The 276853-nt window shown below is 42.9% G+C and overlaps 30 protein-coding genes across 52 annotated transcripts in view; 16 read left to right on the top strand and 14 right to left on the bottom strand.

Annotated features, from left to right (window-relative positions):
* The window catches only part of hhatla (hedgehog acyltransferase like, a), an 8749-nt gene extending 4528 nt beyond the window's left edge, over positions 1-4221 (top strand). For all 9 annotated transcript variants that reach the window (XM_076744196.1, XM_076744189.1, XM_076744195.1 and 6 more), the window contains 8 exons: positions 1-54; positions 793-1002; positions 1491-1662; positions 1857-2001; positions 2113-2148; positions 2254-2455; positions 2571-2712; positions 3066-4221. The exon at positions 1-54 is cut by the window's left edge. In XM_076744196.1, coding sequence (XP_076600311.1) covers positions 1-54; positions 793-1002; positions 1491-1662; positions 1857-2001; positions 2113-2148; positions 2254-2455; positions 2571-2712; positions 3066-3208 — 1104 coding nt within the window. In that variant the 3' untranslated portion in view covers positions 3209-4221. The remainder of the gene's footprint in view (positions 55-792; positions 1003-1490; positions 1663-1856; positions 2002-2112; positions 2149-2253; positions 2456-2570; positions 2713-3065) is intronic.
* A 1994-nt stretch (positions 4222-6215) lies between these two features.
* Positions 6216-10334, top strand: LOC143329415 (kelch-like protein 40a). The gene is made up of 6 exons (XM_076745280.1): positions 6216-7340; positions 7462-7622; positions 8144-8251; positions 8926-9111; positions 9336-9485; positions 10031-10334. Exons 1-6 carry the CDS (start codon positions 6216-6218, stop codon positions 10140-10142), a joined length of 1842 nt encoding a protein of 613 aa, XP_076601395.1. The 3' UTR covers positions 10143-10334.
* A 184-nt stretch (positions 10335-10518) lies between these two features.
* Positions 10519-29107, bottom strand: LOC143329282 (vasoactive intestinal polypeptide receptor-like). Its single transcript, XM_076745108.1, has 13 exons — positions 28856-29107; positions 27222-27315; positions 26022-26135; positions 20115-20221; positions 19902-19999; positions 18327-18456; positions 16419-16572; positions 15322-15382; positions 14334-14400; positions 14161-14252; positions 13805-13934; positions 13139-13180; positions 10519-12990 (listed from the first exon to the last, which is right to left on the bottom strand). The coding sequence occupies exons 1-13, from the start codon at positions 28913-28915 to the stop codon at positions 12799-12801; spliced, it is 1341 nt and encodes a 446-aa protein (XP_076601223.1). The 5' UTR covers positions 28916-29107; the 3' UTR covers positions 10519-12798.
* Positions 29108-34668: 5561 nt separating this feature from the next.
* Positions 34669-36891, top strand: mul3 (mitochondrial E3 ubiquitin protein ligase 3). Its single transcript, XM_076745612.1, has 5 exons — positions 34669-34762; positions 34902-35026; positions 35101-35188; positions 35296-35416; positions 35500-36891. Exons 2-5 carry the CDS (start codon positions 34910-34912, stop codon positions 35990-35992), a joined length of 819 nt encoding a protein of 272 aa, XP_076601727.1. The 5' UTR covers positions 34669-34762; positions 34902-34909; the 3' UTR covers positions 35993-36891.
* A 19-nt stretch (positions 36892-36910) lies between these two features.
* Positions 36911-42127, bottom strand: eif2b5 (eukaryotic translation initiation factor 2B, subunit 5 epsilon). Its single transcript, XM_076745611.1, has 16 exons — positions 41932-42127; positions 41563-41687; positions 41293-41478; positions 41013-41190; positions 40846-40926; positions 40690-40767; positions 40305-40617; positions 40052-40197; positions 39511-39655; positions 39320-39421; positions 39105-39206; positions 38075-38165; positions 37870-37993; positions 37639-37764; positions 37422-37532; positions 36911-37193 (listed from the first exon to the last, which is right to left on the bottom strand). The coding sequence occupies exons 1-16, from the start codon at positions 42088-42090 to the stop codon at positions 37131-37133; spliced, it is 2130 nt and encodes a 709-aa protein (XP_076601726.1). The 5' UTR covers positions 42091-42127; the 3' UTR covers positions 36911-37130.
* Positions 42128-42641: 514 nt separating this feature from the next.
* On the bottom strand, positions 42642-46653 carry LOC143328727 (crystallin J1A-like). Its single transcript, XM_076744014.1, has 10 exons — positions 46480-46653; positions 45952-46018; positions 45444-45620; positions 44845-44943; positions 44653-44745; positions 44413-44569; positions 43721-43836; positions 43383-43460; positions 43067-43206; positions 42642-42969 (listed from the first exon to the last, which is right to left on the bottom strand). Exons 2-10 carry the CDS (start codon positions 46016-46018, stop codon positions 42871-42873), a joined length of 1026 nt encoding a protein of 341 aa, XP_076600129.1. The 5' UTR covers positions 46480-46653; the 3' UTR covers positions 42642-42870.
* A 2198-nt stretch (positions 46654-48851) lies between these two features.
* Positions 48852-57543, top strand: casq1a (calsequestrin 1a). The gene is made up of 11 exons (XM_076745326.1): positions 48852-49216; positions 52546-52639; positions 52945-53045; positions 53216-53327; positions 53580-53653; positions 54903-55033; positions 55129-55174; positions 55258-55312; positions 55564-55664; positions 56010-56084; positions 56919-57543. The coding sequence occupies exons 1-11, from the start codon at positions 48980-48982 to the stop codon at positions 57252-57254; spliced, it is 1362 nt and encodes a 453-aa protein (XP_076601441.1). The 5' UTR covers positions 48852-48979; the 3' UTR covers positions 57255-57543.
* Positions 57544-60132: 2589 nt separating this feature from the next.
* Positions 60133-65986, top strand: LOC143328770 (uncharacterized). Its single transcript, XM_076744082.1, has 4 exons — positions 60133-60520; positions 60801-60949; positions 61159-61252; positions 63028-65986. Exons 1-4 carry the CDS (start codon positions 60262-60264, stop codon positions 63978-63980), a joined length of 1455 nt encoding a protein of 484 aa, XP_076600197.1. The 5' UTR covers positions 60133-60261; the 3' UTR covers positions 63981-65986.
* Positions 65987-67161: 1175 nt separating this feature from the next.
* On the top strand, positions 67162-71781 carry LOC143329642 (E3 ubiquitin/ISG15 ligase TRIM25-like). Its single transcript, XM_076745638.1, has 8 exons — positions 67162-67267; positions 67424-67708; positions 67860-68177; positions 68524-68616; positions 68710-68794; positions 68904-68993; positions 69431-69487; positions 70114-71781. Exons 2-8 carry the CDS (start codon positions 67451-67453, stop codon positions 70644-70646), a joined length of 1434 nt encoding a protein of 477 aa, XP_076601753.1. The 5' UTR covers positions 67162-67267; positions 67424-67450; the 3' UTR covers positions 70647-71781.
* Positions 71286-76291, bottom strand: tox4a (TOX high mobility group box family member 4 a). The gene is made up of 9 exons (XM_076745637.1): positions 75814-76291; positions 75641-75706; positions 75228-75527; positions 74864-75109; positions 74377-74709; positions 74181-74261; positions 73373-74089; positions 72178-72320; positions 71286-72085 (listed from the first exon to the last, which is right to left on the bottom strand). The coding sequence occupies exons 1-9, from the start codon at positions 75916-75918 to the stop codon at positions 72028-72030; spliced, it is 2049 nt and encodes a 682-aa protein (XP_076601752.1). The 5' UTR covers positions 75919-76291; the 3' UTR covers positions 71286-72027.
* A 1365-nt stretch (positions 76292-77656) lies between these two features.
* On the bottom strand, positions 77657-95876 carry chd8 (chromodomain helicase DNA binding protein 8). 3 transcript variants are annotated; one of them, XM_076744835.1, is made up of 39 exons: positions 95791-95876; positions 93596-94662; positions 93084-93410; positions 91894-92007; positions 91259-91761; positions 90996-91107; positions 90396-90602; positions 90165-90233; positions 90006-90061; positions 89781-89898; positions 89575-89658; positions 89254-89391; positions 88855-88976; positions 87942-88185; positions 87683-87859; positions 87207-87350; positions 87012-87110; positions 86746-86905; positions 85517-85727; positions 85196-85391; positions 84845-85015; positions 84417-84707; positions 84020-84240; positions 83720-83922; positions 83393-83549; positions 83215-83304; positions 82998-83101; positions 82748-82871; positions 82435-82510; positions 82035-82306; positions 81574-81806; positions 80604-81257; positions 80411-80514; positions 80085-80306; positions 79770-79865; positions 79543-79656; positions 79319-79420; positions 79118-79222; positions 77657-78826 (listed from the first exon to the last, which is right to left on the bottom strand). In XM_076744835.1, the coding sequence occupies exons 2-39, from the start codon at positions 94559-94561 to the stop codon at positions 78461-78463; spliced, it is 7752 nt and encodes a 2583-aa protein (XP_076600950.1). In that variant the 5' UTR covers positions 94562-94662; positions 95791-95876; the 3' UTR covers positions 77657-78460. The 3 variants fall into 3 exon arrangements, with proteins under 3 accessions (XP_076600950.1, XP_076600948.1, XP_076600949.1); XM_076744833.1 differs by having other exon boundaries at positions 77658-78826; positions 80411-80517; XM_076744834.1 differs by having other exon boundaries at positions 77658-78826; positions 80411-80517; positions 90396-90599.
* A 1753-nt stretch (positions 95877-97629) lies between these two features.
* cbln12 (cerebellin 12) lies at positions 97630-115192 on the bottom strand. Of its 11 annotated transcripts, XM_076744155.1 has the most exons (11): positions 115078-115192; positions 112624-114472; positions 108087-108138; positions 106175-106712; positions 106000-106095; positions 105550-105783; positions 104241-104263; positions 103826-103971; positions 103012-103283; positions 100668-101966; positions 99506-99924 (listed from the first exon to the last, which is right to left on the bottom strand). In XM_076744155.1, exons 4-10 carry the CDS (start codon positions 106661-106663, stop codon positions 101697-101699), a joined length of 1530 nt encoding a protein of 509 aa, XP_076600270.1. In that variant the 5' UTR covers positions 106664-106712; positions 108087-108138; positions 112624-114472; positions 115078-115192; the 3' UTR covers positions 99506-99924; positions 100668-101696. The 11 variants fall into 11 exon arrangements, with proteins under 11 accessions (XP_076600278.1, XP_076600280.1, XP_076600276.1 ...); XM_076744156.1 differs by lacking the exons at positions 108087-108138; positions 112624-114472; positions 115078-115192 and adding an exon at positions 107542-108066; XM_076744154.1 differs by lacking the exons at positions 108087-108138; positions 112624-114472; positions 115078-115192 and having other exon boundaries at positions 106175-108066.
* An 88-nt stretch (positions 115193-115280) lies between these two features.
* sall2 (spalt-like transcription factor 2) lies at positions 115281-125027 on the top strand. 2 transcript variants are annotated; one of them, XM_076744152.1, is made up of 4 exons: positions 115445-115687; positions 117393-117539; positions 119374-123251; positions 123601-125027. In XM_076744152.1, exons 2-4 carry the CDS (start codon positions 117464-117466, stop codon positions 123910-123912), a joined length of 4266 nt encoding a protein of 1421 aa, XP_076600267.1. In that variant the 5' UTR covers positions 115445-115687; positions 117393-117463; the 3' UTR covers positions 123913-125027. The 2 variants fall into 2 exon arrangements, with proteins under 2 accessions (XP_076600268.1, XP_076600267.1); XM_076744153.1 differs by lacking the exon at positions 117393-117539 and having other exon boundaries at positions 115281-115687.
* Positions 125028-126587: 1560 nt separating this feature from the next.
* Positions 126588-139966, top strand: mmp14b (matrix metallopeptidase 14b (membrane-inserted)). Its single transcript, XM_076745693.1, has 10 exons — positions 126588-127208; positions 134345-134493; positions 134620-134742; positions 135010-135317; positions 135844-136005; positions 136521-136681; positions 136762-136900; positions 137048-137198; positions 138311-138426; positions 138549-139966. Exons 1-10 carry the CDS (start codon positions 127110-127112, stop codon positions 139016-139018), a joined length of 1878 nt encoding a protein of 625 aa, XP_076601808.1. The 5' UTR covers positions 126588-127109; the 3' UTR covers positions 139019-139966.
* A 6788-nt stretch (positions 139967-146754) lies between these two features.
* acin1a (apoptotic chromatin condensation inducer 1a) lies at positions 146755-166669 on the bottom strand. 2 transcript variants are annotated; one of them, XM_076746054.1, is made up of 18 exons: positions 166499-166669; positions 164919-164984; positions 164632-164743; positions 164482-164537; positions 161399-164278; positions 159123-159278; positions 158776-158861; positions 154660-154717; positions 152572-152611; positions 151914-152056; positions 151656-151799; positions 151343-151538; positions 150280-150425; positions 149847-149954; positions 149626-149733; positions 149236-149542; positions 148262-148362; positions 146755-148148 (listed from the first exon to the last, which is right to left on the bottom strand). In XM_076746054.1, exons 1-18 carry the CDS (start codon positions 166634-166636, stop codon positions 147768-147770), a joined length of 5226 nt encoding a protein of 1741 aa, XP_076602169.1. In that variant the 5' UTR covers positions 166637-166669; the 3' UTR covers positions 146755-147767. The 2 variants fall into 2 exon arrangements, with proteins under 2 accessions (XP_076602169.1, XP_076602171.1); XM_076746056.1 differs by having other exon boundaries at positions 151914-152038.
* A 240-nt stretch (positions 166670-166909) lies between these two features.
* Positions 166910-168380, top strand: c12h14orf119 (chromosome 12 C14orf119 homolog). The gene is made up of 2 exons (XM_076745558.1): positions 166910-167652; positions 167751-168380. The coding sequence occupies exons 1-2, from the start codon at positions 167215-167217 to the stop codon at positions 167922-167924; spliced, it is 612 nt and encodes a 203-aa protein (XP_076601673.1). The 5' UTR covers positions 166910-167214; the 3' UTR covers positions 167925-168380.
* A 40-nt stretch (positions 168381-168420) lies between these two features.
* On the bottom strand, positions 168421-189199 carry LOC143329221 (uncharacterized). Its single transcript, XM_076745028.1, has 54 exons — positions 189124-189199; positions 182704-182721; positions 182529-182602; positions 182388-182432; positions 182270-182294; positions 181920-181988; positions 181738-181827; positions 181566-181634; positions 181349-181444; positions 181078-181164; positions 180817-180909; positions 180272-180337; positions 180080-180169; positions 179904-179990; positions 179721-179810; positions 179504-179593; positions 179301-179387; positions 178966-178995; positions 178816-178884; positions 178604-178687; positions 178341-178427; positions 177194-177277; positions 177027-177095; positions 176835-176924; positions 176591-176680; positions 176419-176508; positions 176273-176335; positions 175964-176026; positions 175805-175873; positions 175610-175693; positions 175446-175532; positions 174959-175042; positions 174787-174855; positions 174594-174683; positions 174362-174451; positions 174183-174272; positions 174035-174097; positions 173894-173956; positions 173261-173329; positions 173009-173092; positions 172688-172774; positions 172484-172567; positions 172310-172378; positions 172119-172208; positions 171939-172028; positions 171754-171843; positions 171576-171665; positions 171406-171486; positions 171141-171203; positions 170402-170464; positions 170144-170290; positions 169872-170009; positions 169568-169612; positions 168421-169075 (listed from the first exon to the last, which is right to left on the bottom strand). Exons 1-54 carry the CDS (start codon positions 189197-189199, stop codon positions 168522-168524), a joined length of 4704 nt encoding a protein of 1567 aa, XP_076601143.1. The 3' UTR covers positions 168421-168521.
* Positions 185266-190242, top strand: LOC143329580 (dehydrogenase/reductase SDR family member 1-like). Its single transcript, XM_076745557.1, has 9 exons — positions 185266-185464; positions 186320-186467; positions 186555-186698; positions 186790-186869; positions 187171-187303; positions 187424-187567; positions 187651-187720; positions 187975-188055; positions 188176-190242. The coding sequence occupies exons 2-9, from the start codon at positions 186324-186326 to the stop codon at positions 188310-188312; spliced, it is 933 nt and encodes a 310-aa protein (XP_076601672.1). The 5' UTR covers positions 185266-185464; positions 186320-186323; the 3' UTR covers positions 188313-190242.
* A 2771-nt stretch (positions 190243-193013) lies between these two features.
* LOC143328747 (dehydrogenase/reductase SDR family member 1-like) lies at positions 193014-198216 on the top strand. The gene is made up of 9 exons (XM_076744043.1): positions 193014-193111; positions 194265-194412; positions 194500-194643; positions 194735-194814; positions 195145-195277; positions 195398-195541; positions 195625-195694; positions 195949-196029; positions 196150-198216. Exons 1-9 carry the CDS (start codon positions 193107-193109, stop codon positions 196284-196286), a joined length of 942 nt encoding a protein of 313 aa, XP_076600158.1. The 5' UTR covers positions 193014-193106; the 3' UTR covers positions 196287-198216.
* Positions 198217-200988: 2772 nt separating this feature from the next.
* Positions 200989-204711, top strand: dhrs1 (dehydrogenase/reductase (SDR family) member 1). The gene is made up of 9 exons (XM_076745265.1): positions 200989-201086; positions 202240-202387; positions 202475-202618; positions 202710-202789; positions 203120-203252; positions 203373-203516; positions 203600-203669; positions 203924-204004; positions 204125-204711. Exons 1-9 carry the CDS (start codon positions 201082-201084, stop codon positions 204259-204261), a joined length of 942 nt encoding a protein of 313 aa, XP_076601380.1. The 5' UTR covers positions 200989-201081; the 3' UTR covers positions 204262-204711.
* Positions 204712-205703: 992 nt separating this feature from the next.
* Positions 205704-210746, top strand: homeza (homeobox and leucine zipper encoding a). The gene is made up of 3 exons (XM_076745649.1): positions 205704-206113; positions 206835-206926; positions 207307-210746. Exon 3 carries the CDS (start codon positions 207334-207336, stop codon positions 209326-209328), a length of 1995 nt encoding a protein of 664 aa, XP_076601764.1. The 5' UTR covers positions 205704-206113; positions 206835-206926; positions 207307-207333; the 3' UTR covers positions 209329-210746.
* A 388-nt stretch (positions 210747-211134) lies between these two features.
* Positions 211135-213508, bottom strand: LOC143328945 (uncharacterized). Its single transcript, XM_076744474.1, has 12 exons — positions 213409-213508; positions 213232-213284; positions 213047-213121; positions 212645-212751; positions 212461-212563; positions 212332-212360; positions 212209-212249; positions 212071-212095; positions 211885-211951; positions 211486-211543; positions 211328-211346; positions 211135-211210 (listed from the first exon to the last, which is right to left on the bottom strand). Exons 1-12 carry the CDS (start codon positions 213506-213508, stop codon positions 211135-211137), a joined length of 753 nt encoding a protein of 250 aa, XP_076600589.1.
* A 2284-nt stretch (positions 213509-215792) lies between these two features.
* On the bottom strand, positions 215793-217536 carry LOC143329583 (zona pellucida sperm-binding protein 3-like). Its single transcript, XM_076745560.1, has 9 exons — positions 217470-217536; positions 217221-217387; positions 217040-217143; positions 216831-216919; positions 216575-216755; positions 216371-216476; positions 216154-216239; positions 215935-216026; positions 215793-215857 (listed from the first exon to the last, which is right to left on the bottom strand). The coding sequence occupies exons 1-9, from the start codon at positions 217534-217536 to the stop codon at positions 215793-215795; spliced, it is 957 nt and encodes a 318-aa protein (XP_076601675.1).
* A 1324-nt stretch (positions 217537-218860) lies between these two features.
* On the bottom strand, positions 218861-221125 carry LOC143329698 (zona pellucida sperm-binding protein 3-like). Its single transcript, XM_076745709.1, has 10 exons — positions 221059-221125; positions 220776-220960; positions 220599-220702; positions 220434-220525; positions 220175-220355; positions 219987-220092; positions 219821-219909; positions 219219-219310; positions 219036-219121; positions 218861-218911 (listed from the first exon to the last, which is right to left on the bottom strand). The coding sequence occupies exons 1-10, from the start codon at positions 221123-221125 to the stop codon at positions 218879-218881; spliced, it is 1035 nt and encodes a 344-aa protein (XP_076601824.1). The 3' UTR covers positions 218861-218878.
* Positions 221126-221875: 750 nt separating this feature from the next.
* Positions 221876-223375, top strand: nedd8l (NEDD8 ubiquitin like modifier, like). Its single transcript, XM_076745127.1, has 4 exons — positions 221876-222035; positions 222640-222687; positions 222791-222873; positions 222978-223375. The coding sequence occupies exons 1-4, from the start codon at positions 222018-222020 to the stop codon at positions 223057-223059; spliced, it is 231 nt and encodes a 76-aa protein (XP_076601242.1). The 5' UTR covers positions 221876-222017; the 3' UTR covers positions 223060-223375.
* A 49-nt stretch (positions 223376-223424) lies between these two features.
* On the bottom strand, positions 223425-235956 carry ap1g2 (adaptor related protein complex 1 subunit gamma 2). Its single transcript, XM_076745126.1, has 22 exons — positions 235818-235956; positions 234974-235176; positions 234363-234487; positions 233839-233980; positions 233360-233456; positions 233168-233244; positions 232971-233066; positions 232515-232595; positions 231980-232078; positions 231829-231884; positions 230856-230969; positions 230002-230142; positions 229519-229573; positions 228809-228931; positions 227820-227909; positions 227199-227326; positions 226798-226902; positions 226499-226640; positions 225932-226094; positions 225563-225714; positions 225204-225302; positions 223425-224861 (listed from the first exon to the last, which is right to left on the bottom strand). Exons 2-22 carry the CDS (start codon positions 235172-235174, stop codon positions 224754-224756), a joined length of 2394 nt encoding a protein of 797 aa, XP_076601241.1. The 5' UTR covers positions 235175-235176; positions 235818-235956; the 3' UTR covers positions 223425-224753.
* Positions 235957-237044: 1088 nt separating this feature from the next.
* slc7a8b (solute carrier family 7 member 8b) lies at positions 237045-244959 on the bottom strand. Its single transcript, XM_076745278.1, has 12 exons — positions 244611-244959; positions 243929-244169; positions 242802-243006; positions 241893-242044; positions 241161-241286; positions 240178-240331; positions 239914-240037; positions 239528-239631; positions 238926-239022; positions 238676-238825; positions 238225-238402; positions 237045-238116 (listed from the first exon to the last, which is right to left on the bottom strand). Exons 2-12 carry the CDS (start codon positions 244095-244097, stop codon positions 237983-237985), a joined length of 1593 nt encoding a protein of 530 aa, XP_076601393.1. The 5' UTR covers positions 244098-244169; positions 244611-244959; the 3' UTR covers positions 237045-237982.
* A 1418-nt stretch (positions 244960-246377) lies between these two features.
* On the bottom strand, positions 246378-253339 carry prmt5 (protein arginine methyltransferase 5). The gene is made up of 16 exons (XM_076745277.1): positions 253234-253339; positions 252793-252911; positions 251642-251727; positions 251299-251433; positions 251076-251188; positions 250915-250964; positions 250634-250797; positions 249943-250104; positions 249767-249844; positions 249000-249058; positions 248617-248739; positions 248190-248365; positions 247782-247985; positions 247557-247667; positions 247334-247398; positions 246378-247247 (listed from the first exon to the last, which is right to left on the bottom strand). Exons 1-16 carry the CDS (start codon positions 253329-253331, stop codon positions 247095-247097), a joined length of 1896 nt encoding a protein of 631 aa, XP_076601392.1. The 5' UTR covers positions 253332-253339; the 3' UTR covers positions 246378-247094.
* A 925-nt stretch (positions 253340-254264) lies between these two features.
* Positions 254265-255311, top strand: psmb11a (proteasome 20S subunit beta 11a). The gene is made up of 2 exons (XM_076745026.1): positions 254265-254857; positions 254981-255311. Exons 1-2 carry the CDS (start codon positions 254265-254267, stop codon positions 255309-255311), a joined length of 924 nt encoding a protein of 307 aa, XP_076601141.1.
* Positions 255312-255568: 257 nt separating this feature from the next.
* psmb5 (proteasome 20S subunit beta 5) lies at positions 255569-262005 on the top strand. Its single transcript, XM_076745704.1, has 3 exons — positions 255569-255815; positions 257859-258165; positions 261324-262005. The coding sequence occupies exons 1-3, from the start codon at positions 255591-255593 to the stop codon at positions 261605-261607; spliced, it is 816 nt and encodes a 271-aa protein (XP_076601819.1). The 5' UTR covers positions 255569-255590; the 3' UTR covers positions 261608-262005.
* The last annotated feature ends 14848 nt before the right edge of the window (positions 262006-276853 follow it).

Raw genomic sequence — 276853 nt, 5'->3', positions numbered from 1 at the left:
GCTGGCCTGACCACACTGGCCTCCATCAAGCTGGAGCCCTATAACTCCTGGCAGGTGAGTGGGTGGTTCTTTGGTGCATAAGCACTTAATGCTCCACTGCCTGATATCGGATGGGCTGTGGGAAGTTGAAGAGGATGTCTGTCTAATGGTCTTGAGATCTTTACAGACCAGGAGAAGGAGCTTAAAATCCATTTGTAATGAAGAGGTAGCCAGTGGAACTGAAGTGATGTCATTTAATTTTCTGTATTTTCAATGAGCTGAAGGCTACAGGAACATTGGTGAAAAGGACAATGCAATAAGGTGGAAAGGGCTGTGCAGTAAGGTTAAACAGCACATCCATCAGTACTTTCAGATAAAATCTAAATTGTAAAAATATGGAGGTCCTTATATAACCATTAACTTGTGGTCAACAAATGCATTAAAAGAGCATGGCAATGTTACGAAAACACTTTGATGGTTGTCATGAGGGTAAATGTATGTGTGCAGTATGCATAATATACAAACCGCAGAAAAAATAATACAGTCCCAATATTATGAAATATATGTAAGAGATAAAATATGATAGTATATTATTATTATATTGTGATTTAAGTAGTCTAATTTAATGTAAAGTAGTATTAGACACGTTCCTATTTCTACTACTCTACTACTGTAATAATAACAATAGTATGTACTCAGGGGTATTGTTCTAAAATGCCTGTTTCAATGTGCAATAATGAAACCAAATAATGGGTAGTCCATATGAAAAATGACGCTGTTTGAGGCTCAGACTTACTCTGACTCCTCCTTCAGGAATCCTTGGTGACTGGCTCTTTTGACCTGCAAGACATCCTGTTCTATGGAGGCTGCGGCTTCAGCATCATTCGCTGCATGAGCTTTGCTTTAGAGAACTGTGAGAAGAAGGATGGCAACTACACATTCTCTGACCTGCTGAAATACAACTTCTACCTCCCCTTCTTCTTCTTTGGACCCATCATGACTTTCGACAGGTATCATGTCCAGGTGAGGATTTAAGATTCAGCTGAAAGTGGTAGCTGGACCGTGGAGGAAAAGTGAGTGGAAGCGGAAAGTGAGCAGCCATCTGAAATGTGACAGCAGTTATTAAGCCATCACTCATGCACATTGTACTCGAAGACTCCTCCAGGCTTGTGTAACACCCACACATATTGAAATGTGTTTATATAACTCACGGGTAGAGACAGGAAGCAGAGATTTTAGGCCTATGAATACGACAATGGATTGAGTTATATACTCAGATACTAATGCTGTATTTTAGTCTACTGTATGTGTAATTTTTAATGTAATCATTTTTAGGTCTGACCTGGTTAAACATCTAAGTGCCACTACTACTGTTTAAGCTTAAGAATAACCTTTGAATGTGTCAATTACTGTACATATCTCTCCAACTAATGTATACAATCTGCTGGGATGGTCTTATAATTTTACAAAACAATGATGGCTTGTTCACAAAACTGTTTTTAATTCCACAGGCGAACAGCAGCCAACTGACTCGCAAAGAAAGAGAGATGTGGAACATCACCACCAAGGCCTTGTTGCATCTGGGAATCATTCTGGTGGTGGACGTTTTCTTCCACTACCTCTACATCTTGACAATCCCCAGTGACATGAAGCTGGTCACCAAGCTCTCTGACTGGTGTCTGGGTGAGTTAGATACATGTTTCCAAACTGTTTTCATGTGAATCAGCTCATGTCCAATCCAACTCACTATCCAAAGGCACTGTGCGCTTCATCAAGCATGAAAATCTACCACCTCAGTAGAAGTTCATATATTAATGTCAGTGTGCTGTCAGTGTGCCTGTAGGAAACTTGCTCTGTTTCCATGTTTGCCTTTGCAGCTGGTCTGGCTTACTCCAACCTTGTGTATGACTGGGTCAAATCAGCCATGATGTTTGGTGTCATCAACACTGTGTCTACACTGGACCACCTGGACCCTCCTCAGCCTCCCAAATGTATCACCATGCTCTACGTCTTTGCTGAGACGTACGTTTGACTTGCTCCAGTTGTGTGATCATTGCGCAGTGTCTTTGTTGATCATTGCTGAACCGTGAAATTGTGTAAGCATGTTAACATCGAAAATTTGTCTTTTTTTAGGCACTTTGACAGGGGCATCAATGACTGGCTGTGCAAGTGAGTGTCTGAGTTTAAAATGATGGGTTAACATGTCAGAACTTTCAGTATAGAGAAGATGATTTTCATTCTTCATCAAGATGAAACTGAGTTGTAATTCTGCAGGTATGTTTACGACTATATTGGTGGGGATCACGATAAAATCTTCAAGGAGCTCCTGGCAACCATCTGCACCTTTGCTATCACCACCTTGTGGCTGGGCCCATGTGAGCTGGTTTATATCTGGTCCTTTTTCAACTGCTTTGGCCTCAACTTTGAGCTGTGGGTAGCCAAGTTCTTCTCCATTCCACCATTTTCCACCATAGAGGTGAGAAACAAAATCTTTCTTTTTCAACTCTTTTAGCACAAAATCAATATAGGAAGTATGCTATGTGTCATTTTTGTGCCATTTCTCTTAATGTACCTGTGTCTACTGTATCTAGGGTGCAATGGGTGAGGCCATGTCACGCAGGATCCGGGGTGTGTTCAATGCTGCCAACTTCTGGGCCATTGTCCTCTACAACGTTCTCTCTCTGAACAGTTTGGAGTTTGCCAAACTGGTGGGAAGACGACTGATTTTCAAAGGTGGGGAATAACAAGGGTATCTTATGTAAAAGTGAACCTTAAGGCTTTTCTGCCAGCTCTATTCAAAGTGAAAACAACACAGACAGACATCAAAAGCAACAGAATCTCAAGAGGCGCCATCCTCCAAATAGCACATTACTTAACATCGCCTTTGTTGCTTTCTTTCATATCAAATAAAAGAAGCTTAACAACAGAGAAGATTGGAGGTTGTTCTTCAGATCTCCAGTTAAACATCTACGCAGGGCACAGCACAATGACAGCTGCATTCCTCTTAAGTCATTTCTCTTCTTATCTCTTTTCCTTTCCCCCTCTTCATTCCCTCCTTCCTTCTCTCTCCTTGTTTTTTCTTCCAGGGTTTCCTCTGTCCACCCTCTCAGTGTTACTCGTGACCTACTGTGGCGTGCAGCTGGTGAAAGAGAGGGAGAGACAACAAGCCCTGCTGGACGATCCGGAGCCAGTGAAGCCAGCGGATGGCGGCAAAGAAAAACCAGAATAAACGGACAGAAGTGACTTTCACAGACTTCATGGTCAACAGCTCCTTCACATTGTTCCATCCTCGGCCTTGCGAACTGCACCGAACCAGACTGTAACAGCCAGTCAGCACCTACTGTATATTGCTCACAAGCCTGTCTTCTTGCTTGTGTTTGTCAGAAGCGAGGCAATGTTTTGAACTGTGAAATATCCTCAAGTGCACTTGCTGTAGATAATCGCCACGTCCTTTGACACAAACCCACTGATGGTGCATTTTGTATTTCTATAAAAGATTGTTCAACAAAAGAAAGGCCTGCCAAATATTTTATGATGCTATACCTGATAGTATATATAAGGACATGAAGTATTGTAAAGGAACAGCTACTTTGCTCTGTGGGGTTGTCTTCTGTGTGCACTTTTGATTTTACTCAGATTTAATAATTCTGCCTTTTTTTCATCTTTTTTTTTTGTAAGTCATCATCATTATGATTATTTTCATTCAGATAGGGTCACAATTTTGCCTTGGACGCCTTATCATCACCATGTTTAACCATACTGAAAGGATTAAAAACTTGAAATCAGGGTGTAATGTAATGTAATGTACAGAGTGCAATGAGGACAATAATCAAAGGGTGCTGTGGGAGTCCTCCACATAGCTTGCAGCTGCTATTTTAATGTTTATTGAGAATGTATTACATCTCTGAAATTGAATGTAGTTCCAGAGAACGACAGCTTTACTCCACCCCTATATCGCCAATAGGAGATTGGTGTAGGTGTGATGTTTGGGCCTATCTTCCCTCCACCATCTCTCACATGATCCAGGCCCTCAGTTCACTATGATAGGCAACAGGCCCAGCAGGGAATATGGGTCAGTCTTATCCTGCCTGTCACTGCAACCTGCTGTGTGTCTCCCGTTAGCAGGCACTGAGAGTTTATGCAGATTGTCATGCTCTTTCTCACCATTGGGTTTTTATTCAGAGGTGTTCATTTCAAATGTTTGACTTGAAATAAAGTTTTGTTCCATCAAGAAATGACACAAGTAATGACTTTGAGTTTGTTTTGTTGCAACATGGAGAGGAGTTCAAACGAATGTATTGTTGTTTGCTTGGATGGTGGAGCAAGGTCTGCGTTAAAACATTTAAATCATTTAACTCTGTTTGAATGGATGGAAACACCTTGATGAGTTAAATGTGGCTGTATTGGATTTTCTTTGTATGATAGTGAGACATTGCCTTCTATCACCACAAGATGGCCTAGTTTGACCAAAGCTGATCAGTGATCAGTGTAATTTACACATGCATGACTACATTATGAATGATGAAAACAAACTCATGGTTCGCCTATGCAGGTGTTTTCACTTAGTTTGCCCAATAAGATCTTTTACCAGGATTGTGTGTGTGTGTGTGTGTGTGTGTGTGTGTGTGTGTGTGTGTGTGTGTCTATGTTGTCTCAACTTGAGTGAGTGATATCTCCTTCATTCCTTGCCCCACCGCAGTAGTGTAGGACAACACTACACTTCTTTCACATGAGACATCATAGTAGGAAAAGCACAGAGGTGTAAATAATAAAATCAATAATGGCTGAGCTCCATTTAGCTGCTTCAGTGTCAGAGTCCTGGTATAGTCCATGTTGGCTCACTGTCACACTGCATGACTTAATGAGACACTTGAATAGAACAGAGTCATTGTTAATGTTATGAGTGACACCTGTGCTTTTCCGACTATGAGTCAAAGTCGAGATGATTCTGATCATGAGATCATTTAATGATCTTCATTCATTTCATATGGTATCACAAACTTTTTTATTAACCACGAACCTCAGAACAGCCTTTACATTGAGTTTGGCCACAGGTGACATATCTCCCCAGCTGATACCAATCTTGTTGTTCTGTTACCCCTCTAGAGTTGGCCTTTATTTCAATCATTTTCATTCAACAGGTGCCAGTGCTGTTTATCACTGTGAATGTATCTCTGCATGGACTAACATTGGATTGGATAGGAAAGTGGTGACACATATTACACATATATAATGTGTGTACTATATTGTATTTTCATGAACTGCTAATGTAATGAATGATGAGAACCATCTGACTCGTTATCTGAAAGATAATTAATTCCATTATGAACCATTTTGTATGGACCTGGTGTTTCAATCATATTTAAATAATTATACAATTAATGTAATATGTTTTAACTGGCATTTTCGTACATTTTTATGTTTTTTATAAATGTAAGATGGACCCTCTGGTGATTTGAATGGAAGGAACAATAAGAGGATTTAGAGTATTTCACCTGTTCATATAACAGCTAGCAGCACCTGTGTCAAATGATGTAGTTCAGTGAAACATGCTGTGTTTGTAATCTGAGGAAGATTCCTAGAGACGCTGTGAATAAACAGTACATTTAAGTGTTGTACCCGTGCTTGGTGGATGTTTTCTAAAACATGAGTTTGTGCTCATTTCTGGTGTCAGGGGAGGTTTTTTATGTAACATACTGGTGTTCCAGGAACCAGTGTTGCCTGTATACAGTACATACAGTCCTGCCCTGTACCTCCACTGATACATGCATAAATTAGAATATGGCTCAGTGACATTGTAGCCAGTGTATTCACCCTCACAAGTCAATATTGGATTACAAAGACAAAAACAAGCATGGAAAAGGTGAGTTTAAAGATCAAAGTAATAAGAGCCCATCTGGCTGCCTGGTGAGTTGTTCTGCTGGATTTAACATGCTGCCACCCCCTGAGCTTAGTCATTCAGCTGTTTTTTGGGGGTCTGTGTGGTACAGCAGGGGATAGGTCCTCTTCCCTGTCCACCAAAATGGATTCTTCAGCTTTGTGAGGGTCCTGACTATAAATACCTCTGACTTACAGAGTGACTGACTGCCACGGACAGCTGCAACAACCAGCCAACCAACCAGCTGAGACTATCCACAGCAATCTGAGCAGCCCCCTGAGTGCTGACAGTCCTGCTCTGTTGTGGGGAGTAAGCAGGGTACCCACGCAACCCAACCAGAACAAGGAGACCGAACAAAATGGCTGCCCTGACTATAGACCCGGTGGAGCAGCCTCGGATGTACCAACAGACTCTGCTTCAGGATGGGCTGTGTGACCTCTTGGAGACTGAAAAGTTTGTGGATTGTGTCCTCAAAATTCAGGACAAGGAGTTTCCCTGCCACCGCTTGGTCTTGGCAGCCAGCAGCCCCTTTTTCAAAGCCATGTTCCTGTCTGACCTGGAAGAAAGCAAGAAGCGTGAGATCGTCCTCAAAGATGTGGAGCCAGGTGTTATGGGTATGATCCTGCGCTATCTATACACATCTGACATTAGTCTGACGGAGCAGAACGTCCAGGATATCTTCATGGTTGCTAACATGTACCAGATCCCCTCCATCTTCTCTGTATGTGTGTCTTACCTCCAAGAGAGGATGGTGCTGGGAAACTGCTTGGCAATCTTTAGGCTAGGACTGCTGCTGGATTGTCCCAGGCTTGCTCTCACTGCTAGAGAGTTCATCTGTGAACGCTACCAGGTTGTTATCAGGGACCCAGACTTCCTGCAGCTGGGCCCAAGTGAGCTGGCCATCATCATAACCTCAGATGCCCTCAATGTTGAGCGGGAGGAGCTGGTGTTTGAGTCCCTGATGGACTGGGTGAAACATGACGAGACAAACCGCCTTAAGGACCTACCAGAGCTGTTGCACTGTGTCCGTTTCAGGCTCATACCTTTGGATTACTTCAAAGAGAAAGTAGAGCGGCACAATTACCTCCGGTTCAGCCAGGAGATCAAGAAGGACCTGGAACTCGTCAAGGATGCTCACAAAGGGCGTCTCCCAAAGCCCAGGAAGCCCAGCAGTGATGGGGCAAAGGGGGGTGAAGGAGATGAGGAGGAGGATGATGATGAAGAGGAAGGGTGCCTGCCGGGCATACTCAACAATAACCCACGCTTTGGGATGTTTGAGATGGAACTAATACTCATGATCAGTGACACAGGGACTGTGGCCTATGACCCGATAGCAAATGAATGCTTTGTGGTCTCAGAATCTACAGAAATTCCCAAGAACCACTGCAGCCTGGCGACCAGTCAGAACCAGGTGTTTGTTGTCGGAGGAATTCTCTACAATGAGGAGGACAAAGATGAACCATTCACCTCGTACTTCCTACAGGTGGTGTATGAAGACTATGAAAAAGAGTCACTTTTTGCTTGACTTCTCTTCCTGTGAAACACAAAGAATGCTTTAAAGCTGCATTTACACTCTGCTGAATTCTTGTTGTTTCCATCCTCAGTTTGATCCAGTGAGTTCAGAATGGCTAGGGATGCCCTCACAACCCAACCCTCGTTGTCTGTTTGGCCTCACTGAAGCTGAAAACTCCATCTTCGTTGTTGGGGGAAAGGAACTGAAGGAAGGGGAGCACGCCCTGGACTCAGTCATGATCTATGACAGACAGTAAGTGTGGATGCTAAATTTGATATGAAACTTAATTAATGTCAATTTTCTGTCCGTTGGTAATCTGTCTCAGTGAAAACACTCAGTTATTGCAAGGGAGGACTTTTCTGGAAATATATATGTTGTTCATTAATCAAACCTACTTTCAATACAATGAAGTAAAACCATCCTTCTCACAGTCACATTAAAGTCATTACATATATTTCCATAGATTCAAGTGACCTCAAACCCCACAGGGCAGAAGTATTTCATCATTGTCCTGTCATAACCATATCTTTATGAAACAGCCCCGTTTTCAGCTCTGCGACAAGGCATTTTTCATTTTTTGGCTTATCTGAAAAATTCAGAATCCTCACATTTGGACATACACGTTTTTTCTGTAGACAACAGCATGGCTTCTTGAATTCATGAGCATTCCCATTGTTTCTTTTATGAGAATTATTGGTGCACGAGTCTGCAGATTCACCTTTGCTATCTATAGGGTCAGTTCATGATGATACATCCTCTTTTTGTGCACACAGGTCTTTCAAATGGGGAGAGTCTGACCCTCTGCCTTATGAAGTCTATGGCCATGGAACCGTATCACACAAAGGCCTTGTGTATGTCATCGGAGGAAAGTCTGAAAGCAAGTAAGTGGCACTCCAAATGGTCTATAACCTGTGTGATACTTTACCATTCGATTACATCTCAAAATTCTATTTCCACAGTGTGGGTCTATTATTTGACTTTACTCCACCAGTACCTATCACAGTGTAAAATATGCAGTTTATGATCATTATATTATCAACCGAAACCTGAAAGTATCATGATTTATCCTTATTTTTTCTATTACTCATTTTGTAACCGCATGAATTATTTTGGATATCACAGAGAATTTGACATTTAAGGACTATACCAAACAGTATTTAAAGGGGTACTCCAGCAGTTTGCTATTGCTGTTCTGTATAGTTGGGGGACTCATATGATACAGATTTAAAAAAACAATGGTTAAATATTTAAACAGCAGAGGCAGACATATCCTAACTTTTACTCTCTGGTATGAGTCAAGCTCCAAAAACACTGGATCTGGCAACACTTCCCAGAATGCAACTCAAAAGCATCTTTCAGTAGACCCTCCCTGCCTCCTAAACGCTCCCTTCTTTTAAACTCCACTCCTCCAGTTTGTAATGCTTTCTGGTAAAAGATTTCAAGTGTCAAGTCCAAACCAATCTTTCTGGCATCATTATACAACCTCAAACTTTATACAACTGTGTTTACAGGATGAGTCCTTGTGATGAGTAAACTGCACTTGTGTTTTATGCAGGAAATGCATGAGAAGAGTCTGTGTCTACAATCCCACTAAGTTTGAGTGGAAGGACCTGGCTCCTCTGAAGACGGCCCGTTCACTATTTGGTATCACCGTCCACAAAGACCAGATATTCGTGGTGACGGGGGTCACAGACAAAGGCCTCACCAGCTCTGTGGAGGTCTATGACATTGCCACCAACAAGTGAGACAACAATTTTTTTAGATATGGGCCACTTTATCTCATTGTTATGAGGTGAAGCATCTGTCCACAGTAGTCAAATGACTCATTGAGCGTGAAGAGCAGATCATTAGGTCATAAAATAGCACTCATTGTGCTGCTGTGGGTATTATACTGTCACATAGCATCTTATTTAACACCGTCATCACTTCACTGTGTGTGTGGGTTATTGCCCTGTTTTGCTCCAGGTGGTCCGAGTTCACAGAGTTCCCACAGGAGCGAAGCTCTCTCAGTCTGCTGTCAATGGGAGGTTTCCTGTACGCTGTTGGTGGCTTTGCCATGATGCCCAGTGAAACCAGTGAGGAGCCTGTCCCAACAGAGATGACAGATATCTGGAGGTGAGAGCCCTGTGCCATGGAGCGCCATAGAGGAACTTCCTTTCATTCTCACTCATGCACCAAATCTGTATCAAACCACAGCTGAAAATAGACCCCCCAAATGCACTATTACATTAACTACAGTGCCCATCTGTTTTAGTAAATCAAAAAAACCCAAAATTTTTTATGACTCGTTCTTTAAGTTTTACATCTTTAGTGGGAACAAATGGGGACTGGACTGGACTGAGAGCCACAGATTATCTGAATTATTGTCAAGTATGGGGTGATGGACTAATGCATTGATGGTTTTGGTATTTTCATGACATTTGTTGACAATTATAAAAATATAGAATAACACTAGACTTAACATATGTTATAATAATGTCTACATTCAATTTCCTGTACTTTTCCCAATACAGTTATTATGGAACAACACCAAAAAGGCCTTTCATGTCCAATCATTCTCTGTAAATGAAAGTCATTGAGATTGCATTTGTTATTGTTATGGATTCTATCTTACAATGCTATAACGGCACCAAACACTAATACATTTCTGTTTCTTACAGATATGATGAGTCAGAGAAGTGCTGGAATGGGATTTTGCGAGAGATTAGCTACGCGGAGGGATCCACTATTCTTAAAGTGCGTCTCAACACTCTGCGTCTCACCAAGTTATAACTGACCTGTCAGTGCCAAGAGGTCAATGATGTAACATTAGCAGTAAACAAGTGTACTCCTTATGAACATCGGCCCAAAATTGGTTTAGAGTACAGATATGAGTTTGGTCTCTGAAGATGATAAAGTTTTATGAAGTCAAATTGTTTTATCTAATGTTTTACAGCAGGGGGAGGCAGATGCACACTAAATCTAAGTGAAGGTTGAGGCGAACAACATGAGTCAAATGTATTTTATAAAAAGCTGAAGTGTTGATTTGTACATCTGTTTTTTGTTACATTATTTCATAAATCTTCTTTATTACCTGTTTGCTTTATTTAAAGCAGAAATAAAGATGAGGGTTGACTGTGTTGCTGTAACTGATGACACAAGGCCTGTCCACAGTGCAATTGGTTTTATTCATCTTCATCTGACATTTTGTTCAATAACATCTTTACAGCTGATTCCACATACTGTACAGCACTCCATATTTACACAAATTTTACACGGCAACAAATAAGAGACACTTTATTGACATTATGCAAATAGCAAGAGTGTAAACATTGATTTCCAGTTGACACCTGAGCACTTAAGTCATCTCCACAAACCACATCATAAACCAAATCTTTCGTCGTATTTACAGTTTCACATCATATACAACAGCCGTGTGACAGTTAGTCTGAGGTACTTTCAGTTAGTTTCAGTTCAGTTTCAGGTTTTTACACACTGGTACAACAAGAAGGGGTATTAAAGTAAACATCAAACTCTGACATGACTCCCACATGAAATGTGATACTGTGGCTGCCTGTACATATTCATGTCTGAAAAAGTCATATTTAAACAGGAGGTGGTTTAAAATGAATGTTTAATAAACATTATTCAACACAGACAGAAACAACCATCAGCTTGGTGTCATTTAACTTGATAAATTCTATTATATCAAACAAGATTAAAACTCTGCAGCCAAGATGGCATCTGTGTGGGACAGTCACAATGATAATGCTAACATACTGACATTTAAAGGGTGTTCACCATCTTAGTTTAGCATGTTGGCATACTAGCATTTGCCAATTAGCACAAAACATAAAGTACAGTTGAGGCTCATGGGAATGTCTTTAGTTTTGGAGTCATTTAGTCATAAATCACATGGACAAATTACATTTTTGACCTGATGATGGCACTAAATGAAAAGTTAAGATATAATCACATATTACATGATGAATTACACTTTATCCAGGTTTGACAGTCTGTCTGACACAAATGTCTGAACTAAATTTTCGAGACATTTTACTCAAAACCACAAATATCAACCTCATGGTGAAACTAGAGGAAGAGTCAAGTTATTTGGATTCATCCTCTGGGGATGAAAAAACTTGGATTGGAATGCCTGCACTACATTTTATGGCAGTAGATGGCAGAGATATTTCAGTCTGGACCAAAGTGGTGGGCCATTCACAGAGCCATGTCACTAGCATATCTAAAAAAAAAAAAAACAGTATGATACCATAACATTTATTGAATCTCGAAATATAGAACATAAAACTAGCAATCTATGCAAATAAATTAACTGTCCATGCAATCCAGTTAATAGAAGTTAATCACTGTTGCCACATACAGTATTTATTCACAATGTTGTGTACTGTGGACTAATAATGGAATACATCTGGTCCATTAGTTGCAGAAATAGTAAAAATGAATGTCTGGCGAGCAACTGTGCACTCAAACAAAACTAAAAGCCTCTGTAATCTCAGATAAATTTCACAAGCAGGAGCTTTAGTGCCTCCTCTGGAATGTTATCCGGCAGTAATTCAGCAGAGTGTATACCCCATATAAAAGTGTCATCAACAGGATAGGGACGTCCAGTATGCTGGGTATGCTATAGATTCCTCATCAGTGACTACTGTTCATGAGAGCCAGACAATGTCATTGAAGTTGTTACCACTGGTGCTCTGAGCTACATGGGTCATTAGGTTAAGTGCTTGGATCCCTCTTGTGTAACACATCCTTTTAATAAACATCTCGCTTCTATAGGACACAGCTCATCTCTGGCTCTATCCATCAATTGGCTGGAAAAGCATGGCCAAGAGCTCAATTTCCCTTTAATTGACATAGTGGTCATGAAGATCTTGCTCCTCCCTGCAGTATTTTGTAGTTTGTCTCTGAAAGACTTCATTTTAATGTTGCTAGTAGCCAGCTCAGGTTGACTCATCTCATAAACTCAACAAAGCTTTGCACTATAGTAACAACTCATTTTTTGTGCCATATATCAGTGTGACACTGGCCTTTATGTGCCTAAATATCAGCTCAGTCATTGTGGTCCACCTCCAAAACAATAGAAGGTCCTCATTGCTACATTAGAACAGTCTGTGAAAATGTTCTTCTTGTGTTTTTTGGAAATTAATTCTTTGTGTTACGTTAATGATTAAACCCATTTACTGAACAGGTGCTGTGTTTGGAAAGTGATTTCAGTTGCCTCTCCACCCTGGCAAGAAAAACACGGATCACTTGTCATTTTTGACAGGAAATGAATAAAGTTACAATGAACAAATATTAGCATCAGTACTAAAAAGTCAAATTGACCTTCAAGAACTGCAATCAACTGCATTGCAACAGTGTACATGAGCCACGAATTCAGCACATAATGATAAAAACAAAGAGGGGAGTTCACTTTAAATGGCTTTCAGATGGCAGAGAGGTGCTCTTGGCACTCAGATGCCCGGCGTGTTGAAGGGCTACATTTGGTCAACATGGTGATCTGGGTGCTGAAGTTGTTGCCGTTGCTGCCTATGGAGGGCTGCTGGTACTTAGTGTCAGCACCCAGGAACCTCTGCAGCATCCATCTGCGCCACTTACGCCTAATCTCCGCCTGTACCTGAAGGAGAGGTGAGGAGGTCGACAAACAGGATGTAGAGGGGGTGTTAACAGGGTATGACACACATGTGGGGGAGAGAAAATGAGATTTAGAGACATAAAAGGACAGTAAACATCATAATGGGCTGTTTTTGGCTGAGTCTACTTACCTCACCGTTCAGAAAACAGTACAAAACTGCAACAACAAAACCCTGAAGAAGAGAGAGAAGTCAATTAAATGCACCGGCCAACAGGAGCTGATGTTGAAAAGGAGAAAAGGAATGACAGTACAGCTGGGGAAACACTCAAAATGTTTGCGTATGAATGATGATGGTAAAATTATAACCAACTTTAGGCTCAGACAGGAGGTTCATCATTTAGATCTCTGGGAATTTTTCCCAGGAGATATCATTCTGAACTAAAACGGTTATAAATTAAGAATACTTTCCATCGCTAGGTTTCCATCATTGCACTTGGCTCTCAGCGTTCACATTCAGTTTAATACTCAGTAAATCAGCAACCTCATTATTCATACACAATTAAACATGTTAGCTAAACAAACCATTAATTTGTTTATTCAGACAAACTGTCTTTATGTTAGCAAGCAGTATTCATGTAACTCCACTGAAACCAACCTCCTTTCACTTCTGTTATCTATCTTTGTGGCACAAATACTGCCCAAAACACAAGATGGCAGTCCTAGACATCAAAAAAAGGATTAGGTACATCAAATCTCTTAATTCATCAATAAGTAGTGCTGCTTCTGTCTGACTTTTCTAACACTGTAATGTTTCCAAGAGAGTGCCTAACACCGTGTATGCTGTTGTGGATGTTACCTGAAATGATCCCAGAATAAGATCGAACACCATCCTCACTTGTGGGTGGATGTGGTCGGGGATGAAGGCAAAAATGATGTAATTTATTCCAAAGAGAGGTATCAAAAGCAAAGTGGATTTAGCCAGTCTCCTATAAAAAGAGGAAAAATGAAATAGTGAGGTGAAGGCTTGTGTTGCCTTTTATTAATCCCCACAAAAGCGAGAGTTAATGCTATACTTGTCAATAAGCAAAAGCTATGATTGTTCACCACTAAAAACACAATGGCAGAAAAATGATTTATTTAACATCACCTGATAAGAAATGACTTCAACCCCTGCTATGACAGAGATGTTGACATTCTACACTGAAAACCTACGAGTACTGATTGGATTCCTTCCTTCCGATGTCGGGGCAATTCATCTTCTGTAGCAAAATCCGGATTATACAAATGAAGAGGAAAAAGTTCACCTGCCGGCAGATAAAACACAAGTTAATGTGATTGCAGAGCTGTGTATGAAATGTTACTCATGAAGAGGCACCGAGACTCACTAGTATGGTGACTAAAATAGGGGTTTTGATGATCCACCATGGATTCTCATCGATTGTCTCCCAGCATCTGTGGGAGGAGATGAACGAGTAAATACGTACAAATTCTCACAACATGAAACAATGAATAAAGAACTGTGCAGACCCTTGAACTGTGCAAAGAGCAGTAACTACAGAAAACAGTGAAATCGGGAAAAAGATTTGATGTTTTGAGGCTAGTTAGCCAGCTGTAATACTTTAAATTATGACTTTAACAAACTACCTTGTCCATTTGAACTCATGAATGAGTATAAAAGATTTATTTACAGTTTAATATATCTAAATTTGTGATGTCAAAGTAGCTTGACCAAACCCAGTCACATTAATTCAGAATCAGAGGCTGTGGCGCTAATTTACTCTGCAGAGCTAAGCTAGTTATCTTTTAGCAGGGCTGGTAGCTGGTATTTTTCTTCATCGTGATGGTGTTTAGCTATAGCGCCACTTATGTGAGACACCATACGGAATGTGAGATAATGAAAACTTTATTTTTTAATTACAGGAGACAAGAAAAAGTAGGTGAATTTAGCTAATGGTAGCTGTGTGAAGCTCGCTAGCTACCTTATCCTAAACATAGCTCTCTTACTGTAGCTGTGTTGTGGGTTGTAGAGAACAGAAACAGACACAGAAAATCAGACCAGAGAGCATTTACTTTCCTTTTAAGGAAATGGCATATTACCAACACACAATGTAATATTTTGTATTTTTAAGTAATTTTGAACAAATATGTTGTTAATCCATGTTTTGCTTTGTAGGGCGGCGTAGCCATGACATGACATGCAGTTGAACAGTTCACCGCAGACCTCCACTGAGACCAGCTGTTAATCATCACACTAACCTACATGCTCTTTTGTTGATTGTGTAAATGTGTGTTTATACTTGCAAATCTATCCACTGTAAATGACTTGAACTGTTAAGTTACTTTAACAGGATTAAAGATGAATGTTTAACTCACCCAGAATCATTTGAATAAGCCTTTGTAGTCACCCATGCTGAAATAAAGATGGTTGGAGCCCCTGCAAACCAGAACATAAACATAATTTGTTGATTTCAACATTAAAAACATTTGCTTTGTCACAGAGAGAAATGATTAATTATGTCCACTGTTCAAACACCAACACTACCAAAAACGACACTGAGCCTTCAGTGTGTGTACCCTGTTAATCTTTTGGATGATTTTATTGCTAAAGCAATATTGCATTTCGGGTATGCTTATCATTTTCAACTGGACTCATATATGCTTTGTGCCAATATTGGCTCATCCTGGGTATCTGCAGGAAAGTCACAGGCTTGTTTCCATTTCCCAGCTGGCAGACACAACATTTCAGGCCTATTTATAGAGTGACTTTACTGGGATGATGGGAAAAAAAAAGAACATCAGAAAAAAATGGTTGGTGAATGTTTCAAAGATAAGTAACATTGGAATTTTAGGACCAAAATAAGTGTGGATAAAAGATGAAAATATGGGGCCAAGACACTTTTGAGATAAAAGTTCTCAAGGGTTCATGGATGAATATTCGCCTACATATATATATATATATATCAACAGCATGCATGTCACCAAATGGATCCATCCATCAAAAACACTGAAAGTCTAAATTGTCAGATGTCTTAGGGGGGAAATACATTTTATTCACATATCACATCTGCCATGGATGCATGAATATGTTTAATTGGCTATTTTTCTATAAAGAGCATCAAAAACAGAACTCTTAGATTCAATTATAACTATAAAAGCAGAGTGGCAGCTGCCTGCTGTGGCTAATCTCCAACTGCCAACAAAGCTCATCCACATGCAGAGGGTAAGAACATCATTTTCCTGTGCATGTACGAAGCCTCACTTATAAATTCATTTACATATGATCATGTATGTTGCGGCTGTTGGAGTTAAGACAAAACAGACGTTCAGGTTGCCTGGTGAGTATGTTTTGATGGGCATTTGATGATCTCTGGGTGCCACTTCAGACAAATGCAAGGATCAAATGCCACTGCAAATGAGCTCATGTGAGCTGCCTGTATTCATCAACATATGGTAAAGAGGCTGGCACATACCCCAACCAATCAGGATGTACCACCAGAAGTACCTCCTCTCAGAGAAGAAGGAAACGGCTAACAGGGTGTAGAGATACAGGCCCTCCACCAGCAGCCAGAAGTAACTCGCCGTGATGCCATACTGGAAGAAGACCACCACAGCCTTGCAACCCATCTGCAAGAGAAACAGGATGTTAGTGGCTTAGTGCATTGGCAGTGACTGTAGATAAAGGTAGTTCCGAATGATAAAAACATTTTGTTACCAGTGGATGAAGCTATGCAGAGAATGTTGTAAGCAAATTACTGCAATTAGCATTGATGTGATCTAGTGAGGATCTGTTAGACTTGGAGCATGTCACCTATCAAAAGCAGCAGTGAGGAGGCAGTCAGAATATGAGCATGATATAATTAGACAAAATTCTACAGGGGTTACCTTATGGCTGTGCTGATTATACTAATTATGACTGCTAGACTAATTACATCTGCAATCAAAGTGCATTTGACATTCATGTTCATTTTATATCTGAAGCCCCCCACAGTACGATGGGAAGATATGATTTTTGGTGGCTCAGTAGGTGTAATACTATAGTCAAATGGTGAACAGCATACTGATCCACTGTGACGTCTGCTCTGCATCAGCTTAAAGCAATATGTAACTGTCCCTGTCACTAATATTGGTCAAGCCCCCAAAAACACTGGATCTTGTACTTCCTTTAATACAAATTGCGAGCATCTTTCTTCAGACCCTTGAGGGCACCCACAGTTGTAATGCACACTTTGCCCTACAAATTTGTAGACATCCAGCCCAAGACTATAGATAACACTGATGACATCGCTAGCCTCTGATCCACCAGCCTATGAATCTCAATGCTGTCTGTCATTGAGGGATTTTTCATTGTTCTTCCAGAAAAAGTTAAGAGTTTTCCCAGTACTTACTGTGGCTAACAACTAACTAGTTAGCATCAAAAAAAACAAAAAACAAAAAAACAATTCCCATGGAAAGGCAGCTATTTCCATGTCTACACAACATGAATGGACTGCACAACATAAGGTTTTGATTCAGGGCTAGATTTTCATTCCTTTGCGTTCTTACAAATGTCTGTGATTTTGAATGTGTTTTTGGCCAATTTGACATTGGCTCTCTATACAAGAATTTCCACAAGCTGAGTAGCACTCTTCATGAAGAGTAAACTGATCTTGACGTGTTAAATCAAATCCCCTTTAATATGACGCTTTCTACATTTTTTTAATGCTGCGTTTAGAAACAGTTGAGAGGGTTAGCAGCTGTGTTTGGACAGGACAATCTGTGTACGCTGAGGAGGAAATGTCTAACCTCGGCCATTAACAATCAACACTTGGGGATAGTAAAGCAGGTGATTTACTGTCTGCTCATCTAATCCTCTCTGGTAATGACGCAGTGGATTCAACTGGAGAGGGATCTGAGACACTGGAGTTGGTGACCTGATTGATCAAATAAATATAAAATAGCCTGAGTATATGACACTGTAGCCAGTCCAGTAGCTTATTTAACTCCTTATCTTAACTTAGTACTTTGTCTCACACGAAAAAGTCATTAAAACTAGATATCAAAACTCTGTACATGATTTATTGACAAAGGTGTCTGTATTTCAGGCTTAATGTTCAGCAAACAGGAACTCTCACAACATCCTGCTGGACAGATGAATGAGGAAGAGACTTGGCAAACACTGCTACACCCAAAGGCACTTGAGTGCTCGCATGTTAAGTAAACTCCAAGACAAAGCCTTAAAGTCAGCAAAAGTCTGATTGAGCAATCAAATGGATGCTGTTTGCTTCAGTTAAGGAAGAAGCTGCTGCTGGTGCATCAGATCGACTAGTTAGCTGTATCTTTGATGCAGGACTTTTGACGATGATGGGAGCCATGAGGAGCACAGCGTGCAGTGTACTCACAGATGACTGGCAATTGTCTGTCTCCTCGACGTCATACAGAACCACATCCTTGATGAAAACCGAGACGGCTTTCAGAATGAAAGACACAAACAGATGCATGTGGATGTAGTTTCTCGTGCAGTGCAGCTTCCTGCAAAGGCAGATGAAAAAAGTGTAGGATTACTTAAATCAAGCAATAATTAAGCGTACTTCTCTTAATGAATTCATCTGATGAAACATTTAAAATTAAGTGTTTACTTGACCTATCCTGAGAATCATCTGGCGAAGTTCGTGTTTATGGCACCAAAGCATGCAATCAGAATAAATATGAAGAAAATATTCACCCAAAATTTCACTGACTTAATTTAGTGGGGCAAACATTCACAGAAGGAATGTGTGTTTTAATGAAGGAGAGGAGTCATTATAAGCACTTACATGGCCATGGCTACAGCCTTGTAATGTGCTCCTACTGAGCTGTACTGTGCTGCTACCTAAATGTCAAGCTACACACACACACCCTTCAATTGTTAAGAAAAGCTATGTGCAGGGCTCTAAATTAACACCAGCCAACCGGCCAAATGCTGGTGAAATTTCAGTCTGGCTGGTAGAAAAGACCACCTTACTAGCCACTTTGACCCATTAGGGAGTGTGTGTTTGGATAGTAACATGAACATCTACTAGCCATTTTGGCTGGTGATGAAAAATGTTAATTTAGAGCCCTGGCTATGTGTATGATTAATGCTTAATACGAACGTAGTTTTCCAGTGAACCATACAGTATATTTATCAGGCAGGAAAATATGTGAAAAAACCTTGACTTTCAGCAGAGAGGTAAACAAGAACAAATCAGGGCTTTGCAAAGAAAATGTCACTAATGTAAATTCTCTCTTCTATGTGTTCTCAAACAAATGCCTTCCCGGTGAGGTTATGATTGGGGGTGAATTGTGTAACCATCAGGAGAGTCATCCCAGCAGGGTGGGTGCAATGACACACAGCGTCAACCAGCTGCATGAACATGCCGTCTGCAGCCGAACATAAACACTAAATGCTTTTCACATCCTGTGCCTGTGCTCCAGAGTCCAAACCATTGGCATTTCATAAGCCAGAGGGGTAAACACATCTCTTGTTGTTTAGCCCGTAATGCACAAGCACTCCAAATACAAACACACCCAACTGAACAGACTGCTTTGTTTATTAGAAGCCACACACACCAGCCACTGAAACTTATTCTAATGATCAGTGTGGTGTTGTGTCAACATGCACACGCACACACTTTTTCTCTGCAACCTCAGGACTGGAGGTCAACTGGGAACAGCTGTGAACAGCAGCCCGTAAGTGGTGACTTTATGGCTGCCTGCAGTTGACCTCTTTGTTTGAGAAATGTTGTAACATGTTATGTCGAATTTGGACGTCTTGTCCCACAAATTCTGTGTGGGTCACATTACTGTGTGAAAAACACTGTAAAACCTCTATAAAATGCAGGAAGTACGATGTGAAATGAGAGATTGACAGGGTTTTATCGCTCTAAATGATGGAAAAAGGTCTTTGATTGTCTTCACACAGGGACATTAAGAAGCATTGTGATGGATCTCCTTACCGAAAGAGACACAGTATGATGATGGCAATCGTCAGAGAAATGAGCGACACGCTGTGACCAATGGTGTAACCCACTTTGATAGCATCATAGAATTCTCCCTGCAAGAACACATTCAGTTACACTCACTTAAAACAGTTGAGCCGGCATTGAACATGAATCCCCAGCAGCAGTAGCAACATGAGCTGGAGGAGTTTCATAACCTGGTTGCCATACCGTATTATCGTCCATGGTGCTGTTGGGATTGTATCCACAGTCCATTATGTAGGAGTCTATGCTGATTATGGTCCAGCCATCCTCAGTGCAGGTCTTTGACAAGTTACCTAATGAGCAGAGGGACAGAGGGAATATTCATTGTTCTTGCAAGAACACAACAAATTACTGTGACAGATTCAGTTTGTTTCAATTATAAGTGATGCATTTCAATATTGTGTGTATGTGTGTGTGTTGGGGGGAGGGTGCCGGGTGTATGAGCCACAAGGCAAACTAGGCAAACTACATTTACTCACCCTTAATTATGTCAGACTGAGATGTGTGTATATGTCTCTCTGGAATACTTCCAAATGCTAAAAGGAAATAGAAGGCATGACTGAAGGGGATCAGTCGTCCCACTGGCTCAGAGATGCCGGGACAGTTCCCATGTGCGTTTGCCTCCATCTGTTTCTTAATTACTCTCAGGCTGAACGCAGACACCAGGAGGCCAACAGTCGAGCAGAGAGATATATTTACTCTGGCCTGCCCATGGGGGTAGAAGTGAAAGGTCCAAGTGCATTAGACTGACCATAAAGAGAGGATGGGGGCACTTTCATCTGAGAGATGCAGTACAGTACAGTACAGTACAGTACAGTACGGTACAATACAGTAGGGTACAGCTCAGTAGAGGAGAGCTCTATAGAGTACAGTAGGGGGTACAGAACAAAAACAGAAATGTTGTTTAATAATCAGTGGAAATTAACTCCCTTGATTATGTCTGAGGTTACAAGTTTTGTTGTTATCCTGGATTCAGATCTCTATTTTACTTGATTTTATGCATTCTATGTAGTATATCTTAACTTTTATTACTATTATTGATGGCTTTATTTTCCATTTATGTTATGCTGTATCTTTATTTTCACCCTTATTCTATCTTAATTTTAGATTATCTGAATTATCTTTATCTGTAAAGACATAAAACTAGAGGTCAGAAGAGTATAGCTGAGAAAAGTTCAGCAGTCTAGAGTGCAGTAGAGTTCTGAGGCCCAAGTTCAGTGTAACAGAGCTCTGTAGAGTAGAGAAGAACAAATAGTGCAGTTTGAATGAAAAGATACAGAAACACGTGAATGGATCTGTATATTCATGTCTTGTTTGACTCCCTCCTTTACATTATATATACAGCTCCTTCTCTCTACAGGACAGCTGCACCATAAGTACATTTTACAAAAATAATAAACACTATCTATGGAAACACTGTTTATTATGTGCAATATGTTACTTTGGCTACTTCAAGAAAGATACATTAAGGAAGTGGCCAGAGGAGATTTTCAAAGAGCTGTTTCAGTTAATGTGCATCACTTAGCCAATTGAAATATACTTGATATATGATTGTCGTTTGGTGGTGAAGATTGAGAAACTTTGTTGCACATCATGCCCCTCTCTCTCCCCATCTTTCCTGTGTGTCTCAAATCTATAATAAAGATTCAGTGAAGGCTTAAATATCATAGTGTTCAGAAAAAAAATGAAAAATGTTATGAAATGGACTGGAGTTATTCACAATAATACACATTGTGCACATTAAGCAAGTGAAAGCACTTTAACATCAGATCATAGAACTTTCTTTAAAAGTGCTACAAGTGCAGGTGATTTTACAGATAGAGCTAGAATAGAATAGAATTTTTCAGGATAACACAAGTTAAATGCATCAATATTCAGATTGGACACTCATCATTCATTAGGTTTAAAACCCCTCTTACAACATTCATGAGCCATATCTAATCATGTATCCAGCAGTGAGAGGCACAGACGGACATCTCTGTCATTTTGCTGTTATTGTGTAATATTTATTTGTCGCATTTCCTAATCTCCTGTCCTTTCAATGAAGAAAGAAAGAAAGCTGCGTGTGTTGGCGAGAAATTAATCCTTGCACTGAATGCTGCTGTAGAAATCTAAATGTAGGACATTCCTCACATTTCCCAACCGTATCGCTCCACTATCAAATCAAGACCGAGTTGGGAAATGACCAACAATCCAAAGTCTTAGAATGTATTTGGCATTAAAATACGGTCAGCTCACAAATACCTGAGTGGCGTATTGCAGTGAAGATGGAGGCTTAGCTTCCTCAAACAACATGACAAGACACAATGGTGCTGATAAGCCCCTGCTGTTTCAGCCCATGCCACCACTGGATTTGGCTTGTTTGAGGGATTGCCAGAAGAATGCTTTCATCATCCCCCAAAACATGACTGCAAGGATTTTCAGTGTCATGCAAAACAACGAGGAGAGCTCAAACGAGTTAATCACCCCATCAGTGTTTTAATTTCCAGGCTTCTTTTTATCTTTTCTGTAAATGTTGTACAGTCAAATGCTTTATCCTTCCTAATTATACCATGGAAGAAGATTTACATTAGCACGGAATAGTTAGCTTCAGCTCAGCTGAATATCCTGGCTTGTAGGTGAAACCATTGAAAGCCAAGCACTATGTCACTCGGAGCTTGCAGAGAGGGTGAGTCGCCTGTGTTATTGAAAGAGATGAATGACTGTGTGTTTGTGTTAGAGCGACTAAGCAAAGAGTTCATGAGAATGGCAAACTCTGTCTCAACTAAATTTATGACTTGGCCCTGAATCTCTTTGGCGCCTTGTTTCGTAATGCTTCTAAATGAATGGTTCGAGATGTGTCAATAATTTGAGCCCTTCGCAATTCACTGACAGTGAACGCATTTGAAAGGAAGATAAACTTACAATTTTGGTGCTGTCACACATTCACAAAAAGGACAAGTTCTTGAAAAATATACATATTTCTGTGACCACTGAGGGTTCGGAAACCTTTTCAAAATAAAACGAATATATTGATAAAGGTAGAGTGGTCAAGCTGCACAAATACTGCTGGTTTTCTTAATTCATATAATGCTCATATTTGTAAATAAGAGGCTCTCACTCAAATGTGACAGTACTCATATATATAATCACAGACCGTTGTTGCCTTCACTGTTAAACAACCACCACTGCTGATGAAAATCTATCTGAGACTCATCAGAAATGTTCACAGCCATGGTCATGTATAAAAAACTGTATTTACAAAATGAAACGCACCCTTACCATTACAGATTTCTTGAATGTTTTTGCAAACAATTGGGATAATATAACTACACAACTCAACAAATACATAATACAGAGCTAATCATTTTCAGTGATTTTAATGCAGAAATGTTTGATATCGTACCTTTAAATAGGTCCATCGTGCATGACCTGAGAGACCTGCACTGACTTATTGATTTACTGCATAATTGATATCACGCACATCAGTGCAGCACCGTTGACTTATCCAGTCTCTTTCTTTTAAGGGCCCTTCATTTTCAGCCTGGTCCCTGCACAGTGGTGGCCTGTTGATCATGTAAGCCTTTGACAAGTCAGTGAAATATATCTCTTTCGCCTTCAACCCTGTAAAACTGGCGATTCCTCATCCGTCCCCTCTCTCTCCCCGGAGAGCTCTCCCCTCTCAGGTCACATTATCTCGCATCTGGGTCACATCACAGCTTCCCAGAAAACCCTTCTCCTCTGCACAGAGCCTTCATATGCTAATGATAAATCATTGGTTTGAGCCCCTCTCATGTCCTGAATATGATGGGGGAAATACTGGTTAGATTACAGGGGCAGGAACCCAATCACTATGTCTGCAAATGCACTCAGGTTTGTCAAACCACTGCAATCACTGACAGCTAAAAATCTGTAACTCCATCCTTGTTAAAAGCAAAGGTCGTGGAACATCTGTGAGTTTATGAAGTTGTTTCTATGCAGTGAACATGTCCCCAACATATCAGGTGTCACACACTTGATCAAAAACAGGTACAATCTGACAGATCTATAAGAGTTTTCATTAGCAGACCATGTGAGATGTGTTGTAGAAGAGGTGGGTCGACATCTGTCTGCACCAAACCTTGATTCATTGATTTTAGCCACTTGGAAGCAAACTATCAACATTACAACACAGCATTTGATATAGTTGGAGGTTCTAAAGTTATTCCAGCGAACATGTTAGCAAACAGTTGTATATTTATGCATCCAGCTAACACAAAGCAACATATTCGTCTTTTTAGCTGCTAAACACCTCACTGTGCTAAATGCTTGTGCTAAATAACTGTGATTGCCATTTGGTGCTGGGCAGGTAGCGTAGGCTTCGTTCATCAGAGCTTTTCTGCTGAAAAAAGCTGCCAGCTGCATCTTGAAACAAGGTTCATGAGGTGAGAATTTGAGGGGTACAGTACAGCTCATCAACCAGCATTTTTACAAGCTAATTTCAAGCTGCCTCAAGTACAATGAAGATAATTTTCTTAAGGCTCCAAGTTGAAATTGAGGTCTCTGCCAGCTGAATACAAATAAACAACTTCATCAACCCAGTGTGGTACAGTAATTAATGGCAAACGGAGATATACGGGAAAGTCACAGGGGAACTACTGTACAAACACACGGCAAATCAGCCAATAAATTCCCACTAGAGTGGTTTCCTTCCCTTACCATAAATTAGTTACCTGTGAGGCTTCTCATGCATCAAAGGAGGAAAAACAAACAGAACGTGTCTTTGATGGGTAGACGGTGCCAAGATGAGAGGTTTTAATGACTCGGCTGTGCCATGTGTTCTGAGTTTTACTGTATTCTTTGTGACATTTGAGATGGGGTGTCAGGAAACACAGAAAAAACAGGCGATCAAGGGTCAGAATGACTTCATGAGTGAGCAGCTGGGGTGGTCAGTGTACATCATAATGCCTACTTCTGGTCTCAAATATGAAGTGTGATGATACTGACAAAAACTCAACAGCAGGAAATGTTTGGAACATCAGCGAGAAATGGGAGATGACAAAGACGACTGAGTTTGCTTTTGAAAAATATCTTAACATGCTTAATCCTCCTGTACAGAACAAATCTGTCACAATTCAAACATGTTGTTTCAAACAAGAAATATTTACATTGTTATGTTTCAAGGTGATGTGCTTCAGGTTTGACAGGTGATCAGGGAGATGAGCATCATTATTATCATTATCTGCTTGTCCCTGATAAAGACAGAAATTGCTTCATTAAAGATACACAAAGTGCTGCAACTAGTGATTTAATTCACCCCATTCAGAAGAGTGAGGACAAAGCAGACCCCAGTAACCACCCTGGCATCTGTGTCAGCAGCTGTCTAGGAAAATCACTCTGTAGTATTCTTTCTTGCTGCTCACTGGGATCACTGTGCTGCTTCTGGCATCTCCCTCCTACAGAGAGGCGCAGTCTCTGTTTTATGCTGATGACCTTGTTCTGCTGTCCTGAACAAGAACTAAAGCCACAGCAGCACTGAAAAATACTGTCATAATTGGACCTTGGCAGGCAATATGAGGAAGAATTATGTCATGATTTTTCAAAAACACCCCAGATGTCAGGAGAACAAATACCAGTTTACCATAAATAATCACATCATTGAACATACCAGGAGTTATACCAACCTAGGTGGAACCATAACAGCATCCGTATGCCAGCAAAGCATTCTTAATTGAACTGAACTGATTTTCTGCTCACTTGCTGGAAATGGAACAAACTACAAACACAACACTGGCATACTATGAACTTACAAAGCTGATGTCGTGAACTTTTTAGCAAACCATTCAACATCCAATATAGGCACAGAGCAACACAAAGTTTCCACTATTCACTCAGGGAAATGTCGGGCTTGTTAGCAGCTACATGCTCCACTGTGTTCACCAGCTGCAGTCTTCTAACTTTGTCATCTGTCAAATTCTTTTGAGTTTTTGTGGCAGCAAACCACCTGATGAGAGCGCTGCGAGTGAACCAGAGCAGTAAAGCTGTGGGCCATAAAGGGCCCGACTCAGGGACAGACTTCCATCCCCATAACTTTGCTCACACACAGACACATTTTTAGTAAAACTTGATTCTTACGTGGAGGAACATCCGCTGAGAAGTAGAAGAGATATTTGGGGCAACGGATGGTGACCACCTCTCCGACATTGGCACTGGGCCAGCAGGTGATCTTGTCCCATGTTCCACTGCAACCTGACCGGAGCAGAGCAGCAGAGACAAGCATGTAGCCAAAAAAAAGGCAAGTCAAGCATGGAAACACCACATGCACCATGATAACAACCATGATGACAACATACATCAACTTTTTTTTTTTGTCTACTAAGGTGACTCCAATGACAAACAGCAGCCTGCTCCAAGTGAAGGCTGAGCACTGGGGTTCCCATGGCAGCTGAATCATGGTAGCTCAAGTTGCCTGTTGTTACAGTCCTGGGTCCATAACAGCAGATGACCTGAGGTAACACGCCGCCACCATGACTAAAAGAACAGCTCCCCGTCCTTCATTACACACCGTGATTCCAATTCAACAGACCACTGAGACTTGTTTGGTCTCAGGACGTAGAATCAGGTCGCGGCACTTTGAAATTCACACCTGCTCGCCTCTTCATCACTATGAAACATCAGTTTTTAGCAGGTGCTGTTTGCATCATCACCCTGAGGATTTGGCAGCATTTACATTGATGGAATCTATAGGAAGCAGAATTGTATCTAGATTCAAAAGATAATGAGTGTTTAATGGCTTTCTCATTTTGTGAGAGTAAACAGTCTTGTGATACCTGCAGTTTTGATCAGTGAGGTTTTGGTCACACACAGAGGTAACAGAGGCTCAATGAAGTGATCTCTCTGTAGAATGTAATTATGTACTGCATGCAGTGAGCAAGCAACACCCCACTATGCAACACGTAGCTCCTGCTTCATCAACAATCAATTGAAACAAGACATCAGCTAATTGAGTTTCATTACTGCACACTCACTGCTGCATTTTTCTTAATCGTGTTTTATAAAAAGGAAAGGTAAAATTTGATCAGTTAGAAAGTTTACTTAGAAACTGAACCACGGCTCATGTGACAAGGGGCTGGCATTAGGTGGAAAACAGTGCTCAACCATGCAGGCTGTAATGTAAAGCCAGAGGGGAGGTTTGAACAGCTTCTGTTGTCTTAAGAGCTTGTTGTGTCAGTTTGATCAGAACCTGCGCGTGGATTAAGCAAATTAGGACAAAACGAAATGAACTTGCACAGTAAGGGAAAGTTAAACACAGGCACTCAAAAAAAACCTTCATACCTGTCGTTTTGTTCTCAATCTGAGCCTCACACAAGTTCCTCTCCTTGTCTATTTCCTTCTTCATGTCACACATCTGATTTGGCACTGAAAACACCTGTGAAGAGAACATTTCACACACGGTTTCTGCGTATCTCTTTAGGGCACAGTCAGTCAGATCATTTGTTTATTAGTGAAGCGTAGAAGACGCATGAGTTAATCTGCCTGCGCTCTCGCAACAATGCTTCACATCTCAAGGCAAACACATGTACTGTCTCCACTTCCTGAGATGCTCCCATTAATCTTTCTACCCCACACATGTGGCAGATACAAAATCAATCTCTGGACTGTCATATTCCTCAGATTTCATATGCGTGTTTTGAACCTTCAGCCATGGATAGGTTCAACGTGAAGCTGAACCCATGAGTGTTTACCACCAGAGAATATAGGCCTACTGAGCCTCAGCAGGACTGGAAGATTTATTGCTGTTACTTAGGTGGATGAGTCTTCTCTGTGCAGGCATTAATCAGACTGGTAGTATGTGGCTATTGTTAGCCACAAAATGAGCCCATATGACTCCAGCTTCTCCCCCCACACAAGGTGACTCCCTCATTTAGGTTGTGATTTATCTCACTCCTCAGGCTACGCAGCATGCCCTGTGTTACTCCACCCAAGGTGCACCTCTGGACTATGATTGAAGAAGATGTTGTCAGTGATGGCTCGGCACTGCTTGAGCTAAAATGTAAGTGGGGGTATCAGGGCAAAACTTCCCATCCCGATCATGATTATGATCACGAGCCTCACTTTTACTGTTTTTAACTTTTACCAGCAGTAATGACATTTCGCGTTTTTTTCCTCTGCTTGATGTCCAGCAAAGAGGCACTGAAACTGTGAGAGTATACAAATGCATATATAGAAGCCAGCATGCTATTCTGAGGGCTTTAACCTCCAGCTGAATTTGAGCATGAATCATGAATCATTCTTCTCCGCTGGCGATAGTTATGGATGAGGATGCTGGAGACCAAAGAATACAGAGGCAGACAAAGGAGGCCAATGCCACGGTGTCCTTTTGAGAGAGCCATGTCGTGACTTCTCCTCATACTTCACCTTAACCTCAGTCATGGAAAGAGATCAGCTAGAACATAAAGACACATCGATGCCACTGAAAAACACTCACAGTCTGGCCCACTGTTTTCTTTTGGTGCTAAATGTCAGTTGAAAAGATGCAGGTTTTGCCTGCGGTGGAATTGAGGGTGAACTGTGTGTTGTTGACACCCAAAGCAGAGGCTGAATTTGTAGGGAGGAGAGGTGATGATGAGAGAGGAAGTCATTCTTGATTTAAAAATTAAAAATAAATACAAAAAGTTGAAATGTTGTCCTAAAATGTCTTTAACAATCAAAATCTAATCTCAGGAAAAGCCAAACAGTTCCTTATTTCCCTCCACACTTGTTGACCATTGCATAGATCAAGCTTGTCATTGGGGCAAGTTGGTGCGTTCTGCATCCAAAACTGCCTCATGAGAGCACCAGTGCGCATCAGCTGATGTCTGCAGGCAAAGCTCTGCTTGAAAGATCTGCGTGGTCATCCTTACATAGCAACTGACGCACACCTGAAGTTCGAGTCATGAGAAAAGTCAAAAGTGTTCAAATATACTCACGGGTTCCAGCAACATGCAGGAGAGGAGAATGAAAATGCTCTTTGAGACTTCCACCAGCATATCCTTTAGAGCAGTTGATTCGTCCAAAGAAATGAATAGATTGTAGGTAAAAATGAGGTAAAAGAATTGAACATGGAGTGATAGCGCGCGGGTCTGTGTGGAACCACGGTGCCTCCGTGCGCTCTTGCGCTCTGAGTGGAGGGAAGCGCTCAGCAGGAATCATGTCCTTCTCCCTCCTCCTCCTCCTCCTCCTCCTCCTCCCTCTCGAGCTTTACCTTGAACAACCAAAAACTAACCACTGACAGATCATCCGTGCACGTCAGTAGATGAGGGCGGTAACACGTAGCCACAAACAAAGAAGGAAACTGTGTACGTGAAGTCAAATAAAAACATGACTGGCCCTTTGAGTCAGTTTCTATGGCCCATTTGTGATAAGACAAAAATGTTATCATGTCATAAAAGTCTATTGTAATACCATATATTTATTTTGGAACTGTGGCTGCAGTGTTTCATCACAGCTACAACAACTTTTTACTCTTTGTTTGCAGAGGAGGAAGCAGAAAACAGAGCAGAGGTGGAAAGTAACTAAGTACATTTACTCAAGTGCTCCACTACTTAAAGTAACCTGTGCATTCTGCTCTTATACTACCTACACAACAACTCAGGGGCCAGTATTGTACTTTGTACTGCAGTGCATTTGTCTGATAGCTTTAGTTACAGATGACGGATTTACATAAAACATATAATAAGCTTGTAAAACGGAAGTCTTAGTTAAAGATTGAACCAGAAGTTTCCAGCTGTTTAGAGACGAGTTGTTAGGCGTTCCACCAAAGACACACTTCCACTCTAAAGTTTAAGATGGTTTAATTTGTCAAACAGTCTGAGGCCCAAACATTCAGACCATGGACAGGACATGTGTGTGTAGCTAAATGCAATAAAAATTTGTCTCTTTCTGTTGATTCCCACATATGGATCTGGACACAGCTGACACACTGCTCTCAGATAAGATAATGCTACTGTATAGGCTCAGGGAATGATGCATAGCATACATGTGTAGGCTATGTGAAGTGATTGCAACAAACTGTGGAGCTGCAAAGCTCATAATTGATCATAGACAATGTGAGAAGACTGATAGATATTAGTGCTCCCTCTCCCAGTTCAGCAAATGGACGATGCAGGAGAAAAACATGCAGTGTGTGCCTGCTTGTCTCTGGTCAGATGGTTGCTCTGTCATCACACACTCATGCATCAGTGTGCATAGTGTGGAGAGATGAGGGTTATGTTATTTACTTCCAACCATGAGGAACACAAGTTACTGATAACAATGCACAGACTCCATCTTTGTTTCTAATGCACTGACTCGTCCGGTGCCACCATGTGCTTCGCCTTATGTTGTGCTGGCCTGCTTTTACTATCAGTGGGTGACTCACTGAGGCTTATGAACGCCATGATGGATGTCAGAACAACCTTCCCACATCATAAAAGTCAAATGTTTGGGCTTTCGAGTTCTGCTGGGTGAATCTGTTGTGCTCACCTCTAATCATGTTTGTTATAAGAAGCATTTTAATGAGTTAGAGTGAATTAATTTGTCCGCAAATCAAGAAATTAGCAGGATCTCAGTTGCAAGAGTTGTGCTAGTTAGGTGTTATCAGAACAAACATTTGACACCACCAGTGTTTACCACGCTCTCACACCAGTCGGCAGTGGGGTTTTATTGCCACTGTCTCAAAATTAAGAACATATTTCTCATAAACCCTCAGTCATAAAGCTGCTCTTTGCTTCTAAAGAGGATAAACGTGTTTACATTTTTTTCTGTGTCGTCTTCCTCTGCTCCAAGCTGTGGAAGCTTTCAGCTCATATTAGCAACATCTTCTTATTTTGTGCCATAAATGAATCGTACAACACCGTCTGAAAAACACTGTGAAGTATGGTGCCAATCAGATGTTGTCAGGGTCTCATTTACTGGAATTAATTCAATAATTGCTCAAAGTGATCGTGGGAATGACTTGTTGCATAAATTACTGCCTTCAACGTGCAAGCTGAACTATAACTCACATGTTCTGAACTGTGGGGCTCATTGAGCCGCTGATGTTCCAGTCTGAATTGATCTGTGAGCTGTCAGTCAACACCCCAGATATTTTAATGGAGGCAAAGATGGTAATTAAAAAGGTGCATCAAACTCATCAAACTGAAATGGAACTCAGACAGTGAAATTATCTTCCCAGCAGGGAAATCAAAAGCAGCGTAAATTTGCATGTGAGTGTGTGTGTGTTTGCTTGCGTATTATGCCTGTTGAGTATATCCATAAATCCTATATATACAGCGATGAGATGAGGGATACTATTTCATTTTGTCAAGCTTGCAATCACAAAAATGTCATCTTTTCAGGAACTAAAAAGAAGAGCTCTGTGTCAGTTTATCAGAAGTGCTTTTGATATTATCTCGTGGGAGGTGAAGGTGTTCCCAAATGTTGGATATTCTCAACTGTTGAAAACTGCAGCTAAGCAGACACACACAGCGTGGATCCACCACCTGCAGTCGGAGGACTTTGAGGTGTCATGCAGGTCATGTCGATGCTCGCGGTGCTGCTCTTGGGTTGGTAGCTGGTCAGTCCACCACTCTGGTCCAGAGGGAAATATCTCCAGAGGTATCAGATGAAATGTTGTACAGACATTCATTGTCCTTAGAGGATCATGGGTGGATTAGTTTGCTACATATTCATGTTCCCCTCAGGCGTTACCTTTTATTTTCAAGGTCAGAAAGTCTCCTCGTGCCACAGGCTCCTGTTATGCAAAACATAAATGCAGACATTGTTAACCATCCATTATTACCGAATGACTTCATCTATAGCTCCTGTGATGCTCATTCTCTACTGTCTTTAATTACTCTTGTTCAATAGGGAAATAATAGAGAGTTTGGCAGAAACATTCAGGCCGGCAGCTCTGAAGCAGCGTGTCTTTTGTCTGATCCAACTCATCAACAAGAGGATGGGCCAAAGGGTGTTTGCATCTTCAAATAAATGGGAAAGAACTGAAGGAGTTGTTAAAGTCAGAAAGGATGATTCAGGGACTTTTCTTGCTGTTGGAATAAGAATAAAAACTATTCATTAGCCAAATACTTTTCATTTTTCAGACGCTTTTCATTTGGTCCTCATGCATTCTTCTTTTTCAAAGCAATCCACTTGTGAAGCCACCACGCATCTCTGCAGGCATATGAGGCTCTCTGTGTTGTCAGTGTCATCACAGAGGCTTGTTTGAGTGTTGATGCTTTAGTCAGAGGTTTTTCCACAATAAGGAAACTGACGTCATTATTTTCAGCTAAATGCCATTTTGCTTTCAGTGAGCAGTCAAGGACAGAGAATGATGAAATGATGAAACCTCAATCAGGATGAGCATTATGTGCAGTGCAAAGGAGACGAAAGCAGCTCAAAATCAAGGATTTGATTGGCTCCTTTCTTCTCTTCTCTTCTCTTCTCTTCTCTTCTCTTCTCTTCTCTTCTCGAGGCATCAGGTGTTGAATGACACAGTATTAAAGTCGTGTTGACAGAGATGCCCCTGAAGGTTCACTCCTTCACAGGCAGAAGGAGAAAAAAGGGGACTGAAACAGGTGTAGATAGCAGCCAAACGACAGGAAAAAATATGACCACACATTTAAAAACAGGTGTGTACTCACTGTCAAACACTGTCTGCTGAGAGAAAATAGTCAGCTATTCAGCACGCAGGGAGAGTGGCAGAGAAGAAGGAAGCCGTCCAAGTCTGTGAGGCTTTACTTTAGGTGTATTATGTCAGTCAACGCTGGCCACTTTCACTAAAACATAATCAGAGGATTAGCTGCTTCATAACCAGTGTGTTAAGCTGATCTGGACCTCTCCAGAGGAAAATATAGAAAATAAAGGAATACATCCAGGGAATGAGAAAAACATCACTGTGCTATACAAAATTTAATTAAAATTTGAATATTCAACATTTTATGTGATTTTTCTCCTACGCTTTGAACGACTGGAAACTCAAAGGTTTTAAGTAAAAATCCTCCTTTGGCAAAACTGCTCACATCTCACAGATGTATGCAAGCTTGTAATAATGAGGAGTAGCATGTTTCAGTGTCCACAAATGCAGCATGACTCAGCCTGCAGATGGTCACATCATTCAGAGTGGCAGCATTAACTTGATAAGAAGCAGTAAAGCTGCTGTATTAAACGGCTGTGAAGCATTAAAGACATTAAAGCCAGGAACCTTTAGTGCTTTACAGTGATGGAAAGTCTTGAGATGGTTGAGGTGATGCCACAGTGTAAGAATTCTCCGTTACAGGTGAAAGTCCTGCTTTCAAAATATTTCTTGAATTAAAAGTGTTACCAGAAAATGTTAGCATGCGGAGTGGACTCTCTGTTGAATGAATTAGTCATGTATTTTCATGTCTGGCCGTCATCTAACAGCATGATACATCAACATTGTCCAAACATAAACATAAACCTCCCACAAATAACGCTCCGGGAGATATCCCTCAATGGACCTGCAGCGAGTGGCCCCTGAGCACAAGACAAGAACCAAATCCAAATGAAACAAAAAGTATGTCTGCAATCATTAGTGGAAACAACACCGTGTATTTGATCCAGTTCATAAATAGTCTGCCATTTTAATATTCCAACTACTTATTAAACTGTTTGGTAGTTTAACCCAAAAAATAATGAATTATATTTTAGAAAATGATGAAATATTTTATATGTCAAATCTTAGAGCCCCTGTGTTGTCTACTCAGACTGTATGGGTGTGTACAATCTGTTTTTGATTTCAGCATGTCTCCACCCAACTTACGCCTGACAAGCGGTGTAATCAGCCCGACCCTTTGATTAGCAAAGTAACTAGTTACTGTGTCCATCAGATAAATGTAATGGAGTGAAAAGTGCAACATTTCCCTATGAAATGTAGTGGAATACATGTATAAAAGTAGCATAATGTGGAAATACATAAGGGAAGTACAAGTACCTTGAAGTTGAATAATGTACTTTGTTGTATTCCACCACTGTGCATCTGACGCCTTCATACAAAGCAAGTAAGTTGAAGAGTGATTTTCCCCTTTGATTTGAATAATTTGTAGAGGCCCAAAGAGGTAAAACTATACGGTATGCCACAGGAAAGAATCTTTCTTGTGGGAGGCTAAGATTTTGTTTTTTTTCTTATTTTTCCTCCCTCAGTAATCATCTCGTCAACACTGGTGGGATTTCTTCTACTTCTGTACATGTTGTGGGCCGATTCAGAAATCCTATGTGGTATTTAGCTATATAAATAAACCTGACTTGACGTGGCTTGTTTCAGGGTCTTTTTTCTCTATTCTTAGATATTTTTTACTACTGAACACTATGATGCATAATATGTTTTAAGCAGTGGTAGAAATAAATTACATTTATCCAGGTACCATACCTAAATACAATTTTGATACATTTTATACTGCTTTATACATTTCACTGTGCTACATTTGATTAATGACTACTCATGACTTTTCAGATTAAGATTTTGTGCCCTAAATTTGAGCAGTTTCTAAAATATGATGCATGGTTACAACTTAAATTAATCAAAAATGCATGAAGTAGTAAAAAAAAATGGTGCAATTTTGTCCAACCAAAAAACAATGACATATTAATTAATTTAAAAGTTTACGCCACAGTAACATTTTGAATTGCAGACCTTCACTCGTATTAGAGTATTTCTACAGCCTGGTGCTGGTTTCAATCAGACGCTGTTGCCACCTGGTGGTCAAACAGCTTATAAGACAAATGCTCTTTATTTCCCATTGGCTGATGAAACATGACGCGACCTGGTCTAACACGGAAATGATATCAACGTAATAGAAGCTTTGGTTTCGATTCATGTGACCAAACTATACATGAGTTTGTTCCAGGTGTGTTACCAGGTAAGTCCTCTTCCTCTTACCTGTGCTTTATGCAGTTATTCCTCAAAAAAATACTGCGTACTTGTACACGGATAATTACTGTGTACGGTAGTTTACTTGGACTTGTGCTGACAGTGTTGTCTCTGCATTCCTGTCATAGATACAGAAATGGGTGACTCTCCTTTAAACCCGCTGGTTTTGATTGGTGTCGGGTCCAGCTTTGCCTTCTCTGGCCTTTTCTATCATTTATACCAAGAAAAGAAAAAAGAGCTGAAAAAGCTGAAGGTAGGTACATCACTGTCTGAATCCTGGTGAAGTATTAATACAGTGAAAAATGAAACCAATGCTTTTTATTTTAGGAGATCCCCGTTTTCAAGCCTGATCAACATTTGGTCAAAGTACTGAAAGCATCTCCCCACAAGCGTCTTCAGTATGTTGCCGTAGAAGGTACAAACATGTCTAGAATTAACAGTTTTGCAAATGCAGTTTTGAATGGGATCAGTCACGGAGCTCATTTTAAGAGGGATCACAACTGGCTTCATATCTGTCTGAAGGTCTGGTGCAGGCGGACGGGGAGCCTCTGGCCAGCCAGTTCGTCCCACGATGCTTTGGTGTGATTCAGAAGATAGCAGTGGAGGAGCACTGGAAATACTGGAACTCCCTCACCCGGACGTGGTACATTAGACTGCAGAATGCAACCAAAAATGTGTCTTTATCAATCTACGAGTCTGTTAATAAGAGTGTGATTGCTTTTCCAGGAATTCTCGGACAATGAACAGAAAAGAAACCAACAACGCCGTGCCTTTCAGTCTGGTCAGCCCTGGAGCCTACATCACTGACTTGTACGTGAAGGTTCAAAACCCTCTGGAGGCCTCTGGGTGCAGCCTGGAGAGGGTTTATTTCAAAGTAAGACGCTCTGAGGAGGGCTTGGTGAACATGGTGGTGCAGGGCCTCAGCGGGGAGAAACCTGTGGCGATGGAAGAGAGCGAGGAGATGCTGCGGGTGGGGAGCACCCTGACCGGCTTTGGTGAGGTGGTGCTGGAGGGGGGCCAGGTGATGAGGCTGCAAGCCCCGCAGGACGGCCGCAAGTATGTCCTCATATCCACTGACTACACGAGCTTCATGGACAGGCACGAGAGATCAGCCAGCATGTGGAAGACGCTGACTGCTGTCACTGGCATCACAGCGGCTTCTGTTCTAGCAAAGGTCATTTACGACTTGGTGGGGAAACAGGACGACAGATCCAAGTAGGCCTTAAGGCATTTATACTGCAGGTGTAGCAGCTTACAAAGCTGGGGCTCTGCTTTTTTGTCCCAATACTGCCTCAGATATTTCATCTCAGAATCCGCTGCACCATCCTGATCCGAAGATAACTCTGTTGCATGTTTTTATTTGTGTCATTTCTTGTTTTGATTTGTAAGCGCTGTCAAACACTGTAGTATCTTGTAGAAGTTCTCTATTCATCCGAGTCCTACAGCTGATGATGTGAGCACAGAGCCCGATGAAGACAATAATCAGGTCTTCAGCCCTGAAAGAGTCGACTTAGGGGGAATGAATGGAGCTTTGTAATGACAAGATACGTCAAAGCCTCTAAGATATCTTTCGTTTCTTCTACAGTTGTTGGGTCATTATTATTATTCTGTGATAAAACTCAGAAGAGCATGGATGTTATGCAGGATATTTTCCTGTAGAATTCCAAAATTCAGAGTGACTTTATCAAGGGAATATTTTATTTTTGTAATGAAATTGTATTTTTTTATAATTCAAGATGAATCATTAAGTTTGTGGCGTCAAAAAATCACTCTTACTTTTGATTGCAAGGTTTTAACTGTGAACCTGATCTGAGACATGACTGTTATTTCATCACTGTCAGTCCACGTTTGCAGTCGTGTCCAGACAGAATGGAACTAAAACCACATTTTAAGGCGACTGTATCAATTTAGCAGATTATCTTCTACCTCTTAAATCATTTTGTTTCTGCGGTGTTGTTGTATGACCTGCTGTCAGTGTTCAGTTTGTAGGGAAAAGGGCGCTAAACACTATTTGTGCACAGTCTTCTTTAAAAGGTGATGGATTCAGTCTCTTTATAACCTTGTAGCAAGTGTTCTCATTTTGTGTTGTTGACAATAAAGTGAGACACACGATACTTCAACACATTTCCAAGTGGTCTGAGGGTCTTTCTTCTTTATTTGGATATTGACTTTCACAGCCCACAGCCCTTACATGGCGTGGCACTATGTGATGCATGTCAGTTTGAAGTGAAGATCCTGATGGATGCTCCAGGCAGGAAGCTGTTGAAGAGGCTAAAACCAACAGCCTGAATCCCTTTATTCACACAGCAGTTTTCAAATTTTACAGAGTCACTTTGTCCTTTCTTAAATGCTCCTCGTTATTCCCCGTCCTCCTCTGAAGACTCCTCAGCCTCCTCCAACCACTGGATGAACTTCTGAAGCTGTTGGAGAAAACAAAGCTCATAAATATGGAAAAAAAAAAGACCAAAACATGACTAATATGGTAAATCGAGAAATTCGCAAATTGCACAAATTGCAAATTTGCTTGCCTGACTGAGTGGTCAGAGTGAACTGTGAACACATTCCTCTTTGCAAAACAAGATAATAATTCATAACAAACACAAATCCTGGTGTCCTGTGTGACCCAGTCCACCCAGTACTGTACGTACCCCCTGGTTCTTGCGCAGCTGTCTGCTCTTGTTGGTGGTGGCTCCCTGGGAGAACCAGCGCAGTATCATCTCCTCCTCCAGGATCTCCAGCTGGTACATGTTCATCAGGACCTGGGTGGAAAACACAACGCTCGATGACCAACATTTTTACTTGTGCCAGAGTTCAACCTTTGTGAGAGTCAGCAGATAAATGAGTGAATATGCTCGTGACCCTGACCTTGACCATAGCAGCCCAGTGACTCTCCTGGTCCAGGAAGTGTTCTTCAAAGGCAGACAGGCAGTCGAGATGGTCCTGTGCTCTCTTCACATAGTTCTTAAACACCGGCGCCCATTTCTTCAGTAACTGAGGGGATGAAGAGTGAAAACTTCAGTGAACATATTTATCTCTATCATGTCTACACTTAGATGAACGTTCCGTTAGAAAATAAAAATAGAAAATCATATTTACAGGTAGGAGCAGAGCAACGTATTGTGATGCGGTAAGCTGTGGGCCCTGCTGCTGGAAAGGGTACTCAAGCACCACTCTGGTTAAAATCTGCATCACCTCCTTCAGACTGATATTGTAGGCATACCTGAAGAGAAGGAGTGTGTCACACTGACTGTGCAAAAACAAGCACTTTGAAAAGGAAAAGCCATTTTAAGTTCCTGCTTACTTGAGAGAGTTGATCTCAAGAACGAGATTGTCACAGCTGATGTTTTCCTCCAAACCTCTCTGCAGAGTCCCCAGCACCTCCATCTGGAAGACTACACATGAACACACCAAAGAACAAAGGTCAGAGAGGAGAAAGTACTGTATAACCCAATTTTGTGAGTTTCTTAAATCCTAAGAACTTTTCCTGGACAGAACTGTGTCATTTGGTAGCAATTCTGGCTAAAACAGAGACACGGTGTAGTTAGTTGTCTTGAGTTTAAAAGACAGAAAGTCAGATGAAAATTATATACCTAAATTACCTAGTCCAAAAACTGGCAAAGAGGTGGAACGTGGATGGAGGTAAGGTGGGCTGAATAAAGCCTGGTTGCTCAAACATAGTGGCTAGCTGTCGCTGAACGTGGCCACGCACTTAATTATGTATAACTTTAAGCCTTAATATAATTTAAACGTGTTAGTCAAATAAAAATTGCCCACACAGTCGTCATGAACCTGGAAATTAGCTCTAGAGACCAAAACCGTTTTTTGTACCAGGCTGTAAACATGTTTATTTCTCCTGTAAAAATAGGCTTATTAATATGGGGTCTATGGGGATTTAATTGCGTTTCAAGCCAACCTCTAGAGGCACTTTGCACTGGCTTTGTTTTCCAGCCCTGGAGTTTGCTGCTTGGTCTAAAGGTTTCTACAGCTACCAAGAGCCAGAGCCACCACCTAATGCAAGGAGTGTGTGAAACACGGCAAAACAATTAGCTGATTAATTGGCTCCATATGTCGACATTTATACACAATGCGTACATTGGTAAAGAAAATAGTCAACAGATTAATCTGAGATGCAAATTATGGTTATGGTGTGCAATGTATTTGTAAAACACTGAGACATTATCTAATTCCCTGATGCTCTGTCTGAAATTCAACCATGAACCTTCCATTAAAATTGTGAGTAATGGAGATCATTGCTGGTTGGTATTGTGTTGGTTTGACCAGTAGGGGGCAGTCACACGGCTCCACAGACAGGTGAAATGACCAACTCTCACCTTTGACATCGTCCATCTCAGGGGAGGGGATCACTGGATCATCGGCATCATCAGGCTCGCTGTCCTCACTTTCACTCTCAGGGTCAGGGTTCAACACCAAACCTGTTGTACAAGAAACAAATGCCAGGCTGCTGGGACACGGACTACAGCATCATGGGAAATACCAGCTTCACGGACTCTATGATAAAGTTAAACCAGCCAGGCTGCTATCCTACCCCACAGACAGTGTGACAGCTCTTCATCGTCCGTGTCATCCAGACTGCTGGCCTTCCAGATGTAGCCTTTTCCCTTTGCTCCAACCTCTGCAGGGTTGAATACTGGAGGACAGAGGAAAGCTCGTCACCAGAAACATTCAGGCATTTTGTTTGCTCGTGTATATTCATGTCAGCACACAGTCAATGCACACCTTTCAGTTTGGTCTTGTCTTTACTGTGACCGATCTCAGCATCGTCACTCAGGAATTCATCATCGTCCTCCTCCTCCTCCTCCTCCGGGTGGTGCATAGACACCACAGTACCCTCGGGAAGCAAGATGTCTGGTCCGATCACCACCTTGAAAACATTTCACAGCAAATTAAGTGAAAAAATTCGAGGCAGACAGACTGAGTTTTTGAAACAACTTAAAATTGTGAACAAGTTAAAAAGTTTTTAGATATTCATTCTTTGCTTGTAAATGTCTTAGTGTCCAAGCTGAAGCTGATACACAGAAGGAGTTTGAGTATCAGTTCAAGCATAAGCAATGAAAGCAGCTGATATGTTGATTAAAGGTTAATCACTGCAAGCACAGCTGCTTTCAGTTGAAGTGAAAGTGCCAAAAACAGCAGAACTGTAAATTTAAAGGTATTCATGAACGCTGTTGAACTTCCCTTTTAAGATTCAGGATGAAAGCAGTTGAAATGTCAGTTGAAAAGTAAAATGAAAGCAGTCAGTTGATAGTGAATTGCTTACATTATACGCCAGGACACACTGTTTATTCAGCCTCACGCCTGCTTTGATCTCAGCCTTGTCGCAGACAACAGACTGGCTGATCACCACGTTGCTGGCAATGTGAACATTATTCCAGATGTAGGCATGGTCCAGATTTACATTGTCACCTGTTGCAATAATAAAGAAGACTGTTAACGCCGCTGTCATCATGTATTTACATGTAATCTCCTACTTTCAAACACACAAATGAGCACTTTTAGGCCTGGACGCTCACCTATGGTGCAGTTGCTACCGATGACACTGTTAGAAATGTTACAGTTAGCGCCGATGCTCGTGTCGCAGCCAATGAGAACATTCTCCACCATCTGGCTGCCGTGGCCCAGGCTCACTCCGGACCCTCGGTAGACATTGTGGCGAGAAAATGTGCAGCTCCGTCCCTTCTGGTCAACGAAGTTTGATTCGGGGGTGAGCGGGTAGACCCACCGCCGCACCAGGTCAGACGATACCGAATCGTACATGAGAAGATTGGACACTCGGACACCGTAGCCGTCCTTGGTGACATGCATGTGTATCTGGTTGCCCAGAATCTGAAGAGAAATAAAATAAACGTTGGCTTTGGCAGCACGTTTACCATGAGTTCAATAAAAATGACATAGTACCTCTTCATTGACCAGCATCCCTCTGACAAAGTCGTTCCTTGTTTGGTAGTCAAAATTATCAGTGAAGAGCTCAGCAACCTGAAAATGAAGGGGAAAAAAACGTATTACTTCAATCAGTAATGATGAGTCCAACAGCCTCTGTCTCTGAAAGCTCACCTGCGGGGAGCAGATACTGATGTGACAGTCCAGGAGGTCGTGCCTGATTTCAAACTCATCACTTCCACTGTGGAAAATGTTCTGCGAAACAAACAGCGGTGACATCAGTCATCCATCAGTCCAAAGCCAGGGGAAGCTAAAGACGTGATGCAAAGTGAAACTCTTACCACGGGGAACTGCAGCCTCTTCAGCCCTTGTGTCTTCTGGTAGTGTAAAATCCTCTGGCTCTTGCTGTCCACAGCGACAATGACATCATCCTCCTCACAGCGGGACCTGTGACCTGGAGACGATTCCTTGAAGACCATCGTCATCACTGAGATGTTCTTGTCGACCTTTCGACGATGCCTGTGCACAAGCAGAACGACACGTAGTTTCAGAGCCACGCAGTCCTGGAGATCACTAATATTGCCCTTTCTCCTGACTATATGAAAAACACTTATCTCTTACCTGTGCTCCTGCAGCGCCTGACTGAGGTCAATATTTGACACCACATCTCCATAAACCAACACAAAGTCCGAGCGCACAAGGGACTTTGCATCTACATCCCTGAGCACATCCCCTAAGGAGCGGTACATTTCTGAGGTGATGATGTGGACTGTGTTCGGAGAGGAGGGTCGACACCACTTAGACTTCCTGTCAGACACAATGACAGGTCAAAATCTTTCACTGAGACCAGTCTGCACAGACGTGGATAATAACCACACACTGAAAACTTACAGTAAGTGTTCCTTGATTTTGCTGGCCATCCAGCAGCAGAAGACAAATGTTTCCTGCACCCCGGTGGAAGTGAGGAACTCGAGGGTGTAGTCGATCATGGCAGCGTTACCCAGCGGCAGCAAAGCCTGGCATCAATGACAACATGACACATGACGTGAGTGAAGTAACGATACAGATTAATGCTGGGAACTGAATATTAGTCCTTAAGTTTTATTTAACACACCCAAAACAGTAGCTCATTCGAGAGCTTTAAAGTTACATGTTTAGCAATACGGTTTCATGAGTGCCAGTGCAGCCCTGTCACTGTTGACAGCATGGAGACCGCACTTAGCTTCATTAGCGGTCCAGTTAGCTTAGCTCGCTGCCTACCCGCGGCTGGTCTTTGGTCACTGGGAAAAACCTCCGGTTGAAGCTGTCGGCGACTAAAACAGCCTGCAGCGGCTGCTCCTCTTCCTCCTGCTCACCCGCACCTTTTCTACTTGGAAGGCCAGAGCCCGAACGACTCTGTTTTCCTCCTTTAGCAGCCATGTTTGACTCCCAAGTAACCAACTCTGTCGTCAGAAATTTGTACGGTGGCTGTGGTGGGACAATCCACACATACAGAGTAGTGGATGTACACAGTGAATCCTTTCGTTGGTCCTGTCACCTGCCCAATATAGGGTTTACCTGGAGCATGAAAAAGAAACTGAAGACACAGTTAACTATTTATTTATTTATTTTTCAGCGTATTAATTGTGGGATCGCATTGCTATAGCATTTAAATAAAAAATGGAAATTGAATTTGACCATTTTGCTTTATGAATATATATCTTAAAATGTGTATGTAAATACGTCTTCTTTGTGTTTTAAGAATACTCCTGGACTCTGTGGAAGTATAAAGATACCGATGAGGTTTACCAAATAAACAATATCAGGTATCACTCACCAGTGACACTTTCAATCTCAGGGACTGAATAATGTTTTAATGAAAACATGCGAGTGCTTAATTATTATCTCTATTGTCAAAATCATGAGCTTTTTCTTTTCTGATGAACAGAAGGTATATCATAATTCAGCATAACTAAATACTGCACAAACAATTCTCCATGGCACACATTTTTCAGATATTACTTTATTGCAAAAAGACTCAGTTACCGAACATCTGTAGCAAAATGTTAAACTTTAACAGAGACAAAAACATCTGGCTCCTGCCTTTCAAAAGTTTAGACAAGAACCTTCATCCACTGTTCTGTAAAAGCTCAACAGTTTTCCATTTGTTCGCTGGCACCCCACATTGGACAACACATTCCTGTAATGCAGAGAGAATAACTACTGATGGTGCTTGGCCATCTTCTTGGCATGCTCCAAAACTGAGTCATAACGGAGTGTTTTTGACGTCCAAGAAGATGGAATTCCCTCAAGTCCAACCTGCGAGGATCAAAATAGCACATTTTATAAACCATCAGACATACAGTACAGTGCTAATATTAAATATAATGAATGTAAGATTAGCACACCGTCATACCTGAGCCCCAAGACAGGCTCCAATGAAGGACCCTCTGCTACAGGTGCATCCCCCACAGCTCATGGTATCTCTGACAGCCTGCTCATAGTGCTTGGCTGTCAGGACTCCATGCAGCGCTGCTTGGAACGCACCTGGCAAACCTGAAAGAACATCAGCACCAGATGTGAATGACATGGAGGTGTTTGAAATGCTTAGCCCAGTATTTGGCGAGTAAATGACAGCTGCCTGAGTTACAGGTCACACTCGATTACTGATCTTTGCTTATTAAAGTATGATCCACTGATTGAAGAGGTTAACACAAGCTTTGTGAGGATACCTCATGTGTTTGGAAACACAGTGGGGATGAGCTCCTGAGGAGTCTTTGACAAATGCTCCTTCACCTGATGAATGTGTCCTGAAATCAGTCAGAAAAGAAGGTAAACACAGAGTCACGCAAATACAATAAACATGTCAAACGTGAAGTTAGGTAAAGCATTCATTGTTGCATGTTACTTTGTCTTTAGCTTGAGGGGTGTCTTAACAGATTATTGCAAACGCAGTAACTAATCGGTATGTTAAACTTGCACAAAATGAGGAAGAGTAAACCCTTTAATCCCATGACTCTGTCCCATGACTTTGGTGTAGTGAAGCAACAATGCTGCAGGCCTCACATACCAATGACTGCTTTGTCCAGATCCTGGGGCTGCTTCCTGTTTGGGTCACTGAGCTGATCGAGCACAGAGTCCAAGGCTTTTGGATCAGGACCATTCAGGATGAAATGCTCCAGGAACCTGGGAAATAAACATTGCTTCTGTTTCTGCACACCTGTAATTTACATGCATGAGTTTGAGGATTTCTGCTGCTTTGCATTCATAAATAGTTTGAAGTTGGATATTTCTACTTGGTCACTTAAATCACCAATGAATAAACACCTCCCAGACTTAATTTGCCAAATGTGAAATCCGGTACCCTATGAAGAAGCTAATGTTATGTCAGAGATATGCTGCAAATGGTTGTTAGCACAAAATATTAGCTAATGTACATGCAACTTTGCATTCAAGTTAAAGTTGCATGTACATTAAATTTTATGCTGACTGTTTTATGTTTAACATGCCTTACAATAAATAATTAAGCAAACACGTGAAGAGTTTCTTTTAAGGATTAAAACCATGTTGAATTGTTAACCTGTAAGTCAGAAAGATGATTTCCAAATCTAAATGTTACACCACCGTCTACTGCAACTACTTTCTACAGTGTGTGTCATTGGTCTATTTGTCATTTATTACATCTTTTCATATCTCAGATTCAGAAATGAACCGCACTGACATCATTATCAGCAAACTGATGTATATGGAGAACACACTGACCTTGCAGCTGCCAGAGTCTCAGCCACACATTCATCATTGTTCTGCGTGACTCGGACAGCCTGCTCAACCTTTTCCAGCATTTCAGGCTTTCCTGCATACCAAGCCACAATAGGAGCCAGTTTGGCGATTCCATCAATCTGACAGTCGCTCTCACAGCCTGTGACCAATGTACACACATTTGTTAGAGTTGTTTCTCTTGATTATGTCTTAACTATTATAATGAATACATTGCAGGTTTACCCGTCTCCTCTTTTCCTGCATCCACATTCTTCAGGAAGCCCTTCAGACTCGCATGTCTCCATGGTCCCTCGATGGGCAGCTGAGGTCTTGGCCCTGGTGTACAAAAGCACATCATCAGTATCCCCATTGTGCCAAGTGGGAAGAATGAATTCATTCTTCAGCCACAACATAAAGAACAGAGAGCTTTTCCACCTCCTTTCTCTCTGTAAGGATCGTTGACCGGCGTGTCGTACTCTGACCCAGGCCCAAAGAATTTCAGTGTGCGCTGCTTCAGATCCTCAACATTTAGACCTGGACAAACAAGTTAACAGATAAACATAAAACATACACTGTAGAGTCACACAATCATCATGTTACAGGAACTTAACATATGAGGCAAGTTGTTAATGAGGCATAAGCCACCATCTTGTATCCCAAGCAGAGACAACGAGGACCAGCCTAAAAAGCCTGCTTTTTTCATACACTTTATTTGTTCATTAATTTCTTCTTTTAACTACTTTTTTTAAGTGAGGGGATGATTTTGGGATATTTCAGGTGTAGTGAGGATGAGTCCGTCACATGTCAAGAACAGATATGGAGCTCATCACCCTGTTATTCAGCCATCTGGAAGTGTCACAGTGCTAAATATAGTGTCAACAATGAAGGGAAGAGCACACTTGATAACAAAACCTACTGTCAACAACCACTTTTTTGTCAGATAGCATGTGAGTGATGCTTTATTTTAGAAATGACACAGTTTAAACAGATGTAAAAGTGTGAATGGGTTGATAAGGTGAATAAAACAAGCCTACCTCCACATTCAGACAAGGACTCCAGCAGGACAAACGCCTGGTCTCCGTAGCAGCTCTGCTGGCCCGTCTGCCTCCTGTAGAAAGGGTTCGCCGACTCAGAGCGGAACTCAGGGTTTGGCTCCTGAGCCAGAATCCCCTGCAGCTTCTGGAGGTCGTAGACCCAGTGGAGGGGCTGCGCTGTGAGGGACGAGTCAACACATCACACTCATTTCTGATTGGAAACCAGAATTTAGATTAAATGGCTAGTTGAGTATAGTAAAGGTAGCTAAAGCACCGGTATTGTCTTTAAAGGTAAAGGCTCAGGTGATAGAACCACAGAAGAGAAATGATTGCAGATGTCAAGATTTTGTGTAAAAATAGAGCCTTCTGAAAATTACATTTTACTGTCTTCATTAGTATTAAAACAGGGATTAGGGATTAGGACGAGTAAACAAATTTTTACCTCAAGGTATTTTACTGACTGCATAAGCTGCAACACTACGGTATAAGAGCCTTTAAATATTATTACCTGCTGCATCTGCAACAGCTGATCCCAGGACGGCTCCCATCGCTCTGTTGGCCAGAGCTGCAGCCATCTGTGAAACAATCACTGGAGTTATTGGAAAATACAAGTCAAGACCTTTCCAGAAGCCACCCTGAGCTGTAGGGAATTGCGTAAGGCATTTTTAATAGTGACAGGTGATAAATTAAACACACACCCAGCTGTATCTTAACGTTAAACATTTCCTCATTGCGTGACATTTGTATAACAGGCAGTTTTATCTGAACTAATCATGTGACCTCAGGCTGCGCACAGACTGAATACAAATGGGTTAGCTAAAAGATTTAATAGCGTTAGTTATTAGCTCGATGTTTCAGCAGTAACTATCGTTAGTAAGTCTGCATATGACTTGAACGCTGCACATTTTATCTGTATATTATTTTTAACTATAACAATGACCTAGACAGCAGTACTTCGACACTAACGTAGCTAACCTGCTAGCTAACGTAAGCTAGTTTTTAGGCATAAACGGAGGCTGAAATTGAGAAATCTTACCTTAAACACGGCTCTGTGTCTAGCTACTATCTGATACTGAAACTCAGCCCGTGCTCCAGTTTACTTCAAACCTCTGCACACATCCTGCAGGTAGATGTTATGAAAGGTTTTAGCTCCTCAGCACCGCCCACAGGGAAGTAACATCGGTACCGGTCCGCCCCGCCTCCACCCACAAACCGAACATCAGTGCCGGAAGTGGAGATGCTACGGACGGGGGCTGTTTGCATGCGTGAAAATGGGGGGAAAAAGCCTATTAACTGTAGCATTATGGCATACATATATTAAAGATAAGCCTAAATACAATACAGTTGTACTGATGTGGTGAATTTCATATAAAATACCCCAAACACTGATAAATTCACAATTAAATATGGACTCGCTAGTGCGTAAAGCTGACCAGTGTAAAGTAGCATAGCCTAGCATTCAATGTGCAACAGCCATTGAATTTTTTTTTTAGTTTGCAGCATCTAAGCTGATCATAACATCACACACAACTCGAGCATACAGAGCAACTGGTCGAGGATTTTAGTCTAGATTTGAATGAAGAGCGCCATCTATTGACCAGGGGAGGAAACTGCTGCAGACATCAGTGAACTGAAGTGAGAGATCTCTATAAATCTCATGTGAGAAAGTTCAAACTCCACACCAGAAGCCTTTTTTCGCAGGAGACATTTTGACTTGTCATAGCAGGAAAGCGCGGGTGTTACTAATAACATTAACAATTGCTCTGTTCTCTTCAAGTGATGTGATCTGACAGTGTGACAGCGAACCAGCATGCAGAATCATGTATTAACTGTTTGGTGAAGTGAGAAGATGAGAATGAAAGCAGAAACGAATTTCCCACATGGATGTCATGGGTTGTCATGTAGGTGTGTGGTTTGTAAACCCTGTTTTCAATAATCATGAAAGTTAAAACAGCTGTTGTGACATCACTGACTGGGATGTGGCCAAAAGTGTGACATGCTTGAGAGTTTCCACCAAGAAGCAGAGCAGACTTACAATTAAGTAACCGAGGGGTAGCTATTTGAAATAAATGCTCTGGTGGTTTGAGTACCTTTAAAAGCAAGCAATAGTAAACTACAGTGTCTTGGTACAACACGTTTTATCGCTCCATTCATTTAAGGCATGTGTGCATGAATTGGCTCAAACATTTTGTCATCCATTGATAAATTCTCCCATCTTGTCTGATACTGCAACAGAAAATGGTTATGCAAGCTTTTACTGAAGATGTAATGTGACGACATGAGGCGTAAAACACTCCCATAACACCCCATCTAATGTCACTAACTCACACACATACAGTCAGTGCATCTTTTGACCACTCCCTTCAAATCAGGTCTTTCCGCTTTAATACCGTAGGCTGCATGTCCTGCTGCAGAAAGAGGGATGTGTCATGGACTTGTGGATGGGGTTGGGGGGGGCAGCAAAACGAGCATTACGATACCATGTAGACTGTATTTATTTATAGCTACCTCTTCCCTTTCAATTTGTAAAGTAATATCATATGGGAACATCTGAAGCATACATGCACACATTGCACAGGACACACGTGTACTGTATGCACGGATGGATCAGACTCAGAAAGATCCAGAAAATTGCCTCATGCCCCCTCCCCTGTTAAACTCTATGTTTCACTTTCTTCTTGAGTCAGGGCTAAGTGACACCTATGCACTGAATCCTCAGCAGGTGCACCACCCACTCCTCTCCTCACTCTCTCCATGTCCCTGGGTGACCCAATGCCACATTCTAGCGCTTGCACCGGTGCCAGCAGCAGCAAATCAGACACCAGCACCCCCTCCTGATATGTACTTCTCTGTCCTACATCCATTATTTTTAGCTGGGGTCCAAGGCTCCATCTACACTTAATATGGGAAAAGACTGCTTCATATTCACAGCCACCTCTAAATCTATCGTATCACCCTTTCTTCATTTGGCGCAAAGCAGAGAGGCTCAATACACACACAAGCACATCCCATCCCTCTTTGTCTCATTATTCCCTGCTTATGCACCATCTCCCTCCCTCAATCACTGTCTTCCCCCTTTTTGCACTCCTGATGGAGAGAGAATGAGCGCAGGTTGGTCCTCATCTCCTCACTCCACCCACTTTGACAGGTCTGCAACATACACACAAACACACACTCAAACACACGCGCGCGCACACACACACACACACACACAAAAAAGCTGTCACCCCAGCAACCACAGCGGCCCCCACCTCGTCTTCCCCATGCTCAGTAACACCCCACATAGACATTCACTCACACCTATGTCAGACAGGCCCTGCCCCTCTTGCACCCTGTGCCTCACTGCCAGTTGCCCATGTGAGGTTTTTAATAAGGTGGATGCAGGAGTTGGTCTTGCTCTCTTCTGGGTGACGCGGATTGGAAGGGGTTCTCCATACTTTTACCAAACTATTTTGCTTTTTTTTTTGCCCCCCACCCCTCCCCTTCGTTTACTTTCTGAAACTGCAAATACATCTACATTATCTTAGAGAGGAGCCATGAAGTGGACCTGGGTGCTTGTGGCAGTCTTGCTGTCCTTTGGGGGGCTATCATTGGGTAAGGAGAGCTTGGACTTCCCAGAGTATGATGGAAAGGACCGTGTCCACGACCTCAACGCCAAGAACTATAAGTCTGTGATGAAGAAGTACGATGTCATGGTGGTGTACTACCATGACCATCCCGGATCCAGCCGCGTCGCCCAGAGACAGTTTGAGATTGAGGAGTTGGCCCTTGAGGTGGGTTGAGATGGGAACTGTGGATAGATTAAAGAGGATAGCTTACCGATGAGGAAGCAGAGTAACTAGTGCTGGATTCAGAATGCAAAGCACACAGTCTTGAACTCAGCATTGCTGTTTGGTTGGAGTTTGGTTGGAGGTTCAAGTGAAGTTTGTGTTTGATACTGTGTACTGTGTACTGATACTGTGTGTTCTGGTTTAATCGAATCTAGTGGCACAGATTTTATTATTATTATTATTATTGATGTGGAGGAACTTAAATTTCACATAGAAGTTTAAGATGTAAGTGGAAAAGGTGGAAAGAGATTTTTATATATAGTAAATGTGTAACTTGTGGTTACAAGGAAAGGAAAGAGAATATTTGCCAACAGAGATGCATATTTGTTTCAAGATTTGAAATGTGTTAAATGTGAAATTGAACACAGAGGGAGTTATCGTGGGTAAGTGATGCTACAAGGTGGAAAATAGCTTTGCTGGATTCAGAAATGCTGATAAGCGCAGTCCCAAAAATGTGTCACAAGCTTGCAGTGTGTCGTCAGTGCCGTCCACCGGAGGCAAAGAGCTGAGCTGTGAAGACCCAAGATATCATTTATTCTGGCAAAGGCTGAGCTTGTGTACATTTGTGTGTGAGCGTGTGTGTGTGTGTGTGTGTGTGTGTGTGTGTGTGTGTGTGTGTGTGTGTGTGTGTGTGTGTGTGTGTGTGTGTGTGTGGGAGCTGATGCACTTAACACACCTCTATCAGTAGCAGGCACACCTCAGGCCTCCTGTCAGCTTGGTTACTCTGCTGTTTCATCACATTCCTCACAGACACATGACATCATCATCATCACCAATTCTCTGTTTACTGAAGGAATCACAGGATATCATAATGTCACATACTGCCATGCCACATTTTCCAGGAAAAGTTATATTTGCATGTCATGTGCTCGTCAATTTGAAAGCAGCATTTTAACAGACTCGATATTATTTGAAGAAAGACTGGACTTATATCTGCTGTGACAGTTGCAGTTCTATAAAAAAGTGATGTCTGATTTATGGAATATGGATCATGTGGCAACCAAATTTTATAGCATTTGGCATTGCCACTACACACAGTACAGTAATGGCTGTTGCCTTATACACTTGATGCATGGTTATATTTTCAGGGGAGCTGTAAGTATTGTTGGTGGTCTTGGCGATTAAAACCAAAGTCAAAACAGATTTGGGCTTCCAGCCAGTAGGAAGATAACGACAAATAAGTGATCAATACTCAACTGTCTCTCCAGTATATTCAAGCTCTCTCTCTCTCTCTCTCTCTCTCTCTCTCTCTCTCTCTCTCTCTCTCTCTCTCTCTCTGACTCATTATTGACGGCTGCCAGTTTAATATGGAAGGAAACATTTTACACAGCAACTAAATCCATCAATCAACAAATTATTACAAGTAATGTCAACAAAATAAATGAAATGAGAGGAAACTAACAGTAAAATGTCATTAAGAAAAAAGGCAATAATAACCAAAACAGAGAGAGAGTCGCTGCTCTCCTTAACATGTCACAACATCTCTGGCATCTCTGTGTGGGACCATCAGGTCTCGGCCTCAGGGCTGGAGGCCAGCACTGGAGGTTCTGGCTCCAGTAGTGCCAGCTCAGCTCTGCGCTGTGATTGGCACTTGCAGTACTGTACTTGTCAGCGGATCCCAGAGCTCTGAGCATCACTGCCACCTCGCCAAAATAGTCCCTGGGCTGGTGTGGCTTCTGGCGCTATATTTATCCTGAGCTGCTTTTGTGGTGGGTCGAGTTCCCTGACGACTACTTCTCCTTATGAATGTATTATGATTTACATTTGATGTGGTTTTATTATTAGTAACAGACTTCAGCAAAAGGCTCAACATCTCAGAGGTCAAGGCTCTCCAGGGGTTAGTAAAAGTTAAATGAAATATGACACGCTGAGAGTGCGGAAGTCATAATTAATTGTTTTCTCCCTCCTGAAACAGATCATAGATAAGTACACAAGTAAGCTATCTCATTAACTCAGCACAAAAATTACATTTTATCATACGCTGTGTTTATATTTTTGCCATATATGCATGTCTCGCCTTTTAAAACATATAGCTGCAGTGCATTCTGCATGCTGTGCATCATGCTATGAAATCCCATCCCAGATGCTGAGGCTTTAGGTTTGACTTTACATGAGGAGGTTCCATTTCTCTGAAAACATGAGAGCAGCCACATTTCTGCAGATACACATTCTGAACACCAAGGTCCAGGACAGGCAGATACAAAGCTGTGAAATGATTTCACACTATATCTATCAAAGAAACAGCAGCAAAAAGATATCACGATACACAACCTCTGATGTATCAATGCAAATATACACACTTATCTGTAATTTACCTCTCGCTTGCAGATTTGAAATGTTTTAGTTTTATTTAAGTGGTTATACAGGAAGATGGGAAAGAATTAGATTTTTTATTCAGATCTGTTTCTTAGAGTTTATCATCAAATGCATCCTTGGATCAGTTGTTTGGATGGTATCAAGCCTAACCCACCTCACTCACTTGCCCTTTAAAAGTTTATTTTAGCCTACTGAAATGCCAAACGGTTGAGGTCTGCGAAAAAATATAGTGACATGCAAAAATGGTACTTAAACACTTCATTTCCTTTTACATTATATATGTATATAATTCCAACTGTGTATACTTTGGCATTTTATATATACATATATAACTTAAAATACATGTTTTTTTCATATATGCATCCTGGCTACAAACTCTAAACTGCTTTACTGTGTCCCACCCATCTGCAACTCCTATCAAATTAAAAGAAATCCCATGGATTATCTGCACTGCAACCTGCAAGACAGCCTGTTTAGTCAAACTATTTATGCCAGTAAAAGCAGCTGCTCGAGATCTCTGACACCGGTGTGTGTGTGTGTGTGTGTGTGTGTGTGTGTGTGTGTGTGTGTGTGTGTGTGTGTGTGTATGTGTGTGTGTGTGTGTGGGTGGGTGGGTGCTTTTCCCCACCAAACACACTGAGACAGCCCTCGAAACACTTCCTCAATGCAGTCCGGCTGTGAATGTGGCAATGCCATTGGTGCAACCAAGTGTCAGTCATGAGGTTCAAGTTTCATACAGATTTAGAAAGTGCATAAGCAGCGCTCTGAAAAGCAGGCTTTTATGGTAATGAAACTACAGAGTGAAACAACTTTGTCAAAAAGGCGTAAACGTGCATGAGATATGGACACAGACACTCATTTTACTGCATACTCATATAGCCATGTGGTCTCATGTTTTATATACTTAAACTGATAAATCATGTCATCAGTTATGTGACAGTGTATTTGTTTTACAGCTTGCAGCCCAGGTCCTGGATGAGTTTGATGATGAGGACATTGGAGTCGGCCTCATTGATGCAAAGCTTGACAAGGCCGTTGCAAAGAAATTAGGTAAACACTCAAGCGAATATTCACAGCTGCTTACACTTGTTACTTAGGTCACTATGCAAAGTGAGACCAGCCAGTATCAGTGTCTCAGCTATTTGTCAGAGTCAAAATAGTAATCTATAATGGCAAATCATTTGGAGGAGCCTGTCTGGCTAGAGATAACGTAGTGCGGTATGGCCTCCTTCCTGTTCTTAGCGATGATAAATCTAAAAATGTGGGAAAGATGAGGCCGAACTGTCTATTAAGCATGTGTGACCTTTGCTGTGGTTGGAGAAAAAACATGTAATACTTCTACTCTCTCTCCCCAGGCCTCGAAGAGTCTGACAGCGTCTTCATCTTCACAGACGATGAAGTCATAGAATATGATGGCGAGTTCGCAGCAGACACTCTTGTGGAGTTCATCTATGATGTTCGTGAGGATATAATCTCCCAGTTAATAGCCTGCCTTATTTTAGCTATAAAAAGTCCCTGAATCCCAGTTTGTTTTCTTCAAAGATGACCCACAGAATCTGACTCTGGCTTCTTCTTTCTCTGACTCCATTGTCTCCCCCCTCTCTCCTCCGCCCTCCTTTTTTATAGGTTCTTGAGGACCCAGTGGAAATTATTGACAATAGTAGGGAACTGAAAGGGTTCGAAAATGTTGAAGAGGACATCAAATTGGTGGGCTACTTTAAGAGTCACAAGTCAGAACGTAAGAATCTGTACTGCGATGGCATGATAACCTGTTGCTTGCTTTTCAAAATTGCTCATAATTGCATATCAGGCAAGCGCAACAGAGCCCAGGCTCACATTGCTTGAGTTGACTTTGAGCTGTGGACTAATTTGATTTTTACAACACACCAGAAGCTACATTAATGATGAGAGCAACAAGTCTACGCTCTTAGATATTTCATACAGGGGCTGATCTACTGAAACAGCTTGATGGATGCCTGTAACATTTCAGATTTTGAGGCTTTTGCCGATGCTGCTGAAGAGTTCCATCCTCACATCAAGTTCTTTGCCACATTCAGTCCCAAGGTGAGTAACGATAATTATTAACCTAAGTTTGATCGATACACTGAAAAAAAAACATAATAAGACTGGCTGGAATGCAAACGAGTGCTTGAAAATTGATTTAAAACATGATCAGCTGAGTAATCAGACGCTGAACTAACTTAAAAACATGAAATGCCCACAGCTGCTGAAACCAATACCAACAGCAAAAAGATGCTGAAAGGTTCCATAGAGGTGAGAGAGAGAGGTCGTAGTTGGGTGATTATTCTCTGTGAAATTGTCATTATAAGCAGTGTATGTCATGATGCAAATGGTCATTAGATCCATTGCTGACAGAAAAATATCAATTAGTGCAGCTTTAACATGAGAGCAGACGTTAAATGATCAAATGACCAAAGATCAAGCCTTGACGCACTCCACGAGGAAGCTTAGACCTCTTCAATGTTTGACCTTTGATGAACACAAAATGCTCTGTGGATGATGATTCAGAACAGACTTCATTTCCTGTATTTACCGTAATAATCCACTGCATCAAAGGGTTTTGAAAGTCTGGTTTGTAATCCAGTGCAGAGTCTAGAATGTGTAGAATGGTTCCTCTGAAACCTACTACTGGTATTTACAACCCAACATGATGTTTGTCACAGTTTAACTGATGAATAAATACACCAGTTTCCCTCAATCATGGTGGTACATCAAGTGGACAATAATTAGCATCTATTGCAGTCACCTCTACTTTTAAACAGGTGTAACTTCAATGTCAAAGGATACAGCAAGAGAATGGAGAGATAAGGGGAAACACATGAAGTAGAGTGTAAATACCTGTCTTTTTAAAGTTCATCATCAAATTGCATTTTATTTCATCTTCAGCAGAATCTTTAAACCTAATCACAATTATTCACACATCTTCATATGAAGGAACTTCAAGACCTTCATGCTCAGTTGATAGTTAGCTGTCCTAATGCTAATATCATTTTTTTGGATCACTTACGTTGATGTGGTTCTTATCAGGATCAAAACAGCCTCCATACTTTTCCTACACCTACAATGCATACAGCGTCTACACAACAGACTTCATTCAAAACTGTAGACTGTAGATCTTCCTCAGTTAAAATTTCAAATTCAGATTTTGCCCTCAAACAGTCAAAATAGTCTGAATTTATTCTAAAGCACTCATAACTGACGTAATATTTTGTGAATGAAAGTGAACATCCTTATGGTTCCCAGGTCTTTCATGCTCCGGCATTGGTTCTAATATTTTGCTGGTGTGTCACAGATTGCCAAGGCCCTGGAGCTGAAGCTTAATGAGGTGGACTTCTACGAACCCTTCATGGATGATCCAGTGGTCATCCCAGGAAAACCTTACTCTGAGGAGGAGCTGGTGCAGTTCATCGAAGATAATGACAGGTGAGCAACATTACTGCTATCTCAGGAGGTACAAGCTTAACCTTCCATACTGAAAAACAGCACACGTTCACTCTGATTCCTCTGTGCTTTTCAAGACCAACCCTGAGGAAGCTGCAACCACACAACATGTACGAGATCTGGGTAAGAAAGCTTTCAGATCAGATGACAAACTCCCACTCCAAGTTCACCCCAGTGGGTTCACTTTGTTTTCACTGTTTCCACAGGATGACGATGTTGATGGTGAACATATCATTGCTTTTGCAGAGGAGGCTGACCCAGGTAAAGGAACCCTGAACTGACTGTTAACCACCACCAGATTATGATGGATTTATAACCAGTCACCAAGAGCAAATCAAGACAGGGTTACATGGGGCAGCAAAGAGGTTGCAGGAGGTTTTTGGAGACTATCCCCTGCAGCTAAAGAGTAATAAAAGGACCTGCGGATCCCCAGTACCACCATTTTGCCAACCCACTGTTTCTCCCTATAATAACTTTGTCTCAGTTTCACTGTTGTCCTCTCCTCTGCTCAGATGGTTTTGAGTTCCTTGAGATCCTGAAGCAAGTTGCAGAGGATAACACAGACAACCCTGACCTCAGCATTGTCTGGATTGACCCTGACGATTTCCCCCTGGTGAGAATATAACACCAGGAAGCATGCTGAAGCACACTGAAACATAATCTTCACAAAGGTCACAGTTCTTTGACTGACACTGTCTGATAATAGCAGGATTAATCAAAATCAGCTTGGACTTCTTTCTGAAAAAACAGACTGTGTTTCCAGAAAAAAACAAACAAACAAAAAAACAGACTTGTGTATATATATTTATATTGTTATATTTTGTACTTCTTTAATAGCTTACTTTTAATAGATGTGTCATACACCAACTTCACCAAAACAAATTCCTCGTATGTGTAAAATCGTACTTGGCTATAAAGCTTTTTCTGATTCTGATTCCGAAATGATTTTTCCCTCCAGCTTCTGCCACACTGGGAGAAGACCTTTGGAATTGACCTGTCCTCTCCACAGATTGGTGTTGTTGATGCTGATGATGTGAGTCATATTTCTGCGTCTTGCTGAGCTCTGTAATACACATATACACAAGACGGAAATACCAACTGGGCAGAGTGGGCAACTGCCTTGGGACCTCAAGGCCCATGAGGCCCCAGGTTATTTCTGGTGCTATCATGTTGTTGTTATTTGATTAATTATAACTTTGACACTAGATAAATACCACAAATCAAAACAATAAGGACCAGGTGGTATCTCAGTAAAGATAGTCTGGTTTGTTTTTGAGACTCTGGGTAAAATTGGATGGGAAAATGTGCACATCTGCGGGTTCAACAGGGGCCCACAGGTAGGTGTTGCACGGGGGCCCTCTTGCAGACAAATCTGACCCTATATAGACCCACACTGTATCTATATTGTTTTGAGTAAACAGAAGCTACAATAAAACTACGACCCTTCTTAAAACTGTCCCCTTAAAGGTAACCTATGGAGTTATTCTGTAAACAAACACACTGTGTGTATCTTTGAGGTCTAACAGTGTGCTAAATGCCTTTCCTTCCTCACAAAACACGTGCAAAGCAGATTTTTTTTGCATATTTTAGATCGTTCCTTGCTTACGTCCCTGTTTCGATAGCGTAAAATGTTCATCTTCACTGTGTTTGTGGTTATATTGCAAATATTGATTGCGATAGCGTGTAATATCGCATTGGCGGTGAGCCTGTGCAACATGCGCGTGTCCTGAGTATGATGAAAAGAAAACAGGGGCCTGATTGTGAAAACATTTCTCTGTAGAGCTATGAGTAGTCTGCCTTCAAGGCTTTTGCCTCCACAGAGAATCCACAGTGGAGCTGGTTTCATTCGCTCTCCTTCACTCTGCAGGCTGACAGCGTGTGGATGGACATGGACGATGGCGAGGATCTGCCATCCGTAGACGAGCTGGAGGACTGGATTGAGGATGCTCTGTCAGGTGAAATCGATCCTGATGATGATGATGATGATGATGATGATGACGACGATGATGATGATGATGACGATGATGACGATGATGATGATGACGACGATGATGACGACGATGACGACGATGATGATGACGATGATGATGATGACGATGATGACGACGACGACGATGACGATGATGACGATGATGATGATGACGATGATGATGATGACGATGATGACGACGATGATGATGATGATGACGACGATGATTATTAAATCATTAAGTCATAATTTGCTCTTTAAGTCTGACCAATGCAGTTTCAAGAGTCAACATCATTAACTCTGTCAGATCGTCCTCTTTTTTATCTGGTTCTTATTTTGAACTTGTCAATTCATTTTGATATCACATCTTTTCATCATCCTCTCTCTGCATCTCACCATAACAATATTCCAATACTCGTTTATCCCTCGCCCCGACATATCTGCGAATCCTCCATGTAACAAAGTACTTTCTAAGATCCCACGTTGCCTTATTCCCACATGTAACACTGTCTGGTACAATAAAAAAGAAATTCCCTCAAAACTTCACCATCTAGTGCTATTGATTTTCAGATTATTAAAGATTTTATTTTCCAAAATACTGGAGGGGTTTCAATGTTGTACACATTATGTCTGAGTCCATCTGTGGAGTCTGTTGCAGTTTGAATGTGTTTTACTTGTTGACTTATTTCCTTGTTCGCCCGGTATCGAAACAACCTAAATCAGATTCAAGGGTGCTAGCAGGCTTTTCTGACGGGTCTTAAGTATCACCAGCCTACTCTGTGAAATCAATGTAACGCTGTACACTGAAAGTGCTGTACATCATATGGATGTTTTCTACGATGATGAAATATGACAACAGCCATATTCTATTTTTGTAACAAGAGAAATTTAACTTACTGTAAAGTCTTAAATAAATGACAGCTTGGACAGAAACCCCATAACTGCAGAGTTTTTTAAAAGTGTTTGTGTTTGTGTGTGTATGTGATTGTATGTGTGAGTGTGTGTGTGTGTGTGTGTGTATAGTGATGTCCAAAAAGCAAAAAGCTACTATTTTAAGATTTCACAGCAGCACAGACAGTGCAGACAGACTTTTTTTCAACATACAAAGCCTATCAGCGTAAGCCTAAAGCGTATTAGGATCATCTGAATCAGTCAAAAATATAAATCCATAAATAGCATTTTTGAAATAAAGCCTTAAGATTACACGGCGAATCAGAAATGGACTGAGGTGTTTTTTTTCTGGGTCGGCACCTGCCCTCTATCCTTTGAATAGTGCACTCATACAGTGTGTATCATCTGATCTATTTTTCTACAGATATCTCCAGCGATGGGGGGTTGGACTTGATAAACCCATAGTAGAAATTTATGGTTATGAAAGAATGTCTAATTTATGCTTTGATGTAATTCTTGACCAGACAGGTCTCAGAGTCTTTCATGCTCAGCACGTTTTATGTTGGGAGGCTCCTGGGTGTCTGAAGGGAACGATAAGATGTCGACCTTGTCTCTGTTCCAGACTCCCCTGATAATGGAAGAGTCTGGGTCTTGAGTAACACACACATATATTGTCGGTGGTGTGATTATATGTGATTCTGTATGACGTAGGTAGGTACTTACAAAGCTGAGCAAATGTAATGTTACTTTGAGTTTCTGGTACCTGACTGCATATTTGCTGTGCCAAAATCTTCTCTAATATCAGATTTGTTTTGAAATAAACAATTCAAGAACAAATGCTCATCAACTTTATTCTTTTATTCACCGAAGTGAAGACTGACAGAAAGCACAAGGTTGAAACAATGGCAGCGTCATACATTTTGCAAAAAGTGTCAGACCAGAGACATTCCCCACCAAAATGTGTTTAAAAATCCCAAATTCTATGGGGAAGGTTGCGTTTTTCAAGAATCCACACAAAAACAGGTTTACAGAACAGTAACACAAAGCAAAAAGAAAGTTCAAGGCCAATGTTAAGTGGGGCACAAATGCAAATAATGAACACAAAAGTGGCTTGAAACAGCAGCTAATTGGGTTCAGGTTGCAACGCAGCATCATACTGTAGATGTGGACACATTTTCCCATTAAACTGTATATACAAATCCCAACTGTTACGTGTCAAGCCTGCAGGCCTGCGTGTGTGGAACAGCCAGAGGTGAGTTTTGATCCACACCAGCCGAGAGACTACAAATTACACGGAGAGAAAACTCAATTTGCAAGTTCGACTTGCAGTTTATTGTCAGTGTGACACACTTCAAATTAAATTTCACGCTAAAATCTTCTCCCAGCCTGAGGATGAACTGCTGCAGAGGCACAAAGTGTCTGGAAGCCGAGACACAAATTAAGAGGCTTTTTTTAATGGAAAGTTTGTGTTGTCTGTTCTTACCACCAACATGGTCACTGGTCCACTTTAGAAATATATCTCCTACATGCTGCACTAGAAAACCAAATAAATCTCAAGACCGTATTAATATTCCACTATGATTAACAGTAAGTACACAGTTTATTTAGTTTTCATACATGCACGCATAGCAACTAATTGTTTAGCTCGTTAGTGTCTTCCATAATGGACAGTAATGTGTATTGATTTTAATTTTTGTACTCAAATAAAGCCACTTCACACAAAGATATACTTTTACAGTTTGGAAAAAAGGCAAAAGCACATAAATGCAAATAAAACTAAAAGAAAAGTAAATAGAAAGAAAATATTTTTTCGCTGTAAACTATCTCAAACCAGAGGATGCGCGACATTTCTTCGTCGGCGTACGCCTGTGGTGCACCGAGTGGGCGGAGTCTGCACGCCATTTGCCAGTGATCTCAGACGGCAGAGATAAAAAAAACAGATCCAACCACGATCATGTGGACAAACAAGTCGGACGAGACGGACAGGACAGACAGCTGCTGAATGTCGCTCATAGTCACATAAAGTCAGACCACCCTGTAGCCCGACATCTGTTTAGTCAGCTGACGATCATGTATTTGTTAATAGGTTAAACACCATTTGAACGGTTTACGCGTTCACGTGCTCACAGGTGCACCGGCGTACTCAAAATGGAGCGGACCCTCTCTCTTCTGGTCTCGCGCCCCCTCCCCCCGCGGTGTTTGGCGCTTGCGCCAACAGGAATCACGCCCCTTTTCTCTGCAAGCCATGTGGCAGTCGTTGGTAAATAAAAACGTTTGCTAATTTTCACTTCCACGTTCACCTGATTTTTGGCTAAAAAGCGCTAACTTCCGACCAGCTGGAGCAGCCAGAATGTCTTCGGGCGTCATGAACCTCCAGGCGCAGGTGGAGTCGGTGCTGGGAGCGCTGGTCAAAGCGGCCACGGTGGAGTTAACCAAACTGTTCGAGAGCAGCTACGGAGCGTCGGCGCTGGATGTGGATGCGGGCCGCACTGACAACAAAAGCGAAAATGAGACATTTGAGACGCTGGACAGTTTGTCGAGTGGAGACACAAAACGTAGCATCGGCGTGCAGGTGGACGAGGACATTTATTCGCCGTTGGAGTCTTGTGGTATGTGCTGTGACTTCCTGTTTACGTCCTTGGCTGGGCTGCAGGACTGATGCACGAGGAGAGTGCGGACTAGTTGCTCCTAAAGCCTTTAGCTGCATGATGAAATTAGCAACACGGTCTAACAGATCTTTAATGCAATGAACGCACGTTAGTCGTGATGCACACGTGCCTTTATATCTTGCACTTGCTCTGTGTTCGTTCCTAGTTGTTGTACTGAACTCCTGCAAGGAGTACTCCATTGCAAATCCGTTTCGACCCCTCCCCCCCTTCTTTTCCACAGGTCCGCTTCATAGTGATTGTTTGAGGGAATGCAGGGAGGAGGAGGAGGAGGAGGAGAAAGAGGTGGAAGGATCCCTCATTCCAACAGAAATCCTCCTGGCTGAAGATAATGATCGAGTTGACCCCGACAGGTCGCATTTGAATGAACAGGTCAGCGAGATTTTACAAGGGTGCAAGTCATGCGTGAAATGTTCACGAACAGGCTGAGAGCGGCTTTGTGACTTATGCATTAGCGTGTCATCTCGGCCGGCTTGTCATAGCAGTATGGATTATTGTAGTAGTTCTTGTTTAATACCGTGATTTTAGGTTGTTGTCATGACTCACACTGCGCACATTTATGATGTTTCCTCCTTAATCAGGGTGTGGCAGAGACTGCAGATATGGTGGAGCTGAGCAAGTTTGAAGCAGAGTCTCAAACTCAAGCTGATCATCAAACAGAAGCTGTTTTGCCTGGTAAGCAAAAGGACCGCAACAGTGAGTTGAGATCAATGGATGAAAGACACAGACAAAAGGTCTGGAAGCACGAGAGTGAGACAAATTATACAAATCAAACTAAAATATATTTGTGGAGGATTTGAATTGCTGACTACATGTTAAATAGGTCCAACCTGAAACAGCACCAGCTTCCCTGGGCCTGAGCATGTTACTGGCGTAAAGTGGAAAACTGTGCTGTGGTTTGACGTGTCCACATTTCACATTTTTTTTGGAGTCGTGCACGTCAGGCCCTCTTGGCTAAAGGGGAAAATTCCGACAACAAGCGAAATACGACAACTGAGATCTGGGACAGTTGAGTGATTACAGGACAGAATTTCGCTTTAAACTTTAAACAGCTTGAGTCGTCACTTCCCAAATGCTTACTGACTGTTGTTAAAGAAGAAGTGATGTAACACAGTGCTAAACATGCCCATTGATAGCCTGATTTTTTTTTGTTGGAAGCCCAAGAACATGACTGGAGAAATCTTCAGTTCACAGATGTAGAATTTATTCAGGTCACAGGTAAAGTAAGGCAGCGCTGGGCTCGAAGTGACAGAGAGCGAGCCCAGACTTCCGGGTGTATACACATTTTATCTTCTTGGGCTGGAACTTGCCCCGTACAGAGGTTGGACTTACATGCGATCACTCATTGGGCAGTTATCTCTGACGTGAACAGGCCAACCAAAGTTCATGTGAACTAACTGAAATATAATACAAAAGGTGTGTGTGTGTGTGTGTGTGTGTGTGTGTGTGTGTGTGTGTGTGTTGGTTTCAAGGCGTGTATCTAATGAGACAGACGTAACCTTGACAGGTAAGAAAGGATTCTGTGGGCACATCTGGTGTCCGTCTTATCAAGTAGAATGCCACAGTGTTCAAACTAAGGAGTATGATTTGCAGGTTCATATGAGGACAGAAAAATACATGAATACAAGAAAAGGGAAATAATTCACAGTGAGTAAAATGGAGCCTAATTATAACACCATGTTCCAATTTTTTAAGAATCAGGGGTTGTGGTACTGCAACCGTCGGCAGTTTAGACTACACTCTACAAATTTTACAGGAGGAAGTGGGAAATGTGATGTGAGACATTCATTAGGCCAGTGTAGGTCGGAGAGCACAGTATTTGTCACACTAATAATAATTGTCAGAAAGCAGAGGAGTGATACAAATCATCCGAGTTATGTTTGTGTTAAGTTTTTTCCTCACTTGTGCTTTGTGTTCTTGATTTCTGATAAAATATGGCTTTTTATTAACAAACTGAACAGTTCAGCAGATAGAAACGGACAGCATGATGAGGCGCACTGAGAATATGACAGTGCTGTGCTACACTTCCCCAACACCTTAAGCCTGTCTTTCTGATTTTGGCTACACCTGTGGAACAGGTAATTGGCTAACTTTAAATTTAGGTATTGTCCATCAAACCTTGTGGCAGCTTGTTTCTACCATATGGTCCGAGTAGCATTTCCAAATCACTTTGACCACAGCACAAGTCAGAACTGAAAACCATCAGATTACTGGAAATGCTGTAGCAAGGGGATCAAGAGAGTACAATCAGCTGAATAAACCAGGAAACACTGTGAAAGAGGCAGTTTTGTAATAAGTTGTGGCAGAAATACTTCCCATATCCGATCACCTTATCATTTTAAGATAGATGGGTGAAGCCAGCAATGTTACGTATTTCATGCCTGAAAACAAGCCGAATGAGAAAAGACTGGCGGGGACGTACAATTTATTTATGTTTTTTTTCTCTGCAGGGACATGGACAGACACATTAAAACAGGGATCTACGCAAAGCTCTCCAACTCAACAGAAGCCTCTTGTGATCCAGCCGGACACACAGAATATCATTTCTGGACAGAAAGTGAAGTTTGTTTGCCCGTTGATCCTCAAACCAGAGTCTCCAGCTCTCAAACCCGAGAGTTCAGAGAAACCCGTTCAAGCCGAGCCTCAGCAAGCCTGTGTCAGCACCGCCAAGGGCACCGCCTACAGTCCATCCCCATCTGATGGAGCTGTGACTCCTCTTCAGGTTGGGATTTGGGAACGGATCCACACGCCAAAGGAGACAAAGGACGATCTCCACATGAAGCTGAAACTGACTTCTCCAGACAAGAAGCTGATGTGTCCCTGCACGGTTCAGCTGGTGAATGTGCTCACAGTGCCCGCGTCAGAGATGGCGCTTCAGGATGATACTGCTAAAGGCCATGATGTTAAGCACAAAACAGGCAGGCCTCTGCCCAAAGACCTCCGGCGCCACCAAGGTCTTCACACAGGCCATCGCCTCTGCTGCTTCATCCCCAGTGAAAACGGCGTTTGGCGGCTACGGAAGGTGGTCACGCATTCCCGCGATGGATACGTCTGCAGTGTCTGTGAGAAGACGTTCAAACGGAGGAAGATTCTCCGGCGGCACGAGCGCTTTCACACCGGAGAAAGACCATACCCGTGTTTGGTGTGTTCAAAGACGTTCGCGTTGAGGAAGAGCCTCCGCCGCCACATGAGGTTCCACACCGGGGAGAGGCCACACACCTGCATGCAGTGCAGCAAAAGCTTCCGTCTGCGAGACAATCTGAAAGCACACCAGAGGTTTCACACTGGAGAGAAGCCTTTCGCCTGCACCACCTGTGGCAAGATGTTCCGGATTATGAGGAACCTAGAGAAACACCAGTGTGAGTTCTTCGTTCCGTCGTTCAGGATGATAGCTGGCTTGTAGCCTTGGAAAAAGTGGCCCGTTTTGGTGGTTGTGCCATTCTCTACCTCAAACTGAAGACACTGTATGGTTTTTGTACAAGACTGTCATGCTAGTTGTGACAAGTAAAGTTAAAGCTATGAGAGAAACAGAAACCATGATCCAGGCACTCAGTCCTTCCAGAAAGGTTATATTTTAATGACGGATTAGAAGGTTTGCAGTGTGATGGGTCTTTTTTTTTGTTTTGTTTTGTTTTGTTTTTCTTTTTGTTTCAGAAACGTGTACTACTGATGGTTTTTGTCTTATATTCCTGGTTCTTACTCCTTGCCATAATTTGTGGAGCTATAGGGTGACTGTAACCATGTACAAAAGTTGTACAATTGCTTGGCACTTTTTAGCACCAGATATTTTGAGAAACACATGATCTGTCTTCATGGGATCCCTCCACCGAGCACAGTTAACCAGGCCTACTACATATATGCAGACGTACTCTGCTGCTGCTTGGAGACTGTTGTGTATGATGATGTTTCTCACCAGTGTGGAGGACCAAAGCTGCCAGAATTAAAAATAAATGAAGGATGAAATGTGACATAAGTTAATATTTCTTCCTTAATTTGTTTCTGTATTTATTTACCTTTGTATTCATCCCGTTGGTTTTCCATTTAATTTATTGATTTTTATATATGTATTTATGTGCATTTTGCCTTTTCCTTCCTTTTTATTTCCCCAATCGTATTTATTTCTGTTCTGCTTCTGTTTTGTTTTTTTTCCATTATGCAATTCATCTTCAGTACGTCAGTGAGGGGGCTGTCATGCAAAATGTGTCAGTGGGTCCACTTTTCGCCTGCTGGTTGATGCATTATACTTGCCTTGCCCTCCACACCGGTGGCCAGGCTCACTGTGGGTCTTCAACTAAGAAGAGACCACATTGGTATTCTCAGAAGTACTGCAAACTCACGCCGGTCCTGAGAGCACAGCTAAAGTAACTTGCAAAATAGCAATGAATGCATCTGAACTTGATCAATTTACTATTTATCAGGCCATAAATGAGATAAGAATTACGTTGGAAAAATATATGCTGGAGGCTGTTTCTGGGGCAAGGGCCTCATTAATTAGTTAGCTGCAGGGAGGACTCTGCAGTGAAAGTCAGTTAGCAGGCTGAGAGTTAGCTGCATGGTTGACTGGGCTAAGGAGCTGCCTGCAGCTACCGGTAGTGGTTACTTTGGCAACACTTCAAACTATATATAGTATAAGTCATTGAGGCAGAGCAGTCGGGGGACATCGCAGGGGAAAACCAGAAAATGTTTCTCCATAAAATGTGATCCATATTTAAGTCCTGGTCCAATCTGCTGTAAATCACCTCAGTCTGACAGCAGTGAGTCTGAGACTGTCTGATTGCCGATGGTGTTGACCCCATGACTCACTTTGGATGACAGACTACTCGTGCATAACGAAGCAGAAATGTAAAAAAACAAAATACAATAGAAATAAAAAAAGTCTGAGGAAGTAAATGGGATACAAATGGAAAATAACACAAAAATAAATGCAGATAAATAAGTACATTTAGAAATGAATAAATTGAATGGAAAAGTAAATAAGTGAATGAATCAAGAGGTAAATATATATGGACAAAAGTTAAAGTAGAACTCTGATTTTATGTCATTAAATAAATAAAAGCTGCTTTGTTTTTGGTGCATTTAATAGAATATTCATTTGTTGAGTATTTATTTTTTATCTTGGCAGTTTCAGTCCTCCATATCCCTGCCAACCTTTCCTGTGTCCAGCTTATATATGAAGTACTCCCACTGATGTTTGTGTTGATGTGGATATTCGTTGATATTAACTGTTTCATTTTTTACTGTCCACTTGCGTCTCTTGTCAAAGTGTTTAGTTTTGTATTCCTGTTATGATCACCGAATGTTTGTAGGCTTCTTTCTGTCTGTGCTGGCTTTATAATAACTTTTAATGTTAAAATACTTTGGAATAACATTTTTCTTTTACATTAATAAAAAAAAGACATTTTTGGAGTACACCGTTGTTGTTGTTGTTGTTGTTGTTGTTGTTGTTGTTGTTGTTGTTGTTGTGAACCCTCAACACACTGCATTCAGTGTGAAGCACCTAATATAAAAGGTTTATAAGTTGTATATGAAGGTATAAAATCTCAGTCTTCCATTCTGAGCTTTGTTACCGTCAAAACTTTGTGTTAAAAGGTCCTTGAATTTGAGAATTCCTATATTTTTGCCACCAGGGTTCCCATCATGCTTTGGGTGATGAAAACAGGAAGTGTCATGTTGCCATGGAGCCAGTGAGTTAGAGATGTATTCAATGATATAAGGTAATGTATAATAGTACTATACATGAATGGCTTGACCTTCACGTCGCTTTTTTATTTCATATTTACATTTTAGTGAACCTACGCTATGAAAAGTAATTTCAACGAACTGCTAGCAGGTCCTGTTTTCACTTTAACCATCGATGGAGCCAAGTTACAAACTCAGGATTAACCACTTCATACTAAATGCGATGGCGACGATGACAGAAGATCTGTCATGTGTTTCTGAGCGGATTTATCGTCGTTTAACCTCGCTGGACATGAGAGAAACGTAAAGAAAAGTGAAGTAAGTCAACACGTTTTCAGTGTATGTCTAGACAGAGTTGGGGTGCAACTCCTGACGCACAAGTTGACACTCAGCAAAGAGGATTCACCAACTGCTGAAAATGTCGCCCAGTTTCACCGTCACGGGGTCTTCAGTGAGGCGAAGAAAAACAAAGTGTTTTACACCTGATTCAGTAAATGTAAGATTCTCCAGGAATTTACTGGTTGAATCTCAAGACACAATCCACACTTTCTAAAACTGTTTTCAGTTCACCCGCAGGTGGAAGCTGAACATGAATGACGGCTCTGGGCCGTTTCGTTGAACCATGACAGTCAACATGGACAGACAGGCCTGGACTTAAAACACTTAACTGAGCAGACATTATTAATCTATTGTTAATATTATTGTTATATTAATGTTATTGATGTCCACCGTGCGTAAACGGCTCACAAAACGTATTTATTTTTAGTCTCCCTGAATGAACAAAAAGTAGCACTTTAACAATCATTCTGTTATATTTTGGAATATCTAATAATGAAAATTGGAATCCTATCAATTGTAGAGACCGAGTTACTTTAAGTCGTCGTCCTCTTAGGCCCCGCCCCACCAGGAAGAAGAACTATAAAGTCAGCAGCACTTTCATTTTCACGAATGTGGGGACGGAAGACAGAAGACAGGCTGTCCTGAGGGCTTTAGTTGGCTTTAGCTTTAAAGGTAGGACTCATTTTACAGATCCCACTGTGCTCCTATGATCTTGTGCTAAAGCTAATAGAAATGAATGAAACAGGAAGTGTTTCCAAAGGCAGCAGCTGAGTGCTGTCCAGACGCTGCAGTTAACTCTGTGCTGTCTGTTCTTTTCATGCTCACCAGCACTCTTCGAAAAAAGAGGGATCAAGAATGGAAGACACAGAGAAAACAAAGCTTGAGGAGATGCTGACGTGCCCAGTGTGCCAGGACATCTTTAAGGATCCCCGGCAGCTGCCCTGTGGACACAGCATGTGTATGGGCTGTCTGGAGAACATGATGGATCACTCCTCAGACATGCCCTTCCGTTGCCCAGACTGTAGAGGATATTTCGGACAAGTCATTGAGGTACAGAAGAGCTACGCGTTGACCTACATTGCAGAGGACTTCAGGGCGAACAGGAAGAGGAGGGTATCTATAAGCACCTTTTTTCACCTACAGTCTCTTTAATCGTGCTACTTAAAAGATGCAGAGAAAAAACTAAGAATATTGGAATGTGAAAATAATCCTCAAATGTGGATTCATGTCACACCTTTTACCACCTCTCAATGTGTGTAAGCAGGACGAGCAGACAAAAAGTGTGTACTGCGACTGCTGCCTGGGGAAAAAAACTCTGGCCATTAAAACATGTCTGAAGTGTGAGGTGTCAATGTGCCAAGAGCATGTCAGGGACCACCAGGAGCTGCCGGTGTTCACGGGACACGCCTTGGTCAAGCCTCTGGGTGACCTCCTGGAGAGGAAATGCCCGGAGCACGAGGACGAGGTGCTGAGGTACTACTGCAATGCATCCAGGCGCTACATTTGCAACATGTGCGCACTGGAGAGCAAGCAGCACAGCCTGGCCACTGAGGCCTCCACTGTCCTGCGGAGAAAGCTGACCGTGAGTTCTGAATTACACTCTTTTGCACTGTATCACACAGGAAAAATCTTGGCTTTATAATGTCAAGAAGAAAACACCAGGTTGGATTTACAGAGTAAGAATGGGAGACCACCAGTTGGTTTCGCTATGAGGAAACTGGATTTTCTGGTCCCTGAGATTCAGTCTGACTTTCACCTCCCTCCCCATTCATTCACTCCTTGACTGCTGACACACCAGATTTATAAGATACTGTCAACTTTAAGCTATTTAAGGAGAAGTAAAAGGGCAAAACTGGATGTTAATGTGTTTAAAGTATAACAGTGTGTGTGTGTGTGTGTGTGTGTGTGTGTGTGTGTGCATTCAACAGGATTACATGGACCAACGCTTCGAAATGCTCAAGGAGCAAATGACAGAATATAACAAGTCTGTAAAGAAACTACAAGAAGACATCCAACGTGAAGTATGCTCTGTTTCTCTTTACCTGTGATTTTAAAGAGTTTCCAGTTTCTTTTCAACACTCTTCAGATCTAATAATGTGTTTCCCTCCTGACAGAAACGGAAAGGGAACGCTGCCAACTCGCCCCTCAACAGTGTCACAGTGGTCCTGCTCTGTCTGTGGTTCATTGTTCTGTATTATGGTATGAGAATACAAAGCCCTAGCATCGTGTTGGTCTCGTGTGTGTGTGTGTGTGTGTGTGTGTGTGAGAGAACATGCACTCATTGATGTCTTATCTTTTTATGAACCAGCCTACATCTACTCTGTGGAAAACCAGACGCTAACAGAGGCGCTGGACAAGCAGCAGAACCGTGTGCATCACATTTATTCCACCATCGCAGGTAAGAAGGCAGGTTTGAGATTCCCTCTGCTGCCTGCTGATACGACAAACACAGGCAATACAGCTTTGCTCGCAGTCTGTTGTGGTCAGCACGTCTCACCTTTCATATTAATTCAATATTCAATTCAATATTCCTTTATTAGTTCTGCGAGAGGAAATTCCAAAGTTAAAACAGGGAGTGTGACGTTTGCTAGTGGCTATGTGAATAGGGTATTAAAGGAATAGGTCAGCATTTTGGGATTTTATTTTTTAGTATTACAGGTAGTATCAAACAGGAGTTGTGAGCCCTGTTTTGTTGATTTGTCCATATAATCAGTCCATGGTGTCACAAGGAAGGTTAATAAGTAAGATTGTCTGATGCTCCTTGTACAGGGCGACCTCAGCCAACCTGTGTGATCTTTTTATGTTTCTAGTTTTTGATTTTAAATCTCTACACAGGACTCTTGGTTGACCATCCAGTGAAGAGCAACAAAACTGCAGCGACAGAAGATGAAGGTACAAAATGATCTGTTAAGATGGAAATGTTAAGGAAAAGGCAGTCAGAGGAAACTACTGTGTCTTTGTGTAGGAGTACACTGACGAGCCTGATGGAGATGCTCTAACTTAAGTTTGGCTGCTCCATTTACTGTCAGTGTGATGCTGACCATTCAGAGAGTCACTGTGAGATCAGCTGACAATGAGCGTATTTACACGATCACATTCAGGATATGATGTAAACATGGAACATGCACAGACCGAGTTATTCATATCAGTTATCATGATTCTAATGTTATCCAGGTTTATACTGATAAATGCTGAGCACTGTGATTTTAAAGTGAGACTTTTGCTGAACAGCAACATAAGTGATAGAGGATTAATGATGAATGCTAAAACACAATGCAATCTTAGAAAATGTAAAGGACGAGTTATAAAGTCAGCAAAAGGAATATTAGCTACAGATCAATAGCTATGGAGAGTCCGCTAACAACAAGCTAATGGTCACACCAGACCAAGTCAGGCTGCAGCTTCAAAAGCCCTGAGTGAAGTAAAGGTCTTGCTGATTACCACTTTCCATGGGCTGGATACGGGTAGCATCAAAATGGTGTCTGTACACCCACATGGTCTTTCTGTCTATCTCTCAGGAATTCTCCTCTTGGACCTGGACACAGCCAGTCCTTTCCTTGGAGTCTCTGCTGACCTCCAAACAGTTGAGCGATTGAAAACCAAGGTAAGCTATCCCAGCAGTAAAAGCCGTTTCGAGGAAGCCCCGCAGGTCCTCTCCGCCCAGTGCTTCTCCACTGGTACCCACGTCTGGGAGGTGGAAGCTGAGGGATACTGGGACATCGCAGTGTCCTACAAGAGCATTAAAAGAAAGAGCAAGTACAGCAGCGCCTTCGGAAACAACGCGCTGTCCTGGAGCCTCACGCACAACGGGAAAGGCGAGCTGTTTGCCTACCATAATAGTGGAAAGACAGTTCTCTCCGAAACCTTGCAGAGCACTCGAATTGCAGTGATGGTTGATTTTGAAAAAGGCAACATCACATTCAGTTCTGTGGAATCCACACTCACACTGCTGCACAAGTTCAAGGCTGAACTGACTCAGCCCGTGTGCCTGGGTCTGGGGCTTTACCGCGTGAACCCACCCAGCAGAGCCTCTATTGTGAAAGCTTCATGAACAATCCAACAAACTAAATATTCAGTCAACACTGGATCCAGACTGCCTTAAATCCAGCTCTGATCAAGGGGAGCGATGGTGATTTGCACTGAAAGGGTCTGTAAAGACCTAAATCAAAGCCAAAAAAACTGAAGATTTACCTAGTAATATATTTTTATATTGAAAGGTGTTTTAAGATATGTATGTGTGATTTTTGCTTTAATTGTGGATCTCAATTTCAGTATATATATAACTGTATACAGTATTTTTTTTAAATAGAATGTGACACAAGGATATGATAAACTGAAAGGCTGAAAAGGGCTTTATTACAGATTTCTCAATGTTTTGGGCATTTTTAACATGATAATCAGTCACTTGCAAACTGAAAAATCAGAATTGAACTCTTTACCCTCCAGTTCAATATTTCAAAGATGGGTAAAACTATATCCTTGTGATATCATTCAAAAGAACAAAGATACAAACTGCAGCTAATTGTAGCAGGGGAAATGAGATGAATGAGCTGAAAGCAACAGACTGAGTGATCAGAACAACTTGTCAGACACTAAATCAAACGAATTATTAAGAGCAACAGAGTCAGACAGCTTTAAGGTACAGCAGTCTCGTTTTAAGAGACAGAGTAAAAAGAGAAAATGCGCTGGATTGAGCAAGTTTGCTGATTTATTAAGAAAACATAAAAGTCAAGTTTTTTTAACAACTGATGATGATCTGAGCAGTGTTTTACAAAACAAATGAAGGCAATATTAAACCTAGAAGGCCACAGTACAAAAACAGGTATACAGTGATACAAACTATCTTCCCACTCAGACTAATGCATATTTCAGCTATGTAACAAAACAAGTGGAATTGTTTGAATGGTTTCTCTTGCTTATTGCAAAAGACTTGAAACACCAGAACATTTCAGAGCATCAGTTTGAAATCAACATGGAGCTCCGTACGGTCAAGCCTCAAAATGTTCATCCTCTTTGTCAGAGAATTTTAAGGAACACTTTTCCAACAATTTACAGTTAGCAAGTATAAACTGACCTGTGTGGGCTGTAGTAAAAAAGAAAAATGTATCTTGACCAACTTAAATACTTCATTGTGCTGATCTTCTCTAGCTGCCTTGAAGTCCCTTGATGAATAAAAGCTGTATACATAACATCGTGTAAGAACTGTCTGTGCCAAAACGTGGAATCGCTGTCCTAACTTGGCGCCGTTTAGCAATACTATTTGTTTACTGTGCTGAACAGCAACTGTCAAACTTACAGTACATGTACAAAACAATGAGAGAACTGACACTGCAGTGAAATACGTCTGACGTTTCTGTACTGCACCGGCTCTGCATCCGTCCTTGAACACTGGCTCTTAGTGTTGTGCTGATGCGATGGCTAGCAGCCGCCCTTTATTTCACCGTTCCCATGTTCTGATTCCTGATCGAACACCACGCTCTGAATATATCTCTGAAAAACAAAAAGTATTCCATTCAAAAAAGTTTGCTAATGTGTGCTGGAAACAAAATGTAAACAAGTCCATGTTTCAAACCTCTACACACCTGCAGTGTGTGGCCACACATTCATTGCTGCAGTATTCTTTGTCCCAGTCGTCGCTCTCTATGGCCGGGTTGTTGCAGCCTGCCCTCACACACACACTCCTCATAGCTGGAGCACCACTGGACTCACTCACCTCCATCTCATCCTGAAAAAGGAGCAAAGATTTGGAAGAGTGTCATTAAGACTGATTGCTGGTATTTTCTGCACACATTATTGTTCTACAACTTTAAATCACATTAGATAAAAAAGAGATTTCATGTCAAAGTCAACATATATAAAACACAAAATAACTGCCTGCATATGTACCCATCCTCTTCAGGTCAGTGTTAAGTAGAGGCACCTTTGACAGCAGCTACAGCTTTGGGTCTGTGTTGATCTGTATCATCTATATGCATGAGCTGCTGAGTGAACTGACATTTTTCACTATCCCAGATGTCATATGGGCATCATCTTAACCACTCTGCTATAAAACAGATGAAATGCCCAGGCAACAGTGTTCGTGTGCACAGCGTCTCCCGCCTCAGGGATGGGAACAAGGGCGCTATGTCAGAACTGCCTCTTCTCACACAGACACACTGATGTACAGTCGTGCTGTATTCTCCCTGTTCTAACGAATGACCCGACTCTAGTCAGAGATGTTCAGTGCCAACTTTTGACAGATTTGTTAGGATTGGCCCTTTGTGTTGTTTCTGAACCTAAAATCAGTAGGGATTTGTAAGCATAGTAAGCACTCATGGGTGAATACTTAGAATTTGGGCTTTGTTTTGTTTTTGTGGATTTATTTTCACTTTGCTATTAAATGGGTCTTTTCTAAATAAGTGGCAAAAAACTAAAAGAACAACAAACAAAAAGAAGAAAAAAACATAAAAAGCCCAAGATTTCTAAGCACTATTGTAGCAGTAAATTGGGAGAGATACAATTTAACATCTTCTGACTTGTCAAGCACATAATGGCAAAGATTTGGCAGTGACTTAAATTTTCACCCACTTAAATTTGAACAATAGTCTGAAAAGTGAAGAATCTGTTGCTGCGACACAGCTTGGCGCTGTCTGAGGATAAATTATAAGCCACCTTCAAAGAAATGAAAATTACCCAAAATTAGGCTAAACCATAAACAATCAAACAGATATTTGTAGATAAACAGGCCTCACACAAAGCAAACCAAAATTAACAACAACAATGAATGAAGACATTCACCTCTTCTGAAGGCAGCACTTCTGTGACTTCATCCTCGTCTGTATTGCCTGTCGTGTCAGCGGAGTTCACCACCTGCACTGACACAACGGGTGCAGACTGGACAGATAAAGTCGCGGTAGATGACACAGCCACCGTATTAGGGACAATAATTGGCAGGGCGTCTTTGCCCTGCAGGGAAGCAGGGACTATTTTTATCTGGAGCGGAGGTGGGGGCGTAGCCGTGACGGACACAGGGAGACCTGGCGTGCCGCTTCCCTCGCGGGGCTTGGCCTGTAAAGGTGGAGGTGCTGGTGCCATTTGCTGGAGCCGGGGCGGAGGTGGCGCGTTCTGCATCTGCTGCAGTGGAGGTGGCTGACGAGAGGCGCCTGACACTACCAGCGTAGGCTGCAAGGCGCGGACCCCTCCCGGCAACACAGTGACCACCTGGCCCCCCGCCTGCAACATGTGCTTTGGAATTATGATCTTGGTGATGGTCTGGGCAGGGGGTACTGCAGCTGCTGGAGCGGCGGCTTTGGTTGCCCCCGTGCGGGAACGCGTGGTCATCTCCGGGACGTCCAGGATGATGTTGGAGGCACAAATGTTGGTGATGGTGTTCTCTTCTAGGTTGTTGCTAGCCGGGCGGATGGCCTGGTGAGCAGCAGAGGGAAGGGCTGCAGGTGTCAGGTTGACCACCGGCGGAGGTGGTGAAGGGGCGGCCTCCATCTCGTCAGCGACAGGCTGTGGTGATAACAGGTTGAAAAAATTAGAAAAGCCATAGCAATGACACAGCAATCAACTGGTTTACCTGTACTGAACAACATGATCTTACATGTGAGAGCTGGTTGGCTTTATAAGCTGCCAGTGCTTTCAAATAGTCCTTTTTGGCTGCTTCTGTCTTTCTCTTGTACACCTGGTGGAGACAAATCAAGTTCTACAGTTATAAATAGATATCATTTGTCTGCACATCACCACAAAAAATAGCTGACACAGGATATTAATATACTGTATATAAGCACGTGTTCTACCTGTTTCTGTTCCTCAGCCAGGCTGTCCCACATGGAAGCCACAATCTTTGACACCTCCCCAAAAGAGGCGTTGGGGTTCTGGCCCTTAATAGCTGCCTGAGTGTCTCTGAAGAACAGGGCGTACGCTGAAACAGGCTTCTGTGGTTCATTGGGGTCTTTCTTCTTCCTTCCTTTCTTAGCGCCCACCGCCCCAGTCACTGCGGCCAGTGTGGCCGGCTTCCCCCCACCCCTCCTGGCCACAGCCAGGGACACAGAAGATGTAGGAGCTGAGTGGGAGGACATGTGGGAGAGGGTAGAGGAGAAAGACATGGGGGAGTCTACCAGCACACTCCTCTGAGTAGGGAGAGGAAAAGTGGAAATGAGGGGAGAAGACATATTAGCTGCAAGATCTAAAAAACTGAATGGGATCCAAAATATATTCATACATGACTGTGATAATCTGATCCAGGAGACAGCGATGCAGGCCTCTGCAGGTGTAACCCCTCACCTTGAAGTCATCCATGTCCTCATCCTGCAGGGACCCAGCTGGTGATGGTGTGGCAGACAGCGGCTGCTCAGGTGTCTCTGAATGATGCCTGATGTTTTCACCCCCGAGACCCATTGTCAGCTCAGTCTGGTTAATAGTGGACAGGTGACTGCTTCCTAAAAGACCATGACCAATGTCACTGAGTTGGACATCAATGGTCATGGGGGACGAGCTGCTGAAGTGTGAACCACTGGAATTCCCCATTTCCTGCAGAGGGATATGAACACAAAGAGTTGCAAGCAAGTCTTAATTGCATTTGTGAACAGCTAACATTTAAAGACATGAACAGGATCCTGGTGTGAGGGTCCGCTGGAGGAGCACTCACCAAAGCCGAAGAGCTGAGCAGAGCCCCCCCTCCAGCTTGGCCCATGGCCCCGAGGTTCAGCTGCTCCAGGCCTTGAGACCCAGAGTTCACAAAAGTGGAAGCAAAGGAAGGGTCATTGGCCTCGACCACCAGGTTGCTAACAAGGCTACGGGAGCCTGAAGGTCCCCCGGTGTCGTCTGACCCATCAGTCAACTCAAAGTGAGACACGGCATCACTGATGCTCAGAGTCGGGTCTGGATCGAGGGAGATGGGGGGGATCTCAAACACCTCATCCCCGAGACTGGGAGTATGGAATGTCTGCTGTATGTGGAGAAAGACACAGAATAATGGGTCAGTCCACGATGGACTAACACAAATGTTTAAAGAACAATGAAGACTTATTAAACTGCACTACCATGTTTGAATTCACTCACCTCGGCGGACAAGAAAGGGTGGCCCGCTCCACTGATGGTGAGGTAACTGTCGCTGCCCTCTGGAAACTGAAACACACCGTTGCCATTAAAGTAACTGATGTGAAACTTTGGCATCTCCACTAATCAAAGCTCAACGTTCAGATTACAGATAGGTTCGTTTTAGGTGGACTTACCTTATTTTCCTCAGAGTATCCACCATAAGCTTGGGTGTCCAAAAACTCCGAGTCAACATTTTGAGCACAACCATCCGACAATTCGGAGTAAAAATTAAGGTCCATTTTAAAATGATTTACTCCAAGACAAAATACCACACACGATTTATCCTTTGACGAAAATGAGAATTTCTTATTTTCCTACCCATTAAGGTCAACTATTTCAACATTATCGAAAGCTGCTAGCGGTTAGCTAGCTAGCTAACGTTGGCTAATCACTGCCGGTCAGCATAATGTTAAGATCGAGGAGATGATGCTAAGCTACCTTAGCCCTTCAAGCCCTGGGGAGAACTAGGACAATGGGAATATCTGAGGGAAAAAAAAGTCACAATGTTGCCAAAATATTACGTGTAAGCTCCCCGAGGCGTAAAGCTTACTGGAGGCCCAACACAAACTCATTCATATGCTGTTGTCATGCTACTTTGTCTGAACCGGACGCAATAGTGAGTGTTTGATTCACGACTGTCGGAACTTTTGCGCTTATTGGTTGAAACTCCCCGCGGTACCTAAATTATTAGTTAGCTCTCTGCTAACTTTCTCTCCCAGACGTGACACATGGGAAACAATTAGCATGTTAACTTTCTTAGCAAACGTAAAATAAAAGTGGTATTCACTACCATTTTTGTTTGCTCAGCGTTTTGTCTGGCCAGTTGAAGTTTGGCTTTTCGATAGACGAGCAAACAAAGAGCCCTGAAGGCAGCAGTTCTTCCAACTGCAAACTGGAGCTAAATCAACTGGTTTGCCGTTACTCCCCCAAAAGTCAGTTAACTTTCATGTGTGAAAAGAATTCCACGCATTAAACAAGACTGAAAGCAAAAGCCGTTATTTAAAATGCTCTTGAAACATCTGTTTTATATAACCTACATATCTAATCCAGTTTGACTTAACAGCCAACTGTAAGATGGTTTTGACGTTTTCTGAACTTCAAATCACCAAATCAATGCTTTCCGGCATTTAATATTACTGTGCTGTGATATTATTTTTAGGTATTTATTTCCTGTTTGTATATCCTTTTTTTCTGAACGACATTAAAAGACCTTTAAATCAAATCAAACAAGTTTTACATGTTATTCTCGTGCATAACGCCTGCGTCTCCCTGTATGTGCTTTCTTGCTTTATATGAATATAAGAAAGTAATCAATTTACCTGATAGACTCTGTCGTGGGTTACATTAATGGCTGATTCTTACCAACGCTATCAATCGCAGCTGACTGGAAAGAGCATTAAGACCTTTATTTCCTTTGAACACCTCAGTTTCTCCTCACTTCTATGCTGTTTTGTTCGTTTTTTTTGTTTGTTTGTTTTTTGCACCCTTGTCAGGACACCATCATGAATTAGCACTTAATTCATTTCAGCTACAGCCTGCCAACAGCTACTGATCACAGATAGGATTTATCCAGACTTGATGATTCTTAAAAGATGAATAATGTATACTGTAATTCCATAGTGTATCTGAATATATACTAGAAATACAAATTGAAATAATAGCTGCATATTAAAGTTTAGACAAGAGCATGTACAATTGAGCACTACTGGAGTCGTTTTGGAGATCTAGCTGTTGTTTCATGCAGGGTGAGTCTAGAAATTCAATAGATGAGCTGTTGAACTTTCTTTTTAAGTAAGCTGATGTAGTACTGATCTAGTACTTCATACGTCTTGAGAATGTTGTACGTGTGGACACTTCCAGTAATAATAAAGGAAGCTCCTGTCCATCTGCTGTAGTGCACACACAACTGTTAAAGAGAAATGGAGATTTTTTTTTTGGGTTACAAACCTCCTTATAGCTTCTTCTTCATCAAAGTCACAATAACACACACAAACTTGCTTTCACTGTAGATTGCTGTTATTCATTTCACAGATACACTCAGATCATAAAACAAGAATAGTAACTCATTGCCGTCATCTTTGCACCATAGTACACAATTGACGAGCTCTACATTGTACAATACACCCATCCTCCTAGCACTGCTTCAGTAACTAATACGCCACTTTCCCTCTCCCTCCCTGTCAACCCCCACCCCTCCCACAGTGAAAACAATAACAGTACATCCACACACTGGATTCCCCTTGTAGTTCACACACTCGTCTGGACACACAAGATATGACCAAACGAGATCTGGGCAGGGGGTGGGGATTGTGGGATCTGGATCCAGGCTCTGCTCAGTACACATGTCCAGTTTCATGTAGTGCTAGAGGACCAGCATTGAGGTTCTTAGATAAGAAAAGGGTATCTGTACAGCAGGGGTCCCCTTTTGGTCATGACTGGGAATGTGATGGGAAAGAATTGGTTTGGAGGAAGAGCAGGAGAATGACAAGTCATGAAGTAAGAAAGCTCAGCTTTTTGCCATTTTGTCAAAGGTTAGAGAGGAAGATCGAGGAGACAAAGATGGAACATAATTGTGATGATGGAAAAAGAAAACAGATGGGTGCAAACCTGCTCCTTTCGTGGAAAAAAATCCCCTATATAAAATAAATGAATAAAAGTAGCAACAAAAAGAAAACACATCCATAATTTGATACATAATAGAGAAAAATAAATGATGAGGAATAACATGATTCATTGTTGAGAAGGGGACTAAGTCAGATGTGTTCGGAGCGAGGGGCTCAGTCAATCCTCTGAGCTTGATGAGGAGTCAGAGTCCTTCTGTTCTATGATGACATCGTCCAATAGCGCCTCTTGATCCGAGCTGTCATAGTCACCTTGGGAAAGGCTGTCGCCGCCCTCCATTTTAACGTCAAAGTCCGGACTGGTGATGAAATGATGGGACGTCTCCAGGTCCTCCTCATCCATCATGTAGGCTCCATCTGAGACCAGAGTCTCCTCTTCAACTCCGTCCAGGTTGGGGTCTTCAGGGGTGGGATCTGGAGTGTGGTGATGGTGGTGGTGGTGGTGGTGATGGCGGCGGCGGCTTTTCTTGGGGATCTCTGAGTGCTCGCTCAGCAGTCGGTGGAAGAAGGTCTCAGGCAGGAAGCCCTGTGAGAAGAAAAAAATATTATTGGAAACACGAAAATCTATTATGGGAAAAAGACCCAAATTTACCAATCAGGGAGAAAAGCTTTTTTCTGTAACCAAACATGATCAATTCTCTTCCAGTAAAAAACCGTACACCTCATTTTAACTACATTTCAACTGTACTTTAAAAGTGTCTTGAAAGTAGATTTAAAGAAGTAGAAGATCAGAGAGAAAGCAATGAAAAAGAAAGTCACATTTCTAAACAAACACTGCACAGCAAACATGGAATAATAGGATATCCTGAGTACATACAGAGCTCCGAACAGTTTCCGACCAATCGGGTGCTACAGCATTATCAGGATTCTCCTCCAGATATCCCCTCAGGTCTTGCAGCATCGGACAGAAAGCAGCTCCAACCTACGGAGGAGAAACATTGGGATGTTTGTCTGTAAGCGAGAGATAATACACGGCCAACAAATCAGGTGTACGGTATCATTTTGCTGTGGGTCTCACCTTCTTTCCTGTCCTCATGTTGATGACTTTGACCTTCTCACTGCCTGTCAGGGCTTTATCTGCCCTCCTCCTCCTCTTCCTCTTACTCCTGTTCACAAGAAGCTGAGGAAACAAGACGTGATGAAGTCGAAACATACTTTACACATTTTATTATACGCAGGGAAATATGAATTGACACTTAAACAGGTGATCCTGTTCATAACTGATGCATGTCACGAGCGTACCTCCAGCATGTCTCCCTCCACTTCATAATCAGGGTTCTCCTTCAACCACGTCGGAGGGTCCCTCCGCCGAGGAGTAAGCTCCAGTGGATCGTGAAGTCCATCTGGGTCAGACGACTGAAAGAGATACAGACAAAAACCGAGCTCGCAAACAAAATCCAAAGCACTTTTGTTTTTAAAATACAACTCCTCCTGTGCTTTACAGGAACATGTAAACTTGATTTTTATACCTCTTGGTCCTTGCGTCTCTTGCGACCGCTGCTCTCTCCTGCAGACCCATTGGGCATCAGAGCCTGCTTTGAGAAGGTCAGCTTCAGCCCCTCCTCCTGACAGAGTGAGAGACAAGAGCAGTTATTTCACTGTGAACTACACATCACAGCTGCACCTTGGAGCAGCTGAATGAAAGTATTTTGACAAACCTGGTCTGGAAACCTCTCCGATTCATGCAGATTTATCCACAAATAAAAGCAACAGAATGTCAGTTTTGGCATATTTTCCGCTGCCTGTCCACGCCTCAAATAATTCATTTTCTACTCTTTATTCACCTTGAGGAGCTTGACAGTGAACTCTCCATCATCTCCATCTGCCCCGGGGCCAACTGGCGTGCCGCTGGGTTTACGGATCACCCTTGTGTAGGCCATCTCGTCTCCCACCAGCTCTGAGCTCGGGTTGAGCTGAGCTTCAGACACGTAGCGCCGCCCTGAGGGCCACTGACCGGTCAGCACGAGCGTACACAGACTGTCCAGACGGTTGATCAACACACGGTCCTGAGGCCAAGAGGAAGCCACATGTATGAGTTGTTTACAACAAGAAAATAAACATGTGGTTTATTCCTTAAAGAGAAACGTTAACTGAACTGTAGATGAATTACCTTGGGCCAGTCCACTCTGAGAGGATCAGGAGGAGGAATGCCATCCTGAGATGGAGTCATTGAGAGTAAGCTATTATCTTCATCCACGTCACACAGCTTCATTCCTGCTAAGAAAAATAAAAGGGAAAACAATTCAATATGTTGTGTTTATTCCTGGAGGAATCAACATTTCTCTGTTTAACTACCAACATACTTCCTTCTGCCTCTTCCTCACTCTCTCCACTGTCATCACTGCTGCCTGATCGCTCGGACGATGATGAGCCTGAATCAGAATCTGAATCCGAATCAGACCCTCCCTCTCCTTTCCTTCCTCCTTCTGTTTTCCCGACCTTCGCTCGGCTCTTCTTCAAGCTCCAGCCTTGCCCTCCCGCCTTGCCGTCATGGTGACTCAAGGGCGTACTCTGCAGGTCAGCACTGATTTGACCGCCGAGCAACCGGGCGTCCTCTTCAGCTCCCTCCTCCTTCACACCGGGCACGTCCTGCTCAGTCTTTGGGTGGCTGAGGGGTACAATGGGCGGTGCCGGAGGTGGAGGGGGTGGGGCCTGTTGGTTTTGGATGAACTCTTCTCGAGCCTGACTGAAGGTGAACTGTGGGTCTGAGAAGATGGAGAGCTCCGTGCGGCTGACGCCGTGCAGTGCGGCGCCCAGCATCAGCTGACGGTCATGGTCCGGGATGTTCCACCAATTGGGCAGCTCAGAACTGAGCGGAGCCAACGGCAGACGCTCCTCCAGGGAGGGATGGGGCAGGACTCGCTCACGGAGGCGACGTAGGAGGCTGATGCGGTAAAGGGTACGGGAAGCACGTTCCTCAGTGATGGGGGCCACAGCCTGGGAAAGCTCTGATGGATCTGAGCAGGAAGAGAAAAGAGAGCTTTACTATAATGTGACTGCAAACTCTATGCAATCATATTCTACTTATGTTAATAACTACTCAATGTCCCCAGAGTGGGATAAATGAAGTCTGATTTTATCTTTTATCAGACTAAGGAAACTAAATTCACATAAGAAGAATACAGAAACCTTGAATAACCTGTGCATAAATACTGGAATCACCAGCAGTCAAATAGTTACACGTTGTTGGATTGAAAGTAAGCATTCAACACTTTAACTGCTGCTCAGGTAGCGAAGTCTGTCTACTTTGAAAGCACGTGTAGGAGGAGTTACCTTCACCACGGCCTGGGCGCAGGTGGCAAACTCTCCGGCACATGGCAACGAAGGAACGGAAGTATCGACTGAGACTCTCATCGGTTTTTTTATCCAGACGAGCAAAGGTACGGAAGCGGTTCCAGTCAAAATCAGGGTCTCCGCCCTCAGGAAGACCGGGCTCCTTTTTGATCTTTTCCACACCAAAAGTGGACACCACGCGGTAGAAGTCGCATTCTTCCCTACGTGTCCACCTGGGAGACAGACAGATGGCCAGTGAAGTGACGGATGAGATGGAAAATATTAAATATTTGTATCCACCTAACACATCGTTTTTAGGGATGGGTCATGTCTTCATCAATACTACAGTGGCTTGCTTATTTACTTTCACTCCACTAATCATCCTATCTTCCACTTACAGAGGTGCATGTATGCATGCCCCTGTGCCACTGCACACAGAAAATAAAGTAGCACCAGTGTACCTCTGCTGGCGCTCCTGCCGTGCAATCTCCTTCAGCTTGCTGGCCTGTTCGCACCGCCTGCGTCTACGGTCGCCCTTTGCCTCCGCTTCGATCTTCAGCTGCTCCTGCCTGTAGCTGCGTTGGTAAGCTGTGATCAGCCGCCGCAACCGTGCTGTTAGTGACGAGCTGGAGGGCCAGTCGCACGCACCACTCTGGCTGGATACGTTTTCTGTGATCGGTGGCCCCGCCTTGTCTTCCACAGAAATCTCATCGTCCACGTTCATGGAGTCAGGCTGGAGGACAGAATAGAGACTCGTTAAATTGTTTATTACTGTTGCTTTGTTCCAAAATATTCACCCAATTCTTTCCAAACTGAGCAGTGCAGACAGAAACACTTCAGTGAGATGGGTCAGATTGGTACCTCCTCGAAGAGATCTTTGGCGTGTCTTGATGCGGGCTTGAACTCCGGGTCCTCTGAGTACTTATCATAATCAGCACTGTACAACACAAACGATAAAGCACCATCAAGCTGGAGAAGGGCGAGGACTGTGTCCACCACAGGGGCTCACCTTTCCAATGTTTCATGAAGTTAATCTGACGACTTTGACCATTTAAATTCAAGTTGTAACAACAAAGTGAAATAAATGAAAATGTCTACAGTTTTTTAACTTGAGTCAGCTATTAATCAATAAGAGAACAAGTTTTAATTGGCCCTGCTGGCAAGAATCACTCACTCGTCTCCCAGCTCGGTGTCACCAGTGTGCTGCTCGGCATCAATGGCCTTGTCATCAGGCCGCCCAGCTCTCTCCAGGAAGCAGAGGCAAGGGTCAGCACGCATGGTGGTGTACATCTCATAACCTGGTAACAGAGATCGAGTCAAGGTTGTTAAATGACAAATAAATGCGCTGACATTTGAATTTACGCCAGACAAATCCCCATCCTTTTCTTGTAAATGTCACAAGCTTACATGTAGCAGAAACCTACCATGTTTGAATACGCCAGCGAGCAGTGAGCGGTCTGCCTCAGCATCCCACCACCCTGCAGGCACCTCCTGCTGCTCCATCTCAGGCATCCAGATATCAACATCTCTGGAGAAGATAAATAAATGCATGACATGCTATGTTTAACTGCACCACAGTCAGCTTCAGTAACTGAGTCAGTGTGTGTCTGCATTCACTGGGCGCAGGGCAGCATCACATACCTGATGTCAGCCCCTTTCAGGACAGAGTCGGCATGTTCGCCAATCACCTCCTGCTTCAGGTAGTAGAGCATACGCACCCTCAGCAACACCCTGAGGTGGGAGAGTAGAGGTTTTAGTGTTTGAACAGGGACGACAACGCTTTCAATCACACTCAGACAACTGATGAGGCTTCACTGACTTGTTGCACTGGTGCTTGAGGTGTTTCCGGTAGCTGTCGTCCAGGAGCAGGGTGTCAGGGTTGTACTTGTGGATCCATTCCACCTTCTGAACGTCAAATGTGCTCTGGGCCTTTACCCTCTTACCCTTCCTGCCTCTTGGAACAGGGATAGACAGGCCTGGGCAGACAAAATAAATATACAGTTACTTAACATTTCAATAACAGATATCTCAACAAACAACACAAATCAAGGAAAGGTCTTCAAGCACTGACTACATGAGGTTATGAGTTAAGTAGGAATGTGTTTTTTCTCCTTAAAACATGTTGTTATCGGTGTGCAGCTCCTACCAGAGTGGTTGAGTAGTGTTTGAGGCTCGCGCCCGTTCTCTGGCGGCGTGATGAGCTCCCAGATGAAACTCTTGATGTTCTCATCTCCACGGTAATGGAGCAAACAAAAGACCAGGATGACACGGCAAATCGTCTCCACGTCCCGTTCACTCAGACGGCGCTTACATCTGGCATGGGACAAGATGTCCCTCCAGCGACCCCAACTGCAGAAGAAGAAAACAGATTGTAGCACAAGAACAAGGGAAGGGAGTGAAGAGTATAAATTGACGGCACATAAAGGTATCAGCAAAGCCTTCGTACCCATAGACAAGCAGATGTTTCTCCACCCGGAAACAGTCAGTGCGGCCATAACCCCCGCCACTGTGTCGGTCAGAGCGTCTGGAGGCACGCGACTGTCTGGAATTGGCAGGCGGATACTCGTCGTCGCTGTCCAGATCAGACAGGTCTCCACCTTCGCCTCGTAAACTGGAGTACTGACGGGTCTGCTTGCGGACTCTGGGAGTGTCGATCACGAGGGTGTTCTGTGGGGGGAGAAGTTCATTTATTAATCACATATTAATCCCAAGCAACATGTCAGCATTTAATTAACATGCCTATTTACAAGAGTATAACTACATAATACACTAGTACAATCTGGAGTGTTTCACATGCTGTGGCAATCAGCACTGTCAGCTCTGGATGACCACTGCACACTTACCTTTCTATTGATGGAGTCCATGTCTATGTCAGCTTTCTTGGCCCACTTCTGCCAGAATTCCGGGTCATCAAGGGCAATGTCATTGCGGTTCTCAGAGGCCACAAAGCTGGCCTTGGAGAACGTGGAGCCTTTGCCCTCGCTCTCGATGGTGATGGTGGTGGCTCTTCGCTGAAGGATCTGGTCGATGTCCTCCTCGCAGAAACGACTGCCTTCATCATTCTCATCCATGATGGCAGCATAGGCTCCCTTCCTCAGCAGGTCCTCAATCTCCTTCTTGGAGAACTGCTGGATCTGTTAAAGGCCAAGCAGAAAGCCATGTACAAAACTGGATTAAGCAAACTCATTTTTCAGAATAAATGAGGTACAACACAACAGAGCAACTTCAAAATGACCTGGCAGTCTGAGTGAATGATTGTCAGGTTTCTTACCCCGTTGACATTGCTGTCTTTGTTGCCACTCATGCTCTGCAGGACGGCACGATCCAGCCCAAGCTTCAAACTTGCTTTATCCAGCATCTCCCTTTCATAGGAGTTCCGAGTGATCAGACGGTAGACCTTGACAGCCTTAGACTGGCCAATACGATGACACCGTGCTTGAGCCTGATAGAAGCATTTAAAAAAAGGGATAAGTGGGCACCACATACAGCTACTGAAATCAAATCGGATCCAAGTTTTGGACAAAAGAGTCTGTAAACAAAGAAACAAATGTACAGAATGTTTGTTGCTCTTGCAGTCTCATTGAACTAACTTTATAGTAGACCGTACAGCACAATCTCGTACCTGCAGGTCATTTTGAGGGTTCCAGTCAGAGTCAAATATAACACAGGTGTCAGCAGCAGTGAGGTTAATACCCAGGCCGCCAGCACGGGTACACAGCAGGAAGACAAAGCGGTCTGAGTCAGGCTTGCTGAAGCGATCGATGGCAGCCTGACGTAAGTTCCCACGCACTCTGCCATCAATTCGCTCATAAAGGTATCTGTAAAAAAAACAAGTTCACATCACATTAACATGTCACAATTCCTCATAATACTTAAGTTATGACAATATTTAACACATTTTATAAATCATCAACTGCATCAAAATACACCCTGGCCCTCTCACCTCTTGTTAATGAGGTAGTCCTCCAGAATGTCCAAGCAGCGCACCATCTGGGAGAAGATGAGCACTTTGTGGCCACCTGCCTTGAGGCGAGGCAGCAGCTTGTCCAGTAGCACCAGCTTGCCGGCCGACCGAATCAGGGCCTGCAAATGGAAGTCGGGAGCCAGGGGGTCATAAACCTCCCGCAACTCCGCTACGATCTTCTCCTCCGCGCCTGGACAAGAGAGAGACAAGAGGTCCAATTTTACAAATCTATTCAATGATGCTGGCTTTCCACGGCTGGAATGGCAGCGATCTGCTGTGCAGTATTGAAGTTACTGTGATGCATATTTGTTAATAATAATCACCTTCATCAATATCAACAGTTTACTTTAATGCTCCTCTGTTTCTAAATGACAAACAGGGATGTCAAGCTGTCATCAAAATATATTGTGCTTTTAGGCCTCCAGACAATCAGTGGTGAAGTGAATGTTACAGACTCATGGGCACTTTACATTTGAATTAGACCACTAGAGGAGTCACTTTGCAACAACTTAAGCTTTTGTTTTCCCTCAGAATGACTGATAGCCGTTCCACACACTCAGATTTTATACTGCCCTTTCCAAGTAATCATATTACAGCTGACTGTGAGTGACAACTAACCATGAAGGAAGCCTTTTAAGTTTCAAAAGATAAATGAATCAGTTTGAAAAATAAGTGCTAACCGCAGTTGTCATCACTTTAAATTTGCACCTCTTGTTTACACAGCATATATTATGCTATGACCTGTGAAGCCAATCTCAGCACCATCCAAACCTGCAGCAAGCACAGCTCACACTGCTTATCGTGTGCAGACAGCTTTCAAAAAACATTTCACCTCTGATATACAATGAGCTCACTCTGAAAAATGGCACCAAATAAAAACAACAATGACTCGTGGTACTTCCTGAAACACCATTTGTTTTTCTGCCAAGTGAAATGCTAATACTTGGAATGGCCCTTCGAATGAATATGAATAATAAGGCACAATTCAGGTCAGTTACTACTGAAAATATATGTACAGCTGTACATTTTCAAGCCTGAATGTAGCACACACACACAAACACAGAACGCATGATGCCCAGAACAAAGGACTAAACAACCTTGGCACACTGTCGTTAATCACATCCAACACCAGTAAATGTATTCTCAATACATTTAAAATTATCAACAGTGCTTGGAGACAACTGTGAGTTAATATTGTGATGCAGTACCATTGATGAGGTAGGGGTGGTTGCAGCACTTGCGTAGCTCCATCATAGTGTTGAGCAGGTTCGGGACATTGCTGTTACTATTTGCTCCTAAACTGAGGAAGCTGAAGTTCCTCTCCAGGATGGCCCGGTAGTACTTCTTCTGGACATCCGTCAACTCAACCTGAGAGGGAGCACAGTCCAAGAATCAAACGATTAGCCTATTTGTGTCATTCAAATCTCCTAACAAAACACAGAGTTTACATGAATGTGCACTAATATACACCAACCTCAATGATGGTCTCTTGTTTGGGTGCCAAGTTCTTCTCAACATCCTCTTTGAGCCTTCTTAACATCATGGGTTTCAAGATGGCCTGCAGTTTCTGAACCTGTGGGCAAAAAAAAAAGAAAGATTTGCTCAGTGACAATTGTGTTACACCCTCAGCAAAGGTGTCTGTGAATGTGTGTGTGTGTATATTTCACACCTGTTCTTCTGTTTTGAGGTCTCCAAAGTCTCTGAGGAATTCAGTCTCAGAGGGGAACTGAGCAGGCTCCAGGAAATGAAGCAGACTGAAGAGTTCCTCCACAGTGTTCTGGAGAGGAGTGCCGGTCAACAACACTTTGTGTTCCTGGGAGAGACCACAGAACATAAACAGAACATAAGGAGGAGAGGAAGTGGAGGAAAGCATTTATCAGGCAGGGAGGAAAGGAAAAAAAGATGCAAAAAAGAAGGGGACAATAAAGAAGGAAGAGGGGGAAGAACCAGGAATTCAGAAGGGAAAAGAACATAACAGGTATGGAAAAGTTCAGATGGGGTCTCACTACCCTTGAAAAGCCACCCACAGTGAATGTCAACGTCAAACTGATTGCAACAGTTAACAATAAGATTTTTGGAGCAGCAGATTTCCTGTTCTATCCTATTCACCGATTTTGCCCTGAAATCCGGTTGTGGTCCACTCACCAGATCCAGCATCTTCAAGCTGTCCAACAGCTTGCAGTTGCGATTCTTAAGGCGGTGAGCCTCATCAATGATCACACAACGCCAGGAGATCTCCCTCAGCTCCGGGCAGTCAGATAAGACCATCTCAAAGGTTGTGATGAGGGCATCAAACTTGTACGCACCCGGGATCAAGTGCTCCTTTAGACAGAACGGCAATTCTCATTAGACGCGTTTAACATCAGTGAAGTAAATCGACAACGATCATAATCAGTAACTCCACCTTATCATCCTTGCAGTACATCTCATACTGCTGGATCATCTGTCGGCTGGCCAGGCTGCCGTGGTAGACGATGGCGTTCATGTTGGTCCATGTGGAGAACTCCCTCTCCCAGTTGGTGATGGTGGAGAGGGGGGCAATGACCAGGAAGGGGCCTTGGATGCCAGCAGCGTAGATCTCAGACAGCAGCGTGATTGACTGGATGGTCTTCCCCAGACCCATCTCATCTGCCAGGATACAGTTCTGCCTGAGAATCAAGAAACAGAGAGTAATTAGTGAAGCAATCAACAAGCATGACTCCAAAAGAAGTTACTTTTTCCTGAACATAGAGGACACAGTGCCTACGTCATGCAGTCCCCTTATTTTGTGCTCTACTACAATCCAATGCAACCCCAATTCTAAAGTTGTTTGTGTGACTGGTTTAATTACACAGTGTTTCTGCACATTTTGACAGGTTATATTTAAGACTTTTTTAAGACCACTATGAATGCACCTGAACACCTTAGCCACATTAGCCCAAACAGCACATCATGACACACTAGCTGAGTGTGCTCTGATAAATTCTGAACAAGCTGCACAGTTTGCATTATTGGTTCTTTGTTCCATTTTATAGTTTTGTTACAGCTCGAATATGACACATCAAAAAGCAAGACTGAGGTTACTACAACTTCATAAAGGCAGCCTTACCCTCATAATCCAATCAATCAATTTTTAAGACAATATTTTGTGAGGACATTTTAAAAGGCCTAAAATTCAGATTATTGGATTTTAGACCCCTTAAGGAGCCTCAGAAACACTGATTACTCAGTGAAACTAATCCAGTTTGCCTATGGTTTTAAAATGCTACCTGGCATCATGGAATGTAGTGTGTGTGTGTGTGTGAGAGAGAGAGAGAGAGAGAGAGAGAGATAAATACCTGTTGTACCAGTTGAAGAGCAGCCAGTTGACTCCCTCCAGCTGGTACTCTCTGAGCGTGTTGCCATTCTTGTACTCTCTGGACTCCTCCAACTTCTTCCATGAACTGGCAGTCGGCCGTGCCTGAGGAGAGACAATGAAACACGGATGAAAAGACGAGAACCGCCTGAACCCTTTACGTTTTGGTTTTGGACACCATCGCATTGGCCTCAGGTATAGCAGCATGAGTTTTTATTCTAAAGAATAATTCTTTTCCACCCACATTCACTGCATCTTCTCTTTGTTGGTGCACCATATTTTCCACTTTAACCAAGTGGGAAAACCTTGTTTAATTCTGAATGTGCATAAAAACCAGGTAATTAGAATTAAACTCCTGACTATTTCCCACTTGACTGCTCACCGTTCTCTTCAGGCGAGGTTGCCGGTTTTGGATTTTGCTGAACTCTTCAACCTTGCCCTCGTCCACGTCCTCCTTCAGTTCCCAAGTCGCGTCTTCGTAAGGCAGAGAGCACCACTTCACCAAGTAGTAGATTACAGGCTAGAGGGAAGAGAGTGAAATCGAGTATTTAACTATTGCAAATGTGTAACTTGATAAAAAAAGAGAACGGGTCATTATTCTGATAGAAAAAAGGAAGAGTTCAGCCACACAGTCAAGACAGGATCAGACTTTCTCTTTCATCCAGCTGTGAAAGTGATTCCCTGTTAGGGCCTGGTCTCTCACCTCGCCATTGTCCTTGTCCACACTGTGGGAAACATCCAGGATTCTGTCCACCTCTACGTAGTCTGGGTTAAACGGCTCCTCATCCTGCAGAGGCCCACAAGAGACGGGGGTCAGAGACGGTGGAAATATGTAGAAAGCTATAGTTCGTGTAGTTCAACCACATCCTAAAACAAGAGGTTTCATCATGTGCCGCCCCCCCCCCTCACCTCCTGGAAGAGGTGCCTCATCTGTGCATGTTTGGTCTTGAACCTCTTGATTTTTTGATGGATCCTCTTATCTTTCTCCAGCTGCTCCAAACTGGCCCACTCACAGTGTAAGTATGAACTAAGAACAAGAGAGTCAAGTTTTATTCATCTGGATGACGACACAACAAAAAAAAAAAAAGAAAAAAAGAAAAATGAAAATAACTGTCAAGAGATCTTAAAACTTACTAGTTTTTGTATTTCACAAAGAATTCCTCAACATTGGTATACTGGCCCTGGGACACCTGGGAGAGAAGAAAGGGTTTTTGGGTTTCCATGATTCTCAAAATTAGATTAAATCATCTTAAAGAATTGTACTGGAATAACTAAAAAAGAGATTAAACATACTTCTTTCTTGGTTAACCTCATAGACAGAACTTTGTCTACAATGGCAGCATCTTCTTCACTTGGGTTTTCCTGTAAAAATCAAACAGTACAACACTGAACTGTTGACCTTGCTCTTAATATTCAAATCCAACACATCCATCCTGTTTCAGTCTGAGCCCATCTTTTAATGGTGGTCGTTTCAATCTCACCTTAGACAAAAAAATAACCTTGTTACAACAGTTCTGCACTCACCACAAAGAACTGCATGCTCGCGTGTCCGTCACCATCCACCTCCATTTCCTGTTTAAGCTGCGCTGCTGCCCCGCAACTGATGGAGGCCAGAGCTTCCGCGGCTGTGGTAACGTCCACATCTTCCTGCTCATCCTCATCATCTGTTATCTTGATATCCAGGTCCTCTGTGTACTTCTTTCTCTTCACCACCCGATTGGAGCGCCTCTTCTGGCCAGAAGAGAGAGGTGTAAATTGAGTGTGTTTTGAAAAAGGTCATGCAGATAACTCATGGTCACACACACCACAATGTAAAATAATGAGAACAGACATTATTAAATGTCCACCTCTGTCTGTGGCATTACTTTCCACTTCAATTCAAACAAAAAAAAAGAAAAGAAAAAAGACAAGGGAAAAAAAAAAAGAAAAATCACACGCTTTGTAGATTGTGCTGATGTCTGGCTCTAAAACAGGTTTCACTACAAAACAGTTTTGTCCCTGGAGACAATATCGTCCTTTATATATGTATCCATTGTCTTTGGTTGTGCTGACTATTGATAAGATTTGGGGGAAGTTTTCAAAAGTGTGCTGATCTTACTAACGTGACTGTGTATGTGTTTGTACCGTAATCAGGTCATCCTCCAGTGCAGCAGGTGAGGCCGGACTCAGCTCCCCATCAGAGTGGTCTGAGGACACATTTCTCTTTCTTTTCTTTGCTCCCACCAGAGTAATGGTGCTGTGGTGGAGGAAGAGAGCAAAGACAAACACAGAATGAAGTAGTGGCAAAACACCATTAAATATCCATCGAGAAGACAGAACACAGATGCATTGAAATGATTCCCTCCACACAAATACATACATATATATTAGATATTTATATCACTAACTTTGTCTTGGTCTTGCTTTTGCTCTTGTTTCCAGCCCCAGGTATTACTGTGCATCCAGCCACCCCAGTTGTTCCTCCTGGTGTCTTCGCTTTGCTCTTTTTGTCGGCCCCCCCTGCGGTTTTGGGCACTGTTCCCCCAGCTACGGGACTCTTCTTCTTGCTTCCTCCTCCGCTGGTCTTTTTCTTAGCAGCAGACACCACAGTCAGGGTGCCTCCTGTTTCCGGGGAGGTCTGTGTGGTTGGAAGCTCGTTCTGGTTCAGGACTCTGGGCAGGTTCTTCTCACCACGTGCTTTGGCCCGGGCTATGGCTTCAGCCACAATACGGTTTGCTTTCTCCTGCTTGTCCAGGATCTCCATTCGTCGCACAGAGGCAGGGTCGTCGGGGGCCTTGGTGATGCGGATGGCCTGGGACGGAGTTGTGGTTGTCGTGGAGGGGCCTGCAGCTGACGTGTTGATGACCTTCACCACAGACACGGTGCTGCCAGCAGAAGTGGCTGAACTTGTCTGTGTGAAGGAGAATGTTTCAGAGTGAAGAAACTCTTTGCATCTTCTGTCATTTTTTCTGGGAAAGCAGTAAGCCCCCCTCTAGTGTACAGTATATAAAATAAGAAAATGTCTGCACATCTGGAGGCCTACCTGCGGCTGGAGAAGCATTTTAAGCGGCACTGCAACTCTCTGTCCTCCTTGGCCCTGTGAGATCTGCAACACCTGTGGGCTGCCTGCATTGCCAGCTCCTGAGACTAACTGGTACTGGGAGAGTGGAAGAAGAGACATGTCAAGTCACGGTCCACTTTGAAAAGAATCAAAGTGGGAGATTACAAAGCCAGGTTAGATGTAACACAGTAGAGCAGTTAAAATACATGATCTGAGAATTTGGCAGAACTTTCGGATTTTTGGGAAATGTGTTTGTTTGGCGTCTATCAACAGTCAGACGAGAGTGGAGCAATTATCAATTTAATCTTCGTACTCTCATATAGATATCTCTCCAGGGTGGTTTAGGTTTGACAGCTTCAGAGTTGAAAAAGACACCTTTGAAAGAGCTACACTAACTGTTTCCCTCTGCTTCAGAACATTGTGTTAAGCTAGCCTAACACAGACCAACCTCTGTTCTGAAAGCACAGAGATCAGTATCACCTCTGATTGTTTCATCTAAGCCACGACTATGAAATAGCAATAAACTAAGCAAAAACACGCCCAAGCTGCACATGTGTATCTTACATGGCAACTTCATTGTGATTTACGGTCATGTAGAAGTTATGTCAAACATTATTTTGACAAACTTTTAAGGGCCAACAATCAATTTGACTTAGCTGCTACATACAGAAAGAGCAACACTGCTGATTTCTAAATTGAACCCATTCAGCCTCAAGTAAGGAGGACACAGGGAAGTCTGATCTAAAATTCCTACTGTTTTCTTTATCTCCAAGTGTTTCTAAAACTTGCTCACTCCAGTCCATCTGTTATCCACTGGCTACAGTGAGCTGATACCATGCGCCATTCAAAACAACAACTGTCCATATATGGCCAATAAAAGTGAGCTAGCGTTAACGCAACAGGAATGGTTGAAAACTTGACTACAAACAGACAATGTCAATATTGAGTGTGTCGGGAAAAACTTTTGCTTAAATCAATATTAGCAACACTCAAGACCTTCAACTTCCCCTTTGAATTTCATCAACAGAGAACAAGTGGCAGTTTGCATGATTTCTTAAATGAACACAGCACTTTATCACAAAAGAGTACATCAGAGCTCAGAGTAATCTGCCACAAGCAAGAAAAGAGGAAAACTACATGATTAAACAAATAGGTACTTTCATGCTCCTCACCTTAACGCCTCCTTGTTGGTTGGGCTGTTGCTGCACCTGCAGTTGAATTGTGAGGACTTTCGGCTGTCCTCCAGCCTGTCCTGCAGCCCGAGCCTGGGTCAGGGCAGCTAGTTGGCTTCCCTGGAGCACCAGTTTGCCTCCTGGCAGCTGACCCAGCAGTAGTCTAGCTGGAGCCTGGGTCTGCTGCTGTTGCCCCCCATGGCCTGTCTGAACCTGTTGGATTTGTGTGACCTGCTGCTGGGCTGTAACAGCTTGACCCGCTGGTGCAGCAGAGCCAGCCTGGGAGGGCTGCTGAAGAACCAGGGTGATCCTCTTTGCTTCACCACCCTAGAATCAGAAACACAGAATCAGACTTATTATGACACTCAAGAAAGAAACTGACCTAAAAATACAGCTAGTGAAACTCAGCAATGATGTGCAAACCATTAAACCAATCCAAGCGTGACCTGCTGTGGAGCAGCTGTCAGGGTGACACCTTGCAGTCAGCCTGTCGTGGCAGAGGTGGTGCTTACCTGCGTTTGGGCTTGCATGGCTGGCTGGAGCTGCACTTGGCCCTGAGCCTGAACCTGGATCTGAGCTGCCTGGCCTTGGGGCTGTACCTGGATCTGGGCAGCCTGGGGCTGGACTTGGACTTGAGTCTGGCTTTGAGCCATCTGTGCTTGGGCTGGGATCTGCACCTGAACCGTCTGGCCTTGCGTCTGCTGGGGCATGGAAGTCAGTAGCATCTGTTTCACTGGCCCGTTGGGAGACTGCAGCAGCCTCTGAACCCCTGCAGCACCCACCTTGACTTGAGCTTGTCCTGGGCTCGCCTGATTCAAAACTGTTCCCCCCTGCAGTATGGACATACCAGGTTTAAGAGGAGTACCAGACAACACACGGATGACTTTTCCACTGGTCTGGCCTGTGGCTCCTGATACAGTCTGCAGCACCTGGGCTTGACCCTGGGGACCTTTAAGAATGACAATTTTGCCACCAGCCTGCTGTGTGATGGCAGCTAATTGCTGTGGGGTGAGCTGGTGAGTTATGTGTGTAAGCTGCGTGGTGGCAGTGGTGGTGGCCGGAGAGCTGGAAACAGTCAGAGGTGAGCTCAGCAGGACAGTGCTACTGGTGGCCACGCTGGTGTTGCTGACAATAGGTATGGTGGTCTGGGCCTGGATCTGAGGTACAGTATCAACAGAGGCCGGGGCTACAGTGGGAGCTGCAGCTATGGAAACAGTCTGAGCAGTCAGCACTGGCACTGGCTGCTGTGAGAGGGCTTGAACGGGGGCAGGGTCTGGGATGGCGGGAGCTGCTACAGGAACATTAAGGTCTGCGTTGACCGTGAGCTCCGGCTCAGCTGGCGGGTCAACTTGGCCCAGTGCCAGCTTAAGGGCCTCCTCCACTGGGTCTGAAGATCCCTGAGACAAGGAATCATCCGGTAGGGCATCCAGGTTAAACAGGGGTGTGTCCTCAAAGAGGTCCATGATGGGGTCTGCCATCTTGCCCACTCCACACAGGGAGACGGGCACAACGTTAAAAAGACTCCGAGATGGAAGCTAAATAGTTGCAGTCCAATTCTTCTCAGCTTTTAAGTAGACAGCTGTTAAGAGAGGAGAAACACTGACGTAAATGAAGCAGTTAATGATTTTGACATTATTTAAACAAACTCTACTGTATGCTAATGTACTCTCATCACACCTGCTTTAAACCTGAATACATCAACCACAATTTGATGTGCTTCACTCGATGGTTAGTAAGTGTGTTTAAATGTTCAACAATACAAGGAGCAGACAGAAGCTTGGCAACTGTGGCCCTATGTGGCAAAAGGCAATCGAGTAACTTCAGGTCCTTGTTTCCTTCTCAGCTCCAAATGTTGTTCCATGTTCATTTGATCCAGATCAACATCACAACATCATTCATTTACGTTTGGTTCCTGAAGCACGGAAAGGATGTACACGGACAACTTTCACATGAACACACATGTATCTTCTGTGCGCTGATACTGAACAGATCAGGTTTACTCTGTTGTTAGTGAGGTCCATCATACCGTGCACTTATTTAACAACTATGATATGAAAGTAAAAAAGTTTGAACGACACGATGGATGACCACTGGGTTATACAAAAATACTTGTTTTGGGTATAACATCGAACTCGTGGCCGCCTTTTCCAGAAAACGGGTTCAATGTGACATTAAAGGTTTAGGGGGTGAAAAACTACAAATTTGAGGCAGTTTCAATGGTAATATACAAAGACTACCCAGGAGAGCTTCAGTGAATGAAAATAGTTGGTTGTGAAGTCAGACGAGGAGGGTACTGATGCTGGAGAGGCAGGATGCTTTCCTCTCTGCTCGTATTGCAGTCTTTCTCACAAAACCGTCGGCTAGCATTAGCTTGTACCGCGACCAAGATGTGCCTATTACAAAAGCGTGTGTGGGACCGAAAACGCTTAAAAACTCGGTGTATTGTATGTTTGGAATCGTTACCTCCCTTCTCTGTCATTTACTACCAACCATTCAGTCTACCGGACTCCTTCAATCTCATCAACAAACCGGACCAAACCAAAGCAACGTGCCACAATAACCATTGCCCGTCAACGTTCAGACACGGGTTAGGCCGCAATACTGTTTCGGTTGATCTGCGTCTAATTTTCGGCAAAAATACCTGAAAATAACCATCATATCCACTGCCCTAACTCTCACAGTAATAATTTCGGCGTGCTAAATTTACCTTTGCATCGACACACATGGCTTTCTCCGTCTCACAACACTGTACGATTACAGGAAACGGCCAGGGAAGAGCAGGAACTAACTTTCTTGCCAGAGAAAGCGTAGAAAGCGTGCCCCTCGGATGTTATCAATCGGTGATTGGTCCGTTTCCCCCAAAGCCGGCAGCATACGGCAATTTCATTGGCTAGACGAGCATTCCATCATATATACGGCTGCTCCTGGGCGGGATGAGAGCCGTAGTTGGGTAGAGAAAACAATAAATGCGGCCTAGCTGGGACCATTTGACTGGGTGATCCTGAGCATTGCCGTTTTACTGCCATAGATGCTCACATTAGAAGGCGCTTGCCCTTTAGAGCTGACTGGAGAAAAATAGACGGCGTTATAATCTTCTGAAAGGGGGAAGAGAGGGTATAACCGAGCAGGCCCGTGTATGGAAGACACTGTCTGTTTTATCAGGGTTTTATTACATTGTCTATAGCTCAGGAGCCATCTTCATCTTGTGATATTGTTCTGTTATTTTCTAAAAGTATATACCAGACAACGTAGGTACAACGAGGGATTTTTGTCTATCATAACATTTTGAGGTAACAAAAACAGCTTTTTTTTCAAGGCGCCAACGTGATGACCTGTGCGCTTTCATGGGTAATTCAGTTGTATGTGATCTGGGTTTTGGCGCCCTCTAGTGCCTCCAGACTGAAATACCACTATTGGCCGTTTCGGCTTTATTCTAATGTAAATTTCAGTTTTTATTTAAAGTAAGGCGAGATTATCCTCTAGGGGGGCCCTTGACAGAAATGACCAACTATCTACCCCCAATTCCTTCTCCTTTACGTGAATTGTGTATGGTTTCAGCGGGTTTGCTGTGTGGTAACTTGAATAATCAAATTAATTTAGGAATATACCCTATGTAAGTACAAAATAAGATGGAATAATGGAATTCTCACTATGAGATTTTGATATAGGGCCTGTGTTAAGGATAAGGTCACAAGGTGTAGTTTATAAAGCCCAGGATGTCAGATGATATTGTATTTTAATAACAGCAAAATCTGAAAACTGATCACTGCTTTTACAGTTCCTTAGGGTCTGGGGCCCCAGAGCAAGTTGCTAGTTTTGCATAGTCGGTATTCAGCCTTTCATATCATATTTAAATGTCACAAGGATTTATTAGCTATGATATCACATCATAGTTAAAAAGATGAGGAGAGTTTCTGCTGAGGAACTAAGGTCACTAGGACCAGAAAAACGTATAATATGTCCACAGGGTTTCCCATTCCTTACCATGAAAGCTTCTTCAGTCAGTGCATTAATGTGACACCATGAATTAATGTCTTGGTTCTCGTTTCCAGAAGTACTTACTGGCCTGGCCTAAAATCATGAAAGTGTGATTATGATATCAGACAGACGGTCGGAGACACAGAAAGAGAGAGAGATTGTGGTCATGAACCGGGGAAGCGTAAGTGACTACATGTGACAGCACACCACACTTTATCCACGGCAGCCCTGTAGAGAAGAGCCTGCCTGCTCGCCAAAGCCTCCATCTGTCTGCGGCCCTGCGAGGAGTATCCGCTATTCACCACACTTGCACTCTGCCCCATGCTGGTCTGCTTGGTCCACGCCAACACCAACGCTGCTGGTGAGAGCTATATTTACAAACAGCTGCCGTGGCAATGGGTTGAGTACCATGAGAGGAGGGAGGAAAACTGCTTTGCATGAGCAGATTCAACTGTCACACCCCGAACGCAGAACAGTTAATCTGGCATTGTTCCACAGAATATTGTCTCTCCTAAAATATTTGTGGAAAAGCATATTTGCCCATGCATGCAAAAGCAACATGCTGAGCCAACATTATATGATTTTATTTTAGTATTTTTCCCTCAATAGAAATTTCTGTGTAAACAAACATTTGTTGCAGGAGACGAACAGGCATATAGAGGAGCATCAGTCATACGGCACAGCAGAGTAAAGGGCAAGTTTGGCAAGTTTGTTAGCTATACAGGACGCCATGTGGAGCACAGCAGTGTTTCAAACATTTTGAATAAAAAAAAAAAAGATAGCACAAAAGCCCACATCGCACATGGCTACTTTATAATTTTGTCACAATTGAAATATCTCTAATACAAAGCCAACAGATATTTATACACAGAAACAGAGCAAAGTAAATCCACACAGAAATCTTGTTTAGTGAATGTTTCGGCCTCTTTTCCCGTCCTTTTCTTTTGGTCTCTGGTGAGGATTATCTTAATTTTGCACAATCTTCATCTCATTTTTGCATAAAACACATCCTGTCATGCACTGTGTAAAGAGTTACGGATTGAAGCCTCCCTGTTATTCTCATTCTCACTACTGATTTATCCAATTCTCACCCTTCCGACATTTGACCCCGCTCTCCCTCCACCTTCCTCACAAAGGGAAGACCAGGAACCCAGAGAAAGTGGAGTACTTCCAGCCTCCCATCAGGTTGCCTCTCTCCAGTCTGAGGTAGGCCTTGTCCCCCTTCTCCATTATCACCAGGCCGGCGTTAGTGGCAGCTTCTCTGGTCACGTCCTGGTCCCCGGCAAAAGCTGAAATCATTGGCCAGCCGTTCAGCATCAAGCTGACCTAAGAGAGAGCAAATAAAGGGATTAGAGAGAATGTGGATCCACTGCGAGTAAAATTATAAGAGTTATAATTGAGGTGTTGTACCTGAATAGTTTGTCTATTGTAGGCCTTTACAACATGGAAGTTGAAGCTGTACACGCCTCTTCTTGGTGCCAGGAAGACACTGCTCTCTTGGTCAAAATGAGTGCCCACATTCACCAAAATCTGAAGAAGCAGCAAGGAGGGGAGAAAAGGGAGGAAGGCTGGGTGATGAAAATGTAAAAGTATGACAGAGAAATAAGAACGTTGGAAAGCCAGTGATAAACAGGGGCTGTTGTCAAAAGAGTTCCCCCTGACTGCATCACTGCGGGGTCTTTTGGGTCATTCTTTTTGTCCATGCAGTCAGACTTCAGACTCCCAAAATACTGAGTCCTTCTTTTCACATTTCCAAAAAAAACCAGCCCCAAATGCCCATGAAAATGTAGCCCACAGCTACCCTGTGAGTCTGAAAGTCTAGTGTTTAATTCATTGGTATTTTTCCTCACCGTCAGAACTCTAATCATATGTGCATCTTATTGGCAGAAGAACTCTGACTACAAAGCACTTGGAATACAGCGCACATAAGCTGTATGGATGAAACTGATCAGCTTCTTTCTGTCACGGCTCTGTAAAAAGATCCTATCCTGTGAAATAGGGAGCAGCCCTAGAGGAAAACTACAGTGGAGAACTTTGTTTAAACTATCTGACAGGTTTTCAAGTAACTTTTCAGAGTAATTTGTCCTCTCATGTCAAGAATGAGCTTTATTTGAGCTGCAAAGTGGCCTCCTGTAACTTAAGGACACAGACGGGGTGACATACTCACATTATCAAAGTAGATGATCATGGTGCGGTTGCTCATGTCTGTGGGCTCGTGGTTGGTCTGGCGGCTGGCGGAGAAGGCCACACGGCCGGAGCCGGAGCGGACCGACATGCCCAGGGCGTTACCGGCGGGCTCGGATGAAGGAGTAGAATCACATACGACCAAGCATTTCCCCTCAAGGATGATGGGCTCTGTGTCATTCTGGCCTCTCGACTCCATTGGTCCCCACAGCAGGAGCACAGCCAGCAGCATGGGGAGGTCGAAGGCGACTAACCGGGGATGCATGACTGAACCTGGGGTGTTTAGTCGAATATCTCTGATTGATTTTAATGTAGAGAAGTGTCACTTTGGACAACTTGACATGAAAACAAACATGCTATGGTGAAACAGACTGTCTTTCTAGTTTTGACTGGCTGGGACCAACTTAAGTACAGCACATCAATATGCACCCAGGCAGCAGTAGAACTAGCAGATGGGTCTCAGGGCCAAACGATATTCAGAAAATATGTTCATTGGCCATAGCTGTCACTCACTCTCCTTCTGTCTTTCTTTATTGTTTTCTTCTTTGGCCCCACAAATCCCAAAGTGTCATACGTGCTGTGTCAGCAGGGGCCAGAATGACAATCACTAAAAATCTCTTGATATTTTCAAGTTGGTTTCTTCAGCAAAAAAACTGACAAGAAGGCAGAGGAGACGTCGCTGGGAGAGGGAAGAAAGGGTTTGAAAAGATAAAGTGCAGCACAGTGAGTGAAGACGCGGGTTCAGACTCTTAACTGACGGAGAGGAGGATGGGATGATGAACGAGGCTGACAAGAGGTGAGGAAATAAAAACAGATGAGGTAAGATTCTGGAGAGGTGACAGGGAAAAGATGTAGGACCCAGAAGGGAGGGACAAAGAGAGAGGGAGTGGGGGAACAACTCCACTGAGTGACCATCTGTCTTTTACACATACCCCCTCCCTCCCAACGCTGCTCAACACGCATTCCCTCACACGACACACTCCCTCTCTCTCTCTCTCTCTCTCTCTCTCTCTCTCTCTCTCTCTCACTCGCGCTTTTGTTTCACACCTATGGGCACAGATATAGTAGCTATAAATACAAAAAAATGTCACTTTTTGCATTTTTTATTTTCTCTCCAAGTTCCACAGCCGCTCTGTTGTGTAACTCATAGAAATGACACATTAAATCAGAGTTTAGAGACATTTTTGACCTCAAGTGATGCCATTAAGTTTCAAACAGTACGTTTTTAATTACTTTTAAGTAGCATTGATGAAACTTGTTTCATTACATACGAAAACAGCTGCTTTTTGGTTGGAGGAGGATCCACATTACTGCAAACTGATGTTATTCACCTTACAACAAGTGTTTTTAAATGACCTGGCTATTCTCACTGTGCAGTAACATACTAGCATTTGAAGTGAGCAAAAAAAAAAAGATGATCACCTGTTTCCGTCTGAACAACCTTGGATTCCATATCAGCTGAATACAGTTGTTTCCTCGCAGCTGGAGCACCGTGATCCGATCAAAAATCCCTGTTCTCTTGCTCCTCTATCACATTATTTCACGGCACGGCAGTCAGTGTGATCGTAACCGAGCCAGAGTATGCTCTGATCTCTCTTTCTCTCTCTCCCTCTCTCTCTCTCAGCCACCCCCTTTTCCGTCTGCTTCTTTCTCACCCTCAATGTTACATCCGCCCACTCACCTTTACAGAGAAATAAAGAAAATGGGAGGATAATTGGGCATCAGAGCTGCTTCAAAGTGCAACGCTAGTGAGAGTGGCAGCTGTTTTCCTTATTTCTTTAATATCCAATCAAATCAGTGATTCCCTCTTGTGTGTCATCCAGCTAAGTTGAAAAGGATCAAATGTTGGTGCACCTTTAATTTACTCCTCCAGTGCTTGATGTGGTTAGGTAGCTTTTTCTATAAGACACTTCAGCAGTTATCTGACTGGATTAACAGGACATGTGCATCAATTTCTAAAGACATTATTTTAGTTGGGTTTTTTGAGCATGTGAACACATCACACTTAATGCCTACAGACATGGACCTGTCCTCTTTCAGATACATCTGACAAATTATTTCCGGCATCAAAAGTTACCAACATTTACAGCCTTCTTTTACATAATTAGAATATGTTTAAATGACCAGTCATCTGCATCTGTAATCAAAGTGGAAATAAAAGCACATAACAATTTATAAGTTTCTTACAGAACCTATTTAAGGAGCTTCTTCATTTGCTGTCCTGCTAAGGATCCGCTCACATTAACTTACTGAATGCTCCATTCTCACTTTTCTCTGCTGAAAATGATTTCCATGTCAGTATCACCTCGTCACATGTGGTTTTGTCTCTTTATTGAATAGTAGAAGAGCAGCAGTGAGGAAACCCCACTCTGTCTTGGCATGGCTTTGTCTCACTTAAACCAGCCCAGTGCCCATCAGTGTTATTTTCTCCACCTTTCCCCTTCCTCCACCTCAGACTTTGACCAGAGAGATGTGGCTGTTGAGCTCAGCCTTGTAGAGTCCAAAGCCCAAGCACACCGGCTGAGTGAACGTGGTGGAGAAAGTGTGGAGGTGGATCAGGTTACCGGACGGTCCCACCTCAGAGAAGGTGATGGTGCCTGTGCCGTAGTCCACAGCGACGGCAACGCGGTTGCCAGTCATTTGGTGCACGAGGCGGGTCTTCCTGCGGTTGTGCCAGGCGGCCAGCTTCCTGTCGTGCTGCTGTGTCAAGCTCCATGATACCTGGAAATTTAACAAAAGCACTTTAATCAAGGACCATGTTTTCTTTTTGGTTAAAACTAGAGCTGAAACAATTAGGTGATTAGGCGACTGGCAGAAAAGTAACTGGCAACAACTGCCAATCAGCTAGTTGTTTGTCATTTAGTAAGTAAGTAAAAAAAAAAATAACCAAAAGCATGTACATGTGACTTAAACATCCACTGAAGAAAAATAATGGCAGATGAAAACATCAGATCTGTGTGGCGGGATGAGGAGATCGTTCTTCAAATGAAAGGTGGGGTGAGTCATTCTGGTCAAAGATTGTTGTTATTGCCATCTCTCCTTCACAAAGTGAGTACATTTTAGCAGGCCAGGTTTATCGTCCCTCTCGCTCTCAGAATGACTCACCCCACCTTTAAGACGTGGAACCAACTTAAATGCCATGTGTCCATCATATGTTTTCTATATAGTTTTTCACTGTTTAAGGTTTGCCGGGCACTCCCTCAATAACATCATCTCGTTGCCCTTTCTTCTTCTGCGGTGGTATAATGGCATCAGACTGGAGAATTAGCACCACCAGGTGTTTATCCCCGTGAATCAACTGTTCGTATAACAGTAGTGCATGGAAACACACATTAATTCATCTTTTCCTTTGCCAGTTTCCTTAAATCTTGGTTAAAATTTGCACTACATTTGGATGGAAAAGTTGCTGGTGCTGTAAAAAGGTTGCGTTGCTTTGATGCACAGATTTCTTTACAGCATAACACAGGCAGAGGGTTCTGCTGTTGAGCGCGAATGAATAGTTTCTTCTATGACAGATAACTGAATGAGTAAGAGTTCAAAGGAAAAACAGTCTTTTCATTTTCTCTGAACACAAACACAGACAAAACAAACTCAGAATATTGCCAGGGAAGGGTTTATGGGGAAAGTGCACAACAAATACCACTGGCGCCAAACAGAAGCTCCCACTCATTTTATTTGTCTACATTAACAACAAAATGTGACATATATCACCCTTAAATGGTGAAGTGCTACCAACTAAATCAGCTATGGTAGGTGGGACACATACCTTGTTGTTCCCAAAGGCATTGCCATCCTTCCCCTTCCGTCCAATAGTTCTATAGCAGACGCCGATATCCCAGAATCCCTCAGCCTCCAGCTCCCAGTAGTGAGTCCCAGAGGAGAAGGTCTGGACGGTGAGGACCTGCGGCCAGTGGTCAAAACGTTCAAGGTGAGCAGCACAGGGAAGGCGGTTTTTAACCCGCGTTACTGAGCGAAGGTCATCAGAGATGCTCAACAGAGGATGAGCCGTGTTAGTGTCCAGAGTCAGTGGACTGGTTACTATATGAGAGGGAAATAAAAGAGTGAAGTCAATATATATTTAGTAGTTTGAGTTACATGACTTGTGTAAAAGAAACACAACCTACAGTGTGTTGCTGCTCATGGAAACAAGAAGTTTTTTTTTTTTCTTTTTATGAACTGAGAAAAATTTCCACTTCCAGACACCCACATACTGTTGAAATGCAACCATCCATATACACAGTCTTAGTTACCACACACAGGAGACCACTAATAGTACTTTTACATGTAAAATTGGAAGAGTGCATTAAATAAATCTTAAAGTACATGAAATACTAAATCAAAATCAAAGATGATATCATCATTATATTACAATAGAGTACCAGTTCCCCCATTTTTGCATTATGCTATGCTAAGCTAACCAGCTGTTGGCTGTAGGCCAATATTTAACAGACAAATATGAGAATGGTATTCCACTCTTTCCATCAAACTCTCGGCAAGAAAGTGAATAAGAGCATTAGAAACCATTCCTTTAAGAAAGTGAAATGAATGGGGCGAGTGTGTGTCACCCATGTGCCACTCACAGAGCTCCCTCTTGAGTTCACTGAGGCAGCGGAGGGTGGCAGTGATGAACTCCCGGTACTTGCTCTCTACATCCTCCAAGATGTGTTTCCTGTCAAGACTGACGATATCAGGGATGAAAAGCGGTCGGTTCAGGTCGGCTAGTAACCTACAATACAAGAGCACAGCATATACTGTGGGAGGAATCTCATGAACACATATCGATCAAAGGCCTCTATATGAAACAACTACATTTATCTGTTTGTTTCTTCCTCCCTTTGGTCTTCGCTATCCTCCACATGCATACAAAAACCGCCTACCTACACACACACACACACACACACACACACACACACACACACACACACACACACACAACACACCCAAGGACATAGCCTAAGGATCTAACATAGTGTCATGGACCTATTCTGGGCTTACTTTGTGTCATCTGATTGAAAGGCCTGAGGAAAGAAGAGTGAAGGACAGCTGAATAAAAACATGACAAAGAACGATTGATTCAAAGAAACAATTGCACGTGTCCTCATGAATCTACCCAGCTGGATGTGAAAATAAAGAAAGGCAAGGTTAAACCACCATTCCAACATATAACGAACCATCTCTGGACCTGCACATTTAGGTACATATTTACCATCAATAATAACAATAGTACTGAACATACTTATGGCTTTGCTGCCCAGCTTGATTCCTTTTAAGTCACCCCTTTTTCACCTGTTCAGACCACAATCCATACAATGTTATGCATTGTGGAGCATACTGAACAGCATATAATACATTCATTTGTTAATTCATCGAATACACGCCATCTCAACATGAAAGATTAAAAGGCCTCTTTTGAAACTATTTCCCTCTTTTTGAGAAAATAAATTGGCTTTTTGCTATAACAATGAACAGTTTAAAGGCCCCCTTTCCTCTATCAGCGTTTTACCATGAGCGATAGGGTCCTACGTTAACACTATGTTTGCTGCCAAAACAGTTTTGATCATTTCTATTAGAGAATATGGTCTGTGTTGTTTTGTCTGTTCTCACTGGTTTAGATGAAGAAAATGGTGACGTCACATCACTTATCATGACTTAGCAACCTTTGAATCAGAACCTAGCTTATGGTTATTTGATAACTGTCTATCTAAGATGGATTTTTGAGTCTCAAAGTCTCATTAACATTTAATATGAGAAAATACTCAACACAAATTTTCAAGGGCTTCGAATTTCTTCCCCCTGACCTTGCGCACTATATTTTCTCAGCCATAAAACTTCTGTATTCCTACGGATAAGATTAACTGAGCCATGTGCACAACTGTATTATACCGCAAGGTCAGACTTTCAGTCAGTTTGTGGAAGAGAACTTTTATAGATGGAACAGGCCAACACAGAGAGAGAGGAAAGTGCATTTCTTCAAAATATAGTGCCAAAGCAACGGGTTGCCTGACGGCAAGGTAAAGCACTGAAGATATATAAAATATAGCATACACTTAAACTGATTATGATTATTTTAGGTGGATTTTGCAGAGTAGTACATTGCTTAGCTTCTATGCTGATAGTACTGTCTGCTTCTCCTGAACTATCCCTTTAATAATCTGTAAACACAAAGTACAACCTGAGGCTGATGGGAATGCCAGGTTTGCAGGTATTTACATTAGTCTGGACTGGAATCCACTCATGATCAGAACTGTATATATTTCTATGACCTAGCTTCCATCAAATCTGGCAAGTGTCTGTTCAGTCTTACCCAGATGAGCAGGAAGGGGTCCGTCTCTGCCAGCAGCGCGGCCAGATAGTGCTGAATGCTCAGTGTCTGGCTCATGTCCTCTCTCACTTTGGAGCAGTCTTCATGCACACGCTCTATGATCTGCTGTCTCTCCCTCTTGGTGATCTCCCTCAGAGCGACCACCAGGTTCTTCACCTGGACCTGCAGGTCTGAGCCCAGCCGCTCCACCTGGGTGTCATCCTGCTTCAAAGAGTCCTGCAATCGGTCATGAAAGCGATGGTTGGTGCCAGACCAGTGATTGAGACGAACCATGTGGTCCATTTGAAAAATTAGGAGAACAAGGCCAGTGGGAGGGTTATAAATGGAAATGATTTAAATTTGGGATCCCTTCTGGGTCGCAACTTGAGCAGTACAGAGTGCACAGAACATCTGAGAGCTTCATTATGCTGCATTTCAAATAGTTTTACTCACAGCCATGGTGCAATCAATATTCTCATGCTCTTTGAGGAGTCGCTCTCCATCTTTCAGCTTCTCCTCTGCTTTTCTAAGCAGGGTCTGGAGAATGATCTGTGGAATCACACATTTATTAGCAATGAACAAACAACCAAACATAAAAACACACATATTGCATCGTCTTCCAGCTGACCTTCAGATCCTCCTCCACTTGTCTCAGTGCCTTCACTTTGTGCTGAACATGGCCTCCCTCCAGCAGACAGTCACCACACACGTACACCCTCTCATCGGCACAGTAGTAGCGCAACATCTCTGTGTGGATGGAGCACCTTCTCTGGGAGAGGTCCCCCAGGGGATCCACCAACAAGTGGGTGCTAAACGCCGGTCTTTCCAGATGGGGTTGGAGGTGCTCTGCACACAATGACACTTCACACCTCAGGCAGGTCTTGATGGCCAACGATGGCTGTCCCTCCGCTGGCTGTGGAGGGCAGCTGTCACACAGTACTTCACCGTGCTCCTCCTGACACTGGGTGCAGGTAAAGCGGCTATTGCCCCCGCCTTGGTCTATCCAGGCCTCGCGGATGCAGGCAGGGCAGAAGCTGTGACCACAGGGCAGGGGGTGGGCTTGGCTGAAGGTGTCTCGGCACACAGAGCAGGTCAGCTCATCCTCCACGGAGGCCATAGTGTGTGGACAAAGGGTCCCTGATGTATATATGTGTCACACAAGGATACTAACCAAACAGTAGAGAGAAATCCAAAACACACTGATTAAATTTCATATGCATACAAAACCTCATAACAAAATCCACAGATTTCATGGCAAATGCAGTCAGTGACTGAACATATGGAGGAAATGTATTCATGTTGTGGGCCCGTGCCCCACCAAATGAAAGACAGCATTCACAACTTACATGCTGCTGTTACATGTAAGAAGTACAAATGGTGATAAGTGTCTAGACACAGCTAGTATAGAGCTGGTGGCAAGGGGGACGTCCTTGTTTCACTCCAACTATGCACTCAGATCATTAATCCTGTCTATTGGGCTTTTGCCTGCTGTGCCCTATGAATAGAATACTTAACCACTATTACTGGGAAAAAGTACACTGGGTCGACAAAAATAACTGTAACAACTCACAAACCAACGTAAAGTAAAATACCATCACTGACAACAATGGCCAACACAATTATCATAAAGCTGAATCAAGACCTCTTTAACACCTAAACTGAACTTTACTTGTTTAGTGAGACAGTTTGATGAAATTTAAACAGAAAATTTACTGAGTAAACATCATCTACAGTAGATTGATATATAAAAAAGAATGTCACTTACTGGTTATCACAGCAAGAATAAAGGACTGTAACACTGACCCGAGATGAGTGCTAACTCGACTCAGACCCAATCACAGGGGATCAGGAGATCATCCTCACCAGCCTGCTGGCCCGATTTACTCTCCATGTGCTCGGCATTTACATGTTTACCACCAGCTCATACATGTTAACCTCAGATGAATTAAATGAGAATTTTACATGAATATCTAAAACAAAAGTGGGATTTCATACCTGTTTGTGTCCTGGTGCCTGCAGACTCTTGCCATCGGTGAGTGTGTGTGTGTTGTGTGCGGTCAGCTGAGTTGACTGTGGAGGATAATCCTTACAGATTCACCCCCCACCCCCCACCCCATGGCACCAGCATTCAGAGAGGTCACATGACCCTGAGATGGGGGCGTGGGGAAAAGTATTAGGTAACTTTGAAGTAAACTGTTTTCCAGTAAGGTCACAGTGGAATATTTAGCCTTTGCTCTCAGAAGACTTGTGTGACTTGTTTCTGGTGAATACTGTTTGTACACCCTTTAAACCCTTTAAGCTCAAGCTCAAGATTTGTTGTTGTCATGTATAACCTTTTCTCTTATCTTCAACTTGTGGAAATGAATATCAGTGGTCCCACTTAACACACATAATATGACATTGCAATACATGAACAAAAATGTTTTCCCTGTCTGTTGTACATGTCGCATGATTTCCACGTGTGCAGCTGCAGCTATACACACATGCAGCTGCACACACAGAGGAGCACTCTAAACTCAAAAGAGGTGTCCTTCACATACCTGAGAGATCTGTTTTTTTTTCTCATAGCTGACCACAGGATGATTCCATCACCTGAAACAATCAAATGCTACAGGTGTATAAAGCGACATCGCATCACAGTAATCAAGGCTGCTCAGAATATCTGCATGGAGAGAGACTGAAAAGACATCAATGTATTCTGCTTTTATTAACACACTGTGCATGCATCTTTTGCACTTACACACAGGTGTATGGTTTCATAAGTGCCTATTTTAAAACTGCTTATTTCAATTTGCCATGTGCCAACCTGAGAGGGAGGAGCTTGTATTTTTCCTCTGACTCTTGTTCCTCACACTTTTTTCACAGTTGAAAAACACAAGCTCGAGAATCTTCAGTTAAGCAGTCGCAGCGCCACAAGCAGAAACGGCTGCATGAAGCATCCACGTTAATCGGCCTCACAGTGATGCTGTGGCATTTCTTTACTCCAAACAAGCAAGACTGAATCATATAGTCGAAGTTTTGTCAAGGCAACATTTCTGCTGTTTTTCTGGGCAACACCCAAGAGAAAATTCAGAGTACTGAAGAAGAAAGTCGTGATTTATCTTAAATGCATAGTGTTTGATCATTTCGGGGACGTGATAAACTGTTGGTGTTAATCTGTTGACAATAAACAGAGTCAGATCCCAGTTTTTATGTACACCCAGCTAAAACTAATGCAGTCTAATACAACAGTCCTGCAATAAATCCTGCCTTTATGAGGATTAAGGTGTTGTGCTTTTGTTGAGGTGTTGATTCAACGGTATGATCATTTTGTTGGCTCTAATTTGTGGTGCTCTTGTGCTGTGCCATGCTGTGTGCTGTCCACCGCATTTATACCAATGAGGATGGACTAAAATAGCTGTAAAAGTGTATCAACACCTCTCTAAAAAGAATTTACAAGCACTGTGCATTATAACCCTTGTGAAGGTAAGATTTAGCTCCCACAAAGACACCCTAGAGATGGTGAAGCAGTAGATAACAAGAGGAGTCTCACTCTGTAGTCAGGGACCCCACGGCTTCATCCTGGGGGTGTCTGCCACCGTCGCTGTCACCAGGCTCACTTGAGGTCCATCTGGGAGGACGTGAGCCTTCAACAGGTACCACAGCTTCAACATCAGTTTTGATGATCCGGCTCAAGTGACAAGATTTCTTTAAAAGGCTCAGTGGGTGAACAGCGTTAGGAGGATACCAGTTATTGCAAGAGAGGGCCCACAGCATTTCTGAACCCTCAGTATTTTCTCTCTTCAGAAATATGTTTTCTTACAGTAGGACATTTTGAAACTCTTGGATTTTGTACGTTTCTCTTTTTGGGAGCTCGTTGCTTTAATGTTTTTAGCCATGCTGGCCAGTCTATTTGTAGGTCCACAGTGAAAACGACTGCATGCATAGATTGACATGAAATTATGCCCAGACATGGTCCCTTTAGGATGAATTGTAATAATTGTGGTGATAATCTGACATTTCCTCTAGTTCCATCAGCCGGCCAAAAATCTGAATTTGTCCACTACTTTGGTTTATGCTTCACTGTGACCATGTTCGCACGCTGACATTAGCATTTAGCTCAAATCACCACCTCTTGGCCTCACAGAGCCACTAGCATGGCTGTAGACTCTTGTAGTCCTGTTATACACTTCCCAGGCATAAGGGTCAATCAAACAGTATCCCTAAATGTCTTTAGCTCTGAGCTTGTGACTACCAGGAAGACATGAATGATGGAAAGACTCAGCAGGTGGCTACTGTGCAATCCTGAAATAGGATGAATGATTATTGTGTTACCTGGTGTTGGCCACATGAAAATTCTATGGCTTCATTCCAAAAAGCACGTATTAAATGTGTCACTGTGAGTGTGCTTTGTTTTTAGAACATTCCACAAGTGTCTGAGTCCATGAGTCATGCATGAGCATGAGTTCAGTAAGAAGAAGGTGTCTACATGGCTGAGGGAGCAGCAGGATGGAAGAGAAGCTGCATCTGAGCATCATTCTGATCTGCAGTCATGAGGAATGAACAGATGTACAGTACATTGCAGCATATATATTTATTGGAGCACTGAGGACCTTAGATTCAAGTTAGATCATAATGTTATTTTGGCAAACATATTGACAAGTGTGAAACTATGTTCTTGTACTCATTTGTCAGTTTCCAAGCACACCTATGTAACCATCACTAAGGAGGATACAGACTCCAAGTGTGAATGAATAAGAATAACACACAAGGGATAGCTTAAAGCCACAATTTGAGGAGCCGAGCTGTAATCTACCACTTACACTGAAACAATCTGGCCATGAATGGCAGAAGAACTGGGGTTAATATACTGCAGAGCTAATGAGTAGATGGATTGCAGGTGTGTAGCTTAGTGCACATGTGTGGCTGAACAGCAAACAGGGAGCCAGAAGAGGAGAGCCATACCCAAGAAAAGCACGCACACACACACACACACACACACACACACACACACACACACACACACACACACACACACACACGCACACACACACACACACACACACACACACACACACACTGAGCTAATGTAATTGCAGTGCCTTCATGGATGTTATATTGTTCCATGTTTGGTGAAACGGTAACTTCAAGGTCATTTATTAGGGTGTAATTTGTGGTGCTGCTCAGTTGTGCTCTTTATGGTGTGAGGTGTTTCTAATGTGTCGAACACAACAGTTTAACAACACCACAAACTGCAGCCTTTTATTGCAGGGCTGTTGTATTAGTTTTAGTAAGGTGTATCTAATAAACTGGCCACTGAGCAACTGGGTGTATGTGATATTTCTGAGTCTTGGTCTATTCATGTTGTGTATAAACTGTTAAATGTATAACTTATCTTTGGTTCAGTGTCAGTATAGCCAGTTCATTGCATCTGAATCTGGGAATGTCCAAAGTATTAAAATGTCTCTAAACAAATAAGAGTAAACAGAGGAAGACCACTGATTGCCTTCAGTTTAAAGGAATAGTTTGATATTTTGGGAAATATGCTTGTTTGATTTTTTGCCAAGAATTAGATGAGAGGTCCGATAGTTTGCCTGTTAAACATGAAGCAGTTGTTTTGTGTAGCTTAGCATAAAGACTGGAAGCAGAGAGAAACAACTAGCTAGCTTTCTGTTAGGGTAATCCAACAAAGAAACATTTACGCGTAATCTGAGCTTCATAGGGTGCCTGGAAAGGACCTGAAGGTAGACATGTTATACTGAACAACGACATCATGTTGTCCAGTTGACTGTTACTTGAGAATTGAACATCATTATACTGCACAGTTTTGTAACAGTGCTATGTAATAATGTACCGTATATTACATTTAAAAGCAAGAGTATGCAACGTTTGAAATAAGAAATAACAGTATTTCTCTCACAAATGAAAAGGTGAAATCATATGAAATAAAATACATCAACTCGATACATTTAGGAGTTGTGCTGCCACCGTGTTATGTAGCTAATGTTAGCAGATGTTAGATACAGCTGTGTAACTGATATGACTAAGTTTGTTGACTTTCTGACTCTTCTATGCTGTATAAAGCTACATTTTGAAATTAACCAGAAACTCTGACTTGGCTAAAGTGGCTGCTGTCTTTAGTGTATTGCGCTGTATTTGTGTGTGGAAGCATGCGTGTGGTTACTTTTATTGTTCGTGTTTATGCTGTATATTGTTTGTCCATATTTAAATGACTATTTGGGCAAAATAAAATAAAAACTAGATGGTTTTCTTCCGTATTTCCAGTTGAACTTTGAATATACGTGCTTACTATTCAAACTGCTGCTCTATCTTTATCAGCGGCTCACCTGTTTTGCCTTGTTTTGCATATCGTCACAGTGGGATAGGTGTCATATCTCCACTGTGTGTTTAACACGACAAAATAGATTTGACCTCCCACTGTATTCATACTGTAAAATGCTCCATGGTAGGTACTCCTGGTTTGCATAATTAGTCTTCCATGCAATGGCTGGATCAAAGGTAAATAGAAACCTCCCGCTACTTGGTGGACAGAGAAAACTGCAGAGCAGAAAGCAAGGACAGTACTCTGAAGATGACAAACAACAGCTCGATCGCATGGATCCATGAAAATGCTTCACTGCTGTGTGGTAAAGACCCCCCCTATTATACAAGTACCATAGGTATTGTGGTGGACTGGGTGATATTCCTTGTTGGACTGCCTGAAGTCTGCCTGGCCTTCTACGCGCTCCTGTGTCTCCTCAAGAAGGACAGAGTAGCTCCGATCTTCACCTTAAACCTGCTCCTGTCAGATCTCATTCAAATTGGGATCACAGTTGTTTTTATCGTGAGTAGGTTTTTTGATGCCACCTTCTACCCTTTTGTCAGGGCCCGCTGCATCGCACGACTGTTTGTCCGCTTGGGTCTGATCTCCAATTTGGGCTTCATGCTACTGATTTCTGCTGAGAGGTATTTAATGGTGGCCTGTCCGGTGTGGTACCACACAAAGAGCAGTACAAAGTTATGCATCCTAATCTCAATTTGCACCTGGACCCCTTCAATAGCCTACTCCATTTTGGATTATGTCTTCATGGTCCATACCAGATTCTCGTCGTTGATATTCTCCATCATCTGCCTCCTTCCTGGCCCCTTTCTCCTGGGGTTCCTCATTGCCACATGGAGAGCCCTCAACAACAGCGTGGCCATGAGACATGAAACAAAGAACAGAAGAAGAGTTTTGGGAGTTCTGAGTCTGGTGTTGGGGACGTACACAGTTTTGTTCTTGCCCTTCGGTTTCAGGACCCTCTACTATTCTCTCAAAGGTGACAACACTTCAGAAACAGAAAACTCAGTCAGGGATATGTCCAGTGTTTTGACCAGTGCTCTGGTCTATCTTAGCCCTTTGATTGACTCTTTAATTTATATTGTCATTAGGAAGGACATAAGTTATACAAGGGAAGCATTTTCTCACTGCACAATGCCTCTGATGAAGCTTAAAGTGTTTCAGGACAGGCTAACAGACAGTTCCCAGGTAGAGACCGCATTATAAATCATTCAATAAGTAGTTTAAAAAGGGAACTACATCTGGGGGGGGGGGTTCATCACGTACTTTGTAGTATTGTAGTTTACCCTGAATCATTTGTCTCTTGTATGTTACGCCTAACTGCTCTGAATTTCTGAATAACCTCATAAACCAGATGGGTCAATTCTGAGATCAGGATGTGATTGTCTTTTTTATTCTGGATGTCTGTAACAACTTAATTTCCCTGGTGTAGGATCAATTAAGTTTTATCTTATCTTATCTTGTCTATCTCATAAACTAGAGAAAACTAAGTCAGCTGGAAATGACTGCTGGATGGTGGCATTATTTCTAAATTACAATTTATTTATTTTGAACCTGTTTTTACTATATTTTCTGCATTACATTGATTATTAAAAAAAATATATGTGCATTATTGTGATCTCCATCATTAAAACATACAGGTGGCGCTAATTGCATCATGCCTCTAATTTTTGTCTTTGAGAGACACCTAGTGGTTTTACTGATGTAAGACCTGAACCATGACATTTGCCAGCCAGTGTGTCAGGAGACATGGCTGTGAGCTGGTAGGATAAAAACATCCAGACATATGATGGTAATAAAAAACGTCGTCAGGTTGGACAATTGCAGAAACAACAACATGTTCAATAACTAGACTGCCTGTCCTGCCACTGCACCATCATTAGCTGACAAATTCAATGTGCTGCTCCTGCTATGCTGCAAGCTACTGACCTGTACCCTGCACTACATACTGTGATACACCTAACACAGATACTTATGGTGCTTTAGCAGCCTCTTAAACAGTCCAGCTGTACTGCAGAGTTGAGAGTATGTGAATTATCATGGCTAAATAGTCATCATTAGTATCCTTCCAGCAACAGATACAGTACATCAAGTGAATGAATTAATAAAAAAAATGGCGCATCAAATTTAAGAGAAAATATTTTAGATTTGAGTTTTACTTAACTTGAAAGAAGCAATTTTGGCTGCACAGAGCCAGAGTGAGTGATTTTAACTTGATAAGATCCAGTCTGGATGTCCAGACGTCTTACAGAGAGCTCACATTGACATAAGATTAGTGTTATTCTTGTTTCTAGATAACCAGTCTTCACATGGGTAATGCCTGGGCCAACCAGATTTTGAACCTGCAGTCTTCTAGTTGGGAGGTGTAGTTTTCCTCTGGCACCACCACGAAGTTGAGCTTTTTGTTTTTGAGTGAAATGTTTCAACTAGTGGATGGATTGCCATGAAATTTGGTCCAGATATTCATGGTCCATGAGGTGAATCCAGTGACTTTAGTGATCCCTTGACATTTCCTCTAGCGCCACCAGCAGGTCAAAGTTTTCTCTCCATCTTGTGATCTCAACAGTGCTGTTAACAGCACTATTGTTATCAATGGGATCCAACAAACTGAAAAAATGAAGTGATGTGAACAGAAGTTTAAACCGTGAAATCACATATCTTGTCTGAAGATAACATTGAAAATATACCTTCATACAAGCCAAACCACTGAAATTTGAAATATAATATTTTGCCTTTAAACTTGGGAGCTTAAAATAAAGCATACTGGAGGTCCCACAACATACACATCCCTTAGCTGGATACAAGCTAAATTTTCTAGATTTAAAATGAAGACAGATCATTATATCTGTGACTTGATCATAGCAAACCACATATACTATGGGACTAGAAACATAATTATCATTAGCTGTATTCAGTTTTCAGTATAATGTCTCCCAGTGACCAAAATGTGATAGCATTTTCATTGTCTGTGAAAACGGCTGTACTGGGTGACAATCAAGGTCATTTTGACTTCTAACATTAAGAGTCAAACATCCAAAATAGCCCATTAAAGACTGTCACGAGAACCCAATGCATGCACAGGGTTAGATCAGTGCTAATATCCAGCATTTAAAACAAATTCTGTGATCACTACATATTATTTTTACATTAAAATATGAAACATATGAATTATGATATTGATGGTAAGGGCCGGGCGGGGGGGTCACACACACCTGTGCAAACCTTAAATCACCGTCTGATTGATTCAGCCCCGAGTTAGAGGTATGTGTGCCCGGGCCTGCACTCCTGTGTGAGATGCACACTGAGAACCAATGTGGAGGTAACCGTGGTCACCGTTTCCCAGAGGACCGTCTGACGGCGAGGGCCATTAATTATAAGAGACAGGGAGACAGACAGCCAGCCAGCTAACCAGACAGACAGACAGTACCGCAGAGAGCGCAGACAGGCCTGACAGGGGCAGGCCCGACAAATACAAAGAGAGGAGGAAGAGCAGCACGCACGGCCAAGAAAAATAATCCTCCCCCTGTTCCGAGCACAGCTATCTGCAGCGCCCCGCTTCTCCTCCGGCCGCCGGACTATGAGTAAATACATTCAGGCATAATAACCCTTTGTCATAAGGGAAAGAACCGCGATTTGCGACGGAGATAAATAATTGAAAAAAATGCGGCTGTCCGACTGCGCATCCCTGGGAGTGAATAGGGAAATGCTGCGCCAGTGTCCCGGCTGAGAGACGAAGCCGACCTTACACAACATAAGCTCCTGAGCTTTTTACCCCCGTGTCATTACACAACACCGCTGCCAAAAATCATCGTTTCCAACATGGTAAGTTGTTTTTGTGTTATCTTTACAGGGGTTGTGTTGGCGACGAGCGGCCTGTGGGGGAAATGCACATCCGGGACTGTATTTTTTTTGGTAGAAGTCATAATATATTATGAATCATAACTTGTTATGATGTGGGAGCGCGCATGGCGTGCAACAGGTCGCTGTACAGTAGCGGGGACGCGCATCTCAGCGCCGGTTTTTGCGCTTTCTTCCAAACATTGGTGTTAAAAACATCCGACCGTCGGACACTCGACCATTTCGGCAAGATGGCACGAAAAATGCGAATGGGTTGTCAACACTATGGAGTTCTTGTGAAACAAGCGATGATATTCCCTGTTTTGACTGTTTAATAACTGTTTTGGCATCACTTCTCTTTGTCAAAAGATTATCGATTACGCAATGGTGCGTGTGTGCGTAACGATTTTATTTGTGATCATTTTCTATTGTTCGGAAATCACTGCTTGGTTTGCATAGAAAAGTGTCCGTTGGCACTCTTGAGAAATTACATAAGCCGGATGTTAAACTGTCCATCATAGTAAATGAGGAGGACTTTCACCGTCCTGCGAAGGAAGGGCTGTTTTAAATAATTCAGACTCAAATCATTACCTGTTTTCCAACCACCTTGAGACGACCTATAACAGTCCGACTTTCTATCAGACCTCGGATGTGTTTTATTATTCCATTCAAGCCTCAGAGAGACAGAGGAGGGGCGGGGGTGGGGGACGGCGGGGTGTCACAGGGCCAGGGTGAAAAATTATTTTCCCCCTTGCTCTGGCTGTGTCTTTCTTTCATTACCTCTTTCCACGTGGTAAGCAGCCGGGATGAGGGTGAAAAGGGAGCATTGTGCCTCCAGTCAGTAGCCTTATGTGTTGGAGAGGCTCTGAGAGGGTGATGCTCACTCAGCTGTGCTCCCTCAACGCCATTGTTGCAAATTCCACCTCATTTCAGCCACTCTGTTGACTGAGCTCACACAGGAGCCTGTTTCTGGGGGTGGCGGGGAGCATCGTGAAATCTCTCCCCCACATACCCTGAACAGACTTGAATATGTGTGTGCAACAACGTGACCTGTGACACTGTACGCCAGTTTTTATATAATAATAATAATAATAATAATAATAATAATAATAATTTGTCCGAGCTGGCGCTGGCTTTTGCGCCCACCTGTGCGCACAGTTTCCTTCGGTTACGCGCAGAGACACACGAGATGAGTGTTTGATTTTTATTTTTTATTTTTTTTTTCGGCTCGTATCAGTCATCGAAAGCCCAGGCAAGGGTTATTGTGCGATGAACTTGAGCGTCGATGTATGAGGGTTTACTAAGGAGAGGCAGTGGACTCTTGGCTCAAAAGAAGGGGTGTTCACTCGCCATTTGAATGCAAAGTAGTGGATGAACAAGTGAGCTGTGTGTGTGTGTGTGTGTGTGTGTGTGTGTGTGTGTGTGTGTGTGTGTGTGTGTGTGTGTGTGTGGAGAGAGAAGAGAAGGAGGGCCAACGGTGAGTTGAGAGAAAAGGAAGACTTGTCGAGAGAAACTGTCACATGGCACTTTAGTCCTGTTTTTCTGTCTCTGCATCACAATGCCACCAACGTGGACACGCTTTACAGAGACTAATTAACCCGGAGCATCCACTGTCACATTTTTGGAGATGATACTTTAGTTTTCCTTCGTTTTTTTTCCTTTAAGTAATTTAGACACCTACTTTTTTCAGTGTGCAGGGAGACAGAATAAAAGTTGTGTGTTGGCCAATGCGCCCCTGCGTCGGTCCCATCCTGCAGAAGCATGTCCCGTCGGAAACAGAAACGACCCCAGCAGCTAATGAGCCTGACCCTCGGTGCCTGTGGGATACTTGATCATGGTGAGAATTAGAGTATATATCAAAAGAGTACTGGTTGTTCAGTAGGATTGGATTTACATTGAATGGAGAGTTTACACCTCAAAGAAGTCACTTTTCCTCAATATGCAGAGACAGTGACAGTTAATAGTGTCATTATTTTATGGTATATTTACTGTATCATTCTAGTAGAACTTAAATTGATGCTTTAACCTTTCACGCTGTATTGTAACTTTAGACACAGACTCTGAGTTTTAAAATTTGAACAGTAATTTCATTTTAGACTTCAGGGGCTTCTTTTTATTTTCTTTGATTTAATCTCAACCATCATTTATAAATGGTTTCTTTCCAGAACTGTCCAATCTGGTTAATTTACAAAGAAAAGTAAGCTATATTTAGGTGCACGTTGTACTTGCTTACTGAGAAAAAGAAGGCTTGTCGGAATTATTGGTCTGCAGAGTCTTTAATCCATTCTCTGTGGTTGCAACCATTAGCTGCTTTCTTTGCCCTGTAAAACCCAAATGTCTTCACTCCTCATCACTGCCAGGTTCAAAGACACAGACCACCCAGAATAGGGGGATATACAATAAATCCTCAGATAAATATCGGCTACAAAGAACTTATAGTGAATTAGAAAATGTGCATGAAAAGCAAGAAATGGGTTTGGTACATGTAAAGAGATGAGCATGAGAAGGTCAAGGAAAAGGAAACTTTGTGAGGCACTGTATAAGGTGTTCTAACTGCAATAGCATTAGACCCCATTGTCCCCTTTCAGCTTTGTTGCTGAGCACTGAAGCATGAACATACCCATGAAGAAGTGTGTATGTGACAGTGTGTGTGTGCACGCACGGAAGTGTGCGTGTTTGTCTGTCTGTCCACTCCAGTTACAGGAATAGGGCCCACATTGTGTCATAAAACTGTAGCTTTTAAGCAAACAGCAGTAAGTTCTGTATGCCTTTGCGAGTGCATAAGCAATCCTGTGCATACAAAGCGTTCACTTTTTGTGTCTTTGTGTTGTGCACTGACAGGTATGCTGTGTGTTTGTGTTTCCACCTCTGTCCCTCCATGCTTTTCTGGGTTAAGTTGGCTTGCTGATGGTCTGTGAGTCATCATGTCTGTCTGCAGGGCCGTTTGTTTTCTTTACACGCCACCTCTTTTCCTCTCCCTGGTCCTAAACCGTATCAGAAATTTGACCTCAGGGTGTTTAAGGTCAAGCCTACCAGCCAATCAGACACATTTTACAGTGTCTACTACCCAACCAGGACCTAACCCTCAGCACCCCATTGGGATACTGGGGGAGGGGTTCTTGAGGAGATGAAAGAAAGATTGAATGGAGGAAGAAAGAAAGAGAAAGGGGCAGGGATGGAAGAGTGTCTTAGTGTGTGAATATGGCTTCTTTTTATGAGGGGGGTAAAGTCCATTGTCTTGTGCGTGTTGCCCTGGAAACAAGGTAGGCTTCTCTACGGGTGAGCAGTGTATTCTTGCAGATCAGTGGAATCTGTGTTTGCGTGTGTACGTGTGTGCGTTAGCATGCATGGCGTGTCCTTGTGTGTGTGTGTGGCAACAGTGGTAGGGAGGCTGCAGCTGATGAGGATAGACAGGACAAAGAGGAAAAGAAAGTGGTGGATAATGAGGTTGTGGAAATTGAACCCAAAGGTTAAAAGTCACCTCTTAGTCACCTGGTTTTTGTAAGTTGATTCAAAGTGCTCTGAGATGTGGATTTTCACTGTTTTAAATTTAGTTTAGTTTTTTTTAAAAAAAAGCTGTCTTATAAAAGAATGTAGACCATTATGTAAAACTGTGCCTACTTTAACAATGAAAAAAATATGTTTTGATTTTCTTTTTTGAATTTCCCTAGATGACAACTTGGTGGTGAAGTCACAATCCTCTCAGTCTATCCTGGATGCTCCCTTGTGCTCTCCATCGTCCTCTCCTCAAAGCTTCCAGCTGCCCCCTCCACTCCGTTCATCTCCCAAGGGCTCTCAGAGCACCTCGCTGCCCACTGAAAGTCCACAGCTATCCTCACCGACCCAGCCCTCCCACGAGCCCCTCAAAGACCCACAGCCCTTCCTCTCTCCTGACTCTCCCTACTCTTCTCTCTCTTCCCAAACTCAAAATCCACCTACCCTTCAACTGTTGGGTTGCAACCCTACATCTTCTTCAAGTCCCCTTATCCACCCTTCCCGAAGTGCACACATGGCCTCTCCCAAGTTGGGGCTGTCAGCCACCACCACCACCTCTTCTTCCTCCTCATCGTCTTCTGCCTCCCTATGTCCTCCACCGCACCCTGGAAGCCCCAGCCGTGTTCCTGAGGGTCCCCCAAGTCCTGTTACTCCCACTCCCAGCCCAGGAGTGACATCTGCTTCAGCTGCACCCTCTAGGGCCCAACTGAGTATTGCCCTGATCTTGGAGGAGTTGCGGGTGCTGCAGCAAAGGCAGATCCACCAGATGCAGATAACAGAGGAGATATGTAGACAGGTGCTACGCCTGGGTGGAGCCTCCTATGCCATAGACACACCTTCGCAGCATCTCCTCCCTCCTCTGCCTCAGCTCTGCCTTGAAGGCAGCAAAAGGGCAGCGAGCCCAACTGCTAAGCCAACTGCACCCCAGCCTTCCACCTCTGTGGCTCCTCTCCTGGCATGTTTCTCCTCCCTGCTCCCTCCTCAGGCAGCCAACAAACCCACAAAACCAAGCAGTTCCTTGTCTCAAATACTGCAGCCCCACAAGTCCCAGATTGAAGGATCAGTAGGAACTGCAGGGGCTCATGGTTATCTTAGAGTGAATTCTAGATCCTCAGCTCCCTCCACCTCTTCCTCTGCTGCCATCTCCATGGCCTCCTCTACCTATCCACTTGCCCTGTCCTTAGCTCTGCCCAACCGCTATCTTCATGAGAAATCTCCAAACACCACATCAGGGAGTGGGCATGGTGGCCTCTCCTTCCTAAACTCATCCCTCCCCACAACAGTATCTATGGTCCCAAACTCCCAACATGCTTTACAGTCTGTCTCTGGAGGAGCAGACTCTTCCTCTGCATCCAGTTCCACTACTACTGGCCGCCTCCAACATACCTGTCGTTTTTGCGGAAAAATGTTCAGTAGTGACTCTTCCTTACAGATACATCTACGCTCACACACAGGGGAACGACCCTACCAATGTCCGGTGTGCCTCAGCCGCTTCACCACACGGGGCAACCTCAAGGTCCACTTCCTACGTCACCGTGAGCAAAACCCAGAACTCTCACTTTCACTTCTGCCACCTTCTTTGTTTGGGGTAGCATTAGGGTCCACAGGGGGGTCAGATATGGGACAAACCATGAGCAGTGGTAGCAGTACCAGTGGCATGAATATGATACAGAAGAAGCCAAAAAGCAGGCCTGAGGATGAAACATGTGGAGATCATTTGGATGTTAGTGGTACCAGCGCTGGCTTTTCTCTGGGGGGCTCTGGAGGATCTACTCCTTCCACCCTACCCCTGGCCCCAAGTGTAGATCTGGCTTTGATTTCCCACTCTCTTCTACAGCTCAATAGGGCTGCAGCTGTTGCCGCTGCAGCCTCTATCACCTCTGGCTCATCCCACTCATCCTCCTCTTCAGCCTCCACCTCTTCTCTGGCTACCTCCTTCCTCTCCAATCCTTCCCTGTCTTCATCTTCCACCATCACAGAGTTATTCAAGGGTGCCAAGCAGCAGCACTTTGATGAGAACACTCCCCCTCATGCCCCAATGCTTTCTCCTGCAGCCTACTCTCAGCTAGCCCACCTGCCTAAGCTACTTTTTCCATCTGTCTCCACTTCTTCCTCTACCACTACTGCACACTCATCCATCTACAATCATCCAGCCTTGGGCTTGCTTCACACCCCACTACTCTCTACTCCAGGCTCCCACCAACTTGCCTCCTCCAGCCATTCTCAGCTTTCTTTCCCTTTCTCTTCCTTTCCTAAAGGTCCACCCACCACCACTCCATCCTCCCTGCCTTCCTCAATTGCTACCTCCACACCTACATCTGAAACCTCCAAGCTGCAGAGGCTGGTGGAGAAGCTAGAGAAAGCTCCTTCTCACTCCTCTTCTCCCTGGACTTCTTCCTCTACTTCCTCCTCCATTCTGGAGATGTTATCTGGCAGGACCACTACCTCTTCAGCAAGTCCAGCCAACAGCCGTTTCACAAATGCCACTACTTCTACCACATATGTAATGGCGTCCCCACCATCTTCAACTCTTGTCTCCACTTCTGTTTCAAACTTCACCAATGACATGGTTGCTGCCCTGGGCATGAGCGCCAATGGAGCAAGGGCCATGGCAGCGGGCATGCTACCTTCATTAAGCATCACAGGTCCAGCTGGCAATCTGACAAACAATCAGTGTGGGGTATGTTTACGAGTGCTGAGCTGTCCCAGAGCACTGCGTCTACACCAGGCTACACATCTTGGAGAACGCCCTTTCCCATGTAAGATATGTGGCAGATCCTTCTCTACCAAAGGCAGCCTGCGGTCACATCTGGCCACCCATCATGCCCGACCACCCAATGCACGTGTCCAGAACTCTTGCCCACTGTGCCAGCGTAAGTTCACTAATGCCCTTGTGCTCCAGCACCACATCCGCATGCACCTTGGTGGACAGTTACCCACAGATGGCACAGAGGATTCTGCACAGGAGACACCAGCAGAATCTAATGCCAAATCCTTGTCACAATCTCAATCCCACTCCACTGACTCAAATGCTGCCTCTAGTAAAACACCGCCTCTACCAGGCCACTCTAAGAGTCCAATACCAAGCTCACAATTTCAAACTCCAGCAGTTGGGTCAGTCCCTGTCTCTGGCAGTATGAAATCAGTTGAGTTCTCCAAAAATCCCAGCAAGTCTGGGTCCTCCAGCCCAGACCTCATACCCCCTTCTGACCTTAGTCCTGACCCCTTCATGAACCCCACCACACAAACTCCACCACCAGGCAGTGTAGACCCCCCTGTCCTTTGTGTCAGTGCCCCCTTGACAGCCTCTCAGCAGACAGACCAAGCTTCCCCTGTAGGCAAAAACAACCAAGTTGAAGAGCAAGCCACTGTCGATGTCCCTCTCCTGAAATCCACCCCCTCACCAAGTTCCTCCACTGTTACCAAAATGACAGTGTCATCTAATGCTATGGCAGTGGACTGTGGAGAGGATGAAGCATCTTCCTCCTCTGATGCCTTCCTTGGATCTAGATCAAACCTGGAGGACTTACAAAGCACACCTGCCCTTGGTACACCCTCTGCTTTGACCGGTCCCAGTACCTCTTCCAACCCCACCCAGAGTCAAGATGTTTTGAATGTTAATTCAGCACCAACCTTGGAATCAGACTCAGTCTCCCCAAGGCCCCAATCACCAGAACCCATGGAAGATGACAAAGATCAGTCCCCTCCACCAGCAACACCAAAGCAAGACCAAGCAACTGTGCCTGATGAGGACCCCAAAATGACTTCCACTTTAGAGACTGCTCACACTACTGGTCCTGAAGTAAGGGGTACATCACAGAGAGCTGCCACTTTTGTAAGGGAGACACGTCAGAGCTTTAATTTTGGTTCATACGGGAGGGAAGACCGGGTGGAAGGTGTTAAGATTAGTGGTTTGGCTCCAAGTGAAGAACTGGATGCTTCTGTCCCCCTCAGTCTCGCCCCGGCTCTCCCATCTCCAATGTCTCGTCCTGAGAAGAAGACCTATTGCTGTGCTGAGTGTGGAAAAGAGTATGCCAGCCGCAGTGGACTAAAGGTGAGGAAAAAATTATTTCATACAAAAAAACTTCTATGCTGGATATGTTGGGAAAGTAATTGCTATAGTACAAAGCTTTTAAACAATATTTTATAGCTTTAGTGTAGAACTATATCTTGCAAGGGACTAATATTTCACTACAATGGGCATCTTCATGATGGAATCTGAAGAAGACTCACACTATGTTGAATTATTAGTCTGTAAAAATTTGTCCATATGCATAAAAAAAAAATCTGCATGCACCCATCATATATCAGACTAAGTACACATGGATTTTACTCTACACTGAATTATATTGGGTATGTTTGAGAGTTATACGTAGCCTAATCCTAACCCTTAATGTTCCCAGGGGCACATGAAACACCATGGTGTGGTAACCAAAACAACACGTCCACCAGCCCGGAGTAGTCGTTCCTCCACTGACCAACTTCCCTCTTCTACATCTATGACTTCCTTGAACATTCCTGCCACCAGGAGCTCAGCAGGCTTCTGGAACCAGTACCAAGCCTTCCTCAGCACCAGTAATGAGCCAACTGATGATCCAGCCACTGGCAGCCAAGGAGAGAATGAGTCAGCACGGTCTGCAAAATCACCTGTTCGGTCTCAGATGGATCCAAGAGCCCCCGATGAAGCAGTGGAAGAATCTAGTGAAGGGTCGTAACTTGAATGAGCATGGCTGTCTGGGTAATGTTCTGGTGTTTTCAATCAATGTTTGCCTTTTGGTGAAACTGTATGGGCATTTGCATAGTACTGCTTCTTTAACACATTTCAAGTCAGTTTGATAGTCAGAGTAATATGTTTGTATGTGAAAATTGTGAGTCAACCAGCTTGGTCTTGTCTTAAAAAACAACTATTGTACAAATAAAAGTAAAAATAATCAAGAAGTAACAAATTGTGTCCAGTTTTTACTGGATTTGATAAAAAGTGACACGACCCTTGTCTGGCTGACGTTGTTAATAGTTTGATGCACATTCTAATAAAAAAAAAAAAGAGTATCTCTGTTGTATCAGTGTTTCGTATCAGACCTGGGTCAAATAATTATATATAATAATAATCACTTTTTTCAATACTTGCAGATTTTTTTGATATTACCAGATCATCAGGCAAATTTGGTATCAGATCAGTAGTCACATAGAATTACACCAAAATAATAGTTTCAAAAAATTTTGTCAGTGTGTGAACATTTTGGGTCTCATTGTGTTGTGCCATGTACCAAATCTGATTCAGCTGGCACCAAAGGAGGCCCATGCTAACCAAAAGAAAATTTCTTTACAAATGCTTCCTGACCGAGGTCTGTTTCATATGTAAAAGATTCTTTCCTTCAGTTATAGAGGAAACTGGCATAAATGAGAAAAAGAGTTGTTATGCTTACCCATTTACCTTACTTTGTTTTGCAAAGCAAAACTTTGTTTTACAAGAGCAAACAAGGCCAAGAAACTGAATGTGTTTCTGTGGGGAATATAAAGTCTTTTGTCCCCCATCTTGTGGTTCAGATAAACTTCTCACTCATGTTATTGTGGTTTACTTTTCACTATATTGTCCTGTCAAACCAGAAGCACAGCTGCAGTGTTTGTGAATCCAGTGAGGACATTAACTTGTGTGTGACCTTTGAACTTCAGCTTTGTGATTATGATTGTTGTTTGGTCCAAAAGTAATATCTGTAACACTTTTTCAGTTACTAAAACTCTACTATATATATATATCAGAAGTCTATGTCTGTTTGTTGTAAGCTGTACTTTCAGTATCTCCATATTAAAAAAAAAACATTTGGAAAAACAAACATCCTGCTTGGTCATATTTGGGAGAATTTTACAAAACAAAATATGTTGGAACTGGCATACAAACTTTTTATTTTTCAAAAACACAGCATGTATGCATGCGGGTAGGAATTTGTGTGTCCAGTAAAAATGTCCATGATCCCCCACAGTCCCATGTCATTGATCACTGCTCTCTGCCAAGACAATCAAAGATCCCATCTCTTGTGCCACATCAACCAGGAGGACAAGGGTAATGGAGGGGGTCTCGTGTCTTCCCTCAGGCATGGTCAGCACAACAGGCGAGCCACAGTATGTATGCGCATGAGATTGGTTACAGAAACCTGTGCACATGTCAAGTCTAAAAAAAAAATCCTCTTCATGTATTCGTGCATTTGTCTCTGTATCCATATGTACACATAATAAGCATAATGCCCACAGCAGCCACACCACCCTGTATGATGTGAAATCCATAGCTGCCATTACCACAGACAAATGAGTGCAATCACATGTATGCCTATGAGCACACAATGTCACTTTGGGCTCTTGGTAATTGCGATGGCATTTCTAAACTTCTTAAAGATTTTTTACAAACCAAACAGTTGATGAATGGTGAAAATAATTAGTAGATTAATACAAAATGAAAATAATCACTCCAGCTCCACCTCAACCAACTACAACAGTAAAATCCTGCTTTACATTAATGCATGGGTAATAATCTAATGCTGAATTGCTGAAGTAGTGGAGTATTTTTACAGTGTAGTGTTAGTATATTTACTTAAAGATCTGGATACTTCCTCCACCACTGGCATGTGGCAGCCTGTCTGTAGAATCTGGACACCAAATGTCTTACCAGAGGAAGACAAAGATTTGCATCTTAAGCAACATACAAGACAGACTAACGCAAGGTGACTGCGACGTGTGGATGTGCAGTAGGAGTTCATGCACCTCATCTGACACGCTCCTGTTTAAATGTATGCGCGATACGTGCATTAGAGGGCGCAATCCCCCCTTTAAACAGTCTGATGCTGAATATTGTGTACAGTACGTCTGGACATATTTGTGCAGCACTCATTACGAATCAGTGTGAGACAAGAGGATTCATCTGTTAAGTGTAAAGTGCATAACAGTAAGGAAAGCCAATAACAAACTGATAATGAGTTTCCCATATTTAACACCTAAAATGTGAAACAATGTGAAAGTAACATCTTATTATAGAGTATAATGGGTGAATAGTATGATGAGGTGAAGCCACATCTGTCTTCACAGAGGCAGACTGATAAATCGTCCATTGTAAAAATATTCCAATTTTAGTACTCCTAAACTTCGAATGTAACTTCATTGTTTTCTGAATCGCTTTTAGCTGCGTAATTTGTTGACGGATTTATCATCCAGATGAGTGTTCACGCTGTCTTCTCTGTAAATAAAACAGCGTCAAGCATTTCACAGAGTATTAAGGCATTTAATCACAGCCTCGGGGAGAGAGAGCAAACCGTGCCAAGTCTAATGCGAAGGTCACCAAGTTGATTCCAGCCCTGCGTAAGGGCGGGCTGATTCTGGAGGGGAAGGTTTACAACCCTCTACTTTCCAGCTCAAGGTCTCCGGGGAGCATCAAACTACCACGTCTGCAGCTGGGAGAGAGGGAGAGGGGATCAAAATAAGCCGACTGTAAGATAGGGAAGAGAGGACAGCGAGAAGTTAAGACTGCTTCATGAAAACAAAGACGGCTGCAACATCTGGAGCAACAGCGCAAGCTGAATTTGGACATAAAATACGCATAGCCTGGAGCTGCACAGGCCCCCTCCAGACTTCCTGCTTCCCATAACGTCCCATAGTTTTGCTCAAATTCACCAAAACGCGAGAAGAATGCATAGACTGGACAAATCTCTCTCGTGGTTTAAGTAACTCGATCAATAAGTCGCTGAGACGCACGGCCGCTGTCTTCTTGAAACTCTTTGCGCCAAATCGATCTCGGTTGCGCCCGGAAATTCGTTCATGGGATACGTTTTTTCACAGATAATGTTCTGACAAATAGCAAAGTGAAGTGTAGCCGAGCCGTTACAAGATTCGTCCAGTTTTGCATTGTTTTTTGGTGAGTCGAGTGATGGCACCAGAGCTCAAATCGCTTGTCCGACTGTTGCTGCTGGCCGTGGTGTGGGAGCTGAGCGCACAGGGAGCGACGGAGCGACAAATCAAGCCAGAGGTGAGAAATAAATACAAAGATGAGGAGTAGTAGCCACAATAGAGGCAAGGAAGACAGGCAAATAAATGAATCCAACAATCAAGAGTAAGGTTAAAAAAAATAACCTCAGAATTGAGGAATAAAGCCAGATGAATAAATCCAGGGTTGGAAGAAAGCTAGATCATTTAATTCAGGAAAGAGAAATAAATAAATGCAGAATGGAGGAATAAGCCAGAAAACCTGATAAATAAAACTAGAGGTGAGGAATAAAGCCAAACAAGTGAGAAAGTGAAAAAGATAGAATTAGGAAATACATTAAGGGATTCAAGAAAGGTTTAAATTATGAGTGACTGAAAAATATACATTATCTTTACATGTAAGAGCGAAGGATCTTTCCTGCTACTCGTCTCTAATTTTCTGACTTGGCCAAAGAAAAAAAAACAAAAAACCAAACAACTCAGATTGTTAAACCCTGCATCATGATGGATAATAATTTCAACAGTTCAACAGGAATATGGTAAGGGCTTTGACCCTGGGTTAGAGGAAGCAGCCCATAATGAGGATAGCGCTCGTGAAAACACTGAGAAATGCTGAGGGGGCAAAAGCAGCAGAGCAAGAGAAAAAGCAAATGAGGAGAAATGCATGAGCTTGTATTGTGGTCGGGGCAGAGACACAGGCAATTTTTGTGGGAGTGAAAGGGGGGGCTTGATAGTTGTGGGTACAGTTATATTCAGAGGGATGGGGAGATGTAATTGTTGACATCTGTCCCGAGTTACGGCTCAGCGGACTGGGGAGAGGTGGAGTTTACAATCCGAGAGATTCTGCAGCATCTCAGCTGTGGTCAGTTGTGGAAAAACACTCGCCACAGTTTGAACTCTGATTCTCTACATTAAAGATTTCCAATAATCCACTGAGCTGAAGCACCAGGTCTAAGCAGTGTTGATGGTCAGGGAAGACTGTTCTCTGGTCTGGACTGTTCAGTCTGCAGCATCAGCTGTCCTCCAAACCCACAGCCGGTGCAGCAGCTCTTTGAGAATATTGCAGGAAGTGACTTTGTTGTGATACTCCTACACACCTGCTTCCCTCAGTGTCTTAAGTAAACACTGTGTGTGTGTGTGTGTGTCTGTCTGTGTGTGTGTGTACGTGCAAGTATGTGTGCGTGCAAGTATGTGTGCGTGTGAGAGAGAGAGTTTGCGCACATACATGCACACATAATAGCAGAGAGGCCTAAATGCTTTTGATATAGGTCATGCAGTGGCGCCAAACGTCTCTCTCATCACTGTATCCTGCCTGTGGCCTATGGAATAATAATTCCAGCTGTGCGAGTGGAAGAAAATGGAGTTACCTCCATTGACCTACATAAGACTGTCAACTTTAACACATATTCCATGATTGAAATGTAAACCAAAGAGCTTGCTCACCACCACAATTCAAAACCCAGGACTGGAACCTGCTACCAATTTTAAATGTTATAGTTTAATTACATTGACAAGAATTAAATCTAAGTTATTAATAGCTTCTGATGCTGTTCATGTATTGTTTCCATCAGTAATGTCCATTATCCTCAAAAAACCCTATAAATGAAAACCTTAAATGACATATGTTTGTCAGTTCCGTTATTTGATATATGTTCAAAGGAGCAAATATTTAGCTAAAGGCTAGTGACTTTACTTGTAGCTACACCAGGAATACAAATGTCAAGGAATTTCTTTAATCAGTTGGATATGTTAACAATCAATAGTCACTTAATTGTTAAAAGGTGATGCAATACAATGAGTATGTTTTCCATCATAAGTGTTTCTAAAGAAATCACTGCAAAATCCAATTAAATGGGGTATTTTATTTTTGGTTATGCTATTCCACTAATGGTCCAAAATGTTTCTTGTAGCAAATAATGCTCAACAACTTCTAGGCTTCCATGACGAACTGAGATAAGTCTGAACATGCTGGGGAGAGCTCGCACTCAAATCAACATCTAAGCCATTTTTTCTTGTATCAGCAAAAAGAGCTGCTTGAAAAGTCTGACAAGAAAGAAGGTAGTCACACAAGTTATGCCGGTAATTGATCTGGGTGGAAGACAGCAAGAGTGTTTTAGTTATCAACCATGTGAAAACTCAAACATGAAGATGAGTTGCAAGACACTTTTTACTTTGGAAATAGGCTGAGTCATATGAAGAGTCCTTTCGTTTTGAGCTGATCTTTGTGTATGACAGCATCAACATTCAACAACAAGCAACCCAACAAACAGAGTACTTTGAACATGACTAATATTGACATAAGAGGAAGTGGAACTAAATGGTTTTAATGGTCAAGAAAGTACTGGTTGACCTTTAAGTAAACAGACCATTAAGTCTCTGTGGAAATTTGCACCAAAGTGCGGGGACAGGCTTGACCTGACTTGCCCTGGAAAGTGGGTTGGTCAGTAAGTTTTTATTCATTCACTGATTCACCACCTCTGTTTTTATGATGTATATGAAACCACTACTTCCTGTGTCTTCTACTTAATGACATTCAAAAAGGGGATGTTTGTGATCTCATATGTTGCCTCCACAAACCCACAAGTCACCAGTATCAGCGTCCAGTTGCGCGATGGAGGAGGATGTTTGTGTCTTGATTAACATTAAGTCTAATTTAGTTAGTCTGAGGGTTGTAAGGGTGTAGATGAAGGAGTCATGTCCTGTGGTCTGTGGCAGAGACAGGAAGAGGATTGTGGGTCTTTGTTTAGCCATGAAAAACACCTTGCTGAGTCAGAAACCACCTGACTGTGACACACACGTACAAACACACACATCTTCTCTCATATGTGCACATATTTTTCTCATGCACATGCACACAGACGTGGCTACGAGCTGAGGTCATTCACTACAAAGGAAGATAAATGGACATGAGATGAGATGATGAAAGCAAAACAGGGAAGACAGTGAGGAGGCTGTTGCAGACTAGAAAGAAAGGCATTGTGGTGATGGGAGTGATGCAATGTGGGAAAAGGACAGTTGGAAAAAAAGCAATTATCCAATTGAATAGGACAGGATGTTAAACCATAGCTGTCATGCACACATCCTGTATGAATGTATGTCTCGCTCCTTGTGCTCCTAACAAGAATAAGTATAGATGTAAGAGAATGGTTAAACTGGTGACTTCACACCAGTCCCATCCTGATATTTTACGAGTCATTTAGAGGAAGAGAGGAAGGAAGGGTGCATTGTTTTCAGAGTCACATCCTAAAAATCACCAGTGGGTGGCCTGAGGGCAGCCTCCCCGAGGAAAGATAGGGGGTGTTACAGGAAATAAGGTAATACACAAAGTCATTACCTCATTTCCTGGTCAAAAAGGACTTCATAGAGGAAGCAAGCAATGAGCCAGATTTTGAGGAAGCTTTTTTCCGTCTTTTTTTATTTTTTTTCCAGAGACAAAATCCTGCCACCAAGATTTCTCAGGAATGACATTGCTGAAACGACATTGGCAAAGATGTGTGTTTTTCCACTCTTTTGTCATCGTGTCTTATTGTTGTTGGCTGTAGAATGGCTGTTTTAACAGAGAGCAGCTGGGGGATTACCCACGCACACACATTTAAAGACCTTTCTGCATGTGTGTTGAAGAGGTCCTGGTCAGACAGGTCGGCGAGGTTGTAAATATCTTCCTAACGGAACAGCATTGCCTCGGGCAAATACAGCAAGAAAGAATTTGCATCGATCGATTTTAACATGTTGTGCTGAAAATACCTCCCTCACACACACAGTCACACACTAACAGCCAGTAACGAGCTGTTGCGAGTGAAGCGGGAGCAATAATTTCATACGTTTATGACATCTGACATAATACTGCAGCTCTCTGGGAAGAGTGAGTGGATGTGTAATGAGGAGCTGTGTGTGTGTACTGTATACCCAGCATGGGTTCAGTTGGACTCCCATTGCTGTTGACCAGAGTTTCTTTCCATTGGCCCTCACCAACGGAACAAGTGACTCTCTTTCTTTTCTGAAATACAATCCCTCCCTCTCCCCCTCTCATCCTATGCAAACGAATGCTCTTCGTCCTGACATCCATAGCAACCGTTGTTTGATTTTTGTAGATCTTCCATTAAACAATAACCTCACATGACTGCATATGAGCGAGCTGCGCCCTTGACCTCAAAAGCCTGGATTTGGCTTCCCAAAAGTACCTTTGCACTGTGCTTCTCTATGTCTATGCATTGTTAAAAATCAGGGGATCAAGACTGACTTTAACACTAAAATATTTCCATGAAGCAGTTTTTAGTATTCTTCACAGTACTGTTCCAAAGGAAAAGAAAAGAAAGATGGCCTGAATGAAAAAAAAAAACATATTCTCATACTGAGACAGCTGTAACACATTAACACCAGGTTTTAATAGTGTTGAAAAACTAGTTAGCAAACAAGCAGAGAACTTGGAACCATGGACAATTGAAATAATTAGCATAAAGTAATGGATAAATAGTTGAAACAGTTTGCTAAAAGTGATGTATAAACAGTTGAAAGAGTTGGCATTAAGTAATGGATAAACAGCTAAAATAATTAGCATAACGTGATGGATTAACAGCTAAAACAATTAGCATAAAGTAATGGATAAATAGTTGAAACAGTTAACTAAAAGTGATGGATAAACAGTTGAAAGAGTTAAAGTAACGGATAAACAGCTAAATAATTAGCATAAAATAATGTATAAACAGTTGCAATAGTTAGCATAAAGTAATTGATAAACTAAAATAATTAGCATAAAGTAATTAAATAAATAGTTGAACATATTAGCATAAAGTAATGGATAAACAGTTCAAATAGTTAGCTCAAAGTAATGGATGAATAATTTTAATCGTGGGTTGCCAGTGAAGGGATATTTGAGTTCATCGGACCGGGTTAACTGTACTGTGGGTTGAGCTGACCAAAAAGGTAACCACTGCTCTACATCAAAAGACTGTATTAGCTTGGGCTGTCATCTCCCATGCCACTGTAAATAGTGACCATTTCCTCTTCCTGCTACTGCTTTAGTTACTCAGCCCATTAGTGTGGTCAAAAATAGCCAAGTGAGACGTTGAATAAGACTTTGTCAAGTCACCTGAGGGACCCATGAAAGGGGTGTGGGAGCCTTAAAGTTAAAACAAATGCTCAGTGTCACTCAACAGCGGTCTTTTGACTGAGCTCAGGGCAAAGTTAGGATTTTGTCGAAAAGAAAACAGCAAATGTGTAAAAGAGTAGAATAAGGTTTCAAGAGCAGTCAAATCCCCCCTTAAACACCAATTTTTCTCATGTTCACAGAGAAATACATCCAATTGTGAGATGTTCAAGTTGTGTTTGACTTTCCCGCTCATGTGGATGTACTGTAACAGTGGGTCTTTATGTGTCCACTGAGGCTCCATGGGTGAGTCAGAACCAGAAAGGGCTCATTCAGGGGTGAAGTCTAAACACTGAGACCTCCATGTCTCTCTAGGACAGGCCGAGACAGAGGGATTAGACCTTCCAAAATGCCATTCTGCCAATCACTCCTGCCCAAACTCACAGAAGCATAGTCACACTTATATAAACCTACAGACCAAAGCACATACAGTATTCAGACAATCCATGTCAGCACTGCTTGCACACATTAGCTTTGCACTGTACACTATCAGTGGAAAAATGCTGAAACAAGGCTGTTAAACATGTTTTGCCTTCATTGTGTTTAGCAACCTTTGCTGGCAGATAGGCTTTACAGCAATAATTGAGTGGCTCTGGGTGTGGTTGTTCATAAGTATTTACACTCAAGCCTCAGGGTTTTCCATAAGAGAGGGATGAGGGAGAAGAGAGGAAAAGGGGTGGAGTGATGAGGCGAGGACAGAGACATGGACGTGGGGGGAAGAGTTTGACTTTGAGGTTTGGATGCGAGGAGGAAGAAATTCCCAGTTAAATTACTGACTGACGCTGCTGCTCGACTGGAGACATCGGCTGAGGTTGCCCAAGGCCTGAGTCTCACCCTGGGACACTCCCTATCTTTCTCTCTTCCCTCTCTCTCGATCTCTGTCTCCGCACAAACACCCACTCTGCTTATGGTTTTCAATCAGAGCCATCCAAAACAAATAACAGATGACATTAAGTTACGTCACATGCCAGAACAGTTGATTATTTTTGACAGGTTACCATTATCAGTCGATGTCCAAACAATAAAACACATCTTAAAAAGTACATTACAAGCACATAAAGTGACCGTGCACAGCAGAATATCAGAGTGGTCTCGGTTTTCACTGCACTCACAATAGCCTTAGTGTTATTTTTCGGCTCTAGTTTGAGAGGGAAAGAGTTGAGGAGAAGCTGTGTGGGAGAGGTGCGGAGCAAAGCCGCTGGCACAGGTCCAGATGTCAAACCAGCACCACAGCGAAATGGGTTTCCAGGGGAAAGTAAGGTCAAGCTGAGCTGAGGCCGAGGGATTTGGAGGCATGAAGAACTCAGTGACCATCTTAATATGTCCTCAGAGGGCTTCAAACTAATTATTTCTTCATGTGCAAACCCAGCAGATGAGTTCAGTTAGAAATGTGACAATCTGCACTGAAACACAAACAAGAAGCTACAGAATAACATCAACGTAGAGACTGAAGTTAATCTTTAACTCCCTGAGGGGGATTTCCTTTTTTTAGTTTCTGTCTCGCTGTGCTTTTGTCGAAACCTGAACCGTCTTTGTTTGAACCTTTTTTTTTGGCTTAAGCTTGGCATTAATCCTTCATGTTGACCTCAGTTTCAATCCACTTTGGTCCTCACCAGAGAGCCAAATGTTGATGGTTGAATAGCTTTTGTGTTCAGTCATTGAATGGAGACATGCCAGGTGCTTGAAATTATGCTACTCTGACTGTCCAAATACTCAGATACCAAAACACAGAGATGTTATTCAAGAGATTATTTTCTCTGTCAGTCAGGAATGTGTTTTTGCTGCAGTCGCATAAAAACATCCTGAACTTGTAGTCCCTTTAACTCATAATCAACATCATACCAAATAGTTTCTGAAGCCTGGCATCAATAAACAACTAAAAATCAGGTGAGATAGCACATGTTTGTGTCTGTGTTTCTAATTTAACTTTTTTTGTTTTTCGTTCTCTGGACGGAGACTGGAGTTTCCTCGGTTTGATGTTGCAATAGCTCACATGAGTCAAACTGCTGTCTGCTTGTTGTTTTGCTTTAAAGTCATGGCTGCAGCAATACGGTTACCTGCCCCCGGGGGACATGAGGACACATTCCCTTCGCTCCCCTCACTCCGTCTCCTCGGCCATCGCCGCCATGCAGAGGTTCTACGGCCTGACTGTCACCGGCACATTCGACGTCAACACCATTGAGTGAGCGCCTTCTCAATCAGCTTTATTCTACACAGAGTGAAAATACAGTTTCCAAGCATGGTCGTGTTCAAATTAAAAGTACTATTCCTGACCGTATCTGAGTGGATTATTTCTTGTCTTTGGCAGAGCCATGGGGCGGCCACGGTGTGGCGTGCCGGATAAATTTGGTGCCGAGCTGAAGAGCAACCTGAGGAGGAAGCGATACGCCATCCAGGGCCTGAAGTGGAACAAGAACGACATCACTTTCTCGTAAGACAACAAAGCTCCAAGTGAATGTGCTGCAACTGCAGAGACACGATGGAACAGAGCCTATAGCTATTTTACACAATGACGTTTTTGTTTCTTAATTTTATATTTGTACCCAATGAACCGATGTGAGGAAACCAAAACTAGTGAGGCGACTATTCAGCAGCTGAAATGATGATTCTATAAAGAGGAAGAAACCCCTGACTTTGTCTTACCTTTCCTTCCCTCCCCCCTTGCACACCCACACACACACAATTATTCGCACTTCAGCATACAGAACTACACCCCGAAGGTGGGTGAGTATGAGACCCACGAAGCCATCAGGAAGGCCTTCAAGGTGTGGGAGAGCGTCACCCCTCTCCGTTTCCGGGAAATCCCATACAGTTACATACGAGACAAGGTGGAGGAGTTTGCAGACATAATGCTCTTCTTCGCTGAGGGTTTCCATGGTGACAGCAGCCCATTCGATGGCGAGGGCGGCTTCCTGGCACATGCTTATTTCCCCGGTAACGGCATCGGTGGGGACACCCACTTTGATGCCACTGAGCCATGGACTATTGGAAACAAGGATCTGTTAGGTGAGGCTCGGCTGAATTTCACTTTAAACTGACATTTTGATAAATGAGGGGATTTTTTTTTTTCTTTAGCTCAAACCTGATGACACAAATGTTGGGAGCGACTTTCATGTTGGGAGTCAGGATTCTTCATTTTGCTGTTGTGAGCAAAACAGGAGCAGCAACAGGTCCAGTCTTGTGTCAGTAACGTTGGAGGGAGTCAGTGCTCGGGGCTATGTTAATACCACAGAAATGGAGAAGTGTTTATTTCTGGTACGGCAGATGCACAGAATTGCAACATCAGCTGTTCAAGTCTGACACATCTCCACATGACCTGCAGGCTGTTTTATTTTTGATTTCCTGATGTCAAATGTATTTGTTTGTATTTGAGTCACTTAAACATGAGGAAGGAACAACATCTGCTGCTTCCCTTTTAGTACTTATTGTCTCATAAGCATAACATCAAACTCCGCCTTTTTCATGTATCCCACTGAACTTTAAACTATTTGAAAAAAAGCTAAATGATGTTTTGGTGTTGACACTGTTTCAGGTAATGATATTTTCCTGGTTGCGGTGCATGAACTGGGCCACGCTCTGGGTCTGGAGCACTCCAATGACCCTTCAGCCATCATGGCTCCTTTCTACCAGTGGATGGACACCGAGAACTTCCAACTTCCAGACGATGATCGCAGAGGCATACAGCAACTTTATGGTACGTTATCAACAGTTCACTATCTGAGTCACCGTCAGAAAAGAGCGCTGTCTTTATATGCATGTTGCAGTTTTCACAATCAAGTGTTTGAAGCATAAAGACCTTAAGTGACACACAGAGAAGAAAGGAGCTGAAAGGTGGATGTAGTCAGGTCAAAGTTTATTGTAGCTCGATATCACAAAGTGTCTCAAGGTAAATTAGATATAAACATTCTAAACGGAATAATCGAGTAAACGGAACCAGCCTCTCGAATTTGGATAGGAAGAAGATTCCAGAGAAGATGGGCTTAATAAGAGAAAGCCCTGCCACAATATGATGTCTTTATTATGGAATAATCAGGAGATCATCGAGCCCGAGTAGGAATATATGGAGTGATCAGATGTGATAAGTAGGATTTGTATGTGTAATTCTTGGTTGTTTCATTTCATTTGATCCGACAGGACCAGCATTAGACGATGTGTTCAGGTTCAGATTGGGTCTCTGAAAATCATTTTCATGTGTCCTTGTTCGCACAGGGTCTGGATCAGGTCCTCAGCCCCCTCCTGTAACACCCCGTACGCCCTACAACAGCCCCCAGCCCACATATTCACCAGACAAGCCTCGCTTTGGCCCAAACATCTGTGATGGACACTTTGACAGCATCGCCATCCTCAGAGGAGAAATGTTTGTGTTCAAGGTAAACCCACACAACCTTGTTTGGCTGTTGATGTGACAGTTTGTCTGTCAGGCTGTTCATAAATTTCTGTTCTTCTTCAGGATAAATGGTTCTGGAGAGTACGTAACAACCATGTTCTGGATGGATATCCCATGCCAATTGGTCACTTTTGGAGGGGACTGCCCACTCATATCAATTCCGCTTTTGAAAGGGAAGATGGGAAATTTGTTTTCTTTAAAGGTAAGACTTGCTTTAGCATAATGACAAAACATTTACAGGATTTCCTTTTTAAAAGCATCATCTCACACTTATCTCATAGGTGTTTTTCCTTCGGCTCTGTGCCTCCATCTGTCCTAACTGTCTTTTTCTGTCTCTCCCTCTCTTCAGGGGACAGATATTGGGTGTTCACTGAATCCATTCTAGATCATGGTTACCCTAAGAGTATAAAGGAAATGGGCAGTGGGCTTCCCAAAGATCGGATAGACGCTGCTCTCTACTACACCCCAACTGGACAGACATTTTTCTTCAGAGCAAACAAGTTAGTCATTTTACTGTGTTTATGTGCATCACATCCCACAAAAAAACGGAACTTTAGAAACTACTGATACTAAAGGAAAATCCATTGCATCACCACCACCAAAACATGTTTGAATGTTGACCATATAAGGTCCAAATGCTTGCAGTAAGTCACTTATCCTGAATTACAAACCTGTTTCTCATTTAAACACTGAAACAGACTTTGAGGAACTTTAAAGCATGCTAAGCCTCTCCATATTTAAACCTGTCATTAAAACTACATAAACATAGTCCATGAAGTGGATGCTTTTTATAAACATCCCCAGAAAACAGAGATTGCACATGACCTACACTCGGCCAACACCTTCAGTCCTTGTCTTAGTTTTGTCATCGTCTGGCTGTTGGATGAGTTAACACCAATCCATCTGCCATATTTTGGCGGAAACAACACCATTTTTGTGGTATGCCCGCAGCTTTAGTTGTTTAGAAACAAAACACTTTTAGGGATCCAGCCCAAGTCAGGTCTTAAGTCATTCAAGACAACTTTAAGTTATGAACTGCTGCTTCAGAGCAATTCTAAGTCAGGCTTCAAGTCCTGTTGGCCAGGTCCAAGTCAAGTCTCACTTCTCTCAGAACAGGAGAAGTCAAGTCTCAAGTCATTCAAGACAATTTGAAGCCTTTGTGGGCTAAACTAAGTCAAGTCTTTAGTCTCCTGTCCTACAAGTCTCAATCAAATCTCAATTCATTCAAGACAGCTCCAAGTCAAGCCTACACCAAGTCTCAAGTCCTCTAGAGCAAGTAGAAGGAAAGGCTTAAGTCCAGTAGGCCAGGTTCAAGTCAAGTCTCACTTCTGTCAGAACAAGTTTAAAGTGCCAAAGAGAAGTTAAGTCTGAAGTCATTTGCAACGAGTATTTGTCAAGTCTGTCAGACCAAGTCTCAGGTCCCATCTCAAGTCTTTTAGAACAAGTAGAAGTCTAGTCTCAAGCCATTCAAGACAAGTCTCAAGTCAAGTCTCAAGTCTGTCTAAAAGTCAGTTGAGAAGTTTAAAGTCAGTAAACCAAATCAGGTCTTAAGTCTGTGATTAACTCATTGTGTCTGTCTCTCTTTACCTTCCCTGTCTTGTGCTTTGTTCAGGTATTACCGCTTCAATGAAGACTCACGAAGTGTTGACAGTGGTTATCCAAAATTAGTTAGTGTGTGGCAGGGAGCACCGGACAACATCAAGGCAGCCTTCATGAGCAAAGATCAAGGTAAGGGTTGTGTGTATAACATCACTGTGATTATTTTCTCACGTCACATTGTGAACTCACATACACTGATTTTTCCTTGTAGTTCAGGTTTATTTTTCACATTTCTGTCTTCCACCCCTCAGCGTACACCTACTTCTACAAAGCCAACAAGTACTGGAAGTTCAACAACCAGGTGATGCGTGTGGAGCCGGGATACCCCAAATCAGCCCTTCGTGACTGGATGGGCTGCCCCAACGAAGACCCCAAGACGGATGGAGGAAGAGGTGGAGGCGGACACGACAAGGACAAGGAGAGGGAGAAGGACAAGGAACGGGAGGATAAAGACAAAACCAGAGATAGGGAGAGGGACAGAGAGGAGAAGGAGAAGGAGAAGGAAAAGGAGAGGGAGAAGGAGAAGGATACGGAGGTGATCATTATTGAGGTGGATGAGGAGGAAGGGGTTGGTGGAGGCAGCGGAGCAGCGGCGGTGGTGGTGCCGTTGTTCCTGTTAGTGTGTGTGATTGCGACGCTGGCAGCCTTGGTGTTTTTCCGTCGGTACGGTACCCCACGCCGACTCCTCTACTGCCAACGATCTTTACTGGACAAGGTGTAGACGGAGGAGGAGGAGGAGGAGGAGGAGGGGGGAGAGATGAAGGAAAGAGGAGGGAAAAACAGGGAGAGAAATAGAAAAAAAGTGGAAGAAAATGTAGAACACAGATAATAAGAGCAGGAAAGGAAGATAAAACTGGGGAAAGAGCAGAAGGAAAAGCACCAGACTTGCATTTTAAAATATTCTTACCACTGTCAGATTCCTTTTGCTCTATCTCTCAACCACTCCGTCCTTCCACTTTTTTTCTTTTTTCTCTTCCTTCAGTCTCTGCCTGCCTCGTGGTTACTGACGCCAGCTCATTGCTGTTTGTTTTAGCCTTTTTCAATGTCTTATTTTTAGTTTTTGTCAGTGGTCAGTGTTTGTGTCCTCGTGAATTTCCGCTTCGAACCTGCATCTCCACGATGCCCATTCTAGCATGTTCCTTCGAGTAAGCAAAGAGCGTGTTTGATCGCTTGTTTCTCCCCCTTGTTAACTTACACACACTCACGTTAACGTACACATTTGGAAACCGCAGTGGCGTAGTCATTATGTCTCTTAATCTTCCAGTAAAGTAACACGTCAGAGCCAGTTAAGGACCATAAAAGGGGAAGAAAACATTAGCTTAAGTCCTTATGAAGCATGAGATACACTCATATCAGAGTAAAGCAATAAATGCGACTGTGTCTTTACCTTTTTTATATCAATGTCTTTAATGCTGATTATTATTATAAATGATGTTGTCACTATTATTATGACTATTACTATTATTGTTGTTGTCCTCTGTTTAAAGAATGTGTTTTTGTACATTGTCATTAAAAAGTCCTGCTGGACAGTGACATACAGTTTTGAAAGTGGCCTTAATTTTATATATGTGGGGACAGTGAATGGGGAAGGGGGTTATGTATTCTTGAAACTTGATTGTTTTTTTACTTACCTTGAATCCATCTCAAATGAAAATAAATTGAAGATCTGAAAATGACTCCTTTTTGTCATTGTACTTGTTTACAAATCATGGTGCTACAATACTAGTCATGGGTTATAAGCAGTTTAATGACAATGATAATGATACTAGTGATAATGATGATAATGATAATAATCTAGTTTCCTCAATGGGATTGTGTGTGTGTGTGTGTTCTTAATCACTTATATTTTTTAACTTTTCTCACTTAATAAAGTAATTTCAAACGGCGTTCTGTGCTTTGATTTTCACTTAGCAAATCATTCATTTGATCTTTCTTCCTTTGTGCCATCTTTCTGTTAACTGCTTTTAGCTGAATTGGAGTGACTCACTCCCTTTAATATCGCAATATTTCAATTTAGGCCTCACTGTTTTCCTATAATCCATCCTACATACTTGAGCTCTTTACCTCTCATATCGATCACACTGCTCCTCCGCCTGGTCTTCCCCAGTCTTCCTGGACCTCCAGGTTTCTTGCTCCCCGACTGCACCACTCTGCGTTACTGGGGCTCGGAAACTGGCAGGCCAGAAACTGGGTCGGAAAACGCGGACTGGATCCAAAGCTTAAGTAGAAACAGGGATGAAGACGATTGTGTGAAGCCGTTGCTGCACAGCAAGAAAACATATCTCAGCTATACAGTTAGAGAGAGAGAGAGAGGGTGTTTGTGTTCTTGCTTTCTGTGCTTAAAAGGAGCAAAAATCCTTAAGAGTGGACGAGGAAAGCTATGCAAAGTGGAGGACATGCTCTTTTCTTCAAGGCTTCAGCTTTGGATAAGATGCAGAAAGGTGTCATTTTTTTATGATAGGCTCAGTGAGTCAATGTGGTCACCACAGGTCCTTACATGTACAGCAATACAAATATGCTCTCATGTTTTGCACAGCAGTAAGTGCCTTTATTTGTACACTATGCAGTCTGTGTGTGCACACTCCCATCCACCATGAGCCAATAAAAGCTCAAACAGCAAACTTAGGCGTCTCCCCACTCCTTAATGATCCCACTAATGAACAACTGACATACAACCATCAGACTCACTGTGAAAATGACTGATTGCGAGAGAAAGAGAGTGGGTGGGGGTCAGCGCCTCTATGATATGTTATGATTACAGCAACAGAGCTTTATGCAATTAAAATGATGAGGTATTTGCCTATTGTGTCGAAAAGATTTAGGGCGCCCATTTGTCTCCACTTTGTTGCAGTGTTTTGAAGAGCCGGGGCTGGGGGGAGAAGTCACGAGGCTTTTAGGGGGGGGCAAGAGGAGGGAGGAGGAGGAGGAGATGAAGGAGGAGTGAGGAGGGTTAAGTCACATTTGGAGGCCAGAGATGGAGCAGAATTCCATGAGCAACATCTGGAATTCCAACTGCATCATGTAGGCCAGACACACAGCGGGACATGGCAATGAGGGGTGGGGGATGGGAGCTGGTTTGGATCTGTTTGATTGGCTTTTCTGACTCCATCAAGATCACAACAAAAGAATATGTGAGAAGTGTTTTTGGAGCTTTCATTCTCCTCTGCAGGCTCCGGGACCTCTCTTTATTTGTGCATGATGTTTTCTTTGCTCAAACCATCTCCTTGGCCGGCGCACAAGTCTGACTTTTAGCTGTGGGTCACTATTCAATGTTTTCTGTCTTCCCCAGCTGATTCTGCAGAGCGAAGAAAAGAATCGCCTCAGCATAATTCTTCCCCGCAGTCCTCTCTTTTCTCCTCTCTCTGTGTAACTGGAGAACTTTTCTTCACTGTCTGCGAAATGACTCACTTCTTTTTCACAAAAGCCCAACAAAAGACCACACCACAATGCCCCAGCCTCCTCCAGCCATCTCCACTCCTCTGGCTCTCACATTTCACCCAGATAAATGAAAAGGTAATTTCAAGGCCTGGTCAGCGCTACTGTCCACGCGCTACAAAAGCTGATCTACAAACATGAACTCCTCCGTACATCCAAGTACCTCACATGGCATCCACTCGACCCAACAAACGTCATTAACAAGCTCCTTTTATGTCCCTGTCTTCCTCTGTGCTGGACACTTCCTCTGCCTGTTTCAGTTGGCATGTGTGTTGCCTGCAGGCCGATGAATGGAAACTTTCAAGCAGGGGAAGTCCTGCTCTTAGCCATTGTGTCTCACGATAGCCAACACGAACATCATACTGTAATTGCAAGACCAACCTCAGAGAGAAGACAGAGTAACTTTCCCATTTAATGAGAACGAATGATTAACAGAATGGTTAGTGTTGCACTCTGCCTGGTAACAAGGATGTGGGATGACAGAAAGGGGCATTTCTTAAGGGAGCTGGTGAACAGCTATATAGGTTACATATGGTTTTCATTTGCATCAGTTAAAGTTCTGCCACATCCTGCACCGAGCACGAGTACAACAAACAGGAACAGAGGGTTTCTCTCCGGAGTGTCTGTCGTACTCTCGCACACAACCAACCAAACATGCACAGATGGGATGTAAAGGGCCTGAGCTCGCTGCAGTGTTCACATCCTCCACCAAAGAGCGGAGGGGAGGTGGCCTGCCTTTTCTTTGATGGTGAACAAATGGGAATGTCTGACATGAAATTTGCTTTGCATGCGTTGCGTGTGTCATTTGTAGTGGTGATGTGATGTGATGATTGTGATGGTCACAGTTGAAACTCAAAAACTGAACATTTTGACATTATCTATATCTATATCTATATATATATATATATATATATATAGATATATATATATTCTAGATATACCTGGTTTTTTAAGCAGTGCCATGAAGAGTTGAAGAACAGATTAGTCCTATTTTCACTTTTCACAGCAGATATTCTGTAATAGCAGGAAAGGCACAGTGTGACCAATAACACATTTAAGTGCCCCACTAAGCCATACCAATGAGGCAGCCTTCACAATACCATGGCCTTGAAATTGGTGAATGTAAATGGAATGCAGCCATTAGCAATTACACCTGTGTATTCCCCATGAAGTGTCAAAATTCTGTGAAAAGGTCAAACCTCAGTAGAGGTTTGCTCTTCTTATTAATGGAAAAATAGCTGAACAAGATGCTATACACTCTGGAAGGGTGCAAGGGCTCTTGAGCCTCTGCAGTCACACACACACACACACACACACACACACACACACACACACACACACACACACACATTTGTATCACTATCCCTCTGGGGGCAGTCCATTGACATAATACATTTCTTAGCCCCTTACCCCAACCATAGCCATCACAACTGAACGTCTAACCCTCAGCCTAAAGTCTTAACCTGTCGGGACCTCAATTTTGTCCCCATGGGTTGGTGTGCAGTCAGGTTAAAGTCTCACTTGAGATATAAACACACACACACACAGGGTTTGCTTGTGGAGTACAGCGGCAGTGAACGAGAAGGATCAATACCTAATACTTTTTTCCGTTATGTCTGCATCTTGTTATTCCATTTAGCTACACATGGAGCTATGCATGGAAAATAACTTTCCACATTAGTTAAACATAACTTTTTTGTGTGCCCCAGATGTCCCAATCTCAGCTTTCTCTGCTCCATCGTGTATTCTACCAACTGTTTGCTCTCTGATCTTTGTCAGCCGTGCAGTTTTGTCAGTACCCCCTCCCCCCCAGAATCTGCTCAAAGCTATCAGTTTAAAGCCACGTGCCCGCTTTTGTTACCCTTAACACAATGTCTGCACTTTGAATTGGGTGTGGTGCAGTGGGAGCCCTCTCTTTTAAATATCAGAGGGAGGTGTTGTGCGGGTGAAAAAAGCACAGGTGCAAAGAAGTCGAACAATCAACATTTCAGCTTCTTTAGGTTGCTGTTTTTTCAAATCTGTCTCATATGGCGTGGTTTCCCAAGCCCTGCAGAAAAACACCTCCGTCATACGAGGTGCTGATTCAGGCTCTCCAAGCCCAGCTACCCTTGCCCTGACCCAACCATATCCGCAAGGAAACCCCCCTGCTTTGCTCAGGGCCTGGTCAGGATAGTGGGCACATTTAATCTGACAACTAAATATATATATACAGTCCCCGTCTGAACTCTTGAGACCCCCAATTATTCTTCCCCCTCACCCTCCCCACATCTCCTGCAGTCTCTTAATGAAGTATCATACCACCTCATGCTTGGTTTTTCTCTTTCTCTCACCGCCTCTTCCATCGCAACAGCTCACATCTGGTTTCCATAAGCACATACATGTCATCACAAAGAAGAGGAGGGGGGAGAAAAGAGGGGAGGACTGGGAGAGGAGGGGGAAGGGTGTGTGTATATCAAGGGAGGTTTGAACTTCAAGGAGTGGTAAGACTGTCAAGATATCGCTGCCCTTCATCATCTCTCCAGACTCCTCTCACATATGTTTTCTTGACACGGGCCAGCTTCCTTTCAGTCAGAGACTAAAAGGAAATCTACAAGAGCAAGTACGCAGCTGTGAGGGAGAGCAACAGTCAGAGACGCCGTGAGTAAATAGGATACAGACAGAGAAGGAAAAACTCTGAAGTCAGAGGAGAGTAAGAGGAAAGTCAGTGAGACATGCAGAGATCAGAAAGGCCACATCAGAGGTTGTCTTTGAAAGTGGAGCTTAGTGGGCCTCTATGCTGAGTTCCTAACAGTGCTGGACACAAAGACCTATGTGGTTACACTGAGGAAGGGAGGGCTGGGGGGAGGGGAGGAGAAGAGGAGGTGGGTGGGACTGCTTACAGAGCGAAAACATATTGTTTTTCCTGCCCACTCATCAACATAAGAGTGGACTTGCTCAGCCGACTGGTTGCTTATGGAGGCCTTTACTACTGACCTGAGCTCTACACCAGGTGGTCTGCTGTGGTCCTCCAGCTGTCACTACAGAATCTGGAAAAGACCCGACTGTAGAAACACTGTTTTGAGTCATCTCTTCATCTGTGAACACAGTGCTGTCCAGCTGTTTCACTTTAGATGTGCAGGGAAGGATTTATACCGAGTGTGGCCTTCCACAGACCTGAGCAGGTCCAGTTTTACATGTTGAATCTGTTGGATCTAGAATTCTTCTTGTGCCTGGAGCTGGATGAAGTACAGGGGTTCTGTTTAATGGGGTCAGGGTCACTTCCTGTAAATATGGGGACACACATTATGACTGTTGTTATGGTCAGCTGGTGTTGACAGTCAGCAGATGAAGTCATATGGTGTGCGATATGTAGAGTCTCGAGACTTCACATCCTGTCACTGCCAGTGGTTTTCAGGGAGATTATTTTTAAACATGTTGGATGTTTGCGATTGACTTCGACAGCTGATGATATTACCTGTGTGTTGCAAGAGGGAGACATACGAGGATAAAACAAAAGAAGTGCAAGCAAAAGGTTTCTAGTATGAGGGGACAAACTGGAACTGTGCTTTTTTGGCCTTCTCAGCACAAATGTCGCTGCATGAGCAGTACATCATCTGCAGGGTCGTCTACCTCCAGACCTCCAGTCCTCACTGACCAGTCATTCAGTGTGTAGTCAGTTGTAAGGTTTATGCTCCTTCCAGACTGTCAGAGACAAAAGAATCTGTACAGGTCACCAAAAACAAATTTTATGTGTTTGTGTCATGACAAGAGTTCAAAGAGACAAAAAAAAACAACTTCCACTTCTACACACATCAAAATCTAATGGGAGCATTACAATTTTCCAGATACACTTATGCTCTCCAGAGGATGACATCTTTCCAGTCCATTCAGTGAGTTTCTCCTTTAATGCCACCCTTAAGCCTTTAGGTCAACTCAACGAAGGACCTCATAACCCAGCAGGTACACTGCATCACATCCATACTTCATGTGTGGCTGGGTGTGATGAATAAGGCTACAGAGTGGCTTTCTGCCTTTAGTCTCCAATGACATTTTCTCTGAGAAAACTCACTGTCTCAATATTGCAGGCTTACTGATAATGTCTTTAACTTGTCTTCTCTCCTTTACCCGAAGCCTGCTTTATACACTTTTAATACACTCTGTACTAAAACCATGTCTTCTGTCTTTCCATTTGGCCAACACATCATCTGTTTGCCCCAATGTTCAGCTTATCTCCAAAACCCAACTAACACACACATTTTCTCTTCACAAAAGTATCCTCTGCATAATAAGATAAACAGTCATTCAAGATGAAAGACGGGGTCTTTCTCCAGCACTCATTCCAACTCGACTCCCTCAGTAAGAAATGTGTTCTTGGGCTGCCAGAGAGATGCCAGGGTGAAGGATTCACTGGTCCTCACAGAGGCCAGACACACAGAGTTGCATCAGGGCAGAAAAATGTTATGCTCAGCGACCATAGGGCTGTAATTACATAGGAGCACTGCTGAGCTCTGCAGGATGAACGTCAAGACCGGAGAGATGGTACAAGGGAAGAGGGCAAATACATGATTTACAGCAGATTTGGAGAAGGGAGGGGTGGGTAACGGAGGTAGATAATACAGAGGGTTAACATTACCAACTTGGAGGAAACCATCATTTTAAACAAATGAAAATGCCAGTCACCTTGTGGGCGTTGAGGGAAAGGGGGGTTTCCCGATATAAGAACAGTACAAATTGCTGTGAGATCAGTGGATCCTTATATAGCGTTTTCTTTTGTATTCTTAGTTTTAACTTGAATGCCTCAAGTCCTTTGCTTGCATGCCGTGACTGATGAGGGGCCAGGCCACAATGTGGTGTGACTGACACCTTGTGGACTCCATGTGTAACCGCAGATTTAAACTTGTAGAATGTGTACTTAGCTTGACCAAAGCCACTCCCACTAACTAGTAACAAGTTACATTTTTGATTCTTTGTCCCCAGAAGCACTGAAGGCATTACAATACAAACCCCATCAGCTGGGAGCTTGGAAAAGAAATGTCACAATAATTTCAAATTTCAATTTTTATTATTTGTACATTCACCACTGATAGGCGTACTCAAAGGAGAAATTAAAAAACAAAAACAAAGCTTGGTACTAAAATGATAAAATAATGATTAAAAAACAATATTAAAACCATTGGTGAGAAAACTCATAATGCAACCTCCCCTCTCAGGCCTGTATTGACACTACAGGATAAACAGAACTAGAGGGAGAGGAGGGAGGAGGAAGAATCAATGACAAGGACAAAATCATAACTTGTGTCAGGTGTGACAGACATAGATTCTCCCCCCACAGAATCATCTCATCTCTTAACTAAATCAAGGGAGAGAGGAACACTGCACTGCATTGCCTTAGTAGTTATTCCACACCTGTCCGAAAACACCCCAAGAGCTGCCTCATTTAAAGATTTGATTTTGAGTATCTTCTATATCTGTACAAAATGCCAAATACAGCTATTCCAATATTTTTCGATTTATGCAAGCTTCTGCACAGAGGGCTAAGTTTTCTCTTTAGGCAGGACCGGCAAGGAGAGCCTTGGACTACATGCAGCAACAAAAGGATTCCTCATCCAAATTGCAGAGCTGTTAAAATACTGAGGTGACGACAATTGATAGCAAATCATGATTGGCACCTACACTTTGGGGCAAATGGGGAACATTGGGGGAAATTATTAAAATAACCCAGTGTGCCATACTGCTATGCCGTCAAGACAAAAAAAAACAGAAAAACAAAAAAAAAAACAAAGAATAAAGAAGAGGCAAACATATAAAGAAAATATATCAAACTTTGACCGGAGCGAGACATACAGCACTCTGGGAAACAACACTGCAAAAAATCATGGTCCCCTTTAAGCATGACTGTGTGTAGGTGTAGATGTGCTTTAAAAAAGGTGACAATTTGAGAGATGGTGACGACATCAGTTGGTCCTCTGTTGGGTCTTAATTGTAACAAAGTACATGTAGTGAAAGGCAAATGGAAGAGGGTGGTCTCTAAGACAGTTCAATCAGCTGATTGGCCATTAACGCCGCCTTTCTCGTGGATCGCTGCGGCTGCGTGAGCGTCGCCCCCCACCTGCCCCGCTGCCCCCTGGCCTACGGTAGCCATCCCTGCGTTTGTCATTCTCCCTCTCCCTCTCCCTTTCCCTGTCCCTGTCCCTGTCTCTGTCCCTGTCCCTGTCTCTGTCTCTGTCCCGGTCTCTACCTCGGTCTCTGTCTCTTTCCCTCTCTCTGTCTCTGTCCTTGTCCTTCTCACCCTCACTCCGCTCTCCTGCCGTGCCGCCTCCAGCTTTCATCCTCTCCCTGCGCTCCTCTTCCTTCTTTTTCTCCTCCTCCTCCTGCTCCTTCCTCTTTTTCTCACGCTCCTTTGTCCGTTCTGCTTTGGCAGCTTCCCGCTGAACACACTAAAATGAAGAAAATGCACAGAGCAAGTCTTGAATAGGGTATCTAGGCCATGCACTTGAAAGTTATGCATTAAAATCATCAAGCAAAGACTATAAACTGGTTTGTGTCTCACCTGTTCGTCTGTAAGTGGAAGCCAGTATATACAAGGAGGTGCTTTAGTTTTGCGGAACAGATCATCAAGCAGCTTTGCAGGGGGATCCTCAGCCGTTTTCTCTACCAAAAAATACTAAATATTAGGGCTGCAACCATTATCAGCAATTCTGTTTGGAGTCAATTATTCAGCCAAAGCTAGGAAAATGCCGATCACACTTTCCAAAAGCCCACAGGGACATATTGAACTATCTGGTTATGTCTGACCAACAATCCAAAAACCCAAGATATTCGATTTATTATCACAAGACAAGACAAAAAACACAGGAAAACCTTCCGGTTAAGAGGGAGGAACCAATGAATGTTTAGCATTTGTGATTGAAAAAACATGAATGGATTGAATGAATCCATTACCTTGTGAACAACTGTTATATTTTCAAAATATTTCCAAATGAACTTTCCATTGACTGATAAAAGCCATATTTCCAACAAGCAGTTCAGTTCGGTATAACACTACAGACCACTGATTGGTCAGAGGCAACTAGAGCAACCACTCGTCTCATCTTATGTGCTGTGATGTAGGATTTCCAAACTCTTTTGTCTTGCTGCCGGCAGTCTTTTCTCAAACAAAGCTTCTCTCCTTCTTGCAGAGGAAAAGGTTAGCGGTAAATTGTCAATCTGGCTCTTAATGTATTATATAAGTTACATAGTGTCAGTTACTAAATGCTGCAGCTTCTCTAAACCAAGAAAAGTTGTGTCTGTTGTTTCCAACTGCTGCAAAAGTGAAGGAGGTTAGCCCTGCAGAGTACTGCAGTCTGCAGTGGAAATGCAGAACAGATCTTAGATACATGTAGGTATGCGTTTCAAGATTCTGTAATGCAAGGGTTTGGTAGAAATGTGGCTTAACTGATGAATTGTTTTGGCTCTACAGCATTAACCAATACTCCATGTTACCTAATGTACATACAGTATAAATACCACGGCTGCATCTCTTACCTTTCTTCTCAGTCTTCTTCTCCTTGCTCTTTCCCCTCTCCTTGCGTCGTCTCTCTCTGGAGCGCGACCTCCGAGGACCTCCCTCCTTCTCTTCTCCGGGTTTCCCAAATTCTCTGACCTTGTCACGATCCCACTCGCGCTCTGCTCGGGCCCTCTCCCGGCGCTCCATTTCACGCTCACGCTCAGCCCACTGGTCTCGCTCTGGGAGGAGAGAGGGCAGGCCTGATGTTCGACCGCGGCCGAAGCCAGGGCCCTGTTCCTCTCCACCGGGTCTGTCGGCTGCACCCAAGCCTTTGTGGAAGTCCAACTACAAAGCAGACATGTACTCAGACCACAGACAACTAAGCACTGTGGGTGGAAGAGAAAAACGGACTGATAACATGGTCTTACCTCATCTTGCTGGCAGAAGTCTACGCTCAGGACTTTTGGGTTGCTCTGAGGCCATTTCACTCCATGGAGAGCTGCCCGGGTAGCGACTGCTTCATCTGAGCTACAGTACTAAACACAGAGAGAAGAGGATAAGACACAGAAGAACCTTCCGCGGGCCAAAAGCAGCCTGATTCAGAGCTGCCGTCCTCTTTCAGAGAAAACACATGCTTGTAATAACTCACAGTGACATAGCAGTGAGACTTGATTTTGTCGATCCAGAAGCCCTCCTCCACCAGGGTGCCGGTTCTGCTGAGCAGTTCCTTCAGCTGCCCCAGAGTGAACGGCCTCACCTACACAAAAGTTTACAGAGCCTTTATCAAATGACTGCTTTACACAATTAATATTAGTCTGGGTCAAAATAACATGCATGCATACATTCAGAAACGCAATATGTATTCACATACAGTATATGTATAACTGTGGTGTACTGATATATACTGAGGCACAACAAGGGGCTGGGTCAGTTGCCTGCAATCAGAGACAACAATTCCACAAACACCCATGATCTCCATCAGTTACACCAGTTGTTTAGATGCTTTTTCCATCTATGCACCATTATCAAGTCACGTTAATGATGTACAGTTTGTAGAGGCAATCTGGACAGTGTTCTCTCACCAGGTTGCTGATGTGAACAATGCTGGAGACTTTGCCACGGGGTGGTGAGGGCTGCCGGGCTGTGCGAACAGGGTCATCGATTGTGATGGAAACTCCTGTTTTCTGCTGGCTGATGGAGCGACGAATGAGGGTGTCGCTGGGGGTCACTAGGATTAAAAACAACAGTTACATGGCGTCTCTTTTACTACACTGACACTATCTTCAGAATTCCTATAACGTGAACACATCTGAACTCTTAACTTACACTCTGAGAAATGATTCATGCAGTTAGTGATTACAGCTTAAAACAAGAACTTTTTCCACAAGTAAAAATATGCTACATGTACATGTTTTAGTTATCTGATAACTTATTTTAAGGAGATGATTAGTAGTGCATCTAGCACTACTGTGATTCAGGTTCGGTCAGCAACAGCTGCACGGGTTTGACCTCCATGACTAAACTTGTAAAAAATGTAGGTTACCACACATATTTCCATTTTAACTTGATGTTTAAGCCCTACAGTTATATTTTGGGGGGTTAAAGTTGGTTCCTTGATCCACAGTTGAAGGATATTTTAATCACATTACTCATTATTTGGCTTTACAACATTTATGAGAAGCATTTTTTCCATTTAGCAATCTGCTGCATAGTGTGCGATAGGTAGGCAGCTGGCACATTTGGTTAAGTTGGCAGTGAAATGGGTCTGTGGTCACCACGATTTCTGTTTGAAAACATTTTCATTGCCTTAATTTTACATTTTGGTAAGTATTCTAAGAAATTTTGCCAGACCTTTGGAAAGATTGATTAGTCAGCAACATGTTAAGAAAGCATCATTAATACAATCCAAATACAGTTTAAAACTCTTAGTTTGGGTTAAAACTCCTTCGGATTTTTCTATCCATGTATTGTTGGAACTGGGCATGGTGATGCTGTGTGCAGCTGAAGTTTCAAAAATTGTTCATGGTTTAAAAAACACATTTTGACACAATTTGGCACTGTTTTATAATATATCTTTAAAAAGATTCATGCAAATTGTTCATTTAAGTTGAACCAGTGTATAAAGACCATGGATGGATTTATTACCAGTGTTGATTTCTACATCATGGCTGGTATCTGATGGAGACTGGGTTTCCATGGCTTCAGGAAATGAGGTGTCCATCTTGTCGTCATGTTCCCTTGTTCTCTCTCTCTCTGCATGCATGTCATCCTCCTCCAACTCCTCATGTCTGCTCCTCTTTGCCTCTTTCTGTCCATTCTCCTGATTCTCTGAGTGCACCACCTGCCATAAAAGGAAGGCATCAATACAAGCAATTCTTCATTATGAGATTCATGTAACTTCACCCTTATGAGAAACACTTGAATTGTCAGTCAGGCAAAACAAGACCTGTTGACCAACCTGTGTGACAGTGCGTCGAATCTGAAGGTCCTGGTCAGAGCGCTCCCTCTCTTCATCCTCAGGGCCAGAAAGGACAGCTTCCTCCGGGTGCAGGTCCACTACGGCCTCCTGGCCGAGACACTGCCTAATGTCTGGGATCAGAGACTGAGGGCAAAGAACAAACACCATGCACAAGGTTAATAGGCCCGCTATGCTCGGCATACAAGACAGAAGCAGTACAGCACATTACTAGCAACCACAACATAATGTTGCAAATACCTTGAGTGAATCTGTAGTGATGCTAATGGAAGGTTTCTTGGCAGTGACAGCTGTGCTGGAGCCCCACCTCCTCTTGCGACCTGCAGCGGCCCCAGACTCCTGCTCGCCCTCTGCACTGCCAGTGCCTGGGGATGATTTAGTGCCTGGTAAGACGAGCAACAAAAAGCCTCACTGAGTCCTTAGGCACATAGCATATACAGCATAATCGTACATGACATGACAAATCCAAGCACCCAACACATTGTTCTGGCTAGCGTTGAAATAAGAGCAGTATGAGTAACTTCATTACTTAAGATCAAAGCTTCGTTCAATCCACACACCTACATACAGCAGGTGTTTCCAACGGGTGATTATTGCTGTTTTACTACGTGCTTACAATGTGGAGATGTGATGTGAAGATGACATGATCTGATGATGTGCACTGCAAAATGTTCCCCACTTTGCAAAGAGACAATAGCGAGAATAACGAAAATGACGAATTAATGTTTCAGTGAGCTATATAACAGCTGTTTCTGGATAACCAAAAAGGATCTCAGTCTTTAACATAAATGTGTTTCTCTGTCATAACACTGTCAGACACTTAGAATCTGAGCCTGTCAATTGCAAAAACAAGTATTTTTAGTGGATAAACATTGACAAATCGGGAAGGTGTACTCACTGCTAAGAGAGATCTTTCGAGCTGAAAAGGCCTTCGGTGTCTGAAACACAAGATAACAACAACCCAATAGAAATGGGAGAGGTGAGAGGCAGACACCACGGGTGGAGACAAATGGTGAAGGACAGGTTGGAGGAAAGGTGGAACAATAACAGGAAGGGGGACAAGTAGGGACTGAGAAAGTGAATGATAGAAACTGCTGTCTTTTTCAATATCAAGTCTACTGAATGGCACCAAGCTGTGGTTTTCTACTGCACTGGTAATTAATTGCATACCATTAACAACTATTTGATGATCTACACCTATATATTGCTTAATATTACTTATTTTTGCAGACTACACAGTAGTTGCAGTCTCTATCATACAAACAAGGATCTGGTGGAAATACTGCAGTTTAAATTGTTATTTTAAAACGTTGTGTCAGAATAGACACATTATCTCCAATCAGCTTCACAGAAGTGGAAGTCCACAAGGAAAGAATAAAGGTTATAAAACAGATGTTGAGAACCATTTTGTTTAAACTGCAGTAGCCACAATTACAATAAACATTTTTGTAAAAAATGCTGCTTCTCCCGGCAAAGACTACAGAGAGTATGACTGAAACTAAGCATGTTCAAAATAACTGTATGAATTAAAACATCAAGTAAATGTCTACTTATTCCCTGGTACCACTGACACCTGATCCTTACTGGTTTGGATATGGCCCAATCACGACTGCATGTACTGTATCTAGGCAACAAGGGTCCAATCAAAGGTGGCTGAGATGTTTGGATGGAAATCTGAAAGTTGGTTGGCTGGCAGGATGGGTTCAATAGTTCATTGGGGTAGGGGCTTTGAACTGCTTTTAGCCAAATCCGTCATCCTCAGGTGCGCTGGCATTAGTCCTTTCAAAAATGTGGCAGGCTCTTATAACAACAGACAGGAACCATGAGTCCATTGAGTTGGAGATCAGATGTTTAACGTTGTCAACAGTCACTGTGCACCCAAAGCCAAAATTTTGATTCTAATGTTCAGTGGTGTTTAGGGCACAGTAAATTCATACACAGTCACAGTGTAGAAAAAATCTGGCAATGGCTGGTGTAGACAGGCACCCAAACGGTAAGTCCGTCTTCAGTTCAAATAAAAACTGTCAAGCCCACTGTGTCCAGAAAAAAGCTCTTGTGAAAACTCATTTAATATCCAGTGAGGGTGTTTGCTGGAGAAATCTGAATCCCATTCCAAGAGATGAACAAACTCCAAATTGTCCTTTGTCAAGCACGTTATAGTTCATGAACTGCATTAAATGACGTGTCCATAATATCCAACATTTCTTTGCAAGAGGGTTATAAATGTCTCATAGGGAAACAATCTTAAAACTACTCAGTTGTCGGAAGGGTTTCACAGCAGCCTTGATTTGATGTGAGCACACATCCTAGCTTGTCTCTTCTCCATGTTGATTTTAAGGGCACATGGGCAGATTGGTGGATAAAGGCAAAGAGTGGTGGGCCTAGCCAACCCCTTCTTTGAATGTTCTCGTCCAATCAATAGCTCCTGCAAGCCATATCCATGACAATGAGGCAGCCTTTGTTGCCAGGGGTGTCCCTCTGCAGTGCAGCCTTGGGGGCTTATCTGTGGTCAACTCTGGATTCTTGGGGAGAGTGGAACAGGTGCAGCAGTAGCAGTAGTAGTAGAAGTAGTGGTAGTGGCAGAGGTAGTATGCAGGTACCAAGAGGGGCAATGGAAGAGGCATGAGCACCTTTATAACAAAGCAATCATTTGGGGTTTAAACATCAGCCACAGTGAGAAAACACCCTTGCTGTTTTTGCCTATGAAAGTGCCAACAAAGGTTTTACAAACTGCCAAACTAAAAACATGTACTTTCCTACACACATTCTACCACTTGTGTAAAGGGCTCATTAGGTCATCTATTGGAAGTATCTTTAAAATGTAAAAAGAACATAGACATATAATTACATGTATCCAGGCTAATATAAACTATGTGTAAATCAAAGAGATTCAACTATAAAGGCTCAAATGAGTCCATCCATCTAAGTCCTCAGCTACCAACAGCCATGAGGACCGAGATGATTCATGGTCCTTCAGGTGCCTTACCTCCTCGCTGGTCTCTGGAAGCTTCTCTGGCTCTTCCATGACAGTCTCCTTCACCTGCCTGTGTAGCGTGAAAAACACATCAGCAGAAAAGAGGGAATGGATGAGCAGACCATTAGGATGAAGAGTGGGGAAAAAAGTATTTTTAAAAATTAGGTAATGAAAAAATCAAACCTTGACAAATGCAACAGCATACATTCATAGTTTAAAGTTTATTACGTCAATACCAAAGTCAGATTTATGAATAATTAAAACGTGAGAATGGCAATGCATATGCCCTCTAAAAATAACGGTATGTATTAAAAATCATTAATAACCTATTAACCTTATCTCATTACGTGAAGCACATGTAACTAAACCTGAACATGCAAAGGCACTGTTTTATATTTAACTACAACAGTTATGGAATAAACTAAGGATCCCTTAACACTAATATCAATTTCCTATTAAAGAACCAAAAGGCAGCATTAAAAAAAATCTCAGCAGTGGAAACTATTCCGCTGAGACCAACAGCAGCCATGTGATGCTAAAACTGCGCCTTAAACGCATCTCACGCTGCTGACCACGGTCACTTCGTCGTTTCATAAACACGTTGCTCTTAATTTTTGAACGGGGGTCAAAGAACTGAGCCGAGGAGAGGAGTCAAAGAATGCAGAGCCACCGCAGTCCTCCTTCAGACGTGCCGTGTCCGTCCAGACCAAACCAAACGCTCCACTACAGCTACACAATACCTGACAAATGAGCGCGCGCCCCGCGTTCTCATGGCATCCTCATGCGCGCACACGTGCACACGTCTGCTCATTGAGACTTACATTAAGTTGGGGGAACTTCACGGCCAACAGACAAACTGCTCGGTGGAAACGCGGCATACAGGTTGCGGCTGCTGCGAAAATGACTGCGTCGCAACGAGCTCTCTCTCTCCCCTCCCCCCTACCCTCCTCTCACCAGAGACTACTCCTGTCTGACCGCGTTCATGTCCGTACCGGCTATCAACCAAAACCAGCACCGGAAAAAGCCTCGCCTGCTGTTTAGCTGAGCCGCTGTATGGAAAACCATAGGCCGGCATCGGCAGCTAAAGCCATCGACGGAGCACAGCCATGTTGCTACGGACGGAAAAAAAAGAAAAAAAAAATATCGTGTATAGAAAGGACCCGCATCATCTCAGCCACACCGGCCTAAAGGTAGTCTCATCAATCGCCTGATGGGAAATTTAATACACATACCTGTCAACATTTGGATTAGAAAATATGAGAGATTTTCCGACGCCCCGCCCTGGGCCGCCCCTACCTCTGTCCACATCCTTACATTTAGACAAGGGGACACGCAGTGAATCTTAAAATCACCACTAGGCAACCACTTGCTTTAAAATAACAGCAACAAGGATTGTGTTAACTACATTGAGAGGCTACAATTAGGTAGTCAGATTCAGATACCAGGTTAAAGTTAAATGATTTGAACATCCCTGCATTATGTGAATGAAAACACGAAAGAGCATATAAATTCAGCACTTCCTTTGTTCATGTACTACTTGAAGAATACTGACATATCCCTTACACAATTGTGAATTTCAGAGAGGCTACTGGCAAGTGAGACAATTGATAGAAGAGGGTGATTATGAAAATGGATGAAAGAGAGTATGAACACCCAGGTGTGTTTCTGCACCTCTTAGGCACACTTATGCTTTGTAACTTTTGTCCCCATGTGATACACTCAGTTACATGTGGCATATTTTACAAAAACACAACTTTGACTGAAGTTGCTCTTTATTAGGGTGAGCCTCCTCCCACTTGGTGAGATACTTGCCCAAACCTTTTAGTAGGTACTCCACCCCTCTCACGTTCATCCTTCTTGCCCTTGTTCATCTTTTTGTTTTCTTGGTGCATGCCATTTGAGTAAATAACTTCTCATCAATGGATGTTACGGCTAATGTTCTACATACTGTCACATACTGTGCTGGACGGATGGAGGGCCGGAAGTGATTTTCTGCATAGGAAGCATTATAACATGCACTCAAAATGCCAATGTTTTGCATTGTTTGTGGTTCAAACCAAGAAACCAGGATCAGCTTGTATTACGTACTAAAAGCTGTTTTTCATAAGGGTGAAAATGCAAGAAATTGACCAAAAAAACGCCAGAAAAAATAGTTTGTTAACTGTCTACAGTCCAGAGGAGTCCAGTCATATAATGGTAGAAATGGTGTAATATTAGCTATCCCTTTAAATCTATGGTGATAGATTTAAAGTAATAGCTTCTAGCAACACAACTTGTTAAATCAGTGCTAACAGTTTCACATAAGACAGATGAACATAAATAATGTGCCCTGTCTTACTTCGCAACAAACCACGTCTTTAGTGGTGTTTCACTCGACCTTTCCGAGTGGTTAAACTAGCAAACAACTGTAACGTAAATGTCGACATTCAGCACTGCTGCACTGAATGTTTGTTGCACGGTTAATCCACTGGACAAGAAAAACTACTCATCCAACCAAAAACCAAACAACTCTCATCCCAGAGCACCTTGGTACAGGGGTTGTGGACCCAACCATACTTTTGTCTGCTTTATTTGTTTCTCGAGCAGACCGACGTCTGAATGAGCAGGTAGTTGGTTATATCTACTGCCTCAATAACAGCAAATATTTCAGTTCAGTTGAAAAAGTGCTCCTCTTCATTACATAAGGGTCACATCCAAAATCATTATCTGATGTTCTGTTTATACCTCTCTCTGGACTGGATCGCCAGTCAGTCTTCATCTTCCCAAGAGAAGACAATATTTCATGGTGAAATAAAGGCTTATAGGGAGCTGATCTAAATGCCGATAGTGCTGTCTATAGCCACTACACTGTGCAATCAACATTTACTCATAATGATGCATTAAAGGTCCAGTGTGTTGGATTTCCTCACTTCAACCTCCCCTAAAGTGGTCGCTAATAATGCAAAAGATACTCTTTCGAGCCAGTGTTTGGTACGTCCGCTCCAGGCTATTGTAGAAACAAGGCGATACAACATGGCAGACCCCATGAAAGCCTTGATTTAAGTCGACTGTCTCTTCTGCCTGCCTCACTCTGATCATTGCAGTGGCTCACATGCCTTGTGCTTGTGCTTATTTTTCTGATAAGCCTGGTGTAGCTTTGATGCAGCGTGTCAACAATATATATTCCAGCAACTTTTTCACCAAGGGCTTCATGTAAAGCTGCACTAAACTGTAATACACACATGATTATGTATTCACTAAAATTCTGCACAAGCAAATTTCAAGGAATAAAGTCAAGAGAGTGCAACAACATTTCACGTTTTGAGTAATCATAACTGTTCTTCAACTCATCAAGGAATTTGATTGCTCTTCCCACCGTATATAACATTTAGGTTATTTCATTGAATTCATTTGTTTCCTCTGTACATATACACAGTGTGACATTTAATTATCTGGTATTTCTGGTGGAGTGGAAGTATGTAACAGTGAGCTGCACAAATACGTCTATGCTTCATCTTGAAAAGCAGCAGTAGAAATAAGTCCAGCAATGTCACTGTTTATCTGCAACATTTCTTTTCAGGGTTCTTTTTAAGCCCTTTTTAATCTTGCCTTTGGTTGACATTTCCATGGCAAGTTTTGACATTTCACCTGCTTTCAACTTCTGTAGTACAGATGTGTCATGTGTCATTAAACCTGCAGTTTGGGAATTTTACATATAAATGAGCATCAGTTACTTTCAAGCCCTTGCCGAACAAGTTTACAAAATGTTGATTAAACCTATCACTGCCAGATAAATCTCTCTGTATTTCCCAGTATACCAGAGTTTGTAAATAGCAATGAGAGCTGACAGGGGGAAAATCTGTAGATAGAGATTAGGCCAACCCAACTAGGAGTATGGCGGAGCGCATCGTGTCATAAGCGAGATGACAGTGTTCATGTAATTACTGTCACTGCCAGAAGGGGGGAGACAAACGTCCGGCACCGCAGGTTTAAAGAATGCACTGCTGGCCACACAGAAGACACCCTGTTCACAGCATGCAGACTTAAGTGTTGTAATGGCACAGATTCATTAACCTGTGTGAGTAAATCTAACACACACACACACACACACACACACACGTTTCAATATACCAAGACTTAAAAGCAGACCTTTGTTTGTCCTTTTCCTCCTCTCCCTCGCTGCCCTTTCTCTTCCTTTGTGTCTCATCTCTGGTTGGTGCTTCACTGAACGGTTTCTGGGGATTTAAAAGGGCAGGAAATAGAGTAAAATGAAAGAATATAATGTGTGTCAAAGTTGCTGAAGTAGTTACAGTAATACCACCAAAGGCAAAATAAATGCAAGATATAAAGCCATCATGAGATGGGTCTGTAGTATAACTTGATTTTAGCTATATCCATTTTCTTCAGAATTGCAATTCTTAGGTAAGATGTGGATGCATGTGGTTGTCACAGATGTTATAAAAATCTGGTGGTGTGTTAATTTATGACCAGCTGACCTTGGGGTGAATGTCTCCATCAGCAGTTGTGTCACTGTTCTGTACAGGCACCTCTCTTTTGCAAGGAGTTGCTTCTGGAGTTTCCTTTAAACCTTCAGCCTGAGCCTCTAATGGAACCCGGTGCTGTGGTGAGGAATCTCGTTCAGGTTTCCCTTCCTAACAGACAACAGAGCAACATATTATGTTATACAACAATTTATGTTACAAGCACTGGTTCTCAAGTCAGATTAGCAATCTAAAGGAATATTGACATTGATCTTGATCAGTCTTGTACACAGACACTGCACCTGTGCATGGCTCTGACTACATGGATGTAGTATGTAGCATGCGTGTGCGTGTGTGTGTGTGTGTGTGTGTGTGTGTGTACACATATTCACAAACCCCAGGGCTGAATAGCTTAACTCTCCTTGTAACTAGCTTCTTTGTTATTATATCTTTTCATTTTACCTTTAAAAGGAGCAGAGAATCTAAAACTCTTGTATATTCTAAAAGCCAAGAAATGTTTGGTATGTATCAACAGTAGCTTTGTGGTGCATTCAGACATGGATACAAGAGGCAAGACAAAGATCATTGCACTTGACACTTTATACATACACTCTGGGGCCATTTCCAGAGTTTCAAAACTCCCACAAATGCCCATTGTGGGCCACAAAAGTTCTTCCTTTCTGCAAATGTCTTCTGACAGGCAAGAGTGCTAAACCAATAGCACATTTGGGCATTATCGTTACACAACCCTGACTCCAAAAAAGCTGGGACGTTGTGTAAAACGTGACAGAATGTGATCATTTTATCATGCTTTTTGACATATACTCAATTGAAACTGCACCAAGACAATATATTTTACATTTAAACTCATCAGCTTCATATATATATATATATATATATATATATATATATATAATATAATATTATAATATTTGCTTATTCTGAATTTGAGGCCAGCAACACATTTCAAACAAGTTGGGACAGGAGCAACTAAAGACTTGAGAAAGATGTGGAATGCTCCAAAAACACCTGATTGCTAACAGGTGATAGTATCATGATTGGGCATGAAAAGGGCTCAGTCGATCACAAGCAAGGATGGAGCGAGGTTGACCACTTTGTGAACACATGATTATACAAAGGATATTACTGCATGGGCTAAGGGGCACTTCCATTGTCGGTAAACACAAATTGTTCGCTATTGATTGCACTCTGCTTGTCTGTTTGACAGTGTCCCAACCTTTTTGTTATCAAGGCTATACTGAACAATTTCCGTAACCATAACCTTGAATATTCCAAGGTGAAATTATTGCAAATCAAATATTACCTTTCAAAAAAAGCTGTAAAGGTACTTACTTATACAAGCACTGGTAAATGTAACACGATACATCGTCATATCACGCAGCCCCACTTCCTTATATTTATATGTCTGAATGTACTGTTATACACCAACATTTGTTTGTCTCAGCAAATGAAAGTAGCAAACTATAACGGGGCATCTGTTGTGATAATGTTGTGACAGAGTGATTTTAAACAAATATTGATAAGTACGGCAAGATTATGCATAGCTGAATGCCATGGTGCTTAAAACTTCAGAGACAGGGGTCCATCATGAGTGAATACATGTTGCTATAACACTGCAACATGATTGCACATAACGTCACTTCACTCTTTTGTTGTGGCACCAATTGCAGAAGGAGGGCAGGAAGTGATTTTCTGCATAGGAAGCACAGTAACACACACACTCAAAATGCTGATACAGTTACAGTTGCTCAAACTAATCAAACTGGGAAACCACAAGGAGCTTTTATTGAGTACTGAAATGAAAACTGCAGAAGAAATGGCTTGTTAACCATCTACGGCCAGGACAAGCCATGTCAGATAATAGTAAGAAATGGTGGAACATAAGCTATAAATTTAATGTTCTAAATGTATGGTGATGGATTTAAAGTAACAGCCTGTTAAATCAGGGTTAACAATTTCTCATAAGACAGGTGAACGTAAATAACGTACCCTGCCATGCAACTGCAATGGACTGCAATGACTTCTCCGTCTTGTTTAGCGATGATCCACGTCTTTAGTGGCATTTCACCGGACCAAACAACTGCAATGTAGTAAGAACTTTCCTCCATCTCTGCATTGAAGTTTACACTTCCTTCCCTCCATCTGAATTTAACGTCATGTGACTTCAAACAACCTGTACCTGACAGAGGCTGTTCCTGTTGTATGGAAAACACAAGGTGCAGGCACTGCATGTCAGGGACAGAGAGACGAGTTCCTTTTAGACCACTTACCCTTCTACCTCTTGAAGCAGAGCAGGTTTTCTCTTGAGAAGATGTGGATGAGTCAGAGGAGCGAGATGATGAGGATCCAGAGTCCGATTCTGAGGAAGAGGAATCATCAGACGAGGATCTTTTTCTTACTTGTTTTTCTTCCTTCTTTGCATCTCTTCCCTTCCGTTGTGCAGCATTTGGACTTGAGGAACCCTTGCCTTCATGCACTTCTTTTCCTTTTTTGGTGGATTCCTTGGCAACCTGTTCCATCTTAAGTGAATCTGCTTTTTCACTGTCCTCCGATACGAGGCTTGTGGCTTTTTTGGGACTCTGGATCAGTGTGGTGCCAACAGCAGTTTCCCTCTCAGACTGGGTCCCCACAGCTCCTGGCGGCCCAGCAACAACCTCCAGTTTTGTCTGCATCCGTGGACCTTCCTCCTCAGTGGAGGGCTGGTGTCCTTCGTGCGGTCGCTCCCCAACACTGGTGAGGGAGGAGACAGATGACGCCCGAGGCTGGGGGGTATCAGAGAAGCTACGGGGCTGCTTGATAACCATGGATGTTGAGGAATACTGAGGCTGAATTTGGGAGTCCCTCAAGAACCGGAACTTCTTGAATGAAGACTGAGGCGACAGGGGTGTTGGTGACATGGGTGCACTGGATTCTGCTACTTCACTCCGGGACATTGGAACATGGACATCTTCCTGCTCTCCTGCATCAGCTGATGACTTTCTACCTGGTCCTGTAGAGAGGGGGGGAGGAGTGGGCAGGGGGGTGAGACCAATCTCACGGCCACGTTTGGATGGAGGGAGGTGACTCTCCCTCTCCTTTTCAGCCATCCTAGCCCTCTCTTTCTCCTGCTCTAAGGCCCTCTCCTGCTGCTCCTTCTCTTTCTGCATGGCTTTCTCCTTTTCTACCCTTTCCCGTTCGAGAGCCCTCTCTTTCTCCTTCCGCTCCATCTCTGCTCGCTCCCTTTCAAGTTTCTCCTGCTCTAGAGCTTTCTCCCTCTCCAGCCTGTCTTTCCTCTCCTTCTCTGCTCTTTCTTTCTCCATCCTCTCCTGTTCCAAAGCTGCCTCTCTCTCCATCCTCTCTTGTTCCTCCCTCTCTCGTTCCAAGGCTTCCCTCTCTATCCTCTCTTGCTCCAATGCTTTCTCTCTCTCAATTCTCTCCTTTTCCTTCCTCTCTAGCTCTAACCTCTGTTGTTCTAGGGCTCTCTCCCTCTCCAACCTTTCTTGCTCTAGAGCTTTTTCTCTCTCAATTCTCTCTCGCTCTATGGCTTTCTCTCTTTCTAGTCTCTCTTGCTCCAGGACTCTCTCCCTTTCTAGTCTCTCTTGCTCCAAGGCTCTCTCTCTTTCTAGTCTCTCTTGCTCCAAGGCTTTCTCTCTCTCTATTCTTTCTTGCTCCAAGGCTTTCTCTCGTTGCAACCTTTCCTGCTCCAAAGCCCTTTCTCTCTCAATCCTCTCCTTCTCCTTTCTCTCAGCCTCCAAAGCCCTTTCTCTCTCAATCCTCTCCTTCTCCTTTCTCTCAGCCTCCAGAGCTCTTTCTCTCTCTAACCTCTCTTGCTCAAGAATCCTTTCTCTCTTCCTTGCTAGCTCCATTGCTCTCTCCATTTCTTCTCTCTCTCGCTTCTCCCTCTCCTCTTTTTCTCTCTGCAGACGTTCTTGCTCCAGGGCCCTCTGCCTCTCAAGCTCCTGCTGCCTCTCAAGCTCCAGGGCCCTCTCTCGTGCTAAGGCTTGCTCTCGCTCTTCCCTCTCTTTAGCCAAAGCTAGTTCCCTCTCCTGCCTCTCTCGTTCTAGAGCAAGTTCCCTCTCCAGCTGCAAAGCCTTTTCTCGTTCTTCTCTTTCTATGGCCTGTTGTCGTTCAATTCTCTCTTTCTCCAGAGCTCTCTCTCTTTCCTCCCTCTCCAGTGCAAGAGCTCGTTCCCGCTCTTCCTCCATTGCTCTTTCTAACTCAAGTTTTCTCTGCTTCTCTTGCCTTTCAAGCTCTAGGGCCATTTCTCTTTCTACCCCAATGTCCCTCTGTCTGTCCCTCTCTTCTGTTGCAGTGGCCTTGAGCACACTCACAGGTACTTGAATATGGGCCGAATGTGATGCTGTGACACCCTGGTTAGTGCCTGGAATCATGGGAAATGGCACATGGCCTGCCGTGTTGGCTGTGTGAGTGATAGCAGATACCAGACCATCTGGTGGTCCTCTGCCAGGTAATGATGTCGTCGAGGGAGAACTGTTGTCCTGCCTATCGCCTTCCCCATCACCACTGTGCCAACCTGCTCCCGAGAAAGCACCTTCTGATGCCATCTTGCGTGCCAGAAGGGTCAGTGGGCCGGGCTTGCGCTCAGCACTCCTCTGTGGTTCTGGGCTGCTACTGCGACTGCCGCTGCTGGAGGAACCAGAGCTGGAGGTACTAGGTGAGCGCCTAGCTGGGGCTACATCTGGACTAGGGGGGCTCTGTTTAGGGGTGTCAGGCAAGGGGAAGGATAATTCTGGAGGTGGGGAGGGAGGAGGCGTTGGCTGGCGGAGTTGAGGGGACAAAAGAGAAGGCATGTGTTGCTGCTGTGGTTGACAGGATGCTCCAGACCTCTCTCTCGTCGTGGGCACTCTGGCCGGCTCTCTGAGGCTTCTCCTCCGAGCGACGTTGTCCCAATCATCGTCGTCACCATCCTCTTCGCCATCCTCACTATCCTCATCATCGCTGTCAGCAGCAACTTCATTGGATGCAGAACCCCTCTCTGGTCGCTGCTCACCACCAGGAACGCGCATGGCCACGGAACCAGAAGCAGGAGGACCAGGCATGTCAGGCTCCAGGTTCCGGTTAGCCTCTCCCTCATTCACTGCACCAAACAATCCCTCTCCACCAGAGGGGCCAGGTGGCTTGTGCTGCTCAGCCAATGCTGGTGTAACATCCTGATGAGGACAGAAGGAGAAGTGAGACTTATTTTGTCATAAGTAATGTGCCAATTTTTTTCCATGTAAACAATGTGGCACCATTCTTACCAGCAAGTTCCTTTCAAATGTGCAACATCTATTGGAGCACAGAGAATCTCCAGACAAAAAGATTAGAAAATGTTACCGATTGCAACAGGTAAGAAATAAAAGCGATGTCTGACCTGAGCCTGAGGAGGGCATGAGGTACTGTTATTAACTTCTGTGTGGTCCTCTTGCTCTGTTGACAAAAGACAGATAAATAAAATCACACAAATGTATTGTATAATGACCCGAGGTGTGTACAGTTACTTTTTGATTCTATTAACACTTACCATTTGTTTCATATGCTTCACGAGCCTCTCTCTCCAGACGCTGCCTCAGGAGCTCCTGTTGTTTAGCCAGATACTGCTTGATAAAGCTGTTCTGGCTCATTTCCTCACCAATCTAAATACAGAGAGACCACATTAAAAATTGAATTTGAGCCTCCAATGCCAATCGTGCATACTTTTTGCAGACACTAATGAGAAATTGTGCTAATGTGCATTTTGTCATTTATACTTTGTAATTACATGGGAAGGGGCTTCAGTTGTTGAAACTAATGCATCTTTGAGACACTTACCTGTGAGTTTGGCTGCAGTCCAACGTGAGCGGTGGAGGTTCTCTGCAGATTCTCCAGCATGAGAGCCTGGTATTAAGAAAAGACATTATTCAATTGATATCAATAGCAGGGAGGTATTTTTTCAGGGCTGTTGGACTTGGCACTGGTGGTAAATATCTGGGTTGGTTATAAGAACCTGGTTACTGTGCACCGCTCTGTCTTTGATACAGCTAAAATCGAGAGCAACCAGAAACTTGTGAAGAAAGAGAGGAGGATAGCGTACAACCGAGTTCTCTAGTCAGAAGTAACATGGCAAAAGTCATTAGGGTCAATCAGACCCTAGTGAGCAAGACAACTCACAGGCTGTGGCGGAAAGCAGACCGGACAGAGTTGCAAGCAAGGGCTGCCAGACCCAACATGGTTTAAACTTTACAATTGTTTAACAAACCATGCAGCACCCTCCTAACCTGCTGCTTCTACTGCTTCACCCTGCATGCATACAAAAAATATACGCAAAAACACTTCTTAAAGTACAATAAAGGTAATCTTCTTGGACAATGACAAGCAGCAAAGCAAACAACACGCAATTCCTAATATAACCTATACTGAAAATGTGACCATTTGAGATCAGTGGCTTGCTTTTAGTGCCAGAAGGTCTACACTGTATACAACTGTGTTATAACTTGCATAATTTAAGCGGGATTTTTCATGTGCCTACGATGGTAACGGACAGTGTCGTAACATGTTTCGTTATATCGTACGTTATAGCTAAATAACACAGTGTTCACATTCCACATGTAAGATCAGGATGATATCGCTACATTGGGACGATAAACGTTTAACATGGAAAAGCCAAATGTCAACAGCACTTGCTGCTTTCGTGGCGCAATAAACTGTGATTTATCAGGCCAAGTTATCCAGTTTAAAAAAGAATAAAGAAAGAAAATAATGGCCCGACTTTCATGGCGAAGTAGATAAGGATAAATACCAGCCGCAATGTAAACAAACTGGCTCGTTCTGGACATACGGCAGCTCGTGGGCCTGGGCTACATTTCCAAGCCAAAGTATTCCAAAATTTAGCGGAATACAACGAAATTTGGCAGGTCACAGGCGGTGCGTTAACGTTGCCTTAAATGACATTTGAAATCAAATGATAAAAGTTGTCTCGCTACTGAATAACCGGTGTAACGTTAACCTCCCGGCTCAACTCATGCACACCAACAGCACTTGGGACAAACATCGTTAAAGGAACACAGCAACAAGCCAGGCCACCGCTCAAGTCACAGCGTTAGCCAGGGGAGCTAACGCGCTAACAGGACAACATCACCCGACACACACTTTGAGATTAGCCACTAAGTTTATTGAACTCACGCTCTTGCTACGGTTGGTATATTTCTGCACACCGAAAAGACTGCTGAATTACAATATAGTGCACATATATGCATTTTTCAGCTGAGTAGTGGTCGTTAACCTCGACAACTCTACTACGCTGCTCGGCAGTAACGATACTCAGTTGTCGGCCCTCGAGAGAGCATCAGCCCGTCTCATCGTTAACGCTAGCTCGCAGCAACTGTGGTCCGGTATTTCGCAGCAAAACTCACCCCCTTGAGTCTTTTAATGAGAGCATTCTTTTGCCCGCTTTTCGAGAGTCCTCTCTCCTCAAGTGCAGCTTTTAAATCCGCTACTCGAAGGGACTGGAGCGGTCTCCCGTCTAGGGTAACGTCTTCGAGATCCGCCATTTTCCGTTCCTCTAGTTCCCATCGAGAGCGACGAGCAACGCCTTCCTCCACCCAGCGTCATCGTCAACGACTTCCCCCTAATCAAATATCAAATAAATAAAACGTTTCTCAATATTTAAATCCAAAATACACAAAATTAACGTTCAACGCCATTGCATTTATATATTTTACATTTTATTAACAAATTACCGTTGTAATGCTTTTACTCAGTCAGGATCAATCTTTGCGCAAAATCTGCGCAAGCTTGATTTCCAACACAACACGCCTGCGCTCACTTCCTGTCCAATACTGTTAGAAAGCTTAGCGCGACTCTCGTGCAACGTTGCTGCACTTCAGTTATGCCGACAAGAAGGTAATTTACGTCAGGTAACATGGAAAGTCACAAATATTTACGTTAAAAGCAGTTTACGCCGGTTTTAAATTCAGACTCCGATAGTCTGGCAGTGTTGTTTATAAGCTAAGCTACATGTTAACGTTACCCAGACCGACGTCTCTCCCAGCAGCTGGCATTGAGGATTAATTTACAGCAGAGGAATAGCTGGCTTCTCTCGGGCAGAAACAACCCTGTATATCCAAAGATGTCGTGGTTTAATCATGTCAGTCAAGGCCCAAATCAGCAACAACAACAGTCCACTGACAGCCACAGACTGACAGCCACAGACGCACCGTGTAGCACCCACAACTCCAAGCTCAGAGGTCCGACAGATGGATCACCGACCATGGCAACACAACACTGGACCGGCTGCTCCACTCCCAGCCCGGAGGACTTTCCATCAGCTCCACAGGGTGTAGTCAGCCCTCCCAGTCTTGAGAAGCTGTCTTGCTCTTCACCGAATGCAGGTCAGATGAGAGACCCTGAGCCCATCTCGTATGTCAGCCTCCAGGAGCAGCGTTGCGTCCTGAGCTGGTTTCAGGGCTGGACCGGCACTCAGAGGGAACGGTTCTTGCAGGACCTCCTGGGGAAAGCTGTGCCTGGAAAAGTGTGCACCCTCCTCGATTCACTGAGTACTCTTCAGGTACTTTCTGCACTGCCACTTAGTAACAGATAACCTCAGAGAGTAACGTGATGTCATTTAACATTAACAGCTGATTTCTCTTTCTGTGCCCTGACAAGGTTAAAGACAGACTGCCCAACATCTTTGAGTGCCAGCTGCGCCTGTGGACCCAGTGGTTTGAGTCTTGGGGAGAAGAGGAGAGGAATCATTTCCTGCATATGCTGGAAGAGTGTGACCCAGTGTTTGTCGCCCACTTTTACAGGAGCGTGGCCGGTACAGCAGGAAGAGACTGAGCAGTGTTCCCAGTGTGATGGAAAAGCAAGTGATGATAGCGAAATGTGTCAAAGAGGTGACATGTAGTGGGAAATGTGTATTAGATCTGGGATAGTTCTCTTGAGAGAAATGTTTGTTTAACTGTGATGGGATTTATTATTGAAGGTCAACCGTTTCATTGTAAGAACATGAGTGTTTGTTCAATATAAGCTGTTTCTATTCTGCTTCCTACGCCGTTTTCTCTAGGGCTGCATCACACATTATACCACTTTTCTATAAAGTTCATATCTTTTTGCTCAATGCTTTCATCATGGGCTAAACTCTGCCATTTAGGGACCCAATGGCATAAACTTTAAATAAACAGGTGGCTGTAGGGCAATTAAACTTACAGGCTTTGTCTAAGAAACACCTGGAATGACATGGACAAGAGGACAAAGCCTTTTTCAATCACAGAATAAACAAAATGCATTCTTGTATATTTGCTGTTGTTTTATTGTCTCAAACATTCAGCAGCAGTATTAATAAGGATGTGTGAGAACCACTTTATTGAGATGAGCATGAAGGAGATGCATGGTCAAGATTTGACACTTAGGACAAAACATGACTTGTGCCTTTCTCTATTTTATCCAGTCAACAGATCCAGGAGGAAGTAACACTATTGGAGTCTCATTTTCAACCTCCTCAACACAAAGATTGATAAATGGGTAAATATTGTCCGTAAACCTTTGACCCACAAATGTGTACATATGAGATCTGGCACCGGCATCGTAAAAAGAGATCTGTCCCTTTTTGATGTCCAGCAGAATGCCCAGTGTCACGGGTTGCGTCTGAACTGTAATAACAGAAGGTCTTTTATCAATAGCTCTGTACTGACCCTGTTTGTTCAGGACGAGAGTCCAGAAACCATTTGCTGGACTGAAGATTATCGTTCCCCTTCTTGGAGCAGATTCACTGGCCATCCCAAGATGGTAACAAAGTTTCCCAGCCACAGACACCTCCCAGTAATGTCTGCCAGTTGAGAAGCCTTTCTTGCCCAGGACAGCGAGAGCAACGTCAAACCGGCCTGGATGGTCGGCGACATTTTGTATTTCTATACCAGTGGACATCTCAGTGTTATCTGCAGACAGCTTTATTCTTGGGTTTGCTGTGTTTGGATCCAAGGTCATCTTGCCTGTAAACCGAGAAATGTAGCCAATCATGCTCATCTTTACATATCATTTAGAGGAAACTGACATTAAAAAGTTTTAAGCAGTTGTCCAATGATTTAGTATGTTGCCCCCACAAAGCTGGATGACTCACAAGAGACAATTTAAAAAGGAATGGTCTAAATCAAACCAGCAGAGGCTGAGATACCCTGACTTTTGAGCCTTAGCATAGGTCTAGCTACAAAACCTACATCCTACATTTCCCATAATGCATCTTTCAGTAGACCCCCACCCAGACTTGTTCACAGGCTGCGTAGTAGTAGGTATGACGAGTAAAACCAGCCCTTTCGAAGTCATCCATACAGTTAGATTAATGTAGTATGTCAACAGTCTGTTATGTACATTGTGTGTGTGTATATGTGCAGGGTTGTATATTTCTATTTGTATTTATGCAGTTTGAACATTCATCATGTAGGATTTGAATGTTAACATGAAATAGATACATGTGTGTGACTCACTGGCATAGATGGTGTTTTCTTCCTCAGTCAGTTTGTTTTGGAGGTCTGAGGAGAGAAAGAACAACAGTGTAAGTTTGCGTGTGTGTTGGTGGGGGGAGAGAGTCATTTCTGCACTTTGCTGAATAGGAGAATTACCTTCCTCAAGCTTGTTCTTCACATTTTGCAGGTCTAGCATCAAAACAGAAAAGACAGCAAAATTTATACATTTCATGAAGAAGAATGACGAGACCAGCCTTTCCTCTGTTATGCTGAATAAATCTACTTATTGTGTGTATGAGCAGTACTTCCGGAGGGTTGAACATACTGTTGTAGTCTTCCTGCAGTTTGTTAACATCCCTGGTCTTCTCTTCTAACTCCTGCTGCAGCTGGTTGAGCGTGGCGTCCCTCTCTTGCAGCTGCTGCAGTAGGTAATCAGCTTCGTGCGTCTGATTCTGTTGTCTCTCTGTTTGATGAAATGTAGAGTACGAAAACAACATCAAATGACATGCTGGACTTCAAGGATAACGGATTCCACCACTACATTGTTTGCTTTAAGTCACCTTTCCTCTGATACATACTGGACTGAGGTGAACGTACCGCTGTATTCTTTCTGCAGGTTGGTATTTTCCCTGATTTGTTCTTCTAACTCCTGCTGCAGCTGTTTGATGGTGACATCCTTGTCATGTAGCTGCCGCTGCAGGCGATCTGCATCCTCCTGGCTCTGTTGCAGTTGTCTTTTTAAATCTGTTTTGATGAAATAGAAAGTTCAAAAAGTACATTGAATGACTACCTGGACACTATCTCAAGGACAGCCATATGTCTCCAGTGATGATTAGTTCATAGTGAGGAACTCACCATCACACTGGGTACTGGCATCACTGCAGCACATTTTCAGCTCCTCGACCTCTTGCTTTAAGTCTGACAGAAGAAGGATGTTAAAACACTCATATGCAAACACCATGTGTCAAGGACAAGTTTTGAACAAATACACTGACTGGCTTTCTTGGGGAGAGTCAGATCAAATCTACTCGGATGTTTGTATGAAGTTACAGCCAGCTGAGCACAAAGCCTAGAAGGAGGGGGAAACAGCTGGCCTGGCTCTGCTCAAAGGTAACAAAATCCATTACCAGCACCTGAAGATCACTAGTTAACATGTGCAAAAACAGAAGCATACACATGACAAGTTGTGGCTTTGCAGCGGGTTATGTGCCGGACTATTTCCTGACCAGGCACACTCACTTCCTGGAGTTTTGTCACCACTGTGAAGTTTCCAGGCAGCCAGTGGAGACATCAGGAAGTTTCTGCTTCTGGCCAAGAAACAGTCTGGCACAGCAATTATTATATCAATGATAACAAACTTTATTTGTATAACACCTTTCATGCCAGAAGTGCAGCTCAAAGTGCTTTACAAGAAAGAATGCACTTTGTTAACTTTGGACAGAGCTAGCTTAGCCTTAGTAGCCTTTGCTAAGCTAAGCTAATCATGGCTTTATAGTGGGCAGACATGAGAGTGGCATCAATCTTCTCATCTAACTCTCTGTAGAAAGCGAAAAAGCATATTTCCAATCCCTTTTAGACGAAGTACAGTACTTACCTTTATTTGTATTTTCAAGTTTTTTGTTCTCTTTTTGTTGTGTTTGTACTTGTTGTTCCAATTCTGAGAGAAGACGAGAAACAAGCACAATTGCATGAATGATTAAACAAATACAATACAACCTTTTACCAAACAAACAGATGGTTCAGTCATTACATGTTAGTCTGAGGAATATTAATAAGATCTATTATAGCATTCGTTGTAGGAAATACTGTGTTGGATGACAGCGCACACACAATAGTAGCAAAGTAACAGATTGACAAACCACTGATATCTTGCTTAGCAGCTCTGGATGCCTGCCTCTGAGCCTTTTTCAGCTTTGTCCTCAGATCAGCGATCTCCATTACTAGCAGAGACACAGACACAGTGTCACTCTGAGCTTATAGGAAACAGACAACACGAGACGGAACATCAGCAAATGAAAACTTCTCATACTCGAGTTAAAATTCTTTGTATCTGCAGCCTTGAGTCGAAGTTCACTGTCTTGCAGTTGCCTCTTCGACAAATCCAGTTTCTTTTGAAGCTCTGAAAATGATTTAGAGATCGATGAAATGCTAAATCTGTGTATGTATCACCTCATGGCACAATGTCACTGTCACATTTTCTCCCTTACCTTCGAGGTTCTCAGTGCTTGCCTCTTTGAGGTCTGATATCTCCTCTTCCAGTGGTTTGATTTTCTTGTGAAGCGCCATAATCTGAGCAGCTAAGAAAAGACAAAGTGAGCTACTTTTAGTATTCTGATGCAGATTGTTCATTCTGTCTTTGTCTTTCCTGACCGGAGCTAAGCAGAACACTTACACAGATTAGCAATCCTCATGTCACTTGAGTTCAGCACCAGTGTCTTTTCTTTTATCTGATTCCTGATGTCCTCCAGTTCACTCTCCAGATCTTAAAGAAAGACAAAATGAGTGTTTCATTTCCTCAAAATGTTTGGAAAAAGTATCAGAATACATTTGACTTGCATAAACTGCCTCGCACCTTTAATTTTTTCCAATTCTGATTGTCTCTGACGCTCTTCTTGCTTTTTCAGTCTTGCTATTTCGTCTTGTTGAGCCAAGATTGTAAACACTAAGAGGAGAAAGGTTGGATTGGATCACTTCAGCCGGTACAATTCCACAATCAACAACGAGGGACAATTCCACTTCACTGTCATTCTGATGATTACTCACTCAGTTTAGTGTTTTCATTGTTTCCATCTTGGATTCCACTGATCAGATCGTTCAAATGATCTTGGAGTGCTGCAGACAAGAGAAATAGAACACAAACATCTCCTGTCATCATATGTATTGTTTTCATGGTTAATTGCTCTCATAAGTCATCAAGATACGTTTGTGTTTACTCACCGCTGATCTTATTGTAATCTGTGTCATTTGCTGCCACAGCGACCAGTTTCTCAATCTCTGTTTGTATTGTAATAATCTGTAGAACTGGAAGAAGAGTTGAACACTGATCATCACATTCTAGCATGTAGAACTTCCCATCCGGACGACACAGATAATTCATTGATTCTGATTCTTTCAGTGGGTTGTCAATCATGTTTTACTCACGTCTTTGTGGTTGAGCACTTCTTGCTTTTAACTCCTCTGTCTTTTTAGCCAGCTCAGCCGTTTTCTCATCTAGAAGTTTCTGAAGTTCTGCAGAACAAAAAGAACGTATGTAACTCCTGTATCCCTTGTTCTGTGCAACTTATATTACTATATGTTTCTCCCCTATAATTGCTATACTTTGCAAACACATTGGAGTGCTAAATTTAAACAACATGGAAACTAAATATCTCAGAAACAGTGCATACTTCCTATCAAACAAGGATGGAATATACCAGTATATGGCCAATATTAAAAGGTATAGCGACAATGACACACACTGACCTTGTATCTTGGTTTCAGATTCAGTGTTCTGTAGTTGTCTCTTTAGCTCCTCCAGCTGCAGAGTTAATGTAGAAACCTGAAGGGCTGAAAGAACCACATTTACAAGCTGTTAAACCAAAGTCAGTAACTAAGTTCTGTCTTATCCAGCAAACGTTATATGCAGATCACATCACAACTGTCATCGTAGTTTCAGGAAAAAAAAGACCATCAGTGAATCGATGCAGTGTTTGTTAACACAGCTCCATCGCTCACCAAGTGAAGTCACGGTGTCAGATCTGGACTGCAGGGCCTTCATTTTAGCATCCAGGTCATTCTGCAGATCTGCAACGACACATTAAAAACTCTTGACCCCATTATTTCTTTATGCTATTGCAATAGTCGTGGTTTTGACAGGCATCATCTGGTCTAACCACTTGTTATCTGGCAATCACAAGCTCATGAGCCAATCACTGTCCATGACACACCCCTTTTCATATCACTTTATGCAGATGATACTGTCATACATGTAAGAAAACGCTCCAAACTGAAACCTGTTTGTTAACTATCTGACAGGTTAAAGAAGCACTAGTGCCCATGAATGAACCAAACGGCCACACCTCTGAATATGTCTTGTGGAGGGGTGGATATTAAGGGTTTTGAATGATATTCTGTGTTTTTCTCTCTATTCTTTAACTGTATTCAGCTCTAAAGCTGCTTGGTGCAATACTGAGGGAAAACACTAATACCGGTAATATATCAGACCCTCACTGTACGGTGCAAAATCCATCCAATCATCTACTAAGCAGAAAGAGATGTGAAGACTCATATTTTTAACAACAGTTTCTTTAAGAATAGTCAATAACACTGTTGGCCAGTAAGTAATGAGGCAGCAGAGACTACACTCACCATGAAGTTTCTGCTCGAACGTGGAGCACTGTGCCTCCGTCTGGTTCAGCTGATTCTGCAGAGCTGGACCAAAAATCACATTCATATGTAACTTCATTTTCTTTTTCCTTTCATCTTGCAGAAACCTAAACATGAACTTACCCTTGATCTCAGCCTGATCACGAGTGTGCTCCTCTACTTTTTCCTTCAGTTGTTCCCTGAGCTCTGGAAAGAGTAAAGTATCCTTCAGTTTAATACAGCTCTGCTAATACATCAACTCAGTAATGTCAAAGGGAAGTGAGGCGCTCACTGGTAATCGTAGCAGACGTGGTTTGACCCTCCTTGTCCTTTTCTGTTTCTAGGTTTCTGAGTTGGCTGTGCAGCTCTGTGACTGTCAGAACTGAGACACACAGAAATAATCTACTGTGCAGAAAAATATTTGAGACTAGTTCAAAAAGTGAATGCGGACATGTTTCCCTTTTCACTTACTCAACCTGCCATTCGTCTGATTCTTCTCATTCAGCTCATTGACATATTTCTGCAGCTCTTTCTTCTTTGCTGCAAGATCATTTGTGAGCTCTGAGACAAAATTCAAGAAGTTGAAACACATTTATTAGTTACATGCAGAAGATCAGGATAAAATAAACGCAGTATAACAGACAATCATAGCAGCAGGTTTAGCTTGTTTTGGGATTGGTAAAGGTTTGCTGGAGATACTCACGGGTCACCTGAGCAGTTTGTAACACCTGGAGGTCTGAAAGCTGTCTCTGCAGCTGCTCCACCTGACTCTGCAGGCTTATGGTTTTCAGCACTGAAGCACATCACAATATCAGAGATTCCCTCCTCAGAGAGATGAACGAATGAAAGCACAATTTGTCCGTGAACCTTTCTGCTCACGGTAATTTCAGACTCACTCAGTTTTGTGTTTCCGTCGGCTTTGTCGTCTATTTCAGCGATAAGGCCATCCACTCTGTTTTGCAACTCTGGGAAAAAGCAAACAGTCTTTAATGTAGATTACATTTAGTCATTTAATTCCTCAAATACTTTCACTCTGAATTGGTACGTTGGCATTTAAAATAGACTAACCTTTTAGATGCTCACCATCAGTCTCACTGGCAGCCTTTCCCTGAAGGTCCCTCATCTCATGTTGCAACTCAATGATTGTCAAAACTGAAACAAACACACATGCAGTGATTTTGACTGGCTTTATTGTCTCAGAAATCTGTCTCACCTGTCCTCAACATTTAAGGCTAAATGTCCATTTACTGTATTTATTACTCCACGATTCTTGAAGCTATGCTCACTGGGAATCAACATGGACTCTCTGCTTAGCTATAGGCGTTAGTTTGGTGTGTTGTCGCGATTTTAAAGGATGAAAACACTGGACTATAGGTAATCTTATAAAGGTTTTGGATCCTTTCAGCCACCATGTTTGGGAAAGCAGCTTCTTCTACTGTGGAATTGTCTCCCACGGCTTACAGTACAGTACTTTATACATTAGGAAAACTTTTTGCTGATGTTTTGTATATTAAACACTCAAATAGTGACCACACATGCAAATCAATGCGCTCACTGATTTTGGGGTTTGCAATCAGTCTCTCTATGTCTGCAGTCTTGGACTTCAGATCTTCTTGCTTCTCCTGTAGTTGTCTCTGCAGCTCTGTGAAGAAACAAATTGATGTCAGTGAAAACTGCAAGGGGCAGACAGAAACATCCACTGTGACCGCTGTCGCTCACCTGAGATCCTCTCTGGGTCATCTGTGGTTGAGATCAGCTCCCTCAGAGTCCTCAGCTCATTATGCAGGTTTATCACATTCAGAGCTGACTCCAGAAAACAGAGCAAACATCAGGACAGAGTCTGGACTTGTGAAATAAACTGAGCAGTAACTGAACAGGAGACACCTCTCATGTAAAATGGAGACATTCACTCACTGAGTGCTGCTTTCGAGTCTCCAGTTCTGTTCAATTCTGCAATCTTCTGTTCAAATTCAGTCTTTACCTCTGATAGAAACACACACAGAATCCAAATCAGAACTAACACAAAAAGCTGAATCATCAGAGCCTTCAGCTGAAGTCATATTTACAACTTACGCTCGTATCTTTCCTCAAATCCTGAGCATTCTTCAATCTTTAACCGCAGTTTCTTCTGTAGCTCTGTTGTATGAAAAGAGGAAGCCAGGTCATCAAGGCCCCCCCTTCAGAGGAGTATCACTGATGACAACCCTCTTAAGAAAAAAATCAACTGACCTTTGACCTCAGCCTGAGCAGAGGTATGTTCCTTGACTTTTGCTTGAAGCAGAGCCTGAAGAGCTGATTTAAATTGATGTTAAGTCAGTCAAGGTTTTTGTTTGCAGTGACCAAAACAGTGGAAGACAACCACAACCAGAGCTCACAGCTTACCCTCCATCCTAGCTTGATCACGAGAGTGCCTCTCTGTTTCGGTCCTCAGCTGTTCCCTCAGCTCTAGAAAAGTCCAATTTGCTTCACCAAACAGCAAATATGTATGAAGTGAATTCAGCGATGTTAGAAGGAAGCGAGACACTTACGGGTAATTGTTAAAGACGATGTTGCGTTATCATGGTGTCGTTCGTTTTCGAGGTTTCTGAGTTGGTTCTGCAGATCAACGACTGAAAGAACTGAGAAACATATGAATAAGAAAAGATATAGATTTCAGACTATTTCTCAATCATGAATGTGGATGCTCATTCATTTACTTACTCAACCTGGCATTCGTCTGATTCTTCTCATTCAGCTCATTGACGTATGTCTGCAGCTTGTTCTTCTTGGCCCTAAGATCATTTCTGAACTCTGAGACGAATCAAAACATATTACTGTCAACCTTTGTATCGTGCAATGACTTGCTTGCTTCCTTGACTTAACTTTCATTCTCTGCTGCTTCATTCTATAGTTCAGTGGAACAAACTGTAAGTGGAGATCAGGAGATTTGGACAGAATCACTCACGGGTCGCCTGAGCAGTTTGTAACATCTGGAGGTTTGACAGCTGCCCCTGCAGCTGCTCCACCTGATTCTGCAGGGTTATGATTTTCAGCACTGAAGCACATCACAACAGAGAGGTCAACTAGTGTAGATACATTCTCAAAAATATGCTGTTACAAGAGTGCATATAATTTCTCAGGATTATTTCAGACTCACTCAGTTTTGTGTTTCCGTCGACTTTGTCGTCTATTTCAGTGATAAGGCCATCCACTCTGTTTTGCAACTCTGGGAAAAGCAAAAAGTCTTTCATTTAGAATATAATCATTGTTTTACTTAACTGTCAAACACTGTCGCTCTGAACCGTAATTTTTCACAGGACTGACCTTTAATGCGGTCGCCATTGGTCTCATTGTCAGCCTTTTTCTGAACATCCCATATCTCATTCTGCAGCTCAAGGATCGTTAGAACTGCAACAAACACACATGCAGTGAAGATTGACTGAGTCTGTTCACAGCAATGACTCACTGCTCAATATTTTTCTCACTCTTAGGATCAGTGGTGGAATAAGTAGAAATCCTGTGCTCAAAATCATACTCAAGTCAAAATACAAAAGTATTGGCGAAATACATTTACAAGTACTTATAATGGCAAATGGTCAATTTCAGAATGATGCATATTACATTACTGGATTATAATTATTGATGCAATACTGTGTTCATCACTTTATTGTTACTGCTGGTAAAGGTGCGTTTGTTTTGTTTGGGTAGCTTAATATATAACAATGCATCCACCATGTTCACCATGTTTCTGCAGAAGCCCAGAGTGAACAAACCAAACACTGGCTCTAGAGCTTGAGTCATTTCTCTGCAAGTTTTGTGGCGACTGTAGGTTCTCCTCCACTCTTGGAAAGGGAAGGATGAGGTGAGTTCAGCTGATTGCAAACTGCAACCTCACCACTAGATATCACTAAATCCTGCACACTGGTTCTTAACATTTGGAAACTAACTACTGCCTAAGGCCATCAAATGAATATCGTGGATTAAAAAGGATAGTATTTGCTCCCAAAATCTGGTAGGTAGAAGTATAAAGTAGCATAAAATGTAAGTACTGAAAACTGTACTTAAGTGCAGTTCTTGAGTAAATGTACCTAGTGACATTCCACCACTTCTTAGGATAAGCAGTACAGAAAACAGCTGATAACCTCAACCTCAATTTAGAGCCATGCAAAGATCCTCTGATTTGACTTCATTCTGTAAAAATCACCATGATATATTCTGATTTTGCATTTAGAGCCCAAATGGGTGAGGAATAATTAATTAGACCTCTATGCTGACAGTCGCCCTGACTCTAAATGTGCTAATGCTTCTTGCTCTCCTGATTCTAGTCTACAAACCATGTCAAAGGAAATCAGACTCTACACCCTGTCATAAGTCTTGGATGTTTTTTTTTTTTGTCTGAGTTTGTTTTACTGTGCGGTACCATGAAGTTAATGCTGAAATTCCTTTGAAGAAATGTTTAGCTACGGCTCACTTATTTGGGGGTTTGCAATCAGTCTCTCCATGTCGGCGGTCTTAGAGTTCAGCTCTTCTTGCTTTTCCTCCAGTTGCCTCTGCAGCTCTGTGAGGACAAAAGACAGAAGAAGTGCTAAAACAAGGAAGCAAAGTTTCATGAAACCTTGTGAAAAATCTGCATTTTTTTCAACCTGTTCCAAGAATGAAGCAAAGAGCAGAATTGTGTCAGTGCCAGACCAAAGGCTGTATTAAGATGTGTCCACTGCGACCATGATTACTCACCTGAGATCCTCTCTGGGTTGTCTGTGATGGAGATCAGCTCCCTCAGAGTCCTCAGCTCATCGTGCAGGTTTAAAACGTTCAGAGCTAACACCGAAAAACATGCATTACTGTATAGCTTATACTTCTGAAACAACCTATCAGATCAGAAACTGAGCAGGAGAGATTTCATTATAATGTGAACATCGCCAATATTGCATTGTAGTGTTACTCACTGATTGCTGCTTTCGAGTCTCCGTTTCTGTTCAATTCTGCAATCTTCTGTTCAAATTCAGTCTTTACCTCTGATAGAAACACACACAGAATCCAACTACCACAAAATCTGAATCATCAGAGCCTTTAGCTGGAGTCATATTACAACTTACGCTTGTATTTTTCCTCGAATCCTGAGCATTCTTCACTCTTTAATCGCAGTTTCTTCTGCAGCTCTGTTGTATAAAAAGAGGTGATCAAAACACTCTCCTGATATTGTGCTTTGAAGGGTGCTGGGTAGTTTTCTCTATGAGAATTAATCCGACTCACCATGTATTTCAGCCTGAGCATTGGCATATTCCTTTTCTTTGGCTTGAAGCAGAGTCTGAAGAGCTGATTTAACAATGAAACGTATGAGATTTGCGTAAGCCATCAAATGCTGATGGCACCCACTGTTGGCAGCTGCTTTTCAGCTCGACTTTGACAGTAATAGTAGAGGAGAACTCACTGGTTGCTTGACTTGTTGATGTCGTCTGGTCCTGCTCATCAACCTGCAGCTCTCTCACCTCTTTCATCATGCCGATGATTTTCATAACTAGTCAAAGTGAAAGCAAAGACTTGACTGGATGGACGTTTTAAAGTAGACTCATTTGTATTTGTTAAGATTTGTTTTTGAATTTTGATGTAGATCAGTTGGCCTCCTTTTCATACTCAGTTGTGCCTGGGCATACTCTGCCTCCTCCAGCTCTTTCTGTAAGTTTGCTTGCTGCTTCCTCGCCTCCTCCAAACTAGCTCTTAGCTCTAGGATGAAAAAAACAACAATTTATGACTTTGCTGTCGAGTAACTGTAAGATTTGTTTAGAATTTCATCATCTCGTAATCCCACATTGTAGGAACGCAATTGTAACTTTGCTGTAGGATCATTCACCTATAAGGCGGGAATCAGTCGTCTTTTTGGCATCTGACATTAACTGTCTGAAATGCTCCACCTCGGACTGCAGCTTCAAAATGTCCTTAGCTGCAGGAAACAAGATAAAGGATGTCAAATCACTGCTGTGGTAAACACGACAATATCAACAGAGAAGTGCATTTTGTTGAGCTGCACACTTACTAAGTTCTGCGTTATCCTCCTCACGACTCAACTGTAAAATCTTCTTTTTCAGGAGCTCAGCTTTTTGCTTCCATTGCCTCTGGTAATCTGAAAGAGAAACCAAAATGAAGCCTTTAGCAGCACAAAGAAAATCACATACACGATAGAAGAAGAAGACACAGAGTAAAGGGCCTCACCGACAGCATTGCTTCGGGATTTATCAATGTAGACACTGATGAGCCTCTGCAGCATTGAGATCTTACTGTGCACAGAAATCAGCTCCAGCACTGGAGGACCAGCAGAGAACGTGTGTCAGCAAATGTTAAATCCTGAACCTTTAACTTTGCTAATCATGATGAAAATATTGACAGATGTAGAGATGCACTGACCAGATGATTCTGCACTTCCTTCGCCTCGCAGCTGACTGATCCTCCTGCGCAGCTGCTCTTGTACAGCTGATGAGGTGAAAGTGATTATGCAGAGAACAAAATCATGGATGCAAACATAAAACGCTAAAAGATGGATTCCTGTCCTTCCAAACAAAACTGCTAAACAGACAGAAGATATTCAGTGAGATGATGTAAAAGTCATGTAACTTTTGTGAACAGCAGAAACAGAAGACAATTATGAGATGATGCTAAATTCCAAACTATTGTTTAGTATAAACTACCAAATTTACTGAAGTTTGCTAACATTGGCCACATAAGCATCTGCTCATACCAGACCAAGTAAGGCTGTAGCAGTAAAACCCTCCTGAGCTGAGCAATGACGCACTTTATTTATGAATTCAAATTCATATTTGTAAAAGGAAGAACGTGTTATTTCTTGCATTAAAAGTTACATAATCTGACTTTAAATGTACTGCCTGGATTATGGACAAGCAATTTTCACAGCTTAACATGCAAGTATATCTGTCAAGTGGGCAGCAATTTACCCAGAATTCTCTTGTCGAGTTGAAGACTAGTGTCTCCTCGTCTTTCTTGTTCCAAATCCCAGATCTGATTTTGCAGTGAAATGATCTGAAAAACTGAACACAGACCAAAGACAAATCAATTTAGTGTTGCATGTAGCTTATATATAAAGTTTGTACAAATAAAAATGGATCAGCATCTTCAGAGGGAATCCTTGAGATGTCACCGCTGCTTACATCTGTTCTAAAAAAAATGCCTTGTATATTTAAAAAAAGAGCTCTTACTGAGTACTGAGTTTGTGTGGCTTCTTTCAATCTGCTGCATCTTTGCATTCAACTCAGTGTTCTTCTCCTGCAGCTCCCTCTGCAGCACTGTGAGACACACGTTCAGATGTGAAACACTTTCATTCAAAGACATTTAGCTGAAGCTAACAAAGCCATTCTCACAGACGCTCCCAGCAGAGTTAGCATTGCAGTGGAAAACACCAAGCAGTTGGAGCCCAAGTCAACAGACAAGACTTTGCCAGCAGATGCACAGCAATAAAACAACACTCGCCTGTGATTTCAGTGGTAGTTTCAGAAGAATTAGCAGCATGTTTGACCTTCTTCTCTAATGTCTTCACCTCCCTGGTGAGAGCAACGGTTTGCAGAACTAGACAAAAACATTTTTATTAAATCAAACTGAAACGCTGATGATAATAAATCCGCATTAATCGTGTTCCAAAACATTAAACAAAATAGGAGAGGTTTAACTCCAAGTCCCGTGAACTTACTCAGAAAAGCATCACTATCAAATGTCCCCAGAAGCTGTTTCATTTTGTTGTGTAACTGGATTTGATAAGCTGTCGGGGAGTTAAAGGTGCAGTTAAACATTGAGCTTATGTAGTTCCAAGTGTATCCTCTGGACATTTGCCATATGAGTATGATTTACAACAAGAAGCTTACAGCCAGTAATAGCCGAGGCTGTCGAACTGCATGCGGCGAGCTGCAGTTTCAGCTGCCTGACGTCCCTCCTCAACCCAAAGGCTTCATTATCTGTCAGAGAGCATGGGTCACATCAGAGCCACGGTGAGGCCAGCAGTCCTAACGAGTGATGTACCTGAGATTCTACGAGGATGCATACTCACCGAGCTGGCTGTTGAGCAGACTTGTCTGCTGGAGCTGCCTGTTAAGCTGTGTCAGCTCTTCCTTCATACCTGACAAGGCATGCCAGATGTTAGCTCAGCATGATAATAGAGGGAGGACGTCACAATATGTTCATAGAGTCTTATAGTCTCAGCCTAAACCACTGTGTGCATTTGCAATGGAAATATTTACTATTACCAACGCTCTGTCAACAGCTCTGATGTTAAACCAATAACATACAAAAGCTACCCTGTAAGCCTGTCACTGGTACTGGTACTTATTCACTGCTGCTTAGTGTATTCCACCTATTATAATGTGTCTGACATGCACAGAAGCATAAAGAAACACTCACCAGTGCAGGTTTTGATAACAATGGACTGTGGAGGAACAAAATGTGATCGACTGGTTGAAATGAATACAAAAAGGAGGCAGGAAAAAAAAGAAATAAATAAAAAATATTTGTTACATACCGTTACATTTATATTCTTGGGATCAATTCCTTCTGGAAGGGTTATCTGAAGTCAACGGGGTAGAAGACAGAGCATTATAAGGACTGCTCAAATTGTTTTAAAATGTGTTCATCTCACTGTCAGTCAGTTTGGGGGACTCACTGGGATCTTTGGGATAATGTGGTCTACCTCTGAATGCCCTTGGTGACCACTTCGAGTATACACATACTGATGGACTGAGAAAACAGAGAAGATTAACTGAATGTAACAGTCAGAGTTTAAGATATTTACCTTTTATTTGCTGCTCACCCATTGGGGATGGATTACTGTTTCTTACCATGTCTGCTGTCAGAAGCTTGAATGACACAGGGGAGAAGGAGGGGGATCCACATGAAGTAAGAACCTCCAGCCATTGCAGTGTTTGCCTTGTGTCAAAACTTCATTCGTCTATCAGCAGTCCCAATGCTTTTTATACCTCCGAATGATCGATTTATGGGAGTGGTGCTGGCTCACCAACACCCAATGCCAGTTACAGCATGGCAGCCACAATGTTTGCTGAAGGTAAACTTCAATAAACATTGTGGAAACCCTCAGAGAGAATTCAATGCCAGTAGGCCAACGTTTAGAAATCAGGTTGAACCCATACTGACAGGAGGCTGAGCAATGTTGCACTCAGTAGCTCATTTTTACAATGTTTAGGAAAGAATGGAAATCTATTGATCAATAATGTCCCTTTAGCAGAGTCTGTCCATGATGGGCCAAATTTAAACTTTAGAAATTTAAGAATATGATTTAAGATGATGAAGTCAGTCAGTTAAATGCTTTTCACGTGGCTACATAAAAATATTTCTATGGAGGGCGAGAAAATCGGATGAGATTGAAATGCAAGTCTGTATAAATTCTCGTTAGAATGCAACTTCAGTATAATTTCGATTAATGCCAAGCGAAGAGTTCATTCCACTCAATTTCCCGAAGTCCCAATGATAACGTCTGCAAGAGACAAGCTGATCTTGACAAACACATCTATTTACACTGAGTTAATGATTAAAGGAGCTTATACATGGATGTGGGTGGACAGTGATTACTTCAATATTCTCTTCTTGTGCTCCTCTGCTGGCCTGCTACGCTGCATAAAGTGCTGTATACAGTACACCTACACCATGGGAGCACAGTATGTTGCTCCTCTGACGTGTGTTTCCCATGTGTGCAGGGTCAACTTCAACCATAAATCACAGGAACTACAATCTTTGCAAAGACTAATATTTGCACGCTGTAAAAGGGTTGTGTCAACCATAAAAGTGAATGTTTGAATGCCATCACGAGTCAGCGTTTTCTTTGTTTGTCTTGACATCTGAGCCTCTTCCAATGTTTACAGTGGTGTCGGCGTTTCTTGTAAAGCTGATGCGGTGACATGATTGCATAAATGTTTTCGATTCAGGGCTTTTTTTTTCTAATGGGATGCCAATAACCACATGTTGCTGGGTTCATTAAACGAGGGCGCTTTGAATGTAGAAAGCTGAAACTGTAACAGAAATCCCTCAACTAACACGTCTTGGATTTTGAATGCAGATTGAAGAGAAAATTGCATCCATTAAAAAGCACACCACTGAATCATGATGCTACCAGTTTTGTGTCAGAGAATGTGCAAATGTCCAATGTCACAGACTTCCCTGTCAAATGCTCCTGAGTTAAAAGGGCCAATCTGTCCAAGATGTAAATGTACCATAACAACAAATTACAAAAAAACAAACAAACCACTTTCTATGTAACTTTAGGGATTTATTTACCCGGCGTTGTGATTCCTACCTCCATTGCAGTGCTGTGGGGATGACTGGTATTTACTTTGTGTTGATCTCAGCATTTAAAAATGTCATGGTAAATCATCAAACAGCACTGTGTGTTTGCAGTGACAGTGTTTCCTTTAGTCTTCATTGCAACTGTTGACAGACCTGGTTTTCATAGTGATTCTGGAAACAGAGATGCTGCTGTGGAAGTGTTTTAAATCTCAGAGATGTCCATGATGCAAAATAGAGTACACTCTCAGGATTTAGCATTACATTTGCTTAATTTGGATTGAAATGTGTGTTTCTTCCTTCATTAATTTTCGTTGTTCATTGTTGATAATGATTAACTAAATCTTTTCAAACATAAACATATTACAAATTTCCTTTATGGTGATATTACAGCCGTTTAACGGCACAAAAAGGCAGAACCAACCCCATAACCATCAAACCAGACCAAAACAATCATTATTTAATACTGCTACTACTACTGTTCTACTGTATGCAATGATGCCTTCAAATACAGTTTGGAACATTGTCTGTTAGCTTGTAATGAAATCAATTAATTCACACTGATGTCATGATGATATTTAAAAAACATAAAATTCAACACTCCATAGAATCGCAGGCTACGTGTATTGTTAGGAAGACTCAGCGCCATCATGTGTCAAGTGTTGTACATTAAGTCAAAGATCATCTCCGACGGCAAGATGGCGCACTGATTCTGGCCGATAGTTGAGTAAACTGTTACTAACTACACCGCAACAGCTGACAATTATGTTTAAACGGAACTGTTACTTGACAAAAACAAACAAACAAACAAACACACGATAGCAAATCAGTCAAACGCGGCAGGTGTCAATATTTTTCAGCCATTTTGAGAAATATTTCACGTTTAAAACGTCATTGGCAGCTATTTTTTAAAAAGCAGCGCTTCAACATCAAGTTAGAAAAAACCGTTCAAGTTCAACTTCCGGTATTCACTTCAAAACCAGAATATTTAGGGTGATTGTGGAGAAACCACCTTACGTGGGTACCGCAAATCAAGCGAAGGAGGAAGTAGGCGCGAGTGAGTCCTCAGCGTGACCTCCACTCTTCGTTTGGCGTGTTGTCGCGATATTACGGCGGCCGCGGTTCCCTTACACCCATGTTATGTATCACGTTGTTGCCTTGTAGGTCGTAGTGCCTCACGGTATGACATCACACAGGTTCAGACAACATTAACATTGTTGCTACCGCTACGTTTCCTCGTCGGTCTCCTCACAGGAGCTATCAGTGGGACTTGATAACCAAATGTAGCGCTTTCTGTGGAATCAGGTATTGCTTTTTTATTGCGACTTCACGAATTATATTGATTTTCAAGTTAATTTTACAATCCGTTGGCAGAGTCTGGTGAGCATGAAGTACAACTTATTCAGATCTTAACAACGAGTCATCAGTTCCTCTGAAAAGTGTTTGACTGAATCTTTCTCGTTCTGAAAGTATTTTTGTTTTACCAACTCATCGTGTCATAACGGGAAGAGTTTCGGTCGAGTAACAGCAAAATTGTCATCCAAATGAAAACAATAAATAAATAAATAAAAAGAATAAAACGCATTGATGAGAATCAATGTAATCTCAGAACCAGAAACACGTGACCTTGTGGCATTTAAGTTTGTTTAAGTAAAAAGATCTCGTTACATAAGGACGTTTTCTCTCGTTATGTGAGAAGCTGGACAGATGTTTCTGGTGGAATCAAAAAGTCAATGGTAAACTTTTCTTGTGTGTGTATTTCCCTCCCAGAGCAGTGGCCTTGTTATGTCATATTATATAATAAATATGTTTTTATAATTGTGATCTTTGGGCTGTTTGCATTCTTTTTGTCAAGGTGTCATGAAACTCACTGATCACTCTTATCATTAAATCAGTGTTATCTGTCAACTGTACATGTAAAATGTTGAATCATAGTAACTGGACCTTAGGTAGTTGTGCAATACTAGAAAAAAAGAAAAAAGAACAGTTCAGATGAACTATGGACAGTGGGTGGAGATATGAGTCTCATTTATGCAACCATGTTGCAAGTTCAGCTTATTATTTCGCATTTCATTTGACCTCTGATCATATTTTCGCCAACACAGACCTCGATGCATCTCATGCACTTTTAGTTTACCTGTTGTGTTTCCTCCCCTGCAGAAAAATGGCTTTGTCTGGCTGGGTGTGTGTGGTGACAGGTGCCTCCAGAGGTATTGGCAAAGGAATAGCTCTGCAGCTGTCTGAGGCTGGAGCCACCGTCTACATCACAGGACGCCAGGAGAGGACTCTGAAACAAACCGCCGCACAGGTGAAACTCTGAGCTGGAATTTCTCACAAGTGCTACATCACACAGTATTAGGCTGGTTTAAAGCTGACATGTTTGTTGTCCACACAGGTCAAGGAGAGGGGTGGAAACTGCGTGCCAGTTATCTGTGATTCTACGAAAGACGAAGACATTGAGGAGCTGTTTGAGCAGATCAAACGCGAGCAGAACGGCAGGCTGGATATCCTGGTTAACAATGCGTATGCTGGAGTACAGGTAGGTACACGGCGCGGTCATCAAACGCTGCTCAGCATGCAGCGCGCCACTTCAAATAGCAGAATAACTGGTGGGTGATTTGTCGTTCCAGGCTATCTTTGACAATATGGGCAACAAGTTCTGGGAGGTCAATCCGTCCATTTGGGATTCCATCAACAACACAGGCCTCAGGTATGTGTTTTTGTCCTTAGTCATGTCTAACACGTCAACTGAGTCACTGGCTGCTGCTAAATCACTTCCTTGTGTCTAGTGACAGATATCCGGATATAGCTCAACTTGTTTTTGACCTTTTAAGTGTTCAGGGGGATTTTTCTCAGTCAGAAGCAGCTGTTTCAGAATATCGAGTAAAACAAGAAACTGGGATGAGCGATGTGAAGCGTAGTGTGATGTGATTACTGTAATTCATTAGAGGTGTTTTAAACTGAGTGGACAAAAATGATTTGACTTCTTTTCATTTTTCTTTCTTGGGCAGGGGCCACTATTTCTTCTCGGTTTATGCATCCCGGCTGATGGTGGCTCAAGGTCGGGGTTTGATAGTCACCATTTCATCTGTGGGGGGGCTGCGGTACCTCTTCAATGTGCCATATGGCGTTGGTAAAGCCGCGGTAAGTTCCCTTCTCATTAAACCATATGTTGTTAAGACCAAAATCTCATTAAACATGAGCCCATGCACTGTATAATTGGCTCCGTGTAATCAAACCCGGTTTTATTTGGTTTGTGTCCAGTGTGACAGGTTGGCAGCAGACATGGCTTTTGAGCTGAGAAGCAGGGGAGTGACCTCTGTCAGCTTGTGGCCGGGAGCAGTACAAACAGAGCTGGTGTCTCAGCTCATATTGGAGAAAGATTCAGCACAGGGTGTGGATTCACAGGTAGACTCTCCTCTAACAGCAAATCCTTATTCATGGAAGCTCTCTCCCTTTTTTGCTAAGTCTCTGGATTTCCTTTTCCTCAGATAAAAAATGCATTTGTCAATGGAGAATCGACGGAGCTGAGTGGGAAGTGCATTGTCAAGCTGGCAACAGGTGGGATTGTACTGTATGAGATGGTGTTCACCTCACAGATTGTTAGATAGAGACTGAGATGCGAGCCACAGAGGCTTTGCAGAAGGTGGCTCTTGAGTAACTCTGTGCACATATTTGATCTGCACGTGCTGTGCATCGCAACATGCTGTCAAATTTTACTGCCGAGAAGAATTTACTGGTTCAACTGTTTTAATTTAGGGTCTTGTGTATTTGCAAACTCAGCATACTTTGGTTTCTCTCTCTCTACTTGAAAGATAAAAATCTGATGTCGCTGACTGGGAAAGTACTCATGAACTGTGATCTGGCAAGACGCTATGGGATACAGGACATCGATGGTAAGTTTGTGTCAACTTTTTCTATTGAGGTTTTCTTTTAGATTTAAATATTTTAGATTTGAATCAACACAGATGTACAATCACATTATTAAACTATTTTGTTCATCTGTTTCTTTCCAGGACGGAGTGTAACTGATTACACCTCCCTAAAATTCCTCCTGACTCAGGTCCCATATCTCTCCTGGCTGTCAGTTGTTGTCCCTTCATTCCTTCGCCTGCCACGCTTTGTGCTCACCCTGGCGAGCAGCCGCTTCTGATCATTTCCTTTATCAGTACCGAAGCGGCAGCAACAGCCTGTGTTTCAGCTGCATGGTCCGAATACTTGCTAAATTTTAAGGATGACAGAAGCTAAACAATTTAGACTGACAGTGGTATATTTTGAAGGTGTATTGTTTAAGTCGAGGTAAACAAGGTAAACATGAAGAATGCTCTCGCATATTTTCTGTATTTAACATTAACACTAACGTCAGCTGTGGATGAAGCCACACAATGTGAAAACTGGACTTAATTATTACTACATGTGCACTTTCTGAGGCAGTATACAGAATCGTTACTATCTACAGATAAATAGGACACATTTTAGAAATGTTTTCTGATTATTTTGCATGTATTTGTTATATATCCAATCAATGAGTATATACACATACTACTACTACTACTGTTTTGTCGTAGTAACAACTGCTAAAGAATTGCATCTTCAAATGGATAAAAAAAAATGCACAAAGAATCACTTGCAGAAAGAGTATTATATACATCTTGTTTATGTTTATGTAATTAGAATTGCTACCTCTGACTGCACTATAGTAAATCACTTATGTTCACTTCATGAACATCAGCTGATCTGCATTCAGCATATTGCTGAAGGACTCCAAGTATCACTGGAACACTTGATCGCACACTTCCGTCTTGCTTACTACAGAAAGAAGAATCTAACAGGCTGCCTCACTATTTAGAAGTTGTTATCAGTATGTGTAAACCTCTTCGGGTCTTAATTCTTGTGATATTTTGGGAATTAGGGTTTTATTTGCTGCTCACCCACTGAGTGCAGGATGGATTACTGTTCCTTACCATGTCTGCTGTCAGAAGCTTGAAAGACACAGGGGAGAAGGAGGGGGATCCACATGAAGTAAGAACCTCCAGCCATTGCAGTGTTTGCCTTGTGTCATAAAACTTCACTCATCTATCAGCAGTCCCAATGCTTTCTATACCTCCAAATGATCGATGTATGGGGGTGGTGCTGGCTCCCCAAACAAGGAGGAGCAAAGCAATGACTTCAAAAAAATGTGAGAAAATTTTAACAAAGGGCCAAGACAAGGTCATTAGTATCAGCATTGCAGCCACAATGTTTGCTGAAGGTAAACTTCAATAAACATTGTGGAAACCCTCAGAGAGAATTCAATGTCAGTAGGCCAACGTTTAGAAATCAGGTTGAACCCATACTGACAGGAGGCTGAGCAATGTTGCACTCCGTAGCTCATTTTTACAATGTTTATGAAAGAATGGAAATCTATTGATCAATAATGTCCCTTTAGCAGAGTCTGTCCATGATGGGTCAAATTTAAACTTTAGAAATTTAAGAATATGATTTAAGATGATGAAGTCATTGACAGTTAAATGCTTTTCACGTGGCTACATAAAAATATTTCTATGGAGGGCGAAAAAATCGGATAAGATTGAAATGCGAGTCTGTATAAATTCTCGTTAGAATGCAACTTCAGTATAATTTCAATTAATGCCGAGCGAAGAGTTCATTCCACTCAGAAGTCCTGATGATAACGTCTGCAAGAGACAAGCTGATCTTGACAAACACATCTATTTACACTGAGTTAATGATTAAAGGAGCTTTTATATGGATGTGGGTGGACAGTGATTACTTCAATATTCTCTTCTTGTGCTCCTCTGCCGGCCTGCTACGCTGCATAAAGTGCTGTTTACAGTCCACCTACACCATGGGAGCACAGTATGTTGCTTCTCGGATGTTTGTTTCCCATGTGTGCAGGGTCAACTTCCAAAAACATCCCACTTGGAGACAGACGTTATGTGACTTTTCTAAAAATACTATCAAACACTGTTATCAGCTGCTCTTACAGAAAGCAACAGACGCAGGAACTACAATCTTTGCAAAGGCTAATATTTGCACGCTGTAAAAAGGTTGTGTCAACCATAAAAGTGAATGTTTGAATGCCATCACGAGTCAGCGTTTTCTTTGTTTGTCTTGATATCTGAGCCTCTTCCAATGTTTACAGTGGTGTAGGTGTTTCTTGTAAAGCTGATGTGGTGAAATGATTGTATAAATGTTTTTGATTCAGGGCTTTTTTTTTTTCTAATGGGATGCCAATAACCACATGTTGCTGAGTTCATTAAACAAGGGCGTTTTGAATGTAGAGAATGTAGATTGAAGAGAAAACTGCATCCATTAAAAAGCACGCCACGTGCAAACGTCCAATGTCACAGACTTCCCTGTCAAATGCTCCTGAGTTAAAAGGGCCAATCTGTCCAAGATGTAAATGTACCATAACAACAAATTACAAAAAAAAAAAAAAACACTTTCTATGTAACTTTAGGGATTTGTTTACCCAGCGTTGTGATTCCTACCTCCATTGCAGTGCTGTGGGGATGACTGGTATTTAGTCTGTGTTGATCTCAGCATTTAAAAATGTCATGGTAAATCATCAAACAGCACTGTGTGTTTGTAGTGACAGTGTTTCCTTTAGTCTTCATTGCAACTGTTGACAGACCTGGTTTTCATAGTGATTCTGGAAACAGAGATGCTGCTGTGGAAGTGTTTTAAAAGGGAACTGTGATCTCTGTTGCACTGGAGTGGAGGCAGAAATCTCAGAGATGTCCATGCTGCAAAATAGAGTATACTATCAGGATTTAGCATTACATTTGCTTAGTTTGGATTGAAATTTGTTTTTCTTTCTTTTTCTTTTTCTTTTCTTTTTTTCTTTTTTTTTTTTAAAACAAAACTATTTGCAGTACTTATGTATGTAAGCTTTCTGTGAAGTTCATTTGTTGATAATGATTGACTAAATCTTTTCAAACATAAACATATTACAAATTTCCTTTATGGTGATATTATAGCAGTTTAACACCACAAACAGGCAGAACCAACCCCATAACCATCAAACCAGACTAAAACAATCATTATTTAATACTGCTACTACTACTGTTCTACTGTATGCAATGATGCCTTCAAATACAGTTTGGAACATTGTCTGTTAGCTTGTAATGAAATCAATTAATTCACACTGATGTCATGATGATATTTAAAAAACATAAAATCCAACACGCCATTGAATCGCAGGCTACATGTATCGTTAGGAAGACTACAGCGCCATCATGTGTCAAGTGCTGTGCATTACATTGCATTGACTCAAAGATCATCTCTGACGGCAAGATGGCTCACTGATTCTGGCCTATAGCTGAGTAAACTGTTATCAACTACACCGCAACAGCTGACAACTATGTTTAAACGGAACTGTTACTTTACAAAAACAAACAAACAAACAAACAAAAACACGACAGCAAATCAGTCAAACGCGGCAGGTGTCAATATTTTCAGCCATTTTGAGAAATATTTCACGTTTAAAACGTCATTGGCAGCTATTTTTTAAAAAGCAGCGCTTCAACATTAAGTTAGAAAAAAAAAACGTTCAAGTTCAACTTCCGGTATTCACTTCAAAACCAGAGTATTTGGGGTGAGTGTGGGGATACCACTTCACGTCTCCCGCAAATCAAGCGAAGGAGGAAGTAGGCGCGAGAGAGTCCTCAGCGTGACCTCCACTCTTCGCTTACGTGTTGTCGCGATATTACGGCGGCCACGATTCCCTTGTACCCATGTTATCACGTTGTTGTCATGTTGGTTGCAGCGCCTCACGGTAGAACATCACGCAGCTCCAGACAGCACTAACATTGTTGCTACCGCTACGTTTCTCGAAGTGATGGTCAGATGAAGCTTCTTGAAGCCTTCCAGCCAAATGGTTCACAAAAAGGTTCATTTCTCGAGGCTTCATGTGCACACAATCCCCCCTGCTGGTCAAAGACTGTTAAACAGCCAGATATATTATAGGTGGTAATGGATCATACCATGCCGATGCTTCGGAGCAGAACCTGTAAATTATAAGTAATTGTAATCGTAATTTTATCAATTTGCAATACACTCAAGACTGTCCTGCAACAGTGCAACCATGGGAATGACTGCCAAGTAAAACAAACCAAGTAATCTTAATAAATGCATTTCATGTATCATTCATGTAAATAAAACTTTGATTGTTGTTAGATTGTTTAGTGTATTATGGGTATGTAACATGACAATACAGTGGAATCTGATATTACTTGATTGTCATGTCAAATGTTTATCAGTAAATAATTTTGTCAACGTTTGAATAACTCATAATGACAGGGGAACAATTGTTGTCAAACTGTTGCAGTGTTTTAACAAGGTAAGGATCGGTGGACGTGCTTGTGAACATAAAGAGGGCAGAGAATCTGATTGTGCAACTTAAGGACTTCATTCATTTTTATTCAGAAACAAAATATACCACATTCCCCTCATTTTTTTCATGCAAAGCACAAGAATGCCTCAGCATGGATGAGTACCCCAATTCTTTAGCACACAACAAACACTTCACCTTGGATTAAAAGACAGTGAAAAATATAGTACATTGCATAACAAACACAAAACACGTGTAATAATGTAACTGTAAGTGTACTTGTTTTGTTGGGAGAGATCAGATCAAAGTGTTCCCACACGGGGGAAAACTTTCTCATTCTCACAGGCTCCATCAAAATGCACCTCTATGTCACACACAAACCAACAAATCGCCAACATTAACCAACGAAGTGCGAGCGGACCTTTTCCGGTATATAAATTGCACTCGAACCAATTCCTGGGCCAGAACGCCATCAGTGACGTCATTCGCCCTTAACTACACAAGCATCGATACATACTTCACCGAACACGGTACGACCCATCACTAGTTTCTCGTCGGTCTCCTCACAGGAGCTATCACTGGGACTTGGTAACCAAATCTAGAGCTTTCTGCGGAATGAGGTATTGCTTTTTATTGCAACTGTACGAATTATATTGATTTTCAAGTTAATTTTACAATCCGTTAGCAGAGTCTGATGAGCATGAAGCATAACTTATTCAGAGCTTAACAACGAGTCTTCAGTTCCTCTGAAAAGTGTTTGACTGAATCTTTCTCGTTCTGAAAGTGTTTTTGTTTTACCAACTCATCGTGTCATAACGGGAAGAGTTTCGGTCGAGTAACAGCAAAACTGTCATCCAAATGAAAAAAACAAAAACGTATTGATGAGAATCAATGGGATAATATATCGTAATCTAAGAACCAGAAACACGTGACCTTGTGGCATTTAAGTTTGTTTATGTAAAAAGATCTCTCTACATAAGGACGTTTTTTCTCGTTATGTGAGAAACTGGTTTCTGGTGGCATCAAAAAGTCAATGGTAAACTTTCCTTGTGTGTGTATTTCCCTCCTGGAGCAGTGGCCTTGTTGTGTCATATTATGTTATAAATATGTTTTTATAATTGTGATCTTTGGGCATGTTTGCAGTCTTTTTCTCAGGGCGTCATGAAACTCACTGATCACTCTTATCATTAAATCGGTGTCACCTGTCAACTGTACATGCACAATGTTGAATCACCGGAACCTTAGGTAGTTGTGTAATACTGAAGAGAAAAAAAAATATAAAATAAATAAAATAAACCCAGTTCAGATGAACTACGGGGAGTGGGTGGAGATATGTGATGGAATCTAGGATAACCCGTCGGATGTCGCGCTGGCACTTTTCCAGGAAAACGTGAAAATAGGTCGAAAGTCAAACTATTGGTGAAATTGGGTTTATATTAAACGTGTTTTTCCTCAAAATTCTGCTCCAAAAAATCCTACTGATCAGCTGACTTTGAGTGATCGTAACACCTGATGTATAAAAATAATGAAAACAGATTTGAAAAGAGCTTGAAATAAGCTTCTAGGTGATATTAAAATCTTCAAAAGGTAAAATTTCGACATGTGACTGGTTTTTCCAGATCCCATCACATATGAGTCTCATTTATGCAACCATGTTGCAAGTTCAGCTTATTATTTCGCATTTCATTTGACCTCTGATCATATTTTCGCCAACACAGACCTCGATGCATCTCATGCACTTTTAGTTTACCTGTTGTGTTTCCTCCCCTGCAGAAAAATGGCTTTGTCTGGCTGGGTGTGTGTGGTGACAGGTGCCTCCAGAGGTATTGGCAAAGGAATAGCTCTGCAGCTGTCTGAGGCTGGAGCCACCGTCTACATCACAGGACGCCAGGAGAGGACTCTGAAACAAACCGCCGCACAGGTGAAACTCTGAGCTGGAATTTCTCATAAGAGCTACGTCACACAGTATTAGGCTGGTTTAAAGCTGACATGTTTGTTGTCCACACAGGTCAAGGAGAGGGGTGGAAACTGTGTGCCAGTTATCTGTGATTCTACGAAAGACGAAGACATTGAGGAGCTGTTTGAGCAGATCAAACGCGAGCAGAACGGCAGGCTGGATATCCTGGTTAACAATGCGTATGCTGGAGTACAGGTAGGTACACGGCGCGGTCATCAAACGCTGCTCAGCATGCAGCGCGCCACTTCAAATAGCAGAATAACTGGTGGGTGATTTGTCGTTCCAGGCTATCTTTGACAATATGGGCAACAAGTTCTGGGAGGTCAATCCGTCCATTTGGGATTCCATCAACAACACAGGCCTCAGGTATTTGTTTTTGTCCTTAGTCATGTCTAACACGTCAACTGAGTCACTGGCTGCTGCTAAATCACTTCCTTGTGTCTAGTGACAGATATCCGGATATAGCTCAACTTGTTTTTGAACTTTTAAGTGTTCAGGGGGATTTTTCTCAGTCAGAAGCAGCTGTTTCAGAATATCGAATAAAACAAGAAACTGGGATGAGCGATGTGAAGCGTAGTGTGACTAGTAGTATGATTACTGTAATTCAAGCTGTATACATTTGAACTTCATGAGAGGTGTTTTAAACTGAGTGGACAAAAATGATTTGACTTCTTTTCATTTTTCTTTCTTGGGCAGGGGCCACTATTTCTTCTCGGTTTATGCATCCCGGCTGATGGTGGCTCAAGGTCGGGGTTTGATAGTCACCGTTTCATCTGTGGGGGGGCTGCGGTACCTCTTCAATGTGCCATATGGCGTTGGTAAAGCCGCGGTAAGTTCCCTTCTCATTAAACCATATGTTGTTAAGACCAAAATCTAATTAAATGTGAGTCCATGCACTGTATAATTGGCTCCGTGTAATCAAACCCGGTTTTATTTGTTTTGTGTCCAGTGTGACAGGTTGGCAGCAGACATGGCTCTTGAGCTGAGAAGCAGGGGAGTGACCTCTGTCAGCTTGTGGCCGGGAGCAGTACAAACAGAGCTGGTGTCTCAGCTCGTATTGGAGAAAGATGCACCACAGGGTGTGGATTCACAGGTAGACTCTCCTCTAACAGCAAATCCTTATTCATGGAAGCTCTCTCACTTTTTTGCTAAGTCTCTGGATTTCCTTTTCCTCAGTTAAAAAATGCATTTGTCAATGGAGAATCGACGGAGCTGAGTGGGAAGTGCATTGTCAAGCTGGCAACAGGTGGGATTGTACTGTATGAGATGGTGTTCACCTCACAGATTGTTAGATAGAGACTGAGATGCGAGCCACAGAGGCTTTGCAGAAGGTGGCTCTTGAGTAACTCTGTGCACATATTTGATCTGCACGTGCTGTGCATCGCAACATGCTGTCAGATTTGACTGCCGAGAAGAATTTACTGGTTCAACTGTTTTAATTTAGGGTCTTGTGTATTTGCAAACTCAGCATACTTTGGTTTCTCTCTCTCTACTTGAAAGATAAAAATCTGATGTCGCTGACTGGGAAAGTACTCATGAACTGTGATCTGGCAAGACGCTATGGGATACAGGACATCGATGGTAAGTTTGTGTCAACTTTTTCTATTGAGGTTTTCTTTTAGATTTAAATATTTTAGATTTGAATCAACACAGATGTACAATCACATTATTAAACTATTTTGTTCATCTGTTTCTTTCCAGGACGGAGTGTAACTGATTACATCTCCCTAAAATTCCTCCTGACTCAGGTCCCATATCTCTCCTGGCTGTCAGTTGTTGTCCCTTCATTCCTTCGCCTGCCACGCTTTGTGCTCACCCTGGCGAGCAGCCGCTTCTGATCATTTCCTTTATCAGTACCGAAGCGGCAGCAACAGCCTGTGTTTCAGCTGCATGGTCCGAATACTTGCTAAATTTTAAGGATGACAGAAGCTAAACAATTTAGACTGACAGTGGTATATTTTGAAGGTGTATTGTTTAAGTCGAGGTAAACAAGGTAAACATGAAGAATGCTCTCGCATATTTTCTGTATTTAACATTAACACTAACGTCAGCTGTGGATGAAGCCACACAATGTGAAAACTGGACTTAATTATTACTACATGTGCACTTTCTGAGGCAGTATACAGAATCGTTACTATCTACAGATAAATAGGACACATTTTAGAAATGTTTTCTGATTATTTTGCATGTATTTGTTATATATCCAATCAATGAGTATATACACATACTACTACTACTACTGTTTTGTCGTAGTAACAACTGCTAAAGAATTGCATCTTCAAATGGATAAAAAAAAATGCACAAAGAATCACTTGCAGAAAGAGTATTATATACATCTTGTTTATGTTTATGTAATTAGAATTGCTACCTCTGACTGCACTATAGTAAATCACTTATGTTCACTTCATGAACATCAGCTGATCTGCATTCAGCATATTGCTGAAGGACTCCAAGTATCACTGGAACACTTGATCGCACACTTCCGTCTTGCTTACTACAGAAAGAAGAATCTAACAGGCTGCCTCACTATTTAGAAGTTGTTATCAGTATGTGTAAACCTCTTCGGGTCTTAATTCTTGTGATATTTTGGGAATTAGGGTTTTATTTGCTGCTCACCCACTGAGTGCAGGATGGATTACTGTTCCTTACCATGTCTGCTGTCAGAAGCTTGAAAGACACAGGGGAGAAGGAGGGGGATCCACATGAAGTAAGAACCTCCAGCCATTGCAGTGTTTGCCTTGTGTCATAAAACTTCACTCATCTATCAGCAGTCCCAATGCTTTCTATACCTCCAAATGATCGATGTATGGGGGTGGTGCTGGCTCCCCAAACAAGGAGGAGCAAAGCAATGACTTCAAAAAAATGTGAGAAAATTTTAACAAAGGGCCAAGACAAGGTCATTAGTATCAGCATTGCAGCCACAATGTTTGCTGAAGGTAAACTTCAATAAACATTGTGGAAACCCTCAGAGAGAATTCAATGTCAGTAGGCCAACGTTTAGAAATCAGGTTGAACCCATACTGACAGGAGGCTGAGCAATGTTGCACTCCGTAGCTCATTTTTACAATGTTTATGAAAGAATGGAAATCTATTGATCAATAATGTCCCTTTAGCAGAGTCTGTCCATGATGGGTCAAATTTAAACTTTAGAAATTTAAGAATATGATTTAAGATGATGAAGTCATTGACAGTTAAATGCTTTTCACGTGGCTACATAAAAATATTTCTATGGAGGGCGAAAAAATCGGATAAGATTGAAATGCGAGTCTGTATAAATTCTCGTTAGAATGCAACTTCAGTATAATTTCAATTAATGCCGAGCGAAGAGTTCATTCCACTCAGAAGTCCTGATGATAACGTCTGCAAGAGACAAGCTGATCTTGACAAACACATCTATTTACACTGAGTTAATGATTAAAGGAGCTTTTATATGGATGTGGGTGGACAGTGATTACTTCAATATTCTCTTCTTGTGCTCCTCTGCCGGCCTGCTACGCTGCATAAAGTGCTGTTTACAGTCCACCTACACCATGGGAGCACAGTATGTTGCTTCTCGGATGTTTGTTTCCCATGTGTGCAGGGTCAACTTCCAAAAACATCCCACTTGGAGACAGACGTTATGTGACTTTTCTAAAAATACTATCAAACACTGTTATCAGCTGCTCTTACAGAAAGCAACAGACGCAGGAACTACAATCTTTGCAAAGGCTAATATTTGCACGCTGTAAAAAGGTTGTGTCAACCATAAAAGTGAATGTTTGAATGCCATCACGAGTCAGCGTTTTCTTTGTTTGTCTTGATATCTGAGCCTCTTCCAATGTTTACAGTGGTGTAGGTGTTTCTTGTAAAGCTGATGTGGTGAAATGATTGTATAAATGTTTTTGATTCAGGGCTTTTTTTTTTTCTAATGGGATGCCAATAACCACATGTTGCTGAGTTCATTAAACAAGGGCGTTTTGAATGTAGAGAATGTAGATTGAAGAGAAAACTGCATCCATTAAAAAGCACGCCACGTGCAAACGTCCAATGTCACAGACTTCCCTGTCAAATGCTCCTGAGTTAAAAGGGCCAATCTGTCCAAGATGTAAATGTACCATAACAACAAATTACAAAAAAAAAAAAAAACACTTTCTATGTAACTTTAGGGATTTGTTTACCCAGCGTTGTGATTCCTACCTCCATTGCAGTGCTGTGGGGATGACTGGTATTTAGTCTGTGTTGATCTCAGCATTTAAAAATGTCATGGTAAATCATCAAACAGCACTGTGTGTTTGTAGTGACAGTGTTTCCTTTAGTCTTCATTGCAACTGTTGACAGACCTGGTTTTCATAGTGATTCTGGAAACAGAGATGCTGCTGTGGAAGTGTTTTAAAAGGGAACTGTGATCTCTGTTGCACTGGAGTGGAGGCAGAAATCTCAGAGATGTCCATGCTGCAAAATAGAGTATACTATCAGGATTTAGCATTACATTTGCTTAGTTTGGATTGAAATTTGTTTTTCTTTCTTTTTCTTTTTCTTTTCTTTTTTTCTTTTTTTTTTTTTAAAACAAAACTATTTGCAGTACTTATGTATGTAAGCTTTCTGTGAAGTTCATTTGTTGATAATGATTGACTAAATCTTTTCAAACATAAACATATTACAAATTTCCTTTATGGTGATATTATAGCAGTTTAACACCACAAACAGGCAGAACCAACCCCATAACCATCAAACCAGACTAAAACAATCATTATTTAATACTGCTACTACTACTGTTCTACTGTATGCAATGATGCCTTCAAATACAGTTTGGAACATTGTCTGTTAGCTTGTAATGAAATCAATTAATTCACACTGATGTCATGATGATATTTAAAAAACATAAAATCCAACACGCCATTGAATCGCAGGCTACATGTATCGTTAGGAAGACTACAGCGCCATCATGTGTCAAGTGCTGTGCATTACATTGCATTGACTCAAAGATCATCTCTGACGGCAAGATGGCTCACTGATTCTGGCCTATAGCTGAGTAAACTGTTATCAACTACACCGCAACAGCTGACAACTATGTTTAAACGGAACTGTTACTTTACAAAAACAAACAAACAAACAAACAAAAACACGACAGCAAATCAGTCAAACGCGGCAGGTGTCAATATTTTCAGCCATTTTGAGAAATATTTCACGTTTAAAACGTCACTGGCAGCTATTTTTTAAAAAGCAGCGCTTCAACATTAAGTTAGAAAAAAAAAACGTTCAAGTTCAACTTCCGGTATTCACTTCAAAACCAGAGTATTTGGGGTGAGTGTGGGGATACCACTTCACGTCTCCCGCAAATCAAGCGAAGGAGGAAGTAGGCGCGAGAGAGTCCTCAGCGTGACCTCCACTCTTCGCTTACGTGTTGTCGCGATATTACGGCGGCCACGATTCCCTTGTACCCATGTTATCACGTTGTTGTCATGTTGGTTGCAGCGCCTCACGGTAGAACATCACGCAGCTCCAGACAGCACTAACATTGTTGCTACCGCTACGTTTCTCGAAGTGATGGTCAGATGAAGCTTCTTGAAGCCTTCCAGCCAAATGGTTCACAAAAAGGTTCATTTCTCGAGGCTTCATGTGCACACAATCCCCCCTGCTGGTCAAAGACTGTTAAACAGCCAGATATATTATAGGTGGTAATGGATCATACCATGCCGATGCTTCGGAGCAGAACCTGTAAATTATAAGTAATTGTAATCGTAATTTTATCAATTTGCAATACACTCAAGACTGTCCTGCAACAGTGCAACCATGGGAATGACTGCCAAGTAAAACAAACCAAGTAATCTTAATAAATGCATTTCATGTATCATTCATGTAAATAAAACTTTGATTGTTGTTAGATTGTTTAGTGTATTATGGGTATGTAACATGACAATACAGTGGAATCTGATATTACTTGATTGTCATGTCAAATGTTTATCAGTAAATAATTTTGTCAACGTTTGAATAACTCATAATGACAGGGGAACAATTGTTGTCAAACTGTTGCAGTGTTTTAACAAGGTAAGGATCGGTGGACGTGCTTGTGAACATAAAGAGGGCAGAGAATCTGATTGTGCAACTTAAGGACTTCATTCATTTTTATTCAGAAACAAAATATACCACATTCCCCTCATTTTTTTCATGCAAAGCACAAGAATGCCTCAGCATGGATGAGTACCCCAATTCTTTAGCACACAACAAACACTTCACCTTGGATTAAAAGACAGTGAAAAATATAGTACATTGCATAACAAACACAAAACACGTGTAATAATGTAACTGTAAGTGTACTTGTTTTGTTGGGAGAGATCAGATCAAAGTGTTCCCACACGGGGGAAAACTTTCTCATTCTCACAGGCTCCATCAAAATGCACCTCTATGTCACACACAAACCAACAAATCGCCAACATTAACCAACGAAGTGCGAGCGGACCTTTTCCGGTATATAAATTGCACTCGAACCAATTCCTGGGCCAGAACGCCATCAGTGACGTCATTCGCCCTTAACTACACAAGCATCGATACATACTTCACCGAACACGGTACGACCCATCACTAGTTTCTCGTCGGTCTCCTCACAGGAGCTATCACTGGGACTTGGTAACCAAATCTAGAGCTTTCTGCGGAATGAGGTATTGCTTTTTATTGCAACTGTACGAATTATATTGATTTTCAAGTTAATTTTACAATCCGTTAGCAGAGTCTGATGAGCATGAAGCATAACTTATTCAGAGCTTAACAACGAGTCTTCAGTTCCTCTGAAAAGTGTTTGACTGAATCTTTCTCGTTCTGAAAGTGTTTTTGTTTTACCAACTCATCGTGTCATAACGGGAAGAGTTTCGGTCGAGTAACAGCAAAACTGTCATCCAAATGAAAAAAACAAAAACGTATTGATGAGAATCAATGGGATAATATATCGTAATCTAAGAACCAGAAACACGTGACCTTGTGGCATTTAAGTTTGTTTATGTAAAAAGATCTCTCTACATAAGGACGTTTTTTCTCGTTATGTGAGAAACTGGTTTCTGGTGGCATCAAAAAGTCAATGGTAAACTTTCCTTGTGTGTGTATTTCCCTCCTGGAGCAGTGGCCTTGTTGTGTCATATTATGTTATAAATATGTTTTTATAATTGTGATGTTTGGGCATGTTTGCAGTCTTTTTCTCAGGGCGTCATGAAACTCACTGATCACTCTTATCATTAAATCGGTGTCACCTGTCAACTGTACATGCACAATGTTGAATCACCGGAACCTTAGGTAGTTGTGTAATACTGAAGAGAAAAAAAAATATAAAATAAATAAAATAAACCCAGTTCAGATGAACTACGGGGAGTGGGTGGAGATATGTGATGGAATCTAGGATAACCCGTCGGATGTCGCGCTGGCACTTTTCCAGGAAAACGTGAAAATAGGTCGAAAGTCAAACTATTGGTGAAATTGGGTTTATATTAAACGTGTTTTTCCTCAAAATTCTGCTCCAAAAAATCCTACTGATCAGCTGACTTTGAGTGATCGTAACACCTGATGTATAAAAATAATGAAAACAGATTTGAAAAGAGCTTGAAATAAGCTTCTAGGTGATATTAAAATCTTCAAAAGGTAAAATTTCGACATGTGACTGGTTTTTCCAGATCCCATCACATATGAGTCTCATTTATGCAACCATGTTGCAAGTTCAGCTTATTATTTCGCATTTCATTTGACCTCTGATCATATTTTCGCCAACACAGACCTCGATGCATCTCATGCACTTTTAGTTTACCTGTTGTGTTTCCTCCCCTGCAGAAAAATGGCTTTGTCTGGCTGGGTGTGTGTGGTGACAGGTGCCTCCAGAGGTATTGGCAAAGGAATAGCTCTGCAGCTGTCTGAGGCTGGAGCCACCGTCTACATCACAGGACGCCAGGAGAGGACTCTGAAACAAACCGCCGCACAGGTGAAACTCTGAGCTGGAATTTCTCATAAGAGCTACGTCACACAGTATTAGGCTGGTTTAAAGCTGACATGTTTGTTGTCCACACAGGTCAAGGAGAGGGGTGGAAACTGCGTGCCAGTTATCTGTGATTCTACGAAAGACGAAGACATTGAGGAGCTGTTTGAGCAGATCAAACGCGAGCAGAACGGCAGGCTGGATATCCTGGTTAACAATGCGTATGCTGGAGTACAGGTAGGTACACGGCGCGGTCATCAAACGCTGCTCAGCATGCAGCGCGCCACTTCAAATAGCAGAATAACTTGTGGGTGATTTGTCGTTCCAGGCTATCTTTGACAATATGGGCAACAAGTTCTGGGAGGTCAATCCGTCCATTTGGGATTCCATCAACAACACAGGCCTCAGGTATTTGTTTTTGTCCTTAGTCATGTCTAACACGTCAACTGAGTCACTGGCTGCTGCTAAATCACTTCCTTGTGTCTAGTGACAGATATCCGGATATAGCTCAACTTGTTTTTGACCTTTTAAGTGTTCAGGGGGATTTTTCTCAGTCAGAAGCAGCTGTTTCAGAATATCGAATAAAACAAGAAACTGGGATGAGCGATGTGAAGCGTAGTGTGACTAGTAGTATGATTACTGTAATTCAAGCTGTATACATTTGAACTTCATGAGAGGTGTTTTAAACTGAGTGGACAAAAATGATTTGACTTCTTTTCATTTTTCTTTCTTGGGCAGGGGCCACTATTTCTTCTCGGTTTATGCATCCCGGCTGATGGTGGCTCAAGGTCGGGGTTTGATAGTCACCGTTTCATCTGTGGGGGGGCTGCGGTACCTCTTCAATGTGCCATATGGCGTTGGTAAAGCCGCGGTAAGTTCCCTTCTCATTAAACCATATGTTGTTAAGACCAAAATCTCATTAAATGTGAGTCCATGCACTGTATAATTGGCTCCGTGTAATCAAACCCGGTTTTATTTGGTTTGTGTCCAGTGTGACAGGTTGGCAGCAGACATGGCTCTTGAGCTGAGAAGCAGGGGAGTGACCTCTGTCAGCTTGTGGCCGGGAGCGGTACAAACAGAGCTGGTGTCTCAGCTCATATTGGAGAAAGATGCACCACAGGGTGTGGATTCACAGGTAGACTCTCCTCTAACAGCAAATCCTTATTCATGGAAGCTCTCTCACTTTTTTGCTAAGTCTCTGGATTTCCTTTTCCTCAGTTAAAAAATGCATTTGTCAATGGAGAATCGACGGAGCTGAGTGGGAAGTGCATTGTCAAGCTGGCAACAGGTGGGATTGTACTGTATGAGATGGTGTTCACCTCACAGATTGTTAGATGGAGACTGAGATGCGAGCCACAGAGGCTTTGCAGAAGGTGGCTCTTGAGTAACTCTGTGCACATATTTGATCTGCACGTGCTGTGCATCGCAACATGCTGTCAGATTTGACTGCCGAGAAGAATTTACTGGTTCAACTGTTTTAATTTAGGGTCTTGTGTATTTGCAAACTCAGCATACTTTGGTTTCTCTCTCTCTACTTGAAAGATAAAAATCTGATGTCGCTGACTGGGAAAGTACTCATGACCTGTGATCTGGCAAGACGCTATGGGATACAGGACATCGATGGTAAGTTTGTGTCAACTTTTTCTATTGAGGTTTTCTTTTAGATTTAAATATTTTAGATTTGAATCAACACAGACGTACAATCACATTATTAAACTATTTTGTTCATCTGTTTCTTTCCAGGACGGAGTGTAACTGATTACATCTCCCTAAAATTCCTCCTGACTCAGGTCCCATATCTCTCCTGGCTGTCAGTTGTTGTCCCTTCATTCCTTCGCCTGCCACGCTTTGTGCTCACCCTGGCGAGCAGCCGCTTCTGATCATTTCCTTTATCAGTACCGAAGCGGCAGCAACAGCCTGTGTTTCAGCTGCATGGTCCGAATACTTGCGAAACCTTAAGGATGACAGAAGCTAAACAATTTAGACTGACAATGGTATATTTTGAAGGAGTATTGTTTAAGTTGAGGTAAACAAGGTAAACATGAAGAATGCTCTCGCATATTTTCTGTATTTAACATTAACACTAACGTCAGCTGTGGATGAAGCCACACAATGTGAAAACTGGATTTAATTATTACTACATGTGCACTTTCTGAGGCAGTATACAGATTCGTAACTATCTACAGATAAGTAGGACACATTTTAGAAATGCTTTCTGATTATTTTGCATGTATTTGTTATATATCCAATCAATGAGTATATACACATACTACTACTACTACTGTTTTGTCGTAGTAACAACTGCTAAAGAATTGCATCTTCAAATGGATAAAAAAATGCACAAAGAATCACTTGCAGAAAGAGTATTATATACATCTTGTTTATGTTTATGTAATTAGAATTGCTACCCCTGACTGCACTATAGTAAATCACTTATGTTCAGTTAGTGAACATCAGCTGATATGCATTCAGCTTATTGCTGGAGGACTCACTGGAACACTTGATCGCACACTTCTGTCTTGTTTACTACACAAAGAGGAATCTAACAGGCTGCCTTGCTATTTAGAAGTTGTTATCAGTATGTCTAAACCTCTCCGGGTCTTAATTCTTGTGATATTTTGGGAATTGATCCGGTGCCACAACCATGGTTTAAGAAATTCAGAGGCGAAGTGTCCGTCAGCACAAATTTAAATGCTTTGAATTATTTGGCTTTTTCCAATTGTATTGATTCACTCAAATTCTCATTTAACAGTTCAGTTTTACTTTGCTTTTTTCTCTTTACTGCCAGCAAATAGCATACTTTAAACTTGTTACTTGTCCAAAAAGCAGCTGACTTTGCATGTGGCCTGCAGGGTCTGAAACTTGTGGAATCTGTCTATCACATACCACAATGTGTTCATCTTTCAAATGATGTCACTCCACCCATGTCGCTAAAATACTGCTTTTCAAGTGAACATATAGTGTCCTCATCAGTGGGGTGATGCTCCACAAGTTGGAGCCTTGGAGGTTTATATCAGTGCATTTCTTCATTTAAAACCAAATCTCCTGTAAGTTAGGACAGCAGCTTGGATGAATCCAGTGTTGAACTGTAACAGGAGGATGATGCCCTTTGCTAGTCACATCAGATGTTTGTGGGCCTGGTTTGGGGAGGGGAGGACGGGGACTGGTGGGTGGTTGACGTGAAAATGTCGAGCCTACTGCCACGGATTTATTATACAGGCGCCTCCTCCCTCCAATCCATGGCCTGCTCTCCCAGACTGGCACACCCACCCCGCCGTCACTGTGGGAGAGTCCGTTGGGCCTTGTGGGCTTCCTGGTCTTCGGCTCCGCCTCGCCTCGATCTGGCCGGACAGGGAAAACACTTCTCAGTTAAAGAACAAAAGCAACAACGGATGGACCGACGGCGACGAAGTCACGGCGACTCGGATCCAGACGTGAATCTCACGGATTGAGAGATTTGAGCCTTCCACGGCAGCACTGAGCCGACGGATGAACTCCTGCGAAAGGCTTCAAACTTGGTCGCCTCGCATCTTTGTGTCCCGGCCGTAATCCGTCGAGGTGCCTGATAAATAAGACAAGGGTCAAACAGACAGACAGTCGGTATTGTTTCGCTGGTCTTCGGCTCAACTTCGGCCGTAAAGAGCTGAGTGGAAGAGGAGAAACTCCGGCTTTCTTTTGTTTTCTCTTCGCTCGAACGGTCCTCGGAGAGAAAGGGCCGTTTTGGCATTTTCGGTAAGTTTATTTTTATGTTTCACTCAAGCGTGTCTGACGGCGGAGTGCGCCTGTGCAGTGAGGAGCGTTTTACTTAGTACGCCATAAAGGGGGGAGACACCGAGCTGCTGCTGCTGCGGCTGAGGAGCAACTTTTCCAGCTTTTTGTTCCACTAAAACAAAGATGCTGGCTAGAAACTGTGAAAGCGCGTCAAAGTCGAACAGCGAACAGCAGGGAGGCCACCGTATGATCTCACCCAGCGGCCTGCAGTGTGTCACGGATGACTAATAAAGAGATTTCATAATTGTTTGCTAATGTTTTTGGTACACTCGAACATTTCTCGCGTGGCTCAGACGACCTAAATCGTCGGCCTTTGCGTAAGCTCCTGAATGCGCAACATTTCCTCAGCTGTCCCAAAGAAATCCTCCTGAGTGAAGAGTACATAGTTACTTGGAAGACGCTTTCCAATTAATACTTGCAAACACCTGATTCATTTAAGTAGGTAATGGCTGCCTAATAAAGGAAAGAAGTGTCAATAAATATTAGTCAAGAAGTGTCTGAGTTACACTTCACTTTAACATTTCCATTGAGATGTGTGTTGGCTGAAGACTTGTTGCTCAAGAACAAAATTGCATTTATATTCATTTGGATTTTCAAACCACTTTTCCTAAGCAATATTTGATAGTGTGTCTCGATTTGAGACTCGAGTGTGACTAATGCAACTCATTTTCGCCATCCTCAGGTTTCTCTTGTGGTGTCTGCCATTGTGAAGAGGCTACACTTAACTCTGGGGACTGAGAACTTGGAAGTGGAACAAAGCCTGACTGGAAAGGGGTGAGAAAGTAGACTGTGATGGATTTCTCATAGATCCCCATTCCCCACACTCCCACCCTCCCCGACCGATCCCCCGACTCACACAAAACAAAAGTCAGTCACCACACTTTGGGGGAGGGGATCCCAGTCTGGACAGAGTATACGACTGGTTTCATTGGGAGTTCAGAATTAGGAGTGCAAAGTGTGTGGGGGGGGAGGGGAAACAGCTGTCAGATAATTGACTTTGAGAATGAATGAGAACAGAAAGTTCTGAAAACATCAAACATCCTTGCTTAAACTTTCCTTTTCCTCACAGTGATCTTATCTGTGACATGAAAACAGCTTGGCATTTGACTTTTGGAAAAAAGCACCAACTAAATCGGTTTTTGTTTCTTCACTAGGTGACGGAGCCTATTTTGCTATCCCAGATGGCGACCTACGGTGAACATAATGGCAGAAATGGACTACTCACAAGCATACAGGAGTCTTTTGAGGGGAAAATAACAAAGACGGAATGTGATGGAAAGTTTGAACTTAAACGCTCCTCCAAGGATTTGCGCCACTCTGCCAGCTCAGCTGAAAGCAACGCAAGTGGTGTGGCTAGTTTCACCACTAACCACAACTCTGTTGTGTGCCTGCCTCTAGTGTCAGAGGGACTGAAATTGGTATGGACGCAGTCAGATCAAACCCGTGAACTTGACACAATCCCAGAGCTGGTCCAAGCCTTTAACTTATTTCCATACCCGTCATCCCATGAGGTTAGCACCCTGGCTCGGGTATGTGCCTTGCCACTGGACAAAGTTAAAGTGTGGTTTATGGTGCAGAGAATTAAATACGGAATCAGCTGGTCCTCAGAGGAGATAGAGGAGACACGGCGGAAGCTGGCAGTGCCCGGGCTTTGTGACGACTCTACTGAAACAAATGAGGAAGCCAAAACGAAGAGCAAGAGCAGAAGTTATGAGGAATTGGTAATTGAGGATAAGGATAGCAACAAAGTAGAGGTTGCTCTCTCCAGCTGCACCCCCCAGAAGAAGAAACCAAAGTGTGAGTCACCAGATTCCTATAAACCAGCCAAACCCACTGCCCCGTGTTTCAGTTCCACCCTCCCGCCTCCTCAGGATTCATACTTCTACCGCCCACCAACGGACACGCCAGCAAGCACAGCAACTGATATGTCCCTTGACCTTTCAGAGTCATCTTCTCGACAGCATCGTCATGGGCGCTACAAAAAGTCTAAAGCTCAGCTTGCTGCCCTCCGAAAGAGTTTTCTGAGAGAGAACTGGCCTGCAGAGGCAGAGCTTAGGCGTTTGCAGGAAGAAACTGGGCTGAGCCGTAATGACATTCGTAAATGGTTCAGTGACAGCCGGTACCAGCTTAGGGTTGGCCGAGGAAGCCTGGCAGCAGCCCAGAACTACTCTCAGCACGCTGCAGTTGGAGGTAAACATGACCAACCTCTTCCACTTACTACTCAAAAGACTCGTCAGCTAAACGGAGTGAAGGGTCCTGAGGCAGCCCGAAGCAATGGGATTAGAAATTCACATTTCTTTCAGACCTTTTTGTCAAACAGCCTGGAAGCATTTGGGGAAAGGGTCATCGACACAGAAGGGTATGATGTTGTGGAGGAGCTTTCTGGTGATGGGGACAGTTTTAAAGATGAGGAACAAACTGAAGAACAACCCTTGCAACTGACTAAGACCTGCAAGACTGAGCCAGATGTTCCACAGGAACCATCAAGTACATTAAAAACCTCTCCCTACTCTTCCCCCTCTGGCAGCCCACCACTGACTGCCTCGCCCAATAAACTCCTTTCAAAGAGCATCAGCACATCAAAGAAGTCAGCCCACTCAGCCAAAGCCAGTCCTTCACAAACTCCCTTGCGCGTCTCAGGAGCTTCCTCATCCACATCCCCTGCGCTTACTCCTGCTGGGCGACCAAGAAAGACCAAGGAGCAGTTGGATGTGTTAAAGCAGCACTTCTTGCGCTGCCAGTGGCCCAAGAGTGAAGATTACACTGAACTTGTTAAGCTTACAGGTTTACCTCGTGCAGATGTTATTCAGTGGTTTGGGGACACACGGTATGCTGTTAAAAACGGCCAGCTGCGCTGGGTGAAGGGGGTCCGAGACCAGTTCTTGGCAGAAGTAGCAGCCCAGCAAAGTAGCTGTGGTTTAACTAATGGAAGTGGCTCTGCGACATCCACTCGGGTTGGGGGTGGCCGCAAACGAAAATCTCAAGCATACGCAGCAAGTACAGATTCCCCTGATATCCAGCCATTGGTAGCGTATTACCTTTCAACAGGCTCACTACATGAAAAAGATCTTGACTCTCTATGCAAGAAATCTAGAATGAGCTACCAGCAAGTGCGAGATTGGTTTGCCTCTCAGGATGTTGGGGAGACTGACCAAGAGGCTATTGTTATGGATTAAGACACTGGAACCAGACTTAAAAACATTAATAAAAAGTTGGTGGAGTGGGCTCCTCACATCCTTTGCACCCACAAGCATAGTTATTACTCTGGTTTAAATTGCTTTAATTGAGGCAGGTTTGTAACATCCAGTCTTCCCAGTACAAACCCAAAGTTAGGTTTGTGATTTTTATATATGCTGCATTTCCTGCTAATCCTAATATATTTGGACTAAGTGGATTATAATTGTGCTCCCTGTGTTGCTGTAAATAGGACAGTAACTTGTACACTGGTTTGCTATGTTTTTGAGCTACTATTTTTGTTTAGACATCACGGCTACAGATTATTTTTATTTTTTTTTTAGTATGCTATTGTAGCAGTATAATTTAAACTGGTTGTACTTTTGGTACCTGACTATAGCAGATGAGTAACTGCTCCAGAAAAAGTCTACGTTGATGAATTTGTTGACTGATCACTGTGTGTAATCATTCCTTTACAGCCAATAATTCCTCGTCATGAAAAGCACACTGGACATGTACACTTTAAATTGACATCTTGCACTTTGGTTTTAGAGCCTGCTGCCATTATGTTCATTAAATACTATTCTTTGACTTTGAGTTCCTAACTTAACAGTGTCATTCTTGATCCATTAACACTGAAACCAGTGCTCATGCCCTTTGAAAAAAGCTTGATACATCTAATTGTATTACTGTCTGCAGCACATTTCTGAAACGCATTTCTCAGTTCTCTTTTTTACACTCTGCTGTAATACTGGGTTTATTATTTGAATGCTTTACTTGTCATTTGCATTGAACTGCACCTTTTTTTTTCCTTTTCTTTTTTTTAAATACAGTAAAGGCTAACAGTACTGAGAAACCAGCAATCACATCATACAGATGTCAGAATTTCCTATTTCAGTTTTGGTTTGCCCTCATTGATTCAGTCAGTATTTTTAGATCTCTTTTGTCTTAATAGGTTTAGAGTGTGACTTGATGGTTTGTAATATAAACAAACTGGATAAGATAACATGTACTGCATAAGTAGCAAAGGGTTTGAATCCAAAGGAAAAAAGAATACCTTTCTGTCAAATCAAATCATGAATTATAGCACAAACCATTCAGGTTATCAGCTCATAAAAACTCCATACTCTATAGTATTTCTTAGTTATCCTACAGGGGTGGTGTGGGCTTTAAATGGAGTCAGAGTTTAGTTCATTAGAAATGTCTGAAAAAAGTCTAGAGGACCAGAATGTTGGTGAAGCAGTGTGCGTCACTGTATTTTGTCGTTCTATTAGTTATGGAAAGTTAATGCAAGTGTCATGCTGTGAGGAAATGTCCATAACACTTGGTGTCTTCCTTTGCAGATGTTTCAATGTATTTTTTTTCCTGTTCCCATTGGCACAAGTGTCACTGGAAACCAGTAAAAGATTTGCCTTTATAATTGTGTGCAAGCAATGTTTTTTTATGTGTGTGCTGTAATGACTGACTGATTCTGACTGATCAAATTTATTTTTTTCATCAACATAAATTCTGTGTTGTGAGCAGAAAGCAAGTGGCTGTGTAAGGAATGCAGAAATCCCTCTAATATAAACTGCTGCTACAGATTGTATTGCCAGAAACAACAGACAAAGCAGCCAATGATCAATAAGATAATATAGCAGGTTACTTCCTTAACAGTGGAACCACGTGGTGCAACAGTAGAAGTGTGTAGGAGACATTCAGTTATTGCTGCCAACTGTTTCCAGTCAAAAACAAATTTGTATCTCTGACAAAGACATGACAGTCTTGGTGAACTTAACTGACAAAAATGTCCCCAGGGGGCCATTTCATTAACGCCTGGGTGAGTGTATTGATAGTCCACTCATAAACTGGAACTGGAAAACATTAGGAGTCTGACGGCGAGTTCTGAGGATGACAGAAATGGACTGACTTAGCAATTATGTGAGAAAATCTTCAAATCAAGAAGATTTTGAAGTGTGACACTGTTTTCATGGCAGGCATTATTTGGTAAGCAGTTCTTACCTTGTAGGAGTGGGTGTCCCTTTTTAAAACAGAGGTGAAAGGATTTTGATTAAGGATAGAATGCCCTTCATTCCTGAGCTGAGTAATGTATAAGGTGTCCTTTTTACTCACAGAACCTGTGGGTAGAGCTACAAAAACATGTTGGCAGCCACACTTACTGTGTACATGTTCATGAAGAGAACTGTGGCTGGAAATGGGGGTGGCTGATCCTGGAGTCTGACAAAAACAGAAATAGGAAATAGGTTAGAGTGTTTATGCAACAAATCTGAATATACCAAATATCTAAAACGCTATATGAGAAGTTCATTTTTGCATATTTAATGGATACTAATGAGAGTCTGTTCTATGAATGTGTAGTTTGTGTTAAGCATGAAAATCTTAACTAAAGGTTCACTTGCTAGCTCCTGGAAAGCTGTGCTAAAACCTATTTACAGTAGTTAACCTTGGGGTAAGATTTTTGTATTGTCAAACTAATGGAAATACTGTTTCTGTCATCACATTAATTTACAGTAGGCCCACAAACTATCACATGGACCCAACATAACTGAAAGACTTACTGTGAGGGAGGACAGACTGGGACCTCTGTCTCTGGCCCACCCCTGCAGCTCTGAGGGGCCGAGGTGACTAAGACCAAGACAGCATGTTTTAACTGAGTAAACTATTTTGCAGTCCTTTTCCAAGGTGTAGACATGATGATGTAGCAGATGGTGAAATCCAGTAGATCGTGCAAATGTAACACATACCTCATGGGTCTCGAACGGGGGGTTACTGATGAAAGAAAACATGCACACGCTCATCAACTTGAATCAAAAAGTCTGAAATTAGCCATCAACACTTAGAAACATTAAGTGTAACAATTCAGCGCAAATCACTGGGTTTACCTGGAGAGGCAACAGCCACAGGGAGTGACATCCTTTGAGTGCTGTATGTGCGATAAAAAAGAATAACTCGATTGCTTTTAAAACCTTCATACTGGAAAGTCCTGAAATGTTAACTGCTTTTACCCATCTATTTGAAACTGTCCTGGAGAAACCTGTGGCAGAAAGTGCACAGACTAAATGAGATACTGAACATGAACACTGGCATATTTGTCAACATGAAGCTTTTTTTTATCAGACTTTTGGAACACTTACCCTCCTCTGAGAAAGTGGTTTTCTCAATTCAGCAGTCTCTCTTTTCAGCTCTGAAAGCTGCTTTTTTAAGTCAGTGTTCTCTCTCTTCAGCTCAGAGAGTTGCCTTGTGTTAACAGAAGAGTAGCGTTACAATCAGGGGTTTTACTTACAGCCACAGCGGAACAATAACAGATATTACAATCACCTGTAACCCTGCTCAGAGACTTCCTTCAGACGCCTTTCCAGTTCGGTAGATTTATGCTTGAAGTGCGCCGTGACTCTCTCCATCTGTGTTCGCTGAAAAAGCGCAATCTGTGGAGCATGAACATCTCACAATCAAATATTCCTTCAGTGAAAATCAAAAAAGTGTAAATCAACTCTGGCTTTGGGGTTGTGGCTCAGGGATTCCCAGGTGTCTTTAGAGCATTCATACAATGATGCTTTTAATCTTGTCAAATATCACTCTAACTGAAGCAACCTCCTGTTCAATGACTCACTGACCGGGTATTAATTGAGTGACTGCTCTGACATTTACCATCCCAGGAAAGCAATTAGAAAGGGCAGCAATGAGGCAGCTTGGGGTGAATGCTGCACAGAGGAGTCAGACCTGTGAAATGTTCTCCAGCCGTGATTGGATGAGCTTCACAGGATCCTTGAAAAACACCTTTTCCTGTGGCTTCATCTGAAATAGAACATTTGTGCAAATATAATAACTTGGCAATGTAAAATAAGGCCAGTCTTTGTTTTTGGCATCAGACAGTGACCTGCAGTAAAGATATCAAAGTCACTCACTTCATCTGTGATGGACAGATAACTGCAGCAGGTCCCACACACCCTACACTGCTCTGTGGGAAAAGACATAATCACAAGAGGCATACAGGACAAGAGCCATGATGTTAAATGCTTATAGTTGAGAAGTGGCAGCAAATCGACTCAGCATGCAGAGCAGATACTATAGAGCTGTCTTACGAGATTTAATGCATGCTTCGCAGCAGATGTGGCCACAGCTGGACACAGCAAACTTCGACCCTCTCCTTGCAAAGCACTGATTACAGTGGAACCAGTCCATGTTTAGGCCTTTGGCTTTCCTTCTCTGCAAACAAGACTACATTACGCAGATGTGATTCTGTGAGATTAAATATTACAATGTCTGACCATAAGTATGCAGACACCCCTGGTCACATACTTTTGTGTGCTTTTAGCATCGGGTTGTTTTTCCTGGATTGGGATTGGCCCCTTAGAACAAATTATGGACAATGTTAACAGTACATCATACAGTAACCTCTGAGACAATAGTGTGCCTCCAATTTTGTGGCAACAATTCGGGAAAGGCCCTTTCCAGTTTCAACATGACAATAAAGTAATATTGTGAAATGATTTTCCCAGTTTGGTGTGGAGGACCCTGACTGGCCAGTACAAAGACCTGACCTGCACACCTTTAGAATGAACTGGAAATGAACTGGCTGCAAACCATATCTTATTACCCAACATCAATCCTCCATGTCATAAACGCTCTTCAGACTCAAAGGGAGCAAATCCGTGCAGCTGGGTTCCAAAATCCTGTGAAAGGCTGGCCCAGATGACTAGCAACAAATTATTCCTTATGGTTTTGAAACTACATGTTCAAAAGTTGTCCACATACTTTTGGCCATGTAATGTACCAGTCTGCAGATAACTTAATACATAGCTTCACAATACTCTTTTGTTTGTTTTGCTTTTTGCCCATAGGCAACACAGTGTAAATTCATTACATTCACACTTTACTTATGCATAAAGTTATGCATAAAGTCACCAACATAGTTCAACCACACACACAAACACACACACACACGCAGACGTGACAATGCATTTCGGCTCAGCAGTCTGAAGTGAAGACGAAGTTACTCATCCACAATGCTAACACCTTTCAGCGTTAGCCATTAAAGTGTTTGCTAGCTAGCTAGCTTAAATTGTGGAAAACTCACTTATTCTCAAAGGCCGGATACTTATAGAGGCTAAGAAGGGGACTTGTAACTTTAATAACATGTTAGTTATTATATCTGTTGTCTCATTGTTATCTTGACAACATTACCTGGCGTTCCTAGTTGAAGTTTTACCCTCCTGACAGAAGTTAATTAACTCGGCTCTGCAGTCCCGCCTCCGCGCGTGTCCCGCTCTGTTCTGATTGGCAGAGTAACGTATGGAGAAGTGACGTCTTGGGCGTGAACGATGGGAACGGAGTTATTTCGTTAATGCAGAACAGTAATAGGATGATGCTTTCGCCACACTGTAGTGTAAGTGCAATGAGCGGCAAATATAATTTCTAAGTTGTTTTACTATTTGTGAAAAAATGTTCTAATGTGAAATGTTTCACAGATAATTGTTTAACTCTGCAGACAAACACATGCCATTTTTTGTTGTGGCAATAAAATTTTCTAATATTAAGAGTTGCATTAAAAGGAAGGCAAATTTACTTCCAAACACATTTCATACAGAGGGTGAATTCACTGAAAGCAGAGGGACATCTTGCATAATGTTTATATAAATATTGACATTGGATCTGGCACTAGGAATAATTTAACGCTGCTAAATCTAGTCCATACAAGAAATGAAACTAATGGTGTCATCCATATCATCCACCATTCACTTCAAAAGATGGATAACATGATTAATATTTGACCTTTGGCTTTTTTGTCATAATCAGCAAGCAGTAACAGCACATCTATGCTGGTATGGGTTAATGAACTGGACTACATACTCAGGATCAGCTGGCATTTCACAGTATAAACAACATGTCAGACCTGATAAAAGGTCAACTCTGTATAAGCTTTTAAACAGTCCAGTAAATGCACATTTCTTCATTGATCTGAGTAAAACAACTTTGACCCATTAATGTTTAACATTGAATTTAGCCCTGCTGGGGAAAACAAATGTTTTAGGGATCGTCTGCTGTTTAAATACCAGCACAGTCCCCGTCGCCCTCAATTCGTTCTTGTTTGTTACATTAATGATCAGCTGTGTGCATCTCAACAGTTTCACCCAGGAGTAAGATATTAGTTGATATCAAGATACAAGTCATGAAAATACTAGGACCTTGAATGGAAAACACCTTTAAGACCATATAAATATCAAATATGAGAGCATTAATATGAGTTTTGAAACATCTTTAATGGCTACATTACAATCTGAAATGCAAAAGACAGGCAGGCATTAAGCTTTAAGAAGCTTGAGAAACCAAGAATAAAACCCCAATTCAGATTGAAAGAACCAGCCCGTAAAGATGGATCCATTCCTGTAGGAGAAAAAGAAAAGTTTCTAGGAGGTGATAAATATGCACTGCAATTTAAACCCAACAGGCTTGCCTTGATGGTAGTTCAGGAGTTCAAATCGGTGATGGTAAGTGGCCCAAGGACTGTGTTTTGCACTATTCCATGCTTCCCTGGTTAAGAAAAATAAAAAGCAGTTTTAGGACAGTCCAATGACAGCCGTTTAATACAGCAGAAGTCATACAAATACCTGGTGCTACACTCCTCATCTTCCTGGACTTGCAGCTGGATTCACAGCAGTCACAAAGATTGCTATATGCAGAGTTGTCCAGCAGCTCCCACCTGAGCGGGAGGAGAGAAGGAGAGCCTTTACAGTAAATTCTCAGATTTCCATGATATGCAAGGTCTGATTGAACACAGAATCCAACATGATGCAAGTTGATAAAGTGCCTTTTTTTTTTTCTTTTACCCATGCTCTTTGTCATAGTGGCAGGCCTTGTGGGCATTGTCAAGACCAATAGGATCCCAAGCCACAAGTTTGCAGTGGATAAACACCTGTCAATTAGAGGTGAGAAGTGAGATTGCATTGCGTTAAGTTTTCAGTATTTACAGATATTTCAGTTTCCACAATAAAGCCCTGCATCTAAAAATGAGCATGCAGCATTTACAGAATGAGGCCAGTGTACCTCTTCTCCGAGAGCAAACCTAAAGGCTTGAAGGGATAGCAGGATCTCAGATGATTTTGGCCTTGGTTCAAATTTTGAGCGTGATATCTTACTGTCCACAAGACATCTGTATGGTTAAAGAACACACATTTTTAGTTTTAAATCTAATCTCTAGAAAATGAAAGCCCAGCAAGTCAGTGCTTATTGCCACTGCAATAAGAGTACCCCTTATTGGTGATTATTGGGTATATACTGCTCTCAGGCTGCAGCTCTGGTGTGGTAGCTGCTACACATTCCTCAAGCAGCAGCAGCAAGGGCTGATGGGTCTTCTGTGCCACACTAGCCATGACAGGGATAAAGGAGCCCAGAGTGAAACTAGTCGATTCAGCAGGGCTTGAGAAGTCACCTATAGGAGGTAAATAAAGTTATAGGAATCACTGAGAACTCAGCCATTTCCAGTGAGGTCATGCTTTACACCCACCATTCATAAGTCCAATGTGGAACACTAGATCTCCTTGACCGTACGTATTAAACACTGGGTCATAAATCAGCGGGTACCAGTCCTTGGGCCTGCATAAGAAAGCAGATTGAGTACAACAACTGCTGCCATTTAACACATGAATGTGTAGAACTCTCGCACAAGCCAGTTTCCTCACTTTCACTTAATGGTTGATGTTGAAGTACACCCACCTCTCATATGTACAGACAACTGGGTGAGTGAAGGGGTGGATGTGAGAATGAGGAGAGGAAATATAGGTTAGATCATTGGTGTACATCAGCTGATCGCCAGTAACCTATGAGAGAGACAAATGGCTGGTAAGCTGCAGAAAACAGTTGACTCACAGTCTGCAGGTAGAAATGTGCTACTCACCATTTTCCTGAAGTTACAATCATTCAAATCCACGCTGAAAACAGCCTCCCTGGCCGAGAGGCTGGTGGGAAAGCAGTTACCCAGACGGAAGAGCGAAGTGTCAGCCTGGGACCGGCTCTCTGTCCACACCAGCGTCACAAAATCAGGCCTGCAGTCCAGTTTCATGTCTGTAAGGGGCACAACATAAATAACTCTAAGTTTCTGCTCATCAGTTTTCAGCTAATAGATGATACAGAGCCGCAATACTACCTGCATATACCGACATGGCAGCTGCCAGGCTCAGAAGCAGTGTACCCTGCCAAAAGAAAGCCATCATGACTGAACACTTGCCACTGACCCTGTGGGTGGTTTTATTCCTGACAAGGAGACATCCATCAAGAAAACCTCTTTCACCTGGTGTGTATCAATATTCTCAGGTGCAGCAGCCGTCAACCTAATTAGAATAAGCTTGGAGAGCAACTTCAGCACATCAGACCTGTTTCATTTTGATATGGTGTAGCTGCGGCATGTTAACAGATGTCACATTTTGTGGACACATTACATAATTTTCATGAAAAGACACATTTTACACATTCAAATATGTGCCTTGTTGTCTACTATTTATGTTATCTTATATACAAAACCACAAAATATGCAAACTCAAGGACAGAAAGGAAGATAATCACTTCAAACTATTATTGTTTACTGCTATCCCTGAGACCGTGCTGCAGGCAGTAAATACAGGTTAAGTTATAGTGTGAGTGTCCATGCAGAGAGAATCATTCGTTTATGTAAGCACTTGCCCTTGCCCTCTATTTCCATCAATTTTTAACTTATAACTAAGAAACACTACATGCTACATTCAGTCACAGGCTTCAGTGGTCCAGTTTTTATTTAACAAAAGAAATCACAGAAACTGACAGTACAGAGGCAATTTTCATGTGCTGCCTCGGTGTAAAATCAGTGAGATCAGAATTCAAGGACTTAAGTCATGATTTACAGCTTGAGCTTGAACAGGAAGGTGTTCATTAGAGTAAAAATGGCTCTGTCCTCTAAATCACATGGCCCACAATGATAGGTCTGAGGACCTGAATGTCATATTATAATTGAATGTCTCTCAGAGACATAATTCAGCTGGTCCTTTAATTGTAAAGGCAAAATTTGAAATTTATTGCGAGTCAGTTGCCTTGAAATGGCCAGCAAGGTGTAAATACAAGTGACAAACTAGGATGTTATGGGTTTATAAGGTGTGACATTTACAACCACATGAACTGGCAGCAGTGCAGCAGGTTACAGCTCAGACTGAGACATACGTGACTATAAGGCTTTAATGTAAAGTCTGGATATTTGTATTTTATTTAATCTCATTCCCTCGATGACTTTATGGAGAACTTAAGAAAAGCAGCAGTTATCAAGTGCTACTGGCTGGTGCTCTGGACCATGATAAGCAGGCCAAAAAACACTGCAACCAAATGCAATAACAGTAAAATCTCAATGGAGTCTACACCAAGTTTATTTGTACAGAGGGTTTCAGATGATGTATCACGTTGGTAATTACCACTGCAGCTTTAAGTGAATCTGCAAACAATTTAAGTTAAGATCATGTGAAGCTGATGTCGCAGCATCTTGTAAGTCAGGAGGCTGAGGCCATCTGCTACAGACCCGTCTGTTATGCATGATCATGCAGTCTCCATCAGCTCAGACTGGGCTTTCTGTGAAGAAAATGTTGAGAACTTTATATGTCCAGTATTAAACCAGATCTTCCAATTTCAGGACAGAGACCTTGAACTTCATGGCTTATCATTACACCTGAGAGTCAGCGGCAGTAACAGACACCTGTGGTATGTTGTGAGCCTTTGAGTCAGACGGGTCCACGATGATCAGGGGTCCCAACACAGAATTGTGACTAAAGCTGTGCGATTCTGATAAAAGGGGGGAAAGAAAAAGTTGAATGATTTCATGACAAAAAAAAAAAAAAGCACAATGTAAAAAACAGTCAAGCTTGCGGAGGAGTGATACCCCATTCGACTTCTCTTTTGGAGCGAGAGTTGCAGGTTGAATCACAGCAGCTACAGAGGGAGCTCTGGGAGGGGTCATCGAGTAGTTCCCATCTAAGAGAGGAGCAATCGTAAAGGGTCATTATATCAGAATGATGTTGATAAAACACCTTTATAGATAGACAAAAGTCATAATAGCATGATTTTCAAACATCTGTGGAGTCTATATTCTGAGGTTTTAAACAGAGATCATGTTGAGGTCAACTGGTTTTTCTTTAAGAAACCCTTTTGCAAACAATTATCAAGCTGTCAGATAAATGTGGAGTAAAGTATTTAAAATGTAGTGCAGTCAAAGCAAACAGTCATTAAATTTTTACATAAGCACACAGAAAACCAATACCAACTGTGTCTGTACATTAAGTTTGAAGCTTTATGTATAAAGACTGGAAGCTCACCTGGCTTTCTCCAAAGTTAAAAAGTAAAATGTCACTACCAGCAGCCAGGGGCAGTCACCAAGAAATAGTTATAAGAGGCAACTTCCTGTGAAAAACAAGCCAACCGCCTCCTGGCTCAAGCCTCATACTTCCAACAACTCTCCAAAACGTTCTCTTAATCCAGGATTACCTCCCATTTTCCTTTACATAATGGCAGGCTTTCTTGCTTTCATCAAAAACTTCAGGATCCCATGCAACCAGTTTACAGTGAATATACACCTGAGGAGCACAAAACTCAGTCAAAATTTGTTACAAAAGAAAATATTTCTTATAGCAGCTACCATCCAGCCTCTCACCTCCTGTCCAAGATCAAACTTGAAGGACTGCAGGTAAAGGATGACAGCAGACGAGTGGTAGCGGGGAAGGAACATAGAGTTTCCTCCCACGCTTTCCAAAAGACACCTGAAGAAATTTCAATCTCACATTAGCAATAAGACTTTATTCTGGAAAACACTGGAAAGACTAACCAGTGTCTGATTCCCACCCCTTATTGCTGATGATGGGGTAAACATGGCTGCTAGGCCCCAGTTCTGGAGTAGTGGTTGCCACACAGTGCTCCATGAGCAGCAGCAAGGGTTGATGGGACTTCTGCTCCACTGCTGCCCATATTGGCATGAACGAGCCCAGGGGGATGATATTTGTCCTTGCCACACCTGTTAATTGCTCTGTAGGGAAAAGAGTAATGACTTAAACTGTGCCCTTAAGTATCTGTATGTTGTATTTGAGGTAATGTGACAGCTCACCATTGAGGAGTGCCATGTGGAAGACCAGCCCGCCTCGACCCTCAGAGGCGCCTGATCCAGGGTTCAGGAAAGGGGGAACCCACCCCTCAGGTCTGGAATATAACAGAGCATTCTTAGCTCACATTTCAGCTTTAAACTGGAACGTCACAGAAACAGATACTCTACCTTTTATAAACACACTCGATAGGCTGCACAAAGGCTGCTGGTTTGGACTTTGCTTGTGGCCTGTAAGTCAGCTCATTTTGATACAGCAGACGTTTTCCTTTCATCTGTCGAAAAACAGCTTATTAAGGCACTAAAGAGGCTCAAAGGTATTTTAGTTAAATATAGCATTTACATTACCAGTCTTTTAAATTTGCAGTCAGCAAATTGGTAGTTGAAGTGTGCTTCCCCCTCTCCGGTGGGCAGAACATTCAGCTGCGATGGCATGCAGCTTCCCAGGAAAAGACGAGCTGCATGCGGCACCAACTCGGCACTGATCTTCCATGTGATTTTTACCGAGTCCTTTGCACAAACTACTTTGATATCTGCAAGCAAATTCTCATGATACCACTTTCTGTATGTGAAGCACTTTAAAAAATGTGCAGAAGGTTAACACAGTTCTACATGGACACGCAAAGAATACCTGCATTAGCAACAGCTGCTGCAAAAACAGCCAAGATTATCACACCAAGGTAGAGATGAGTCACCATGACTGAATGATCCAGATCACACTGGAACTGACACAATTTGTAGACTTCCTGCCAAATTAGCTGAATGATCAACATGTGTGTTGGAGCAGCACGTTTGGTGAGTTTCTACTTAAGATGGGGTGTTTTTGTGCTTTCTCAGTTTCCTATGTATCATAGGGTGTTCATCTTGACAAATTCCACATGCAGAGGTGGAACACAACTACACTTAGTGGTGAACTGCATGGAAGTAGTTTTTAGTTAATTTGTGCTTTTATTTGACTTTGCCATAGTAATTAGCATACGCAGAGGTAAATGTTTTTGTTTGTACTCTGCTGCATTTATTTGACATCTAGTTACTTATTATTTTATTGCACATCCAAAACCTGGTCAATTTATGAAACAATACAGTGATTCAAATTAAACTACTCAATGGTAAGTTATATATTAAAAATGAGCTCCACCATGACCAACTACAACATTAAACTGCTTCAATGTTACTGCATCAGTAGAAAAAAAAAAAAAATCAAGTAGTATAACTGCACTTTTAATTGTAAATTGTAAATGTACTTTTAATTTGCTGCTAAAACTTTAATTCTTTTACTTGAGTGACTGTTGACTTTTACTAACTGGACTATTTTACAGTGTGATATTGCTACTTTTTCAAGTGACGGATCTAAATAGTTTTGTCCACATGAACGCTGCTGTGAACTTATCGAAATAGACGATTTGTACTCCATCAAAGCGGAACCACTTTTCCGTGTGGCTTGACGCCGTCACGTCCGGAGCGTTTACCGGCATACACAGGAAGTCAGTTCAAGTTAGCCGAACAAGTAGGCTGTAATTCGCTTGTATATCGAGTGTTTTGGTCTATAATCAATTCATATAATTTCACATTGCGGTATATTTCTTCAACATGCTGATTAAAGTTAAGGTGAGACCATTGTTTTTTCCTCTCATTCACTTCTTCGCCGGCTCGTAGCTGCTGCTGCTGGTTAGCCTGCTAATATCACTGACCGGTCCGCTAATTTATTTCTGGGCCAAAGAACACTATTCTTTTGTTTTTTACATATATCTCACTCTGCTAAAATAGGTTTAATTTTGTTAGGTTTTTTCGGCTCCATATGAAATTGTGAAATAGCCATGGACGTGCTGCTGATAGGGTAATACCAGTCAGTCGCTGTTATTTGATATCTTGCTAACTTAAAAGCAGATTAGCCAATTCCTTTTCCGATGTTAACAACAAAATGTGTGCCCCTTGAGTTTCCGTGACGCCGATGAACCACAAGATGGGTCAGTGTCCTACAGAGAGCACTGCTTTCCACCAGTCACCACTGTTACTTGGGCTGGAACGATTAACCTAATGGATCAGTCAAAAATGCCATTCATTCTCTGGTTGCAGCTTCTCCACTGTGTGGATTTACAGCTGCTGTCTGGCCTATATCCTGTTGATTGTACTGATTGAAAAGTCCTATTGCAGACTATGTGTCATTTCAGAAATCAAAACTGGCGTTGATCATGTTAACATTATGTTTCAGACTCTCACTGGAAAAGAAATCGAGATCGACATTGAGCCCACAGACAAGGTGAAATATAAGTGTCCCTAAAAGACAGAAGTATGTCACATTAGCCTGTACGCTCTCATGATGCTCTTTCATTTCTAAACCTCTTGTTTTTGTGTAAATGAAGGTGGAGCGAATTAAGGAAAGGGTGGAAGAGAAGGAAGGGATTCCCCCGCAACAACAGAGACTGATCTACAGTGGAAAACAGATGTGAGCTCCTCCATCATGAACTGTTCCTCTGCAGTAGCTGCCACATACTTTTAGTCTGCCCTAAACCATCTCATGCTCTCTCTCTCATGTGCCTTTGCTCTCAGGAATGATGAGAAGACAGCTGCAGACTACAAGATCCAGGGAGGCTCAGTGCTCCATCTTGTATTGGCGCTAAGAGGCGGATAAAGGCTCCACAGGCCCTGCACGCACTTCTCCTTGTATGAGTCTCTGTTCTGATGGGGCCAACTGAGTGCCAACGCTTTAGCTGTCTGTCACAGGTTAACCATGTTACAGCACAGAAATCTGAAATCCCACATTCTCGGGTCGACACAAAAAAAAACAACAAAAAAACAAAAAACTACCAGAAAAAAAGGACGTTTTCCTTTGTAGATGTTTTTGTAAAACCCACATTAGCTTTGAGTTTGACCAGGCACCCTTTCCTTACAGAAGACAGCTTGAGGACACTGTGGTCTCTTTGCTTGTGAATAAATGCCGAAATTGATGCAAGCGTTGTCCTTTAACACACACAGACACCACGACAAGTCACTGCTGAGGATTCTGAAAACTGATTTTTTTTATTAGAAAATGACATGAAACAGAAGATTTACAGACAGAATACTCATCCTGGTCTTCTCTTTACATTTTAGCTAAGGTAGTGATCTGAAACAGTCTGGCAGAGATTGCACTGAAGTCCATTAAGAGCACCATTACTGACATCCAGCATCCAGAGTTGTTTTTAATAGAGGTCTATAATTATGGGATGTTATGAAATTACGCTGATACACATGTTTTACAGCCCACTTTTGTCCTTGTACAGCAAAGTGTTGTACTAGAGATTTTCCAAAGACTTATATCTCTTGTAATTGTGCTCATATACTTAATATGTAAAATATACATCTTGCAGACAGTATCATGCCCTTTTTACTTCCTGCATCACTTCAGCCTTCAGGAAATAAAAGAATTCAGGAGCCTCTGTAAACAAGCAAGGAGATTCGGCTCAAGTGTTGCTTGAATTGCAGGGATAAAAACTTTTTTTTATGACTACATCTTACATTTAAAACAATTTCTTGACCTCCAAAACTAAATCTTATTTTTTTGGTGCATGAGAAAATGTCAGTTCTTGAGAGGATGAAAGGCACAAGGGAATTCATAAGGAGGTGGATTCTCAAGATACTCTAAACTGTTCAGCTGAATGAGGCGTGAAAAACAGGAGCAACAGATGACAAGTGAATGCAACACGTGAGGCTGTGTTTAAAATCCTACACCCTTCAGTCACAAATTCACGTCCTTAGGTTTCACAGTCAAATGAAGTGTACTGGATTAGAGAATTTTAGAATAGTAGTGGGTCATTAGTAAGTGTTAAGATGATTTTCAACAAAGTGGAGAAACTAAAGGCAAATATTTCAAAAAGGAAATCAGCTGAAAGGGAGTGAACATGTGTGCCATGTCAGGAGCCACATGAATAAATATCTATGGAGTGAAACATCAACTACAATCAGCTTGGTAGCTAAAAAACCTGGATGGTATAAAGTTTCTATGGACAGTTGTCATTGCAAAAACCCCTGAAAAACTGAATATTTTTAGTATTTCCATATAATATCGGCATATTCCAAAGCTTTTGCCATCAGTCACATTTATACTTGGATTCCAGAGGAGGGGGGGGAAACTGAGTTCATGTATGAAGCTGTGATTTCCTGTGAAAGAACCGTGTTCTTCAGCAATAAAAACACCAACAAAATCAGGAATTTAAGAAACAGCAGCTTGGACTGTGGCGCAGAGGGTGTGACAGCAGAAAAAAAAACCTCCCGTCAGTGAGGGGCAACGCCTGCTGACTCATCCACAGACTGCTGTCAGAGTCCCGTCGGACTGAATGGCCGCTGTCAGTGGCCTGCAGCACTGAGTCCAGGGAAGGAGTCGATCTGGACTGTGTCCTGAAAGGCTGATCCTTGGCTGCTGTAAGATATACGGACCCTCATCTTCAGGTTCACCTGGAGGGGGAGGAAGGATTTAGATTTACAGATAGGTTTTGTGTGATGGAGCCCTAAGCGGCTCTGCTTCAGCTGGAAATGGAGCAACAACACAAGATTTGAAGCTGGCACATGCTTGGCTATGATGCTGAATACAACAACAGGTTTGTGGGAGTTGTGTGAAAGCTTGGAGATAAAGTGTGAAGATTCATTCTAAAGTCGTATTTCAAGCTGATCTAACTTTTACTATACAGGCTTTGATTTTGGGGGGGTCTGTCATCTCCTGTGCTGATATAAAGAGGGATGGATCACAGTGGAACAGACCAGACTTCAAAGTTCTGTGTCAGTGTGAGTCAAACCCACCTTGTTTGGGTTGTTGAGGACTACCATCTGGGTCACCTTAGCTGCGCCTCGTGCAGGAAGAGAGTCCCCACTCGGAGCCTTCATGTGTAACTGGACACTCTGGGGGAAGATCAAATGGAACTTTGAAATGTGAAACACCAAAACACATGCCTCCATTTACTGCACCGATGTCTACCACAGAGAACCTGACGGGGTCTACAAGAGACATCCTGATACAGCACTTAAAACGTGAAAATACACTAAATGGATTTTTGTTTTTGTGCACCTTGGCAGCCAAAAATCAATGCAAACAGGGAGAGCCTCCCTGTTTGCGACAGTATCTGTGGACTGTGTGTTTAATCACAGGTAGTGGAACAAACCTTGGGCACGGCAGCCTGCAGGGTGAAGCTGCTGATGTCTGAGTCAGTGGAGTTGGAGGCTGTTAGTGTGACTGTCAGGCCCGAGTCTGACTGTTTCTCACAACTTAGCGTCAACGTCACACCGTCTTTGTCATACACCGACACTGTGGGAGCTGCGGAGAGCAGATAAAATGTTGCATTAGTGTAAAGCCAGTACTGAGGGAAAAACACACATGAACACTGGAGGAGATTTAGGGAGATTATCTGATGGCCTGATTCAGCTTCAGCCCTGTTCATTTTGCTTTTGTGTCCAAAATCGTTTCCTCTTTCAGTCTAAACCAGTGAGTGTGTGTGTATGTGTGTGTGTGTGTGTGTGTGTGGGGGTCAGACCTGGTGCGAGGGGGACAGGCTCTAACCCTCCCAGCAGATCCAGGAGGTCTCCTCCAGCACTGCTGGCAGTGTTGGTGGTCAGGCCAGCTGCTGTGCCTCCTACGGCTGGGCTGGGCTGCAGAGTCTCCTCAGAGCCTCCGAGCAGGTCCAACAGATCACACACCTGAGGACAAGCACAGACAGGAGGAGAGAGCGGCCTGTTTGAACTCAAAGAAGAACAGAACACACTGCTCTGCATATTCAACGGAAATGTTTGAAAAGAACAGTGAGGCTGTGTGAACGGTATTCGAACGCACCCACATATGAATGCTTACCGAACGAAATTCATCGGTACAGTAAAACAAAGACACTCCACACTAACTAGAAAAATCGTCATCACAGTTTGATTTACATGAAAGCACACGCACAGTGATTCATACATGCTTCACAGTCAGCTCGGAGCCTGACCTGCCGACGCTTGAAAGCAGTGCAGTAATGACAAAGTTGATGAGTAAAATCTGAAGGTTACGAGTCTTGTCTCCACTCAGTTGCTGTTGTATAACATGCATCCATGTCATTGTAACATACCTGCTTAGCAGGCTGTTGGGGCAGCTCTCCCTGCTTGACTTTGGGTGCTTGGATCTCCTTGATGGACTCCCCTGCTGGCTCTCCGTTGGTATGACCCGGGGAGTTCTTTTCAATCACAGGCATCCTCTCCAGCACTGCCGCCCTGCAGCAAGAGGGGACAACTCAGAGCTTCATGACCACAACAGAACATTTGCTTCCACTATCGACAGTAAAAATCCTTGAAGCTGGAATCAAAGCTGTTAGTAACTGGTTTCACAAAGAACAGGAAAAGCTGACTCCTTCATCATGCTGTTGCATACCTCATGTGGTCATATTTTTTGAACAGAGCATTGTATTCAACTGCCCTCTGCTGGAGCTCCACATCTATACAGCTGCCGTAGATGCTGACGATGCTCCTGATGCGACTGGCAGAGGAGGGGAGATGAAGGCAAAGAGCAGCAGTCAGGGGACGATTGAGAAACAACTGCAACTATTCAGAAACTGTCTCAATCAGGAGTATTTTCTAGGGTTAGGGTTAGGGTAAAAATAAAACTCATGACAAAGTATCAAAACCAACAGACTTTTCTAACCAATCAAATGCTGTACGACATTTGTTTTTTCTTTCTGAATTTCACACCAAATAAATAAGTAAAATAATTAAAGCCACAGCACTTTAACAGTACGTGGTCACCGTTTGCTGGGAGTGACGCATGTTTCTTACTCCACGTTATCGTTGATGCGTGTGCTCAGTTTCATGGTGGCGGTGAGAGCGAAGCCTCTGGTCGCCGGGGACGACATGTGGGACTGCAGAACTGTTTCCAAGGCGTCGAGGACATCGTCCTCGCTGACCTGATCGAGAGGGTACAGGGTCTGAGAGCTGCCAACACATTTTTATGGCACAGAAGCTAAGGATAAAAATGGCACGTTTTAGCTTCTAGCATCCGTTTAGCTGACGATGCATCACATTTCCTGCATGATGAAGCCACAGAGCTTTAAGGTTTTCATCAGCTTTTCCTTCATCTCTATGAATTATTCCAGACAAACAGACACTGAAAAAAAAAGCTTTGTTGTATTCCTGAGCTGTCTCATGGGCTGGATCAAATGGTGTATGTTCCCCAGCCCTGAAATAAATAATCCTTCAGTTAATGTCCTTTAGTCTGGGTTTTTCGAGCACTTGTTGCTGCAGTGTGTCAATGCATCGTGCACGGCGTTGTCAATGAAAATGTGTGATTACTCCTTCCTTGGACTTCCTGTTGTAGAAGTCTGACTTGAGCTATTACATCTTATGCTAACTCATGCTAATTTGTATAGTCCTGTAATACCGTGCTGGTGCTCCGTGTACCTGAACGGGCTCAGTCTCCTGACAGTCTCCTCTCAGCAGCAGGTCTCCATACTCTCCTATACACCAGCACGCCACCTGCACCAGGGATTGCTGCACATACAAATATTACACTCACACAACTGTACGCACATTACACTCACAGTAAAATATAATCATAGGGTTATGCTTGACATGTTTGGGAGACTGGCTTGTTGGTCAGTTTTCCTGAATTCACTGGAAGCTAATGTGGTGGAAGACGGGAAACTGCACCACACTGCAGATGAGTACATGGCTGCTCATCCGACTTGGTTCCAAAAATAAACCTGGTTGCATCAGCCAGTTTCAAACTGAAAGCGTAGCTATTCTCTCTGCCATGGAAGCAAACCAGCTCGCTCTGCCTCACGGCTGACACGCGCGTTTATTTTAATGAAAACGTCGGAACACCTCTGGAGCTTTGCACATTATGTTGGACTGCAAAATGATCCTAAAATGAAATGGCATGATTTCGCTCTCTGATGTTTGCGTAACAATTTCTGCTCTCAGTGGACTTTAGGATCTGGGAAATATGAAAGTTATGCTTCACTCTGAGCTCTTCACATTTTAAAGAGTCACGCTTAGTCAAAATTGTATAATTGTATTTTGTCATGTTTTGATTCATTTATTGTAATTAAAGAGTAATTCCATTTTACTTTGTGTCCTGAGAGGTGCTATATAAGTATACTGTATTATTATTATTATCACTTTAAGACACAAATACATTTAATTTAATCAGCTATACTGAGTTTTTGGATTTAACAGAACACTTATTCTTGCTATGATGAATCTAATCACATCTTAGAACTCTTTTAAATGTGCGATAAGCATCTCGAGTAGTAAAGGATCAGCATGGAGCAGCAGATGGAGTATTTCATTGTCCAAGTTCACTGAATGAGTGACCAACAAGCCAATCCCTCTACAACACTGAAGCACACCTTTAAAAACAGGAAGTGCCCAGACACACACGCACACACCTGAGAGATGTCAGTGAGCAGAGCCCTGTAGAGCTTGTGGACAGTATAACAGTGCAGCTCTGAGGCGGTGGTGATAAGCTGGATCAAGTTAGGCACCGTTTCATCTCTCACGTCGCCCCCTGCCTGGCAGAGTGGAGATCAGAGTCAAACACAAGCGCACACTCACACGCTCTGAACTCTATTAGCTAGACAGCTGGCCCAAGTATTTGGGTCGTCCTACATTTCCTTCCAGACACAATGAGCTGACTTGGGGGCTGTTTCCATCGCAGTTCATATACATTAAAAAAAGCACATCTACCGACATGGATTAAGCTTTAATTTAAGCCACATCTCCACCCATTTCTATACACTCCATCCTTTTGGGAACAGTGCAAAGGATTAGTGTAAGTATTAGCTTTTCATGTACTCGCTTACCTAGATGGAGCACAAAACGAAAAGTAAGGATGAAACAGAGTGCAAAATGGAAAGCATTAGCCCAGGATAAATGGCTTAGTAAGGACCTGGGGCGGCATGTATTAAAGTTTGTACAGAGGAGGCATAAACTGTCTCTTGTCAAATGTATCATTTCATATCAGGCTTCATGCATGTGGCCCCTGGTGTCTATGCTAAGGCACCGAGCATCCATGGTGGCAGTGGACGACTTAAAAAGAGCTGTGAGGGAGAGCCTCGTGTAAGAGGCAGCGGGGTGAAGTGGCTCAGTCTGTATTTACCGTGGTGAGGACATGCAGGATGGTGTCAATGTGCCAGCGCTGGGAGGGCGCATACCTGACAGAGACAGAGACACACACACACACACACACGCTCAGTGGTGCTTGAGGCTGAGTCAGACGCACACAAATCCATCTGAATCCTCTCACTTCTTATATACGCACACACAAAACCAAAGTGCATCAAGTGGCAGAGATATACAGTAGAAACAGAGAAGGCTATTCATGGTCACAGCGCCACTAAGAGAGACAGGGGACAGACACTGAGTGAGACGTGTAGACACATACTGTATATTTTAAGCACAGAGACTTTTTGTGACAGCGTTAACATGTAAACAGCTGCATCACATCAATGCTCATATTATCCAATCCCAGCTTGGAACAACAGAGCACATCAAACGTATTGGCGTGCACATGAACGTTATGCATGCGTGCATGCAGAGGTCTGTGTATGTGTGCGTTACGCGTCTGCAGCGTGTCACTCACCTCTCTGCGGCGTTGAATATGCCGCTGGCAGCTTGAGCCCTGAGCTCAGGGGGACACGAGGAGAGGAAGATGAGCAGCTCCTTCATCATGGAGCGGATGTTGGAGGCAGACACCAGCGCCAAGGAGAGATCCAATGCACGGCTGGAGAGATGGCCAGAGATGAGTCATGTTGGTAAATCTGTGCATGCATACCTTTAAAAGGACACTCTGTGCTGAGGTCAGCATGTTCTCAACTGAGCATACGTAACTGTCATGTTGCAGAAAATGAACGTTCACATGCTCAATGTCTCCGCATCCATCAACATTCACAATTTGGTTCATGTCCTTTTGGAGCAGTGAGATGAAATCCACCCTGCTGATGTGCCCTTTAGCAACACACTGACTTGTTAGTGCCCACAGGTGGCTGAACAAATAATGTCAAGTATATTCTCCATGTAAGGAGAACATATCCACAGGGATCAATTAAGCATTGCTTTATTAGTAGGGCTGATATACTGTAAAAGCACTTTAATATCATCTTGATTAGTTGTACATCAAGGAGGGATCAAGTGATTCTGTATTAATCTATGTACAGAAATCCATAAAGCAACAAATTAGTACTTTTGGGAGCAGGAAATGTCCCAAACATGAAATAAAGATATCAAACTTTCAGGGTGGTTTTACACATTTAGAAAAAAAATGATTGATTTCCATTCAAAATGAAGTGATCTCTGAACCTTTTTATAAAGCTGACTCTCCCAAAACACACATCAGGGGGTGAAGCGGGAGGAAAGCGTGACCTCACAGTGTCAGGTCTACTGAACATCTGTGGTGTGACAGCTGTGCCTGACAAGCAGAGAAGAGGTGACAGTTACCGCTTGACAGAAGCGTCCTGGTCCTTCAGGCAGTCCACGATGGTTCCCCGGTGGCGCTGCACTGCATTGTGGTCTGTTCCAACAATCTTTTGAAGAGAGATCATGGCGATGTACCTGGACACGCATGCAGAAGAGCCAGAAACAAAGATGTCATGTTTTAAGCTTCGTGCTGCAGTGTGATGACGTGCTGTGAGGCTTAATCTACAAGCAGTTAAACTGTGTTATGTTGCAGAATATATTTAATAACTAAACAGTTTATTTTCACTAAAACTATTTCTACCAATCAGCGAGCAACCAAGAAGAACTGACAGCGCTGTACAAACTTGACTTCCTCTCAACATGGCGAGATAAATAATTCATCTTTCCACCTGGAATGTCTCGTGAACTGATCAAGTATTTATTTATGTGTGCACAGGAGAGATGTTATCTACCCGGGCAGGGCTCACAGGAATAAACCAGCCCTATTACTGTCACACAGGCACAGTGAGATTCAGGGGCCCCACAAGTAAAAACCCGACAGGCCTGCCTGGCCACATGTTCCCTATTGAGACAAACCAGAAAAATAGGAGCATAGCAAAACCCCCAAGGAACCTGTTACAGGTCTCCACACTGCCTGATGAACAATGACAAGGCCCAAAATGAAGAGATCAGCATGAATAGACAGACAGTGACCTTCTGGTGTGGCTCTATGGCTCCAGGGAAAGTGATTAGTGAGCTCAGGCTGATAACAGCCTGTTGGGAGGCTTCTCTCTCTCTCTCTCTCTCTCTCTCTCTCTCTCTCTCTCTCTCTCTCTCTCTCTCTCTCTCTCTCTCTCTCTCTCTCTCTCTCTCTCTCTCTCTCTCTCTCTCTCTCTCTCTCTCTCTCTCTCTCTCTCTGGCAGCAGTGAGTTTGCTGTGAGCCTTGTGGAATGGAAAAATGGCAAAATGACCCAGAGAACTAAGAGAGGAAGGAGGGAAGGAAAACAGCACCAACCGAATGTTCCTGTCATTGTTCAGGAGGAATCTTCCCAGGATGTTCACAGCCAGAACCTGTGACGACACGCGAATGTGCATCCATTAATGAACAGGTTATTCTTGTGTATGAACGTGGTTAACTACAGCGAGCAGAGCTGCCAGCCTCTCACCCTGAGTCCGCTCTCTGACTTGATGTCTAGCACAGTCAGAACAGTCTCATACAGCACAGCATTGCCCACAGTCTTAGTGCTGTCGGTGTTGGTCGCCACCTGTATGGGAAGTCAAACATACGGAATTAGTCAGTGCATGAGTCACCCAACAACATACATTTACAGCAGCAGCACATATTAAAGGTCTGTGACCTTTTTTGGATCTGCTCTGCTTCTCTCTGTGATTAAGTGATTCATTGTTTTGGGGTAAGTCTTTCCAGAGGGACATATTGTGGTGCACAGGAAGTGATGCGCTCTACATGTTCCAGTTTATTTGGATTATGACGAACTGGGTGACTGACTGGGTAGTCAGCATGAGCTGTGATGCTCGTGATGGCTGAACAAAGAAAGGAGCGACACCTACAGACACTTCATCAACAAAAGAAGGGATGTAGATAACGGTACAGTGTGACATAACTGCTTACAATGAACATAAAAATAAGAAAAAACTACATTTAACAGTTATTAATGGCGTAAATGACAGAAAAGATTGGACCTGAGCTAGCAGGTCATTCATGGCGTCACTGGCTCCCTCGTTGTTGCGACCCAGAATCCTCAGCAACCTCAAGATGCGTACCTGAGGATGGAAGGCAGGGAGAGTGAACAGATGGAAGACGAGTTATTCTGGTGCAGAGAATCAGCAGAAATAAGAGGATGGATGTGAGATAAATCTGTGTGTTAGTGAGAAAGAAAGAAGCTGAAGGAAAGAAAAATATTCACACACATATTTTGATTTTAAATTTCCCCTCAGCGCTCAAAAGGTTCTGGTTATAAAATAAAATACGGTCAAATCTATTGATGTCACAGATTCAGGAAAATAGAGAATTATACTTGATAACTTAAAACAACAGGTGTCTCTTAAGAGTGAACTGCTCTGTAGTCAGTGTAACGCAGTGCAGCAACATGCTGAATGATATCGTAGAAGAACTGAGCGGCGCCTCAGTGGACTGACCTGGAGGAAGGGATCGCTGATTCCCGCCACATCGTGCTCTGGAGAATAACCCGAAATGACCAGACCCTTCATGATCTGAACCAGATCCGGCACTGTCTGAGATACACACAGCACAAACACATTACAACCCAGAGACACAGAGTGGAGAGACACAAGTTGTCAGATGATTGAATGTGTGTGTGTGTGTGTGTTTGTGCCTTTCTGAACCGCTCCAGTGTCTCTGGACTCCGCACACACAGCTCTGTGATGAGCACCACAGCACCGTGTAACACACCTACAAATAAACACATAAGCCCATGAGGAATCACTGGAAAATGCGACCTGTGAGACAAGCGAAACGGACCGGTAATCGTCTTACTGCGGCGTGTCATAAAGGCAGATCAACTGACCGTGGTTCTTCTCAGAAAGTAGGGAGCGAGCTGCAGGTGCGAAAAGCTCCCCCAGATCCTGAACTTTTCTCACAATGTGAACAGCACACAAAGCAGCCTGGAGGAACAGAGGGGAGGTCGTCAGCACCGTTACATCATCACCACCCTGAGCAGCTGACAGAGGGATGCTGTTTGTTCAAATCTGTGTCCAACAACTGCTTTTAAAGAGACGCCGATAAGTAAACATTACATCATGCTGATGGTTAAAGTGCACAAATGGATTAAAAACACATGATAAATAATAAATCATAGTACCTTTGAAAAGAGCGCTGTGTTTTAGTCATGTTGTTTGCCTTGTTTAGAGGCCCAACATAATTTCTGTTTTTCACTCCCTTCTAAAATGGTTCCAACATTTCAGTGAGATCACTTCTCTATACATATAGGTAGCAATATTAATTTTGTTGAGCACTACTGAAAAAAGAGGAGGCGGCGGTCCCCACCTTCTTCTTTATGTAGGAGTTGGAGGCCCGGAGCAGCCTGTCAATCTCTGGTGCCAGATCTCTGCACATCTCAGCTGAACCCATGCAGGCCAGCGTGCACAGAGCCAGAGACTGCACATACTGGTTGCTGTGAGAGAGGTCACTGGAAAACACACACATGACAGCGTTGGTGTGTGTGCGTGTATTGATAACCCTCCCTCATATTTAGCATTCATTGGCTGCTACTACACAGTGTGATATAGTTGTAAGCAGATACATGGACCTTTTAAGTGTTTATTTGTCAACAACTGTGATTTCTCATATGAAGCACCATAACTGGTGAATAAAGACAAAACAATGCTTGATGACATATTGTAACACAGCTGTAATCATATATGTAGATTTGTATCTTCTTCCTTGTCAAAACCTGGTGCCTACATGACCCACAATGCAACTCAACCACCAACTAAACATTTGGCTTTGCTATGCTAGTAGCAGCTAATGTTTCCTCGAGCTGGATTTCAGGTTCAAGCGGGCGTCCTTACTTCTTGATGGAGTTGGTGATGAGCAAACTGGCATCCTGCTTCTCATCCAGCAGCATCATGGCGCCCAGATACCCCACACGCTTCTCACTGTAGCGAGGGCTGGCTATCATCCGCACGCACTCCATCTAGCAGGAAGAGCAACGCTCTGGTAAATGTAGTGACACCACTGATGGCCCCGAGGACATTTTCTGCTCTTTTCCAACTCCATGTGGCGGTCAGACTCATCTTCAGAGCAGCAGCCTCAGAGTTGGGTCAGTGGCCCAGTTTTTGTTTTTTCTTTTGACAATGCTGGAGATTTTGCTTGAGGCAATTAAACACAATCCACAGTATTCTACTGACAGGGGAAGTTCATGCACATGGCGACAATACGACTAACATTAAAGCTTATCATATTTAGCATGATGTGCTACCCACAGTGAGCTCCATCATGCATTGCGGTTTTAGCTGAGCACACAGATGATGTCTGTGAGGGATCAGGGCTGGACATTGGGACTGAGCCACTGTTCATCGATGAACTGAACCCAGATCCTGCAGCTGCATGATGGTTTCTCACCCCGCTAGCCCCATTAACCCAAGCAAACCCATGACAGGCATTAGCCAAATCCCCTCACCTGACCGAAGTGAGCAGGGTAGCCCAGCATGTGCACATAGAGCAGCTTGGCCAGGTTGTGCGATCGCCCCCCATTGTCGGACTGTCTGAACTGTGCCCGGATGGCTGCACACTCTCTCTGGATGACACCTCGCTCCTCACACTGCGTCCTGGCTGACCTGATGGCCCGGATCATCTCCTGCAGGGGTACTGATGGAGACATGGCTGTGTGTGTGTGTGTGTGTGTGTGTGTGTGTGTGTGTGTGTGGGAGGGTGGGTGGATGTGTGATTGCAATGTGTGCATATGGTGTCATGGACAAAACATAACATTAACAGAGAGCAAACTACTTAACTATACAGGGCTGCAGTGTACCTGGTTTCACTTCCTGTTCCTGTAAAGCCTCCAGGTGTGTGTAAGCACTGACAAAGCTGTAACCACGCTATCACACATCTGTAGAAGAGCTGAGCTTTCACTAAAACAAACAACTAAAGTGTGTATATGTCAAAAACAGTTCAGACAACTTCAAGTGTGGTAACAAGTCAAGTAAACTCGTTTCACCGCTATTCACTCCCAGAGCTGGCTAACGAGAAAGTTGCTGTCAATTGTCTGCATCGACATTACTTCTTGACGTTGCAAAAATACATTTTGGATAACGAGTTAACTACCGCGTTAGCATGACACTCCCCCGGTCGATGATGCAGGTCAGTGAAACGAGGCAGCGGCTAGCCGACTGACCGAGCTGAGCTAACCTTGCAGATGCTGTCAAGCCTGCTCAGTGACAGACTGTCGAGCTAAACAGCTAGCTGAGTTAGCATTCCAGACTGTCTGTGTGAATGCTTCCGGCTCCATAAAAATAACGACGTACCTTTTCACTGAGCAGAGAGTCGCCAGTATGTGACAAAGTAAACCGGTTCAGCCGAACCCCCTCCAACACACGGCAGCGGTCAGTCGGCTGAGCACCCAAACACTGTGCGTGTCCATGGAGTGTCAGCGGAACCAAAGTTATCACACCACTTCCTGTCACCGCTTTCAAAATAAAACACATTGGCTAAGTATTGCTTTTATAACTGTTGAAAAGATATTTAGATTGCTGTTAAAATCAGACATAATTTAAGGTAATTGGCAGTGATGTATCACTCTGAGAAAGGCATAGTGCATTACTCATCAATGGACCATTTTCATATGAGACTTTGTGACATGTCATAGCAGGAAAGCACAGGGTCAGTTAATAACACATTGATTTGATTTAGGTATGTTAGTTCTACAGCATTGCAGGGTGCTGCTGTAGCTGCCTCACCAGTACAGCTTATTTGGAAATAGCCAGGAAATATTGGAAGACGAATCAAAATTCCCCCGGCAAAGCTCCATCTGTCTGAGAAATGTTTACTTTCATACAAATTTCCCTACACAAACAGATACATCCTCCATGTTCTCTGCTGGGAATATAACAGGCTTCACAGCAGACATTTTGATTTGTCATAGTACAAAAAGCTCAGGGGTTATTAATAACATTAATGATGGCTCTGTTCTATTCAAAGTATCTCAGTAACTAAACACAAGTATCTAAAACCAACATTGACTTAAAAAAGCCCAACATGTATCATTTATAGAGGCTGTCGTTCCTCTTCTGGTTTTCAAAACTTCTGAATCTACAGAAACAACTACTCTTCAGCAGGGCCCTCATTTATGTCATTCTTTACACCTGTGTGTTGCCTGCTGTGACAGATCAAGTCTACACTGGAAAAGACTTCTTATCCCAGTGTCTCAGAAGATTTGAAATAATCTTAACTCAAGCTCCACTCACTATCTTTTGGCAGGACTTTCAACCAAGTCTCAGGCTTCATCAGCAGATAGACAAGTAAGATTTCCTGTGTAGAAAACTGTTCAGGTACAAATATAACCCTTGAGGACTACCTTGGGTAGTAATACATAGTTTTTTTTTTATGTCAACTGTAGTTGATGGGCATTTTTAAGTATATAAATAAATGCATAGATATGTTATCATGGCTTCACATATGAGAAATTCAGGCTTTATATGATGCATCCAAAAATTCAAATTACATTAGTAACACAATTCAACAATTACTTTCATTAGCAGATAAAGGCTTTTATTTTGAAGACAAATTCATCCATTTTCCTGTCTTATTTAGGGTAATATGACATCTCGACCCACCGAGGCTCGTCATAGCTGCCCAGGACTTCCGCAATTTGATCACTCAGTGTACGTGGACTCCTCCCCTTCTACGTCAGGTGTTCCAACAGGTAGATGAAACATTAATGAGGAGACGCAGCAGGCGGCTGAACACCACCGCAGTGTATGCAGTACGATACAACATAGTGAGGGATATTACGTCAACTGGGCATCCAAATATCGTTTCTGACAGATGTTCAACCTGTCAAAAACACCCGGGAAAACCCCAAGAGATAGGAGAGAAATCAAGTATACGTCACCACATGCTAAACACCCGACTGTGGGAACGTTTCAGGAACTGAGATCTGACTGCCATCATTTGCTCTCCAAATACAAATTTGCCTCCTCTATCTGTATTCAAAAGGGAACATTTTGAATGAATTATTAATCCAATTTGGCACATAAAGATGTTATAAATCCATTGAGAATTAAAAAAAAAAAAGCATTAAACCACCTTTAAATTTTCATTTTAGTGTTAATATAGCGACATGATAATATAAACAACACACACAGATTGAACAATACATACAACTTGCATATTAAAATATTTTTCCCACTGCCTCACAAACAACAAAGTTTTCAGTGATAAAGGTGAAAAAAATACTCAGAATTTCAGTGTTTCATACGTTCAAAGTAAGTGACATTTCAATCACATCTCAAACACCTGTCCCCAGACCAGACACTGAAACAACAGCGTTCATGGTTCAGGCCAGTCGAAAACAGAGCAAGGAAGTCCGGTGCTGTAGAAAAACAAGTGACTGTGTATGCTAACCTCTCCAAGCGTCTTCCCCTTCACAAACAGAGTGTGAGACATTGTCTGTGTTTGTTTAAGTACATGTTCAATCAGCCGTTGACGGGCTTTTTCCATCCTCCCCACCTCCATCGTTCTTTTGAGGCCCAATGGGCTCCGGGTTCTCCTCCATGACCGGGTAGACCACTGAACAGAGCTTTTGGCACAGATGAGTCAATTTACCTGGTTACAGTGACAAGGGAAATTAAGTTCATTCTTAAACTCAAAAGACACATGTCCAACTTCAACGTCCCGACATCTTTTATGTAAGACACCGGGATGTTGCCTTACCAATAGCAATATCGAAACACTGCGGCTTGGTTTCCCAGTAGACTCCCAGGAAATATACAGGGACACCTGTCATCATAATGGCCAGACCAATACCGCACACCAGTGGCTCAGAGTAGAGGGAAAAGACCAGCAGGAAGGCCCAGAACAGCAGGTAGATCACGGGCCAGACCAGGCTCACCTGGAGGATGAGGGTCAGTGTTGTAAAGCCTCAAACATTACTTCAACAGACTTGTGCATGCGGTCTTAAAGTGCAGTTTAAAGTAAAAAAAAAAAAAAATTGAACAAGCATCAATACATTTCGGATGTGCAGTATTGTCCAGTGCTCATGGATGAAACACTGATATTTGAAAAGGTTTTATACATTTGTGTTACTATTATGTTATGGCAATCACAATTTTCTGCATGTTGGGCGACAAATGTCCAGATGAAGTTGGTCTGTCTGTGTCTTTACCTTGATGGGTCGACACATGTCGGGCTCTTTGACGCGCAGAACAATCTGCCCGGCAACAGTGACGCCATAGAAGAGGTAGTTGATGAAACCCACGTAGTTTATGAGTGTGTAAATGTCACTGGTGCATAGCATCAGCAAAGTGGAGATCAGCTAAATGTGGTGAGAGAGGAGAAAGTCTTCACTTCTGCACAAGGTGAGGACAGAGATGACACAATGGACAAAGAGTTTCAGTGTTTTTGTTCAGACTCACGGTGAACAGTAAGGCTGGGATAGGAGTGCTGCGTGTGATGTGGATCATGGCCAGCAGACGTGGGAGATGGCCTTCCCTCGCTCCGGCGAAAAACAGCCTGAGACACAGAAGCAAAGACAGTTGAGTCCTGAGAGCAGAGCCAGCTGGTACGCGCTCACCGTGTGCACAGCTGCGAGAACGGCTCAGGAGACGCACCGCTCGAGTGATCAAGGAAGCACCAGTGCAGAGGCAGCTGCAGAAGTGACAACTGCGGGGTGGAAAATGGACCAAAACAGGAGTGCAATGGGCTCAGCACTTTGGGATATGTTACTGGTCAAGTGGATCGGCTGAGAAGCGTCAAATATGTACATGGAGGAAATTCAGTTTTGGATTCAGGCTCTTTCCCAACAATGCAAAGATGAGCATTTACACTGTAATGCATTTTACTCCTGTCAAGCTTCCCATTTTTACCCTTTCACCCTGTTTCCCTAAGTACATCCACAGGTACAGGCACAAAAACAGCATGGGAGCAAGAAAAACAAACAAAAAAAGAAAAAGCACAGCAACCACAGGAGCTGGAATGAGAAGAGAGGGAGGACTGTGGGTGGAGAGGACAAACTGACCGCGACGACGTGAAGAGGGAGCCATTGACCCCCCCGAAGGTGGAGAGTGCCACAGAGATGGGCATGATCCATGACATTACTCCTAGCAATTTCTCTCCAAATGTCTGGGAGAAATATCAGGAGCAGAGAGAGAGAGAGAGAGAAGAGGAGGAGGGAAAAAAAACAAGTACACAGTTCAAACACATAAATACAGCGACGAATCAGAACATTTCAAAATAGTGCAACAGGCCGACAGACTCAACCAGCAAGTGTCAGATCAATGTGGATCCTCTAAACGGCTGCTGGGCTGCACAGCTACTCCATTTCAAAGGGATTACAAACTCTGAGCTTCTAACCACACACACGCACACACACACTCAGATTTGAGTCATTGTGGGCTTTCTCACCACTGCCACAGCATTGGAGGCCAGCAGCTCCTGTGGGCTCATGGCTGTGACGTAGGCCACGTTGGCGAACACGTAAACAAAGGTGACCACGGGGATCGAGATGAAGATTGCACGAGGTAGATTCCTGGGAGGATGAAAGACAAGATGGTTCATAGTACAGCAACCACCTCTGTGACTGAGCTCTGATGTTGCCACAGAAAAACCTGACTAAGATTTGAGTGAACATGTGAAATATTTGGTTTCATCGTTTGTGTGTTTTGTCACCTGTATGGATCAACTAGCTCCTCTGTGACGTAGTTGAGGAAGTTCCAGCCTCCATAAGCAAAGGAGCCTTGTAGGAAGGACAGAGCTATCAGACCAACATTGTAGTCTCGGAACGTCTCAAAGGCGTGTGCTGGCTCCAACCAGTAGTAGTGACCTGTGAACCATCACACAAACATCAGATTTCAGGGACACTCAACATGCTGTGAACCTCTTTTCACTACCACAATCTGAGCAGCAGGGGGCACCAAACACAACATGCAATACTATATTTATTTATTGTGATACAGATGGTTGTTCCTGTCTTTCTGTTATGATAATTCCATGTTATACACGGTTTACTGCTGCCTTTTGATTAGAGATTCTGAGAATTAAATGTGTTTACAATACACTGAAATATTCATCGACACACTCTTTATCTTCCTGGTTACGACTAATATTCTGATATTATTTTTAGGTTTTTACATTGACAGTATTAAGAATGCCTTATAAAGTATTAACTTTGTTGAAATCTAGAGATGTTTATTCCTATGCAGAAATCTCATTGATGGGGATGGCAATTAAAGAAGCTGCAGTCACCATTTTAACAGTTTTGGAATTTTAGCCCACTAATTACTCTGAATTGTCCTCACAGATGGTCCTTTTTCACAGTGGAATCACATATCCCATGAGAGGCCCATGGGGGCTATATCCTGATGGTAACTATAATGTTGCAGCTTCCTCTATTTTGTTATGAGATGATTCACAAGAAGAGAAAAACTACATATTTATTCAGAAATACTGGACAGGTTTACCGCTTCAGACCTCTGAATATAATTTAAATGAAACATCACTCTTCAGTTCAACTGCTCACAAAAAAATGCCACTTGACCTGATGCTGCTTCAATTAAGAGAAACCAAAAAAAGGCTAAAAGCCGAAACAAGCGAGACGTGGACAGTAAGAACCTGAAAGATTTGGAGACATGTTGCCAGGGAGCAAATACTACCTTTGCATATTTGGACGACACCCATGATTATGATGAGGCCCAAGGCCAAAAGCTTGCCAGCAGTGAAGACATCTTGGACACATGTGGCCCAGCGCACACTGTGGCAGTTCACCCATGTCAGTAACACTGAAAGGACCACAGAAGAAAAGCTCGAGTGATATCGACTTAAACACACACAGAACATGAAAAAAAGCTCAATTCCTGAGCCAGACAGAGAAACAGTTTACATATTATGAGACTGTAGTTGTCTGGCTCACGCTGCAAAGGAAATGGATTTGATTTCATCGTTTGGTGGAAAGAAAAAAAAAAAATGTGTACATGATCAATTGATTTTCTGAATAAAAAAAAAAAAAGTACTTCATGTTGGGAGCTCAGAAGAACGGGAAGAATGTAGCATAGAAACAGGTAAACAGGCTGTTAAATAGCCAATTCACCTCGCGCTGTTATCACATAATTGAATACATTTTCCTAATTCAATAAATGTGTTTATTGCTGCAGCCTGAAGTCTTTCAGAATAAGCTGTCCTCAGGAACAACAGGAGTGAGCGAAGTTCCACCTGAAGTTCAGTTCATGTTCCAGCTGTGCAAGATAATGGGCTGCACAAGGAACATTTCAAAGGGCCCTATAAATGGTTGCTGTGAGTCCATGAGTCCAGGCTTCTGCATCTGTATCTGTGAATGGACTGACCTCAACCAGCCGCCATTTAATCTAGAGTTTCACCGTATGACTCACACAGGCAGACAGCAGCCAGCAGACGTAGGGCACTGTCTGGGGGGAGGCAGGAGGTGAAAAAGGGCTGCAGGATGTAGTTTGAGAAGGTGAGAGCGATCACAGCCTGGTTAGTGGGGTAGATGACCAGCACCGCAATCCACAGACGTAGAAAGCTGTGGGACAACAAAAAGGAGGAGGCTAAAGAGACACGGCAACACATACAGTGCACACAACTGCATACACACCGCATACACACACAAACACACACACAAGCACCGCAGTGTGTGAGAATGCTAGCCCTTGTTACAGCAAAACGTAATGGAGAACAAAGGAAATTAAGCGTGTTAGCTAAGTGCATTATAGTAAAGCACTGGAGCATTGTTGTTAAAGACAAGAGAAACGAGTGGAACTGGGTCATTGACATTGTGGGATGCTGGGAATACAAAATTACATTAGGAGAGGCTTTTAATTACACGGTGAGAATGATTGTGGAGGAGGGCTGGGAGCGGGGCTTTACTGTAAACTCTAATTAATTACAGGAGGTTTGCTACAACCTTGCTGTGTAATTTTTCTTTTTTAAAGATTGTTTTTATGCATCATGTGACAAAATACTACACAGGACCGGAACACAGCATTCTAAAAAACAGAAATCCATGTCAGCACAAACACCTGTTAAAGCCCTTTGTGGAGATTATGTGATTTTAGCATCTCTGAAAAGGATTGGGACTCTGAAGCTTGTGTTCATAGAAAAATGAGAGGATCCCAGTCAGCATTGGTACAGTCCATGTATTGTTTTCATCCATGTAGCGGCCAGCCCAACATCTTTTAATACTTCCACTGCGAGACTATTTTTAAATCCTACACACACACACACGAACACAGGGGCTTTTATCCCAGCCTGATTATCAGACAAATAGTGTTTGTTCTCACCCAGCCAATCCTCCAAAGATGTCCTTGACGTAGGAGTAGTCTCCCCCTGACTTGGGAATAGTCACGCCTAACTCAGCATAGCAGAGAGCCCCGATGGCTGTAATGACTCCAGTGATAACCCAAACAAGGATGGACACACCCACTGAGCTCGCATTCTCCAGGACCCCCTTAGGACTCACAAAAATCCCTGATCCAATGATGTTGCCTGAGTGAGTTAAAACACAGAGGGCAGATTAAGGACCAAACCAGACACAGGGTCAGATGCAGATCTCACATTTTAGATATTGTGCACATCGATAGTAGGAGAAAAACAGCATGAAAAACAAGCTTAAGGATGCTGATTGCAGGCTATAAAGGGAAACATGCAATCTCCTGTCACATGACGCCCCATTTCCCACAGTCCACATGTTGGGCTCTGTGTGGCTTTGTTTGTGTTCGATTTCTTAGTTTTCCATAATAATCCACACATCATTACTGGGGCCAACACAGACACCAGGGTACAGCTGCTTCTTTTCAAATGTGCAGCACTCACGCCAAAACCGTCCTTTCAGATGGTGATTGCAAATTTAGTCTTGACAGTGGTGGACACCCGTTAAACAGATTGCTTTTTATTGACCCTTTCTTCCCCCCTCTGCATGTGTGGAACACTGGCAGGGACTCAGAACGATGAAAGAGCATCTATGACACAGGGGAGTGAACAGAGGACGTCCCGCATTAAGGACAGAGAGACAATGAGGGAGAGATTTCAGTCAGCATGGCTCATCCACTCAGTGTAATGACAGTGGCTGTATTTCTAAAAGTCAATGCAGCTCTATGCAGCTACACTTTATGTAAATTTCCAATATTCCATTTTTAAATTATGATGCTTTGTTGTTTTGATTATTATGTGGCCACGATTTAAACAATCTCACACCATACGTAGCCTTGTAGAACAACCTGCTGGACATGGTGAAGTTGGAGTGGAGGGATGAAGGATGTAGTGGACGGTACTCTCATTTTGAACTCAGTCTTAGGCCATCATTCAAACCCAAAGAGCACTTATGGGAATAAAGCATGGCAGTGTGAAGTACTGACATAAAACAGCACCATTTTCTTTACGAGGCGAGACCCCACATGGACCATCTTACCGATTATAATGCCACAGGCGCTGACCAGGCCGATCTGTTTTTTCAGACCCACCCCGGAGCTTCCTTCTGCATCTTTCCTCACATCCGACCTGGAGTCTGGGGTCTCTGACTGGCTGCCCCCGCCGCCGCCGCTGCTGCTGCCGCTCCGCTTCCTCGGACCCTCGGTCATCCTGAAGCCCCGTCCAGCGCGTCCCCTGTCTTTTGTGGTCCAGGTGACGAGGGCAGCGCCTCCCAACTAAGCCTGCCAATATGTAAATGAAGAATTAAGGGAGACACATTTGCTGAGTATTTTTTTCCCACCACTTTCCTTCAGCCCATCAGACGCGGTGACCATCTTTATGTGGAGCCAAACATACAAACCCAGCATTATTATTTCACAGTGCCCCCCGGGGGAGGGGGGCCGTGTCTGGAAGCGTTTCTAGTGACCACAAATAGACTTTAAAATAACTTCAGCTTATGAAGCAAAATGAGCTCAAAATAGCTGCTAAATGTTGAGATATTCAAGTTCAAATTCAGCGAGACAAAAATAGCTCGCGGGAAAACAGCCCGATGTTTTTTGGTTTTTTTTTCTCTGCGACCAACAAGACTGTCTGAACTTCCAATTAAGCCCCCAGCTCTGCCCTCATGCTCTTTGTTTCGCCGTGTTCACCTCAAGCCAACAGCTCTTAAAGTCTTCACCCACCTTCTCGGCAGCCGCGGTGACTTGAAAACCCCCTGAAAGCTCCCGGTTATGTGACGGACTTCATGCTCGCCATTTGTCCTCACGGGGGTCCGTGTCGCGCGGATAACAAAAAGACTTCCAGCTGACAGCCTCGATAAATACAAAAGCTAGTTATTTTCAACCAATCAACGCAGCCCAAATTGTCAACACGCCTCAGGCCCCACCCCCCGTGGTCAGGTCCCCCAGCCATTTCTCCATTAACAAAACACACAACCTGCAGACACACAGCTCGTCCTGACTTAACTTTATGTTAACAATGAGTCTAAACAGACCTTGTGTCAGCTTAGCTGCTCATATTAATATTCAAGAGGATGACTAAAAACTATTTATGGCTTATGGGAAGTTTGTGTCAGCTTATCATCCTTATATTTGGACTTTCTTATGAAACTTTTCTTTTTGTTTGTTTAACTGGGAGCGATTTTATCGGTAGAGATATAGGCATTTATACGGTCACCTGCACTGCTGCATCTTTGTTGTCTTTAAAACAACCACAATGGAAACTCTGAAGCTTGCATATGAAATGTTTTATAGAGTGCATGAATATACTTTTTTTTTCTCGATTTACTGCAGTAGTCAAGTTTAAAAAGCCATCAGAAATTCACTGGCAAAATTTGATGTTTGCACAGACATCTAAATCCTCTTTTGTCCCCAGTTGCGTGCATCTATCCTACGCAACTGCAGCTTTTAAGATATGTGCAACCAAGCGTATGCAACATGATAAGACCAGACAGGGCGTGCTTGTGGGCCTACCCTCATAGACCAAGTAATGGTAACGTTCAAGTAAAGCATGGCGACGAGGGCTGTGGAATAGATAGGTGTCAGGAGGTGGAGTGTGCAGAAATGCCCATGCTGGCATTACACTGTATTGAGCTGGATCACTGTCAGCTGTGATTGAAGAGCATATTTATGTGCCTTTACAGCATCTATTAGAGCTGAATTGATTCTGACAGCCGCACTGACACAAACACAGTTGTACACTGCATTATTGTGTCGGGTTCAGAACTGATGACTAAGTCAGTTTTATTATACAGCACCACATCATAACACAAGTATCTGACAGGAGCCTTGTAGCTGTGCTAATGAGGTAGAAAGGCTCCTGAGATAATGAATTTCCAGTCACACCAAGATAAATCTAAACAGTGTGCCTGCCAGGTCTACCTTCATTGATCTGCACACATTAGTTTAGGGCAAGCTGAGAATGCCACCAAAATTGATTACTTGTGGTCCATCGGATGGGCATCAGAGGGGGACATCTACTGGACAAGTCACAATATGCCGACGTCTCATTTAAAGTAACTGCAAATACATTTCAAAAGTTTGGATGCTGTGTAAAATGTAAATAAAAAGAGAATGCAATTATAATATATCCTTTCTACAATCATGTGTTCACAAAGCGGTGAACCTCTCTCCATCCTCGCTTGTGATCGACTGAGCCTTTCCAGGATGCCCCTTTCATACCCAATCATGATACTATCACCTGTTACCAATGAACCTGTTTACCTGTGGAATGTTCCAAACAGGTGTTTTTGGAGCATTCCACATCTTTCCCAGTCTTTAGTTGCTCCTGACCAAACTTGTTTGAAACTTGTTGCTGCATCAGTATATGAAAAATATGAAAATACTTACAATACTTAGGTTAAGTTGAATTAATTTCAACTGAGTATGTCAAAAAGGAAATGATCACATTCTGTTTTTCTACACAGCATCCTAACTTTCTTGGAATTCAGGTTGTACTAGCACTGCTCCTGTCATCCTGGCTCCTTTAAATACCATTCCCAAAAACATGCAGAGCGTGGAGGTGTCAAAGTACAGAGCACATTACAGTACTGTCTTTATTGACATGGTTCAAACATATAGAAACAAACAAACCAAACAAAAAAAAAAAAAACAAAGGTAGGAAGAGACAGCCACCAAACAATATGCTATGTGACCCGAAGAGTGAAACCTTCCTCTGATGTACTTGTGTTGAGGAGCGCATTTCATCAGTACTAAAGTATCAGTATGGAATGTGAGTTTGATAAGGCAAAGGTCCAGGTGGATCGAGTATGGATGTCTGCAACGCCTGTTCAGAACAGTAGGGGAAAAAAAGATCTTAAAAAATAAACCAGTGGCGAGGTGTTTGACCTTATCTCAACGAGCCAATCCCACAGCAACAATACACTTTGTGTACAGGTGCTAAGTCCATGCCTGCTGAAACAGATGCCTCAAAAACAGACCTGAAAATCTGCTTTATCCAATCAACTTTTTCACAGCCGGCTCGAAAAGTACCTTCCACTGGTCATTTTAAAAGCCAGACCACACTTTAGGGGTTTTGCACCACAAGTCCAGGTTTTCACTGTGTGTTTATAAAAAAAGAGGCAGGCCACCTCCACTTTGACTGCCACTGAGTCTTACAGAAACGTGTGTGTGTGTGTGCCTGTTGACGGGTGTGCTGTTGTGTCATCTTCACAGGCCGATGGTGTAGGAGCGTCCTGCTGGATTGTGGATGGCAGAGCAGGAGGGCTCGGTCACGGCCCATTCATACCACACCTTCTTCCCGTTGTTGCAGCGCCAGAATCGCACCGTGACATCATCGTCCCGGGATATGGAGATGGGTTGCTGGGAGAATTTGAGGGAGACGGTCGGATTAATGTGAATGCAATGATGTGTACTGTTAAATTTAGAAGGCAGAAGACAGAACTTACTTTGAGAGGGAAGAGGATGGGGAACCAGGAGAACATTCCAGGTGAATGTGTATCTGGTTTTATACCTGTGCACACAGACACAGACACACACACACAGACAGACACACACACACACACACACACACACACACACACACACACACACACACACACACACAAAAAACATTCATATTTTGATCCAATTTTAGCACAAGGAGACTTCCTCTTTAGAAAGACGACTTACTGAGAGTGACATCTTTATACAGCGTGGTCTCAAAGTAACCAGCAAAACCGTGGAGCACTGAGTTACAACCCACTGAGAATCTGAGGCACTGATACCGGTTATTGTTCATATCTGGAGGAAGAAAGGAAGAAAGACAGGGTGATCTCCGGATTCAAAACACATCATGTCAGAGTGTATGTATTTGTTTCTTGGCGTACAATATGAGTCAAGTGTGTTTGTGTCTACCTGTAGTGGGGTGTGTGAAGGTGAAGCACGGTTTGGGGTCTGCCAACTGGTGGAAGTTATGGAGGCGCACTACGTAGGGCGTCTCGAAATGGCACTCTGGGTCCTTGTCACGTTCCCGGCATCCCCGCACTTCATTGTAAAGCTTTGAGGAGGAGAGTGGAGCCAGGAAGGACGTGTAGGAACAAGGGATGCTCACACCGTCATCTGAGAGTGACGTGATGAGGAAAAGGGGAAAGAGAAAATGGCTTGAGATGTAAGGACGAATGGGATGCTTTGATAAGGCAAACAACTGAGGATGCTCTACATTCAATAACTCTGCAGCTACAGTGTCTGCATACACAGTTGATTCTTTTTCTTCTTAAAAAAAGGCAAATAAAAGAGTTGACACAAACCACAACACTGAAGTACCTTTGAGAAAGTGCTGTGCTCCATCTAAACACTCAGGGGAGAGTTCGTTGTCACCAAACGATCCAAGCAGCTCGCTGACAATGATGTCGGCTTTCTCAGGTGCTGCCCACTCCCGCATGTCACATGACACCACTGTCACCTGATCACCCCACTCCTCAAAGCGCCAGTTCTCCAGCCTGAACAAGTATCGACCAGCATTAGCATCACTAGTCTAAATTTACACTCCACACATTCTTATACATTTGACCAGACAGGCTTGAAACATCCCAAATCCAGCCTTGCTAACATCATGATCCTGTGAGACCGGACTCAAACTCGTGTGTTCACATGATAAAAGTCAAAAAGTTATTCACTGGCAAGTATTTGCCTGAGAATATTTGTCCCTCAGAGACATGTGCGCTGACATAAAGACTAGCAGTCCACTCACGTGATTACAGCATTGGGATTTTTCTCCACGGCGTACACCCTCAGCTTCCTGTCTGCCTGTCTGGCAGCACGCAGGGAGGCATTGACCAGCGGACCCCTACCTGCTCCCAACACCATCAGCACCCTGTGAGAAAGAGACAACATCGTTCCTGAGGTTGCTGCAATCACTGCGTCTTGACTCATCTCACTGTCATCATTTCCTCTCTCGCACATCAGCCTGTTCTACTGCTGGAGGGAGCTTTGTCAAGGGAAGAGCGTGTCGTTAGCAAGTTTTCAATCACCAGGTATGAATCATTATGCAGACACACAGGGAGATTTTCACACCAATTTCTGAATTCAAACTCTACTTTTATCGTTGTTTATACACAGATTTGAGATACTCACTGAACATTTGTGTCTTTCTGCTCCTCTGGGACTCTGTCAAGTAGACATTTATATACAGCCTGTAGCCACAAAGGCAAAACACAAGTGTCAGTATGTTGCAGAACAAACTCTTACAGACTAACTACAACTCGTCTAAAGCTGACTTCACACAGAGCAAGACGTGTCAGCCGTGTTCTACAAAAGTGGACAATCTGTACGGTATGTTAACAAGCTGTCCAACCCTTCAGTTACAGATTCAAACATTGATTGAACAGCAAACGAAATTAATCTAAAAGCTCAGTGTAAGAATGGACGAGAGAGCTATGATAGCTGCTCTACCATTTATGTTTTTGTCTGGAGCCTGCTGTTAGACCAGCGGGTCTTTCCAGCAGGCTACACAATCACTACAAATGAAAGTTTATCCCACAAATTACAGATTTACATGTCCATAGTGTGGTGCTGTGTCCAAATTCCTATACATGAAGAGTAGGAGATGTCTGGGATTTGAACGGCTGACTTTTGGGTCTGTGGGTTACTCAACACTAAAAAAAAACCCATCTGAGTCAATATACACTGAAAATTTGTTGAAATAGAGGGAAATCTGTTTGTGAGACGGGCAACTAAAAACAGCGTCAAATAGCCTCTTCACATAGCTTCATAGCTTTCTGTACCCTCGGTGGAGGGTGTTTGCATGTTCTCTCTGCTGCTTGTTAATTTACGCTCCGTTATGAACCAGTACTCTGAAATGTTTTACCAGGTGCAGCTACAGCTGCGTCTGATGGTCTTACCTGTTGGTACTGAGAATATTTAATAGGGTCTTTCTCAAACACTTCATATGTCTGAGACTCCAGGTTGTCCATGAGTGGCTAAAGAGAGGGAGAAAAAATGTAATTAGTTATATTAGAAGCTTAGAAAAACGCACAAGACACACATTTCAAATATATGAACACAAATGCTTGCTTACCTGGAGGGGGGACTGTAGGTAGTCTTCATAGCCCTTGGCGAAGAGCTCGTAGGCATTGGGTGCAGGCCGGTTCTGATTGAGGTATTCCAGGTACTGCAGGTAGGAGCGGAAGTCCTTCTCAGTGTGGCGACTGGTTCCCGTGAAGATGAACTGGGCCTCCAACTAAGGAAAGAGATAATTTTTCGACTGAGTCCACACTAATGCATTTGGCTGATGATTCAGTTCAGTTGAATCTGTTATACAGTCCTCATTCCAAAAAAGACGGGATGCTGTGTAAGACATAAATAAAACAGTGTGATCATTTGCTAATCCTTTCTGACGCATACTCAATTGAAACAGCGCCAAGTCATTATATTTAATGTTGTGCCTCATCAGCTTCATTGATTTTTGTAAATATTTGCTTATTCTGAATTTGATGCAGCAACACGTTTCAGACAAATTGGACAGGAGCAACAAAAGACTGAGAAAGATGTGGAATGCACCAAAAACACCTGTTTGGAACATTCCACAGGTAAACAGGCTCATTGGTCACAGGTTGGGGAAATGTTCAGCACATGATATAAAGGACATTACTACATGAGCTCAGGAACACTTCATAAAACTGTTGTCAGTTAGTTTGCAAATGACTACACCCTGGTTTTATACATGTTTAACACCGTGTTTTAATTTTTTTTTGGAATTGGGGTCGTACCTTGAAAAGAGAGAAGATTATACGCTGATGGGCTTTTGACAAAACAGGGAAGCCCTTCTTATTAGTTAGGAAGATGCTGGTGGGAAGTATGGCAGCTTTGATAGGCTCCCCGAGCCACTTATCGATCACAGCTTCAGACGGCATGTCTGCTCCTACTTCAATGGCTTCAGGAAGACAAAGGGGAAAAAAAAGGACACACTTTCAGTAGTAGACACGAGCATAATTATTTCTTAATGCACTGACTTTGCCGCAGGCTGTTGCTTCACGGTGCGCTCTCTCACCAAGACAGATCCTCTTGTTGTAATCACAAAGGGTTCTGAATGAGTGCCACCTAAAAGAGCAGAGGCAAGTAAACAGAATGAGCCACGATTTTAAAGGAAATCAATGACAACTGTTTTAGCATGCAGACAACACGCCAATGGAGGGCCGGTGTGAAACTAACCAGCTCCAGGTCTTCTCATCAACGTTATTGTCATCAATGCCGGCGCTCGGTTCATTCTCAATCAGATCTTCCCGCACATCCTCTGAAGCCATCAGCGGGACGTGTATCCAGAACTAAATCAGATACAGAGGACGACGGCGGTTAGCTGATGAAATAAGCTGTCTGACTGACTTTTCTGCAATCTACACGTGCATGTTGAGTTTGTTAATGCTGTGTGTCTTACATTTGAGGTGTGGTGTCCGGTATGGATGTGATTGAGCAGCAGGCGGGCTAGATTGGCATTATGAGGGCCCTTTAAAGGGATCATGAAGACAGGCAGACCAAGGTAGGCCGAGAAGTTCAGCTCCTGGGCCAGAGCCTGGACAGAAACACAGGAAGAAGAGTGATGAGTGCATGGCAGGATGATATGACGAGACAGATCCAGAGCAGCAGATACGAGACACCAGACTAGATCAGTTCACTCATGCTGTCAAATCTTGAGAGCAAAAAACATCTCCAGCAACAACGTCCATGATGGCCTCAAAGAAAGTGGACAGCAAAGAAATTGTCCTAAGCGAAGAACTTACGGCCTCTGAGTTTCTGCGTTCTGTCTCGATTTCTGAATCTGCGTTGATCCATGGCGAGAGCTTCCCGACAATAAGAGTATTCCAGTCTAGACGAAGCAGAATGGAAAGTTATTGGCATTTCCTGTCAATTCCTGCAGGCATTAAAGCTCTCAGTGATAACATCCATCTGTCTTACTGGCTTCGTAGTTTGAAAAAAGTAAGTAATCAATGCCAGTGTTACAGCAGCCAAGACACACATAAACAACAATATGTCTGCCAGCTGTTGACCTACATGATCTGATTTCTTTGTTGGTTGTCTGTGACGCTTAAAACCTTGTCCGTTAAGATGATTGTTTGATCATATGATTGACATTGAATGACCTAGATTAAGGTAGATGGACACCAAATAAGTCCAGACTTTATCTTCTACCTCCAACAAAAGTATATGTTGCATTACATTTTATAAATACATTAGGCTGTTGTAAAAAAGCAAACAAACAAACAAACAAACAAACAAACAAAAAAACCCCATAAGATTAGAATTAAGTCTCAGAATAGAAACTGAACCTAAAACAAAGACCATATTCTAAGTTTAATATCTGTTGCTATACTGTAAACTATAATGACGATAATACCAAATAATACACCTTGCATTTGCGCAAATACGTGATATTATAGACTAGAGCTGCAGTGATAAGTTAATTAATTGATTATTTGATTGAAAGAAAAAAGGAATCACCAACTCTTTTGAGAGCTGATGAATCTTTTCAGTCATTTTTCACGCAAAAACGTCAAACGTTTGTTCGTTCCAGCTTTGTGAAAAATAACCAGCAGATTAATTGATAAAGAAAATAATAGTTGCAGCTCTGTTATGTGCTGTACAGTAAGGTGCGGTATTGAGTCTTCATATATTAAAATAAAACCTGACGGCATGACGAGAACAGACATGGGAACCTGGCTTGGATAACTATAATTACCGATTAGATTCAACATGTACGTTTTCGCTTGATCCATCACAATCAAACATCAAGTCATCCATCATCTATGGTGTCACGGTAGGCCTAGTCCAGCATATAAGAGTGCACTTATCGAATTTATAGACAGCGAGAGAAGTAATGATATAACTACAAACGCCTGACATGATAGAAACATGAGAGGGTAGAAACACGAACCTCGTCCACACAGCAGCAGGTCTGAACGGGTCTGGGCACCGGGTCTGGATTTAGCGGGCTCCAACTCAAACTCTCTCCTGAACCTCGAGTGGAACAGGGGCATGCAGAGGAAGTCAAACCTGGACACCGGAGAAAGAAAGCACATCATTTTATCATTCCTATGACTTCTAATGTCAAATAGAGGTGACCCGCAATCATATTTACTTAGCTATTCCCCAACCAGCTCACAGGTTTGAATGAAAAAAGGGAGAGAGGCAAATACGAGTGTAATAAACGCTGGATAGCAGTGTCAAGCATCGTTGTGATTGCGCACGTGCTGGTATTTCACCGGCTAGCTTAGCAAAGCATCACGCAGCGACATTATGCTAGCAAAGCAGCGCGTCCCTCTTGTTCGCTCACATCTACTAAAAAAGAACTTGCAGAGCGCAGAACTCTCCTCACCCGAGTTTGGCGACCGCAGCTAACGTGTCGGCTACCTCTGGTACGCAATTCAAATCTCTTCCGCAGGACACCCTGCTCCCTGTGCTGGCAGACGCCATGATTTTAGCCGATTGAATGGGACAATCTTCTTGCACTGGTTTACGAGGAAACGGGCGCCATCTTGGATCTGCAAGGACGGGCATGCTCATTGGCTAGCGCGATGATTTAGAGCCAAAATGGCTTTGCACGTACTTCGGTTGCATGTCTCTAAATTACCGCGATAACTGAGCATCTCAGTTCCCAGTGATTATTGAACTCAACTGTTGGCATATCAAAGCTTTCATATCAACGTTTTTCGTCTTTCTACAGAAGTGTTTTGTAACACAAATATATCTTACGCTGTAAAATAAAGTAAAAGCCTTAAAAACAGATCCCACTGTCCATATAATACTTAGAAAAATTCTTAAACGTATTTCATCAGATTAACTGTTACTTCAGTTCCTCTATTTCTAATTTTATTGTTGTTGTGTGTCTCTGGGCTGTATTTTAGACACAGCTATGAAAATTGTGGTTGTAGTTTTCCTCTAAACACAAACTGAAAATGATGTGAAATATATGTTTAAGCTTGCACGCAGCTTGCAAGATGATTCAGTCACTCAGCAGAACATGTGAGGTTTGCACAAAGTAGCTTCTCTGGATATCACTTTCACAGCAGGTGGGATGAAATGTCGCTTACCAACTCAAATACTACTGGACACAGGCATATGGGTGTGGTTGTGCATTTTTTCAAGGCATTATATCTGGGAGGGCTATAAAAGGGTAAAACTGTGGGTCTTTCAGACCAGACAGTTGATGAGAGAATAAGAGTACAGAGCAGCAGTCAACAATACAAACCATAGTGGGATTTACGAAGCTTATTACATTGTTTGACTCATTTTCCTGAAGATGGATGCTGGTTTAAACTGTGTTTGAGTTTTTGTCTGCTGATCTCCAAGAAAGGCACTGATTTTCTGATCAAGGAATCTAGAAATATCTGCTTTGCTTACACCGTTATGGCTTTGGAAGATATTTGTGGCTTGGAAGACACTCTTGGGCATCGCAAGTGGTTTCCTGCCTCTTATTTCGAAGATGCGGATACGTCTTTTCATATGACTGACTATTACAACTTTGGACTGAGGAGGCTAAAGAAATCTGCAAGAAATAGTGGGACCCCACTGAATTTCTTAATACCAGCTTCGCCAAACACTACACCTTTCAAAGGACCTTCATTCCCCTTTTCCTCAGCCACCCATTCAGTGACAGCACACAGGCCCTTCCCTCTGTCCCATGGAACAACAACCTTGGGTTTCATCTTCCAAGGTGGTGTCATAGCAGCTGCAGACACACGTGCCAGTGCCGGGGGGCTTGTTGCCTGTCCAGATGTTCATAAGATTACCCCTATTCACTCCCATTTAGTGGTCACCTCTTCTGGCAGCGGTGCAGACTGCATGCTGTGGGAGCGAATTCTGGCCAGGGAGATCAGACTCTACCAACTGCGGCACAGACGGCGCCTTTCAATACATGGCACTGCCAAGCTCCTCTCCTTTATGCTGCATCCCTTTAAAGGAACTGATGTGTGTGTGGCTCTTACACTGTGTGGCTGGGATGAAGGAGAGGGTAACACTGACTGTGCAAAGAGCACAGAGGACTCATCCTTTATTACTGATGATAGCTCCTCAGCTGTTGTTAGTAGCCAAGATGCCATTGCAATGGTACATTCTGCATCCCCCAACAGTGGCCCAAAGCTGATTTATGTCTGTAGTGATGGAGCCAAACTGCAAGGGGATGTCTTCTCTGTGGGCTCAGGCTCTCCTTATGCTTATGGAGTCCTGGATGGAGGGCTGAGGTGGAGCCTTAGCAAGGAAGAGGCCATCTCCTTGGCAAGAGAGGCTGTGTTCAGAGCCACTCACAGGGATGCCTATTCAGGAAACAATGTGGACCTCTTCCACATCACAGCCCAGGGATGGAGCCAAAGACAGAGAGAGAACCTGAAAGAGGAATATTATAGAGACATGGAGAGGAGGGCAAAGATAGTGGAGGAAAGAAAAAGACTGATCTAATAGGGTTCAGGAAGGCTAAATATTACAAATCACCTTCTTCACTTTTGTCAGCTAGTTAGAATAAATCTTTAGTTCATAATTAATGTACTAGCACCAAAGTAAGTAAATTCAAATTGTTATAGCCTTGAATTATTGTTTTTGTGTGTTTTTACTTGTAAGCCTATATTTCTTCACTCCGCCACAAACACAGGGGGCGCTGTGCGGGCTTGCCACCATGACTCAATATATTTTCGCATCCTTACACGGCGGAAGTTGCTTGCTCATCACACAGTTTCAAAGATGGCTCTTGCTAGTGTGTTGAACAGTGATTGTGCGGATTTTTCATTTGATAATTGTCAGCCTTTTGCCTTTGAATGTGGACCCAGACAGAGCGGCGTGGGATATGACGCTACGCCTGGGGACGGCCTCAGTTTTTTCGTGAAAAACGCGCTGTGTGCCGGGGACGAGGATGGCGTCGAGAGGAAAATAGAGTTCCTGCACGGAACCACCACCTTAGCATTCAAAGTAAGCATATGCGTAGCTAATTGCAGCTAGCTGGCAATATAAAGATATATGTATTTATAGTTGTCAATAGAAGACGTGCGATAAATCATTCAGGCTGTAAACATTATGTTTTAGGGGTAACGTTATACTAACATCTAACGTTAGCATGCTAACATGGCTACAAACCGCTTTATCATTGCACATAACGTTAGCCATTGATAATGCTGTTCGACATTTTTGCCTTCAAAAGCACCTCGATCGATGTGAACTGGTGATCTGTGTGCGGCTTTGACAGCAGTGCCGTACTTACTGCATAGATGTCTTTAGCTGTGGCTTCTGCCCTGTGGATCTGTTTGCACCTGATCAGTGCATGAATGGGAAACAAGGCGTCAGATCTGGAAACAGCATCTGCGCAGCATCCGCGCTTGACATTTGTCTGGTTTACTTAGAAAAACCACAAACTAAGTCGGTTTATGTTTATGCCGTTCAGTCATTTCTCGACACAATTTTATAAAGATGGCCCCAGTAGGAATTTTACACAATGCTGTATTAGTTTGTATGCTTCTAGTACTTCAGGTACTTTCTTTTTGTCTTAAAGAATAAATGCTAAATAAGATAAAGAGCTACCCACAAGCCTTAATGTTCTCCAAGTTAAACAAATCACGTGTCTGGAGGATAAGACGACTGCAGCACACAGTTGGTGAGATGTTTAATACATGATTGTTAATTTTGCTTATCAGGTTTTGAGTTGGGGACAATTTTCCCTCAACCCCAACAAACTATTTATGCCATGTAAATGTAACTTAACTGTATGCCAGAGGACCTAACAGGTCAAAATGTGTGTGTATTCAGTGAGAACAGCCTGTGTAATTCTTAATTCCAATTTTCCACATCTGTTATTTGATCATGTAATTATACTCTTATGCTTTATTTAAATATTGTTCCTTTGGCAGACCTGATATTCTTAATATTATTTCAGAACTGGGCATAAAATTATGGCAAAATTCACAAATAATGTCACTGAAAGAGGGAATGTGGTTTTTAAGAAGTTTAAGACACCCTGTGTGAAAAGATTCAAGTAAAGCTTTCAAGCTGATTAAAGTGAGTCCAGATGTTTGTTTGTTTACAGGCCATTTAAATAAAATGTTGTTATTTTGCAATTCTCAACAGCTCTTATAAAACATAATCAACAATGAAATCATGCTCCTAAAAAGATTTTGTCAAAGTCTGATTCTGGTTCTACCTCTTTGCCATTGGGCTCCATTGTTGTCCAGAAACTATTAAGAACAAATAAAAGAGCTATACTATCACATTTGGGTGACATATCTTTTCATTCCAGTGAAAACAGCCAGTGCAGCATTTTCCTCTCACTGTGTCAAATGGGTAGAGCAGTGCAAATACTCAACATTCCTGCAGTTGGTTTGGGTCTCTTCAGGGGATTGGTTGATAAAAAGAAAAGATAAAATAACACCATCTTTATCCCTTAACCCCTGGTCGATGAAAACCTCCCTGCCAGACATCTCCATCTGGCTGACCAAATCCGTGGTCTTCACTTAAGCACTCTGAGGATGTTGCGACTGTCAGTTCGGTGGTAGAGGGTTTTGGAGGGAAGAGCAAACGTCTTCTCTTTTATCCTGCAGCTTTCTGGCAGAGCTGAACCATATATTGCATCTGTCTGACCTTTGCAGAGCAGCAGTACATTTCAGCCTAATAGATAATTTACCTGCACAGTCTTACATTCATACTAAGTGGTTCTATTGTGTAAAAAGTAGTGGTTAAAAAAAATAAGAGCCTGTATTCCAATCTGGTTCATAGTGTCTCAGTCTGTAGTGTTCAGTTCCTGCACTGAACCTGAGGAATGAACAATGTAAGAGAAGTCTGGTGTGGATATGTCAGATATGCCATTTATATTTTACAAATAGGTTTATAATGTCATGTAATGTATTATGAGGGAATCCTGCGAAATGTAGACAACCTGATTGGCCAGTGACTGCTCTGCTGTCACGTATTTCCCTCCTACTGTCATGTGCTTCATTGATGTTTCCCTGCTGTTGTCTCTATCAGTTCCAGCATGGTGTTATTGTGGCGGTAGACTCTCGGGCCACAGCGGGCTCCTACATTGCTTCACAGACGGTGAAGAAGGTGATTGAGATCAACCCCTACCTGCTGGGTACCATGGCTGGAGGAGCTGCTGACTGTAGCTTCTGGGAGCGGCTGCTGGCCCGCCAGTGCCGGATCTACGAGCTTCGCAACAAGGAGCGCATCTCGGTGGCAGCAGCCTCCAAGCTGCTTGCTAACATGGTGTACCAGTACAAGGGCATGGGACTCAGCATGGGAACCATGGTGTGTGGCTGGGACAAGAGAGGCCCAGGTAAATACAACATCTGTCTATGATATGCACATGTGGCCTATTCTGTGTAATTCAGATCTGATTGACACACTCTAGCCTTAACACACCAAAATATGACACCCTGCACGTGCTAAGTTCTAGGTACAGCTCATGCAGTGTATCCATAAACTGATAATCCACTCAGTTTAATACAGTAGCTGTTCAACAGACTGATGGTGAACCACCAAGCCCCTCTGTCTATTAAATAACAGACTCTCCACACTTAAAAATTAGATACTGTTTCAGGAAATCCTCCAGTTTTTTTCCTGTTAGCCATAAAATGTAATGATCTTGTATGCACAGCAGTGTGAACTCTGGAGGTTTTGTGGCAATTAATGCTGGTTCATAAAAGTACAAACACACTTGTAGTTCACACTGTTCCCCGCTAGATGGTACTGCAGCCTCTCTTATGCTCTTCCTCTCTTCATACTTAAAGCTGTGGCTTTTGGATGCATGCAGTGTGAGGCCGTACATCACAGAAGGTGTGCTTAAAGAGGCCGCCACAGTGACACAGTAATGGAAAATCGATGAGGCTGGGACTGCGGGCCAGCGAGAGTGCGGTGGGATGATGGACGTTGGGTCTCAGCCCCGGACAATTGGGTCGTATGCATAATGCCTGTACATCCACGGAGATCGATGCCGCCTTTGTCTGGAAAGCATTGAGAGCTGTGTGAACAATGACGGCTCGCCAGTATGCCAACAAACGTAAATGACATGTGTTAAGTCCTGAGCAATCAATTGGGGAAATAATGATCCCTGTATCAGTTCAATAGGCGTGGGAGCTTTGCCATGGCCCCTACAATGCCAATGACTGAATGCTGAGGTGAATGTCATGTAAATTAAATCAATCGCGATTAGGCGGGAAGCTCATTAGCCGGCTACAATCATGTCAAGAGCACTTATTCCCTTGATGGAATGTCTTCAGCTGCATGCACAATAAATCTAATAAAAGCCATGTTGAGGAGCTTGTCAAGTATGGCTCTGTATAATAACGTTAAATGTTATGACACTTCATCACTGCATAGTTAAAGCTTGATAACTCTGTACTGGCTTTGCTCTTGACAGAGGAAGTGACTATACTCTGTGCAGCACCCTCTGCTGCTCCCTACAAGGACAAAGGTAATCATGAGGTAATAGGTGATTAAATGGGATGCAGCTCTCATAACAACAAAGTAAAAAAAGTGTGTGATATGAGACCTCGTCAGAGAAGACCCATGTGTCAGTTTTACAGCCACTCCCAAGAGAGTGATGTAATAGTTTTTTTTCCCCCTCTGTTCCAACTGCTGTTCTCTTTTTACTCCTCATCCAGTGGTGAATTCTAGTAAGAAGGACAGATGACAGACGGACGCCGGTCCCTTTGATACTAGCCACCCATTCATTGCTCTGTGCTCCTTACCTACCTCTAAAAGCTGTCAGTCCAGCCAGCTACACAGGCTGCTGTTTAAAGAAGGCTCCTTAAGCACCTGTCAGTTGATCGATGGAGTGGAAGGAGCTTCACTTGGCCACCACCGCTGCATTACTCCACCATCCAGGCACCGTGCCCCTGCTTTCCGCTTTATGTGGGCCTCATGAATTTCACCCCCTCCTCTACCCGTTTTTGTTTTTGTTTTCTGAGCACTCGTCACCACCTTCATGCTTTTCTGCGTCAGTGTTTGACGTGCAAAGACCGTTAACCATTATCGCATTGAGCTCTACAAAGACCCCAGGTGTGTTTGGAAAGGAATGGATGTGGGAAGTGTTTTTTGGGCTGCTCTGCTTCTATACTTGGACCTCCTAAAGAGTCCTCACCCACCTCCATCAACTGTGGTACTCAACACAAGAGGCTGCCTTTACAACTCTCTCTCCCTGCCTATTATGTTTTTAACGAGTCCCTTACAGTTTTCAAGAGGAACAGGCAGGTCTCAGAATGGCAAATTACCCCCGTGCATAGGCAGGCACTGGATGATTATCATGGCAAGCTAACGACAGGCTGAGGAAGCTGCAATTTGTCAGTTGAAAGCAATGGTAAGCCCTTTTTTTTTCAGAAAAGCAAGTGGCTCTCTATCCCTAATAGACTGTCACTAGTTTAGCTGAGGAACTCTGCAAGCGAGGATGTGCAATCTGGGGGCATTCTGAAGTGTTTTTTAATGTGGGAGATGAGCGATAGCGGTGGATATTAGGCAATTTTGTATGCATGTGTCTCTGTGTTTCTCTGTGTGAGGATCATTTTCACAGGTTTCGCTTTGTGAAGCGCTATGAAAAACATGCCTTTTTGCAGGCTGTCTTTTTACCATCTGCAGGCTGGCTGTGGGCGAGCTCACAGGCTGGTGGTAGTCACCCGTTCCACGTCACTCTGGGATCAGGCCTAGCGAGTGTGTCATGGTGCAGAACAAAATGTCTCGCATGTGTCCACGAAGCGTGGTGTGGAGCAAACTGTCCCTCACAGGTCCATCAGAGCATTGTGGGTCGGCAGTGCACGTTGGATAACACGTATGGCTCAGTATGGGGGTGAGCTCGCGCTTCCGCGTCATTCAAGCATGCACACGTGTGGAGGTGAAGAAAATGTCCGTGTAGAAGCGTGTGTGTATGTGTGTGTCTGTGTGTGAGCATATGTATGTGCTGTGCTCGTCTGATGTCCACAGGATCTGAGAGCGCTGTTTTTTTTTCCTTTCCTTTTATTTCTTTTTGTCCTCCTTGAGGTTCGAGGTGCAGTTACCTGTGCAGCTTGGGTTGCAGGTCGATAGTTAATTTTTGGCGTGTTTGCAGGGATCAATAAGGCCTAGAGCAGGGCCCCTGGGCAGACAGCGACGTGGCCCGTGCCTTGTCAGCAGGTTCCGCGGCCGGCTTCGTTTTACTTGAAGAGGATGCAGCTGTTCATATCTGCCAGCCTTACTTCACTTGGAGAGGTTGCAGCTGTTCATATTCTCTCTCTGGAGGACATGGCGTGTGTGTGCTTACAAGTTTGTGTGTTTGTTTGTGTGGGAGCGGTAGTGTTAGATACACACCATCTCAGATTTCCTGATGAAGCTTAACACCTGAGTCGGGAGAACGGAGGATGCGTTCTTCTATTGTGCATCCAGCTCTACTCCTTTTACACGGTTTCTTCCGGCCCCCCTTTGCCTTCCCACCCTCTTGACCTGCCTTTTGTCCTTTGTCCTCAGGGCTGTACTACGTCGACTCAGAGGGGAACCGGGTCTGTGGTGACCTATTCGCTGTGGGCTCCGGCTCCATGTACGCCTATGGTGTGATGGACAGTGGCCTGCGGCACGACCTGTCTGTGGAGGAAGCCTGCGAGCTAGGCCGTCGTGCCATCTACCAGGCCACATATCGTGATGCCTACAGCGGCGGGCAGGTCAACCTGTACCACGTCCACAGCAAGGGTTGGACCAGGGTCTCCCAAGAGGATGTGCTCATGCTGCACCAGCAGTACAAGGATCAGGCGTAGTCATTGGGACAACAGAGCGGGGAGAGAGTAGGGAAGGTCAGGAGTTTGTTCTAGTATCCAATGTTAAGATGTTCTGAAATGTCAGTAGGGTTGACACATGAATAAAGAGGACTCATCTGCTGATTGATTTCCACTTACACGACTTCTGTGACCTAGTTTGACTTGTTACTAGCTTAAAGCTTTATATATTGTACATTTTTAACAATGCCAGTGAGCTCCACTCACCCTGCACTGAGTGTGATCTGAGGGGCTGCAGAGAGAGGGGGGGGCGATGACTCAAACATGCTTTAATACAGTGTGGGAGCAGTGTGGTGCTTGCCCTACATACATTTCATTTGGATCATACCCTGGAAAACTGCATCTTTCTCAATAAAACCTGTGATGTTCTTTTTCCAGCAGCATTGTTTTTGTTATTTTGCACGAGTGCTGATTTTTACCTTTAGGTCTCAAGATCTCGAATAGATATGTTTCTCAGAATTTATGTGAATGTATTGTCTCGTTGCCTCATCCTCCTTTGATGTAGTCATTTTGCTACGGTTTGTGTTTACTTTTTAGTCATCTGTTCCCCCAGCTGTTGGGATCTGGAGGTACATCCGATGCCTGTTTTGTCTCCTCTATATGTTCTGTGTTTATTAGCAGGGAGTAGCGCTGTCTAAATAGCACGATTTAATTGCATACCACAAGCCTCAGTAATTGTGCCTCCTGAGTTGTAACAGTGTGTTTTCTTCCCCTCATTGATAATGTTCCCTTCCTCTGCTCACGTTGCACAAATACGTCTTTTAATTGGAAGGGGAAATTTATTCTTTAATTCCTCCTCGACACACTTAGCTTCTCAATGCGCAATGTTGTGTGCCACCCTGCCATGGTGTTTTACAATGTAACGACCTGCGCTGGCAGTGCGTGCCCCTCCAGCGGTTTTTATCGTCGGGAATAAACACTAGTAAAGGGGATCGGGTAGACATCTGAAGCCAGTGCACTTTCAAATCATGGTTAAAAACTAGTTTCACAGGTGAGTGGTTAGCAGATGGAATAGAAATGGGATTTCGATAAATGGAAATGAGCGGGTCTCATCTGTGATGCTGCTCTTGGTAAATGAAGTGATGGGAACTGCGTCTTCAATAGAAGCAGAAAGTGACAGAGTGACTGTTCATGTGCCCTTGGGGATATGCTAAAATGGAGCAAATGCGTCATTAAAAGCATTAACACCTAGGAGAAGACTCCTTTAACCCCTTAACCATCCTCCTGGGTTAAGGGGGTTTTTCACAAACGGAGTCTCTGAATACGACTTGAAATTATATCCTCAGTGGATAAAGGCGAGGCCCTCCAGCTCTGTTAAATATCAAATACTGCTTTGTCATTTGAATATAGTGCACTAAGCCTTGCCCTGATAAAAATAGCCAGCTTTTAGAGGCTGCAATTTTTGTACACAATTGCTTGATGACACACTATTTGAGCAAAGGTATAATGGGACGTGTACAAGGAGAAGAAATTATCAGGAAACTAAAAAAAATTTTTTCTGCCGTGCATTTGTTCCCCATTATTTATCAAGCAACTAGCACATTACTCAGGAGCATCCCCTCTAAACAGCTACTGTAGAAGATGGATGAATGATTTAATCAGTTGAAAGTGGGTGTAGGTGAGAAAATGGGGTGGCAGACAGAGTGTGTCTAATGTGACACCGTGCCTCCCCTCCCATTGGACCACATTTCTTCAGTCGGCTGCAGGTCTGGAGACAAGCTTCACATACTGATAATCAACTTTCTTTACACAGTACACAATGAGACAGTTATATGTGAGTGTGCCAGTACTTTTTCCTTATTTTCTACATCGCAGATTGACACAGAACACATCAAAACTATGAAAGAACACTTGGAATTATGTGGTAAACATAGCAGAATATGTTTTAGATTCTTCAGAACAGCCGCTGTTTCGTGGTGACAGCTGTACACACTGTTGGCGTTGTCTTGACCAGCTTCTTGAGGTATTCACCTGGGATGGTTTTCAGTTAACAGCTGTGCCCTGTCAAAAGTTAATTAGTGGAATTTCTTGCCTTCTTAATGTGAGACCATTAAATAACCATAATCTACGAGCCCTGACAGCTCTGTCACCGTTATGTGGAAGTCTATATCATGGAACGAGCAGCAAAGCAACTGAGGATGGAAAAGAGCGAGGGGCAGCATAAGCTACTAATTTCTCATTTTTGCTCTTATTCTGGTTAAAAGCATCAGTGTGCTTCCAATGTCACATTGTTAAATAGCGTCTGATACCTCCTTCAAACACATCTTTTTCCAAATTTCCAAATCCAACAACTTCTGGAACTTTTTCAAACCAACCACCCGATAAGCTCACACACAACACACAGCAATTATTCAGGTGTGTGAATTTTGTGAACGTCTTAGGTGACACTAGCAGCTAGTTCAAAGCACCGTTGTGCCACAGCGCAGCCTGGCGCCGCAGCCAGCACGGCTGCACACACTTCTCTAATTACTTAGACTTGTTGTATGGAGTGCAACACCATGAATGCTCTGAAGAGAGACTGTTATCCACGTTTGTGTGATTCATGAAGTCCTATTCCTTCTTATGACGGCTCCCTGCCTTTGAGTGTGGCTGTGGCATATATAAACCCCTTTTTTTTTTTTTTTTAGTGCCTCAACATGTGAGCAGACACTCGGTGTGAACTCTATAAACCTGTAGTTGCAGGTGTGGATGTTCCTATCTGGCCTTTTGGCCTGTCTGGTCATGTACTGAAGGAACACTTCTCACCCATGGCTTTTCACTGTGTTTGGACTCACCCATCCTGGGTGAGTGTGTGCGTGTGTGTGTGTGTGTGACCTTGGCATTGGACCAGCAGACTGTAGGCAGTGTGGACAGTCGTCTATGTCTGGCACAGAGATTGCAGGTTGTCAACAGGTATTTTCAGAATAGCTGCTATTAAGCACCAGCTTTCAGAATATTTTCACAAAGCTTTACACTCAGGGCGAGATGGTGACACTCTGGGGAGGCATGACAAAATGAAGAAAATAGCTTTCTTTTTTTTCCCACCTAAATTAGACGGAATGCTATGAAAAAGACCAGCTGGCGATATTGAAAGGTGCCAGCGCCATGATTTTCACACTGTTAGAAAATAACCCCTGTGCCCACATTATGCCATCTGTCAGGTGGTCATATGTGATTTCATTCCCAGACACCAGATCGTATCTGAACGCGGTCCTAAGGGTGCCCCTGACAACCTCTTTTGGATTCACACGCACCACGCCTGTGAGTCGTTATTTCCCATGATTTGATGCTGGGGCTTTATAATTGGATCTTCAAAAGGAAAAACACCCAGTGCAAGGGTGCACGCCTTTGGTGATTGAGTATCTATCAGCTATTGTTTATTCCTGTTGATGCTTTACCCCGACGGAAAAACAAATGAGAAGTCTATTTGGCTTGGGTAATGACTCCCTGCCGGCTGCCTCTTGTCCACCCCGAAGGCTCTCCGGGTGTCATATAATCAGTACACCCAAGTCCTTAAATGCGTGCCAGTTCTGACAAACAACAAAGCTGGCGTGAAGATAATTGCGTTTGTGGTCCCTGCGCATCCCCTTCCTCGCTCGCGCAAGAGGCAGCCGCTGCCTCGCCTCGTTTGAGAGGTGCTGTTTTTCATCCCTCGCGATGACAGCCACACTCTTGTCATTCCCGCCGCGTGCTTGCCACGGCCGCCTCGCTCTACTCGAGACTGTTCTTTTTTTCTTCTTCACACCCCCTCTTCCCCAGCAATGTTTTTTGCCAATTGCTTTCTCTCTTTTTCTTCTTCTTTTTTTTTTTTTGACTCGATTAATTCAGTGACACGAATGAATACAGCCCGGCAAAGTAAACAGCACAGCCCTTGAGTTCTGGCCAATCTGAGTCAGTGCTCGTCCGTTTCCCACCAGGCACCTAGAAGCTTCTGCCAGCACCACTATTGCTGCTCTTGATGATGATGATGATCATGAGGGTGATGGTGAGGATGAGGATGATGATAGCCCCCACTATTAGTGCAGACTGTGCCTCAAGAGGCCCGTAGCAGTCGGCTGTTTATCCCTTGTCATGACACCTGACTGTATAAATGGGGCCTGTCTGTTTGTTTTATCGTCAGCAGAGCCAGGCCTTGCCTCCCAGGCAAACAGAGACAGGGTCAGGGAGACTACAGCTAAAGACGTGGCAGTAAGAGCGATGGTGGCTGCCACGGTCACTCCACTTACTCCCATGTGGCTCCTGGCTTTTTTTATATTATTTTATTGGACGGCGTCCTTTAACACGTGGCGACTGAGGCCCTCAGGCCAGAGAAAAGTGAATTGCGTATTCTGTTGTTTCTCAGTATCAATTGACTTTTCTTTTTTTTCCCCCAGACTTCTTGCTATTTTAGTGGCACTTAAGTTCTGGTTACGTGAGCACTTACTTTGTTTAGGTGACGCACCATTAGGGGGTGTTGTGTTTGTCTCTCGGCTGACCTTGCACGGTGGCCGATATGCAACATTTTGCTTCTGTAATCTTATTTTTGGAAATTCTGACTTTGTGGAGGTGGTCGTTTTTATAAATCATTGAAGAGCGTGGCATGCGCAGCGGCTACACTGCGAGCCGCTGCTTTGGATTCCACATCATTTCCCTCTGGATGCTTCTGCTTTACGATTCTGATAGAAGTGTACAAAACTACAGTGTGTTTTTTATTGGTTTGAAGTGTCAGTCAGAGCTGCAGGCTTTCTGACAGAGTAGCCAGCCCCAGCGGAAGACCCATCTCAAGGGGAATAACTCTGCCAGGCTTGAAGCCCCCCCCCCCCCCCCCCTCCCTCTTTCACCTCTCCCTTCATTCATCCCCTTTTTCTGCTCCACATTTTGTCTTGACCCCCCTGTGGAGCCTTCGGCCTGTCGCCCACCTCCCTCTGGCCCGATCCTGCTCTGATCAATGCCACCCCCCCTGACAATACCAAGGGGGAAATGGAGGCATTAATTACCCACCCCAGAGCTCGTTACCCGGACTCAGCCCTTTCAGCTTCCTGGCTCTTCACTGACTCTGCAATTGTAATTCAGCTGGGGACCCAAGACGTGAGGGTAATAACAGAGGATACCCGTCCAAACGGACGATCGCCCGCTGATAGATGATCCGCTGGGCCGGACGTGACGGAACTGACGCGAGGGGGCAGGGAGTGACTCGGAAATGATTGACACACAGCTCTGGCAGCGGGATTATGTGTGAGAGAAATAATTTATGACTTTCTCTTCCGGAGCTGAGACGAATGCCAGAAATGAGTAATGACCTCTTGGAAGTTCAGCTTCTCTGATCGCAAACAATAGCCCAGGTTGTTTCTGCTGTGGAAATGACAGAGTTGATGGCGTTATGAGAATGAGAAGCTAATGGACTAAATCATGGAAATGGAGTTTAATTAAATAGCTGGAACCCGCTATGAGCAACATTTTGAAGCTAGAGACGCCCTCGCTGATCAATACTGTTCCTACTTGCAGTACAGAAAAAATTAAGGTCAATATTTTCTTTCACTAAGCACCTCTCTCTCTCTCTCTCTCTCTCTCTCTCTCTCTCTCTCTCTTTTATCCCTCACTATCTTGTCACCTTTTCTTCTCCCTGCCCTTTTGTGTGATGTTTTTTTTTTTCTTGACAGTTTGAGTGCCAAAGTCTTGAGTACCCAGCAGTTGGCCTCCATTGTGTTATTCAGCTCTGATGTTTTCATGTAAGCACCGTGGTGGAAAAATAAATGTTTATTTGCTGAGCCACTGTCTCTCCTCAAGCATTTCCCGCCATTCCCCATTTTCCGCCACAGCCCGTAGTCCGTTTACCGTCTATCCCTCTATCAGCAACTTTTCCTTATCCTCCCATGCTATATTCTATATCTGCCTCTCTCCCATTTTCTCTTTCTCCCTGCCTCACCGCTCACCACCATCTCTCCTCTCCTCCCTCTCTCTACTTTCCCCATTACCCCCCCGCACGCGCACCCGCTCCCTCTTTCCCTTTCTCCCTCTCTTTGCTCAGGACCGATCGGCTCTCATTACATTGATGGCCCTGATGATTCAGTTGAATGGTGCACTCTCTCCCCAGTGCCTCTCCAAGGCCTTTCTCTGCAGCCGGCTCATGCAGCAGCACTCAGCAGTGACAGAAGCCTCGGCTCTTTCTCTTTGGCCACAATGATAGGACGGCACCTGCTTCTCAGCCCTGTGACCGTCTCGTATTATCGTACAGGTCACAGGGAGAATATCGTACCGATGTGTGCTTTATGTAACGAGGTGGCTCCAGATGTCAATGTTATAGATGTGAGAAGATAGAGCAAATACTGAGAGGCATGGAGGAATAGTCCACTCATTGTGGACGAGTGTATGTATGTGGACAACAGTGGTGGAGCAAGTATCTTTACTTAAGTAAAAGCACTAATACCACAAAAAATGTCCACTTCAAGTTAAAGTCCTGCATTCAAAACCTTACGTAATTAGAAGTTTTATCTGCAGAGTGTACTCATTGTGCAACAAAAAAATCCTTCTCAGTGTTTCACTGTAATATATGTTGTTTTTGGATTCATGTTACTGCTGCATTAATGTGTATTTTGCACTTTACTGCTGTAGATGTTTATGGTTGAGCTCATTTGAACTACTTTATGTCCTGTAGTTTAATCTACAGCAATGCATCATATTCTATAGGATCATAACGTTTGCAGCATCGCTGTCCTGTGAGGACCACGTATCTCTAAAAAGTCAGCTTTTCATGCTTCATGTTTTCAGCTTTGTGAAAATGATGATTTTCTTGCTAATCCAAGAGGGTTTTTAAATAGTTTATTTTTCTTAACCATTCAGTTTCACACATTCACATTCAAAATCAACACATTTGGAGACGCAGCGTACATGATTTTCACTGGACAGGAAGGAATGGTAACCAATCAGACAAGTGTAGTCAAGTAAAAAGCACAATATTTGCCTCTGAGATGTAGTCAAACAGAAGTGTAAAGTTACATGAAATTTATTTGAATTTGTACTGAAGCACAGTAGCCTACTTAACTCTATGCACTCAGTGACATTCCACCTCTGGTACAGGAGCATTAATAAGGTGTGTGGGATTTTTTTTGCCTCACCTGTTCCTGTTTCTTCCGCCTAACCAGTCTATTTTAGATTTCAGGTATAAGACTTCCCTTTTGATCCAGGCTCTAACCTGTGAGTGCCAACACTGCACGCTACCTGAACCACAACCACCTTCTATTATTCATCCCTAACGGCGCATGTTTCACACACTCACAGTTACCTGCACTGCAGCTGACTCTACTTTGCCTCCACTCCGAGTGACTCTCACTGTTTCCACTGCGCTTCTTGCTGAAATGCAAATGGTGCAGGCTCAGTCTAACGCTGTGTCCCATTTCTTCCCTCCCCTCCTCACCTGCCTACATTCATGTGAAATGTAGTGTTATTCCAATCCAGAACTTAATGTTGTGAGGTGACTGTTTACCCCTCCTCCTCTCCTTCGCAACAGCACAGCATAGTTTCACCCCTTTAACTCTACTTATCCCCTTTTAGCTCCCCTTAAGTCACTTTAAGAGTGCTCCACTGATTCAGCATGCAGTCAAATAGGAGTGTCAGACTCGCAATGGGCAATTTAAAAAAAGAGGATCAAAACTGATGCAGTAGAACCAGCAGATATATTGTCTTCTTTACTTCTTCTTCCGTGTAAAAAGTTGGCAGCTGCATTACTCACCATGCAACATGATTGCCAACACTTTTTTTTTTTTTTCATTTTCAGACTCAGTAGTAGTCTTCTCGTCTGACTCAAGTGACATCACTTGAGGCAGTTTATTGACTTGACTCCCTCTGGAGCCACTGAAAGCTGCAACTTTCATCACATGTGGTATTCCATATAAACAAACACTGATGTGTAAACTTGGTGAAAAACCCTGAAAGGTTGGAAAAAGAATTTTATTCCACACTGGCTGACAGTATGATATATTCTGTATTGCCTTGTTCCAACTCATTGAATCTACTGTATTTGATATTTAGAGTGTTTAGAAATTCAAACCCCAAGACCCCATGTTGTTATGGCTGCACTATTCCATCAAATGGAAATATGCACAACATTTTGTGCATCATTTTATACACATTTCCCCAGTTTATCATACATATTTGGTGTAGTTCAAAACTTTGGGATCCCAGCTAGAATGAAAGATAAACTTCTGTGGTGCTTGGCAGCACAGCATGAATTTCTTATAATTGTCCCACTGGTGGGTCAGTGGGGTTTTTGATGTTAAGCGGAAAAAAAAAATCAAAGAGATATTGGTAGCATAACATTAAATTGAATATATGATTTTCTCTTCAGTCCACTCAAATCACAAAAAACTGGAAGCAGATACAGTCGTTCTGGCTTTATCTGCTGATGTTCATACCCTGCTGAATTTTATACTGCCGCCGCGCTACAACAAAGTGTAAAGATTTTGGTTGTGCTACTAAAAGCAATATAAAAAAGTCTGTGTTGGTTTCCATTGAATATTCTGCAGCCCTCATGGTGAACAGTTTCCACTGGAGGTACTTTCTACTGAAGAAACAGCCCCTGTGAAACTATAATACGCACAAGAAGTAAAGTGGTCCATTGTTCAGTTCAGTAGGTGAACTGCCCACACAGCCAGCTATTTTCAAAAGACAAAATCGCTCCAGTGCACTAGATGTCCAGTGGAGTAAATCCCCACAATGCACTGTAAAAAGCGGCGAGCAATGGTTAGAAGTCAGGTCAATGCATCTCCTCCCATCTATGCTTCCCTTGCACGACTTAATATGAAGGACACACTACAAGGAAACAACGCAGAGCTGCCGCAGTGAGCACTGATTTCAAGTATCTTGTTATAACTTTAAAGCTCTGTCTTTATAACTAGAGGGTTTTCTCATGAAAACAAGATTCTTATCGCAAGACTTTATCCACAGTTGGAAAGAGGATGGGGACTACACTGCTGGCTGAAAGTCGGGCGCATGAACCAAAGATGAGAGAACAAGCTGTCCCGTAAGACATCATAGAAAATCTTGAATGGCTCTTTGGATAGAAAAATCTCCCTGCAACAAAGCTGCAGATATGACAAAATCTCCTCTTGCTTAAGACAGTCTCATGCACAATGCTTAAGAAGAGCAACATTTCATACAGTGTTTCAAGTCCTAACATAAAGACTTCATCACTTCATTGAACACTCACTTTCCTGCAGTATAGCTGCGGCAACACTTCTTGAAGCTTTCTGCATCGTTACATGACAAAAGGTGAGAAATTATTTTGTAATTGTGGCACTTCTACGTTGTTATTTAAAGAACACACAGCTGCATGTTGTAAAATTAACAACAGGTAAGTGTGATTTAGGTGAGTCAGCGAGTAAGCACAAAGACCGTACTGATGATTTAAAGGCAATCAGACTTACCTCAAATTAATTTTATTAGCTGCAGCTGTGTTTTCCACAGTATGACAGCTCTGTGAAAAGGGTTCCTTCAGAAGCAAATGTAAGAACACTATTTTTACTATTTAATCCACCAGACTCTGAGGAGATACTGCTTGTGCAGGTCACAAGTCACGTCCAACAGCTCTTTACAGGGTGCCAATCCAAACCAAGGTGACTTTGAAATGAGGGTGAGTACTGGGACAACGCCCATTCCAGACTGATACCACACAGTGATATGTACTGAACCAGCAGTGGCTAACCATATGCCATGGAGAGCCAGAAGTCTGCAGGAATTCATTCCAAAAGATCTCCTCAGCAGGTGACTGTGCTGATGAGTTCTTACCTGACGGAGTGCTAATTAGTGGGTCTCTGGACGTGGTTAGCTGCATGTGCACTACAGTTTCTGCAGTTAGTGGGGAAAACCAATCGACTAAATCAAACTGCGGTATTACAGAAATCTAATGGCAATTCCGCTTAACAGAAAGCAAAGCTTTAATAGTTTTATTGTTTGTTTACTGTGATTCTCCTGGAGCTGTCGGAGCATCATCTGCAATTTGTTTGTTTCTCCTCCATTTGTTTTGTACATTTCATCGTGAGACGATTGTGTCCAGCATCATACATTTAAATCTGCAGCAGCAGAAACAGGCTTGAAACCCAACACTGATATCACCTTTTAAGTTAATATGGCAAACAGGTTGGTTATTTACACATCCAGCGGATACGGAGCAATATTCACATTTATTTACTGAGTTTCTGGCTACCTGCTAAGTCCAATATTTGCTCTCCTTTCTGTTTTATTCTCCACTAACTCCTGAGGGGAATATCAGCCTCTTAGGCTGCTAAACTATATTCAGCAGCTACTGGCTAACTTTGTCTGCCATTTGGTGCTTGGCAGGTAATGTGCAGTGAGTTTATCAGGCTTTTCCACTGAACAGCTGCCTGCGGCTGGAAATGATGCTGATGAGAGCGATGAGAGTGAACCAAAACAGTTAAGTTGTGAGCCATAAAACCAAAACAATTAGCTGAAAGATGCCAAAACAACAACAACAACAAAAAAAAACCCTCCAAAGAGCTTTTGGGAACTTCAGTCGTAATTCTTTATGGGTTTGTCATCAAAAGCGACCCCTTTTACATTACACATAGTTGTTTGAGCCATTGCTAATGGGGAAAATCCACCCCAAAACATGTGTAGAATTAAGCACACTCTTTCACATGACATCGAAAGCACAAGTGTAACTAATAACATAATTAACAGCTTTATTTACCTCTGCCAGTATACCATAAGAGAGAGCCAACATGCACAATAGCCCTGAGACTGGAAGGTATGTCGCTATCATGGATGTTATTAGTTATGCCTGTCATCATGTCCAGTCTGAGAGGGGTCTGAAGGTATTTTCCAGCACAGACATTTTGACTCAGCGCAGCAGGGAAAGCACAGGTGTAACTAATAACATTATTAATAGCTGCATTTCATTCAGGTGTGCCAGTTCCAAGGTCCTGATGTTGTCCATGCTGCCTCACTGCCAGTGGCTTACTGGGACACCTCAGTGGAACAGAGCCATCGTTGATGTGATTAGTTTCACCGGTGCTTCTCCTGCTGCGCCCTGTCAAAACCTCTGCTGTGAGAGAAAGGCCTGCCATGCCCTTTGATCTCTGGCTTTATGTATTTGTTCTACTAGTGTATTTTTCTTGTTTCTGTTGATAAGTGTCCAAACCTAGAAAATCTCCAGCTCTCTGTAGCATCAAAGGTAAACATCGGCTGTCGGCCCCTCAGTATCACAGAACAGGCTCCTGTCTAGACACGCCATTTTACACTGACTTGTAACTATTAGAAAGGTGGAAACCCATTGTAGAGGACACAGAGATGCCAATTACTCCACCAACAGTGGCCTCAACAGACTGCAGTGCAGCAAAGACGCATGTTGTGTTTTAAGTGTGGGGCATGCGCTGATGTTTGATGAAAGCCACATCTCTCACTCTGGCAACATTTCCCAACAAAATGACATTAAGCATTGCTTATTAGCAGTATTCAATTTGATCTGAGACTCATCTCATTGTGGATTTTTCCTTTAGAGGATAGTGTGGTCTTTACCAGATGTTAAAATTATGTGTCTACACACTGTTTCCTCCACGTCCCAACTGTTTCTTCCAAGCCAGCTCTATTTTCTTCCCTTTTTTCCCTTGTTAAAACATATCAGAGTAAGCCTAGTCTTTGCTTCGCCTTTGCCTGTAATCCCTATAGTGCTTGTTACTACAATACCCTTCATCTAACTATTCAGTAGTGAGGTTTCTTATTGCTTTGGGAGGGTCTTCCAGTACTGATGCTTGTTGTGGATATTTACTGCTGCGTCTCGCTGCTGCCGTGCATTGTTGTTCTTCAACGCAACCTTGTAAAACTGCTCAGGTGTATTTATACAGTGTCTCCTCCACACAGTAAGCTGCAGTGCCGCGGTCCCAGAACATAAAACATTAAAGTGTTTTTCTCACCTCTGAGTGTGGCACACTTCTTTTTGTACACGTCTCCCTTTCATAAATCTATTTTTTTTCAAGACTGCATCCATTATCCATTGTTAAAACAGATAGAAAGCCTTTTTTTTTTTTTGCTTTCTTTCTTCATCTTAACCTTTTGCTTGTTATTGTATCCTCCTATTATTGTAAATAAATGTGAGCTCTCTGTTGAACTAAGAAGAAAACCAGGGTGAAAAAAAACACCCCTGAAGAAGCTGCTGGCTCACTCCTCTTCTCATTGTCTGTCCCTCCTCTCGATCTGCAAATGATATCACAATCATTTGCAGCCTTAAATTAAATTTGTTTGCCTGTTCTGCTTCTCACCTGAGTCTTGATCAGCTCTCCTCTCCGCCTGTGATCTGGCGGCCCCGCTCTGGCGCAGGCTTTCATCTTGCCTAATTGCTTCTGATGGCCTCTGTGGGGAATTTCTGGAGAGAGAACCTGCGGCGCTCGCCAGGCTCAGGCGACGAGGGGTTAAAAACGCACTGCGTGGGATCAATGAAGGGTTAAAGCAGCAGATGACAGGAGAGGGCAGGAGGTCTGACTGGCGTGTGAAGCTGCATAACCCAACTGCTCCTGCTCCTCTTCCTCTTTTCCTCTGCCGTCTGCTGCCAAGACCCCAGGCGCTCGCCAAGGCAGCGGAGAGAGTTGGTGGCAACCGCGGGGTACACTGTTGAGCATCATGATGCTTGTTAACATGTGGGATGCATTTTGCTCACTTGTCTTCGCCTGTGGTGGTTTCTCTAATTTGTTTATATCTGGTGGATGTTGTATGAGTGTGTGCTTGCGCAGGGTAGCATCTGTTCATGCTGCGTGCGTACGAGTGGACGGCATCGAGGCCGCCGCTCCCTATTTTCCGTGTGGTTTCCTCTTGTCCGTCGGGGGACACGGGTTCCTGATGGTCTTCCACTTGAATACAGTTGGCCTGGTGCCTGTAGCAAACCCCGTGACCTCCTTGTTCCTCTCCCTCCCTCCATCCTCTGCATTGTCTCGTCACACCTGAGGTCTCCAGGCGCAGACTGCTTCTACCAGGTGTGTCCCTAAAACCAAATGAGACACACGCACACAGAGCCTGGGTGTGTGCGCCATCCACACGAATGCAGAGGTACACAGGGAGCAGATGATTCTTATCCTATGCATGTACTTCATATTTTTTCCTGTTCTTTATTGAATATTTGAACAAGCAGAACATCCTTGAAGTGTCCCGTCACTGCACTCACTATTCCCTCTCCTCTTCCTCAGAAGACTGTGATCACATAGCTCTTCTATCTCTAAACCAAATATCACTGTCTCCACATCTGAAACACGCAGACTTAGTGCCGGTGAAGGTTATGTAGGTGTACGTGGTTTTTTGAAAATGTCAAAATTCTGTTTGTATTTCATTTTCTGCGCCGTTTCCGTGCTTGTGCTTAGATATTCATATCAGGCTAAGGCAGTCGAGGCTTGCATAGCAAAATATCAGTCTGCCTGCCCGTCTGTCTGTCTCTCTGTCATTCTGCCCATCTGTGCATCTGTGTGATTGTCCAGCATGCCTGTCAGACTGTCTGCTTTGCCATTTTTCCCCTCTCTGTTATTCTCCTAGTTGACTCTTGCCACATGTGTCTGAAGCAATCACTCTCCTCCTCAGGCTTATGCTGTTTATCTCCCTCTGCGCCTGAATTTGTCTCACGGCTTGTGTGTGTGTGTGCTTACATGTGTTTGTGCCTGTCCATTCACATGCGGGCTTAGGACATGTGCGTCTGCATGTTTGCGTTTGTATGAGGGTGCCGCGTGCCCACCTGTCAGTCAAACGCCTCGGCAGGGTATTAGCTATCTGTAAAGGCAAGGTCATAGTGACACGTAGAGGCAGGTAGAGCTTCCACAGAGCCATCAAAGCAGCAGTACACTGCTCCTCACTCCTTTCTCTGATGGAGGAAGCCTTAAACAAAATGTCCTGTTGATTACAACTTGGATCCTGTTTTTTTTTTTTTTCATTCTAATTGATAATGCTAAAATTGTACTCGCTACATTTATTTGTAGTGTCTAGTTTATTTCTAGGATCTGGCCATGCAGTCGCATTGCTTGAAAGACAGATGGGACAAGGAACAAGACCAGTGAAACCAGTGAAGCCAGTTTTAAACAAGCCTCCATGATAGCCAAATTTATTTGGAGGAGAAAACAAGGCTGGACAGTGAAATTGTTACCTAAATTGTCCGTTGTAAACATCCATCCTAGTTTTACAGACCGACTTCATGGTTCAATCTACTGCACCTTATCTGTGTTCACAGTTTTCCTGTGCAGTGATGGATTACTACCAACATTTTGGGTACACTTATTTCATGGCTAAACTTGCCTGATTGTCTGACTGCTTGCTGGAACAGCTGCGCTCCCGTATGAACTTGGTGAGCGCAAAGTTAACAAGCTGATTGTCAGAGCGACAAACAAAAGAAGTATTTTCTTTAAAGTAATAATTGAATGAAAAAAGCTGCTTATTTGCTTTCTTGCAGCAAATTACAGATCGATACGACTCTATACGAAACTATGATCAGGAGACAGTTAGCTTAGCATAAAAACTGGAAACAAGGAGAAACAGCAACCCAAGAGCATCAACAAATGTAAAAAGTGTTGTGATTATACACACTATTATACACACAAGTGGACTTCCCAAAATTTCGAACTATTCCTTTAAGCAATGGCAAAGCAAAGAGATAAAGCAATGCTGACACAAATATCACACGGACACTTTACACTCAAGCAAAACACATTTTAGTGTATAATCAGACGAACACCCCCCAAATGCAGAAATACATTAACAGATGGTGGGTGTGCTGCACACACGCAGACAAATTGGGCTACCTAAGCAGATGTGTACACACACACACACACACACACACACACACACGCATGCACGCACACACAGACACACACACACACACACACACACACACACAAGGAAACAGAAAGGAGTCTCAAGAAGAGCTGTCGTCAGAAATGGCTTCAAAATGTGGGCATACGCACACAGAAACTGGCAACCAAACAGATGCGCGCAAACACGCGCAATCGGTGCAAGAAGAGAGCGAGCCACCCCTGTGAGCGCGCAGCGTCGCAGGGAACTGAGGGTCCTGTGTGTACGGAGCTTGGATCTCAACCACATGAAGCACAGAGCAGTGGGGGAGAGACAGAGACGGAGGTGGAGAGTGAGGGAAAGAGGGGGAGCAGATGGGTCAGCCATCTGGTGGATGGAGGAAAAGCGAGGGAGATGAAAAGAAGAGGGAGGGTGCATTGGAGAGAGAGAGTTGGAGGGATGTGTGTGTGGGGGGGGGTTTCATGGGAAATATCCGTG

The sequence above is a fragment of the Chaetodon auriga genome, chromosome 12 (assembly GCF_051107435.1).
Source record: "Chaetodon auriga isolate fChaAug3 chromosome 12, fChaAug3.hap1, whole genome shotgun sequence".
NCBI classification, from domain to species: Eukaryota; Metazoa; Chordata; class Actinopteri; order Chaetodontiformes; family Chaetodontidae; genus Chaetodon; species Chaetodon auriga.
Note: the sequence above shows the minus strand (reverse complement) of the source record. Positions and strands in the feature narration are given on the sequence as shown.

Bases quoted from the DNA above. Each gene is read 5' to 3' on its own strand.
- LOC143329415 (XM_076745280.1), top strand. From the start codon at position 6,216: ATGGCTGCCCTGACTATAGACCCGGTGGAGCAGCCTCGGATGTACCAA. The intron at 7,623-8,143 runs GTAAGTGTGGAT...TTGTGCACACAG, and splicing joins GTCATGATCTATGACAGACA to GTCTTTCAAATGGGGAGAGT. The intron at 9,486-10,030 runs GTGAGAGCCCTG...TGTTTCTTACAG, and splicing joins GAGATGACAGATATCTGGAG to ATATGATGAGTCAGAGAAGT.
- LOC143329282 (XM_076745108.1), bottom strand. From the start codon at position 28,915: ATGCTGGTGGAAGTCTCAAAGAGCATTTTCATTCTCCTCTCCTGCATG. The intron at 14,401-15,321 runs GTGAGTTAAACA...CTCCTCCCACAG, and splicing joins GCTTATTCAAATGATTCTGG to ATGCTGGGAGACAATCGATG. The intron at 14,253-14,333 runs GTGAGTCTCGGT...ATCTGCCGGCAG, and splicing joins CTATTTTAGTCACCATACTA to GTGAACTTTTTCCTCTTCAT.
- mul3 (XM_076745612.1), top strand. From the start codon at position 34,910: ATGGGTGACTCTCCTTTAAACCCGCTGGTTTTGATTGGTGTCGGGTCC. The intron at 35,189-35,295 runs GTACAAACATGT...ATCTGTCTGAAG, and splicing joins TCAGTATGTTGCCGTAGAAG to GTCTGGTGCAGGCGGACGGG. The intron at 35,417-35,499 runs GTACATTAGACT...TTGCTTTTCCAG, and splicing joins AACTCCCTCACCCGGACGTG to GAATTCTCGGACAATGAACA.
- eif2b5 (XM_076745611.1), bottom strand. From the start codon at position 42,090: ATGGCTGCTAAAGGAGGAAAACAGAGTCGTTCGGGCTCTGGCCTTCCA. The intron at 41,688-41,931 runs GTAGGCAGCGAG...CATTGATGCCAG, and splicing joins TGACCAAAGACCAGCCGCGG to GCTTTGCTGCCGCTGGGTAA. The intron at 39,656-40,051 runs GTAAGCAATTCA...AATGTTTTCAAG, and splicing joins AGTGTGTCCTGGCGTATAAT to GTGGTGATCGGACCAGACAT.
- casq1a (XM_076745326.1), top strand. From the start codon at position 48,980: ATGAAGTGGACCTGGGTGCTTGTGGCAGTCTTGCTGTCCTTTGGGGGG. The intron at 55,034-55,128 runs GTGAGCAACATT...GTGCTTTTCAAG, and splicing joins TTCATCGAAGATAATGACAG to ACCAACCCTGAGGAAGCTGC. The intron at 55,175-55,257 runs GTAAGAAAGCTT...CTGTTTCCACAG, and splicing joins ACAACATGTACGAGATCTGG to GATGACGATGTTGATGGTGA.
- LOC143328770 (XM_076744082.1), top strand. From the start codon at position 60,262: ATGTCTTCGGGCGTCATGAACCTCCAGGCGCAGGTGGAGTCGGTGCTG. The intron at 60,950-61,158 runs GTCAGCGAGATT...CTCCTTAATCAG, and splicing joins GGTCGCATTTGAATGAACAG to GGTGTGGCAGAGACTGCAGA. The intron at 61,253-63,027 runs GTAAGCAAAAGG...TTTTCTCTGCAG, and splicing joins AACAGAAGCTGTTTTGCCTG to GGACATGGACAGACACATTA.
- LOC143329642 (XM_076745638.1), top strand. From the start codon at position 67,451: ATGGAAGACACAGAGAAAACAAAGCTTGAGGAGATGCTGACGTGCCCA. The intron at 68,178-68,523 runs GTGAGTTCTGAA...TGCATTCAACAG, and splicing joins TCCTGCGGAGAAAGCTGACC to GATTACATGGACCAACGCTT. The intron at 68,795-68,903 runs GTATGAGAATAC...TTTATGAACCAG, and splicing joins GTTCATTGTTCTGTATTATG to CCTACATCTACTCTGTGGAA.
- tox4a (XM_076745637.1), bottom strand. From the start codon at position 75,918: ATGGACCTTAATTTTTACTCCGAATTGTCGGATGGTTGTGCTCAAAAT. The intron at 74,710-74,863 runs GTGAGGGGTTAC...CTCCCTACTCAG, and splicing joins AGGACATGGATGACTTCAAG to AGGAGTGTGCTGGTAGACTC. The intron at 72,086-72,177 runs GTGTGTAGAGGT...TTTGTTTTTCAG, and splicing joins TGTGTGGCCACACACTGCAG to AGATATATTCAGAGCGTGGT.
- chd8 (XM_076744833.1), bottom strand. From the start codon at position 94,561: ATGGCAGACCCCATCATGGACCTCTTTGAGGACACACCCCTGTTTAAC. The intron at 85,728-86,745 runs GTACTGCATCAC...TCTCTTGTCCAG, and splicing joins CCACCCCTACCTCATCAATG to GCGCGGAGGAGAAGATCGTA. The intron at 79,657-79,769 runs GTATAAAAATCA...TATCTCTTTCAG, and splicing joins AGAGACGCAAGGACCAAGAG to TCGTCTGACCCAGATGGACT.
- cbln12 (XM_076744155.1), bottom strand. From the start codon at position 106,663: ATGGCCTCCGTGGAGGATGAGCTGACCTGCTCTGTGTGCCGAGACACC. The intron at 105,784-105,999 runs GTGAGTAAAACT...GACCGATTGCAG, and splicing joins ATATTGATTGCACCATGGCT to GACTCTTTGAAGCAGGATGA. The intron at 101,967-103,011 runs GTATGTGTCCCA...TTAAATTTCCAG, and splicing joins ATGCCTTTGGGAACAACAAG to GTATCATGGAGCTTGACACA.
- sall2 (XM_076744152.1), top strand. From the start codon at position 117,464: ATGTCCCGTCGGAAACAGAAACGACCCCAGCAGCTAATGAGCCTGACC. The intron at 117,540-119,373 runs GTGAGAATTAGA...GAATTTCCCTAG, and splicing joins CTGTGGGATACTTGATCATG to ATGACAACTTGGTGGTGAAG. The intron at 123,252-123,600 runs GTGAGGAAAAAA...TAATGTTCCCAG, and splicing joins CCAGCCGCAGTGGACTAAAG to GGGCACATGAAACACCATGG.
- mmp14b (XM_076745693.1), top strand. From the start codon at position 127,110: ATGGCACCAGAGCTCAAATCGCTTGTCCGACTGTTGCTGCTGGCCGTG. The intron at 135,318-135,843 runs GTGAGGCTCGGC...ACACTGTTTCAG, and splicing joins TGGAAACAAGGATCTGTTAG to GTAATGATATTTTCCTGGTT. The intron at 136,006-136,520 runs GTACGTTATCAA...TTGTTCGCACAG, and splicing joins AGGCATACAGCAACTTTATG to GGTCTGGATCAGGTCCTCAG.
- acin1a (XM_076746054.1), bottom strand. From the start codon at position 166,636: ATGGCGGATCTCGAAGACGTTACCCTAGACGGGAGACCGCTCCAGTCC. The intron at 159,279-161,398 runs GTAAGTGGTCTA...GTTGTCTGTTAG, and splicing joins CTGCTTCAAGAGGTAGAAGG to GAAGGGAAACCTGAACGAGA. The intron at 151,539-151,655 runs GTTGGTCAACAG...CTTTTATGGCAG, and splicing joins TTCGACGCACTGTCACACAG to GTGGTGCACTCAGAGAATCA.
- c12h14orf119 (XM_076745558.1), top strand. From the start codon at position 167,215: ATGTCGTGGTTTAATCATGTCAGTCAAGGCCCAAATCAGCAACAACAA. The intron at 167,653-167,750 runs GTACTTTCTGCA...TGCCCTGACAAG, and splicing joins ATTCACTGAGTACTCTTCAG to GTTAAAGACAGACTGCCCAA.
- LOC143329580 (XM_076745557.1), top strand. From the start codon at position 186,324: ATGGCTTTGTCTGGCTGGGTGTGTGTGGTGACAGGTGCCTCCAGAGGT. The intron at 186,870-187,170 runs GTATGTGTTTTT...TTTCTTGGGCAG, and splicing joins ATCAACAACACAGGCCTCAG to GGGCCACTATTTCTTCTCGG. The intron at 187,721-187,974 runs GTGGGATTGTAC...TCTACTTGAAAG, and splicing joins CATTGTCAAGCTGGCAACAG to ATAAAAATCTGATGTCGCTG.
- LOC143329221 (XM_076745028.1), bottom strand. From the start codon at position 189,199: ATGGCTGGAGGTTCTTACTTCATGTGGATCCCCCTCCTTCTCCCCTGT. The intron at 176,027-176,272 runs GTAAGCTGTGAG...TTCATACAACAG, and splicing joins TGATCAAGCTAGGATGGAGG to AGCTACAGAAGAAACTGCGG. The intron at 175,694-175,804 runs GTGAGTGAATGT...TTCTGGAGTCAG, and splicing joins AGACTCGAAAGCAGCACTCA to CTCTGAATGTGATAAACCTG.
- LOC143328747 (XM_076744043.1), top strand. The intron at 194,413-194,499 runs GTGAAACTCTGA...TTGTCCACACAG, and splicing joins TGAAACAAACCGCCGCACAG to GTCAAGGAGAGGGGTGGAAA. The intron at 195,542-195,624 runs GTAGACTCTCCT...CCTTTTCCTCAG, and splicing joins CACAGGGTGTGGATTCACAG to TTAAAAAATGCATTTGTCAA.
- dhrs1 (XM_076745265.1), top strand. The intron at 203,517-203,599 runs GTAGACTCTCCT...CCTTTTCCTCAG, and splicing joins CACAGGGTGTGGATTCACAG to TTAAAAAATGCATTTGTCAA. The intron at 204,005-204,124 runs GTAAGTTTGTGT...GTTTCTTTCCAG, and splicing joins TGGGATACAGGACATCGATG to GACGGAGTGTAACTGATTAC.
- homeza (XM_076745649.1), top strand. From the start codon at position 207,334: ATGGCGACCTACGGTGAACATAATGGCAGAAATGGACTACTCACAAGC.
- LOC143328945 (XM_076744474.1), bottom strand. From the start codon at position 213,508: ATGGACTGGTTCCACTGTAATCAGTGCTTTGCAAGGAGAGGGTCGAAG. The intron at 212,250-212,331 runs GTAAAAGCAGTT...TCGCACATACAG, and splicing joins GGACAGTTTCAAATAGATGG to CACTCAAAGGATGTCACTCC. The intron at 211,952-212,070 runs GTATGTGTTACA...TCTTGGTCTTAG, and splicing joins CCCCGTTCGAGACCCATGAG to TCACCTCGGCCCCTCAGAGC.
- LOC143329583 (XM_076745560.1), bottom strand. From the start codon at position 217,536: ATGATGGCTTTCTTTTGGCAGGGTACACTGCTTCTGAGCCTGGCAGCT. The intron at 217,388-217,469 runs GTAGTATTGCGG...TGCCCCTTACAG, and splicing joins TGCCATGTCGGTATATGCAG to ACATGAAACTGGACTGCAGG. The intron at 216,240-216,370 runs GTACACTGGCCT...TCTAATTGACAG, and splicing joins GGTTTGCTCTCGGAGAAGAG to GTGTTTATCCACTGCAAACT.
- LOC143329698 (XM_076745709.1), bottom strand. From the start codon at position 221,125: ATGGTGACTCATCTCTACCTTGGTGTGATAATCTTGGCTGTTTTTGCA. The intron at 220,093-220,174 runs GTGGGAATCAGA...AAATTTCTTCAG, and splicing joins CCCATCATCAGCAATAAGGG to GTGTCTTTTGGAAAGCGTGG. The intron at 219,122-219,218 runs GTATCACTCCTC...CCCTTTTATCAG, and splicing joins CAAAAGAGAAGTCGAATGGG to AATCGCACAGCTTTAGTCAC.
- nedd8l (XM_076745127.1), top strand. The intron at 222,688-222,790 runs GTGAAATATAAG...GTGTAAATGAAG, and splicing joins ACATTGAGCCCACAGACAAG to GTGGAGCGAATTAAGGAAAG. The intron at 222,874-222,977 runs GTGAGCTCCTCC...CTTTGCTCTCAG, and splicing joins ATCTACAGTGGAAAACAGAT to GAATGATGAGAAGACAGCTG.
- ap1g2 (XM_076745126.1), bottom strand. From the start codon at position 235,174: ATGTCTCCATCAGTACCCCTGCAGGAGATGATCCGGGCCATCAGGTCA. The intron at 226,095-226,498 runs GTATGTTACAAT...GCTTGTCCTCAG, and splicing joins CCCAACAGCCTGCTAAGCAG to GTGTGTGATCTGTTGGACCT. The intron at 224,862-225,203 runs GTGGGTTTGACT...CTCCCCCTCCAG, and splicing joins TCCTCAACAACCCAAACAAG to GTGAACCTGAAGATGAGGGT.
- slc7a8b (XM_076745278.1), bottom strand. From the start codon at position 244,097: ATGACCGAGGGTCCGAGGAAGCGGAGCGGCAGCAGCAGCGGCGGCGGC. The intron at 241,287-241,892 runs GTGAGTCATACG...TGGTCCTTTCAG, and splicing joins GCTGGCTGCTGTCTGCCTGT to TGTTACTGACATGGGTGAAC. The intron at 238,403-238,675 runs GTAAAGACACAG...CTCATCCTCCAG, and splicing joins ACATGTGTCGACCCATCAAG to GTGAGCCTGGTCTGGCCCGT.
- prmt5 (XM_076745277.1), bottom strand. From the start codon at position 253,331: ATGGCGTCTGCCAGCACAGGGAGCAGGGTGTCCTGCGGAAGAGATTTG. The intron at 250,798-250,914 runs GTGAGAGAGCGC...GTCTTCCTGAAG, and splicing joins CAACAAGAGGATCTGTCTTG to CCATTGAAGTAGGAGCAGAC. The intron at 249,059-249,766 runs GTAAGACCATCA...TTGTGGCTACAG, and splicing joins AATATTCTCAGTACCAACAG to GCTGTATATAAATGTCTACT.
- psmb11a (XM_076745026.1), top strand. From the start codon at position 254,265: ATGGCTTTGGAAGATATTTGTGGCTTGGAAGACACTCTTGGGCATCGC. The intron at 254,858-254,980 runs TGAAGGAGAGGG...TTCTGCATCCCC, and splicing joins CTTACACTGTGTGGCTGGGA to CAACAGTGGCCCAAAGCTGA.
- psmb5 (XM_076745704.1), top strand. From the start codon at position 255,591: ATGGCTCTTGCTAGTGTGTTGAACAGTGATTGTGCGGATTTTTCATTT. The intron at 255,816-257,858 runs GTAAGCATATGC...TGTCTCTATCAG, and splicing joins CCACCACCTTAGCATTCAAA to TTCCAGCATGGTGTTATTGT. The intron at 258,166-261,323 runs GTAAATACAACA...CTTTGTCCTCAG, and splicing joins CTGGGACAAGAGAGGCCCAG to GGCTGTACTACGTCGACTCA.